The following is a 288,358-nucleotide window of genomic DNA, read 5'->3' as shown; positions in this document are numbered from 1 at the left end:
TAGAAGTATGTAATAGGTATGCTCACTTCCCAACATAAAATTGTAGTTTCACGTTACATTGTAACAATACCAATTTTGTGTTGAATCACTCTATCTTTACTGCATTCATGCAATATACAGGTCCTTCTCAAAATATTAGCATATTGTGATAAAGTTCATTATTTTCCATAATGTCATGATGAAAATTTAACATTCATATATTTTAGATTCATTGCACACTAACTGAAATATTTCAGGTCTTTTATTGTCTTAATACGGATGATTTTGGCATACAGCTCATGAAAACCCAAAATTCCTATCTCACAAAATTAGCATATCATTAAAAGGGTCTCTAAACGAGCTATGAACCTAATCATCTGAATCAACGAGTTAACTCTAAACACCTGCAAAAGATTCCTGAGGCCTTTAAAACTCCCAGCCTGGTTCATCACTCAAAACCCCAATCATGGGTAAGACTGCCGACCTGACTGCTGTCCAGAAGGCCACTATTGACACCCTCAAGCAAGAGGGTAAGACACAGAAAGAAATTTCTGAACGAATAGGCTGTTCCCAGAGTGCTGTATCAAGGCACCTCAGTGGGAAGTCTGTGGGAAGGAAAAAGTGTGGCAGAAAACGCTGCACAACAAGAAGAGGTGACCGGACCCTGAGGAAGATTGTGGAGAAGGGCCGATTCCAGACCTTGGGGGACCTGCGGAAGCAGTGGACTGAGTCTGGAGTAGAAACATCCAGAGCCACCGTGCACAGGCGTGTGCAGGAAATGGGCTACAGGTGCCGCATTCCCCTGACCTGGGCTACAGAGAAGCAGCACTGGACTGTTGCTCAGTGGTCCAAAGTACTTTTTTCGGATGAAAGCAAATTCTGCATGTCATTCGGAAATCAAGGTGCCAGAGTCTGGAGGAAGACTGGGGAGAAGGAAATGCCAAAATGCCAGAAGTCCAGTGTCAAGTACCCACAGTCAGTGATGGTCTGGGGTGCCGTGTCAGCTGCTGGTGTTGGTCCACTGTGTTTTATCAAGGGCAGGGTCAATGCAGCTAGCTATCAGGAGATTTTGGAGCACTTCATGCTTCCATCTGCTGAAAAGCTTTATGGAGATGAAGATTTCATTTTTCAGCACGACCTGGCACCTGCTCACAGTGCCAAAACCACTGGTAAATGGTTTACTGACCATGGTATCACTGTGCTCAATTGGCCTGCCAACTCTCCTGACCTGAACCCCATAGAGAATCTGTGGGATATTGTGAAGAGAACGTTGAGAGACTCAAGACCCAACACTCTGGATGAGTTAAAGGCTGCTATCGAAGCATCCTGGGCCTCCATAAGACCTCAGCAGTGCCACAGGCTGATTGCCTCCATGCCACGCCGCACTGAAGCAGTCATTTCTGCCAAAGGATTCCCGACCAAGTATTGAGTGCATAACTGTACATGATTATTTGAAGGTTGACGTTTTTTGTATTAAAAACACTTTTCTTTTTTTGGTCAGATGAAATATGCTAATTTTGTGAGATAGGAATTTTGGGTTTTCATGAGTTGTATGACAAAATCATCCGTATTAAGACAATAAAAGACCTGAATTATTTCAGTTAGTGTGCAATGAATCTAAAATATATGAATGTTAAATTTTCATCATTGCATTATGGAAAATAATGAACTTTATGACAATATGCTAATATTTTGAGAAGGACCTGTACAAATCTAAATAATAGCCCATATTAAAGTTTGTACTTTATGCTTAATGAATTGTATCTTCTTGTCTATAGTGATCCATTAAATCAAGAGGTTTTTGATACAGAGACCACTTTAGCCCCTAACCCGGGTAAAAGGTATCCCAGGGAATTGTGTATATTCCGTTTCCATTGCTCAGAAAGGCCACAAACCAGCCTAACGACATATGGGGAAGTTGAGAAGAAAACTGCACAACACCAGTCCAGCAGATGGTTATACTCCTTTACTCCCTTTAAAAGATGATAAGCAGCTTTAGAGTAACATAGTTGAGTATTTCCTTCCATTATTCCTTAAGTTGCACTGTATCCATAAGCAGGAACAGTTTAAATCATTCTTTTACATTAATTTTTTTTTACCAACCAGAGTTGTTGCTTTACAGCTACATGATTAATTTATAATACCTACTAAACACTGATTAACAAACTTATTTTTGTTTTACTATCATCAGGTAAACCCATATCAGATAACTGCAAAATGGGTTTTTACTAAAAAAATAATTTATTAGAAAGAAAAAAAGATAATCAGTCCAGGAGAACAGGGAATTAATATCTTGATTGTCTAATGATAAGCAAATATTTATTTAATGTAGATGTAGATAGTGGAGTAGATGATGGCAGGACACAGGCGTGGAGATGATCAATGGGGGCTTCTGGGAAACTGCATCCAAACCTGGAACTGTGGTGTCTCCTCCTCCAGAGATGTCTGCATATGACCATGCAAATTGAAAATAATAGAGTTTACACTCAACTAAGTTAGGTTTACATGAAAAGCCAGTCCTAGAGACAGGTGTATTTTTTATGCACAAAGTGCTCTGATCATCAGTACTGCATTACAAAATTTTTCTTAAGAAAGTATGGTGAAACAGTTTATAATTAATGCCTACATTAACTTAAAATGTCAAAACATTTTGACAAAATATAAAAAATTTATATTCTGGTCCCTTCTCGAAGCATTTTATTCACTTTCATCTGCTACAACCGCAACCACTCAGTTAGTTTAGCTTAGCAGCCAGATCAGCATGTAAGGTGAGCTCTGCTGGTCTGAAAACTCGAAAAGATTGTTTAACAATCTCGGGAAAATCTGGAAAGTCCCACTTCAGACCACGACTTTTTACCCGTGAAAGTAAAGCCCCTGGAAAGTTAAATTACCTGGGTAAATGTGTGTCGAAACACGACCTGGGCTTTCATAAGAATGGTAACAAAGGATCGTTTTCTCAGCAAAAAGCTAAATAAAATTGAAAACCAATATAAAATATAGTGCTTGAGTACTCTATTTCTGCTTGAATATATCAGAGTCTAATCAGAATCAAAATAATAACTATATGGCATAGATAACATTATGAGAACTGTACTAATCAGTTACAGTTTTGCAGAACCATGATTACTTTTATGTTTTAAACGTAAAGGATTAGGTCATATGATACATTGGTGCTTAACATGCTGTCTAAATACAGTGAAATTACGATTTACTCAATTTTAGCTGATTATAAGAAACTCACACCAGCCAGCTCTGAATGTCTAACATTCACCACAGAAAGAAGATATTTTGACAAAATCAGCAAGACAGATGTAATGTGAGAAAAATCATCTCTAGCCAGGTATATTTTTCAGTATCGCAGCTTGGCTGACTTGCTTCACTTGAACATGAAGTAATTTCCTTATTTTTAAACAACATTCTCTGATATCACCACCATTTTGCCAGATGAAGCAAATTGGTGTGTCAACATCAGCTCCAAACAAATCTACAAATACTTACCCTATATTTAATTGTGATCACTCTTTGTTTCGAATTATGGGTACAATTTAATAACAAATCCAATCTATATATTATTCACTGGCATTCAATGAATTTTTGTCAGTTTAAGCCATGTGCAAAGCAACACATATATTTGGCAACTGTCATTTTCTGTTTTTGATGAGAAAAACTCATCAATATGTATATGTGTGGATTGGATATCTGCAGGTTGTTAGAAAAAATGACATACAAAAGTCACTTCACACATTGATATAGGACATCAATATACAATATATTATCACTTTATTTGCAACAAACCGGAGCAATCATAAAGCTTTTTCTTTTCGGGTTTTCCTTATCGCCATGCTTTGTCCTGATTCTGCAACAGTTAAACCTACAATGTGAGCTGAAGAAGTCAACGATTAGCAGCAAATGGTAAACAATATCAAAGGAAACACAAGCTGCAATATTTTGGGAAACTCTTTAGTGACATTATCTGAACTGGCTCCATGAGCTAGGTTTTAGGTTCTGAAATCAATGGGGCCAAGTTCCAGTGAGGTAATGTTTGTCATAAAACAACTTTCTAAACAGTCTTGAACCTTTTTCCAGAGTTTTCCTATTTATTTACTCTACCTCTTTCTCTCAAAGTGGCTGACATTCAGGCAGGAAGTTGCTGCTGTTCCAACAGGTATTGTCACTGTCAGACAGAGGAGCAAATACAGGGTGGTTAGAGACAATGCAGGGAGCCTTGTTAGTAGCCCAAGGTTGTGATACAAGCTAAGGAGAGCTGCCACAAAGGTGAAAGCAGCAAAGGAAGACATTTTCTCTATTCTGTTTGAAAGCCTCCCATGTCCTCCCTTCAAACATGTCTCATTTTGTTGTAGCAGAACTTGATTTGTCCACGGGCCATGATAGCGTTAAACTACAAACAGGTTCCCTAAATAACGTGCGCCAAAGCTAAGGTCGAGGCTATTCCTCACAAAATCTTCCTCCGCTCTGAAAAGTGTGAACTCAGTGTAATGTGGAAGCATACTCTTCTTTCTCATCCATCTCATTAAAATGTACTCACTTTGCTCTATATAGTTCTTCCCGGCTCCATTTTCCCCACGTCCGGTGTTCATTGACACGTCCCATTCATAGCAACTATCCTCTCATTATATCGCATGAATCATTTATAAGCTTCAAGTACACAGTTACCGTTGTTGAGCTAGGGGCCAAACTGTTTTCAGGAGGTTTTTTTTATGTTGATAGGGTTCTGTGTTACCTAAAATTAGTGTTAAAATCAATGTTAAAATGTCAACTCTTAATCCAACAGCTCCACAATTTTTTCTATGAAATGTTCTGTTTTTACAGCCTTGTGTTCTGTATATACAAGCTCCAATATTTCTTGTTTTTTTCCACTTCAGTTTCAACAGTAAGACTTTCCATCACATCATCCAAAGCTGATACAACATACATTTGAATTTTTTACATCTCAAATTACTTCTAACATACAATGCGACACCTCCACCTTATAACTTCAAAGGGGTTTCTAAGTGTTTTCAGATATTCATTAATCTTCATTAATCTCCATTTCTGTTTCTCTTTTTCAAATAAACTTAATTCTCTTTTTCTTTTTCAAGAAGGACCTTAACTCCATCCAACATTTCACGGCCTGAGGTTTTCCTTCTTTGGGTACGGGCTGACTCCCATCCAGCGGTCTGCAATGTGGACTCTAGATCCATCTCGTCCTCTGGAATGTTCATTTTAACTCCGAGCTCGCATAATCCAGTTACCGCAGCTTGTGGGTTCTTGTATACCCTAACATTCCCATCCTAACAAAAAACTTTAATTCTTGCTGGAAATAAAATCCATGACTTTACTTTCCTTTCATTAAATACTTTGTGCACATATTTGTATTTTGCACGTTCCCTAAACACCGACTTTGTAAAGTCCTCATCAAAATAAATCTGTCAATCATTTACCTTACTATTCTGTTAGATTTTTTCCTCTGTTTTCCCCCTACTCAGATTCTTCTCAGTCTTCCCTCAGCTTAGCTGCTTTCAGTGCTGCAGGTTTATTGGTGGTTCCAACAGTTAGTGGTTCTCTTCTGCCACTGTGCCCCAGGGCAGCTGTGGCTACAATGTCAGTGTCAGTGTGTGAATGTGTGTATAAATGGGTGGATGACTGAATGTGGTTCTGTCCTCTGCAGAATGGAATTCTGCCTTTCTGCATCCTGTCCTCAGCTGTATGGCATGCTGTGGTGGTGGTCCTGGGCAGTGCGGCTCTGGCTGTCGTGTGTTGGTGCTGCAGGGCGGATGTTACTAGGCTTAGTGGTTGGATCGGGCTTCTCAGCCTTGTATTGTGGTGGGTTTGCTTGTCTGGTGGGTGGTGTGAGCTTGGGGTTGGTGGTTTTCACTGTGTCCCTATGGACATTTGGAAGGATGTGTGATGTCGCTGTTGCTGTGGCATTGGCTTGGAGGCAGCTGTTGCTTGGCTCTATCGTTTTTGCTTGACTGGCCTGGATGTTGGAGATTTGGTGCATCCTCTTTGCGTTTTGGGCTGTGGCCTTTCTGTGGAGCTCTTCGGTAAGCTCTTTCCTTTGGGCATGGTGGTGGGCGGGTTGGTGTGTCGCAGGGTCTGCTTGGCTGACTTGCTGGCGGTTTTGATTTGTTTGTTCATAGAGGGTTGCATGTGCCTCTGTTACATTGGCTTGGGGTTTACATTTGGGTGGGCCTGCCGTTTTGGGTTGGGTGAGGCTTATTGGCCACCTTGGTGTTGGTGTGAGGCATGTTTTGTTGCTCTGCTGGCCTGGTTGTTGCTGCGATCCGGTGCCGGGCTGGGGGGTGTCGAGGACTGGGCGTTCTGTTGGTTCTGCACCATGGGTCTGGGGGTGTCTGGGCATGTACCCTCTTTTGTGAAGTGTATTCTTGATGGGCTAGGCCAGCTCTTGGTCACCACTACTCACTTCCAGCTGGTTCTTTTTTACTGGGGATCGTGGCTTCTTCAGTCGGAGTGTTGTGGCTCGGAATAGGGTTTGAGGGTTTGGGTGTTCCCAGGGTTGCTGGGGATGTTGGTCCCAGTTTTCAGTCGGTTCTCGGGGCTCAATTCAATTCAATTCAGTTTATTTATATAGCGCCAATTCACAACACATGTCATCTCAAGGCACTTCACAAAAGTCAGGGACATACATTCCAATTAATCCCAACCATTGAACAGTTCAGTCAGATTCAGTTATTTATTCAAATTGGATAAAACGTTTTTCTGTCTAAGGAAACCCAGCAGATTGCATCCAGTCAGTGACTTGCAGCATTCACTCCTCCTGGATGAGCATGTAGAGACACTGGACAGTCACTGGCGTTGACTTTGCACCAATCCCTCATACTGAGCATGCATGTAGCGACAGTGGAGAGGAAAAACTCCCTTTTAACAGAAAGAAACCTCCAGCAGAACCAACGACCGACTGGGGGTTTGAGAGAACAGAGCAGAGACACAAAGAAGCACTAATCCAGGAGTCCTTTCAATGGGAAGGAAAATTAAATGTTAGTGGATGTAGCTCCTTTAGTAATTTCTCCTAGAAAGAAAGAACAGATAAACTCTGAGCTAGTTTTCAAGGTTAGTCTGAAAGAGAGCACATATAATTAGTTACAGTAAAAGCTCAGTCAATTGCCATGTCTAGGAGAGAGAAAGGGTTAAACACTGAAAGACAGGGTCATGTGGGTCATCAGTAGAGGGTGAGCATTAAGTTGTTGCCAACAGAAGCTTGGACGATGCCCCTCTCCAGAAACGTGTCACAGGTAGACACAGAGTCAGGCCAGGTGTAGCTTCTAGGAAGAGAAAAGAGGGAGAACATAAAATTAGAAGCTGAAATAACAGCAAATAATGCAGAATTAGAGAGTAGTGTGAGAATGTAGCAAAGAGGGTGAAAGTGGTCATTATGTCCTCCAGCAGCCTAAGCCTATAGCAGCATAACTACAGAGATAGCTCAGGATAACTGAAGCCACTCTAACTATAAGCTTTCTCAAAAAGGAAAGTTTTAAGCTTAGCCTTAAAAGTAGACAGTTTGTCCATCTAGAACCCACTGATAGCCATTGTTATACTAAAAACCACAACGATTGGGATACCTCTCTCTGTCAGATTGACCATAACCGTTGGAAAAGAGAAGGGGTCATACAGGTTGCAGAAATGGAGGGTGTGTTTGCACCTCAACCATAACTGGGCCAGTTAAGGCTAAACCTGACTCCCCCTTACGCCATCCAACAGGGAGGGAAGGAGATGGAGGAAAAAAATAAGGAAGATAGCTCAGGATAATCTGAGCCACTCTAAGTGTAAGCTTTATCATAAAGGAAAGTTTTAAACCTAGCCTTAAAAGTAGACAGGGTGTCTGCCTCACGGACTAAAACTGGGAGCTGGTTCCACAGGAGAGGAGCCTGATAACTAAAGGATCTGCCTCCCATTCTACTTCTAGAGACTCTAGGAACCACCAGTAAACCTGCAGTCTGAGAACGAAGTGCTCTGTTAGGAACATATGGACCAATCAGATCTCTGATGTATGATGGAGCTAGATCGTTAAGGGCTTTATATGTGAGGAGGAGAATTTTAAATTCTATTCTGGATTTAACAGGGAGCCAATGAAGAGAAGCTAAAATAGGAGAAATATGATCTCTCTTTTTAATTTTCATCAGAACTCTTGCTGCAGCATTTTGAATCAGCTGAAGGCTTTTAACTTTTATGGACATCCTGATAGTAACGAATTACAATAGTCCAGCCTTGAAGTAACAAATGCATGGACTAGTTTTTCAGCGTCACTCCTGGACTGGATATTTCTAATTTTGGCAATGTTCCTGAGGTGAAAGAAGGAAATCCTAGAAATCTGTTTAATATGGGATTTAAATGACATGACCTGGTCAAAAATAACACCAAGGTTTTTTACTTTATTATCGGAGGTCAATTTAATGCCATCCAGGTTAAGTGATTAACTAAGCAGTTTCTTTTTTAAAGACTCCGGTCCAAAGATGACAACTTCTGTCTTGTCTGAATTTAGAAGCAGAACATTTAAAGTCATCCAAGTTTTTATGTCTTCAAGACATGCTTGTAGTCTATCTAACTGGTTGGGCTCATCAAGATTCATGGATAAGTAAAGCTGAGTGTCATCAGCATAACAGTGAAAATTTATTCTATGGTGCTTGATAATTTTACCTATTGGAAGCATATATATATTAAAGAGAATTGGCCCAAGTACTGAACCCTGGGGTACTCCACAATTAACCCTGGAGTTTAAAGATGATTTATCATTTACATGAACAAACTGGAATCTGTCAGACAGATAAGGTTTAAACCAGCCTAGCGCTGTTCCCCTGATCCCTACAGCATATTCCAGCCTTTCTAAGAGAATATTGTGATCGACTGTATCAAATGCAGCACTGAGATCTAACAGAACCAGAACAGACACAAGTCCATTATCTGAGGCCATAAGAATATCATTAGTGACTTTCAGCAGAGCTGTTTCAGTGCTATGATGAGCTCTGAAGCCTGACTGAAACTCTTCAAACAGGTCACTGCTGTGTAAATGCTCACACATTTGATTAGCAACTATTTTCTCAAGAATTTTAGATAAGAATGGAAGATTGGATATAAGTCTGTCATTTTTTAAGTCATCTCGATCAAGCGAAGGTTTCTTAAGTAAATGTTTAATTACAGCTACCTTAAAAGCCTGTGGTACATGTCCATTTACTAAAGATATGTTAATCATACCTAAAATGGGGCTGGTAATCAGAGGGAACACTTCCTTAAATAATTTGGCTGAGATAGGGTCTAACATACAAGTTGAAGGTTTAGATGAAGCTAATATTTCTGATAACTCAGGAAGCTCCACAGGATTGGCTCGGTGCCAGTCCCTAGCCTTGGGCTTGGTGGATGTGCTGGTGCCTCCCTCTATTGGTGGAACTCGACAAACGGGTTGGAGGCTGAGAGGAGGACCGGGCCTTCTAGACCGGGTCTGGACTCTGGTTGGGAGTTGGGTCTTGCTGGTAGATTTCGGCTCGCTTGGGATTGTTCGGATATTTTGGATTTTGGTTTTGGTTGGGGGAGTGCCAAGTTACGGTAGGGGGATGAATTGGTTGGTGTTTCTCCCTGGACTGTCATTGCAGTGGCAGTGATGTTGTGTGTTTGTGTGGTGCCGGGGGCATGGTGGGGACCATTGGCACCAGGTGCGTGCCGCCAGCTGGGGATTGCTAGCCAGGTGAGTTGGACCTGTCTTGGTGTGGGGTCGGGGTCCATTGTGGATGAGGAGCTCGGTGGTGTTTGCTTTGTTTTGCTTGCAGTCAGAGGCTGTGGTGGCGCTGCCCCATAAAGTGGACCAAATATCTGGCGGTTGCCCCTTTGGGGTATCGGTACCTGGACCTGGTAGTATAGAGTATGTGTGTGGAGTGTGAGTGTGTGTACGGTGTCCATTGTTGCATGTCTTTACATTGGGTGTGAGTGTTTTTATGTGTAAGCATGAGAGTGGAAATGTTTGATTGTGACTGTACGCCTGCTTTGTGTCAGGTTGGTTCATAGGCTGCTCCCTCTCCTGGATTAGCTTAGTCTCCCCATCAGATGTGGGACCCATTTCCTCCACACCACTCTCCCTGGTGTGTCGGTGATTCTTGGTTTCCAGGGGTGGGTGCAAGCTCATTCCCGGTGGCTGCTTGCCGGGGTTGGGCCCCCTGGCTACTTTGGGCCTCATCGCTACAGCGCCCTTGGGCCTCTCTACTGTGGCTGCTGGGTGGTTCTCCTAGGGCTCTCCTCTGCTCTTCTCTGGGGAAGTTGCGGTAGTCCAGGCGGTGGTCCTCCTGGGGATCCCATGCTCTGGGGGGCTTTGGATGTCTGTGGGTCAGCTCTCCTCCAAGTCTCTCTTGGGTCTTAGGGGGCAGGTCTGAGGCTCCTCACACCCGCTATTACATATTTTTATGGAGAAACCTTATATACACAAGAGTACTCACACATACACCAACAGGTGTTCGGATACATTCTTTATTTTCAGTACTGTTTACATTGTAAGTAGATTCTCACTGAAACCATCAAAACTGTGAATGAACATGTATGGAATTATGTAGCAAATAAAAAATTTTAAAATAACTTTAAATGTGTTTTTTTTTTTTTTTAGACTCTATAAAGCAGCCACCCTTTGCTGTGATGACTGAAATATTAAACTGTCTCTGAGTGCACCTCTGGGAAGTTCTTTCAAGACTCTTTGGAATACCATTTTATGTGACCACCTCATGAAGCTCATTGAGAGAATACCAAGGGTGTAAAGCAGTAATCAAGGGAAAGGGTGGCAGTTTTGAAGAATCTAAAATGCAAAAATGTTTAGAGTTGTTTTACACTTTTTGTTTATAATTCCATGTGTGTTGATTCACAGTTTTTATGCCTTTGGAAAGCATCTACAATGTAAATAGTCATTAAAATAAACCATAAGATACACTTACTCACCCATAAGTGAGAAAATGTATCTAAAGCTTTTGACCGGTAGTGTACAGTACAGACCAAAAGTTTGGACACACCTCATTCAAAGAGTTTTCTTTATTTTCATGACTATGAATATTGTAGCTTCACACTGAAGGCATCAAAACGATGAATTAACACATGTGGAATTATATACTGAACAAAAAAGTGTGAAACAACTGAAAATATGTCTTATATTCTAGGTTCTTCAAAGTAGCTACCTTTTGCTTTGATTACTGCTCCGCACACTCTTGGCATTCTGTTGATGAGCTTCAAGAGGTAGTCACCTGAAATGGTTTTCCAACAGTCTTGAAGGAGTTCCCAGAGATGCTTAGCACTTGTTGGCCCTTTTACCTTCACTCTGCGGTCCAGCTCACCCCAAACCATCTCGATTGGGTTCAGGTCCGGTGACTGTGGAGGCCAGGTCATCTGGTGCAGCACCCCATCACTCTCCTTCTTGTTCAAATAGCCCTTACACAGCCTGGAGGTGTGTTTGGGTTCATTGTCCTGTTGAAAAATAAATGATGGTCCAACTAAACGCAAACCGGATGGAATAGAATGCCGCTGCAAGATGCTGTGGTAGCCATGCTGGTTCAGTATGCCTTCAATTTAGAATAAATCCCCAACCGTGTCACCAGCAAAGCATCCCCACACCATCACACCTCCCCCACCATGCTTCACAGTGGGACTCCATTCATTCCCCTCTTCTGCGCTGCACAAAGACACTGTGGTTGGAACCAAAGATCTCAAACTTGGACTCATCAGACCAAATCACAGATTTCCACTGGTCTAATGTCCATTCCTTGTGTTCTTGAGCCCAAACAAATCTCTTCTGCTTGTTGCCTGTCCTCAGCAGTGGTTTCCTAGCAGCTATTTTGCCATGAAGGCCTGATTCACACAGTCTCCTCTTAACAGTTGTTCTAGAGATGTGTCTGCTGCTAGAACTCTGTGTGGTATTGACCTGTTCTCTAAAGTGAGCTGCTGTTTGTCAGGTTTAACCAACCTAACAATATTTAAACAACACAGAAAAGAGGAGAGAGACAAATTATTAGTTACTTACTCGTACGAGGAGAACGGTCAGAGATATGTTCAGTTACAAGTCCCCAACCATTCTGAACAACATCTCTCCGAACCCCCTTTTTATTTAGGATTGTCCCTAGTTACAATGAACATTAATCTCTAAAGGATGGGAAAACAACAGCTGCATCATAAACAGGTCATAAACTCCTTTATCTTTTAACAACATCTTTCCCACAGTCTCCTCCAACTTTGCAGGGTCAGCTCTGGCCTCTTGTTCAGTGCAATCAGCCCCTCTTTATGACCTCCTCAACTGGACTGCTTCCTTTCTCGCAAGCTCAGCTCCACTTTATGACCTTAACCTGCAGACAAAATTACTCACACACATCCTGAATGATTATAAGATAAAATAGTCAAGTTAAAGAATAGGAGAAAATATAAGATAAATCTATATTCAATTATTCCAACATTTCCCCCCTGTATATCTTATATCTGCTCATATTCTCATATCACTTAACAGCCACTTCTGTCAGATTTTTTTAACTGTAAGATTATTTTCATGAGTACAAAGACAATTATACTCAGAGGTACTTACTGACATTTAAATCACAGAATCATATAGAAATGGATCTGCATACAGGCCAGAAAAGTGGTCAGTCCCATCCTCGTCATCTTCATCATCCTGATGTTTAAATAACGGATAGAGTTGGGTTATTTTGTCTTCCATAGGAGAAATAGCTGTGGTGATGAGATGGTTAACAGAGTACAAAAGCAGGGAATTCAACAATATCCACACAATGTCAAAATTGCAGCAAACACTGCAAAGGAAATTATTACTGATTATACTAAAATTTTATACTTCCCAAACATATCCAGTCAGGAGTCCCACATCGAGGCGTCTACTCCATAATGCTCTTTCATTTTACCATTTAGAGATCTCAAACCTTCTATGGCTTTCATTTGGCTGCCATCAGCCAGCAGTAGTGTTGTTAGGTGAGAATGTGCAACATTTTTCTCCAAAAATAGCACAAACTTCTCCTTTTTCAGCTAACATGTCCAAAGCAATTCTATTCTGGAATGCCATCAGGGAAGTTGAAGCCAATCGGTCATGGACAGTTCAAACCCGCTTTGTGTTTTTGTACATTGTAATGGATATAATTGATCCTGTCTACATTTTTGTTCAACGTACACCACCAACAGATACTTGATTCAAACCCTGCAGCTACTTGATCAGTTAATTTATATTCATCTATAGCATCTATGTATCTAGAGTCTCCCTCAGTCTGCCAAGCTACTTCTCTGCACTTCCTATCACACCAATCATGTGGTTTACACTAGATAGTCCATCTGTTACTTCATCTACTAACATAGGATATAACCATAAAGTAATTAAGCACAGAGTCCTGTTACTATTGAAGGTAATCAATCAAACAACCACCACCAAATGTCTCCTCTAGAGACTAGTTTAAAACACTTATCTACTTTTACAATTGTAATACACCATACTGCAATGAGATTTCCCAATTTATTACCTCTCTCTGTCATATTTATACATGTATAGTTTCCAGTGGTGACCCACTTATGGAAAACTGATTTATCCTTATCTGCTCTAATTACAGAAAAAACAGAATCCTTGTGCTGACACATTTCATTAGGATTAGTTTGATTCATTACTTCCATCACACAGGGTTGTGGTATCACAGCTGGAATTAGCCTGGGACCCATACACAAAACAATCTCTTTCTCTACCATCAATAACCAGTTATTATTTGTTCCTGATACTCCAGTAATAACCTGGAACTTAGTCATCTATGGTTAACTTTCCTAACATAATTTTCACTCTCCTCGCTTTGTTACCTGGATTGCATTATCAGCTTTATGGAACTTAAACAACTTCTTTTAATAACTAGCATAAGCAGTGGTGCACCACTCTGGTGTCCAATTATTTCCTTCATCAGCTACCATCATGGACCATGAGGTGTCTCTTCTGTCATTAGTTAAGTACCATTTATAACTTCTATAATCCTGTCCTTTCCTTCCTCATTTGGTCAAGCTAATGAGTGGGATCAGCACCACAGCTATGGTTTTAGATTTCACGCACACTTGAATACCATAAGTATAAGAAGTTTGTTTAGTACACATAATTAGGTTATCTTGCCTACCTTGATTTAGCGCTACTTGTTTCATATAACTCATAACAGATGTTGTAACATTCTACAGGTCCTTCTCAAAATATTAGCATATTGTGATAAAGTTCATTATTTTCCATAATGTCATGATTTAACATTCATATATTTTAGATTCATTGCACACTAACTGAAATATTTCAGGTCTTTTATTGTCTTAATATGGATGATTTTGGCATACAGCTCACAAAAACCCAAAATTCCTATCTCACAAAATTAGCATATTTCATCCGACCAATAAAAGAAAAGTGTTTTTAATACAAAAAACGTCAACTTTCAAATAATCATGTACAGTTATGCACTCAATACTTGGTCGGGAATCCTTTTGCGTAAATGACTGCTTCAATGTGGCGTGGCATGGAGGCAATCAGCCTGTGGCACTGCTGAGGTCTTATGGAGGCCCAGGATGCTTCGATAGCGGCCTTTAGCTCATCCAGAGTGTTGGGTCTTGAGTCTCTCAACGTTCTCTTCACAATATCCCACAGATTCTCTATGGGGTTCAGGTCTTGAGAGTTGGCAGGCCAATTGAGCACAGTGATACCATGGTCAGTAAACCATTTACCAGTGGTTTTGGCACTGTGAGCAGGTGCCAGGTCGTGCTGAAAAATGAAATCTTCATCTCCATAAAGCTTTTCAGCAGATGGAAGCATGAAGTGCTCCAAAATCTCCTGATAGCTAGCTGCATTGACCCTGCCCTTGATAAAACACAGTGGACCAACACCAGCAGCTGACACGGCACCCCAGACCATCACTGACTGTGGGTACTTGACACTGGACTTCTGGCATTTTGGCATTTCCTTCTCCCCAGTCTTCCTCCAGACTCTGGCACCTTGATTTCCGAATGACATGCAGAATTTGCTTTCATCCGAAAAAAGTACTTTGGACCACTGAGCAACAGTCCAGTGCTGCTTCTCTGTAGCCCAGGTCAGGCGCTTCTGCCGCTGTTTCTGGTTCAAAAGTGGCTTGACCTGGGGAATGCGGCACCTGTAGCCCATTTCCTGCACACGCCTGTGCACGGTGGCTCTGGATGTTTCTACTCCAGACTCAGTCCACTGCTTCCGCAGGTCCCCCAAGGTCTGGAATCGGCCCTTCTCCACAATCTTCCTCAGGGTCCGGTCACCTCTTCTCGTTGTGCAGCGTTTTCTGCCACACGTTTTCCTTCCCACAGACTTCCCACTGAGGTGCCTTGATACAGCACTCTGGGAACAGCTTATTCGTTCAGAAATTTCTTTCTGTGTCTTACCCTCTTGCTTGAGGGTGTCAATAGTGGCCTTCTGGACAGCAGTCAGGTCGGCAGTCTTACCCATGATTGGGGTTTTGAGTGATGAACCAGGCTGGGAGTTTTAAAGGCCTCAGGAATCTTTTGCAGGTGTTTAGAGTTAACTCGTTGATTCAGATGATTAGGTTCATAGCTCGTTTAGAGACCCTTTTAATGATATGCTAATTTTGTGAGATAGGAATTTTGGGTTTTCATGAGCTGTATGCCAAAATCATCCGTATTAAGATAATAAAAGACCTGAAATATTTCAGTTAGTGTGCAATGAATCTAAAATATATGAATGTTAAATTTTCATCATGACATTATGGAAAATAATGAACTTTATTACAATATGCTAATATTTTGAGAAGGACCTGTAATTCATCTTGACTGGTTTCCAGAAATACCAGAAAAATAAAAATCAATATAAGGAAAAAAATATATATAACCACCCAGCATCGGAAAACATTGTTCATCCATCTAGAAATCATGTTGGCTGAAATTTTCACTCCTCTAAATGGTTCCAGTGTCTTAATTGTCTTCACTGACTTTCGGGTCTCTCCAGCCTCTAAATGTCTGGGTCCACCCTATTATCAGTCTATAAATCACTTCCCCTGATGGAGCTTTCAACCGAAATGATCTTTTTACAATTCATAAGGTGAATCCAGGTTGATCTCTCAGTTATTTTACTGCCCTTGCAGTGGTTAATAATAACTAATATGGATCCTCCCACTTAGGTGAATACCAATGCTTCTTCTTTACACTCCTTATTAACACCCAGTCTCCTGGTTTCACTAGTTAGTTTTCCTGCTGGGAAATAGAACATTTCTCATTAGTTTAAATTTATTTCTGTTGGTTTTCTAACATACTCCTCATATAATCAACTAGGTTAGCTTCTTTATCTAACTCCCACTTATTTTTGAACTGTGGTAATCTGTATGGTCTTCCAAATAACATTTCATAGGGTGTTAACCCTGAGGTGCCTGTAATGTTTAGTTGGAAATAGTTCTATCCGTTTAGAAAATGCATCTATAATGACTAAACAGAACTTTTTCCCTTCACTGTGATTTAACTCAATAAAATCCATATGAATTGTTTGAAAAGGGTATCTTAGTTTTGAAAATTGTCCCCTTCGTGGTCTTAAATTCCCTTGTGGATAATGTTTTACACATGCTAAACATGTTTTACAAAAAATTATTTTAATAAGAATTTTAGAATTTAATCAATATGTTATATAATATTAATATATCTGTCCTACTATTCCCCCCTGTTGAGACATTATGTAACACGATGGCTCAAATATTGCTTCCATTTATAGGTTCTGTGGTAGGACAGGTTTATTATCTGGTCAAATATAGTTTTCATCTTTTAATGCAGCTCCATGTTTTTCCCACATTGCTATCTCCTGTAGTGAGCTTTGTTGTTGCATCTTTTCTTTTAACACTATATATTGTCGATATTATGTTGTTTTTCCATTACTAATATTTTGATTTGTCCAGCTGCAGCCTTTCTTGTTGTCTTATCTGCAAATAGTTTGCAGACCTCAATTAGCGCAATTAACTCTGCAGCCTGTGCAGAATAATGTGAAGGTAATTGTTCTGCTTTTAACACTATCTCTTGTCACCAACGCATATCCTGTTTGTGTCTTCCCTCTCTCATCTTTTTTGGAGAAATCATTCACATAAACTATTTCGTGATCCTGCAAATCACTTCTAATTTATTTATTTATTTATTTATTTTTCCTAATTCTGCAGTATTAATGCTGAAACTGCATGGGAAACTCTTAAGGTTAAAAGGTGAAACAACACCAACTGTAGCAATGCAACTGTCATTTTAGGTTGCAATTACAACTCTCACACAATATAGTTGCGCATACGCAACACAATCTAGTTTTGAAAAGAAATAGGCTATTATTTTCATTTTATCTCCATGTTGTTGAACCAGAACTGAAGTCATAAAATGTTCCTTGCAATCTACCATCTGAACAAACGGTTTACTATAATCTGGTAATGCTAAAGCAGTACTGGAAACTAGAACTTGTTTTATGTTGGTAAATGCTTCTTCAGCTTCTATACTCCATTTCAATTTAGGCGTTATTTTCAGCTCTTCCTCATACATTAATTTGTTTAATGGAGCTACTATTTCTGCATAATTTGGCACCCAGTTTCTACAATAATTAGTTAGTCCAAGGAAGGACATCATTTTCTTTTTTGTTACTGGTTTTAGAACTTGTAATATTGCAGTCTTTCTTTCTTCTACTATTGTGCGTCCCCCTGCGCTAAAATTATGACCTAAGTATTTAACCTCATTTTTACACAATTGAAGTTTCTTTTTACTGACTTCGTGTCCTTCTTCTGCTAAATGTTTTAATAATGCTATTGTATCATTTTTACAAGTCTCCTCATCAGGAGAGGCTAATAGCACATCATCAACATATAATCAACCCTGACTACCTCCTGGAGGGTCAAACTTGGCCATACTTGCACTCATTTCCTGAAAGTATATAGTTGGACTTTCACAGTAGGATTGAGGTAGTCTGGTATAAGTATATCTTTGTCCCTCAAAGGTAAATGCAAACCAAAACTGCCTATCTTTCCTGTTGATGGAGCTTGTTTTTTAACTGGAAAAATGGGGATGTTACATGGTGAATCCTCACATTTTATTATCACCCCTGCAGTTATTAAATCCTTTATTACTGGTTTTATTCCTTCACGAGCATCATGTTTCAAAGGGTATTGTTTTACACTGGGCCTGTATTCTGTTTTTGCTCTAATTTAAACAGGTAACGCTCCTTTACTAAACCCACATCAGTAGGGTCTGTTGACCATAATTTATCAGGGACTTCATTCAAAAACTGTTCCTACTGTTCAGTAAGGAATATTTATCATTATTGTTTTGTATGCAAATGTCACTGTCCAAAATAATAATTTTCTAATTAATCCTGTGGATGCACTAGTTTCTGTATTCATTATTGTTACAAACCAGTCTGTGACATCTTTTCCCCTCTGCACTATTCTTCCCATATCATGCTACTTGAGTTCTTTATCCTTGAATAAAGATATTTGTGGAGGTGACCACATGTTGCAGAGCTTCCTAGTGTCTTCCTCTAACACTACTTCAGCAACTGACGTACTCTTCCTTTCTGTATAAACATAAGTTACCATGACTTTTATAGGGGTTACTTTATTTAATACTTTTTCATAAATTTTATCCTGTCCAGGAGTATTTTTATACCACATGGTAATATGTAGATCATCTGGTGTCATCTGATCTTATAGTTGAGTAATGACATTTCTTCTTTCTGTTAATAAAGCTGTCCCTACGTCTAGGGATGGCTTATTCAGAACATCCAGTTAATAGTGGTAATAAGGTGGTCCTACTCCTTTTTTAACATCAACACCCTGATGTTATTTGTCTGTAATCTCCCCTGCTCACTCCTCTCTGACCCCTGCGGTTTTTGTCCTCTGCCTCAAATTTTTATCTTCCTCTGTTGTTTTAATAATAAATCTGCTCTTCTTCTTCTTCTTCTTGCTGAAAAAAAGGTGTTGCCTATTTATTTATTTATTTCCCTTTTTTTTTTTTTTTATCCTTCATTACTTTTTCTGCATGGAGGGCATGATTAACATAGTCTTCTAGATTTGCTGTGGGGAACCCTATAAAATATCTCTTACCCAGGTATTAATTGCATCCCTGGAACCAGCATGTAGTGCATTTTTTAACTGCTGTCAATAAGCTCCTTGCTCATCTTCTTGTAGACCACTATGTATTTTAAACACTTTTGTCAGTCTAATCCTATATTCTTCAAAAGGTTATTCATCTTTTTGTTTCACTCTGGCTATTAAAAAGAGTAAAATATTTTCTAAGGTTACACAGAAAAAAAAAAAAACCATGTCATGCCATAAACCTCCATGACAAACTGTATCAACAGCCTTCAGCGTCTGAAAACAATAATAATAAAAAATAAACACAAATAAAACATACATGAGGTACAGCCATGGTGGGGATGGATTTATTCACCAAAGGGACTCATTTTAGCCCATCTTATCCTGTCAAACCTCATCAGATCTTTGGTACAAAACAAAAACTTTCCACCTACTCTTTTACTCCCTTTCTTCTGTCCTGCCATTCCACTTTGCAAGTCCATCAAAAATTACTTCTTAGCCCTCTGACCTTTTCTGCTTTCCACAAAAACGTCCATTCTTGTCTCCTGCATCACATCTCTCTTTTTTTAGTTACTTTTAAGCAATAATCTACATCCTCATAACCTTCTTTGTCCATTTTTCTTTAATCACGATTACTTTTAATGTACTTTTAATTATTGCATCCTATAGATCACCTAATTTTTTAGAGTTTAAACGACCATCATAATGATATGTGGTTATCCATTTATCTAAATATTTTAATTTTAATATTTTCATTTGATTCTGTGCTTCCATAAATTTCCAATCTTTACATTATTATTTATTTTAGTGTATTTAAATCACCCTTTTCCCATTTCTTTTATTTAAATTTGGTCCAGCATATAAATACCTAGGATATTCTAAATGCTAGATTATTCTCTTCAGTAGGGTGACAGAAAAATCTTCTTTTGTGGTAATTCTCACTTCAACTCTTTCGAGTGGAGAATTCTTGCCTTTGCATCCACAAAAGTTAGTCACTTACAATCCCACTGTTTTGGTATGAGGCAAAACCTAGTGGTTTAAATCCTCCATTCATTTCTCACATACACACATTTAAACGCGTATTTTTCTTAGGTATTTTTTGTTGTTTAAAATACTTAAACGCAGATTTTACTTAGTATTTTTTTGTTGTTGTTTAAAATACTTAAACGCGGACTCCGCCGTTCAGGAAAGACGGAATTTTAGTATTACTTTCTTAATACTTAAGATGACTCTGTCGTCCCCTATAACCTCGGAATTTTCAGTATTTTCCCTAATACTTTAAGCAGGACTCCGGCGCACTGCTGTTACCTGTTAGGGCCTAGGATCCACAGGGTTTGTTTACTTCACGCAATGACCCCCAGTCATTCGTCACACTTTTGTTTTAAATCCAGATTCACTCACCACTTTGTCCTCTCCTCTCTCTCAGAGTTCCGTCAGCCGTCAGACTCCAGCGGGCGGGCCGAAATCCAGTCCCGGAAAGGGTCTGTGTGTCTCCCTGTTGAAGACAGCCGTGCGCGCGGTCTTTTCCTGGAGTCTACCGACCCGCTGGAACCATCAGGCGTAGTTGGAATCCGGCTCGAAAGGACCAAATTAATGTCAGGTTTAACCAACCTAACAATATTTAAACAACACAGAAAAGAAGAGAGAGACAAAGTATTAGTTATTTACTCGTACGAGGAGAACGGTCAGAGATATGTTCAGTTACAAGTCCCCAACCATTCTGAACAACATCTCTCCGAACCCCCTTTTTATTTAGGATTGTCCCTAGTTACAATGAACATTAATCTCTAAAGGATGGGAAAACAACAGCTGAATCATAAACAGGTCATAAACTCCTTTATCTTTTAACAACATCTTTCCCACAGTCTCCTCCAACTTTGCAGGGTCAGCTCTGGCCTCTTGTTCAGTGCAATCAGCCCCTCTTTATGACCTCCTCAACTGGACTGCTTCCTTTCTCGCAAGCTCAGCTCCACTTTATGACCTTAACCTGCAGACAAAATTACTCACACACATCTTGAATGATTATAAGATAAAATAGTCAAGTTAAAGAATAGGAGAAAATATAAGATAAATCGATATTCAATTATTCCAACACTGTTAACCTGCAATTTCTGAGGCTGGTGACTCGGATGAACTTATCGTCCGCAGCAGAGGTAACGTTTGGTCTTCCTTTCCTGGGGCGGTCCTCATGTGAGCCAGTTTCTTTGTAGCGCTCGATGGTTTTTGCGACTGCACTTGGGGACACTTTCAAAGTTTTCCCAATTGTTCAGACTGACTGACCTTCATTTCTTAAAGTAATGATGGCCACTCGTTTTTCTTTACTTAGCTGCTTTTTTCTTGCCATAATACAAATTCTAACAGTCTATTCAGTAGGACTATCAGCTGTGTACTGTATCCACCTCCTGCACAACACAACTGATGGTCCCGACCCCATTTATAAGGCTTGAAATCCCACTTATTAAACCTGACAGGGCACACCTGTGAAGTGAAAACCATTTCTGGTGACTACCTCTTGAAGCTCATCAACAGAATGCCAAGAGTGTGGGTAGCAGTAATCAAAGCAAAAGGTGGCTACTTTGAAGAACCTAGAATATAAGACATAGTTTCAGTTGTTTCACACTTTTTTGTTCAATATATAATTCCACATGTGTTAATTCATAGTTATGATGCCTTCAGTGTGAAGCTACAATATTCATAGTCATGAAAATAGGGACAACTCTTTGAGTGAGAAGGTGTGTCCAAATGTTTGGTCTGTACTGTATATCAGGCAGAGCATTATAGCTTTAGCTTACTTGTGAAAGTAAATCTATTGGGCTTCGTTTTGGCACTCAGACAAAAATTCTGAGTGCTTCTCTACCGGACAGGACACGGTAAAAAAGCATTTTTATTTTTCTTTCCACTGTCTGTCACCACATGCTCAGAATGAGGGATAGCTACAAAGTGAATGACACAACTGTCCAATGTCAACAAATACTTATACATTGTAGGAGGGATTGCTGCAAAGTCACCATAAGCAATCAGTTGATTTTCTGTAACTAGAAGACTTTTTCCACTAATTAGCACAATAACCTGAACTAGACTGCTCTGTATACATAGATATTATATATTATGTTAGGATCAAACTGTAATGTATGTAATAGAAACTGAATCTATCTTTAATATTGCTCTGATTTGATTTTAGATTTCTGTACATAAATTTAAGCTGTTTGTCTTGTATATTTGTTTTTCATTGCTGCTATAGAATCAAACTCATCTGATTTGAATTGAATCTCATCTTGGTTTTTAAATACATTAGTACAGGATACTCGAGGGTTCATGGGAGTTTGCCCAACCGGTTCACGTGTGTTTTGTGGACCTGGAGAAAGCATTTGACTGTGTCCCTCGTGATGCCCTGTGGGAGGTGCTCCAGGAGTATGGAATCGGGGCCCCTTTATTAGGGGTCATCTGGTCCCTGTATGAGCAGAGCAGGAGTTTGGTTCACATTGCCGGCACTAAGTCTGACCTGTTCCCGGTGCATGTTGGACTCCAGCAGGGCTGCCCTTTGTTACCGGTCCTGTTCATAACTTTTATGGACAGGATTTCTAAATGCAGCCAAGGGCCGGAGGGGGTCTGGTTTGGGGACCAGTGGATTTCGTCTCTTCTTTTTGCAGATGACGTGGTCCTGCTGGCCCCCTCTAGCCAAGACCTACAGCATGCGCTGTGGCAGTTCGGAGCCGAGTGTGAAGCGGCTGGGATGAAGATCAGCTCCTCCAAGTCATAAGCCATGGTACTCGACCGGAAAAGGGTGGCTTGTCCTCTTCAGGTTGGAGGGGAGTTCCTGCCTCAAGTGGAGGAGTTCAAGTATCTTGGGGTCTTGTTCACGAGTGAGGGAAGAATGGAGCGGGAGATCGACAGACAGATCGGTGCGGCTGCCGCAGTAATGGGGACTCTGTGCCAGTCCGTTGTGGTGAAGAGAGAGCTGAGCCGAAAAGCGAAGCTCTCGATTTACCGGTCGGTCTACGTTCCTACCCACACCTATGGCCATGAACTTTGGGTCATGACCAAAAGAACGAGATCCCGGATACAAGCGGCTGAATTGAGCTTCCTCCGTCGGGTGGCCGGGCACTCCCTTAGAGATAGGGTGAGGAGCTCGGCCATCCGGGAAGGGCTCGGAGTAGAGCTGCTGCTCCTCCACATTGAGAGGAGCCAGTTGAGGTGGCTCGGGCATTTATACCGGATGCCTCCTGGACGCCTTCCTCGGGAGGCGTTCCAGGCACATCCCACCGAGAGGAGGCCCAGGGGACAGCCCAGGACACGCTGGAGGGACTATATCTCTCGGCTGGCCCGGAAACACCTTTGGGTCCCCCCGGAGGAACTGGAGGAGGTGTCTGGGGAGAGGGACGTTTGGGTGTCTTTGCTGAGTCTGCTGCCCCCGCGACCCGGTCCCGGATAAGTGGAAGACGACGAGTATGAGTACGAGTACGGGTAGTGTTTGGGATAAGAATCGGATTTGTGAAAACTCTCAGAACTGAATGAAAGTGGTACATCAGTGAGTAGTTTGACTCTTTTCAGCCCTTCGCTGATATGTGATTCTGGATTTGGGCTGAGCTTGTAGAAAAGAGAACCGGGTACAATGAGAGTGTTGCCCTTTAACTGCAGCTAAGCAAGCACAGAGCACAGTGCCCATTCAAATGTATTCTGGGATTTTTTGTCATAGTTTTTCCGGCCGATTTGACCCACATACAGAACACTCAAAGATCAGAGGACTGTTTAGTTGAAGTTTATTAATAAGGTGGAAGTGAACGGAGCGGAGCTCGGACCGGGAACAGGCACTGCAAAGAAACGAGACAGATAAGTACTGATTCACTCCAAAGAAATCTATGATCTGCAGTGTGCTTACGGTTTGAACTCCTCGAACAGCAGGGAGAGAGAAAGTCGAGTCTGGGAAGAAGTTAGGATGGGCTCAAGATTGCCGACTCTGTTTGGTGACCGTTGGAGGGTGGACAGGGTTCGCTCAGTCCTCCAGAGCGCAAAGAGCCAGCTGGTTACAGATCCAGAATAGGTTATGTCAAATGGGTCATCTGGGATCCTCATGAAAGGAACGTGGCTTGGTTCCAAATACCTGGAAGTTGCGACACAAAAGGTTAGACAAGGTCGTCTCACAAAAATACAAAGTTCAAGGTTGTGCAGAATGAAACTGGCTAGATAGTAATGCCAAGAAGGCAAAACACTCAGGCGTAGAAGTTCCGGCAATCCACTCTCTTATGGGTCTCCTGCTGATGATAGAACGAATCACACCTGTCGCGCTCTTGACCCTGCATTTCCAGTGGCACCTAGTGGTGTTAAAAGGCAGCAACAAGCCAAGTAATCCTCCCAGACTCTGATATTTGTGTTCTTAGTTGTTTGAGTGGCATACCATGGGCTGGTTATAATATTAAAAGAAATCATGTGGACCAAACAATACCCATCTGGCCTGCTGCCCATAAACTCCACATTTCTGCAAAACAAATGGCAATAATCTAGTTTCTACTGCAGGTAAGATACCGCCTACTTATAAAAGCTCAACGGATTCTCATTTGAAAATGAGACAAGTCAAAGCTCAACCTACCATTTGTTTGGGTTTGCTTTGCTTAAGGACCATGTTCCAGCCTCAAAACACCAGAGAAGTAGACACATTTGGATCAGTACTTCTGTAGACTTTGTCCATGACTAACAGACTTTTTTGTCTTGCATGACTTCTTCAGCAGGAATCATTTTAAAATCCAAAATTTTTACTTTAAAGTCACATAAAGGTGTAAGTAAGAATATCTGTGTCATGATTAAATATATCACCTCTGGTGGAACTTCATTTTCCTTCATCTGCTCCCCTCTACATTTTTAATGCCGTATCATCTGCTTAGCTGCTGTTTTCCTCCACTGATCGCTCATGAATCTAGGTAATGTAAGTCTGCTCAAACACAGGAGTCCCTGTTCATTACAAGATCCAATTTAAACTGCAAATTTAATTTGATTTTAGTGAAGGGACTGTACAACAGCCAGGTGACACATTAGTGTAAGTTTTGTAATTGTAATCATTTTGGTAGTTCTTTTTTGTTCTTGAATTCAAAAAAGAAACGTAAGCCAACAAATGTATGTGGTGGTACACAAGTGTGGATTACTAGTTTACAAGTTAATTACAGTCATGGGAAAAATTAGGACACCGTACAACAGTCTGTGTGTATTTGAACATATGAATATTTAATTTTTTAAATACCAAAAAAACAAATTCAAGCAGTACACCTAAAACATAATAATTTAAGAAGATCCTATAAAATTTATTTTAAAATGTAACAAAAACAATAGTTTTCTGCAAGGTTTAAATTGGGAAACCCCACATTTACTCAAACTAAAAGCAGCTAAGATAACACACAGGTACATCACATCGGGTAGAGATGATTAGAAGATTGTTACTCAGCATTTTAATGGAGATTTGCCCTGTTTTAACAGTTGAAGTGAGAGAGAACACCATGTGAGATCCAAAGATCTGTCAGAGGCCTTCAGAAATAACATTGTGGCAGTGTATGAGTCTGGAAAGGAGTTTAAAGCGGTCTCAAAAAGGATTTAAAATCAGCCGTTTCAATGTATGGAAAAGTATTTACCAGTTGAGGACATATTAACAATTGCCAACATGCGCAGGCTGGGCTGGTCAAAACAGTTCACCTCAAAGGCAGACAGTAAGATGCAAAAAGTCTCCAAAAACCCTAAACTGTCATCAAGGGTCCTACAGAAGGTTTTGGACAGATGAGTCTAACACTGAAGTATTTGGACACCAGATCAGATGACTTCTTTGGCATAAACCAAATAAAGCTTTCCAAAAAAAAAAACCCATACTGTTAGGGTTTGAAAACTTTTGTATTGTTTATCACTCATGTCTTTCCCTCCTTACATGCCACAGAAAAGGAGATGGGGAGAGGAATGAGTTATGCTTTTATCAGCAACATCTAGGGACTGGTACCAAGTCCTCACTCCCTCTCTGTTTAAAATCAAGACACATGAACTGACCCCCCCCCCCCCCCACACACACACACACACACCCTGAATGTTTGTTGAACTGTGTGTGAACCAGCATGTATAAATAAAGAGAGAGGGTGCCAACACTTTGTAGTCTGTACTGCAGAGCTGCCCTTGCAAGTAAATTGACTGTATCGTTCTTGCCTCTGAGTTGACTAATTAATACCTAACATTAACTTGGTCCTTCGAAGCCGGATATTATAAGAACTAAACTGATTTTATTTTTCTTGCAGTGAGCAGTGACTGGCGGATCTCCGGGAACAGCCTGACGTCGAGTTAAGCGCTGCCGCACAGCCGCACCTAGGCCTGGTGGCTGAAAGTCCCGGTGTGTGACATTCGCATCTGGCCGGTGGGTTATCGTCTTGCTCGACGCCGGGTGACTCTGGGAGGTCCGACAGAGTCACCTAGAAGTCAACTCCGAGGTGAGATAGCTTTAAAATACAGTACATGAGATAAGAGTAAGCGCTATATAAATAAGAGAAGAAAAGTACTTAAAAGTCGTTAGCAGTGTGTCGCTGTAAGGACACTGCATTGGATAGGTTTTATTTCGCCGGAAAGAAACAGCGATAAATTTAGGTAGGATCTTGTCGCAAGGAGATCAGAAACGACTAGGTAATTCCGCCGTAAGGGAACTGGATAATTTGGTTGGTAACATTTCGCCGCAAGGAAATGAAATTAAATGTTGCATAATAAGGGAGCTCATAAACTAAGCTAGGTCGACCATACATATTGCTGAAGGGACATACATATGTCAAAATACTAACTGTGTGAGTGCTGCTGTGTGTGTGTGGAGGACTAAGCATTTTTGGAAGAATCATAGCAAGATTCTGTTGGTCCTGTGTTTTCTTTTGCCCAGATTAAAAATACCTTTTATCTGGGACATTCATACTCTACAAATATATCTGGGTGAGAAGTTGCTCTGTATTATTATTATTATTTATTTTTTTATTACACATTAACCATCATCTCCTAAAAAATTAATGGAAAAGGTGGGGATGATTGTGTTAAATGTGCTTTAACTTGGGAAGATAAGTTTGGTTTTTCACAGAGTGGAAGTTTGAGTGTAAATAAGTTAAATAGTTTAAATAGTTTCAAATAAAACAGTTGATGGATGGAGATGAGAAAAATAAAAAACATAAGAAAAAGATTTAAAAAAAAGCACAGAGTGCATCAATTAAGGTGTTAAAGAGTTAAAACTTTCCTGCAGGAAGTTTCGTTTGTCTTAAATATTGCGATCAGTCGGAAAATAAAGGAGTATAGTGCATGTTATGGTGGACAACTGACTGACTGACTGATAATATTTCTGTGTGCAAAATCTGAACTTATACTAAACTTTTTCATCTGCCTCTTTCACACACACATACACACATGTATGGGATTTGAGTGCAACATCTGCGTTTTTGAGTCTGGACTTTAGAAACCTGGCTACTCCGCCAGAGACGATTCTTCAGCATGGCCTGAAAGAGAGGGAGCCTGCCTGCCTGCCTGCTGCTGCAAATCACAGTGTGAGTTTCCACCAGAACGAAACTCAGAAGAAGTCTGGCCCAAACCCACTGAGATGGACAACAATCCATGCTGCTGCAGAGCCAGAAGAGTGATACACTGGATTTATATTGAAAGCACATCTTATGCGGGCAGAAGAGAAACAGGCCGGAGCAAAGTTCTTTCTCCCTCCTCGAGAAGTTAAAGAGGACAAGGAGTGATTGTCTCACCAACAGACCTGAAAGGCTTGGGTTGTTTTTGGACTGATAGAGGACTGTGTGCCATGACAGTCTGACTCTGGAGCGATTAAGAAGCTGATGGGGGTAACGTACAAACGCACATACATTTGCATAAATCTTTTCCTATTTTCTGCAATGAAGAACGCTTATTAACCGCTGCTCATGTGACACGCTTGCTTGACGTGGACAGATATAGCGGGTTAAAATATTATTTTAGGGTTAGAAAAGTATCTTCAAAAGGGTGATAACTTAACTCATTTGATACTTTCCAGTTAATTCTTTTAGAGAAGCAAGTTCTCTTTCGTTGTGGAATATTCAGGGTCAATTATTATAGTTATTAAAAGTTATTAAAATTCAGAGAAAGTGTCATTTCCAAAACTCAGCAGTAACCATGTGTTTCTATGTCATTTTCAGGACAGATCTCATGAAGGAGCATTTTTAAAACCCAGCGCATGTGTAACACCTGATGGGTCTCTTTCAGGTATTATTTTCTGTTGTCAGAGTTTGTATCCCATAAATCTAATGGGTAGAGACCTCATTAAAACAGGCTTAGTTTAACTGCAGATGGTCTTCATACAGTCTCTGACACAGTACTTACAGTGGGGTGCAGTTTTTGTCCACAAGTGCTAACTGACGCTTATGGAAAGTACAAATTCATTGTTTTTCACAGCAGCTGCTGGGAAGAGGTTAAATACATTTTTTTCCTTCTGTGATGGAAATTTTTGCAGTAGGCATTCCAAAGTGTATGACATTTGGTTTACCTCACTCCAGTGAACATCTGTGTTAGAGGAGGAAGCTGTAAAAGCCATTATCAGAAGTTTAATGGTTAAGGACATTTGTTACGGTGATGCCTCGGGGAGAGTAGATGGTTGTTCCTAGGTAACCTTCTCACCTCTGAACCCGAGAAGGGTCTAGGGTGGTAAAACACAGACTCTTTGAAGTTGAGATAACACTGTCATATTCTGGTATAAATACTTTGTGTAAATGTTGATCGGGGCACTGTTTCAACTGACTTGCTCGGTGACAGAGTCATTCAAATGCTGAATGCCTTTGAATAAAACTTATAAAGACAAAGTCCGGATTTTCTCTTGTTATGAGTCAACTTCTACCCACTTTGATAAGAAAATTCCACAACAATTTTGGCATCACGAACATGATCTAACGTGCCAGAGGAGACCGCAGGAGGGGACACGGACGCCTGGCCAGCCTGAGAGTTGTTCTCAGTCCACTTCCATTTTACGGAGGGGAGTTCTGGTGCCCGCCTGCGGCTTCTGGCCGATTGGATCCGAACTATTTGTCTTCAAATATATCTGGGTGAGAAGTTGCTGTTTATGATATAATGTATATTATTATTTTTATTACACATTAACCATCATCTCCTAACTAATTAATTAGGTTCCAGAGTTGCGAGAGGGAGGACATCAGCTGAGGGCCCGGTTACCCTGCAAAGAAATGGCAGGGAGGTTCTCATTGGTAACAATGGGATAAAGCAAAACACAGGGTTCTGCGGGTGGTTTTTAGCAATTTTCTACACCTCATAAAGGAGAAAAGCCAGAGGGCAGACGTGCCGCTGAACGGGGAAAAAAAAAATGGTTCCGGAACCTTGAGGCATCAGGGGTGCCTCCTTCTTCATACTCTGATTTATAAAATAATGAAAGGAAAAAGTGTGGATGATTGTGTTAAATGTGCTTCAATTTGGAAGATAACATTGGTTTTTTTACAGTGTGGAAGTTTAAGTGTAAATAAGTAAAAAAAAAAATTTTAACTTTCCTGAAGGAAGTTTCGTTTGTCTTAAATATTGCGATCAGTCGGAAAAGAAGGTAAAAAAGTGAAAAGGGACATTAGAGATGCGAAAAGAAAGTTGTTTTAGAAAGGAGTATAGTGCATGTTGTGGAAGGAACTGACAGGCAGGGGGACAACTGACTGACTGACTGATAATATTTCTTTGTGCAAAATCTGAACCTATACTAAACTTTTTCTTCTGCCTCTCTCACACACATATACACACATATATGGGATTTGAGTTCAACATCTGCGTTTTTGAGTCTGGATTTTAGAAACCTGCCCTTCTCCATGGCTACTCCACCAGAGACGCTTCTCCAGCATGGCCTGAAAGAAAGAGATCTGCCTGCCTGCCGAAACTCAGAAGAAGTCTGGACCCACTGAGATGGACAACGATCCATGCTGCTGCAGAGCCAGAAGAGCGATACACTGGATTTATATTGAAAGCATCTTATGCGGGCAGAAGAGAAACCGGAGAAAAGTTTCTTCTTTCTCCCTCCTGGAGAAGTTAAAGTGGACAAAGAATGATTGAATGTCTCACCAACAGACCTGGGAAGGGCCTGGTTGGTTTTTTGGACTGATGGAGAACTGTGTGCCATGACAGTCTGACTCTGGAGCGATTAAGAAACTGATGGGGGTAACGTACAAACACACACACATTTGCATAAATCTTTTCTATTTTCTGCAACGAAGAACACTTATTAACCGCTGCTCATGTGACACGCTTGCTTGACGTTGACAGATATAGCGGTTTAAAATATTATTTTAGGGTTAGAAAAGTATCTTTAAAAGGGTGATAACTTAACTCATTTGATACTTTCCGGTTAATTATTTTAGAGAAACAAGTTCTCTTTTGTCGTGGAATATTCAGGGTCAATTATTCTAGTTATTAAAAGTTATTAAAAGCAGAGGAAGTTACAACATCTCCAAAACTCAGCAGTAACCAAGTGTTTCTTTGTTATTCTCAGGACAAATCTCATGAAGGACCATTTTTATAAAACCCAGCGCATGCGTAACACCTGATGGGTTTCTCCTTCAGGCATTATTTTCTGTTGTCAGATTTTGTATCCCATAAATCTAATGGGTAGAGACCTCATTAAAACAGGCTTAGGTCTACTGCAGATGGTCTTCATACAGTCTCTGACACAGTACTTACAGTTTGGTGCAGTTTTTGTCCGCAAGTGCTAACTGACGCTTATGGAAAGTACAAATTCATTGTTTTTCACAGCAGCTGCTGGGAAGAGGTTATATTAGTTTTTTCTTCCCTCTTCTGATTCATGCAGCGTGTTGATTTACACTGTACCTTATATCAGGTCCTGACAAAAACTATGAAAGGCTTGGTTCTGCAGTTTCTTTTTTCTCCCTTTGGGGAAGGAAAGAGAAACCTGATCAGTTCTGTGCTGCACAGAACTATTAAAACACTTGTTGTTTTCTAAGATATCACCAGATAAAACTTTTAAAACTTTTGAGAGTAATTGGTTTTGTTAAACACATTTTCCTTGGTAAAACAAACCTTTAAAATGAGAATGGGAAAAATTGGGTTATTTTTGAGGGCAAGAAATAATCTGATTGGACAGTGGTACCACACACAAAAAAATGTAAAATAGATCTAAGCCATTGATGAGTTCCAGTTATTTGGTGGCTTTGAAATGCAATAATACTCAAAATTTCTACTCTGGGGACACAGATTGGGGTTGAAGAGTTTTGTTTTGGAACCAAGGCTAGGATTTTTATAACGAAATCAAGAAAATCCTTCATTTTAGGAAAAGAAAAGAAATAAAGGCCCTCTCAACACTAAAGAGGATGGTCGGCTCAAACTCCAGTCTCCTTGTTTGATTTCTTAGGGTTTAAAGATTAAAAGAATACATAGGAGTACAAAGGTACACAAGGTGATTTGAGATTACTAAGAGATAAAATATTGGAACATTTATCAGCATTTGGATTATTAAAGAGGGGTTCTAGTAATTTTTCTAATGTTTCTCCCCAACTCTCAAAATTTAAATAGCCCAAATTAAAGAAAATGATGTTTGTTCTTTTTGAAACACTATGTGGGAAAAAGTCCAGTTTGGAGTCAAGCTTCTTATCTTAATTTCTAATTAAGTCAAACACTGCAGTTTTGTTTAGTTTGGGTATACCATAAAAATGTCAATGCCAACTTTTCTAATTTCCCCTCTGGGATCAATAAAGTATCTTTGAATTTGAATTGAATTAAAATACTTCTTTGCATTTAACCTGAAATTCTGTAATACAGCTGTGATCAAATTGAGCCAAACAAAAAGAGAATTATAACAATAACTCTCAGGATTGTAGTTACTATTATTACAGAGTTACAGTACAAAGAATTGGCAAAAGGTTTCAGCATCAGTGAATTTGGATTCATTTAAGAGAAAACTGTTGCTGTGCTTCTAAATAGTTTGAGATCTCTTTGGACTATGTGCACTCATCTTAAAAAGGATCCTGAAGATTGTCATAACAAAATTGATCAATCACAGCATTAAAAGATATGGCTGAGAAAACATATTCTGAAAAGAGATTGTTAAAAATTTCTTTGAATTCTTGAAGCTTCAAATTTGGCCATTTGTCTGTCTTTGATGTTTTGTCTTTGTTTGTTGGAATGAATGTTTGTTTATATGTTGCATGAAACAATAATCCATGTTTAGAATAATGTTTCTAAATCCCAGATTGATTAAAACTTTGAGTTTTCAGGAGAGTTAAGAAGCAGCTTGTTTCTGAGGTAGGTGCATGTTAACAGTTTTGTAGTTTAAGGTTCACTAAGATGGATTGGAATGAAGAAACTGTGGGTCCGCCCATAGACTGTCAATCAGAGGTTGGTTCTGCCTGACTCCGCCCACCTACCAGGTTGGTTCATGCCTTTGTTGTCATGGTAACGCTCAGCACCTCCCTTCCTGAGTTTTAACACTGTTTAAGAGACAATAGAATCAAAATGCTTGTAGTGATTGTTGCCTTGAAAACATGTTTTTTTGGATGTAGGATGACTTTTAGATTTTTGTGTTTTACTATTAAAAGGTTAATGAAATAGTTTAAACTAATTTGAAGAATTACTTTTGCATACAGAATCATTGATGATTTATTAGATTGAAAGTTTTCCCTGGTGCCATTAAGCTAGCTGACAGTTCAAGATATGCCAAAAGTAAGGAATATATTTTTGATAAAGAATCTGAGTTATGATTTCATACTTGACAGGAATTATTTATTAGATTAAATTTGTAGAGTGTATGCATCAAAATTACATTAGATTTCCATTAATCTAATACTTATCTTCATACAAGACAAATCAGGGTGATATGTGACTAATTTCTAAGTGAAATATTGATGAAATGTACAACGACTGAAGTTTGTGTTTTGTTGTTAATGGAACTGAGTTGCAGTTAAAAACATCTGGATTTTCTTTATGTTGCTTTCGTTAAATTCATAAAGACACATAATTATGTCAGAATTCATTTCTTTGGTTCTATCTAATGTGATCTTGGTTACTAGAACATTCTTGTTTAAACCTTTTGCTGGATTGTCGCATGGGTTGGACCCTGCGCCAGAAGGGGGGAATGTCAGAATAAAGTAACATGGGGATATTGCCAAGATAAATTTTTTTCCACATCTTTGTGTGAAGATAGGATGTTGTTTTACTGTCAAAACCTGTCCACTGTATTTTCTCAAGTTTCACAGACTTCCACCCTCCAGTCCTTTATTCTGGTCAGAGAATCTAGGAGAAAACGCTGAAAGTCCAGGCGCTGGAATAGCCCATATCAGATCCTACTAGACACCCAGGAAAGCTGCAGGAAAGCTCCAGCTCCTCCAGCTTCATCTGGCTTCCAGGACAAGTCATCTTCCAAATGGATCATCCACGGCCTGAAAGGTGTGAGGACAGCGGACCACCACAAGACAAAGAACTGTAAGCTGATCACTGGCGAGTGATTGACGAGGTGGTTGAAGAACACTGTTCTTACAAGGGCACAATAATCCCTTGGGCAGTGCAACGTTATTTCAGAATCTACTTAAGGCCATCCCATTGCCTGAAAGTTAGAAATCATAAGGTCATTTGCCTCACTGCACACACACCACAGTGAGAGACACATAGGAAACATACAGGGAAGACCTCTACACATTTGCACATAACCTTTCTCTGGATGATGGACTGGCAACGTCTGCAACAGAGAGACAGTCAAACATGCGCCATGATGCTTATTCTCCTTAATTTCTTAACATTTGGTGGCTACTAGGCGCTCCTTTGCCTGGACAGCAAGGGTCAGCCAAATTCTTTTCTACCACTTTGACAGCGAAACTGACTCTGAGAAGGAAATCTCGGATGTTTTTATCTAACTTTCATGTTTATTGCTTGATATCTATCATTATGGTATTATTACAAATTTGAAATGTGTTCATTTCCACCGTTGTTTAGTTGGACTATGGAAGCTTAACTTCCAGGAGGTTAGAGTTCCTGTTTCTAAATATATTTCTAGAGGAGCTTCCTACGACTGCTCACCTGTACCAGACTGGTAGCAGGGCAGCTTGAAGCGCAGAAGCCACTCAGGAGAGGCAGCAGGATTTTTGAGTTTTGTTTATAATTTGTTTTCTATGAAATTATTGTATTAAGTGCTCTAAGGAGTTCCAAAGTGTATGACCTTTAGGTTACCTCTCTTTCTTCAGAACATCTGTGTTAGAGGAGGAAGCTGTAAAAACCAGGATCAGACGTTTAATGGTTAAAACCCATTCCTTTTGGGTGATGTCACAAGAAGAGAAGATGGGTCTGCTCATAGATAACTTTGTTACCCCTGACCTGAGGACGGTTTAGGGCTCTAAAGCACAAACTCTTTTAAGTTGAGATAACACCCAAACTCTTTAAATGCTGTGTGTAAATGTTGACACTGCACTGAAACCAAAGACTGATGACTATGATGACACAGAAAAGGTTTATTTTACCGAGCTACAAAATACAGACCAATATGACATGTTGTAAATGAAAATATCTTTGACGCCTGAGTGTACTCATAATTGTACTTCATGAAATAACCTTATAGCAGAAAATCGAAAGAAGTTGCTATTTAAGTGAAATGAGACAAAGTACACTGATGACATGAACAAGGCTTGTTTTAATTCTTTTACTTTTATTACACTTCGTTTTCTTTGTTTTATTATATTGTTTCACTCTGCCATGATTAGTGGTTGCCTTGGGCGGAGGGACCGTGTGAGTGTTTCCCACAATATAATCTGCATTCCATCCGTGGGTTTGTGCTCACGCAGAGTGTTTTTCTTTTATTTGTATTTAATCATGACTTATTCGTGATAAAAAAGGGGGGACTGTTAGGGTTTGAAAACTTTTGTATTGTTTATCACTCATGTCTGCTCTAAGTGTCTTTCCCTCCTTGCATGTCACAGGAAAGGGAGATGGGGACAAGAGTGAGTTATGCTATTATCAGCAACATCTAGGGACTGGTACCGAGTCCTCACTCACTCCCTCTCTCTGTTTAAAATCAAGACACATAAACCCTAACCTTTCTGACCCCCCCCCCCCCCCCCCCCCCCCCACACACACACACACACTGAATGTTTGTTGAACTGTGTGTGAACCAGCATGTATAAATAAAGAGAGAGGGTGCCAACACTTTGTAGTCTGTACTGCAGAGCTGCCCTTGCAAGTAAATTGACTGTACCGTTCTTGCCTCTGAGTTGACTAAATAATACCTAACAATACCAACTAAAATGCAGGGAGCTGGAAGTGTCATGGTTTGGCATGCTTTGCTGCAGCAAGACCTGTCCAGCTCACCATCTTAGAATCCAAAATGATGTCTACCATGTATCAGAGGGTTCTTCAGGAAATGTGAAACCACCTTTGAAAAGGTTCAAACCTAAGCAGAACTAGATCCTTGCAAACCAAAATGTTCCATTAAATCCACAATGGACTGGTAGGCACTTGGAACGTCCTGGGCCGAGATAGAGCCTTGATCCAGATCTCATTGAGATGCTGTGGCATGACTCGAAGCAGGCTGTACATACAGGAAACTGCACAAACATCTCATAGCTGAGAGTAAGGAGTGGAGTAAACCTTACTCAGACTGATGTCAGAGATGGTAGATGGCTACAAAAGGTGAAGCTATTTCAGCCAGGTATTACTACACATTAGTTACCTTTTCTTTAATGAGTAAACCCAGGTAGACTTTTGACTTGTAATTAAACCACTTTCCATATGTGAACATTTCTTTTGAGACAACTGAGTAATTTTTAAAGGGCCTGTGACACGCTTTTCTCACAAATACAGAAATTGAAAGAAAACTTAATATTGAAGAAACTAGGCAGTAATTGACATGATATTAGGATTAAAAACATGACAAAAGGCAACTGTGACACAAAATAAGCATATTTCAATGTAAAATTTTGCAAGTCCAAAGTCGCCCAGACATGACGTGAAAGGAGATGTCTCCAGTCATTCAATGTGTGAGAGTTAATTAGAAACGGTTCAGGTAGAAGCGAAGTTGCGTTAAAAACAGCATTAATATGGTGAAACGGTGCATTGCTGGTGGTGACAGCAATACCACGACAGCAGCCGTTGGTCTGCACAATTTTCCTGAAGTGAAGAGGATCAGAGCTCTCTGGATCAGAGCTGGAGCCGCTTGACCCGATCTAGTGCCGATTGCTTTGGCATGAGTCACCACAAGGTCAACACATTTGCAGGTCACTTTTTGCAGGCAAATTTCTGCAGGTGAATGTTTTGCTGGCAAATTTTAAGTACAAAAAAAAATCACATACATAATTGCACCAGGTAAAAATTCAGTGTTATAAATTCAAAGTCTAAAAATGTCTGATTGTGATTAGACAATTTTACTTTTGTAGTTAAACTGCTTCATTTTTCGTTTTATGCATCCAGATATTTTTATGTGTTTTGTTCTACAATGGGTGAGTTCACTGAGTGCAGAGAAGCTATATTTGTTGCTTCATTTGGTGCATTTAATGTTTTAATTGCTCAGTTTATAATACCATAGTTAACCCAGTAACTGATTTAATTGATCTAATGTTAACAACTGCTAATTTATACACATGTATATATAAATACATGTGTATTTATTAATATATTGAGATCTAGTCTGTCTTTAGAGAATTATTTTGAAAATCCTGATGTTGTGCTCCTTCTGTTTCCTGGTGGTGCGGTATGATTCATGCATATTGACTCCGGCCGTGCTCCGGCATCTGGCAAAAATAGATTCTGGTCAAATTAGATGGCTGTCAGGACACCGCAACACTTGTGCTGTGCCATCTGATGACAACAGAATTTATTCTCCCGACTCTGCTGCTTCTTTCTGTGATAGTGACTGAAATATATCTAAGGAAATATCAGATTCTCTGCTTCTGTCTGTTTTGCTGGCCATTATAGCGGCAGTCAGTTTGCATGAGAGGGTTCCCCTCTGACATCATAAAGGAGCGCAACAAAATAGCAAAGTGAGTAGTCTGGAAATGCTTTTTTAGTGATATTTAGGACCATATATCTTAACAACTGTTCGTTTCAGTGGCAACATTTTACTTTTTAAAATATTTCATCAATGATTCCTTTCCATAAATGTAATTGGATTTATCATGAAAATGTGATGTCACAGACACTTTAAGCATCCTAAGATTTTCATCTGAAGTAACTAAAGTAAGCCAAAGGCTGGAAGGAACACATCAAATGGCAAAAAATAATTAACTGCATACTGCTGGCTCATCACACAATGAGAAGAAAAGTAGTACCGCCTGAAATTCTGTTAGCCTTTAAAGCATTGGGCTTACCTCCCAGGTACATGGGACTGTCTCCAGTGGAATCTCCAGTGTGAAAGGTTACTGTGTCTTTAATGATTTGAAATCAAAACCATAGTGTATCTTATGGTCGGGATTGATAGAAACCCTGAAATCAATCTTTTGATTGCTAAAGCTCTATTCCTTGTTTCAGTCACACTGATCAATGGTAATTAAAAGAAATAAAATATGCCTTCAGTTTAAACAACGCAAATGTGTGTTTGAAAAGAGAAAAGGTGAAAAAAACCTTTACCTAAAGACATCTATTGATAACCTAGCATGGTTGATTAGTTAGTGTTGATCAAACAGGTTAACCAAGCCTGCATTTCAACATGTTTGTTTAGGGCGTTTAAATTTGGACAGGATGTATGGCCAAAAAATGTTAATTTTTCTATGTTTTTTTGGGAGAGAGAACAACTGGATAACATTAAACAGACAAGAAATATATTGATGGGCATCATATTTTGAAAGTAATGTTTGTTTGAAGGTTTTTTGCCAAAGTCTGCAGAAGTCATCCAAATAACCTTGTTTTAACAGGAACTGGGATGAAAGCAAGCCAAGACAGCAACCAAAGTACTCATGAAGGGTGAGACTGATTGCTCAGTTAATTCTTAACTGATGTTTCACTGAAATTTTGCAACGATCCTGTCAATATTTCATTACATGATGGACACTGACAAGGTCATAGACTTCGGTTGGTAACTAAATCTTGTTGGGCCCTCAATACAGGCAGAAAAACACTTACCTCGTCCATTAATGGTGCCGCATAGTGTAATCTGATCAAGTCACAACTTAACGTGTCAGGACGTATTTCCGTCTGGTCCATCCATTACTCCTCAGTGATGTACAGGTAGATTTGAGACAGAAATCTGAGAAGCTAATGTAAAAGAATTAGGAAAGGTTTCGGTAGCTGTTTTGGTAGCTGTTCGTCAAGGTTGTGGGTTTGTCCTTAATTTCTTTAAATTTGAAAACTGATGTTTTAAGATTCACACAGTCAGCACATTAAGATAGAAGAGCTTTTAGAGGGTATACTTCAAACTAGTGCTGATGAGTAATGAACCGCAGGACTCAAGGCTAACAAAAAAAATTAGACAGGATTTGAGAATGTGATGATCAAATTCTAATGGTACTGATTTATATGCCTCAGAGGTAATAACATACATATATTAATATTTCTTACAGCACACATTACTCCAGCATGACTTGTCACTCATATTGGTCAACTTGTGAGTGCAAAGGTAGTTTTCATTCTTTTGCGAGGGTTTACAAAACTTAAGAAAAAGTAGGACAGCTTTGTCCCACAAGTGTGGTCCCTTGTCAATAAACATAAGCATGGACTATTTGGCTTAAAACTTTTACATTCTTTAACTGTATAAACTGTAAAAGCTCTAAAAACTAAGGATAAAAGCATAGAAACATGATAGCTGAAGTACTGTCAGTAGGTTTTTAGTGGAAGATTGCAAACACATGAAACCACTTTGTAAATATATTTAACACTAAATAAATTTAGCACAAATAAACAAGTTAATTTGTGTTTTGTTGAAATTATTTTTGTTGTTGTATCAATGCTTACTACATGTTAAATCCTTTGGAATGTCTGTTTATTACTCTCTTAAATGGTGCCAAACTTACCAGAGAGTACATTTGTGGGTTGAGCAGCAGAGTTGTTCAGCTTTGATGAGAAGTATGCTGACAAGATTGTTTAAGCTGGCTGACCTCCTGGCAACTATAGAGCATTGTCCACAAATTATCTGTGCTTTGGGAAGGTTATTGCTGAAGTTTAATGTTAGCCTGTTTTTTTATCTATTCCAAACTCACTTTTGATATGTGTGTTTGGTAGTGTTCTAACAAGATCTCATGCTATTGTTAGCACGTGCTATTATTGTGCTATTGTTATTAAAATTAAGGCTGTCGAAGTTAACGTGATAATAAGGCGTTAATGTAAATTCCTTTTAATGGCTTTCATTTCTTTGGTATGTGTTTCTTAAATAATAATAAACACATATTGGTGTAAAGACAGTATTTGCATGCTTACAAGAGCATTAATAATACATAAAAACATACCAGGATACACTTGAAGAGGTGAAAAGAAATATCAGATTAATTTGCAATTAATCGCAAGTGGACTATGGATACTCATGCAGACAGATGACAGATCTAATACAAATGTAATGGTATCTGTCTCTAGGTTGCATTTGATCATTTCTGACCTAAAATCTGATGTACCTAAGTTAAATTTGAGCTGAACATTTCTACAATAATGGAAGATTTCTAAAAACATCTGCCAAGTGAGAATCTTGAGGTAGAGCTTCATTGGTGAGACACCAAGGAGCACAGCAAGAAAGACTTTACTTATAAAGACCTTACTACACAAGAAGTATGGACCAAACATCAACACTAGTAACTTCACAAGTCAGATTTCTTGCTTTTCTGCAGAAACTTGCCCAATAAATCTTATTCTGAATAACACACTATCTTGACATGAAAACACCATTGGTTATTACTTCCAGATAAAAGCAATGTGCATTCTCTCAGATATTACTTGTCATATTAAAGGGAAGAAGATGTTGCCTGCAGTGTGGATGGGAAATGAGGACAGATATTCTCCGCCACTATCTCTGGTCTACTTCAGCAATAACCTCTCCATCTGAGCTGGCAGGAGAGTTAGATCTTTATTATCTCTTTGTCATATCAAGGCTTACATACCTGAGCCCCTGTTGTGGCCTGGCTTTTTTTTTTACCCAAACTGACCAAATGCAGAAAAACATCCATTCACATAAGCAGACATAAAAGCTTTTTGTCTGTTAATGCACCAAATTATTTGAACCCAGAAATGCTGCCTGTGAATACCATACACATGCTCACATAAAGACAACTTGTCCAAACATAACCGCAGATAAATTGAACATATGTTCAGCTTGCAGCCTGTCCTATTTGCCCTTTCTCTACTAACTCTACTATTACTCTGTCACACATACATACACGCACACCCACGCAAACCTTCGCCACTGACAAGACGCATGATGAACGGAACTGCAATGATTTATAATAACACACTTTGCCATTGTAAAGGAAGAAATTGAACAAACAGGCCATGCTATCTGTCACCAGATGACCCAGTTCAAGTTCAAGAAGCTGCCTGTCAAGAACAATTGACTGCACGGCTGATATATTAGACCTTAATGGCAGCAAAAAAAAGAAACAATTGCCTTTGCTGAGCATGTGAAGGTCCCACAGCGGGCTAGATTGCAAAAAGGAAACAAATGATTTCCTGAAGCAGCATCTTCCTTCCTAAAAAAAAAATAATCTGATACATGCGGTGTTTGATGGTGAGATAGCCTTTGACAGATTAAAGGGTGTCTCTTTTTGTAAGAAAATTGGTCTGGAAATAATATATCACCTCATCAGGTGGTTGGGGCTATAACCATGTGTGTTTTTCATACAAGTGCAATGATGCCTTGTTTCAGTTGAAGTTAAAGTGACTTTAATGTGGGTTACCTTGGAGTAATCAGCTCTTTACCTAAATAAGACAGGTGCTGGTAACTTTATATCTTTGTTTTTAAGTTTTGTAGCTTTTTGTACCTAGACTTTTGCGTGTACCAAACAGAGCCAGCTGCCACGAGCCTCTTTGTGCTCACCTTTAGAGCCAGTAATTAAAGATAGTCTACCATGACCTTCTCACAGTGCACTTAATTAAAGACAATGCACAATGGCTGTGTATGAGAAGCAGAACAAATTACAACCCAAGGCTGATTCTCCACTGTTCTATTAAGAAGTGTCAATGGTTTTGACAGAACTTACAGATCAAGTCCAGTTGTCTGTTATGTCCCTGGGCACTTAAGCACGACAGGTTTAAGATACACTATACTGCCAAAAGTATTTGCTTGTCTGTCCTCACGCTCATACAAAATCGAGTAGAATCCCATTCCTAATCCATGGCCCATATTTCACTGAAGGTCCCGGGCTTTAAATGACTGGGAATTTTTGTTTTCAACCTGGGTAAAAGGAATTCTGGGTAATTTGTGTATGTTCTCTTTCTATTGCTCTGAAAGGCCGCAGAACATTTATTTAAATCAGCGTAATGATTCATTTTAAATTCAATTCAGTTTTATTTATATAGCGCCAATTCACAACACATGTTGTCTCAAGGCACTTCACAACAGTCAGGTACATACAGGTCCTTCTCAAAATATTAGCATATTGTGATAAAGTTCATTATTTTCCATAATGTCATGATGAAAATTTAACATTCATATATTTTAGATTCATTGCACACTAACTGAAATATTTCAGGTCTTTTATTGTCTTAATACAGATGATTTTGGCATACAGCTCATGAAAACCCAAAATTCCTATCTCACAAAATTAGCATATTTCATCCGACCAATAAAAGAAAAGTGTTTTTAATACAAAAAACGTCAACCTTCAAATAATCATATACTGGTATGCACTAAATACTTGGTCGGGAATCCTTTGGCAGAAATGACTGCTTCAATGCGGCGTGGCATGGAGGCAATCAGCCTGTGGCACTGCTGGGGTCTTATGGAGGCCCAGGATGCTTCGATAGCGGCCTTTAGCTCATCCAGAGTGTTGGGTCTTGAGTCTCTCAACGTTCTCTTCACAATATCCCACAGATTCTCTATGGGGTTCAGGTCAGGAGAGTTGGCAGGCCAATTGAGCACAGTGATACCATGGTCAGTAAACCATTTACCAGTGGCTTTGGCACTGTGAGCAGGTGCCAGGTCGTGCTGAAAAATGAAATCTTTATCTCCATAAAGCTTTTCAGTAGATGGAAGCATGAAGTGCTCCAAAATCTCCTGATAGCTAGCTGCATTGACCCTGCCCTTGATAAAACACATTGGACCAACACCAGCAGCTGACACGGCACCCCAGACCATCACTGACTGTGGGTACTTGACACTGGACTTCTGGCATTTTGGCATTTCCTTCTCCCCAGTCTTCCTCCAGACTCTGGCACCTTGATTTCCGAATGACATGCAGAATTTGCTTTCATCCGAAAAAAGTACTTTGGACCACTGAGCAACAGTCCAGTGCTGCTTCTCTGTAGCCCAGGTCAGGCGCTTCTGCCGCTGTTTCTGGTTCAAAAGTGGCTTGACCTGGGGAATGCGGCACCTGTAGCCCATTTCCTGCACACGCCTGTGCACGGTGGCTCTGGATGTTTCTACTCCAGACTCAGTCCACTGCTTCCGCAGGTCCCCCAAGGTCTGGAATCGGCCCTTCTCCACAATCTTCCTCAGGGTCCGGTCACCTCTTCTCGTTGTGCAGCGTTTTCTGCCACACTTTTTCCTTCCCACAGACTTCCCACTGAGGTGCCTTGATACAGCACTCTGGGAACAGCCTATTCGTTCAGAAATGTCTTTCTGTGTCTTACCCTCTTGCTTGAGGGTGTCAATAGTGGCCTTCTGGACAGCAGTCAGGTCGGCAGTCTTACCCATGATTGGGGTTTTGAGTGATGAACCAGGCTGGGAGTTTTAAAGGCCTCAGGAATCTTTTGCAGGTGTTTAGAGTTAACTCGTTGATTCAGATGATTAGGTTCATAGCTCGTTTAATGATATGCTAATTTTGTGAGTTAGGAATTTTGGGTTTTCATGAGCTGTATGCCAAAATCATCCGTATTAAGACAATAAAAGACTTGAAATATTTCAGTTAGTGTGCAATGAATCTAAAATATATGAATGTTAAATTTTCATCATTACATTATGGAAAATAATGAACTTTATCACAATATGCTAATATTTTGAGAAGGACCTGTACATTCCTATTAATCCTAACAATTGAACAGTGCAGTCGGAGTTAGCTTTTTATTCAAATTGGATAAAATGTTTTTCTATCTAAGGAAACCCAGCAGATTGCATCCAGTCAGTGACTTGCAGCATTCACTCCTCCCGGATGAGCATGTAGAGACAGTGAACAGTCACTGGCGTTGACTTTGCAGCAATCCCTCAAACTGAGCATGCGTGTAGCGACAGCGGAGAGGAAAAACTCCCTTTTAACAGGAAGAAACCTCCAGCAGAACCAGAACCAGGCTCAGTGTGAGCGGCCATCTGCCACGACCGACTGGGGGTTTGAGAGAACAGAGCAGAGACACAAAAAGAACACAGAAGCACTGATCCAGGAGTACTTTCTATGGGAAGGAAAAGTAAATGTTAATGGATGTAGCTCCTTTAGTCGTTTCACCTAGAAAGAAAGAACAGATAAACTCTGAGCCAGTTTTCAAGGTTAGAGTCTGAAAGAGAGCACATATAATTAGTTACAGTAAAAGCTCAGTCAATCGCCATGTCTAGGAGAGAGAAAGGGTTAAACACTAAAAGACAGGGCTATGTGGATCATCGGTAGAGGGTGAGCATTAAGTTGTTGCCAGCAGAAGCTCGGACGATTCCCCTCTCCATAAAGGTGTCACAGGCAGACACAGAGCCAGGCCAGGTGTAGCTTCTAGGAAAAGAAAAGAGAGAACAAGGTTAAAAGCTGAAATAACAGCAAATGATGCAAAATTGGAGAGTAGTGTGAGAATGTAGCGAAGAGGGTGAAAGTGGTTGTTATGTCCTCCAGCAGCCTAAGCCTATAGCAGCATAACTACAGATAGTTTCAGTTCAGATTATTTAATGATGTATGGGGAAGTTGTGAAGGTAACTGCATTACACCTGTAGTTCAGCGGGTGGAGTTCATTAGAAACAAAGGCCAAACAGGCAAAGCCTGACCATGAAGACCATATCTTTAAAAAAAAAATAAAACTTTATTAAGATCGTCAAAACAGAACATGACTCCTACCAGGTTGACAAAAAGAACACAGAAAGGAATATGAAGAAAAATCCCTGCCTTGTAATTTATTTTATCTTGTATTTCTTTATTTAATTTCTTTTTTTTTTTCCCTATTTTATCCTGTTCTGTTCGAGACTCTAGAGAAAGCTGTAAGGGAAGCTTGTCATTAGTTCACAAAAGATGGAGAACGCTCAACCAGTTTTACTCCCTTTAAAAAACAGTTTGTTTATAAATTACCTTTTGTATCAACTGTTAAATAATAGCATATGATTAGCAGCTTTAGTTTTACAGTTGATTTTTTTCCTTTCCCATTATTCCCTAGGTTGCACTGGATCCATTTGCAGGAAAATTATTTTACCAACCTGCATCTGACCAGAGCTGTCGCTTTCCAACTGCATGATTAATTTACAATAACTAGTAAACACTGATTAACAAACTTATTTTTCTATTATTTTAGGTGTATACTATTATAATAATCAGGTAAACTCATCAGATACAGCACAAACAGGATTAGTAAAACATTTTAGTAAAACATTTGTTTATTAGAATAACAAGGGAGCAGATAATCAATTGGCAAGAACAATGAATTGATACCTTGACTGTCTAGTAATCACATTATATTTATATAATGTAAAATGAAATCTGTAAACATTAGAATAGACGATGGCAGGACACAAGGGTGAAGACGATCACTGGGAGCTTTTGGGTAACTGCATTCAAACTTGGAACTGTTGTCTCTCCTCTTGCCGTCCTGTCAGCATAAAACCATGAAAAATGGAAAATAATAAAGAGTTCACACTCCAATAAGTTATGTTTACCTGAAAAGCCAGTTTTAGGGAAATTCTTTTTATGTACAAACATAAAAGTGTTCTGTTTGATCATTAAGGAGTGCTCAGTTAAAATACTTTTTCTATTATGAATTTATATGCCTGAAAATTGCTAGGAAGACAAATAAAATTAATTCATATTATAAGGAAAAATATATCTACATTTAAATACATATTCTGGTACTTAAAGTTACTCACTACATATACTAAATGCTTTATATCCACTTTCAGCCACAACATACAGATAACAGGTAATGGAAAATGACAGTGATATGCTGAGATCACGCTGCGGTTAGTGGGGAAAACACACTCCAACTGCCCGCTAAGCCTGTAGCCAGAGCATAAATCTGCTGCTCCGAAAACATTTTAAAATGTAGGCATGTTCTTCTTTTTAGATTTTGTTTTTGCAGCTCTAATGGCCTTTATTTTGTCATTTTTCTTTGAAAGTATGCAGACAGAAAATGGACTGAAGAGAGGGGAAGACATGTAGCACAGGTCACCATGGCCAGGGGATCAGGGGACAGCCGCGTCAAGGGATGAAGCCTCTCCATACATTGGCTGTGCACTCTACTTCTGCGCCAGCATTGTGCCCATGTAGGCACATTCTTGATTAAATTATTGCACAGATTAAGTTTTAACAACATCTGAAACCTAATTTTTGTGACAAATTAATGGTTTTAAAAACAAGACATATCTACACCCACTTTCTCCATTTGCCACTGTTGGTGGTGCAATGCATTGCACGATATCTTGCTGCTCAGAAACCTTGTCCCTACATTTTATGACATAATCATCAATTTTGAAGGTGAAATTTAAGTTTAAGTTGCCGTACACTTCCTGGCTGAGTTGCTATCAATACCTATTGCTTCCACTTTGCATTAACAGTTGACTGCGGAATATTTAGAAGCGAGGAAGTTTCACTAATAAACATACTGCACTGATTGCATCCTATCATGGTACCATGCTGGCATTCAGTGAACTCCTGAGAGCAGCCCATTCTTTCACAAATGTTTGTAGAAGCAGTCTGCATGCCTAGGTGCTTGATTCTATACACCTGTGCTCATGGATGTGATTGGATCACCTGAATGAAATTATTTGGAGCAGCAAGTGAGTACTTTTAGGACTATATTGTATGTGTATGTGCATTTCCCTAGAATTTAGAGGTAATGATCATTGAAATAATAAAAAAAAAAAAACATTTAAATGGTACAGTGTTATTCATATAATTTAATTTTTGTAATACTGTATTAAGTACAGTTGAGATTGATGTTATTTTGAGATTGGCATTATTGTCACTACTGTCATTTATCTTCTACCAACAGTTGCATTTGCAATGTTTTTTTGTTGTGTTTTTTACCAATGCACACACAGGTTTCTTCTTTGTTACTTTAAGTGAGAAAAAAATAATAGACATAAGAAGAGGAGCGCAGCAGAATATACAGTATATGCAGTGCTTATTTTATATGCAAATAATGTACTATATCATCTGAGTTGTCCGCTCTGCCTTCACGTGAGTCTGTAGTACATGGTGGTCTAAGGGCAACAGTGGTACACATCTCATTTGAAGTGAGTGGTGATTCAAAAGATAAAATGACTGGTGTGTGCCAAAGACAATGCAGAAGCATCTGCATCCTAAAGCAAGGTTCTTTACAAAACTAAGACACAAATTTATACATTCACATTTATACTTTCTGTCCATGAGTAAACTATCTTTTGGCGCATCTTCACTATTTTATAAAGATAAATGGAATGAACTTATATTGTGCTTTTCCAGTCATGCAGACCACTCAAAGCGCTTTACACAAGAGCCACATTCACCCAATCGCACTCACTAACGCTCACACATTCATACACCGATACGCAGATCGGTAGGCAACTTGAGGTTAAGTGCCTTGCCCAGGGGCACATTGACATATGGCAGGAGGAAGCTAGAATCAAACCCACAACCTTCTGAGTGCAAGACGACTACTCACAGTGGGCCAAGTCCAGATGGCATGGCTCCCTAAATCATTACTGACTTTCAAAGCGTCATGCTTGACCTCAATCAACCTGGCTACTGTGTCTCCCAACTCTTCATCCCAACTCTAGGACTTTGACTTCCAAACGAAATAAAACAAAAAATGTTGTTTTATCTGAAAAGTACTTTGGACCAACTGCGCATCACTCCAGTCCTTTTTCTCCTTAGATCAGGTAAGATGCTTCTGACCTTTGGTTCTGGAGTGGCTTAACACAAGGAATGTGACAGTTTTAGCCCATGTTATGAATACATCAGCTGCAGTGCAAATCCCCCAATAACCTTTCTGTGTAGTCCACTCAACAATGTGGTTACCCTAGTTCCTTATCCTCTTTTATCACACTTTTACCATACTTTTATATTTGACTTAACTTTCTGTTAAAATGCTTGGATACAGCACTTTGTGAAAAGCCAATGTCTTTAGCAATGGATATTTTTGTTTTGTCCTTCTTGTTGACAGACAGCCGTTTTCAATGCCTAATGACATAATAATGTCATGATATGATATTTCTGAACTACAAATTATTTGAATTGGTCTTATGTAGTCACATTTTATTCCGTAAGCCAAAGTAACGTGAATAAATGCTTGAAATATCTCTCTCTTTATTTAATGAATATATGTAAAGGATCAGTTTCACTTTTTGAACTGAATTACTATTACTTTTTGATGGTATTGTACTTTATTAAGATACATACACCTGTATGTTGTGGTGCTGTTCATAAGTGTACTTCTTATTTACCCTTTTCTATCCTAATAATAACAAGGTTCTCATATAATCAACAATGTTAGACAGAGGAACCATTTTCCAGAACAAGGAAAACAAGGTAGACAGGAAACTTGTCAAGATAATCCCTTACACAGTGAAAATATGGGACCATCTGAGAAGATGACAGCAACAAACCAAAACACAATGAGATGCCTGTGAAACATATGCTGCAACATATGCTTTAGAGAGATCGGCTTCTAATTTGCCGTCAAAATGTTTTACCCTCTGCTGAAAGTTTGAACAATGTCCCACCAAACGGCTGCTTTCGGAAAACACATTAACCTTTCCGACGAGTGAGATGCGCCAGGCGTTGAAGGCGCAGCTGTGAGGCCAAGGTAGAGGCAGCGGAGGTGTATTCACATTCTGATGTGTCGCTCTTCAACCTACCCCCGGCGTGACTCCGGCAGGGACTGCGCTTCGTTTAAAGAAATTGCGTTTGTCACAGTCAACCTAATCATGTACAAGCCCACACACGCAGTGGGAGCTATCTGCTATGAAGGTAAAATTGCAATCAATAGATGTGCCATGCAAACCCAAGCATTCAGTTTACAGTTTCATCAGAGTGGCAGCAGAGAAGCTTTGCAGTGATGCAACTAAAGGGGAATTTTACACCACTAAATTAGATTCTGTTAAACTGACAAAACACACTTCAGTCAGTGTGATGTGAGAGGAGTTACAGCAGTCTTTTGGTCTTACTGTAATGTAATATGCAACAATGCCAGAAAACATGGATGAACCCTTGTTATCATCCTTTTGCAACAAATAATCTGGCACTTGTGTTATATACCAGATTTGATTGCCGCAAGAGGTTGGTACAGTGCAGCATTTGGGTATAGTGTTGGTTAAAAAAGAGACGATGCAACATGGTTCTTGTTGGTCTAATGATAATTTATTCTATGTTAGACACAGAAACCTCTGAAGTGAATGCGGATTTAAAGAAGGGGACTGTTGGGAGTTATGATTATTGATTGATTAATCTTGATCAATAATTATAATTAAAAATCATAATTTGACTAAATCAATTTCTTAACCAAAATCCTCATTTATGAATCGAGACCAGAGATGTTTCTGGGGTTGTAATTGTGGCTCAACGCCTTTGATAATTACAACCATTAAATACTCCGTAATAATTAATAACTATTACCAGAGATGTCACTGTTTAATCGACCGTTTCTGCCGAAACGTGTGGAACGTCTTCTGTTATCATCTATGTGAATATTTATTAAATCACCGCCTGATACAATCCGTTCTTCCGATTTAATAATCTTCACCTACTCAACATGCAAAGTTTTACATAAAATGAGTAAAATATCTAACTAAGTAGAAATAAAGCAAAACAGCAGTGGGTGTGTATGGAATCAACCAGCAGTTATGGCAAAAATAACAATATGACAAGGGGTGTGGTGGTGAGTGGCGGTGGGGCGCAGCTCCACTGTAACTCAGTGATACTCAGTCATAAAACCTCCCCCAACTCTGCGAGGTGAGCAGACAAAGGGTTATAAAATTTTTGGTGGCAAGCGAGCAAGCAGTAAGGTTGCAGAAAAAGAAAATGGGGAATCTCACCATGAGGTTATTTTAACAGTCCAGTCTCACAGCGCACCTGCGCTTGCTCTCAGGTGTTCAATAACCCCGCAAAACACGCACAGAGCTGGGGAGCGCAGCGGCTTTCAGGCATCCAACACGGCACATCAAGGTTTCAATAACAAGGTTACATGCACACATCATTCAGAACACATTAGATTGTAACTGCACTAAACATCTCCTCTACCCTGCCCAGCTATTCCTAATAAAGAAATAAAAAGATTAAAATAAAGGATGGGTTTTACTTGGTGAAGTTTCCTTCTAAGGCAGCGAGTGAGAGGGAAAAAGGGGGGTGAAGCGTTGCTGCAAGTCCGCAATGAAACTCCAAGAAAGCGATCAGTCTTCGTCCTTTGGCCTCCTTGGCGGAAAGGGAAAAAACGTGATCTGACCATCAAAGTTGACTTCGGATGAAACACGGTGGCGGTTCATCTCCTCGAAACTCCGTGTTTTTAGTTACGTGTTAAACTCACGTCTTCGATCGGCAAAGTGAAATTTCTGGCCTTCTTAGTCCAGAAACCTCAGTTATGAATTGTTCGTTGGCCAACGAGAGAGAATAAATGAGATCCACTCGGGACTCTTCTCCAGGTGATGCTTCAGATGTTGGTAACCGAACCCGGTCTCCAGCTGAAAAGCGAGTGTTCAAAATGGAGGCCTTCCTATGTAGTGTCTTGTGACGTCAGACTTGGGATGTCCCGTCATATCAGTCGCAATGTCCTGGATACAAAATGGCCGAAAATGCCAGGAGGCCTGGTGGCGTCCAGCAACGTGCGAATAGTCCAATATTCAGCAAACAAGTGGTCCAATAGGACTCTGACAAGAACATCACTAGTCAGTATCTTCCTTTTGCAAGTAATCGGCAGCTGTATTCAAAAGTAAAGTTACTTGATTTTAATTTTACACACTGAAATGGGAATTTTCATGATTGTAGATAATTTTGAGAAAATCTTCTGTTTTCTTATATAATACTTAAAATTTTATCAGTTATAACTTTATATTTTACAGCTGCAGAAACAAATGGAAATATTTTTTACCTTCATAATTCTCCTATTGAAACTACTGCAACGCAGTCTTGTTAGGTATGCGGAAACATGTTCAGAACTGGGGTTTTGATCCAAACCAAACCAAAAAAAAACACAATACAAAGAACTCTACATGTTATAGATGTCCCAGTTTAATACTTGGGATTGGACTGAGATCCAAGGGATTTATTGATAATGTACAGTATATTGGTGTTCCTAACTATACTCCCACCAATCTTTAGATGTTGTTGTGGGGTCATCTGTGACCTCTCGGTTGAGTCATCGCTGCACTCTTGGGGTAATGTTGGTCGGCCGGCCGCTCCTGGGAAGGTTCATGTTCCATGTTTTTGCCATTTGTGGATAACGGCTCTCACTGTAGTCCGCTAGAGTCCCAAAGCTTTAGAAAATACTTTATAACCCTTTCCAGACTAATAGATCTCAATTACTCTCTTTCCCATTTGGTCCAGAATTTCTTTGGATCTCGACATGATGTCTTGGTTTTGAGGATTTTTGGTCTGCTTCATTTTGTCAGGTAGGTTCTATTTAAGTGATTTCTTGAGAACAGGTGTGGCAGTAATCAGGCCTGGGTGTGGGTAGAGAAAGTGGTCTCAGGTTTGATAAACCCCTGTTAATTTATGTTTAAGGAGGAGGCCAATTACTTTTTTACACAGGGTCATGTAGGTTTGGATTTTTTTTCTCGCTTAATAATAAAAAGATTCATTTAAAAACAGCATGTCTTGTTTACTGTGTTGTCTTTGGCTAATATTTAAATTTGTTTGATGACCTGAAACACTTAAATGTGCCAAACATGCAGAAAAATAAGAAATCAGGGAGGAGGCACACTTTTTCACACCACTGTAAATTACAGTCAGTATGGATTCAGTGGTCGTGAATGTCCTGGTTTGTAAACTGTCTAATTGTTAGAGAAGAAAACAAAATCACTAAAAATAACAAATCAAGGTTGTCTCGATATACAGTTTTATTTCTACTATTTGTGTATTATTTCAGAAACAACTATTCATAACCAGACTAACGTTTTCCTGTTTTCAAACTAAAAAATGTACACACTGTAAAACTGAGTGAGAGTAAAACGATAACATGTGACAGGATAATAGATTAGATCTTAATGTATGGAAACAGCAAAGATGGTGGGTTCGAGGTACAGCTCTGGATGAATGGGATTAGCACAGTTGTGTTTAGATCAGTGTGCTGCAGTTCCTGAGTCTACAATGAGGACACACTTCTCCAGCTAACTAGGGATCCTTGACTTTTGTGAAATATAAAAAATAATAAGATTCACTGTCGGTTGAGTTGAAAATGTTTGTGGGAGAACCCACTGTGGCATCGTTCACCTCTATCAGCTAAAGGAAAAGGAAGTAATGTTGACCAATTTAGAACCATTAACATCAGCTACTCTAATAAGTACTTTGTGTCAACTGAGTCATCTCATTTAACACAACTAACTCAGCTAGGTCATGTTTTCCAACATTTCTATACTGAGGAGATGAGATAAAAATAAAGATGTACAATGAGGCCTTTTGTGCGACTCTAAGCTTTTCAAAGTGGAATCAATAAAACACAAAGATGAGATCCGCTCTTTGCCGTCGGCTCTCATCTCTCTCATATCACAGGCCTCTAAATAGGCAACAAAAAAAAACCAAATTAGGATCACGTTGTTGTCATAAGCTAGATTCAAGTGACATCCACTTATATTGTTTTACAGTAACTGTGGTGTTATTGCAATCATTAGTCTAAATTATTCACTCATAACACAACGATTCTGTGCAGCCGTAGCTTGGTCTGGGGTTTAATTTATATGTAAATGCATTTGTACCCTGCAAATTATTTGTCACCACATCATTTGTTAGAAATGAGATGCGGGTTGTTTGGTCTGAAGGAATGTTGATTGCAACTCAGATAACTGAGCACCACAGAGGAAGCAGAACAAAAATTATATTTAGCCTCGCTTTGGGACATATTGTTAAATCTGTAGAAAGTAAGAAAATGTAAAGATTTTGGTTATGAATCTTAAGGTTTAATTTGGGAAAGAAATGATGAAATGGTGGATTTTAGAAGTTTCTCTCACTGTAAAACTTGGAGGCAAAGTGTATACCACATGAGCAAAAAAATCTTTCAGTTGTAATATTCACAAATATTTATTTACATTTTAAATACTTAGTTGTGTGTGTAATTAAGCAACTGTGCACCAGTCAGTCCTGCTTTGCATAAAGAGCCCTGTGAGACTCCTGTTACGCTTCTGTATTTTTGCTGGCAGTAACCCTGGTTGTTGAAAGAAATTTCACATTCTTGAAAGGAAAATGGCACTAAGGAAGGTAAAAAAACCAAACAAAAAAACCCCATCAAAACCAAGTTTCAAAAAAAGAGCAACGGAAGGTCATGTGCAGCTGTTTTAATTAAAGTTTGAGAACAAAATACCCAGAGGGACTCTTAACTTATCCTCTACTTAGTCAGAAATATATCTTATTTTTCCCAACAGCATATATTGGCACTGTGCTGGAGTAATTCATTTCAGGAGAAAATCAGTATGCAAAAATCTGATGAAATCTAATTCTGTGTTAAAGTGGTAGTTTTCGTTTGCCCAGTGGGTGGTACTTTCCAGTGTCATCAGGTAACCAGAGTTCTGAGATGTTTCTATAAATGTTTATCCCTAATTATTTCAACACAGACTTTCAGAAAAGTTGCAGATAAATTTATAGCAACTGGAATTCATGATTTTCTGTCCTATGCATCACATCATTAATCCCAGTGTTAAAAAATAGATTTCTATATACAGTCTTGGTTATTTTTGGGAACAAATCTGAAGTACACAATTAATAAATTTGTGTTCAGGATTGCAGCTCTCAATGGTTATATTCAGTTTCATGTCTAAGGTTGAGGAACTTGGTAAAATGTTCAAGAATACAGCGGAAAGTTTCCAAAGAGTAAAAACATCACATACAGGAGACCAAACTCAGGCAGTAACAATCCATAACATTGTGGCAGCCAAGATGATATTAGTGATAGCAAAGTCTTCAGTTAAAATGGGACCCTACCCAGGGATTTAAGGGCACCCTATGGTAAACCCAATTAGCTTGAATAGAATAGAATAGAATAGAATAGAATAGAATTATCCTTTATTGTTCCGCAGTGGGGAAGTTCGTGAGTGGGAGCTGCTGAAACAGGCTGCCTGTTCTTTTTGTTGTTCAACATATTAGTAAGAGGCTGCTTTAGACAATAAATTGAATAAAAAAGTTAATTAAACATAATATCTGCTCCAATTCTGACCAGCATTGTTACTCTGCGTTTGCCAGCACTTTTCACTTCAAATGTGTCAAGTGGAGCATGTCTTGTGCCTGCATTTTGTGTTATTTAATAAACTTTTTTTAATTAAGATGCTCCTTCTGTCTGACTATCTGCACTTGGGTCTGCTCTGAAAACCATGTCCTGACACTTTTAATGCAGAGAAATTACTGAGGTTTGGATGTATTGGACCAGAAGAGAATATAAATATAATTTATTGTCCCCCAGTGGGGAAGTTCAGGTGTGTCATAAGCAAAGAAAAAAGGCAAATGTAAGCATACATAGGTACTCACAAATGTAAAAAAAACTATAAAAATCAAAAAGTACACTGTACAGTTAAAGAAAACAATTTACAACATAAGAAAAATAAAATTTGTAAAGCTATTAAAAATGACAATCTCACAATGAATTAAATGTAGTCATTGCGTGATTTGAAAATTTACAAAAAAACACATTTTTAATTGTGCATGATCAAATAACAACCCTTTTTTTTAAAAATGGAAAAACTGTGCACCAACAGCAGGGGTCTAAACATTTATTGAGCTTGTTGGGAGCAGTGATGGTCATAATGTCCAGCAGCTGCTGGGAGGAAGGATCTGCGGTAATGCTCCTTTGTGCACCTAGGATGCAGCGCTCTGTCACTACAGTACTGCAACAGCTTCATGCTGATACATTGTCCAACAGTGATGCAATTTTTGCTAAAGTCCTTTCTCTCACCACCTTCACCGGGTTGAGGGGGCATCCTAAGACAGAACTGGCCCTCCTGATGAACTTATTTAATTGTTTCTTCTCAGCTGTAGATAAGCAGCTGCTCCAACAGCAACACCACAGAAAAAAGCTGATGCCACCACAGAGTCACAAAAGGTGTTCAGGAACTCCCCCTGCACTCCTAAAGACCTCAGTCTTCTTAGCATGTAAAGGCTGCTCTGATCCTTCTGTCATGATTTGTGCCTGGCTGCTCTCTGCCTTCGCCACGCCCATCTACACTGCTTTGTTGCAATCAGATTCATGCCTCGCACCTGCTCTCAGCTCTATTTTAATGCTCTCCTGCCCACAGTTCTCTGCCAGATTTTCAAAAGATCTTTGCAAGTAGATATCCAGTGTTTACTCCATACCCTTGCCAGATCTCTACATTCTGACCTTGTTTCTGTGCCCTGGATTCTCCTGCCAGGCCTTGCCATTGCCAGATTCTTGCTGAGTTTCTGATTTCTGGACAACGACCCTGCTTCTGTGCCCACACTTCAGAGTATTGCCTAACCCCTTGACTCGTAAGCCTCCCCCAGCCTCCTTGTATATGACCTCTGCCTGTTTTTCAGGTTTGATCTCGCACCCTTGACTTCTTTTCAACCACTAACTTGTCCTCTACCCTTTCCTGTTTCTCTACACTTTCCTGTTTCCTACACTTTCCTGTTTCCTTTTGCAGAGGTTTCCTGACACCCGCCAGCTTATTTGAAAAAAATAATCTTTTAAATGCTCTCAGTGTCTGTTTGAAAATATTTGAAAATTCGGGACCACTTTCTGGTGCATTATACCTTCCTGTAAAGAGCATCAGTGTGGTGACCCCAGTCCAGTTTGTTCTTTAGTTTGAACACTTAGGCACTTATAAGAGTCCACTATCTCAATGTCAGTTCCCTTGATGTTCACTGGTGTGTGTGGTGGGTCTAAAGGAAACTGCTCAACATCACAGACTGACAACCTAAATTATATTTTGGCCTGTAGGCTACGATCAAGTTCTGAGGTAAAAAAGTGATGGAGGATTTTCAGCTCTCAGTGAACTTCACCTCTGCTCTGGTTGATGCGGTGAAGGATGTTTCATATAGAAAAATTGGAGGCCTGAAATCTGCGGGCTGTAATTATTGATATGGACTTTCAGTGATTTGCCATAAAGAAGTGCCCTCTGACAGAAGTTGCTCCAAAGTAGCCTGCTGGCAGCAAACCAACCCTGCCGTTCCAGTGTAATCCTTTTCTGATTCTGCTGGGGCTTCTCCACCTAGCTTTGATCTTAGCCAGGGCAAACCCTCTTAAGAGCATCTAACAAGAAGTGGCAGATCTCTAAACTCAGGTATGTTTATATCTGTTTTTTAAAGTATATATTAGATTCTGCAGAACAGGGGTTTAAATACATTGTTATTGTATTATTCACACCTATGTTGGTTACAGTAAACATTTTATGCTTATGCACTGTAGACTGATAAAGGGACCTGAGTAATTAAATAACAATGAACAGAAACTGAACCAAGATAAATAAAAATACATTTAAAATATCTTAATGAAATTCACAGAAACTTTATTATTTTCATGGGAATGGAAGCAAAAAAAACTTTACTGCACAGTTTTACACATGCAGGGTAGTGACGTTTCAATATAGCAGAGACCTCGGACTAATCCCCTGAATGTTCTGAAGCGTCGATTTTTAAACTTGTGTTATTTTATTTCAATGCACTCGTGCAACAGAAACAAAATTCTTGTCTAATACAAAGGGGGATTTCACAATGCTGGCAGGCCTCCATCCTGCGTTCAGATTCTGACATTCAGTATTCTGTCCACCAATGTAACCTTTCAGCTGCGATAAAGACAGTAGGAGTGGCCTGGAAAGGAATAGAAATTTCAGCTACTCTTGTCCCAAAGGTTTGTAACTACCATGTGCTTCTCAGTGCTTGCATCTTTATTAAAATGCATAAAACCTTTGCTTTAGATATAACTAAGCAACCAACTCGTAACCCCATAAATCAGCCTACAAGTTTAGTTGAACCTGAAAGGGGCCTAAGAGGCTTTAATAATCAATACCTCAGAGACATAAAAATCTATGGATGGCTCATCATGAAAGCTCTTCTACTGTAATATCCGGACATGACACAGAACATTTGATTTTATTCTGGCCAACAAGGGAAAGACCTTCAGAGGAGAGATTAGAATAGGCATCTCATAATCAGAACAAATGGGTAGTGAGTATGGAAGTAACAGCAACAACATGTTCACCCTGAGCATGACTAGAAAGTTTTATTTTATAGAAATGGTGGCTGTATGTGGCAGGGGTCTTAATCAAAAAATAGACCTAAGCTTATGTGTACAAAAGGGAAGCTTTCAGCTTCCATTTACATTTGCTAAAGCAACCAGTGCGCTGTTCACTAATTTAACGTGTTTTAGTGAAACAGTTGTAGAACAATAAAATGATAAAATCATGGAAATGACAGCATCAGTTATAAATGAATATTAGCTTAGGTTTAAAGTAACCATTTTAGCAACATGTTTTTTTTGACGAGAAGTAATATCAAAATTTTTTAAGTGAGCCAAAATCAAGACTGGAATCCGATAGATAAACCGTGTAGGGAGCTAAATTGTAGGGGGAAGAATGCTCTAGTCTATGTCCTTAATAGGTCTCTGAGTTGTCCAAACCCTGTGAACCTTCTCCAAACTCTTGAATGAGCTTTGCTTCACAATCCTTCCAAGGATGTAAGGTTCCATGTTCCATGTTGTTGTGCAAGTCTTTGTACCATACTTTTTCCTTCCACTTAACTTTTCATTAATATGTCTGTCAAGGTTTTTTGGTTTGGAGCAAGACAAAAAAACAGACAGGAATGTAGAATAAACACTTGAGGATTTATTAAAGAAGGAAACTTACAGGACATGGAACACGAGGAAAAGAGGAAGGAGAACAGGATAACAGGCAGTGGAGAACATGAAAGAACAGGGAATGATGGGCATGACAATGGGAGGATCCAGCAAAGAACAATTACCAACACAGGACTTAAGTACTGAGGAACATGTGGAGATTAACATTGGATGCTGGTGTGGTAATCAGAGGGTAATATGGAGCAGTTGGCAGGAGGTAAGGAGGGGAGCAGAGGGAGAGAGAATAATAGACTTGAACAGAGCTGATCTAAGACATAGGGAAACACTAAACCTCAGGGAAATAAACTAGAATACACAGGGAATGAAACACAGGAATAAAGTAAGAAAATAAGGCAGAAATATGGAACATTACGAACAACAGGAATAGTGGACATCCCACACAAATGAGAACCAAAATATCTTAGGATCATAACAATGCCTAGATAGAGCACTCTGAACACACAGCTTATTTGGCAATGATCTTTTATGTTTTTTTTATGTCAAAAACTTTTAATTACGCTTTCATAATGTTACAAATATGAAAAGCAAAATAATGTTTTCATTTTGGCTGATTTCTCTTTTTTTTATTATTATTGACAGTTGTGTATGATCTTATCTTAATTTGTATATGAAGTCCATGGAAGCAGGTCACATTAATCAAAGTCTTTAAAAATCTCCCGGTACTCCCATACCTTCGTATTGTGGACACTAATGTTCGTTCTGTGCTGTGCCTTCAGTTCCAAGTCCACACTCTTTTCGGGTGTAGAACTTTGGTTGAAAAAAGCGGGTTACCTTTCTCCCACTTATTTGAAGCAGATCTTTCAGCTACATAGTTGATCTTTCTCTCTCTAAAACCTCCTGTTTTGACTGAAAATCCAGTTCTAAAAAATCCTTTTCCAGTTTTGAGAAGTAATCTTCCATTTTGTCATATCAAATTTAAATGAGTGTACGGTTACAGGTCTTGTTGGTGAAAACGTTAGCTGTCTGTGACTGTGCGGCTCAGCACTGCCACCTATCAGTGAGGCCTGTCCATTTTCACTACACATTTATGGCTGATTAAATATCTCACACATATTTGTTAAATATATTGGACAGACTGTGAAATGTCAGCATGTTTAGTACATGTGTAATCCAGCATGTATGTTGGTGATAAAGTAAGACAGCGATGAGCATGTGCCAACTGCGTTAGTCAGTGTGTGTAACACAGCGCTGTCAGTGGTGAGCTATTCACTGCTTCACAATGCTTTTCTCATATACAGATCATACAGAAAACAAATTTATGGAGCAGTCAAGAGGACAAATAGTTTTCTCTTATCATTGCTAGTATTTTACGTCTCATGATGACAGCCTCCCTTGACAGCACATCACTGCATCATAGCATAACATTTCGGTATAAAAAATCCCTTTTCATTAATCTCATTTAATGTTCTAACTTTCTAAGAAGCTGAATTGTGGGTTTCGTTGGCCGTAAGCTATATTCATGACATCTAATGAAAGTGAAATTATGATATTCATCACTTTGTGTTTAATGAATCTATAGAATAAAGAGGTTTCACATTGTGAATTTAAGAATTACTGGAATAAACATTCCAATGAGACTCTAATTTTCTGTGATGCCTTTCTAGAAAGGGATTGCAGTTATGCTGTGAAAAGAAAAACTGAAGTGGTATGAGAATCTTTAACCAGCTTAAAGGTTACAACAACTGTCACACAGCTGCTTTTGCAATGAGCCTCGAGGCTTGGCATAGACCAGCGATGTGTTTTGACATTTTCTTTACAGTACAACAAACTTACTCGGGTTTAGGGTGAACTTAGCCAAGTGGTGTAAGTGGACTTCACCTAAAATTGCTCTTTCCGCACTTTTCCCAGCCTGTTTATTCTTCTCCTCCGGAGTCGTAATGAAAACTGAGGGCCCAGCTCCACTCCGTTCACACTGCTTTGAGTTTACTGAGCCATGATTAAAAAGTAAACACACACACACACACACACACACACACACATGCACACACACACAGAGAAAACCTTTTCTTCGTCCTCCTTGGTCTGTGCGGCCAAACTGCCCGTGACTGTCCCTGACCTGCAGTGAGGCTCTTGTCACATCTCTCTCTCAGCCGAAAATGGAGTTTGACTCAGGCTGCTCTTGCCCTGAATCCTCTGGGGACTGTATTAAAAAGGCATCGCAGCAATGTTGACAGGAATACATTTATCGGGATTGTGTCCCCTTTCAAGAGGCAGCTCGGGGGAGGTGGCGCTGGCCTCCACAGGTCGTCTTGGCTGGCATGAAGGCCATTTGATATCCACATCACCTGCACTGGACAGCCCCTCATCGAGCAGGTGCTTCAGTTGCTGCCTTTTGTAAACTTGGTCTTTATTTTTTATTGAACAGAACTCACTTTTTGCAAAGAATGTAGGTTTTCATCTTTTTTTAAGGGAAGTGAAATATAACAGTGAAGCAAATGACATAAGTAGATTCATATTCCCTGCATTAGAAACCGTACACTGAGTTTTAAAAGGCTGAAAACATATTTACAGCGTGTCTTTACAGATTTAAGTGTCAAATAAGACAGCGATGGTATTTTCACCTCCCATCGTTTCTGCACTGACAAGCTGCCACAGTTTATAGCAGCTGTAAATCCTTAGCAACACTGTCACAAAACCAGTAATATTAAAACGTATTGCTCCCTCATGCAAGACATCAATATAGCCATGTAAAAACTATCATTATTAGGTTTTTATGAGCATGGCAAACACAATTTCTGACTTCTTGGTCTTAAAGGGAATGTTTTTAAAGTGAGGTTCTATTTAAAGGTTATCAGCAGGTATTATCTCACACTGTAGATTACTCTCATGGAGTTCTCATTTAGCAAAATGAATATCAGTTGGTTCCAGACTTAATCAAGCTGGCAAGATTAATGATGAATATCAATGAAAAAAAATATGTAGCCTACCTTATTTAAAACTAAATGTTAGTCAGTTTTCTAGTTTGTTTTACGTTGACAAAAAAAAAAAAACAGCTTCCACATTTCGTCCAGAGAAGTCATAGTACATATTAGTCCTCAGAATGGAGTAATGTTAAGTATAGCTAATACACTAAAAGTGTGTTAATTTGCTCTTTTCTCCTACACATGGAACATGATCCAAGTCACATTTTCAATAACCCCATACAGAGCAAGATGTAACGAATGTAGCACCCAATTCACTCATATACAGGTCATAAAATTAGATCCTCTGCTTTGGTGAGGGGCTGTCTCACTTTATTGTATGTTTATTGTAACCCAACTTTAATTTTTGTTTCCATTTTTATTAGGAGTAAGGGTACACTATAACAGTAACCAGTATCTATTTCTAACAGCAAATATCACATCACATTCATGTCATAGATAAAGATGAATGATTGTTAGCGCAGCAGAAATACCATGCATACTGAGACGTAAGGCATACAATTATACAGACATACAGTTGACCTCATAAACCATTTTTTGGGTTTTTCAGGGACAAAACAAAAAACTATTCAGATACAAATAACAAATAAAAAAGTAATTAAGGAAACTTGTTACTAAATGAATAAATTAATGAAAAGTCTTTAAGCTATTTAGTATTAAAAGTAAAATAAAAATAAAACAAATGAGAGGGAGTGAGGTGGTTTGTCAATTAGGGGGCAGAGAGTGAAGAGAATAGAAGAATGTTAGGAAGGGATGCTAGGTGTTATAAAAGTTATCAGAGTTACTGTTGGAAAAATGTATATAAGTTATCATTGCTTAGTTTAAACCATGTTTATGTTTGAAGTTCTACTCTAGTTAAGATGATTCCTGTGATTGGTTTTAGTGTGTAAAAGGGTTTGTGGAAAGTTAAGGACTGTGGTCTGGAATGGATCAATCCCTGGACATGACATGCTTGTACCATATATGGGAATGACTACCCTGTTAAGTTGAAATCTCTGTAAGAATTGGCTGAACCAATTCCCGCTTTTTACTTTTAGGAATGTGAGTTGTAAATAAAAGGCTGGTGCAAGGATTTTCTCTTTGTGAGAAGGAAGTCGCTGTTCTGGCAGAGGACTGTCTCTCCCTTGCAAGTCAAACTTACTTGGTTCACTTGTGCCTTATTTTACACTTGTCTGTATTTATCAGCTTTCTAACTCTAACGGTTACCTTTCAATGAATACCTAATCTTCTACAATTTTATAAAATATATGATGTCATTGAGCCACTGAGTGCTGGAGGGAGCTTTAGAAGAAGAGGGTGTCTTGCCAGTAAGGAAGTTAACACAACAATATTTAATTGATTATAGGTAAACCGGTTGTAGTCAGCTGGGAGCCCAAATATGGCAACATGGGGAGAAGGTTTAATGCTCATTGAAAGCATCTTCGACATGGTATCAAAATAATTCAGCCAAAAGCGAATGAGTAGCAAGCAAGAGTAAAACATATGGGTTAAGTTGCTGGCTGACATTTGTTGCAATTGTCAGTGACACTGGAAAAGATTTGTGACAGTCAAGTTTTACAGACATGGATTGTGAAGGGAACTTTAAACTGTATAAGTAAAAGCCAAGCACAGACTGAACTTGTGTGAACTTTTTTGAGAGCATCGTCCCACCAGTCATCTCCCAAGTTTAGACTCAATTCACATTCCCAAGCAACCTTGACTTTGGTAACTAGTGAGGAATCAAAAGGCAAAATGTAATTATAAAATTTAGAGATGAATCACTTTTGAAGAGGGTTATGGCTAGAAAACTCCTCCTTCTGCATGCTCGGTTGTGTGGAGGTGAAACTGGGAATTACACTTTGGCACAGTGTCTAATCTAAAAAATACAGATGACGAGGGAGAATTCTTGTGAGAGAATGTAAGGCAGCGGAAAATACATTCCCTGTAAAAGTCATTAAAACATATCAGCCCTTTAATATCTTATTTTAAAATGGCAACTTTCAGATTATACTGTAAAAATCTTCCATAGAATACTCTATACAGGTCACGGATGTTCCAGATAGGTTTCTTACCAACTAACAAGTGTCCAACTGCATGGGAGATCTACTTGATGATTATCTGCAAGCTGTCTGCCACTGCTCACCTGTTTCTATCTTTATGCCTGTTGACAAACTGTTTGACAAACAAAAGGTTTGTCAAACCTTTTGTTTGTCTCATCCACCTCCATTTCTTACTGCTTAGTGCTTGACCTATTCCTGTTTCTCTTCAAATCTACAATCATCTCCTTTGTTTTAATCATGTTCAAGATGAGATGATGTTTCTACACCATGCCACAAAGCGGTCCACTTGCACCCTATGACTGCAGAGTCATCTGAAGATGACAGGAGTCGTTCTTGTTCTGAAAGTCTAAGGTGTGCAGAGCGAAAAGGAATGGTGGGAGTAGAATCCTTTTTGGTGCTCCTGTGCTGCTGACCTGGTTACACACACAACGGTGTTATCCACACAGACGTTTATGTAGTTGGTCACACACTCAGTCATGGCATCAATGTAATTCTGGACTGCAGAGACAAAATGTCACAGTAATATCTCCTGGATTACACTATCACAAACCCTGCTAGTCCACCTCCTCTGCGTTTGCCACTCTTCTTTAAATATTTGTCTGTTCGTACGGTCAGAAAGCCTGGCAGAGAGACGCTGGAGTTGGGGATACGATCCTGCAGCCATGTCTCAGTGAAACACATAATACTGCATTACCGATACTCTAGCTGGGTCCTTTGTAGGTCTTGGAGTTCATTCAACTTGTTTCCCAATTATCTCACATTGCCCATCATAATCGAAGAAATGGTTTGAACTTCCTCCTTCTCTCTCTTTTCTTTGCTCCTGCTCTTTCATCCATGAAGCCTCCTTTTAACTCATCAGGGATTTAGGGTTGTAGTTGAGGACCAGCACTCACTCCTACTGAATGAACCTGTACTGACAGGCTCTTGAATTGTGTCGTTGACTTTGCAGCAGTCCCTCATACCAAGCATGCATGTAGCATTAGCAGAAAGGAAAACTCCCCCTTAACAGGAAGAAACCTCCAGCAGAACCAGGCTCAGTGTGAGCAGCCAGCTGTCATGAGCATCTTGGGGATTGAGAAGACAAAGCAAACAAACAAAAAGAACACAGAAGCACAGATCCATGAGTACTTTCTATGTTAAAGAAAAGTAAAAAGGTAATAGGGGTTGTAGCTCCAATCAAATCTCATGATGTTTGATTTTTGAGCTTTTTATGAAATGGAAATGTTTTAATTCTATTCTGGATTTAACAGGGAGACAATGAAGGCAAGCTAAAATAGGAAAGATATGATCTCTCTTAAAAGGAATTTAACTGTCTGCTTTGTAAAACATGCTTAGATAGGATAAAATTATCATTTGCAGTAAAAATAAAATTTTGATAAGAATTTTAAACACCAACAATTTAACTTTTTTTGTGGGAAGTAGTAGGAACCCCACATTCTTAAATATACAATATGGGTAAGATAAATTATCAAGCTTTTTGAAGAGGCCATCTGCACTCATGTTGTGTACAAAGGTGTAATCAGGGATATATCGACAATGATTAGAAAACAGTGAAGCAGTGAATTAGCTAGACTCCTCGTGTACGATTTTAATTTTCAGCGTAGAGCATAATACAAATGAAAAATTGAAATCAGCAGGGTTGTTTTAATCAGCTTAAAACCTGCTGGAGTGAATGCACTTTTTTGCCTTTGCCTTTCACATTAAAAGTGTTGTATTGCGGTGTTCAAACAAGGTATGGAGGGAATTCTGCTATGACACTGATTCTGACAGCCAACTCATTACTGTGAGATTATGAACCAAACATTTAGCTTCACATGCAGTTGTGTGAGATTAACTGCTCTTTTGCATTTAAATAACCTCTCCTGTCCCACTCTAACACTCCCTTTTATTAATGCCCACTCAGAGGCTAATGATGTAGAACGCCCTGCTAATTACTGAAAATAACGGGCTGAGATCCCTGTACATTCAGCTTTCCCCCACCTTTGCTGTTCTGCAAGAAAGAGATATATGCTTGCACTTCCAGATCAGAGCTCAAAGCTGATGACATGACTTCAGAAAGAGTAAAAGGTTCAGCTTCGGTGGATCATGGGTCTTTAGCACAAAGGAAGCCAGTGAATTCGAAACAGTGCATCCACAGCTTTTTAATCTCTGGTTATGCTCAGTGTTTGGTTTTGGATCAAATCTCCAAACACAACATGAGATCTTACAAAAATGTATTGATCCCTGTGGGGGAACTTGACTCCTGTGCAAGGTTGAGAGATGGTTTTCAGCATGAGGAAAATAACATTATGAGAACAGAAAAGTATGAAAATAAACATTAGTGTAGCTCAGATGTTCTAAAAGCATACAGCAGTTTTAAATCTTTAGAGACAATTCTAAATGAAGCTTTAGCTATATTAATTCATCACTCACTAACTTTCCTCATAGAATAAAGGAGCCTAGTATATTTATCAACAATTTAGTTATTTACATGTAATCAAGGATTATATTAATTACTTCTAAGGTTGCCTAATTATTGAGCAAATAATAAAACATAAACCACATAAACAGAAACCTAACATGACTGGGAACATTACCAAAGTTGATTTAAAGCTTAAGTTTAAAGGAAGGGCTTTCATGGCATAATTTTTATTTTTAATATCTAATTTTGATGGAAAAGGTTTGGGCAAAGGTGAAAGTAGGGACACAAAGGAGAAGGAACTTTGGATTTGTCAGCTTCTCACATGAAACCACTGCCGTATCAGAAGAATAAGAATGCCTTACTGTGGTCCGGATCTTGTTGTGTCAACTCTCACTGAAACTGGCTTGATATCTTCACAGTCTGGTTTCTCAGCAGATTGCTACAAGCATCTCTGGGCTCAAGGTCTTACTGTTGCAGTGAATATAAAACAAAAAACAATTCACATTCCTTCAAACTATGGTCACAACCATCACAAACATCCAATGACTTTCAAACAATAACAGACTGAGGCTCACCCATTCATCAAACTGTACAAAACACAGAAAGCATTTTCAAACAAAGAGTGATCTACTCATGTTGCTAAGCACAGACCAACATTTTTTTCAAGGACCAAAAAATAGAAAACAATCAAACCAAATATTTAGGCAGGCGTATGCCTTTTTTCAATATGTTCTAAACTGACGTACAAATCCATTTTCTGCAAAAACCAGAATATATATTGAGTTTATTATATATATATATATATATATATATATATATATATATACATATATATATATATATATTGAGTTTTGTTTTCTGTTAATACGTGAACCTATATTCTGGTCACAAATCTTTTGCAGCCTCCAGAAGGCTCAACGATTTTCAGCTCCATCCATCTTCCCATCATCTCTGACCAGCTTACCTGTCCCTACTAAAGAAAAAGCATCCTCACTGCGTGATGCTGCCAACACCATGTTTCATTGGGGGATAGTTTATTCTGGGCAAAGTGCAATTTTCTGGCACACAATACATTTTGCATGAAGGCCAAAAAGTTCAGTTTTGGTGTCATCTAATCAGGACACATTTTTCCACCTGCTAGCTCTAAGGCTTGTTTTAAACTGCAAAACGGTCTTCTTACACCTTTCTTTCAACAATAAATGTATCTTTGCCGCTCTTCTATAAAGGACATATTTCTGGAGTAGAAGGCCATATTTTGGTAGATTTGCCAGTCTCTCCATGTTTCAAATAATGGATAAAACAGTCCTCCATAAAATATATTATTTTATAACCTACTTTAAACTTCTCTGCTTCTTGGTCTGCATGATGTTGTTTTTTCACTAATGTTCTCTTACATAACTCTCAGGACTTTACAGAACAGCTGGATTTATGTTGAGATTAAATTACACATAGATACACTGTATCTGATTACAGCTGATTTTATTTAGGAGTATCAGAGCAAAGGGGGGGTAATACATAAAATTATGCACTGCTTTGTGCTGATCTATCTCATAAAATCCCCAAAAATGCAATGAAGTTTTTGGTTATAACGTAACAATATGTAAAAAGGTTTAAGGGGTGGGTATACTTTTGCGGGAAACATAAATATGACTGCTGTCTGCTAAATTTTTATATCAGTCATTTACAATTTAAAATGAACATGTCACATGTTGACGGAAACAAACATTTTTGAATGAAAAGGAGTAGTTTGAAGAAACAAAAAACTTACATAGTCTACCCCTTTTCTTAAAAGTCTGCTTTTCGTAAAACAATTTACAAAAAAAGCCTTTCTAACACTTTGAGATGTCTTGCTGCGGTGTGTATGCAGATACCCCACTGAAAAGGGGGATGACTCCAAATGACACATTGGTTTTATCTGCAGCCAGCTTAAAGAATTTGACTTCGTTGTCAAAATCTGTGGTGTTCTGGATAACTGCAAAAAAACCTCTTAGAGCAGGTGATCAATTTTCACGCTTTGACTTGCTTGAATGTTTAAAATCAATATGATGGGAGAAAATAGTCCTGAAGAGTCCTGTGATCTCACTATGCATCCTGATCAATATTACATCCTCGTTAGCGGGACAAATTATCCCCCGTCTCAGTGTTCAGCTCGCGCTGACTCCCGCTGCTGGGGAGCTGTGCCTCTTTTCTTTGTCCAGCTCATTGCTAATCACACCTAAAAGGGGAATTTTGATAGAGATTAATTGCATCCCTTGAAACCGTGGGCTCCCTCCTGCCAGCTTGGGTCCTGGCCACCCATCCGACCCCGGAGAGTATCAGTTTAACCCAAGCAAAACACCAAGGTGGTTGCCAGGGAGGAGGAGAGGGAAGCACAGAATGGGTGTAATGGTGATGCTGGGTGGGGAGTAACCCTGATGGATTTTGTGAATTTGAGAGTGCATGTTATGCTTCTGTGTGTGCAGATGTGTGTTTGTGCATGTGTGCGTGTTTGTATGTGCGTTTGTGTGCACGGATGTTGCTCTTTACCCCTGCTACTCCGTACACCACGCCTGACTGGCTGCCAGATCTGACAGCCCAGCTTCAGGAATTCCCGCGTGGCCGACCTCTCTAGGTTGGAGGGTCTCGTTGCCATGTGAACGGCACAGAGAAGGATGCACCACACACGGTGCTCGACTGCCGGGATGCAATCACACCTGCTGTTCCTTTACTTCAGTCCAGCAGAAAAAGTCCACGCAGTGTATTTTTACGTTGTGCTTCAGTCAGTTTGACACTGATGAATTGTGAGCCAAACTCACAAACTGACTCCAGCTCATGTATTGGACAGTTTTAGTCCCAGATGGTTCTTATTTTAATTAAAGAATAAACTTTAAATAATTTGTCTTCACTTGTTATCTTCTTGTGAAGATATTTAAAAGCAGAATAGTAGGACTTTGTGGATTGCCATTTCTCTCATATATTGCGTGGCTGAGTCTTACCAACTGCTTTATCTTATGCTGCCAGAAGTCTTGATGGAGGAAGAAATTTAGTAGTGAAGTGATCGTAAACTTCCAAATCAAGGTTTGCTGTGCTTTCTGAATTTTCAGGTATGTGGGCAATGTCAGATTGGCTTTGTACTTCTTTTGGTTTTATTTCAGTTTGTTCTCTCTTTGCTGTGACATTGGTAGATGCATTTCCTGGATGTTTCTTGAGTCTAAACATATAATAAAAAAACAATTCTGTTGTTGAACTCTGACATATTTCACCATTTTCTTGAAAAGCTAAAAGCCTTCTTGTTCTGCTGGGGTCAGAAAGCTTAACCACTTAATCTGTCATGAAACAATAACACACCCCAATGAATATTCAGTAATTTTAGAAGAAATTGTCACATATCAGTGTCTAGTGTTGTTTTGCATCTGGAAAAGTTGAGTATTTAATTTCACGTAAACATAAAAATTACTTTATTTTACTCATTACACAAAAGTCAGTCAGTCATTTTCTACCGCTTATTCCATAGTGGGTCACAGGGAATCTGGTGCCTATCTCCAGCAGTCTATGGGCGAGGGCGGGGTACACCCTGGACAGGTCGCCAGTCCATCGCAGGGCAACACACAAACATCCATGCACACACTCATTCATACACCTAAGGGCAATTTAGAGTGACCAATGAACCTAACAGGCATGTCTTTGGACTGTGGGAGGAAGACGGGGTACCTGGTGAGAACCCATGCATGCACTGGGAGAACATGCAAACTCCATGCAGAAAGACCCCTGGACACGAATTGAATCTAGGACCTTCTTGCTGCAAGACAACAGTGCTACCAACTGCGCCACCGTGGAGCCCCATTACACAAACGTTTTTTACAAAATCTATATTAAAGCAGAAAAAAGTATGACAGCCAACCCCTCTTTCCTGAAATTATGCTTTTTTTGCTAAAAGAACTATAGTGAGAGGCTTCTTGTATCCATCTACCAACTTCTGACATCGGTCTGAGGAAAGTTTGTCCCATTCCTCACTTTATCTTGGAGATGTTTAAGGGGTTCTTGCATCTACAGAATGTTGCCAGTTATCCTACATCATCTTATTGAGTTCAAGATCTGGGCCTTGACTCAGCCCAGAATTTCTTCTCCTTTCTTCTTGGTGGACATATTATGTTTTGGGTCATTGTCGTGTCACAGGGTCCAGTTCTGCCTAAACTTTCATGTTTTCACTGATGATCTCACATTTTCCTGAAAAACCCTCTGATGCAAGGTAGAATTTATGGTGGATTCTACGATTGTGGGCTGGCCAACTGACCAGAGTGGAATGTTTATTTGGTTTATGCCACACATGTTCTTTATTCTGTTATGTAAGACTTATTTGTCTAAACAACATTATTCCAGAACTCCTTGTGTTTGCCAATCTGGCCTTTATGTTTTCATGGATAGCATAGGTTGTTTCCTTGCGCACCTCCCAATACTAAAAATTGTTCAGTCTCTTTCTGATGGTATAGACCATCAGAATGAGACTGATTAATATCAGTAGTAGTGAGAGCCTGCTGTAGATCCTGCAAAAACATTTTAGGATTCTCAGAAACGTTTTTTTGCATCTTGCTGTCTGCTTTTAGGGTGAACTTGTTTGGATAGCTAGACCTGGGGATAATGGCTTTGAGTGTCCTCCACTTGTAGACTATTTTACCTCACAGTGGAATGCCTGATTTCAGATTCTTTGTTAAACCTCTTAACCAGACTGCCTTACCAGACTCACTAGCTACTATAATCTTCTTTCTGAAGTCCTCAGACAGCTCATTGGGGTTTACTCTTACTTCATCATTAAAGAGTACATCACATCAAATGTCTCAGGTTTAAACAGGACATGCCTCATTCAAAATGCTGAGTAATGACTTTCTATTTCTGTAAGCCTGATATGACACACATATGTGTGACTTTAGCCATTTAAAGTGGGAAGACATGTGGGGTGTAATAATTTATTCCTCATCAGATATACAGGGGTTGGACAATGAAACTGAAACACCTGGTTTTAGACCACAATAATTTATTAGTATGGTGTAGGTCTTCCTTTTGCGGCCAATACAGCATCAATTCGTCTTGGGAATGACATATAAAAGTCCTGCACAGTGGTCGGAGGGATTTTAAGCCATTCTTCTTGCAGGATAGTGGCCAGGTCACTACGTGATACTGGTGGAGGAAAACGTTTCCTGACTCGCTCCTCCAAAACACCCAAAGTGGCTCAATAATATTTAGATCTGGTGACTGTGCAGGCCATGGGAGATGTTCAACTTCGCTTTCATGTTCATCAAACCAATCTTTCACCAGTCTTGCTGTGTGTATTGGTGCATTGTCATCCTGATACACGGCACCGCCTTCTGGATACAATTTTTTAACCATTGGATGCAAATGGTCCTCAAGAATGGTTCAGTAGTCCTTGGCAGTGATGCGCCCACCTAGCACAAGTATTGGGCCAAGGGAATGCCATGATATGGCAGCCCAAACCATCACTGATCCACCCCCATGCTTCACTCTGGGCATGCAACAGTCTGGGTGGTACGCTTCTTTGGGGGCTTCTCCACACCGTAACTCTCCCGGATGTGGGGAAAACAGTAAAGGTGGACTCATCAGAGAACAATACATGTTTCACATTGTCCACAGCCCAAGATTTGCGCTCCTTGCACCATTGAAACCGACGTTTGGCATTGGCATGAATGACCAAAGGTTTGGCTATAGCAGCCCGGCCGTGTATATTGACCCTGTGGAGCTCCCGACGGACAGTTCTGGTGAAAACAGGAGAGTTGAGGTGCACATTTAATTCTGTCGTGATTTGGGCAGCCGTGGTTTTATGTTTTTTGGATACAATCCGGGTTAGCACCCGAACATCCCTTTCAGACAGCTTCCTCTTGCGTCCACAGTTAATCCTGTTGGATGTGGTTGGTCCTTCTTGGTGGTATGCTGACATTACCCTGGATACCGTGGCTCTTGATACATCACAAATACTTGCTGTCTTGGTCACAGATGCGCCAGCAAGATGTGCACCAACAATTTGTCCTCTTTTGAACTCTGGTATGTCATCCATAATGTTGTGTGCATTTCAATATTTTGAGCAAAACTGTGCTCTTACCCTGCTAATTAAACCTTCACACTCTGCTCTTACTGGTGCAATGTGCAATCAATGAAGACTGGCGACCAGGCTGGTCCAATTTAGCCATGAAACCTCCCACACTAAAATGACAGGTGTTTCAGTTTCATTGTCCAAGCCCTGTAAATATATATCACATTAGGGGCCATTACACAACCCCTAATCATTCAGATCGTATTGTATTTATATTACTTAAACCATCAAATATTTATCCCTTTACTAAAACTCAAACCTTTACTTTGATGCAAGCAAATAAGGTCCAGTGCAGTGAATTTAGACTTCACCTAAATCCACCTTTGCAAAACCCACAAGAAATAAAGTTTCATTGCCATTTCCCGCGTGTCCCACAGGACGACGCAACGGAGGCATATATCTGGAGAGACAAAAGCTCGCAGGCAAACTTTTGCTCCACAAGGCCATTCCCAGAAGACCTTGAGAGCTGGAAATCTGTCTGATACAAGAAGGTCAGAAGATTCATATGCCGATTGCTGATGAAACCTCTGTGGGTTTCCACCCACAGAGGTTTCATCTCCAAGGAGATGAGTTTCCTCCTTGTTGATTCAGTCGACTAAACGGTTCTTCATATTTTCCCCTCCTGGACAGATGAGAAGTTTAAAGTTTTTTTCTTGAGGTGATCACGGACGCGTGACCCCCCATCCCCCCCATTTTTCTTCAGACACGACCCATCGTCAACCAGAGAAGAGAAGCAATCAACATCAAAGTAATTTTGTTCTTTTTATATTAAACCGGATAAGTGCATTTAGAGGTCTGGGCAGGATGAGGCAGTTAAGGTGATGTAGGATCACCAGTAGTTAATCTAAGGTATCAACTTGTTGCATGCAATACTGATAGAAGTGTTTTATGCTGAGTGGTGTTTTGATTTGGTGTGCAAGCGCTGCTGAATCGTGCGTGTTCATGTTTTGTCCGGCAAATCAGCCAGGAGTTAGAAGTTGGACTTTTAAAAGTTTTTCATTCAAAGCAACTGGGGTCTGTACCTCATGGTCTGACCACTCTTTGTTCCAGTTTTATTGCTGGAGTTTTTCCACAGAGTTCCTGCCTCAGAGTTTTATGACTCTTTGTTTGAGATTTGGGGCAATCAGCTGCTAGAGGCTAAAGGGCATGACCCCACCGTTTTATCAGCTGATCGCTGCAATCGAGACATCAGCACGACAGGAGGATCTCTTTCTATTTAACCCAAATTAGACATTTTGTCCATAAAACTACTGGTTTGATCTTCATGGACACACAATGCACATATATTTTTCTTTTATTATCAGTTAGGTAGTCATTTTTATTCCCTTTGTGTAGAACGGTGCTTGTTAGTTAGGTGAAGGTTTTTGGACCAGAATAATGGTATATCAGGATTATTTGGCTTCAATAAATCTTCATATATATAATTAAGAGACGCGTTTGTGTTTATTTCGTGCAAGAGTGATTTATCTGTCAAAACAAGGTCGAAGTTCCTCCACCTTCGGTGAAGTGATTGAATAAACAGTGACAGTTGGTGGTTTTGGTTAATAATTTATCAATTATTAATGATGAATAGCTAATTGTAATTATTAAAGAGCGTTGAGCCCATAATCACAACACCAGAGGACATCTCTGATTTCTATTTGTAAGTAATGATTTTTGGTTAAGAAATTCCTTTTTTTCAAATTATGATTTTAAATGATAATTCTTGATAAATATTAATTAATCAATAATCATAATTCTTACACCCAAGTCACCTGCAAAAAAAAGCACATACAGTGGCTTGTAAAAGTATTCATACCCCTTGAACTTTCATTACATTACAACCACAAACATAAATATATTTTATTGGAATTTTATGTGAAAGACCAACACAAAGTGGTATACAATTGTGAAGTGGAATAAAAATTATACATGATTTCCAAAATGTTTTGCTAATAAAAAACTGAAAAGTACGGTTTGCTAATTATTCAGCCCCATTTAATCTGAGTGCAACCAATTGCCTTCAGAAGTTGCCTGATAATTGCTAATGACTAAACAGAGTCCACCTCTGTGTGTAATTTAATCTCAGTACAAATACAGCTGTTCTGTGACGGTCTCAGAGGTTGGTTAAGAGAATATTGTGGAGCAAACAGCATAATGAAGTCCAAGGAACACACCAGACAGGTCAGGGATAAAGTTGTGGAGAAGTTTAAAGCAGGCTTAGGCTATAAAAAGATTTCTCGAGCTTTGAATATCTCACGGGGCATTATTTAATCCATCATCCGGAAATTGAAAGAGTATGGCCCAACTGTAAACCTACCAAGACAAGGCCGTCCACCTAAACATACAGGCTGAACAAGGAGAACACTGATCAGAGATGAAGCCAAGAGAATGGAGAACTACCACGGCACATCACTCCGAACACATCATCCCCACTGTCAAATATGGTGGCAGCAGCATCATGCTCTGGGGATGCTTCTCTTCAGCAGGGACAGGAAAGGTTGTCTGAATTGATGGGAAGTTGGATGGAGCCAAATACAGGGCAATTTTGGAAGAAAACCTGTTGAAGTCTGCTAAAGACTTGAGACTAGGGTGGAGGTTCGCCTTCCAGCAGGACAACGACCCTAAACATAAAGCCAGACTACAATGGAATGGTTTAAAACAAAACATATTAATGTGTTGGAATGGCCCAGTCAAAGTTCAGACCTAAACCCAAACGAGAATCTGTGGCAAGATTTGAAAACTGCTGTTCATAAATACTCTCCATCTAATCTGACTGAGCTTAAGCTGTTTTGCAAAGAAGAATGGGCAAAAATTCCAGTCACTAGATGTGCAAAACTGGTAGAGACATACCCTAAAAGACTTGCAGCTGTAATTGCAGCAAAAGGTGGTTCCACAAAGTATTGACTCAGGGGGGCTGAATACTTTTGCACAATGCCCTTTTCAGTTTTTTATTTGTTAAAAAAAAAGTAATCATGTACAATTTTTGTTCCACTTCACAATTGTTTACCACTTTATGTTGGTCTTTCACATAAAATTCCAATAAAGTATATTTATGTTTATGGTTGTGATGTAACAATATGTGGAAAAGCTCGAGAGGTATGAATACTTTTACAAGCCACTGTATATGGCACCCTGTGGTTCCCATACCAGACACCCTCCTCTCCACAAATACACCTTGAGATTTTGTTTAAAAAAAAACTGTGTTTATGATAACCATTTATAATACTGATTCAGAATCAGAAATTCAGCCATCTGCAAAGCTGTTGTGAGGAGTTGGCCTCAGGTTCCATCTTTGCACCAACAGTGCAGCCTTGGCTTGTGACCTCTGGTGGGTTTAATAGTCATTTTCACCTTGAGACATGTGAAAACAACTTGCATGACAGGATCGTCATGTAACAATGACCGAACATTGAACTGAATGGTGTGTAGGGTTAGTGACTACTGTGACCTCAATGACACTATTAGTTGGATTGTTCTAACTACCATTTATAAGCCAGAGACTTCCAATGCATATGACTAAGGACGTCTTTTGGATGAAAAGTTAAATGTCTTCAAGGAACAAGAGAAGAAGAAACAAGAGAAAAGATTCTGTAGTAGTTGTTTTAGATAAAAGTGACATCCTATAGTATAAATAACAACAGAGTAATACATTAAAACAAGCAAAGGGACTTTATGATGTATATTATTTGAGATTGAGTTAATTAGTTTACTTTCAGGTGAAAACAATTTGGCTCTACTGCCAGTAAGATACTAACTTCTCATAGCATGCTACAGAATCCCATTTCACAAATATCCAAACCATCCCTTGCAATATTGTATTGTCATACCAAAAGCAATTAACTAAAAAGTTATTCGTGTTCATATATTCTCTAATTCTCATTTTTTTTACTGAAATATGTGTGCAAAATTAAAAAAATATATATTTATTAGAAACGTGTAATTCTCCAAACCCATTTCCTGTTAGTAAAGCTCACTATAATTTCCTGATCCAATTGTTCCAAGATGTTTTTTCATTAGTTCAGAAGCATTAAAGCAGGTAGATTTAGGGACTTACTGATGCAGAACAGACATGCAAACCATTTTAGAAATGCAGACTACACATTGGTGTAGTTTTTGCTTCACAAATATTTTCAGTTCTCATGAAGCAGCTCTGCAAAACAAAAAGCCACAATTATTTTCCTCCACACGCCTGTTGTTCTCTTGCTGCTATATTTAAACAATATCCCCCTATTTCTCTTCTTGGGAAATTGGGATTTTTATTTGTTGCCTTGTTTATTTGCAGGAATTGCAGTATTTTGACCAGGAGAGATAAAGACAGAAACAGGAATTGAATTTTACTCAAACAAGTCCCAAACAGACCTGCTGGACCCTGAATGATACTCACAAATATGTTTTCCGCAGGACTGAGATAAAGGGAGAAAGCTAATATAAAATTTAGACTGTAGTTCACGTCTCACTTACTAACCTCTGACTGGCAAAACATGTAAAGATGTTTTGTGGTGAAGTTGGACTCAACTGAGAAGCTATTTCTGCCCGCCCTTAAAAATGAAACTCAAATGCAAGCAATAAGACAATGCTTATGCTGTACATAAGCCTAGATGTATTTTATTTTATTTTTCTACAAAGTCCCTTGAAAGTGTGAAGTCATTTTCATGTGAAGCGTTTGACTTCCCAAGCCTCTGCTGGGTTTTTACTGGGACTGCAGGCAGGAGCAGACTAAGTCTGTCTCGCCCCCACACAGAGATGAATGAAGTCCCCCATCCGGAAATCCAGACTGCTGAAAATGTGCACGTTTCTGTCAAACCTCTGGAGTGAGACGGCAAGGGGAGAACCCAGGCGTCTCTTAGCAGGCGGCTTTTAAGGGTCGATGTTGACAGCTTCAGCTTTCGTTCGCCATGTCCGTATCTACTGGGACGAGAAACTGGTGTGCCAGTAAGTACGGAACAATGTGTGAAAGACAGATAGTAGCTTTCTGGCTGGGTTGAGGAACACGATGAGCCATTTAGTCAGATTAACCACCGTTGTCTTTGGAGGCAGTCATTGTTTATATACAAATATAGAGGTTTGGACTATATTTAAATATATATTTTCCTTTGTGCTATACTTGCACAAAAGCACAGATAACAATTTAATGTGGGAAATTTTGAAAATTATTTTAAATTTAAAAAAACTGCAGCATACAGAGCAACACATCAGAGCATATAATAACTCTGTGATTTCTGTGTGGAAGATATTTCTATATTTTCTACAAAGTAGTCCGATGCTACCCTCTTCCCACGCCTATTAAATTATTTATTATCCTTTTTACTTTTTTAATACCATTTGAAAATACTATCCAGCCCCATAGTATTTAAGTAAAACATTTACACCTAGAAGCAATTTTGGATATGGGCGACATGACTCTTTGCCCAGGGTGCGTCTGTTTCAGGGGATGGCACAAATTATTCTAATTCCTATTAGCATATCCAGTCAATAAGGAATGGAAAACCGAGTTTGAGCAAACAGGCCTGTATGGTGCAGTGCCTCATGATGCTAACACTGGTATTGTTATGATTTGTGGGTGTTTTGGGGTTTTGTTGGTCTGTTTCACAATTAAGTTTTTGAATCATGCTTCTGTTTATTATTTTCCTGGTTATGCTTTAGATTCATTTTTTTTCTAGTTTATGTTAGTTTGTATTCAAGCCACGTTCTGTCCTGTCAATCAACTTTATTCTGTTCACCTGCACCTAGTTAATCTGTCTTGTTTCACCTGGTCATGCTCCATAAATACACACCTGTTCCGTTATTCATCGCGGAATCATTTTCAAATCATGTTCATGCCTTGTTTGGATCATGCCATGCCTGTCTTGTCTGTCCGTCTGTTTGTTGTTTTGTTCCTGCCTCTTTCTGTGAGGAAGGACTGCTTTCAAGCCAGAGGTCCTGTTGAACCTTCTCATCTGTCTGACTGACAGGGTTGGAGTTCTAGTGACAGAGAAGAGCAGGAGGTTGATGCTCAGAGGGAAGAAGGTGACACACACACATGCTCATAGCAAAGAAAAAATACTTCCTATTGATGTAGGCTTCACATGTCAACAGTTATATCAGTCTATTCATAGGTTAGAAACTTTGTTTTTTCTCTAACTCTCACATATGTTCAATATGAAAATGCAACAGAGATATTTCCAAAGCTGAAATGAAATGTTTTGGGGGAACTTATTATTGTCTTAGTAGACTCCGGGGCTACAAGATCTGTAATTAGATCCTCCAGTTTCCCTTCACTCCCCCGTATGAGTGAATATTATGTCTATTCTGTGGGGGCCTCAGGCTCACACAACCCGTCTGGAAAAAAGGTAAAATCTTGATCAAATCCAAGACTATACTTTCTATGATTCTAACTGACTTGCATTGCACATCAAATGTATCTGATGGATCTGACAAACCCTTTCAAGAACAGTGGTACCATGTACACACTGAAAGCTGAGCACAATTGCTCTGTACTGGGATCAGCATCGTGCAGTCTGACTCAATCCTGCACAACCCTTTTTGTTCATCTCTGTTCCTTCGTACCTCTCACTTCTCTTTCTAAAAAAAATAAAACTGATCAGTGGAAAGATCTGGAGCCTTTGTTAGGTGCTGTGCAGCACAGCAAACATGGCAAACACATCAAATCCACAAATGATTTTTGTCTGGTTTTAAATGTGCAAAAACTAAATTATCACACCATTCTGCACGCTCAGAGGACTGTTCAACTTCAGTTCCCTCCCAGCATCCACCTTCACCAAAACACAAAACAAAGCTTTCTGACATCCCAGCCCTCCAATAGGTTCCCTCTGACCTCAGGCCTGCACAAAAGTATGATGTGGGGCTGTTCAAGAATTGTGAACCAGTAAAAATCACAAGTTGTTGAATCTTTATTGAAATCTGGTGTTATTGTTCCCTGTCCTTAAACTGTGTAGAGACACATCCAAACATATCCAAATGTATTTAAAAGAAAACAGCTGTTGCCAAGTTTTGGTATATGTTCCTACATTAAAGTTTATCCTTAATTGTATGGGTCTAGAAGCCCTGTTGGGAAAGGTCCTGCTTTCTGAGAAACAGGACTTAAAGTGGACACCTGAAGCTAAAGCTTCATTCTTACAACTAAAATTGGCCTTACAGACTACACTGACTTTGGGACTTGCAGACATGACCAGATCTTTTACACAGACTGTTAACTAACCCTCTTTTTCTTTATTGATGGTTCCGCCTACAGAGATTCGTCTGAAGAAAAAAAAAAATAGTTGGGTTTACTGTTTCTTCAATCTATAAGATTTCTCAGTGTGTTTTTGGTATGGTATATGGGTTTGGAGTTCCTTGGAAACACCGATATTTCTGAGAGCTGATGGAAAACCTATATATTAAATGCCATATCTGATTTTGTGGATTTATATTCTAGGTCTGCTACACGTTCCTCCTCCCCACTTCCCCTACATGCTTTCTGTTCCAGCCTCCACTGTTAGGTTGCTGGTAGATTTATGTGCTGTTCAGTCCAGTGCAAGTACTGCAGAGAAGATTCTTTGGAAATCATGCGGTGCAACCTTACATGAATCAGTGTGTTATAGTCCTGATGGTAAGTCTTTTTTCAAAACTGTTTTTTTTTCATCGCTTTGTTGAATTGATACATGGACATCATGTGCCACAATGCTATTAATATTAACTGCAGCTTGTGTGGGGCTTGCTCACAGGAGTGTCAGGAAAATAGCACTAATTTAAATCCTTTTGAATTTTGTTTAGCAGAAATGTTTCAATAGGAGTGGGACTTGTACCCAGGCCTTTCCCCCCTACTTCCATTTGTGTTGATGCTATGTTGTCTTATTGCAAACCCTGTCCACTGTGCTTTTTGAGCTTCACAGACCATGCTCTGCATCCGCTGAAACCAGGGGACTGATTAGTCTTGTAGGAGCTTTAGACAAAACATTTAACATCTAAAAACTGGAGAGGTCCTTTTCAAGTTCTTCTCACGACTTACGCTGTAGTGAGGATCACTGACAGAGCCAGTTGGAGTCCCGCATCTCACTGAAAAAAAGGTTCTCTTATTAGGGATTATTCGGGTTCTAAAACAGATACTAAGTGCAATCCTCTAACTTTTACAATTACACCAATGTCTGCTAGCCTCTGGGGTGGCTCTGATTTTATGTTGGTTTTAGGTCTTAATATACAGGGAGCAGATGCACAAGCTCTCATAAAGGTGCAGCATAAAATGTTTCCTACTGTCCTAATGTTAGCACCCTGTTTATAGCTAGAGGTGTCTTATTTGGTTACTTTGTTAAATATCTTACCACCCTCCTGGAGAGGTGTCCGCACATACATGAGGTTAGTTATTCCCATTACTTTGCTTGGATTGCATCAACTTTCTTCTACTAGGTTTCATCATCATCTTTGGAAGAGTTCATCTGGTTTGACCTAACTCAAAATACTCCTATTTACGTAGATGCTACAGGTGTTCCTTGTGGAGTTGGGTATAATATATATATATATATATATATATATAGCAATTCCTGTTGCTGCATTTATTCTAAATAACAATGATGATAATTACTCTGGTAAATTCTATGACTGAACATTCTGGCATTAAGGATCCACTTGATGACTTGTTGACAGATGCTGTAGATATTAAAGGGCTTGGTCTTAGCAGCTCTGACTTCCTCGTTGTGTTTGCAGCAATTTTAACCTGTTGCGGCTGCTGTCTCATTCCCTGCTTGTGAGCTCTAATTAATAGACTCCTTAATACTGCCCTATTAAAGGAGAATAACCCTTCATCTTATCAGATTCTGTTGCTTACTGACTCCCACTCTGAGGGAGTGGAATGAATGGCTGGAAAGATGACAGTAAAACAGAACAGGTTCATTAAAGAAGGAGCAACTTTAAGAGTTAATTTGTTTTGTTTCACAGCACTAATGGCCTTTATTTTAGCCTCTTTTTGAAAGTAGGCAGACAGAAAATGGGGTGGAGAGAGGGCAAAACATGCTGCAAATGTCACCGGGACCCAGGACAGCTGCGTCGAGGACTAAGACCTCCGTAAGTGGGTCACGCCCAGAAAGAACAATGTTAATCAAATGTTTGGAAAGCTTTCAGCATAATTAAAACAAATAAATGTGTTTTTAGGATCTCGCCATTTGACTACAATGTAAGAAAATCAACTTTAAACCAGTTTCCTTTTCTGAAATGTTAGAAATGTACAAACCTGGAGCCTCAGGAGTGGAACACTTTGATGAGTGTGTAAAACTGAAAAAGGTCATTTACTTAGATGAGAAAAGTAGTACATTTATTTGACCCACAGTAAACATAGTTTCTCTGAGATTAAGGACAACTTTTTAATAAGCAGAAATTAAGATTAAGTCATTTTTCTAAAACCAAAAAAGTTATTGTAAACCTTTGTTGTTTGATTCACAATATTTTGCATTGAATGAAAACCCAGCCAAGGCAGAAGCTGGTTGAACGTGTCCTAAATTATTTTAATTCTAAATGACTGATAAAATGAAATTAAGTCCCCAATGTTTCAAGACCCTAAAAACGCCCCTGGTGGTACTTCTTTATAATTCAATTTGTTCCATAATGGGGCTTTTAACTGGAATTATTCATATTTGGAATCCATTTTCCTAATTGAAATGAACAGAAATAAAATTAATCCATTCCAGACGCACTGAAACACCACAATGCAGCATTCATAAATATGAAGATGCTCTAAAATATAGAATATTTGTATTTGTATTTGAAAAAAGATGCAAAACTAATTGTTGAACTGATGTGGAATATAAAAGGTGCAGAGTAAATACAAAGACAACAGCAAGTTAAGTAAATCACATTAAAGACATATAGTGTATTTCTAAAATAGGAATTCCAAATTTGCTTGACTCATTTTACAAAACTAAATGATTCAATAAATAAATAAATAGGCAGAAAGCTTAACCCACAAAAAGTTATGTCCTTGATGCTGGCTATGAAAAATATTGGCTCTTTGAGTGCAATTAGGACATTTTTACTCAGGGGTGCACTCATTTCGTTGTCTGCAGTTCAGACATATATAGCCTTGTGTTGGGCTGTTTTGAGGGGACAGCTAATTTACAAGCTCTTCACTGACTACTTTACATTACAGTGTCATCTTCATTGTTGTCCCATGAAAAAAAATAATAAAATATTTACAAAAATGTGAGGGGTGTACTCACTTTTGTAAGATACTGTAGAAGGTCCACAGGCATTCTACATATCCGTTATGGTGTGTTTCATACATTAATAAACTATTGGTTTTAAATGCTAAGAAAACACTTGAAAATTAATTTGACTTTTACTAGATAAGCCAGTATATACTTTTGGTTAGACTTCTGCCCTTCGGTTTATTTTGACTGAATGTAATGAAGTCTCAGGTGTCTACATAATGATTAATGCCTTATACTGTTCAATGTTATTTTGATGAAATTGTTAGGTACAAGCTAGGTATTCATTTTACCCTGTTATGGAAGTCTTCTGCCATGCTGACAGTATTTAAACAGTGAAATTGGAATATTTCTGGGTTGCCATGACAATAGGTAAATCTCCTGCAATTCACCTGAGATGGAGGAGGCAAATAAGGCGATAACTATCCCCTTTGCCATTCTCCTTTCTCACCCATGCCATCCTATGCTGATGCTGACATTATAGGGTTGGAAAAAAAAAAGGAATTCAGTGAGCAGAAGCCCTCAGCAGTGCAGTGTTCGGATTCCCGCCAAGGTTCAGTGGGAGAGAAGGAATGTTTTTCACTTCCTGCCACCAAAACTTATCAGTCTGCAGGACGCTAGACTACACAGAAGACTGTTTTTTGTCGGCTGGTTTTCCAACATGAAAGCATTTAACGGAAATCTTTTAAATTTGGGCAACCTTTCTCTTTTTCATGTGGGACTCGGATTCAAAACCATGGTCAAATGGAGGCAAAGGTATTTCCACATTCCAGAGGTTTGGTTAAAGCCTGAGGTCCTGGATTATGTTGGGGAAATTACTTCACAACAAGAGTAACAGGGAACAGATGAACACCAATGAAATGAATTATTGATGTGATATTCACACTTCAAAGATGGAAAGAAAAACCTCCTCTACTCTATTAGGTATTTAGATTGAAGCCCCGCCTCTCTGATATGTGTCTCTATCTCGCATGGCTGGCCAAGGCATAAGCCAAAAAAAAGGACATTTCATCAGTAAAAGAGCTTTGCCAGGAAATCATTCAGCTATATAATTACAAATCGACACAAGGTAACTTGTACAGTATCTGATTGCAGGTGAAAGATGCATAGAAATCAATATGTCTTTTCTGTCTTTTCCCTTGGAATTAAGGTGTAAGGTGATTTGTTTACCCATGATCAAATACCCATTTTTATTGCTAGGTTGTTTTTCCTGTCTTGCTGCATGGTTGTAACTTTGCTCCTCTCTCTAACATGTGCTCTTTAAATACAACCAATCAGATTGACATCCCTAGATTTAAAAATAGCAAGAAAGTTGATGTTATCTTTTTTATGATCCTTCCTAACCAGCCGCTGGAAGACCTTTCCTGTTACAGGTTGGATCAATATTATCTCCCCAGCTGAGGGCAAACTCACTTGCTTCTTCTGAAGATTCCAACTATAAGCTGTCTTGTAGGAGGATTTGTTGGCCAGGATGTTGACTGAACATTTTCATTTTATCCACAGTGCATGGGTGACCTATCCTCCCTGGGGAGGGCCTTGAGGGACAGCCATGTCCTGCAAGATAATGCTCATATGACAGGCATGTCAAGTCAAGGATGCTCATAAATAGTTGTTGTGCCCCACATATTTCAGCAATTTATGTTGGATTTATGTTTTTATTTTATTCCTAAACTGACAATATATTGTCAGTGACTTTCCAACATCAATTGATTTTTCCCTTGCAAAGTCTATAGTCTACATTCACTTTAGTCTCCTGTGTCTCAACTGGCAGGCAGTCAATGTTGTCTGTGGCACCAGAAAGTCTCTCACTTTTAAGTTTAGGTTGTGAATAGCAAAGATGAAGTCATTTTACCGAAGTCCAATTCAAGTCTCTAAAATAAATATAAGTCAATTGTACTTATGGGCAATTTAACACATGTACACTTAGCCTGGGGTCCTGTTCTTGCACGCTCCCACTTCCTCCTTTCTTTATCTTATTTCTCCTTTTGTTGAGAACGTGTGTGTACATGGTTGTTTGTCCTGGGTGTCTCTGTGTTGCCCTGTGGTGGACAGGTGACCTGTCCAGGACCCCGCCTCTCACCCAATGAGACTGCCACCAGTCTTGAATTACAGCTTTGCATTGGTGAAAAACCTACTTTAACTGTAAAAGCACAAATAAATGTTGGCCATTAGGACTACCACAGTTTGACACAAGCATGAAAACTACAATATATGGATAATTCATACCCGGACTGAATTCTTCTGCACTCGTAGCAGATTCTTTAAAACGTACTTTATGATTTATAAAATCCCTTATTTGTGGAAAAAAGTATGGAACCTTCTTGGTCTACTCAAAAATATTAAAATATTGTCTTGTCTCATGAGCCCAATACTGTGTATCATTTGAGTTAAATGTATAGTTACATCCTTTTTATTGCTGTTACAGTTTGAGTTTTTACAATGAAATCAAACCATTATAACACAGAAAATACTTTAAAAACACTGTGTGCAGTTTACTTTTCTAAGAGCATATTGCAGTTTATAAAATTTGATTTTCAAGCCTCCCTGAAGGTAGCTGTTTTGTTTCTCCACGTGGGTGTGTGAAGTGATTGATTCCGAGTTGAGCATAGCATCACACAGCACAGATGTGAACCCATTAAAAGTGATTTTAGGTCCTTAAGATAAAACAAACATTCTTCTTGTTTTCCATTGTTAAATATAATTTCCTTTACTGTGAAACATGAACACAAGATGAAGCACATGACTTCTCCTGCAGGAAGAAAGCTTTCATTCATGCTGACGTCCTGAGCCTGAACACGGTCGACAAATGTTTTTCTTTAAAAAACTATTTTGATCCATTAGTTTAGCTCTTTTTTGCACCTGACATATTTTCTCTAGTCAAACACTGTAGCCTCAATACAGAGGTATAAAAATTGATAATTCAGTTGTTCCTCATATTTTGAGTTGTTTCCACGCTCAGTTTTGCAAGTTTAATAAAGTTAGATGTTGCCGAGTGTGTTTATTGACAGAAATGAGGGCAGCCGCTGTTCATTCTTAAGTTATTTATTACGATGAGGCCGCCAAAGCAAAGCAGCAACAAAGAAAGAGTTTTTTTTAATTTGTTTTTAAGAAACAAAGGAGAAACACTACCCTGTCCATAAGGAAGCTTTAGGCTAACAGACTATGCGCAGCCAGGCAGAGTCTGTGGAGAGGGTACAGTGTACTGGAACGGCCCACTGAATTTCATTCTCAACCAGTGCCTGCTCTTGCATGATTGGTGCCCTGGACAGCAGAATGGCTTTTTCTGCAAATTAAAACTGCAATGAAATACCAATGCATCAATATCAAAACACAGTGGAAACATGCTAACACTAACCTAGCACTTTAGCTAACTACTCCTGTTGAAAGCATTGTTAGCTGGAGCCAGATATGACTTTGTTGAAGACTGGAGCTGTATGTGTCGAGATGGAGTTATGACCCGCAACATCTCTGGCAGGGACAAAATATCTGATGCTGCCACAATAAAACAGATATACGACTGCAGGATCCTGATAAAATGTAGTGGGGTTTTTATGCATTTGAAGCTTCAGAGTTTTCAAGCACATATATAGCATTGATTTAATTCATTTAATGTTGACCTGGCTGATAACGTGGCGATAGAATATATTTTCCTTTTTGTTTACCTTTACATTTGATGGTGTGTTTCTATGACTGAAAACGTCTGAAATATGACAGAAAAACAAGTTGACTATTTTTTTGAAGCAGCACTGCGTATCAAACTTATGCACAACATATTATTTACTCGCAAGATGGGATATGCCTGTGTGATTATGAGGTTGCAGCTCAACCTGTGGCCTCGCAACACCCTCCCCCTCCTTGGTGCTGATGTCTACAGGGATGAAGGTGACTGAGGATGACAGGCTGCCAAGCGCCTTTTCACCTGCAGCTGATTTCTGAACGCAAACGCCCCGGTTAAGACAAATGGGAACTCTGCGCAGCAATTACTGCACACCTGACCTTCAGCCCAATCTCTGTGATGGAGCTGTCACACACTTCATGCTTGCTCCCTTTGCCTGGATCACAGTCACACCATCTCCACCTATATTAATTGGTAGATATCTGTTTGGGTTGGAATTCAGTACATTTAGAGGCTTCTCTGTGCAGGAACACTTCATGACCATCCCAGCGCAATTATTTTCCACTTGCATTCATCCATTATTAAGAGACTGATTTGTCATTACTGTGTGCTTTGTGAGGATTCTGTATTACCACTAAAATTTCCTAGACAGATATAGGAAAAATGCAGCTAATAAATTCTGCATGTACTGATTAAATTTAAATTTCATAGGTCAAGAGCCCCCATTATTTGCACTGAAATATTAAAATAATGTTAATATTTTATGCTGCTAAATTTGCGGCACTGAATTAATTTCTGAAGAAAAATGTTTGCATAGAGTGGTTATGTGAGAGAGAAACTTTTCCTCTGCAGTTGGACTTGCCTGTGTGGAGCCTTGTTGCTCCCACGTGCATTAGTGTCAGACTGAATCACGGGGAAATAGGTGTTAATGCATGAGTTTTCACCTTACCTTGATTGATTTTACACCTCACCATCAGCTGGGTGCAGACAGGGCCTGTTAAACCAGAAATAGTTGCACACATACAAATGTATTCTCTCATATCTTTACTTAATTTCAAGCCCATTAAAAAGATCCAACCCTGCTGCTGTGCTGCCATGTGTGGGCTCCACCACTTACAAGAAGAGAAATCATTCATCAACAGCTTAAGTCAGGCGAGAAAATAAAGTAGAAGAAATGACCATGTTTTGGACCTTCATCTAAACTAAGTGTAAAAGTGCTGATGTGGCAGTTTTTAACTTTTTAAGTGTGATAGGTGGCTGCATGGTGGCTCAGTTGGTAGCAGTGTTACCTTGCAGCAGGAAGGTCCTGGGTTCAACTCTTGTCTGGGGGTGTTGTGACTATGAATCTGAAAATATTATTTAATATTTTATCAAATAATATTTCGGTCTGTTAAGGGTTGTCCTGTGAATACCAGCCCAGTAAGGCGATGCTTCTCCTTGAACCGCCACCTTAACATGGTGGAGGGGTTTGAGTGCTCAAATGATCCTAGATGCTATGTTGTCTGGGGCCTAAATTCCCCTGGTAGGTGATGGGTCAGACAAAGAGAATCCCTTCAGACGAAAACATTGAGGCACGTGACGTTGCCCGGTACGGCGGAGCCGGGGTCCCACCTTGGAGCTAGGCCTGGGGTCGGGACTCGCTAGAAAGCGCCTGGTGGCCGGGTTGCTCCTCGCGGGACCCGGCCAGGCCAAGCCCGAACGAGAGACGCAAGACCATCCCCCAGTGGGCCCACCACCTGCAGGGGGAACCGTGAGGGACCGGTGTAAAGAGGATTGGGTGGCAGACGAAGGTGGTGATCTCAGCGGCCCAATCCCCGGATGCTTAGGCTGGCTCTAGGGACGTGGAATGTCACCTCGCTGGGGGGGAAGGAGCCTGAGCTTGTGCGGGAGGTCGAGAGATATCGACTAGAAATAGCCGGGCTTGCCTCCACGCACAGCGTGGGCTCTGGAACCCGTCTCCTTGAGAGGGGTTGGACTCTCTTCTACTCTGGAGTGGCCCACGGGGAGAGGCGGCGAGCTGGTGAGGGTTTGCTTGTTGCCCCCCAGCTCAGCCGTCTCGTGTTGGGGTTTACCCCAGTGGATGAGAGGGTCGTATCCCTGCGCCTTCGGGTTGGGGATAGGTCTCTGGCTGTGGTCTCGGCCTATGGGCCAAGCGGTAGTGCGGAGTACCTGGCCTTCTTGGTGTCCCTGTCGGGGGTGCTGGATAGTGCCCCTCCCGGGGACTCCATTATTCTGCTGGGGGACTTCAACGCCCGCGTGGGAAACAACAGTGACACCTGGAGAGGCATGATCGGGAAGAATGGCCTCCCCGATCTGAATCCGAGTGGTGTTTTGTTATTGGACGTCTGTGCTAGTCACAGATTGTCCATAATGAACACCATGTTCAAACAAAAGGGTGTCCATCAGGGCACTTGGCACCATGACACCCTAGGCAGGAGGTCGATGATCGACTTGGTTGTCGTATCATCAGACCTTCGGCCACATGTTTTGGACACTCGGGTGAAGAGAGGGGCTGAGCTGTCCACTGATCACCACCTGGTGGTGAGTTGGATCCGCTGGAGGAGGAGAAAGCCGGACAGACTTGGCAGGCCAAACGCATAGTGAGGGTCTGCTGGGAACGCCTGGCGGAGCCCTCGGCCAGGGATGTATTCAACTCCCACCTCCGGGAGAGCTTTGACCAGATCCCGGGGGATGTTGGAGACATAGAGTCCGAGTGGACCATGTTCTCCGCACCCATTGTTGATGCTGCTGCCCGTAGCTGCGGCCGTAAGGTCTGTGGTGCCTGTCGCGGTGGCAATCTCTGAACCCGGTGGTGGACACCGGCAGTAAGAGATGCTGTCAAGCTGAAGAAGGAGTCCTATCGGCTGTGGTTGGCTTGTGGGACTCCTGAGGCAGCTGACGGGTACCGTGAGGCCAAGCGTGCTGCGGCCCGGGCTGTGGCAGAGGCAAAAACTCGGGCCTGGGAGGAGTTTGGTGAGGCCATGGAGAAGGACTACCGGTTGGCCTCGAAGCGATTCTGGCAAACCGTTCGACGCCTCAGGAGGGGGAAGCAATGCTTCGCCAACACTGTTTATAGTGGGGGTGGGGCGCTGCTGACCTAGACTGAGGACATTATCGGGCGGTGGAAGGAGTACTTCGAGGATCTCCTCAATCCTGCCATCACGCATTCCCTGGTGGAAACAGAGGCTGGGGACTTGGGGTTGGACTCTTTCATCACCCGGGCTGAAGTCACCGAGGTGGTTAAAAAGCTCCGCAGTGGCAAGGCTTAAGGGGGTGGATGAGATCCGCCCTGAGTACCTCAAGTCTTTGGATGTTGTGGGGCTGTCATTGCGTGGCGCACGGGGACAGTGCCTTTGGATTGGCAGACTGGGGTGGTGGTCCCCCTACATAAGAAGGGTGACTGGAGGGTGTGTTCCAACTACAGGGGGATCACACTCCTCAGCCTCCCTGGTAAGGCCTACGCCAGGGTATTGGAGAGGAGAGACCGGCCGATAGTTGAACCCCAGCTTCAGAAGGAGCAGTGTGGTTTTCGTCCTGGCCGTGGAACACTGGACCAGCTCTATACCCTCTACAGGGTACTCGAGGGTTCATGGGAGTTTGCCCAACCAGTTCACATGTGTTTTGTGGACCTGGAGAAGGCATTTGACTGTGTCCCTCGTGATGCCCTGTGGGGGGTGCTCCAGGAGTATGGAATCGGGGCCCCTTTATTAGGGGCCATCTGGTCCCTGTACGCGCGGAGCAGGAGTTTGGTTCGCATTGCCGGCACTAAGTTGGACCTGTTCCCGGTGCATGTTGGACTCCGGCAGGGCTGCCCTTTGTCACCGGTCCCGTTCATAACTTTTATGGACAGGATTTCTAGGTGCAGCCAAGGGCCAGAGGGGATCTGGTTTGGGGACCAGAGGATTTTGTCTCTTCTTTTTGCAGGTGATGTGGTCCTGCTGGCACCCCTCTAGCCAAGACCCACAGCATGCACTGAGGCAGTTTGCAGCCGAGTGTGAAGCGGCTGGGATGAAGATCAGCTCCTCCAAGTCCGAGGCCATGGTTCTCAACCGGAAAAGGGTGGCTTGTCCTCTTCAGGTTGGAGGGGAGTTCCTGCCTCAAGTGGAGGAGTTTAAGTATCTCGTGGTCTTGTTCACGAGCGAGGGAAGAATGGAGCGAGAGATCGACAGACGGATTGGTGTGGCTGCCACAGTAATGGGGGTGCTGTGCCGGTCCGTTGTGGTGAAGAGAGAGTTGAGCCGAAAAGCGAAGCTCTCGATTTACCGGTCGGTCTACGTTCCTACCCTCACCTATGGCCATGAACTTTAGGTCATGACTGAAAGAACGAGATCCCGGATACAAGCGGCTGAAATAAGCTTCCTCCGTAGGGTGGCCAGGCACTCCCTTAGAGATAGGGTGAGGAGCTCGGCCATCCGGGAGGAGCTCGGAGTAGAGCCGCTGCTCCTCCACATCGAGAGGAGCCAGTTGAGGTGGCTCGGGCATCTATACCGGATGCCTCCTGGACGGCTTACTCGGGAGGTGTTCCAGGCACATCCCACCGGGAGGAGGCCCAGGGGATGACCCAGGACACGCTGGAGCGACTATGTCTCTTGGCTGGCCTGGGAACGCCCTGGGCTCCCCCCGGAGGAGCTAGAGGAGGTGTGTGGGGCGAGGGACGTCTGGGCGTGTCTCTGCTGAGTCTGCTGCCCCTGCGACCCGGTCCCGGATAAAGCAGAAGATGATGAGTACGAGTACAACTTGGTTCTGTAGGCCTCAGAGAGAACAGTGAAGCCAGGCTTGTACCTTAATTATTATCCCGTTATGAATGAATCTACCAGATACACATACAGTGATTCATTTGTACTTATCTTGGTGCATATGACCGCGTGATCGTATGACACTCTCGGATCCAGTTGAAGAGTTATGTCTGTTTGCCAGCAAAGAGACATTAGCACACTGGGTCTCTCTGTCCAAGTCCCTGTGTGACCCCCTTAGAAGAGATCGGACCATTGGAAAGGTGGGGGTTTTATACGGCCAGTGGCATCATGAGAAGTCTGCTGTTACCCTCCCCCATTCCTCAGTTGCTGGAAGTCGGTTAAATGCAATTTATTTGGAAAGTTCCAGAAAAGTTTACACCGCATCTTTCATGTTGTATCCATGGCTGTGGGCCCCAACAGGGGTCTTTCTGCATGGAATTTGCATGTTCTCCCCATGCATGCGTGGATTCTCACTGGGTACTCTGGCTTCCTCCCACAGTCCAAAAACATGACTGTTAGGTAAATTGCATGGTTATTTGTCCCGTGTGTTTCTGTGATGGATTGGCAACCTGTTAATGGTGTACCCTGCTTCTTGCCCGTAGACTGCTTGAGACCTACAGGGGTTGGACAATGAAACTGAAACACCTTTCATTTTAGTGTGAGAGGTTTCATGGCTAAATTGGACCAGCCTGGTAGCCTGTCTTCATTGATTGCACATTGCACCAGTAAGAGCAGAGTGTGAAAGTTCAATTAGCAGGGTAAGAGCACAGTTTTGCTCAAAATATTGAAATGCACACAACATTATGGGTGACTTACCAGAGTTCAAAAGAGGACAAATTGTTGGTGCACGTCTTGCAGGCGCATCTGTGACCAAGACAGCAAGTCTTTGTGATATATCAAGAGCCACGGTATCCAGGGTAATGTCAGCATACCACAAAGAAGGACGAACCACATCCAACGGGATTAACTGTGGACGCAAGAGGAAGCTGTCTGAAAGGGATGTTCAGGTGCTAACCTGGACTGTATCCAAAAAACATAAAACCACGGCTGCCCAAATTACGGCAGAATTAAATGTGCACCTCATCTCTCCTGTTTCCACCAGAACTGTCCGTCGGGAGCTCCACAGGGTCAATATAGACGGCCGGGCTGCTATAGCCAAACCTTTGGTCACTCATGCCAATGCTAAACGTCGGTTTCAATGGTGCAAAGAGCGCAAATCTTGGGCTGTGGACAATGTGAAACATGTATTGTTCTCTGATGAGTCCACCTTTACTGTTTTCCCCACATTCGGGAGAGTTACGGTGTGGAGAAGCCCCAAAGAAGCGTACCACCCAGACTGTTGCATGCCCAGAGTGAAGCATGGGGGTGGATCAGTGATGGTTTGGGCTGCCATATCATGGCATTCCCTTGGCCCAATACTTGTGCTAGATGGGCGCATCACTGCCAAGGACTACCTAACCATTCTTGAGGACCATGTGCATCCAATGGTTCAAACATTGTATCCTGAAGGCGGTGCCGTGTATCAGGATGACAATGCACCAATACACACAGCACGACTGGTGAAAGATTGGTTTGATGAACATGAAAGTGAAGTTGAACATCTCCCATGGCCTGCATAGTCACCAGATCTAAATATTATTGAGCCACTTTGGGGTGTTTTGGAGGAGCGAGTCAGGAAACGTTTTCCTCCACCAGTATCACGTAGTGACCTGGCCACTATCCTGCAAGAAGAATGGCTTAAAATCCCTCTGACCACTGTGCAGGACTTGTATATGTCATTCCTAAGATGAATTGATGCTGTATTGGCCGCAAAAGGAGGCCCTACACTATATTAATAAATTATTGTGGTCTAAAACCAGGTGTTTCAGTTTCATTGTCCAACCCCTGTACTGTAGAATAAGTCCCATCAGGCCCACTTTTATCCGCCATTTTTATCGAGCCATTGGCCCAGTGGGTTAGACAGAACAAAACAGAAGGAATTAACATGGATGCAGGTGAACAGAAATTTGCTCTGTTTAATAGATAATGTTTTGGTTTATTTATCAAACCTGACAGAATCTCTGTCGAAATGTATGTCAGTTTTAGGAGAATAGGGATATAAACTGAACGTACAGAAAACACAAGCCCTCAGTAGCCCCTATAGCTCACCTCAGCACCTGCACAGCAAATACAAAATAGATTGAGATAAAAAAATGTATTCAATATTTAGTCATCTATCTTCAAATAGATCTACTTAGTTTAGAAGATATTAATTATTCCCCACTTAAAAAGGACATTAATATATAGAATAAACCCAAACCATAATCTGTTATTTCAAAATTTCATATAGAGTGGAGAATGTAAAATGAATATCCTCCATAGACTGTTGCATTTATTTCCATTTGTTCCTATTGAAAAAACAGACCAATACTTTGCTGAGTGGGATAAAATAATATTTATATAGGTAGGTAAAAAGTCAAGAGTCAGGTTTAAGACACAGTCAGCTACCCAAAGAAAAAGGAGGATTAAGCCTTCCATGTCTGTATGGTTATTTTAAAACAATCCAATTAGGGCAAATGGTAGGCTGGCGTTAACCCAGTTATAGCACGAAATGGAAGAAAATTGAAAACTCTATTGGGGGAAATGTTTCTATTAGAACTTTGTTAGGAGAGACCTGAATGACAAGTTCTCTGAGACACCCTTGAAATCAGTGGATAAAACGTCCAATGAAGATATAGAGTGAAATACTTAGAAAGTATTATCTAAAAGAGAGGGTTGAAATATTTAAGTGGTTTGCTTATGACTCAGAGTTCTTTCCCAGTAAAACTGATACCATATGAAAAACATGGTATAATAAAGGCCTTACAATATACTATACTTTAAAGGAGAGGAACATTATGAGCTTCCAGGACCTTAAAGAAAGGTTGCATTGCAATATCAAGACCTTTTAAGATATTTACAAATCAGAAAAACAAAGAATATTTATTAAATATAAATAAAGAAATTATTGATATATTTAAAAATGCATAAAAGTGATTTATGGACATTAGCAAACCATTGTCATGTCATATGGGATCATACTTACATGGGTCCATTTTGGAGAAAAATACACAGGGTCCTGAAGGCAGTTTTCAAAAGGAAAACACAATTTTATTTTGCTGTGTTGCACTTAGGAAATTTTGAGGGAGCTAATGTACAAAAATCTGATAAATATCTGTTTAAAGTATTGTTGGTGGCTTCAAAAAAGACTAAAACTCAGACATGGCTTAAGAAGGAAACTCCTAGTGTACACAAGTGATTTGATTTGATATGTAGTATTTTTGTCATGGAAATATTAACCTTTAGATTGATGTCACAGGTGGATGTCTTACAAATGGTTAAACTGTTTAAAATATAATGCCAGATTTTGTATAATTAAATTGTGGGTTTTTCTTTTCCTTCTCCTAATCTTGTTGCCACCACTGCTGTTGTTTGTTGTTTCTTTTTGTATGTATTTGTTCTTTTGTATGAAACTGAAAACTAATAAAACATAAATGGCCAACACAAAAACAGAGGCTAATTCCACAGTACAGGTGTAACAGTCTGGGCAGAGGGATCCCATAGAGTTTTATATCTGACATTTGGGACTCCTAACTGTTTGATTTGGTGACCTGAGGGTTTGAGTTGCAAGATGTGGGTAAAAGAGACATGGACATTGACTGAGCTTTTACTGTAACTAATTATATGTGCTCTCTTTCAGACTCTAACCTTGAAAACTGGCTCAGAGTTTATCTGTTCTTTCTTTCTAGATGAAACGACTAAAGGAGCTACATCCATTAACATTTACTTTTCCTTCCCATAGAAAGTACTCCTGGATCAGTGCTTCTGTGTTCTTTTTGTGTCTCTGTTCTGTTCTCTCAAACCCCCAGTCGGTCGTGGCAGATGGCCGCTCACACTGAGCCTGGTTCTGGTTCTGCTGGAGGTTTCTTCCTGTTAAAAGGGAGTTTTTCCTCTCCGCTGTCGCTACATGCATGCTCAGTATGAGGGATTGCTGCAAAGTCAACGCCAATGACTGTCCACTGTCTCTACATGCTCATCCAGGAGGAGTGAATGCTGCAAGTCACTGACTGGATGCAATCTGCTGGGTTTCCTTAGATAGAAAAACTTTTTATCCAATATAAATAAAAAACTAACTCCGACTGCACTGTTCAATTGTTAGGATTAATTAGAATGTATGAACCTGACTGTTGTGAAGTGCCTTGAGACGACATGTGTTGTGAATTGGCACTATATAAATAAAACTGAATTGAAATTGAATTAAAACAGTAACCAGTGCAAAGACATTAAAGCTCTGTGGATTGTGCCTATTTGGAGTTTTTCTGCAGTTTGGACCAACTGAAGGTGATCAAGAACTTTCTGTTGATACATGTGAAAAGTATGTACAATAATCTTGACAAGATGAAATAAAAATATGAATGTCAATTTGAAGTTTCTGTTTTGACCTTAACTCTCTTATTTTAGAAGTATTTCTGAAATAATAAAAACAGTTTCGAACAAGTTGTTTTGAGTCACCTTCAGGAGACATTGGTAGGTCAAAAACAACAAATAAATTCCATAGGTTTGGATTGACAACTGAGTTCAAAGCTGGGTGATGGTACATAGAGAGCATAGACCTAGTTTCAAGCCCACTGGTCCCCACCATAACGATAACAGATTTTACCTATTCATTAACACACCTGTTGAGTAGCTGACTCTGGTAATAGGCAGATCTATCGTCAAAAACGCGGCATTAGAGACACCAGCAACCATAGTCAAATGTTTGCTTGGGGGACAAAACGGGTGACATCAAATCCTACCTTAAACTGCTGGCAAAGCATAAGTGTAAATACATTGAAATTGTTTTTTCACACTGGTAGTTCACACCAATCAGAGGTCACTAAAATTTGATTTGCTTTCATCCCAAAGTTGTTCAAGAAGGTTGAGGCCAGGACTCTGTCCATGCCAATCAAGTTTTCCCACACCAAACTTTATACACTTTATACTCCGAATCTCAAGCTAGGAAACGCCAGGCAGCAGCAGGTGACAAGGATCTTACACAGAGAACAGGACTAGGAACATATGCAGAGTTACAGGTACGGAGCAGGTAGCCAAACAGTGGCATGGAGCAGGAAGTCAACAGTGTCACAGGGTCAGTGGACTGGTGCAGGTAGGCAACTAGCAAACATAGGTGGGAGCTATCAGGAAGAGATGAGACACAGCTGAGACCAATGAAGGGGGGAAATGCTGAGGGAGGGGAGAACATTATGTATCTGCTGCCTTCACCTTAAGTAAGAACCAACTGTTTGTTCACAAAATGAACGAGCTCACTGATTAAAATCCACATTGCTTTTTCTTAAGAAAACCACCAATAAAACAAATGATTCAATGGCACCAAATCAACATCATGGCTGTGGCGAAATCTGAGTTGTGTTTGATGTCTTCTCCCTCTTCCTTTGAGCTGGAGGTTCCTGGCGGGGCTGGCAGTGTGCTCCTGCACACCTGCTTCCAATTTCTAATCTGCTGGAGCTTCAGAGGAGCTGGTTACCGTTCATTCAATGCCTCGGACAGAAACAGGAGGTGGAGGCAGCTTGTCCACAAGCTCCTCCAGAGCAGGAACTAGAACCAGGAGAGGAGGCAGCTCGTCTCCAAATCCTCCGAGACAGAAGAGGCGGTTCGTCCTCGAACCCCTTAAGATCTCTGCTAGAGCTCTCTGATGCTCGGTTTCGATGGTCTCTGGGGTTAGTGGATTCTGCATAAAAAATCTCCCCCATTCTTCCAGCCAGTTCCTCAGCTGATTTGCAACCTCTAATCTTCACCACGGTGAGCTGGGAGAAATGAGGAGGTGCAAAAACAACCTGACGACTAAATTCCATCTCTAACCTCTCCGCTTGGTCCAATAGGCTGGTTCCTTCTGACATACTGTGCGTTTTGTGGTAGGGTTGCAGGACCAAACACCAGACCAGACACGACAGCAAGATATGGTAGACAGAACTAACATAACATGAAACCAGCCGGGAACAATGGAAACGAAAGAGTTTAAATGCAAACAGGGAAAGCAGGGTGAACCAATAAATAGAGGGACCAGGTAATTGGGGGAACTAGGAACAGGTGTGGGTAGACTGCAAGTGAGGAGTGAAATCAATTAACACAACAAAAAACACAGAATGGTAACCTAAGGACCAGACCAGGTATTATAAACAAAAACACAAACTCAAAAACTCAGACACTGGCTGGCATGACAATGCCTGAGTGTTTATTTATGTGGTACCTCCAGCTCCTAAATCCCGGGTCCCAGGTCCAATCTCCATGAAAACTCCTTCTGTCATAACCCTCTAGATCAGTCACTTCCATGACTGGCAACTTACTTCACAGAGCTCTGCTCACTTGAGACCTCAGACCTCCTCTCAAACCCGGTTGTCATTCTTCTTGCTTTTTCAATAAACTTTAAAGGTTTCTCAGTAACTCCTGAGAGAACTTTGTATGTGGGTACAAAAATTGCCTAAAACCAGTGCAGGCTGTTGGGTTTGTTGGTTCTCTATTATTACTACAGCTACTGCTAAAGCATTTGCAAGGTAAAAATACAAGTTCTATTAAAAATAGTGACTAATCTGGGTAGTGATTCTGGAATGCTGTTGTTTTCCACATAATGACACAATTTGAGTTAATACTTAAAAAGTAATATTCATAGAAGGTCTTAACCCTGACTGATTGAGCTTGAGTTGTTTTGCGTGGAAGAATAGACTAAAAATGTGATCTCAAGATATGCAAAGCTCCTAGAGACATACCCCAAAAGATTTGCAGCTCTCAGAGTTTCAGGTTTTTCTCTTATTTATATGATTTCCAAAGACCTGTTCTGCAATTTGTCTGTTTCTTAAATAAATAATGGCATGGTGCGAAATATCATGTTCTGTTCATCTCAGGTCGCACACACTTAACTGTAAAAAGAGGGAATGGCTAAATAATGCATGTTATGTTCTGCCACATTAAAATGCATACTTGACAATAGATGTGTTTTCACTATAAGTATATGTTTCTGCAGCAGCCTTTTGAGTCATTGATGACCTTAGATGTGTTTACGTGTACATTTGTGAACATTTACATGTGCTTACAGACTTATTACTTGTAAGGCACTTTTTTATGATGTGTTATTTCTATTTATTTGAGGGTCACACATAAAAAAACATGTGCAATGAAGAGCTGTTGGGAATGATGCACCTTTATTTACTGCATTTGCATTGCAAGTATAAGGAAAATAAAATATGAATTAAAATATAATAGAGGGAGATTTTTTTGCACTGCCATGGCCTTTTGCTGTTGGTGTCTAACAGAGTAGAGTATGTCTGAATCAACTAATTACAACATAATCAGCACCTCCCTCAGTCTGTCACTCTCACTGATCAATTACAAACAAGACAGATGAACTCCAGGTGTCTCTAAGTGCACAAGAGACCAGCTACAGGGAGCTTGTGAAGATAAAATCCAATTCAATCGTGCCTTCCCTCATCGCTTGCATACATTGGTGAGACAAGTCACGCATGGCTAGCACTGGGGCAAGCCTTTCCTCCTCCAGCCTGATTAGTTCTGCTCCAGAAATGCTGAGAGTGACGAGCTAATCGTGAACGGCTGTGCCGGTGAACGGAGGCCTCTGGGGGACCACAGGCACAGATCGATCATTTGCCGGCCTGCCTGCAGCCGGCGATGCATGTGGCGAGAGGAGGATCAGCTGTCACTTCAGACATCTCTGCTGTCTGTCTCAGCCCAAAATGAAGATGTGACAAGTTACTGCTTTATGAACACAAACCTCCTTGTCATACTTTTATGACCATTTGTAATGCCTTATGGTCCAGCTTTTTTCTTGCATAAGATGTGACATGTCTCATCTCCATATCCATTAACTTCATGGAAAAACATATAAGGACCTTGAGGTAGGCTCCTCTGGAAGTCATTATGCAGTTCTCTTGGGACTCAATGTCATTTTGTTTTGTATATGTTGTGATTTTCAGATTTCATATTTCTTGGTTAGACCACAAGTCATTTCTATAAGATGTGCCTAACAGTTCAACAAACATTGTCTAATTATACTACAAATTAAAGTTGTGACAAGCATCACAACTGTCAGCACAGAAAGCTCTGAAATTTCCTCTAACATCTGAAATGGAATTCCCATAATTATAGATGGCAATAATGTAAACGTTGGTTACAAATCAAAAATCAAAGGAATAACATTTTAAGAGCAGCAAAGTGGACTTACTTCAAGACTTACTTACTTCAAGAGTTGGTAAGTTATCTTTACCTTGCGGAGGCATTCATACCATTTAAACCTATTATTTTACTGCTTAGTCTGTGCCCTTTTTATCCCTGAGAGACCAATCATCCTAATGTGGATAAGAAAAAGGTAGAATTACCATTTCTGTATAAAGTCACATTACAGATATTCATCAAAAATGTGACCCATCTATCTATCTGCCTATCCATCCATCCATCCATCCATCCATCCATCCATCCATCCATCCGGTTGTTGACCATCCATCCATCTATCATCTAAAAACTGACATCTAGAAATATTTCTGCCATTTATTCACAGAGACACTTAACATTTAAAAAGTGGGTCAAAAAGCACAGAGAATCCTGGAAAAGTGTGGCAGTTTAAAATGAAAAATGCGTTGGAACCCTGCCACTTGCATGTAAATAAGAGATGTAAATCATTGCAATCCAAAGCTTCTATGTTATTGTGGACAGGGCCTGAAAGAATACAAAAAAACAAAATCAAATCTTGGAGGCAAAAACGGATATGGAATTTATATGTCTTGATTTCAAGGTTTTTCTATTTTGAAAAGGAAACAGGTTTGAGTGAAACACTTGATACCATTCCTAGATCTTACAATTTCACAACAGGATCTTTGGTTTCTTTAAACAACTAGAGAAGATGATAGGAAAGGGTAGCTTGGTGCTGCATTTCTGCTGCATGTGTGAGTGCTAATAATGACTGTGTGTTTTGTGCAAACAAGTTGAAAATAATGAAGGCTTGCAAAAACAATTTGCTTCTCTCAGAGACAACATTCCTAATATATAAAACAGCTCGACACCTCCTAGAAGGTGTTACTTTGTCCTTTTCCAGGTGTGCTGCTTCAGAGGAACGTACCCGCTCAGACTCATTTCCACACTAAACAGCCGCTCGTTCCACGTCAGGACAGATTTAGGTAGCGCTACATGACTTCATGTGTATTTTTCTAGCCGTCTTTCCACACCTGTCCCTGTGTTTACCTGCCTCCCGCCCATCCCGGGCTCTCATTCGCTTGAATGCCTCGTTGAGATGGACGCAATGAGACGGGTCCGCGCAGGGAGGGAGACAGAGGCAGGGCTATGAAGGAGTGCAGCTGTAAACAAGGTGAAAAATAATCAGGTGACGGTGGACTGTGGCTCTCTGAGGGCCCGCTGCAGGTACAGGCCCAGCAACAACCAGCAATACATCAATTTCTTGTTACGAATGACTTTTTAACCTTCAGTCAGCTCTCATTACGGTTCACTTTTTTTCTCTTTTTGGCTTATTTGTTTTCAAGCATGACCGGAGTTTGTATTGAAATGTCATTACTTTTCTGTTCTTTAGTAATAGTGTTTTTAGGGTTGTTGTGTTTGGGTATGTGAAGTGTAAATTTTAGAGAAAAGTAGAGACTTGAGACTTGTTCATACAGTGTTGGGCTGCACTCTAAACCTGTTTAAAACTCAAGTACAATGAGATGGATTAAACGTGAATGTTTCTTTATTCATAGGGAGTTTGGAATTAGAGTCTGGGTGGTTTCAAATATTCTTTGTTACACATTTAGTGATCTTGGTTCAGTTTTTTAAGTATCCAAGAAACTACTTTTAGAGGTTATCTGTGTCTAGTTAAAAATTTGACAACTTTATATCTCTCCTGTCTATGGTGTGCATAGGGTCTAACGATTTGAGGTGCTGAACTGTTGGTCTGGTGTAATATTCTGGTGTAATATTCAGGTGATTTTTGCACTTTACAGCCTGAAAGAGATTGTGAAGGAGGGGTTTGATGGCTATTCAACAGGGCAAAGTCAATTGTACGTGACTTTTTAAAGTGCAGATTCTGATTTATATTTCATTGCATTTTCTGCAGCATTAGATATTCAATAAATGTCTGATCTCTGTTTTCTTCTCAAAAAGAGGGAAGGGAACAATGCGGTCAGCTTTGATCTTTATTATCTGCTGAACAAAAATGGAATGTAAAGAACAAAGGTAAATCAGTTTATTCCACTGCGCTGCATGTCTCAAAGATTTTATCTTGTTTTTGGGAAGTTTGTTTCTTGCTACAATTGGTTTAGTAGAAGCTGAATTAGTTAAGTCATCAATTTATGCACCAAACCAAGTTACTGAACAAAGGATGTGTACCAATGATTCCCTTTGCAAATCAATTAGGCTGGAGCATAATTTGGGTGCAGTGCTTTGCAAAGGCAATCATACCCCCTGAGCCTTTCACATTTTGTCATTTTCCAACCAAAACATAATTTTATGAGATAAAGAGCAGATAATTTACTCTGATACCCCTAAATAAAATCCAATGCAACAAATCGCCCTACAAAAGTCACATAATTTGTAGAGAGAGTCCAGCTTTGAGTTATTTCAGACTTAAACAATGCAAATGTCAAGGAATCATACATCTCTACATCAAGACCTCCGCTAGGCAAATCAGATCACAATCTAGTTTTTCTCTGCTTGAAATGAAAGCCCCTTGTTCAGAGGCATCCTCTAATGAAGAGGACTGTGAGAAAATGGTCACATGAAGCTGAAGAAACCCTGTGAGGTTGCTTTGAGGCTACAGACTGGGACGCACTGTGCCAGCCACATGGAGAGGACATCAATGCCATGACTGAGTGTGTCACCGACTATATAAACTTCTGTGTGGATAACATCATCCCCACCAGAACCGTGAGATGCTTCCCCAATAACAAACCCTGGATCACCACTGACCTGAAGGACCTGCGTAACAAGAAAAAAAGAGCCTTCAGAGAGGGAGACAGAGAATTATTGAGGAGTTTACAGAAGCAACTTAAAGTCAAGATAAGAGACAGCAAGGAGGTGTACAAGAAGAAGCTGGAGAGCAAGCTCCAGCAAAACAATAGCAGAGATGTGTGGTCAGGGATGAAGAAGATCACAGGCTTCCAGCAGAAAGAAGATTGGACCGATGGATGTCTGGACAGTGAACTGAAAACATTCTTCGATAGGTTTAGTTGTAGTTCAAAAACAAGCTCATTATCCTCCTCTCCTGCTCACAGCCAAACGGACACACCTCCACATGTTTGCCTTCAACCAAATCAGAAGATATTGATGCTCCCTTTGCTTCCCCCTTCTACCTGTGTGTCTCAAGAAGTAAGGTGATCGGAATAAAGCTGCAGGTCCAGATCATGTTAGCCCTAGTGTCCTGTAGGCCTGTGTAGAGCAGCTCTGAGGGATTCAGCAGCACCTCTTCAACCTTAGCCTACCCAAGAAGAAGGTTCTAGTGTAGTGGAAGACCTCCTGTCTTGTTCCGGTACCAAAGAAAACTCACCCATTGGTCCTCAATGACTATAGACCTGTTGGCCTGACATCTCACATCATGAAGGTCCTAGAGAGACTCCTGTTGTTCCACCTCAGTAAGCAAACAATAAACCATCAGGACCCCCTTCAGTTTGCTTATTGCTGTAGAGTTGAAGATGCCATCATACACCTGCTTCAACAAACCCACTGTCATCTGGACAAAGCCAGCAGCACTGTGAGGATCATGTTCTTTGATTTCTCCAGTGCATTTAATACAATCCAACCTGATTTGCTTTGTCAGAAACTCCAGAAGACTCAGGTGGAGGCCTCAACAATCTCCTGGATCAAAGACCACCTGACAAACAGACCACAGTTTGTGAGACTGAAGGGTTGTGAGTCTAACCAGGTAGTCAGCAGCACAGGAGCACCACAGGGGACTGTACTCTCACTATTCCTTTTCACTCTGTACACCTCAGACTTCCAGTACAAGACAAACTCCTGTCATCTGCAGAAATACTCGGATGATTCTGCAGTCGTGGGGTGGATCAGAGATGGACAGGAAGCTGAGTACAGGGAGCTGGTGGACCACTTTGTAGCATGGTGAGGAAACAATCATATTGAACGTAAATAAAACAAAAGAGATGACTGCAGATTTTAAGAGAAACAGGCATAGGTCAAACACTATTTCCATCGTGGGAGAAGAAGTGGAGGTGGTGGAGGAGTATAAATACTCCGGTGTTCACCTGGACAACAGACTGGAGATGCAACAGTGAAGCTATCTACAAGAAGGGACAGACTAGACTGTACTTCTTGAGGAAGCTTAGGTCCTTCAGTGTTTCCAGCAAGATGCTGCATATCTTCTATAGATCTGTTGTGGAGAGTTTGATCTCTTCTCCCATCGTCTGCTGGGATAGCAGCATCAGAACCAGGGACTTGAAAAAGCTCAAGCTAATAAAGACATTCCACGTCCCAAGAGCCAGCTTCTGCAGCTGAGGATCAGACCGCCAAGGTCTCCGCCTTCAGCCGCCACCCATTACACATTGCACCCGATCCCTTTGGCCCCTCCCACTGGTGGTGAGCGAATCGGAAGTGTGCCCCTCCTCTTCGGGCTGTGCCCGGCCGGGCTCCATGTGTGAAAGCCCAGCCACCAGGCGCTCGTCAGCATGCCCCACCTCCAGGCCTGGCTCCAGAGTGGGGAGTGGGGCCCCGGTGACCCATGTCCGGGGGAGGAAACACTGTGTCCATTTTTGGCAATCATCATAAGGGGTCTGTGGACTGCGCTTTGTCTTGTCCCTCACCTAGGACCTGTGAGCTACAACAACATTTAATTTCCCTTTGGGATTAATAAAGTAGTTTTGAATTGAATTGAACTGATTTACAGCAAGAGGAAGATAGTTCGAGAGTTTGGGAGCAACAACAGAAAAGGCTCTGTCTCCTCAGGTCATAAGACAAGTCTTAGAAACATCTAATAGCAAAAGGAGTACTGACCATAAACTTCATGCGTAAAAGCTCTGTTAAAAAAGGAGGTGCCAGACAGTTTAAACATTTAAAAACCAAAATAAAAATCAATCCTAAAATGTGAAGGCATCCATTGCAAGGAGGACAAAATGGGGCTTATGTGCTCACTTTGCCTATGGTTACTCCTAATTGGAGAATCTGTTACCAGGATAACATCTTAGTTATTCATTTAAAAAATCTGGCTTTAATGGAAGAGTGACAAGCAAAAGCCATTGAAAATCCATCCTGGTTATATTTTGTAGGGGACACAACAAACATGCAGAAGAAGAGGCTCTGGTCAGTTGAGACCAAAACGTACCTTTTGGCCAACATGAAATACTTTGTTGAGGAAAACCAACACTGCACATAACTCTGAACACATCAGTCACAAGGTGAAACATGGTGGTGGCAGCAAAATGTTGTGGGGATGATGTTCTTCAGCATGGACAGGAAAGCTGGTCATTAATGGTTGAAAAAATGGTTGACATAAATTCTTCCTGCATTTCATTATGATGCATCACTTTATGTTGGTCCATTGCATAAAATAAAATTCTAGATCAGTAAAATATAATGAAGCAAGCTGACAAAATATGAAAACGTTCAACTAGGAGAATTATTTTGCGTGGCACTGTATGTCTAACGCTGTGTTCTGTAATGTTCGGTACATTTCAGTTTTTTACTCACATTTTTGCACCACTAAATTTAGAGAAAATAGATAAATTTGCTAAAAGAGATTTGCTTAAGGATCTACACACGGTGATTTAAAAAAAAAGTATTTTTACAAATTTGTATTTAACCTTTTTTTAACCAGGTAAAACACCTCATTGAGAATAAAATATTTTTTTCAAGAGGGATCTGGCAAGACAGCAGATCTACAGAGCTATAGTTACAATGAAAACAAGTACATTCATACATACAATAAGTAATACAACAGTCCGTAAAGGTCAAAAATGAAATAAGTTGAAAATATGAGACAGACCTAAAAGCAAGTGCAATAAATAGGTCTCTCCTGTGCCTGGTCTTTTAACAGTGCCTTGAATTATTAAATATGATATTATCAAGATGAAAAAAAACCCTAAGAATCCATGTTGAAGTGATAAATTCATGTCTGCGTTTGTGAAATGTTTGATCTGATGGGAGAAAAACTCATATTCATGACCATTGATAATTCATGTGCTACGATTTATCTTACAAACACTGATGGGAACTTGTGGTCAGTGGCCTCTGTCATGATGGGAAGAAACAAAAGCAGATGGTCAATGATCCTCAAGAAAATACAGCAGATTCAACACATCCTAAACTCAGAGCAGAATTAAGATGTGAACCTCAGTGATCTATGAACATTTTTATTCTCATCATGCATTTCTTGAGTTTCATTGAAACAGTGAGCACAGATTAAACACTATTAACTGTATGCTCTGAAGCCTTACCATTTAACCAGAAAGGGCATGTTTACAGAGAAGGTAACTATTGATCAATTCAGTCTGAAAACATTCCTCTGCTGGTTGTGTACTGATGAATTACAGTGGCCGGTCATTTGCCCCATGATTAAAGATTTGAGCTCCTTGCTGTGCTGCAAGCATAAATCCCATTTGTAGAGATGTCTAGCCAATCCTGCGAAACACTTCACTTTATTACCAGCAAACTGTGTGCGTTTGAACTTAGGCCTGTAGAACTAAAATGGTGGTATAAGTTACCGTGTTTCTGCATTACATTTACGAGGAAACACCAAAGCGGAAGCAATTAGGTTTAATGTCAATATGTGTTGAAGCACTAAAACCTGAATTAAATTACAGTTATTAGGAGAGCTGGCTCAGCCTGCTAAGTTTTAATTAAATCAGAGAGTCTTGTAAAATATAGATCCAGAACTTGTAGAGGAAGGATTCTTTTTCTCATACATGAATCTGAACGAATGCACTAACACTGCCTTTCCAACACCAATTAGAAATGTTGGTAATTTTGTTATCCTAAAGCTAAGTGTGACTTAAACCTGTTCTTATTCAAATCACACTACAGGCATGATGAAATGTTGTGGCACAAGATCCTGTGATAATAGGTAAAGTGCTTCTCTGGAAAAACTATCCATTTTCTGTCAGCAAGACGTCATCTGGTGAAGTAATTTTAAGCCATTAGCAGGGGCCCAGAATATGAAGGTGAGTGCTTTAAGCTTGACACCCTCTAGCTTTGTTTGACACTCTTTAAAGTTGCAAAGAAGCGGTTCTTAAATTTTATTGACAGCGTCGATAAGGATAGACTGCTCATCAGGTTGTCTGACAAAACTGAAGAACTTCTGTAAAATCAACACATGGTGACTGACAATAATTATGTTTTGAGACCACCTCATGATCACTTGATAGCTGGACGCATTGACTTTTCAGACTCTACTGTGTAGTCAAATCGTTCCTGGAATACCTTTAAAACATCTCATTTAAACATTAATATAAGGTATCTGGTTCTGATGTATTTAAGGGACTGTGTTGCCTAAAACATGCAGACGGAATTAGTCATGCCCTGTTTTAGGTCAGTTAGGATTACCAAAATGAATGATTAATTCATTTATTTGGGAAAGCCCGGCTGAAGATTCTGATGAGTTAATTCACGACATTTCAGTTAAATGAAGGTACACCTCCGGATGTATTTTAAGATAATACAGTAAACACACTGTTTCCTGTATCATTGAAAAATCTCGAGATTTCAAGCAAGACGCCACATAAATAGTGATGGACCTTGATATGTCTGGTTCATTCTTTGGTAACATATCTAGATGTCTGAAGGTGTCACTATCTGTGTATCGACCCGAAAACTAAAGCCACGGACCTTCTGAAGACATTTCTGAGGCTGATAAGAGAGTTTCATCATCCACAGTGGAACTGCAGATAAGGAAACAAGTCTTGTATTGACATGGTCACTCAAAGAGGAAGAAGCCAGTATTCCGGAAGCAACATACAAAAACCAACATTATAATTTGCATACGCACTCGGTGACAAAGACCTTTATTTTTAGAGATGTTCTGTGAGATGAAAGTAAAATTTAAAGGTTAAAGAACGTCGTTATATTTGGAGGGAAGAGGGGGAGACTTGCATGGAGTTAACAGCACTGTGTTTTCAGGGAGTTTTACTTCAGGAGGGACTGGCACATTTCACAGCATAGATGGCTTCATAAGGAATAAACATTATGTGGAAATATCAAAGCAACATATCAAGACATAAAGCCAGAAGGTTAAGGCTTGGATGCAAATGTGGTTTTGGGATATGGACAATGACCTTAAGCCTGATACCAAATGAACAAAGTCAATGTGTTGAAGTGGACATCACAAAGCCTGGATCCCACAGAAAATTTGTGGGCTGGACTAAAATGATGTTTGTGAGTAAAGCTGCAAACCTAAATAAGTTACACCAGTTCTGTTTGGAGAAAAAGGCAAGTCCAGCAAACTATTATTAGAAACATCTGTAAGGATACCCAAAATATTTGACCCAACTCATACAATTTGAAAGAAATTCTAACACCAAGAAAATATAAATCCTTCCATGCATATTTTTCTGACTGTGGAAAAAACCTTGAATGGAAATATAAATACACTTCTAGGTTTGACAAACCTGAAAGCTATTCTGTTATTCTATTATGGAAATTGACATAATTTTGGTCATTCTAACTGACATAAAATGAAAACTATTTCATGTTAGGAAATGACAGACTAAAATAGTTGTGTCTTATATATTATATGTCAATGTCTGTTTTCAACTGTATTGACATTTTGATGCACCTACATACCGCTATGGCTAATCTTTAATGTCTTTTACATAGATATACCAACCATTGATGACACATAATAACCCCCCCCTTCAGGTGCAAACCAAATTCAAAGAGTATCACACAATCATTAAGCAAATAAAAATGATTAAGTGGCTCACTCAGCTCTTCATACATGCCAATAACACACACATTATTACTCTGCTATGTGGCATTACCTAAATCCATTCATTTCTGATTATGGTTATATTTTAATAAACATCAGATGAGATTTTAATTACATTGCTACAGTTTTTGTACCTTACCCTTCAAGTCTAACTGCCAAGACAAAATGGAGAAAGAGAGAATAAAAACGTTGGTGCTGCACTATTTCTTCTCTGTGGATTGGATAATAGCAGCATGTTTGTGTTAGACAGTGCTGTTAAAAAAGTATTTGGCCATTTACAGATTTAAATTTTTTTTTTGCTTTTATCAAAAATAATTAGAATTTCAGACAAAAAGCACTTTTCAAAGAGTCTTTCACATTAGTGTGGAGGAATTTTTGCCCACTCTTTACAAAACTGTTTTAATTCAACCATACTGGATGGTTTTCACCATAAATGGCCTGTTTCATGTCACTCTACTGTCTCTCAATACGATTTAAGTCTGGACTTTGACTATGCCACTGCTGAACTTCCTTTTATTATTATTTTTTAAACGTTCAGAGATGAACTTGCTGGTGTGATTTTAATCATTGTCCTACTAAATAATACAAGTATGCTTGAACTTAAGGTCAAAAGCAGCAGCTTCGCTGATTACCAAGACTTTTGGGAAAATATTCTGTGGAATGATGCGACTGAAATTTGAGTTTTTTTAAGGCATCTGTCACGCCATTCATTTGATTCAGTGGTGTTGGAGCAAAGATGCATGTAAAAGTTGCATGGCAGTGGTTCTCGAGAACTGGAGTCTGAGACCCCTGAGAGCCCTGCTCTAGAGCCTCTGGAGTGGGTAGGCTGAAGTATTTTCTGAGCCATTCTTTCTTAATTACACTTTTGTGTTGCTCTGACAGCTACCTTGTTTCTCTGATGTTAACTTCCAGCCTCTACTTCCATGGAGGGCACTGCTCCTTTTGGCTGGTGTTGTGTTTGGGATTGTAACCAAGCATCTCTATGGCAACAGTTTTTGTGTTGTATACTACCTTGTGGATCTCTGTGATGTTTCCAGTAGGTACAGAATATAGTGATCCACCCACGTCCACTTGTTGGGTGAACTGAAGGTCTTCATTACTTACATTCAAACACATTTGTCCTGTGAACAAAACAAAACAATTAAATGTATAAATAATGCTTTAACTAATAATCTTTGAAATTAGATGTAAAAGATGGATGTTTTAAAATGTATAACAGCATTTGTTGTGCAGATGACGTACCTTTGTGTAGTCATTTGTCCTTGTGTGCCGGTGCTCTAAAGCTTGTGTCTAGTAATCAAGGAAGATTTTTGTGAAGCTTGTATCAAGGCTTGTGGTGATGACGCATGTGGTGACATTTGAAGTCTCGTGAGACGGTCGTAGAACATGACCGATTTGGAAACTGGAATTTCAAAAATTAGGGACAGCAAAGTACTGTTGATTCCCCGTCACATTTGGCTGTCTTGGGATTCTACTGTGTGTGCGATAGCAATCTATTTGGCAAAGCAAAAAACAGACAAGTATTGGAAGGGACAGAAAAATGTTTATCCCACCTTATAAACTTGTTTTTTGCTTTTCTGGCTACCCCTGCTTCATCTATGTCACGTGAAAGGGTTCTTTCTAAAGCAGACAAAATTATATAGAAAAAAAAGAAAGAATGCCTAAAGCTTAGCAGATTAGAAAAGTTTATTTTTAAATAAAAATTAATAAAATGTTGTTCTAGTAAGTTCACATTCAGAATTAATTTATTGGCATTACAAACTTCATTCATTTATTCAATCAATTCAAACTTTACACAACAAAGTCTTGTCATTATAATCATTCTGCCTGTTTTATTGTCCACTTGATGGCACAGTACAGCAAATGAAGCATTAGAAACTTTGGCTCATGAGTGTACCAATCGTAAGAAAAGCTTAAGTGCTTTACAAAGCTTCATCTCACCATCACTAACTCTGTGTGTTCCTCTGCATTGTGTTCTGGTGAAAAGCTTCCCTGAGGGCCTGAGCACGTTTTAAAGGTTCTGGAAGAGTCAATTTTGTCATAGTGTTACATATGGCTCTGACCCACATGCAGAATCACGCTCAAGGGAAACGGGTTTATTTAAGGAGAATGTATCGGTATGGTGTGCAGGAACAACTGAAAGGAAAAACGACAAGTAAGTGGCACAGTAGACGAAACCGGAACTTAAATATGAAATGTCTCTTACTAGGAGGGAGTAGGCAATCCTCCAGGAGGAGAGGGATTCGGACTGGAGAAGAACTGAACATGTTGACAATGGTAAGTCCGAAGATTTCTTAGTTACTTGGGGTAGAGCTTGGAGTGCAGGCGACGCGTCAGCGGAGAGGTGGAGGGTGGACAGGTTAGGTTGAATGGTCTGGAGAATCCAAGTCCGGAAGCAGCCAGCTGCAGAAGTTCCAGAGTTCGGCATCGCGTAGGTGTGTGTGGAAGATCCTTCCTGGGGAGATCCTAGGAGCGAGGCTAGTGTGAAACGAAGCCACCGGAACCAGCCTGGGTAACCTCCAGGTAGTCGCCGGTTCGATTCACTAAGAAGAACAAAGAACAAGTTAAACATTGTCGAAGGCAAAGTACACATAAACTTAATTAATATGAGGTTGGCTGAGTAGCTACCACAGAGGCTAATACTCGAGCGTCGAGATGCTGGCTGCTTCCTGCTTAAGTACTCCAGGACTCAATCACCGAGATGGAAAACACCTGTCTCCACCACTGCTGAGCACTAGCACCTACTAGACGTCAAAAAACACAGACAAAAACATAGAACAGAAACTCCAGCCCCAACAAATTTATTGATTGAGAAAAGGGAAAGTAACCTGTGTACTTTAGGGTTTTAATATTATAGATTTAAATAGAGACATTGTAATGTTATTTTAGATATTTTCCAGTGTTAGATAATATTTGTTAAATACATTATTTGGATATTTTAGTTTTATTATATATTATAGATGTTTGTTGCATATATATTTTTTGTTTACCCTGTATTATGGTAAGTCTGTTATTTTGTTATTTAGTAAGTTACAAAAGGCTGCCTGTTAAGATCCTTGTGAGCTGCTACTGGGACCTTATGTTATAGTCTCACTTCAGAGTGTCATGCAGGACTCTGCTGATGGCGCACAAACCTGAACAAGGGCTGTAGCAGTTTATACTTGACACTAATGTTGGTGCTGTACTCTCCAAAAAGACAGGTGGCAGTTGAATGTTAGACTGAGCGCCATGAGCTGGCATGGTATGGTTTCTAACTAATGAAGATACATGAGGAAATCATTAAGTTTTCGCTATTTGCCAAGCTACTATGGATCACATGTTAACTGCTATAGCTAGTTCTCTTCCTACATACTACCACCTTGTTACAATAGCAGGATCATATAAATACCGGTACAGGTGGACCTGCTCTGGGAGAGCACCTTCAAATTCACCCATATTGAATGGAGCGCGGCACACACTGTCCGTGCCAATTTACAAAGATTTGGAAGAGCACAACCAGGTGCCATGAAAGCAGGGTAGGTAGGGACAACACAATTGCATCAATGCTGGCGCACGCACCCCTGTGCGATGTTATTTAGGTTAAGATTGCTGCCAGAGTCCTGACTAGCACCAGGAAAATGGATCATATCACACAAGTCCTTAAATCACTACAGTGGCTCCCTGTTTGTCTTCGGCTTTAATACATTTCTGATTTGCTTGTCAAGTACGAACCGTGTAGACGCCTTAGGTCTAAGGAGACTGTTTTCACTGTTTACAGAAACAGAACCAAACAAAGGGAGGCAGCATTCATTGTATAAGCTCTGCAGTACTGGAACAAATTCTCTGAAAATCTGAAATGTGCAGAAATTGATGCTTTAAATCAGGACAAAAATCAATTTTGTCTACAGCAGCTTTTGATAAAAGATTCTGACTAATAAACTGTTTGCCCATTGAGATTTAATTTAAACTTTTTTATATCTTATCCAAATCCAGACTTCAAAGTTGGAATCAAACTTGCATATTTTACTATATTGGAATTTTAACATTTGTTTATTTTATCCATTGTTTTTTATGTCTTTTTAGGCTCTCTTTGTTGGTGGTATAGGTTTGGATACAGAGAAAGGCTGGGAGACCTTCACTATGAAGTCCACAAGAGCTTCATCAAACTCTTGCTTCCTGGATCCTAAATAAAATAAATAAAGAAAAGTAACTTCAATTTAACTTACAAACATTTAACTGTCATTCTTTCTAATTCTGCATGTATATCTATGTTATGCTGACCTTGATTGGTGGCATGAGGCTGAGTGTTCTCGTGTTTGGCTCTATAATGGCTCAGCATTGGTGACGTATTATTATTATACGTCAGCAGCTGCGGGCAAAGCAAACACTGCACCTGTTAAACCAAGATAACAACCCGTTACCACACCTCTTGCATAACATGATACCATAACTATAATACCACTGCATAGTATAGGCTATAGGCTTTCTAATAAACACTTTCAATGCACATTACCTTATTAGGTGGCACCAAATCAAAAATATTCCCACACTTGGGAACACTTCCTAGATGGTTGCTCCATGACAGAATAATCCACCAAAACTCCAAATATCCAAAAACAAGAGCTGTTCATAACGTATAAAACGTGTAGAACAGGGATGTGAACCGGAGCTTGAGCCATCTTAAATACACTGAATCACACCAGATGTTTGAAACTCCGCCAGTCAACTCGAAGCAGTCAGCTGACTCGGTCTGAATGAAGCAGTGAAGTGGTTCACACCTGATCGGTGACGTTACATGAAGCAAGCTCCGGCCCACTGCTCCACCATAACTACCCTGTTGAGTTTGGAGCGTGCTTTGAAGCCTCGGTGTTAGGGGTAACATCACTACTCAAAGCTCCTGCAATTTTTAGCCCTGGCTCCAGATGACTTCAAGTCCAAGCTCCAAAGCTCCTGCAATTCTCAGCCCAGGCTCCAGGTCCCTGCTTTGCATCCTGCCAAAGTCAAGTTTCCAGGCTCCCGAGGAATCTACTTGGATCAAGTACTAGCTGACAGCTCAAAGCTTCTGTCCTCCTCCAAGCGAACCCTGCTCACCCTCCACCTGATAACTATCCACTTCCAACTTCCGAAAACCTCACCAGGTACCTAACTTATAAAATCGAATTGTCAAGATCTTACCGGAAACCTTCTCCTGAGAAACTCATCACCACTTCAGACTGGCTCACAGATTCAGCAGCAGTTTCACCGCTCTCTCTGGCTCCACATCATCCTCTCTCATCAAACTCACCTCCATCCATAGTAAGCCAAAGCTTAAGATGATTTTCCATCTGTTTCCTAAACAACATTTAAGATCACTTACCCCCTGTTTCTCTTCCATGCAGTCTGCAGTTTCCAGTTCCAGTATTCTCCTTTAAAATAAACTTGTTAAACTTTTCTCCTGCCTCCTGAGTCTCTCTCTGCATGTGGGTCAAAACAACTAAACGAACAATGACACTCTTCAAAGCAAATTCTTTGCTATTTTTTTTTTGTCTTTCCTTTGATGTCCTGTAAAGTACTTTGGATTGCCTTGCTAGATTAATAAACTTGCCTTGCATGCAATTCCACCACAAATAAATACCAAGATGTTTGAAACTTGGACACAAAATATCATAAGCAAACTTAGAATCAAAGCAACATATAAAACAGCAAGAGATCACATTTAAACAAAATCAAAGCATCCAAATGTTTTTGCTCTAACTCTCAGAGATCAACGTTGGATTTTTCATATTTTCTTTTGCACGGTCTCCACAGTCTTTGTAAACCAACATTTTCAGCGCTTGCCATTGTTTAATTAAGAGGAGGTGTGTGGGACATAAGAGTACGCGCGCTCTGGCTTGATGAAGGAACTCCTCCGCTGGGACTTGATTTGCTTTAAGAGACAGGCGTGGGTGGAGGAGAGGAGCTATGCTTGCCAGAGAACCGTACACTGCTCCACCAACACACTGAGCGCCCTCAGGGATTCAAGACATAGAAATCCTCCTGGATTTTCTCTCTCCATCCCTCTCTCTCTAACTCTCTCATTTGGTTGTGGTAATTCATCATGGAATATCTAAAACATTCAAAGCTGCAGTGAAGAAATAAAGGCTTTAGAGCCAGTGTATAATTGGATTCTGTGAGGTCCCAACATGCCTTTTGAACCCTCTTGACTTTCTGTCCCTCGGAGTGGCAGAACTTGTTATAAAAGAGACATGAAAAAAACCCTCAGGACATAAAGATCATGAGGCAAACTAAAGGATGGAGAAGGTTTTGCACCTATAGAACACTAATGGAATTACAGGGTATGAATTCGCTTTTGTTCTTTTTATCAGGTTAAGGAGCATGCATATCCTTCTAAACACACACTTGGAGATGAATCCAACAGAGGCCCTGAAGGTGGAAACATCAAATACCATTAGGTTAGTCTACCATTGTTGATGAGACAGATTATTATAGTGCAAGTTTGATAGCATCTAAACTCTTCTGTAGAGTTTTAATTCATTTAAACCTAAAGTTATTCTACACCAATATTACTACAGGGGTTGGACAATGAAACTGAAAATAGCATGCCGCTGCAAGATGCTGTGGTAGCTATGCTGGTTCAGTATGTCTTCAATTTTGAATAAATCCCCAATAGTGTCACCAGCAAAGCACCCCCACACCATCACACCTCCTCCTCCATGCTTCACGGTGGGAACCAGGCATGTAGAGTCCATCCGTTCACCTCTTCTGCGCCGCACAAAGACACGGTGGTTGGAACCAAAGATCTCAAACTTGGACTCATCAGGCCAAAGCACAGATTTCCACTGGTCTAATGTCCATTCCTTGTGTTCTTTAGCCCAAACAAGTCTCTTCTGCTTGTTGCCTGTCCTCAGCAGTGGTTTCCTAGCAGCTATTTTACCATGAAGGCCTGATTCACACAGAATGGTTTAGATCAAAGCAAAACAATGTGTTGGAATGTCCAGTCACTGTCCAGTCACTGTCCGTGGCAAGAGTTATGGATTAATATTCTCTTCATTCATTTTGCAGCCTCAAAAGTGGAGTGGGGCATTCTTCTGTGACGTATTGGTGCTGGTCACAAGCACGGATAGATGGAGAGGGTTGTATCAGGAAGGGCATCCAGCATAAAACTTTTGCCATGTCTATCATGCATGTTAAAAACATGATCTCCATGCTGGATTGGTTGAGGGCCAGGTTAACAATGACCTCCATTGACCACCAGCGGAAATTGGGCTACTGCTGGTCAGCAAAGAAAAGGAAGAGTAAGACATTTCCGTAGGCAGAGTGGATGAAAGGCAAGAGTCCAGGACTGAGAGAAGGAACTTTGAATTGTGGGATTGTGACAAGAAAAGCAAGGGTTGATGACACAATGCAGAGCAGGAAGGTGGACATACAATGTGTTCAGGAGACTAGGTGGACAGGTAGAAAGCTTTTTACAAACAAATAATATCAATAAAAATGCTTACCATGACACTTCCAGCTCTATGCTTCAAGAGGTTGTTTCTCTCGGATGCTTTATTTGATTTTCTTGCCAAACATGTCTTCTTTTCTGGTGTTCAAGTAATTAATGTTTTGTCAGAAGAATATTGTTCTAGAGGTCGTGGTCTTTATCTCCATTCTCTCTAGCAAACATCAGTCCAGCCTTTTCTTAGAGAAAAACAGTTTACTCCTTGCACACTGCCATGAAGATTAAATGCCTGTTGTCATTTTTCATTTTTACAGGCATTTACTTTCACATCAACAATAGCAAGAGCTTTCTCATTTGATGACTTTTTAGGGTTTTTAAAGACTTCCTTCAGCATCTGCTCTCAGGGTGTACTTTCTTGGATAGACAGACCTGAGCATGTTGGCAGTTGTTTTCAATGTCCTTCACTTGTGGACTTTTCTATATAGTGGAATGACTGATTTCAAATTCTTTTTTGAGCCTTCTTTAAATCCCTAACCAGATTCAGGCTGCTGCTGTCTTCTTTTTGAAAGCCTCAGACACCTGTTTTCCTCTCAAAAGCCATGAAAACAGAAAACTAAATCTCTGATATTAAAACAAGGCAAACGTCCCTCAAACTGCGGAGTAACCATGTTTTGATCATGTGCACATGGTGTGTTAGGTGTTAAGTGTGATGTTGGCTGTTTAAAATGGGAAAAAATACAAAAATACATACTTTTTTTCTAATGTATTCCTCACCAAGAATACCTTTACAGAAAAGTTTAACGTATTTTTTCATTGATTATAATTATTACCTACATTTTTTGGGTAATATTAAAAAATATATGAAATATCCAAATATTTTAGGAAGAAACAAGTTATTTACATTTTTCACGTAACAATAGATCACTTTTTGACTGTGATTTTTTATTCTGACAATTATTGAAAATAAAGATGTTGTGGAGTCAGGGAGCTCCTTGGGTCTGTGTGACAGCGATGTGCCAGTGGCTCCAAACACCATCTGTGACTTTGGCCGGACACTTTCTATTGCCTAGCATGATCGCACAGATCGAACACACAGCCTCAGAGCAATGACACTTCCAGTTGAGAAAATGGTCTTCTCCAGCCAACAGCTGGTTCAGTTCCTTCCTCCTCCAAAAATGATGAAGGGGGTAAGACGTAGTCTGTCCTCTGGTTTTACCGAAGAGTGCCGTTAAAATGAGAGAGACTCTTATTTTAACTTGACACCTGCTCCCTCTCACAGCATCAGTTTCAGTTTCCAAACCAGCGATGCAATCCATTCTTTCCTTTCCTACGAGAAAGTCCAGGACTCTCCTGCACCTCAGCACTGATCACTGTGGCCTGCACTCTGTCAGAACTCATTTGACTTGATTTATAAAAAAACAGTGCTTAAATTACCCGTGATAAAGTCTGTAGGAGGCAAAATCACTCAGAATCCGTAGATCATGACTAACTGGCTCCTTGAAATGATAATGAACCAATGACTAATATTTGCTTGTAGGCACGCAGGAATCTGCATATTGACCTCTCTATTGTGAACCGTCTGATGCCTCCTGACTAAGATAAAAAATAAACTGGAGCTGATAACTATAACATTTTTCTGACTTCTCATATAGCTGCCGCACACAACAAAAGTGTTTACAGTTGTTTGTGAAATCATTCCAACTCAAATGCTTGCATTCATCACAGAAATTACCTCACTTATTTTGTATGACTCAGACAAGCTATGTTAGAAATATAGACAATAAAAGACAAAGGCAAACGTGTGCAGATATAATTTCTAAATGGTTCAACCTCGTGAACATAGTGTCGAAAGGTCTTGTGGACAACAGCCTTAGATTAAGGTCAGTCTGTATGAATTCCTAAATCATGACAAATAATCCACACTATCTGAATCACATGATGTGGAAGACTTCAAAGACTTCCATATTATGAATATGGGCATATGTGGAAAATGGGCTGTCCTTATTTAGGGATGCACAATATTTCGGCAATAACATCAGCATCGGCAAACGATGTCATTTTTTAACATATCGTTACCAGTCCCATAAGTAAGACTGGGCCGATATTAATAACCAATGTTTACTTCCATCTTGTTGCTATTTGTGTATGTGATCACTCTAAACTTAATACTGGGGACTGAAAATTTTTGGGCTCGAACTTCAATGGACATTTCTTTATAGTCATCTGAGGCCAACCAGGCCTTGTCTTTACCTAACGCATAAACAAATATTTCCATCAATTACAGCAAATCATCCAGTTCCTGAAGTAGAAAAGCAGCTCCATACCATCACGCTACCAACACCATGTTTGACTGTTAGAATGATGTTTTATTTATGAAATGCTGTGCTACTTTGACACAGGATTTAAAAGCACTGACATATTCATAAGTTACACTTTTCTTTCATAAGTCCACGGAACATTTTTGGAAATAGCTCGGGCATCACAAAGATGTTTCTTGCCAAACATGAAACTGGTCTTTGTGTTGTTTTGAGTAAGCAACGGTTTTCGCCTTGGAACTGTCCCATGGATTCAAGTTTTGCTCACTCTTTTCCTCATTGTTGAAACATGAACACTGGCTAAAACTAAGGCAAGTGAGGCCTCCATTGTTTTAGATTTTCTTCTGAGTTTGTGACTTCCTGGATTACCCTTGCTCAACTTTGGTGGGCCAGCAACTCCTTGGAAGGTCCATAACAGTTCCATCCCTTATGAAACAAAAATCAGTGGCACTATATTGTATAATATATTGCAATATATTACAAAATATATTTCCATATGTGGGAAACTAGTGCTTATATTTTTCTACAAACAGCAGTATATGTGTAAACCATGTATGGCTATATATTAATAAAATATATATTGCAATGGAGTACGATGTCTGTGCTACATTTTTACAGGCAGTAGTTTTCCTGAAACTGTAATTCACTTCATTCTTACGTGTGTTAACATGAGCATTCATCTCACTATATTTCTTGCAGTAACACATCTCAAAAATAAAAATATCTAACACAAACGAATGTTTTGTTAATACCATCCCTGCTTTAAAACCATCCCTTACCCTTGTATGAAACTGATATTTTTGTCTTTTAATTTATATATTAAATAATATATTTTTTCAATATATTACAATACCATGAATAATGCATGTTGCTGTTTTTTAAATTTCGTAAAATATATGGTATATATATATATATATATATATATATATATATATATATATATATGTGGTTATGTTTTATAATTTTATATTGATTAATGCATTTACAAATTATTTTTGAATTAATGTTGCTACATATTGTCACATTTAAATTACAATATGTACATATTATATACATGGCAGCAACCCAATGCAATTAGGCATGTAGACATGGTCGAAACGATCTGCTGCAGTTCAAACCGAGCATCAGAATGGGGAAGAAAGGTGATTTAAGTTACTTTGAACGTGGCATGGTTGTTGGTGCCAGACAGTATGAGTATTTCAGAACTACTGGGATTTTCACGCACTACCATCTCAAGGGTTTACAGAGAATGGTCCGAAAAAGAGAAAATATCCAGTGAGCGGCGGTTCTGTGGGCACAAATGCCTTGTTGATGCCAGAGGTCAGAGAATGGCCGGACTGGTTTGAGCTGATAGAAAGGCAACAGTAACTCAAATAACAACCAAGGCATGCAGAAGAGCATCTCTAGACGCATAACACATCGAACCTTGAAGCAGATGGGCTACAGTAGCAGAAGACCACACCGGGTGCCACTCCTGTCAGCTATGAACAGGAAACTGAGGCTACAATTCACACAGGTTCACCAAAATTGCACCATGTCATAAAGCACGAATCATCTCAGACTGGTTTCTTGAACATGACAATGAGTTCACTGTACTCACATGGCCTCCACAGTCACCAGATCTCAATCCAATAGAGTACCTTTAGGATGTAGTGGAACGGGATATTCGCATCATGGATGTTCAGCCGACAAATCTGCAGCATCTGTGTGATGCTATCATGTCAATATGGACCAAACTCTCTGAGGAATGTTTCCAGTACCTTGTTGAATCTATGCCACGAAGGATTAAGGCAGTTCTGAAGGCAAAAATGGGTCCAACCCAGTACTAGCAAAGTGTACCTAATAAAGTGGCCAGGGAGTGTATATATACAGGGGTTGGACAATGAAACTGAAACACCTGGTTTTAGACCACGATAATTTATTAGTATGGTGTAGGGCCTCCTTTTGCGGCCAATACAGCGTCAATTCATCTTAGTTCTTGGCAGTGACGCGCCCATCTAGCACAAGTATTGGGCCAAGGGAATGCCATGATATGGCAGCCCAAACCATCACTGATCCACCCCCATGCTTCACTCTGGGCATGCAACAGTCTGGGTGGTACACTTCTTTGGGGCTTCTCCACACCGTAACTCTCCTGGATGTGGGGAAAACAGTAAAGGTGGACTCATCAGAGAACAATACATGTTTCACATTGTCCACAGCCCAAGATTTGCGCTCTTTGCACCATTGAAACCAACGTTTGGCATTGGCATGAGTGACCAAAGGTTTGGCTATAGCAGCCCGGCCGTGTATATTGACCCTGTGGAGCTCCTGACGGACAGTTCTGGTGGAAACAGGAGAGTTGAGGTGCACATTTAATTCTGCCGTGATTTGGGCAGCCGTGGTTTCCTGTTTTTTGGATACAATCCGGGTTAGTACCCGAACATCCCTTTCAGACAGCTTCCTCTTACGTCCACAGTTAATCCTGTTGGATGTGGTTGGTCCTTCTTGGTGGTATGCTGACATTACCCTGGATACCATGGCTCTTGATACATCACAAAGACTTGCTGTCTTGGTCACAGATGCGCCAGCAAGACGTGCACCAACAATTTGTCCTCTTTTGAACTCTGGTATGTCACCCATAATGTTGTGTGCATTTCAATATTTTGAGCAAAACTGTGCTCTTACCCTGCTAATTGAACCTTCACACTCTGCTCTTACTGGTGTAATGTGCAATCAATGAAGACTGGCTACCAGGCTGGTCCAATTTAGCCATGAAACCTCCCACACTACTTGAAAGCTTAAAAAAGGCGTTGTAACCCTTTCCACCCAATAACTCCTCCATATATTCCACATAGAATAACTTTGCAAAACAATTAGGGCTTCTGGCCACCAAAGGTGCTGCTTTAGTAGCGTATGTACAAAGAGATCAGTGTTAACTAGTTTCTACAGCTTGATGGTAAATCTTGATAACTTTCTACCTTTTTCCTTGAAGGATGTTCCTACTAATAAAGGATACTCAGTTGAGCTGACACTCATGCAACACTGTGTATTGCCAAAGACGGCAGAGGTAAAACTATAATATCTGACTTTTTGCAATCATTTTAATCAATGGGTTCTCTAAACAATAAACTGTAACGGTTTATTCTTCTGGGCCAATGAGGTGCAACAGAGCAGAAAGAGTACTGAATCACTCTGTATCATTTTTACAAGTTTGGTGAATCACATCTTATGAGATTGAATTAGACAAGAAAATATTTTGGGGAACCGAATTGGCTTTCCTGTCTTCATTTGGAATGTTATTGAGGCGGCAGAGGAGATGTCCCGTTATTTTGCCAAACCCCACAGGTACTTCACAGAGGGCACTCCTAATACGAGCATGCTGCTCTCACTAGGAGGCTGTTCTCAATGCTCGGTTGAAATGAGCGGCCATTAATGTAGCACCCCAGCAGTCTGGTGTCCCCTCCAGTGTCACCCCTTACCATGGTGTCTGTGCAAAATAAACAGGCTCTCTGTCTATTAGAAAGATCAGTACAACATTGAGCTCTGTGATAAATTCTATGGTTTCCCACCCTCATTAGAACTAACAGGGTTAAAGGAGGTGGTCAGGATTTCCTGTCATTCCCCCATATGTTGATGGAAGCAGCAGGGAATGTTTTCATTAGCAAGCCTTTTATCTAATTCTTCAAACACTATTAATGAGGGCCTGTCATGTTACACAATATAAATGATGGCAAACAAAGTCTCACTGGATGGCATATTCGTGCTGACAGTGATGCAGCTCTTCAAATTAATTGTGTGTAATTCATAAAAATTGCCTGTGGCTTTATGTGCAACCCTGCTACCAAAAAAGGAGGAACACGGTGTGAAATGTAAAGAGAAACAAATTATAGCTATACCTTAAAAACGTAGGTCATATATGGTTAGAAAAGAGAACAAATCTAAGTATGATGCCAGGTGTGCCAGAATTCAAATGGCAAAGGGATATTTTTTTCCCATGGCTGGCTTATTTTAATGTTTAGCTTTTGGGTAATGATGAATCTGACTGTAGCATTTTTGGAATAATTTAACAGACAACCACGTCAAGCTAAGTTATGTGTGAACAATATGGTTTGTTCTCCTGAAACCAGCATAGCTTTTCCTGCAAAAGACCTTGTCTGGGTGGTAGCATTTGTTCTTTCTCTAAAAGTATCATTCAATATTAATGATGACTTTAGTGGACTGAAAGTTGTGCATAGCTAATCCACCAGTGAAACTCAGCACTACATGGGGGTTGTTTTTAAACAATGTGCTGGTGACAAGCTGGATTGATCAGTCTGAAGGAGTCAGCGCTCATGTCCATTTGTCAAACCAAAGAACAGCTTTCCACTTTGTGTCGGACAACCTTAATTTAATTTCCCTGAATTGAATTGAATTGATTTGAATTAACCTTTTCAGTCATAGTGGTCATATAATCAACTTCATTAGGGTGTAGGATATTATTCCATACATGGCCGACTACTGGGCAACCAATCTAAATTCGCAAAACAGTTTTTATATCTGCACTTGGAAAATCTTACTAGTTTTTCTATAGAGATTCTTGCAGGTTAGAAAAATGGCAAAATCAGTAAACAATTATTTAATAATTAAATAATATGTAATGTCATTGTCAGGGCCACTGATATTTTAATAGAAATAGTACATTTTGTTCAGCATTACAGTATCAGGATCAGTGTGGACAAGATGAAAGTTCAAACCACAGACGTTTTGTCAGCCTCTGTCTTCTTCATAGTTGTCAAATTGAACCAATGCCAGAGTCTAAGACTACATCCACACAGCAGGCAAATGCGGCCCAAATTGGACTTTGTTGCCATTGTGCAACTCATGCAACTTTTTCATGGCAGTCCGAATAGCCAAATTCCAATATTTTCACCTCCAAAAAAAATACAGAAGTAACTGCCACTACTCCACCATTTCTAGTAGTTGTGCTCTTTTTTCTTACTTTTCTTCATCTTGTTATGATGTGGTTATAATAGCGTAGACTCCCATTGCTCAGCAACTTAATATTAATACAGAAACCTCCATCCATTATTAATTCCGTAAACAGTGTGCTGCTGTGTGACGTCTACATTCTCCTATTGAGCATGTGGGTCGCTTTGTGGTTTTGAACCATTCAGACTAATGTCTGATGGCGGTCACAGTTAAATAGTAGTGTAAACCTCCATGCAAAAAAATATTTGATTTCAACAAAAGTGATCTGAATTCAGCATCAAGACCTGCAGTGTGAACGTAGCCTAAATGTCTTGGCTCCCTGATAACAGAAGATAGCTTCGCCAGTGGAGATCCACTGTTGAGGACACAGTGGATAGGACACAAGATGGCGCCGCAGATGGTCGCCTCGGCGTGTTGGTGCGCATTGTTTTGTTTTGTCTTTTGCTTTAAAAGGGTCTTCTGTGATGGTACCCGGAGCTCTCTCACCAGAGAAGAACTCATGAACATCAGGGCTACTACACCAGAGGAGTTATTTCCAACATTTCTACCTACTGCTCTGGAATATTTGGACATTCTGGTCAAAGGTGCGCTCACCTTTGTTCACGCGGTGAAACGCCGGAAGAGAGGGAAACGGGCTGGGGTGCTGGTACGTCTTCGCCAGCGTGGACTACGAACACCGTTACCTGGAATATTTCTCTCTAACGTGCGCTCACTTCCCAACAAAATGGAGGAACTACAACTGTTGTTGGGGAAAAACAGGGACTTTTATTCATCGGCAGTTTTGTGCTTCACGGAGACGTGGCTGTGTGGATTAATACCGGACTCTGCGCTGCAGCTGGCAGGATTCCAGCTCTACAGAGCGGACAGAGACACGGAACTCTCCGGCAAAGCGAAAGGTGGAGGAATCTGTTTTTACCTCAACAGTGGTTGGTGCAACGACGTGACAGTGATTCAACAGCACTGTTCTCCAGACCTGGAAGCCTTCATCATAAACTGTAAGCCTTTCTATTCCCCCCGTGAGTTCGCTTCGTTCATCCTGGTCGGTGTTTACATCCCACCGCAAGCTAACGTGCAGGTCGCACAGCGCATGCTCGCCGACCAGATACTGAGTGTGGAGCGGACCAACCCGGACTCCTTAGTAATCGTCGCTGGTGACTTTAACAAAGGTAATCTGACCCACGAACTTCCCAAATACAGACAGTTTATAAAATGTCTGACCAGAGAGGACAACATTCTGGATCACTGTTACACCACCATCAGAGACGCTTATCACGCCGTCCCACGTGCTGCACTGGGCCAATCCGACCACATCATGGTCCACCTGATTCCTGCATACAGGCAGAAACTAAAGCTCTGCAAACCTGTTGTGAGGACGACAAGGAAGTGGAGCAGTGAGGCTGTGGAGAATCTCCAGGCGTGTTTAGGCTGTACAGACTGGGATGTGTTCAGGACTACTACCAACAGTCTGGACGAGTACACAGAGGCTGTGACTTCCTACATCAGCTTCTGTGAGGACAGCTGTGTACCATCATGCACCAGGGTGAGTTACAACAACGACAAACCCTGGTTCACAGCTAAACTCAGAAGGTTAAGACTGGATAAGGAAGAGGCCTTCAGGAGTGGGGACAAAGACATATACAGAGAGGCCAAGTACAAGTTTGGCAAGGCAGTGAAAGAGGCCAAACGACTGTACTCTGAGAAGCTCCAAAACCAGTTCTCAGCCAACGACTCTGCGTCTGTCTGGAAAGGGCTCAAGCAAATCACCAACTACAAGCCGAAAGCCCCCCACTCCATCAACGACCGACGCCTCGCCAACGACCTGAACGAGTTCTACTGCCGCTTTGAAAGACAAAGGGACAGTCCTGCAACCATCTCCCACGACGCCCCCCAACAGCTGCAGCCACAATCCACCACCCCCACCTCCCCAACCTCAAGAGGGGCCTTGGCACCTCCAACCCCCACCAGCCCCCTACCCACGCCGAGGACGGCTCTTTCCATCCAGGAGAGGGACGTCAACAAACTCTTCAGGAGACAGAACCCCCGGAAAGCTGCTGGTCCGGATTCTGTCTCACCAGCCAGCCTGAAGCACTGCGCTGATCAGCTGTCTCCAGTCTTCACAGACATTTTTAACACCTCACTGGAGACATGTCATGTGCCAGCCTGCTTCAAGTCCTCCACCATCGTCCCTGTTCCCAAGAAGCCAAGGACCACAGGGCTTAATGACTTCAGACCCGTCGCCCTGACCTCTGTGGTGATGAAGTCCTTTGAGCGCCTTGTGCTCTCACACCTAAAAGACATCACCGACCCCCTCCTGGACCCCCTGCAGTTTGCCTACAGAGCCAACAGGTCTGTAGATGATGCAGTCAACCTAGCCCTTCACTTCATCCTCCGGCACCTGGACTCCACAGGAACCTATGCCAGGATCCTGTTTGTGGATTTCAGCTCTGCCTTCAACACCATCGTCCCAGCTCTGCTCCAGGAGAAGCTCTCCCAGCTGAGTGTGCCCGACTCCACCTGCAGGTGGATCACTGACTTCCTGTCTGACAGGAAGCAGCGCGTGAGGCTGGGGAAGCACGTCTCTGACTCCCTGACCATCAGCACCGGTTCCCCCCAAGGCTGTGTTCTCTCTCCTCTGCTCTTCTCCCTGTACACCAACAGCTGCACCTCCAGTCACCAGTCTGTCAAGCTTCTGAAGTTTGCGGACGACACCACCCTGATCGGACTCATCTCTGATGGTGACGAGTCCGCGTACAGATGGGAAGTGGACCATCTGTTGGACTGGTGCAGCCAGAACAGCCTTGAGCTCAACGCTCTAAAGACAGTGGAGATGGTTGTGAACTTCAGGCAGAACCCAGCCCCACCTGCCCCCATCACCCTCTGTGACTCCACAATTGACACTGTGGAATCTTTCCGCTTCCTGGGAACCATCATCTCCCAGGATCTCAAGTGGGAGCCAAACATCAGCTCCCTCATCAAGAAAGCCCAGCAGAGGATGTTCTTCCTGCGGCAGCTGAAGAAATTCAACCTGCCAAAGACTATGATGGTGCACTTCTACACAGCCATCATTGAGTTCATCCTCACCTCCTCCATCACCATCTGGTACGCCGCTGCTACAGCCAAGGATAAGGGCAGGCTGCAGCGTGTCATTCGGTCTGCTGAGAAGGTGATTGGCTGCAGTCTACTGTCGCTCCAGGAACTGTACACCTCCAGGACCCTGAAGCGGGCAGGGAAGATTCTGGCTGATCCCTCCCACCCCGGTCACAGACTCTTTGAGACTCTCCCCTCTGGCAGGAGGCTGCGGTCCATCCGGACCAAAACCTCACGCCACAAGAACAGTTTTTTCCCATCTGCCACCAGCCTGGTTAACAAAGCCCGGAAACCACCCTGACATTCCCCCTTTCCCCCACACCCCCCCTTTTTTTGCTGACAGGACACCTGTAACCTGTAACTCTATGCGTTACATTAACGCTCAGCTTGGACTCCTGCTTACTTGCACTGCTTTACTTGCACAATGATCACCTGCACTGTTGTATTGCTCTTGCATCTTATACTGCTCTATATTTACTCTCACTCACTTAAAACTGTGCACTTATATTTATATTATATTGTAGATATGTTTGTACTGTTTAATTTGTACTGTATTGCACCGACTACGCCAAAACAAATTCCTTGTATGTCCAAAAACGTACTTGGCAATAAAGCTTTTCTGATTCTGATTCTGATTCTGAGGTAGGTCCGGGGCTTACATTTTTCTTTCCTTTGGTGGTGTTTAGAAAAAGGCAAAAATATCTCTAAAGACCAACTCAAGGTTCTTATACACTCTGATACTGCCAGTCCTTCTTTATGGATCTGAGACCTGAACCATTCTCTAGCAAGGCTTGGACAAGCTTGACGTATTTCAAATGTAGTGTCTCCATCAGTTACTTGGAGTAGCATTACATGAATCAATTATGCTAGAATGTTGTTAACAGAAAATCAGTGGTTAAAGAAGAAGTACATAATCACAGGCTGCAGTGGTTTGGCCACATCTGCAGACTTAACACTGAACAACTACTGTGGCACCAGCAACCTGCAGAATCATACGCGGTGCACCAAAGATGTTGGAAAACTGAAGAAGATATCAAATCTTGACATCTTTATCTCAGTCAAACAAAGGCTTTCCTCATAGACTGTCATGCAAGCCACTCAAAGTGCTTTTACACTACAAGTGTCATTCACTGAACCACACTGACATACTGAAAAACACATTGGTAAGCAGCTGCTTGAGTGCAATGGCACATCATTATGAGGTGGGTGCAAGCGGGAATCAAACCACACAGCACAATATATAGACTCACAATTTGTATCATATTATCAATGTATGCAATATCAGAACTGCAAAAACCTTTTCACATAAAAATCTGACAGGATACAGTATTTCAAGTGTATGGCATTCACACTCTGCTTATCGACATCATATTTGACCAGCTGAATGAACTTTTACTGCCCTAAATGCCAGCACCCAATCTTTATTTTTAAGGGCAAAGATGCTGTAGCTCCAGAAGATCTGGATGGTGGGGACATTGTATAATGGTAAGGAAAGAAGGAGTGACAAATGTGGGTCAATTATAATCGGTTAGCTTATTGTAATTTTCTTTAACAGCATCAAAATGTTGGATTTTTCTAAAATCGTGCACCCTAATAACAACCAAGCAACAGCTGCCTAGGAAAAAACTTACTTCAAAGCTAATGGCACACTGCTTCCTATCTTGCCATATATGCGGCCATTTTGAAAAACATTTGTTTTGTGGATCCAGTACTGAAAACCTTGTTATTACTAACGAGATTCAAGGGGTCTTGCTATGTTGGTACATTCCTTTGCCATAATGTTTCTTTTCCTTTTTGTTTTTACATCTCAAAGGATCAACTGACCATCTGGGAATAACATTCCAGTCCTCCAGTTCTCTATGGCTTCCCCTAAGTAGTCAGATAATTATTATCTGAATAAATCAAGCCGCATTAATTACTAACCAAATTAGGTGACGGCATTAGCACCACTTTCAGTTTCAACCATCCCCCATCCCGAGGGGAGTAAACCATCTGCAGAGTGTACAGTAAGATTTAATGATGTTAGTATTGAGTCATTGCTGCAATATCTGAGTTTGCGGTGGCGTTGTCTCTGTCGCAGTGGTAATTCTTTTGTATAGTGTGATGGTCATGTGGAATTTTGAAATTTTGTAATTTACACATCTATTTACAAACAATTTGCAGCCTTTTTTAAGTGGTAATGAAATGATATATGCTACAGTACAGTGTTATACATGTAGGCAGGAGATACATGAGCCTTGTGTTCCTGTGGTACCATGTCTTCCAATGACATTTAAACAAAAGGCTGATACACAATACTGTGAAAGGGGTAACAAAAGGAATATTTATGTCAATTTAATTCAGTTGTGGACATTGCAGTTAGATTCTTTTCACTTGTAAGGCTGAGGTGAAGTATAAAGCATAAAGACCTACAAGGAAGATGGTGAATCAGGACCATGTAGGGAGAAGAAGCCGATGAGTCAGAGACAAACTTTATATTCTTTGCGTTAGTAAAATATTGCTGGATGTTATTTACACATGTTCAGTCAGTACAACCGTGTCAGTGTAGAGTCTTTATCTGACAGTCACTGTCTCAGGTGTTGCACAGCAGTAACGATCCCCCGGGTTGCAGAAAGGATCAGCATTAATGATGGACCTGACATTGATCCAGTCAGATACAGTTTGTAAGGGGAAAAAAATAGAATGAAAGACAGCTGTAGGAGAAGCAGGAAGGCAAAATAGGTTAAAATAGGGCAGTCTGGATGAGATTCACAAATCAAATTCACAGAGACAAGATCAGCTGTGGTTTGAAAAAGTAAGAAAAAAACTTCACCTTGTGGGTCACCTTGAACAAACTGAAATTACAATTATGATTTCAAAATCTGTACAAGAGAAAGATTTTTAAAATGTTTCCTCAACCCGAGCATGATTTGTTCTACTAAACAGGCCTGCTTGGAATATAAAACTAAAACATTCTTGATATTTGTGTAATATTTCTACAGTTACAAAGTTTCCTTGTCTTTTCTTTTAAAGGATTCAGCCTACTATAAATGTCTCACTCAATAAGGGTTGCTCCCTTCTATTGCTTCTCTTGTTTTCAGAAATCAATTAGCATAATTGGGATAATACAAGGACTTTAGTGATGTTCTCATCACTGGATTATGAAAGCCTTGGAAGGAAAGTAAAAAAAAATAACATCAGGCACTGCACAGTGTGACATGTTCTAGTTTTCAGTTTTTTTTATTATTAAATGGGAGTTTCACTTTCAAAGGTCTTCATCAGTATTTTGGTTTCCATGACAACAACACTGCTTGTGACTAGATAGGGGTGAAGAACATTAGCAACGTCTTAAAGTTGGTGTGGAAACTATAGTAAACTCACCTGAATTCTGTCTCAATCTATCCCAAGCATTTGATCTGGGTCCTGTTCAAGGAATTGTTAATAATCAGTATTGGAGTCACTGTTATTGGTGTATTGTTTTGGATTGAATGCCAGCCGCACCTATATAAACTGTTAGCTCGTGCTGCAGAAATATTTTGCACAACTAAGTTTGAAAAGGTACACTTACTTTTAATGCACAATAGAGTCCTGGAGGGAAACCCACCTCATCCCCCTACCTACTGACAGTCTTCAGCTCAACCTGAGGGATCCCAAGGCATTACTGGGCCAGATGGGATACATATACCCTATCTAGCGGTTTCAGGGTATGACCCAGGATCTCCTGAAATTGGGACTTACCCAGAAAACCTTTAAAGAGAGGCCACAACAAGGCATCCTGATCTAATGCCTGAACCACTTCAGCTGACTCCTTTCGATGTGGAAAAGCAGCTGCTCCGTCTAAAGTTCCCTCAGATTGTGGAAAACCTTGTTTTATGACAATGCACTTGACATTTTTTATCAAACGTAAATAAACACGTTTATTTTTCAGTACTGATACTTACAATACTTTACCCTGTTTACACTGTCTTTTGAAAAACATGTCTCATTTCCTATGAAAAACAACGTTTTTAGTTAAATAAAAGTATTTTACATGTAAATCCAGGGGTATGAATAATTCTTGCTGTTATGCCCAACCAATCTTGTTTTATCAGCCATGTGCTGAGACAGTTGATAATCAATGGTTTGCCCAACACATTGTTTTGCTCACACAGGCTGCTGTACAGAATCATTCTGATTAGTAAACCAAAGCAATTTCTCTTTTTCTTGATTCCTACTCTTACTGGAAAGTGAACTGAATCTTGATATTATCAATGATTTTTACCTTTATGTATTAGACAGAAAAGAGACTGCGACAGTGTGAGTCTGAAATGACCAATTACTTCAGTGGAACCTTGGGTATTTTTGCCTCATGACATCTTTTTGTGAACTGTATCTTTAATTTGACTGTTTTTAAGAAATCAGGTTATGAACAGGACTAGCAGTTCATTCCTTGAACCTCACTGAACAACTTTTACTGTTTGTGCAGAATCCTCCCCCTTTGCCCTCCATAGAAACCAGCCCTGCGTCCAAATAGAGCTGTAGAAACGTGTGAATCCTCAGCTTAAAGAACAAAAGAAGTGGCCAAGTTCAAGTGAGACAAAAAAGTCAGTGAGCTTAGAGCCGTCAATCCCTGGCATCTTTAGTACCTCGCAGGGTCTCCTCGTGGGATCAAGCACAAAGTTAGAAATGAGGCGAAGGAACTTTTTCAGCCCAACGCAACACCCTAGCACACTTCGCTCCCCTCTCTTCTTCTGCTCAGCTCCAGAAGTGGGGTTTTAAAGAGAGTGGTTTAGGCAGGTTGTGTGGGTGGGTAGGTAGGTGGAGCGCTGGAGAACTTTCCCTGAACTCTTGCTGGCTTTACACCTCGCACTTTTATCTCAGGTCACTGTCAAAGGAGGATTTATCTTGTTAAAAGCCGCCTTGAGATGAAACAGGGACCACTAGTGTAGAACACCAAGGGCCAGGCTCCCAGTGCTGCTTTGTCTCCCTCAGATACGTCAGAATGAAGATTTTCTTTGAGCTAAATGTGGGTCATTTAGACTTGTTACAGTAACCCCTACCACCTCTATCTGATTAAATAACTGGTGACTGAAAATCCGATAAAGCATAAAAGTGTTGGGAACAAAATGGATTGTGCACAGAGGAAAAGGAGCACTCTGAATAACTAATTTCATTCATATTCTTTTTAATTGAATAAGTAAAATAAGAAAGGGCTCCACCGAGGGAATGAAAAGAATAAACTCTTTCATGACTCTGCAGTTGGCCAGAAAGCAGCCAGTAATATTGGAGAAAAATATATCAAGCCGGGCCTTGATGAATATGAAGGCATACTTAGATGACATGTTTAGATTAGTCAGATGAAGAGAGAGTCAGGAAACAAAGACATTGACAAAACTGACAAAAGACACATTTGTTCAGTTCTGATGAGGCGCAGAAAGCTGACAGTCATTGAAATTACTTGCTTTCACGAAAAAAAAACCTGTTTTCTCTCTCGCATGTTATTTGGCTATTGTCAGTCTTCCTGCAGCATTGTTGCTGCAGGCTCGGTTTAATGATAGCAAATTCATCCCAGGCGGCAAGGTCATAAAATTGAAGCAGCGAAGCAACACAATGGCAAGGCACAAGACTATCAAAGGGCTTCTCTCTTTGTGTTTCTCGCTCCTGGATGCAGGTAACTTTAATAACACAGATGGTTCATTCCAATTATCGGTGCCGTCCATTTATCTGATTTGTTGTAGCAGATGTAAAGGATTTAATTTGCTGGTGCTTTTTGCCAGAATTCAGCCAATTTTCAGCTTCACAATAGATTCAGAATTTTATGTCAGTGGCAGACAAAGAGGAGACAGCTTTGAGAAAAAATGATTTCTACGGACGTTATGTAACACCAGATGCCTTGGTGCTCATTGTATCTAAATCCCACTGGGGCGTAAGGCAAAGCTGCTTGCTTCTCTGAAAGTGGAGCTTTGACAGAATTTTTGTTTCTTTCTTCACAAGACCAGTGAAGATATAAAATGCAGTAAAACAACATTAACAAAGGGGATGCTAAACCTACAGTATAACTGTCAGCTGCTGTTTTCTATTCATTAGAACATGTGCTGTAAAATACATTTCCTACATATAGTCATGGTAAAAAGAAAGCACACCAGGCCTGATTAATGCCAAACCAGTAGAACCGAAGAACCACTTAACTTCAATAAAACCCATTTGACAACACAAAGTACAAAACCATTTGTAAGGCTTTGGAACTCCAGGTAACCACAGTGAGAACCATTATCCGCAGATAGAGATATGGAAGAGTTCACAAACAGAATGCAGAACACTAAAGCCCTGAAGGCCTCACTTGCCTCAGTGAAGTGAAGATCTATGACATATCATCAAGGCAAAAACCACTGCTGAAGAAAATTTAGAAAATGTACCAAAAGACTTCTTGATTATCTCCAAGACATTTAGTAAAATATTTTGAGGAAAGAAAATTAAATTTTTCAGAAGGAGTGGGTCCCACTAAAGTGCCTTGCAATAGTAGTCACCCCCTCCTTGGCATTTGTCATGTTTTGTTGCCAGGAATTAAAATGGATTTATTGAGGGTTTGCACCATTTCATTTACAGAACATGTCTACACATTTGTAACAAACCACAAATAGGAAAAAAATAACATAAAAACCTCCTCCCTTATGTCAGTACTTTGTAGAGCCACATCTACAAAGATATGGACTTTTTTATAACCCATTCCTGACTTGTACTTCTAAACAACTTTGTCCCTGACTAGTTTGGAGAGCTCCTTGGTCTTCATGGTGTCTCTTGCTTAGTGCTCTTGCAGCCTCTGGGGCCTTTCAGAAAAGGTGTGTTCATACTGACAGATCATGTGACACTTAAATTGCACACAGGTGGACTTCATTTCACAAATTATGTGACGTTGAATTGCAATTGGTTGCATGAGAATTTTATAGGAGCCTCAGTGCAAAGGGGCCGGATAGATATGTACAAGCCAATTTTCCGTTTTTTTAAAGTTTTATCTCTGCCAAGGAAGTTATGTTTTTGTCAGTGTTTGTCTTTCTCTGTCTTTTTGCAAAATATTTCCAAAGTTCTTAATGGTTAACCATAACATTTTCCAACAAGGTCCTTGTCGAACAGATGATTAGAATTTGGTGGGGATGCAGAGCAACATCTGGACAATGCATCAATGACCCTGTTGCCTTGCCAGAGGTCTGCAATTTATGAGTAATTTTCAAGTTTTTCTTGTTTTTATTTTCATTTTTTCTCATTTCACTTCACCGACTTAGGCTATTTTGTGCAGAACCTTCACAACATTTAAATTAAAGGTTGGAATGTAACAAAGTAGGTAAAAAGCCAAGGGGGTGAATACCTTAACAAGGCACTGTGTATATCTTCATCAATTTCATAAATTCTTAGATAAAGATGATATTTAAAAAAAGGTTTTATGTAGTTACTATAGCAAAGAAAATAAATCTTGACATTAAACCTTCGTGTTGATGAGCTACAGTTGTAATATAAATTATGTTAAAGGTTTAACTGATATGGCAGATCCCTGTGGACTTTAAGGTCATATACTGGTGTGTTTGACAAGTGAGGACATTTGTCACAAGGAAATAAAGAAGCTAAATGTTAAAATTAGAATGAGGGTGAATTTCTCTCACTTTCCTTTTTTCATTATCCATGTGTAATCCAACACTGGCTGGGAAGGATGTGTTACAGAGCTCAGGGATGCGCACAAAACAGGTGTGATCCATCTTTGTGCTAATTAGGGAATGCTCTGCTTTATTGGCAGGGGATGGACTGGATAACGTCAGCTCGGGCCGGCACAGGGATCTATTACACATCAAATTTCCCATAACTGAATATAGCAATGACACCTCTGAGGACAGAGTGAACAACTCTCATGGATACAACAGTGATCCATCACTATGGGACCTATAAAACAGAAGGGAGTGCTAATTTAAATAGCTCCCTATCCCCTATTTTCCTGCTGTTTGTTTTATTTTTTTAGCCACCACACAGTGTGATGTATAGTCTAATGCACCACACAAATAATTGATAACTGCAGATTTCAATTGACTATGTAAACACTGTTTATAACTTGAATGATAAATCCTTTATATATTGCCAGCTGGTGTTTGGAAATCCAGTGTGTCCATCCTGTTTGGAGAAGCCAACCAGTAGTATGAAAAGCTTAACAAAATGCCACACCAGATGTAGCTTCTATGAGACAGAAAAAACAGACAAAAAAAAGTTAATGATAGCAATAAGACAAAATGTGAGAGTAGTAGGAGAAAGTAGTAGAGTGAAAAATGATCACTGTGCTTAAACATATAGCAGCATAACTACAGAGCTCAGGATAAGGTAAGCCACTCTAACACTGAAAGCTTTATCAAAAAAGGAAGTTTTAAGCCTAGTCTTAAAACTTCCATTTTTGGAGAAGCCTGATAATTAACAGATCTGTCTCCCATTCTACTTTCTGAGAATATAGGAACCAACAGTAAACTTGCAGTCTAGGAACAAAATGTTCTGTTGGGAACATATGGAACAATCCAACCTCTGATGTATGGCAGACCTTGATTATCAGGGGTTTATATGTGAGAAGCAGAATTTTTAATTCTATTCTGGATCTAAAAGGGAACCATTCAAGAGAAGTTAACATGGAGGAATTATGAGCTCTTCTTTTATTTCTCATCAGAACTTTTACAGCAGTGTGGCTGAAGGCTTTTAACTGAGGTTTTTGAACTATATTATAGTAAAGAACTACAGTCGTGCAGTTTTGAAGTAACAAATTAAGGGAATGTTTTTTTAGTGTCACCCCTAGACATGTTTTTTTTTTCTTTTTCATTTTAGATAGGCTTTGTGTTCTTTTAAGTCAGCAGAGGTTTTTGGCCTTGAAACTCAATCATAGATGGCATTTTGTTTTTCATTAATATTGGTAAATTATGAATACCAATCATAACTGAGACTAGCAATGCTTACACTGATTTAGATGTTGCTCGAGGTTCTTTGTGACCTTCTGGACGAGTTTTTATGCCACTCTTGGAGTTATTTTGGACCTTGGAGGTCGGCCACTCCTGAGAAGGCTCACCACTGTTTCATGTTTTCTCCAGCAGTGGAAAATGACTTTCAGTGTGGTTTGTTGGAGTCTAAAAGCGTTAGAGGCCTGAGAGCTTTGTAACCCTTTGCAGACTGATTAAAGTCATTGATTTTATTTCTCATCTGTTCATTATATTTCCAAATAGGGTGAAATTGGTTTGGATGGCTTTTTTCCCTTAATGAAATTATAATTTGAAAATTTCATGTTGTCTTTTGTCATGTTACTTTTGATTAATAATAAAATTTGTTTGATGACCTGAAACAAATAACACAAAATCAAAAGAAATCTGTAAGGAGACAAAGCTTTTTACAGCAGTATATAACATTTCTATCAATGTACTGTTGTATTAAAACTTCCAATTACATCTGAATTGTAATAATTGAGGTCCTATTTCCTGTTTTTGCCAATTGATTCTTAAGAAGTATGATTAGGATCCCTGATCAAACCAAACTTATCTTGAACAACCTTGTGATAGTAGATATTTTTTGGAGATATTTATCTGAAGTATTCTATGAGTGGAAAATATATACTAATGTTAAGGCATGAAAAGTTCCCCTGGCAAGGACAAAGTTCTGCACAGTCAGCACAAAATGACCAAAACTACAAGGCACTAATGGTAAGGGGACAAAAGTTTTTTTCATGCTCCATGTGTGCCTAATGATTAACTGTTTTGTTTTCTACAGAACCAGCTAAGTACCAACTAACACCAGCCCTGGTTTAGTACTATAACCACTTTGACGGAAAAACTGTAACAGTCCTTTTTGGGCCTTCTGTTCTTTTACACAGAACCCATTCAAAGAAAAATGAACAAAAATTGTATACAGGTACCACATAAAATATTTAAACATAAAGTTCAAATCCAGCTTTGGTAAAACAAAAAAAAAAACTCATTTGTCACTGAACCAACACACAAAACAACCAGCATGTTATTTTACTATCTTTAAATGTCCTGGAAATGGCTATATGTTTCTGCAATTCTTTGTTTTTCTTTTATATCATTTTAACATGATTTATTTTTCTATATCATGTCATCCATTATCACTGAGTACTATTTAAGTGAAATATCCATCCTCCTGTGGCTAAGGGAACACTTATTTTTTAACAGGCAACAGTGCTGAGTGTAGTAAATACAACCAATCCCATGGGAGTAACTCTGGATGTGTTCCTGTTTAGCCAGGATGGATAGACTATATTGGATTATTTAAAGAGAAACTGCAGCTCACTCGTCCCCATAGCCCTTAGTGCTACTTAAGTCCTGCACACAGTGTCACAATCCTCCCTTAAATTAATACATGATTTACAACATCTTCTCACATACAAATCTCCCAATGTTACACATAATGTAAATGTCTGGATGAGGCACTCTTGAATGGTTCTAGTGGAGGACCCAAGGGAGATATTAGTTTTCTCTGCTCTGTGAAGCCGACTTATTAAAAAAATGTCATATCTTTGTCATAAAGGGACCCACAATTCATATTCCTGTGAGCCAATTTGGATCTCAGCTCACAGTTTTACAGGCACTGATTCAGATTGTTTCGAAGGATTTTCAATAAGTTTCAAAGTGTTAGTCACAAATAAAAAGAATTACTGTGCGGATGTGGTCTAACATTAAAATTACAAGATATCAAAAAAGTGATGTGGCATATTCCTTTAGATTTCAAAGGAAATCTTCACATGTTTGAAGTACTGTACAGTCAAGAGGTTTAAAGTTCATATTTTACTTCATACTATATGCAGTAAATGACTATTTTGACATCTTCCTTTAGTATAAATCCAGACTATTGGTCTTAGAGGCTGAAGCTAACACTGAGTTAGAGAGGGACCAAGGCCAAAGAAATTTGCACTGGAAAGTTATTTACAGGGAAGATGATGATAAATCACATAGAAAATAACACATTTTATATACAAGCACCTTTCATAACACTTAAGGTCACTGTACAAATGAAAACTAAAACAACAACAATAATGTATTTTTGACCATTAGGTCAAAATAAGATTTTGACACTAGTTAAAAAGGTAGTACACTGGTTTAAAAAAACAAAAAAACAAATACAGGATCAGTTGTTTTTGCCTCAAAAGCCACAACAACAGAGGGGACAAACAGGTCTGTTATTCTGGGCCCAGGATAGAGGATTGGGCCCGGGATCAAGGAGGGGGTCGAGGATCAGGAAGGGGGTCCAGTTTGCAGTGTGAAAGCCAGAGCGGAGCAGACAAAAGTGATGCGGGAGTAGCTGCCGGCCTTGGAGAGGAGAGACATACTGACTTACAGCTCAATTTAACAGCATTGGCAACTCCGTCTTTATGCAACTTACCCACACCCAATCGGAGAGTGAAATAGGCAGACGGTTGTCCCGGACTTGTGCCGAACAAAGCTCCCAGCATGCTTGTTTGCGTATTTTTGAAAAAGTTTATGTTATGCGTTTGGGTTCATTTGTATTTGTTTTGTAGTGATGAACTAGCAAGAACAAACTTACTTTGTTCCTACTAGCTATAGGTCATACTAATACCCAGATGGACGTGTCATAAACTGACATCTCTAATAAATGATTTCCAGTCATTTCAGAACAAAAACATATCTTCGACAAATTATTTTGTCGAAGTTATACTTTCGTCATTAAAAAGACAAAAAATTGACATCCTGTTTCACAAACTCATAACTTTGCATGTCATTCAATATTCTGTTATATGGACCTGACAACAGAGGTTTTAGATACATGGTTTCCAAATAACTTTGGCAAACATCAGATTCAGAACCCTCCAAATCCTACCTAATGTACAATACCGTAAATAGGTAGACATTCTGAACACAGGGAATTTATTTTGAAAGCATGATTGTTTAGAATAAAAGCATTTCCTCTGATAAATTAAAAAGTTTAAGAATTACATCTCGTTGCAGACATTGCTTAAACTTGTGCTTACCTTAACTGTATGCTTTTATGTTTTAAACTGTGTCTGAAATAATTTCTAAGACTTTGAATCTCAACGTGTTTCTTAGTAAAAAAGGAAGTCAGTACAAAATGAAAAAAAACAACAAGCTGTAACCGGTTTGGTTTTTATTAGCACATATAAAGAAATTATATTTCTAATTGTGTAAATGTAATCCCTTAGCAATTTTCAACATAATTTTAGTAGGTTTTTTGCATGTTGAATAAAATGCTTTGAAAGAGATGTTTGACAAACTGTACAGGATCTGAATTTATGAACAAAGATATTCAACACTTGAGTTAAACTTGGGCCAAAAGATTTGAGACCCGTCTTAGACTTGGGTTGACAAACTTGACTCGGGGTGAACACTGAGAAACTTGACTTGGACATTCCTTCAAAGAGCTGAGACTTGATCTTATGCCTGACTTGGACTTGGTTCTCACAAACCTGAACCCTGACTTGACCTTGGGACAACTCACTTTAGAATTGACTAGGCCATGCCCCTCAGCAATTTAACTTGCAAAAATGGACTTGTGAACATCTCTGGGTAAGAGTAACTGTCTTATATAAAAGAAAAGTGGTGTAAAAATAATCCTCAGGAATAAATTAACAATGCAAACTTTATAACAGTTTAAACAATCATAATATTCCATTAGCATAAACTGCTACAATGTTTTTGGATTTCTTTTAAACCAATAAAAGTCTGCTTTGGTCACTGCCCCTCTTGGATTAGCCATTAGCTTCGACCTCTGAAACCAACTAATATGGATATATGGAGAGATATCTCCTGCAGGTATGATGTTTACACCTTATAACCATTTAACAGAACCCCACCTTAAAACTCCCAACCTATCCCTTTAAATACCCCTTGGTTTTCTGCCAGAGTTTCACTGAATCACAATGTTTTCTTGCCTGCAAAACTTTTTCTAACACAGAGTGTGAGAACTGTGTTGGGGAAAGAACAGAAGACAAGTGGTGCCTGCAGGATTTTAGTCATATTCCACTATCACCTCCGTCTGACATACACCTTCCTTCTTCCCAACCAACGGCATCCCATAATTAAATTAATGCATGACTCCATTGGCCTTGCGTGCCAAGATGATTTGACATTTCCAGAGAGTTGGCATCAGAGTCAATTCAGATAAACAGAAGGAGTGTCCATACACGAAACAGAGAGTCCTGCTTTAAAAGCTCTGATTACTTCCAAGAGAATCAAAAAAGCAGGCAATTCTCTCTTTCCTAGTTTTTTTCATTAACTCAGTCATTACAAAAGCACATCAAAGGAATCTCCTCCTCTTACCATATGCTGCATAGTTTCAGAATCCAAAGAGACCTTTGTAATTACACAGTCCGCCAGGGGAATATAGCTCATCGATTATCTGGGAAGAGAAATTTCATTACGTAGACCCACTGTAAACCACTGCTGCTATCAGCTGTCTCAGACTTATGTTTCATGTAATCATTTTACACAACAACATTTTGGCATCAGATAAAAAATTGACTAGAAATCTAGATGTTAACCATATTAAATGTATTCCTACAAAACTTTACAGGTGGGAATTAAAATATGGGTAAAATAGAGAATGTGACTTGTCAGGCGTGCAACAAGCAGGGAACGTTTCATCTGATCGCATCATTTATTTTTCCCCTTGCAGCACAGACGCCTCTGTGACATTTCAGTGTATGCTTGAAATATATACCTAATGAATGTTGCTTTTTTCACAGATGTGCCTCGCTTCCAGCAATAGAAACCCCTCTGATGCAATCACCAAGCCATCAAATGGCAACGAAACACTCTCACCTGAAGTAGGGTTTGTGTATCGCCGCAGGTATAATAAAGGTTGTAGCTATTATAAGTACTGTAGCATTCTCTCTGATTCTATATAAATGCCTCAGAACTTCAGCCTTGGTCTTTTTGTGTCTCAGCTGTTTTACATACTCATGTCACGACCACAATGCAAGGACACTTCTGGTTTACATCAAAAGTTTTCATGTTTTAAAATGACCCAGTCAAAGTCCAGAGCTAAATGCAATTGATAATCTGTGGCAAGATTAAAAATCACTATGTCCCTTGAAGGAGGAAAAGGTTAGCCTGCTGTTTGTGATTATATATTTCTATATATTATAGTTTAGTATGTACCTTGATTTTGGATCGCGGTTGGGTACAGGTATAGTAAAACAGAAGAAAGGGAACTTGTGCTGAGGTCTTTTCACTTATTTTAAACAAAACAGTCTGAGAGAAACAGAAACACAAACCCACCTACTTGAGTGAATTTAGGGTAGCAGGCTATTTACATCAAGGCTGTGCCTACGGATAGGGTTTTGCTCTAAAATTAAAAATCTTTAAGAAATATACATACATCTCACAGTGTCATGTAAGTCATATGCAAGTAAAAAACTTTAACAAAAAACTGAAAGATATGTTTTTTTTATAAAAAAGAAATAGAAAACCAAATAGAAAAAAAAACTATGATTTTTTTTTTTATTAATTTGGCCTTAGCAGCAAAGCAAACTGTAAGGCAATTCCTCACTAAATATGTTTTTCCCTTGTGAAAATATGAAATAAATTAAACGTTACCCACCAAACGGCATTGTTTGGATGCCTGGTGTTGCTTTTTAATGCCTGTCTGTGTTAATTTTGCATATGGTTGTGCATATTTGGGGGTTGGTGGCATAAGTAATGGTCTTTATTAGGTATCACCAGGTGTTGCAAAGAGCATGAACTGTCCACTATTTGGCTTTCCATACTTAAACAACTTGCTCCCCACTTCTAATGTAGATCATTGGGAATGTAAAAATATCCTATATTTCTTGGTTTGATCAGAAGTTGATCAACAAGATCCCACAGGTTATCATTACCAGCCATTTTTGACATTGCTTTGGTGTTGAGAGCTTTGATCTCCAGCCACTCATTTTCTACAATAAAAACAAATGTGTAACAAAATGTGCACCCTCTTTTGAAACAGAGTAATGATTGCCTTCAACTAATATATCCTTTATGTGATAATATATTGTCCCATCTGTCCCTTGACAGTTTGGTGCAACTGAGAAAATGAGTTAGCATACAGACGGTGAAAGGACACAAGCTGTTAGCTACACAACCATAGTTTATTACTAATGTTATCACTTGCACAGACTAAAGAAGTGTTAGCAATAGTCACTTAAAGGTCATTAGCAAATCATACTTGAGTAACTAGTTAGGAACGGTTGGGAAACACTGTCATCAACGAGATGGAAACCAAATGTTTGTAATTTATACACATCTGACCGAAGCAACTGAACTTCAAAGCAGCAATACAGGGTGGGAAAAAAAGGCTTAAAGAAGAAGAAATAGATCGTAAATAGATTCAATTTCCTTTACTTCTGTGATCGATCTGTTTGGGGTTGGCGAAGACCTGCAGTACTCAAGTCCCCAGTGTGTCTAGTTGAGCATTAAGTTATACATAGATAAATCTTTTTATTTGTTTCAAAATCCGAGTAACTATTTGCTTTCCCAACTTTTGTAAATACAATTTGTCTGAAAAGAAAGCCACAGTCAACCAATACATGTGTTTGTTCATACAACACACAGATCTGTTGGTCACCCAATGAAATCACTGTTGTGTATGACCTGTTGTGAAGATCATGTTACTCATGAAGTTAACATATAGACGAAGTTCTTTGCTGTATTCCACTACAAGCAGTGCGCTATCAGAGATTTAATTACGTTGTCCGGTAAGGCTAATCATATGGAGTCCTTAAAAAAGCAAAAAAAAAGATCGGTACGTTTCATGTCAATGTCCATCAAGTTCATGAGGACGCCTTCAGAGTTGTTAAAAGCTCATCTCTAGTCCAGAATAAAGGATGTCTCTATTTACAGCAAGGCCCTTTGTATTACTCGTCTCCTTTTATGATCCACCAGTCCACAATGGTAGGTTCACCTGTAACAGGAGAAAATAGTGATAAAATCAGAACCACTGAAGCTAAGCAACATCGAATTATCATAGAAGCTTACCTCACAAGCAACATGTAATGTTAATTAAACACAACACTGGTTCAATAAATGAAACAAGCTTGGCCTTTATTATTAAGCTAAAGTTTACTGACTATAAACTCTGCATGCATTGATTGTCATTGATTTGCTAAAGAACTTAGAACAATAAAGGACATGAAATGTTTACACTCCCTGAGCTGTTGGATAAAACACATGACACAGATTGCTTTGCAAATATATTCACCAGAACTGAGACCTGAACTGAACCTTTCGATCTACATATGAAACATTATGTGGAACGGCAACCTAAAATCACCCTATATTAACCATGTCTGCAATTAAACATGGCAGCAACATACTGTGGGATGTTTTACTTCAACAGGGACAGTAAAGCTGGTCTCAGTTGATAATGTGTTCATGTGTTAGAGTGACTCAGTCAAAGTCCAGACCTGAATCCAATTCAGCGTCTGCATCTAGACTTGGAAAATTTCTGCTTAAAGACAATCTCCAGCTAGTCTGCCTGAGCTCGACCTCATGTGGAATAAAGGATGGAAACATTATCACTCTTTTCATGCTCAAAGCTGGTAAAGACATGCATATCTGAAGGACTTGTAGCTGTAATTGCAGCAAAATGTGGTTCTACAGTGTCTTCACTCGGAGGCTGAATGTACTCCACAGTTTTCAGATTTTCAAAATACAACAACTGAAAACCATATCATTTTCCTTCCTCTCTGCTGGTGGGCACCACTTTGTGTTGGCCAATTACATAAAATCCCAATGAAATATACTGAAATCTATGGTTGTGATGTGACAAAACCTCAAAAAAGGACTGCAGAAATGTTTTTGCTTCCTAGAGATTCAGGCTGATGTTTATCTAGTTGGATTGACTCAAATGGATAATAACGGTGTGGTTCTGTCAGTTTCTCGGGTTAAACCTTTGACCAGAAGGTGGCTGTAAAGGGAAAAGAACATTGTGTTTGGATGGATTGTTTGCCTACACATTATGGAGTTGTAACAATATTAGAAATAATTTTGCGCTGTTTATGAAGAAACCTAAAATTTCTGCCAAAAAAGCTGGAAAAATGGCCCCTTTGGCTTTATTTTGGCTCTTTTTTAAGAAAAATCAGATCTTTGATAAATAATTTCTGCACTGTAATTTCCACATGATCAGATGAGATTGGAGTAGTTGTGTCACTATGCCATCATGCAACCTTTTATAATCCTCATCCCAAAAATTGATAGTATTTTTTGTCACAGCACATGGACTGTGTTACGGTTAATGTCCTCCTTTCCGAAATGCCCCTTGTGTGCACTCACACACTATCTACAACAAACCCAACTCTTTATCTTGTAATTTACAACCATACCATGAGACATCTTTAGTAGGGTAGAAGATTATATTTATTGCCATAATAATTCACTTCAAAACATATTTTGTTTTGCAACGTGCAAATTGTTGTGTTAGTCCAAGTTATTATGAGCCCAAGATATGAAGGTGAGTCCTTTCAGCTCGACACTCTGAGTCTACACTATATTGCCAAAAGTAATGGGTATCCCCTTCAAATCATTGAATTCAGGTGTTTCAATCACTTCCATGACCAGGTGTATACTCTTACTCTTTACAGCTCAATGAATTTCAGCATGACAGAATGCCATTAGTGCAATAATCAATATCTGCCAAAGGAACAAAAGCAACTGTGGTAGGTACTGTAAAATCACAGAGAACAGTAAGTGGATCCTGAGGCTAATGGTGCACAGAGATCGCCAGTTTTCTACATCCAAACTTCATGTGGCCTTCAGGATTCATGCTGTGGGGATGCTTTTTTACAGCAGGGACAGGGAAGCTAGTCACAGTTAGGGATGGAGCTACATACAGGGCAATCCTGGAAGAAAGATTGTTAGGGGCTGAAAAACTTGGACTGGGTTGGATATTCGTTTTCCAGCAGGACAGGGACCCTAAACGTACAGCCAGCCAACTACATTGGAATGGAAAATATGAAAGCATTTTAATTTGATAGAATGGCCAAGTCAAAGTCCAGATCTAACTCTAATTGAAAATTACAGATACTCTACTTCCCATCCGACTGCGCTTGAGCTATTTTGCAAACAAAAATGGGCCAAAACGTCACTTCTAGACATGCCCCAACAGACCCGCAGCTGTAACTGCAGCGAAAGGTCGTTCCACAAACTATTGACTGAGAGAGGCTAAAAATAAATGTCTGCCACACTTTTCAGATGTTTATTAAGAAAAGAAAAAAACAATGAAAAGCATGTAGTTTCCATTACATAATTATAAACTACTTTGTGTTGTTCTATCACGCAAAATCCTTATACAATACACAGGGGGTTAGGGGTTGTAATGTGAAAAACCAAAAGCTTGAGGGATGAGTACTGTTGCAAAGCATTGTAAGTGGTCAAACAATTAAAGCAACACGAAATCGCTACAGACATCCTACTTAAATACAACTCCTAAATCAATAATTGAAATATTTGTAACTAAAATGTGTTCTTGCACAATAATGTGTATGTGTTAGATCTATTTCCACTCATATCCCTGTACTCTATTTAGCATAAAAGCAGAGAGCTGGGTATGCATTAACATCTCCAGCCCTCCATTCGTAGTTTGGTGCTGTCAGATACTTCGGAAGACCTCCATTCTCCTTGAGATTAAATTGCCTGTCATGAAACTCGGTGGCTGACTGGCAGCTCCTCTGCTCCTATAAAAGTACATTCTGGAAAAGACTCTTGAGGAACACAACGTAACAACCTTCATAATAACGTCCGCTATCTATTCCAGTTGGCTGTCAGATGGCATGTGGGTTTGATGGACCACAAGCAGCCATCACCGGACTTGTGAGGCTCCATAATTGACGGTAAACCTTTGATAGGAAACAGACAGCTGTGACAAATGGGTAATTCACAGCTAATTCACAAATGGGTTGTTTGACCAAGGCTGAGTACATAAAGTCATATAAAACAGCCTCCATTAAGGAAAAAACAAGAAAAGAACTATCAAGCCATTGGTTTTCAAGAAAACCTGCATAATCATTTGAGAACCAGGATAATAGAGTTTCCACAAAACAGGTAGGGCTGCAATAAATTCTTCCCCTCACTGAGTCATTTACATTCTGAGCTGCCACAGTGATTAATGTGGTACTAATTTGAGAATAATTTTAGGTTGAAAAGACAAAGAGCTAAGCTGCTTCTTGTCAGAAGCGAAAATGTCTCCTGAGATCGATCTATACCCTGTCTCACTTCAGGGGGGGAGAAACATCATTAACAGCGTTCTGAGTGAGTGTCTAAAACAATACTAAAAATACAGGAAGGAAAAGCCAAGTCCTCCCTAGGTGTTGGGTTTGTTTAATTGGTGGATGACAAGTGCTAATTTAACCGGCAAAGCATTCATTTCCATTCGGCGCCTGAAGTAAGCGTGGATGCGAGATTTAACACAGCAGGTGCAGGGCCTGTGTTTGTGTAATTCAGCTGTGTAATTGGCACACTGTCGCGTCCTTCTCAGCAATATGCTTTGTGTTAGAACTACTACGACTGGGCTTTTCATTATATGGCAAGAATTCACCCATGAAATCAGCAGAAACACAGCAGACAGAAGGCAGAGCCAACTTTCATCATTTGTTGTGTTTAGGATTTGGACAAAAGGGCAATTTCTGCTAGAGGTCAACTCTGTTCTCAAGGAAAATGTACGAGTAAGATGCTGTTTATTATTCTTTTTAATCAAGTTCTTGGTAATACAATAAATTCATTTGCTAAATAAAAAAAACAGTACCAAGAACAAAAAGTGCACTCCATTCATAATTAGAAACATAACCAATATTGCTGCCGATAATATAAAAGGTAGATATAGTGACAGCAATAACGTTTTTATTTGCCCTTTTGGCAATAAATAGGTGAGTAATTGTAGTATTGCAAAACTTATGTTGTTGAATGTTGCAACTGGATTTTAATGAATAAAATGCTGATGAATACATTGCTATTGCCTTGTACTGCTAACAGTAGTTAGCATGGTAAATGAGCAGCAGTATTAGCAAATCTATATGGTCTTGTGATTCACTATTGGACCACAGGTAAACTGGGCATGAATAGAAACAGGTAAATAGTGAGGGTATATGGAACGTAGCTTAGTAACCAGAGGAAAATATTCATTGATGGGCTGGAAGTAGGTCAGAAAAGTAAAACTCATTAACAGAGCTATGAACCAAATCTCTACAACGAACTATAGAAAAGGCATAACGCTTTCACCCTTATTCTGACAGATCAGCTGGGTATTAGCAGACCCTTGGCTAAAATGGCAGTAGTCAATAAACCTGAAAAGCTGATGAGTCATAACTTCCAACTAAAAGTTAACTAACTTAGCATGTTCATTTCTAAAGTCCAAATGACTTCTTTGTTTACCACTTTGGTGTTCATTTGCTGGACCGTTAAATTAGAAAGTTAAGCTTTAGCGTACAGAAAACAGTTGAAACATGTTTCTTGATATGTTTCTTTCTTGTTAAAAAAACAAGATGGTGGTGGATAAAAAAACAAACAATAAGTGAGGTTGAGATTTCTTTCTGTGATTTGCGTGACTCGCTAAGCATTGTTCGACAAACTCCTCACAGAGTGGTTTGTTGGAACATCAACTTTTACTTAATACTCGTCGATTTATCTGTCAAAGATTGTAAGGATGACCTGAAGAAAATGGGACCTGATTAAGTATAACAGCATATTTATCTGCCTTTTTAACACCAACACTACATACAGGAATGGAGGTAAGAATATAATTTAATTCAGTGTTTTTCGGCAATTTTGTAGTTGGTAATTGGTTGTTGCAAGCTAAGAATGAGGTCAGGGAGGGAAACACCAGGACGTCATGTACTAATTATTTATTACCAGCCATAAAAGACATAACCACATGAATGTTATTTCTGAGTCAGTCTTGTTGGTGGTTGGTCCTAGCCTAAATACAAGAGGGGTAAATATTTTCCTCTCTGGTCTTTAGTTTACGGGTAAAAAGGGCACATTCATATAGTATTGTAGACTCTTCAGCCACACCCCTCAGAATTCCTCTTCTGTTGTTAACCAATGGAAAATAATCCAATCCATCTTTAACACAGACTTGCTAAATCCACAGGTTAAGTTCTGTCTGCTCAAAGGTGCAGCGGCAAACAGCACAACAAGAAGGTAAGTTTTGTTTTGTTCTGACATGTCAAAGCTTCAAACGTACATGACTGTGGTGATTATCCTGACAGACAAAAGAGAAGAAATTAGCTCAGCTGCAGACCAAATACTGCTCATGATATCTCAAAACAAACTGCTGCAGGTGATGCTTTCATAGTGGAGGAATCAATCCTCAAGCAGCACTAACTGGAATAACGTAGAGGAAGACTTTTAAGACCTAAACTGAGATCAATAAATTTAAGACATCAATAGCTTTTTAATGCTGTATTAACAATAGTGTGATTTCTTTTCTCTGTTATCCCTCTGTACAGACAGTGCAGGTTAAACATATCACCCTTTTGAATTTCGGTATATATCCTTAGAAAAGAAACTCAAACTGTCACCTCTTGCTTTCATTTGAGGATTCAAATATACAAAATTCCTTGCACGTCTGAAATCCTCACTGCGCCCCAGGCTTTCTAATAGCCAGTCACTGCTTTGCCAAACATATTCAATTGGGAGTTTCTCCAATAGTGTATGATTGAAAAAGAGTCATGAAGGGGGGTATAACCGGGGGATCCTTCTCTGTGTTGTGTTGTATTTATTTTTTTTTTCCAGGACCTCAGCAGAGGTGAGGAGCAAAGTGTGACCTCCTACTGTTTCATGATTGGAAAGTGAGGAAAATTGTGTCTCTAGCTGAGTTCAAAGATGCACAGCTTAGATCTTGTAAGTAATGATGGTGCATTAAACAGGTTGCTGTTGTGTGTTTGGATCATATACCTCCTCTGCTCCTTTATCACTCATGTAGTTACACTGTTGGGAATTATGTATAAAATTGCAATCTGACAAAGGAGTAATCACAAGTTACATTAATGATTCATAGTGGGGATTTTTCTGTTTTGTGTATGGAAGGCAGGGCTACAGGGAATCTGAGCAAGGAAAATCTTCAGCATGATAAATATAAGGTATATCAAACATTAAAATGAAAATCAGAAAAATAATGCTAATAATAATAGCAAAATTACCTGGGGTTTGTAGTGGAGCGTCTAACATTACCAGAGCTGGTCTTTGTCAGCCGAAATCTTTCCAGAAATCCATATAAAATAATAACAAAACACAAAAGACATGCTTAGAGTTAAAAATAGTCTTGCAAGATTTGATAATTATAGAAATCTGTTCCAATGCATCTATAGATATTCTCAGAACCCTGATCACTAAAAGAAAACAATTCCATATATACATTTTGAGGTACGGACCGATCCCAGAATCAATAGCCCAAGGCTCCAGGCTCCCGGCTCCAGGCAGGTGTGGTGCAGGCAGTTTAAATAATTAACTACATGGAGAGAGGCAGAACTGAAGTCTACGGCTAGTCATAACACAGTGAAGGATACAGGCATCATGTTACAATGTTAAAAGCAAGTAACTGGAGTGAGTAATTGGCCGGTTTGGGTGCTCAAAGTGGGCTGAAAGTGCTAAGGAGACATGGCAGTGCATTGATTATTGGATCCCAAGGGTCCGAGCACCGGCTGCAAACACTGGTCTTTAGTTAAAGGCAGAGGTGACAGTAACAGAAGTCACAGCCTGCTGACCTTGAGGAGTGGTTGCACACCGGATTCAACAGTTCTGATTCTGGCGTCAATAAAGAGACAAAAAGACAGACAGACTTGTTTTTTGTTTTTTTTTCTGCTCACCTTGGTGGTTTTAATCTTGTTCCCTGTAGCACAGCTCCAGCCCTTCAAGTCAGGAAGCACTTTGCATTCCTCCCCATCGAGGCACGGATGCATCTGACACCACCACTTCTGCTCTACTATTGAGGCTGGACATGGGTGTAAAAACAATAGAAGAAAATGTATCCTATCATCTTAACAAACATTTAAAACTGATAATACTGTATGCACACTTTAAAGAAAACTTGACTCCACTATAGAATCCATATTATATTTTTGCCTGAAGTTCTACTAGAAAAGTTGGAAAAGGAGCTCATCTGCTCCATGGTTTGAAAATATGCCTTTTTGTAATGATGTTAGGGACTTGGTTAACATTCTGTTATGTATGTTTGTGTTGATTTAGTGTTTTATATTTGCAGCTTAAATTTCACACCCACACCATGTCATTTTATTCCTTCCAACCTCTGTTTTATACACGGAAAGAAACCACTTTTATACTGCATGTCTTTCCAATTGATAGCTATAAAATATGATAGATTATAACCACTAAACGAACAAAACTGATCCTATTCTGGTAGGAATTTATTTTAAATCCTTAGCTGATAAAGTGAATACCGAATGTCTCTAGGTCAGGTACGAATGGACATCAGACTGGTAAAAAACCTCTAATGGCAGATGGCTCGGATTTATTAATACCAGATTGGACAGTGTGTTAGCTGCTTCTTTTAATTTAATTAGTCTTATTTGGTTCTTTGGTTTTGGGATGGCCAGTCTCTACTTTTGTAGTGATACAGTGTTTAACTGTTGACCTGTGTCTTTTTTTGTTATTAGCAAATCAAGTTTGGTCCTTTGAGGTTGGTGATCAGAATCAGAATCAGAATCAGAAAAGCTTTATTGCCAAGTACGTTTTTGGACATACAAGGAATTTGTTTTGGCGTAGTTGGTGCAATACAATACAAATTAAACAGTATAAACATATCTACAATATAATATAAATATATGTGCACAGTTTTAAGTGAGTGAGAGTAAAAGTAGAGCAGTATAAGATGCAAGAGCAATACAACAGTGCAGGTGATCATTGTGCAAGTAAAGCAGGAGTCCAAGCTGAGCGTTAATGTAACGCATAGAGTTACATACAGATAAATCTGTGACACATTTCAATGATTTTTTTATTAAATGTGTGTTTTAAAATATGCAAAAGCAAATTATGTAAAAGCAGGATGTGCAACTGAGCATAAAACTGACTCGAAAAATTGCTATGCTTTTATTAGTTCGGATGCACAATATATCGGCAACAACATTAGTATTGGCCAGTGTTAACATTTTTTTAACATATTTGTATCAGTCCCATTAGTAAGATGTGACAGGGATAGTGCAGAGAAGTATTGTTAGCGGTGTGGTCGCTTCTTCTGTAAAATAAGATTGGTAAATATCCATTATTGGTCATAACTGTAATATTCAAATCCGATTTCAATGAAGGCCAGTATTATTTAGATCAGTGCATCCCTATTTATCACCCAATATAAATCAATTTAATTAATCTAGGAATAAATAAAAAACAGCTCATTGAAAACATAATTTTTTGGGGACAAAGGAAAAGGAACAAAAACGTTTAGTTGTACAAAATGGAAGTAAGAAGGGGACAAAATTGCAACCTATGGGCATGAAATGGGGACATGAATTATCTAAGCCATACTTAATATTTTGTCACTTTCCATATGGTGATATGAGTGGTTTCAAGATCCCCTTACAGGATGGCAGCAATACCACAAAAAACTATTTTTCTATTAAAATACTTATGTCATAATGTAAGTTTTTTTTGTGGGCGGGACCAAGGTGGAGACCGAAACTTCAGAGTGGCATGATGATATCAAGGATATTTAATAAAAACAAAAAGGCAAAAACTCATGGCATGGCACGAGGAAGATAGGACAGGGAACATGGAAACAAAAAGGCAAAAAAAACTTGCAGCATGACACAAGAAGATCAGGACAAAGAGCATGGACTGGACAAAAAACAGGCATGGGAACGGAAGAATCCAGCAGAGAACAATGACAGAGAGCCTAAATGGGTGAAGAAACAGGTTTAAGCTATGGACTATATAGAAGATACAAGTAAAATCTATTTGAGTGAATGGTGGCTATGGCTGAGAATGGAAGATCAATTACCATGAGTGGAGCAGAACAAAGAAACTACAAGACATAAGGAAAAGACACACAAAGATCTAAAAGAAATACCTCTGAATCTACAAAGAACATTAAGTAAAATTGGAAGCTAAACACAAAAGAATGAACTAAATGGAAAATGAGAACAGGAAAATGTACTGAAAAGGCAAGACCTAAAGAACATTATTTAAAAAATTGTCAAAATACACACACAAAAGAAAATGAAAACCCAAACACCTCTTGATTGTGAGAACTTAATAAAAATATTTGGTGGAAAAAACAGCTGTGTGCTTAGTGTGCTTAGTGGACAGAGTAGTCCACTTGTGTTCGAATCCAACTTCCCTCTTTCACATGTCAATGTGGCCCTGGGCAAGGCACTTAACCTCAAGTTGCCTTCCGATCTGCGTATGAGTGTTTGAATGTGTACGTGTTTGTGAGTGCAATTGGGTGAATGTGGCTCTAGTGTAAAGGGCTTCGAGTATGACTGGAAAGCCCCGTATAAATTCAGACCATTTAAATTACCTTTTCATGTTTTGTCCGGTTTATTGTGTTTTGTAGTGATAAAATATTAGATGGAGAATTACCTTCAGCTTAGAGCTTTCAATTGGGTTCATGTACATAAACTTTGGTGCTTGATGGAATAGTTACAAAAACAAAGAAGTTGAAGCTCCAACTTTTCTTTTCCTATTGCTTTTACTTCTGCTACTAACTGTAAATGGTCAACAGAAGTCACATATTCCACCGCATCACATATCGAAATGACTTACAGTCTACGTAATTTGTGTGTTATTTTCAGATTTTAAAATATATTATTAATATTACCACATTGCAATGGTCCTGGTGTATTTTTTTCTGCTTAAAACACGCAAGCCATTAAAAATGTTCTCACCAAACCGCCTAAAATAAATCATAAGAAAATTTGCTTAAAAGAGAAGCTGTCATGATGTGGTTGAAGGACCCAAGTGCAGGTAGCGGCAAAAAATAAAGTTCACTACTCGTACTCGTACTCGTCGTCTTCCGCTTAATCTGGGACCGGGTTGCGGGGGCAGCAGACTCAGCAGAGACACCGAGACGTCCCTCTCCCTAGACACGTCCTCCAGCTCCTCCGGGGGGAGCCAATGTGTTCCTAGGCCAGCCGAGAGAAATAGTTTCCACAGCAAGTCCTGGGCCTCCTCCTGGTGGGACGTGCCTGGAACACCACCTGAGGGAGGTGACCAGGAGGCATCCGGTATAGATGCCCAAGCCACCTCAGCTGGCTCCTCTCGATGTGGAGGAGCAGTGGCTCTACTCCAAGCTCCTCCCGGATGGCCGAGCTCCTCACCCTATCTCTAAGGGAGTGTCCAGCCACCCTACGGAGGAACCTCATTTCACCCACTTGTATCCGGGATCTCGTTCTTTCGGTCATGACCCAAAGTTCATAGCCATAGGTGAGGTTAGGACCTAGACCGACCGGTAAATCGAGAGCTTTGCTTTTCGGCTCAGCTCTCTCTTCACCACAACGGAATGGCACAGCGTCCCCATTACTGCGGCAGCCGCACCGATCCGTCTGTCGATCACCCGCTCTATTCTTCCCTCACTCGTGAACAAGACCCCAAGATACTTGAACTCCCAGCCGCTTCACACTCGGCTGCGAACTGCCCCAGTGCATGCTGTAGATCTTGGCTAGAGGGGGCCGGCAGGACCACGTCATCTGCAAAAAGAAGAGAAGAAATCCACTGGTCCCCAAACCAGACCCCCTCCGGCCCTTGGCTGCACCTAGAATTCCTATCCATAAAAGTTTTGAACAAGACCGGTGACAAAGGGCAGCCCTGCAGGAGTCCAACATGCACCGGGAACACGATCAACTTAGTGCAGACCAAATTCCTGCTCTGCCTGTACAGAGACCGGAAGGCCCTTCATAAAAGACCCCTGACTCCGTACTCCTGGAGCGCCCCCCACAGGACACCATAAGGGACACAGTCGAATCCCGTCTTCAGGGCCACAAAACACATGTGGACCGGTTGGGCCACATGTGTTAATTAAGAAAATAAGAAAAACTTATAAAAACCCACCAAAAGGAACAGGGCTTGAAGCACAGCAGAGAACTGGGCAAAACAATGGAGACACAGGGAGCAAAAACCATGGACCATAAGGCAAAACAATGGACATGGAGCAGGCAGGCAAACAGAAGAAACCAGCAATATACAGCATATATACTGAGGAACGTGTGGAGAAAAGGCTTGAATAGCAGGTGAGAGTAATCAGGTGGGAATGAGAAACCGCTGAGGAAAATTAAAGCAGGGACATGATGGAGCAAGAGACAGGTGAGTAGGATGAAAACAGAGGGACAGGGAACTAACACAGAATAATATAAAATGATGACAGGAATGAAATAAGAAACTAAATGCGAAGGAATAACTAATATGGCAATAATATAGAACATGATGAACAACAGAGAAATGAAAAAACAGAAATATGAAAATAGCACAAACACCTAACACTGCAGGATCATAACAGAAGCTGTTTAGAATAACTTTTGGTACTGGAATTATCTGGCTCAGTACGCTCAGTACATCTGTATATTTTTAGTTTTGATTTAGTTTTTTGAGCATTGTAAGATAATATTCTTTATTTTAAAAGCTGGATCTTTACCATCTAGAACATCTAGAACCAGGGGGAGTTTAGAATGGATTTGCCATCTTGTCATTTCAGTTGTTTCAAACACATTTCCACATGATACTAGGAGACTTAAAGGTGGAATTTCTTCAGATCATCAAAGCAGGCTATCATCAAGCCATGTCACATTCTGACAGCTTTCTTAGGAAAGTGATGTAATATTTGCTTTTTCACTGGTAACACGTCTATTTTGAATATGCAAACAAGTCTCAGCCTCCATATGATGTGTCAGGGAAGGGAACTGATAGCAGATGCATCTTCGGTCAACTGCAGTCAGAACACCTCTTCACTTGCCTCCTAAACAAACAGCACAGAGCAGATGTACTGCAGTGTACACAGCATTACTTGATTTTAGTATAGTACAGAGGTCATTATACATGTTCGACAGTCCCCTCCAGCAGCATTAGGGCTTTTCATAATGAAGAGGGTTTTTATCATCCATGCACGCCCTGCAAGGATAAACTGCAAAGAAGGAAGTCTTTTTGATACGAGAAAATCAATTTGTAAAACGCAAACGTTTAAAAAGAGCGTCAGGTCAATTCCCAGCAGAAGGAGGTTGGGTGCCGACAGCTCATAAAAAAAGCCACAAAGGTTTTTTTCTAACTAAATAAAACAGGAGTATTGATGATCAAACAGAGTGCATAGGATATATTTGTCACTTATTGTTAATGGAGCTTTAACACAGCTCAGACTGGAAACATCTGACACAGCCAAGTCTAGAAATCTTTTAGTTGCCCTCTAGTTCATATTTCCAATGTAAAGTGAGCTGGGAATTCACAAGCTTTGAAAACTAAGCTACTAACTGCTTATGTAAGGTTTCAGAAATATGTTTAGTTTGAATCAAAAAATTATTTAGTGCATGGGCCAGTAAGGATTTGTGTTCCAACCATATTGTTCTGCCAAAAAGAAGAATACAGCAGCCAATTCAGAAGCCAACACAGTACATAGTAGAGAGCAAGTTGTGTTTTTGATATTCAGCACAAAATTGAAAATCTAACCTGAAAGCTCTGACTAATGATCAACATGTGGGCTTCTAAACATTCTTATTGCAAGCTGTACCAATATACTCCTCACATATTGAGGCCCGTATAATATTTTAGGAACATGTTGAGCCTGTTGGTGAAACACCTGCGTATTTAGGAGCAGAATCTGTTAAACACAGCTTTCAGGTGAGAAACAAAATCCAAGAAATTAGGATGGGAAAATGCATAGGATAGCAGAAAATGTTTATTTTTTATACCTTAAGGAAGAAATAGGGAAAAAGCCTACATTCGTCCGCAGACTGATGGGACATCATTGCATGATGGTCAGTACAGTCATGGGAAAAACAAAGTACACCATTACTGCTCCATTTGGATCTGTCATGATCTGATAATCATTGATAATTGCTAGTTTTAAGCATTCAGGTGTGTGTTGGCAATATACCGAGGAAAGAAATCACCAGTGACCTTAAAAGGAGAAAAAATGTTGTGGCCTTTAAATCTGAGAAGTATTTTAGGGCAACTATTTAAGTCCAGTCTTCCCTAGACTGAATGCCCAACTTGTGTTCAAGGTTAGATTGTTCAGCACAGCAAGAATTTGCAAAAAATCCCAAGAGCTAAATCTCAGAGTCAGGCAACAGTTAGGAAGTTGAATGTTAAAATACATAATAGTACAACAAACACTGAGGATGGCTTCAGTTAGGAACAGTTCTTAAAAAAAATGATTTAGATTTAAGTACCAAATGAATGACCCATAGGAACAATGTCTTTGGCCTGATGAGACAGAAGTTCAAGTTGAATGATTGTAATGTAGTGCACCATGTTTGATGAAACCAAACTAAGCATGTCAATGTGAACACCTCATACCAGCAATCGAGCGCAGTGGTGGAGTTGTGACGATTTGGACTTGTTTTGCAGCCACAGGACTTACTCAAACTGCAGCGAGTTGGCCATGAACTCTTTTTATTTCCAAAACAAGAGTCAAATGTGAGGCTTTCTGTCCATGCTTAGCCAAGACTGGGTCAGGAAAAAGGACAATGATACCAAGCACAATATCTGCAACACAACGATGGAAAAAAAAGAAGCCAGAAGATATTATATTTTAATGCTTCATTGAATGATGTGTTTCTGATTTCAATGTTGTTGTTTTTTTTTTTTATTCTTATGCTAGATTATTGCCATGATGTAAGAATGTGCTGTAATTTTGTTGGTATTTTCAGATCAACATTATTTAGAAAACAGGATCATGCTAATCCTGCCTACTTTCCATTCTTGTCATCCTGAAGAACAACTTCTTTGGCTTGCTTTCCAATCCTAGGAGACTCCACCTCATACAAGCCCCCACATTCCTGATAGCTGCAGCAGACCAAGCAATGCCGTGTTGCCAATATTTCCAGCCTCAAGACAATGAGGTGATTTGCTAAAGCCCGTAGCAGCGTGTGACGTCTTCTCACTTCGATAAGGTGGGATAGTTTATTATTGACTTAGATAGAGTAAAGGACGCAGATGTCCACCAGGGTGGAACTGAACCCTATTTTCCTCCTGCCCTCTGGTTTTCATTCCTTTTGGCGATAACGAAACAATAAATAAGAAAAGGAGATCTTTTCCGCACAGTGTCTTGAAAAAGTCAAATAAAGTTCCCGGAGCTCTTAGAGCCTTAACAATTGAATATGAAAGTGCTGAATATGTATTTATTATTCTCGCTTTTTATTCTGATTAGTAGGCATAGCTTATTTGTTTTTGGTTGGTTGTCTTTTTATTTTTGTTAGTCCGGCTTGTTTCTTATCTCTAAATATGGATTAGTTCAAATAATAATTATTTTAAACTTTGATTCAATAATTGGTCTTGTTTTTTGTTTTCTCATAGCACATGGGTAACGTGTTTACATCTTTGAATCTTTCAACTGTTATGAGCCTGATTGGTACATCACAATGGATAAAAGTCCAGACCGTTACCTGAATGAAATGATGTGGTGGGACCTTAAGAGAGCTGTATGTGAATGTTCTGTGTTTTATAAAGAAGAGTGGACCAGAAGTCCTCTATGATGATGTAGAAGAGTAATTACCTCATACAGAAAATTATTTCTTTAAAGTTCTTGCTACTACAGGTGGTTCTACAAGCCACCTGTATCCGCAGTCATGAGGTGTACTTAGTTTTTTTTTCCCATGACTGCAAATTGTTTCCCCATTGATTGTTATGTACAGGCCTTTTGTTTTGCTCCCTAAAATTCTCAAATGCATTTCATGTTTTCTCAGAAGTCTGGAGGTTAATTTATCTTCATATGAAGAGGAGCTTGTCACACACGAAGATCAGCTAAAGTTAATCCCTGGTCATAGAGGAAAGAATAATTAAAAGGTTAAGTGCTTATCATTTTTCCCCCCCTGAGATCAATGAAGGAGCTTTAAACTGAGACTGGTGGCTCACAGCTCTAATTTGCAGAAAATGTCAATACTAAAATGTCAGGGAATAGGTCATACCCGAGCTATCCGGAGTTTCGCCAGAAAGCAACGCTTTTCAGACCAAAGTGAAGCTGCCACCTTGGCAGAGTGTGGGAGCCTGGCCTATTAGCATGCTAAGAGACTTTCTGGGTCACTGACTTATTCAGACCTAATAAAGCCTTCAGGAGTATCTTTGAAGAGTTTCTAGATTCAACTCTAACACTGTACTTTGTGCAAAGTCTTATTCATTTTGCCAACACATATAGAGTTTAATGCACACTTGATCAATCAAGCTAAAAAGGCATTGATGAAATAATTGTCCATGTAAAAACAAGTGCAAATTATGATTACAAAAAAACTAATAGAAGGAGTTTGGGCAGCTGCTGAGACCGGTGCTTAAATATGAGACATAATGCAGTAAAAATGTCAGCTGAAGGAATAAAAAGAAGTGATTAGTAACAAGACAAACAGATAATGCTCATGAGTGAATGAAGTATTTAAGCTCACTTGTCTCACATCCACAAATATCTTTCATATCATGACTTATTTAAAGCTTCATATTTCTCCCCTTTTTAAATCTAACTAAACTGTAAAACTGCATATAGTAATCCTGAGGTATGGCATGTAATCTAATTTTCATCTCTGTTTTTCTTGAGGTATTAATAGGCATAAATTACCTGATACCTCACATGTGAGTTCACTCACAGTATGGTTCTTTTAATGGTAAAAGTGGGTAAAGATGTGAAATAAAAAAGTGAAACACAGTATGGAACTTTATTTAACAACTGTTTTAAGGACTTTTTAAAGCGAACATTCAGAACTTTTGCACTAAGGGTTTGTTAAAATCTTATTAACAGTCAATATCTTACATGCCAAAGATAACTCTCTTGATAAAACCAGATTAGTTGGACTGAAGATTATGGCAAATCCAAGAGAGACCCAGACTAAAGCTGAATTTTACTATATTAACACCATTCTAATCTCAAAAAGACATCCTGGCGATTTTTGTGAAAGCTATTAAATGACCTGTTGGGGTTGATGTGAGTTAATTATGATCTCTTTCTAAGTAACCAAGATGGGTTTACAACCTCAGTGTATCCCAAAATCTGTTTGCAGGTTGGAAAAAAGGTGATATTGACTAATTAAAAACAAAATTAAAGGTAGCCTTTACAAATACACAAAGACATTATAATAAAAAGATTTATAGGTGGGTAGCATTTTTGGCATGTGGAAAAGACAGATATAATCAGTGGAATGCATAAAATCAACTCTAAATGTAGGAAATAAAAACAAACTAGTATTATAAATGGTCACATTCCACAAAAAGTGTTAAATTAATGAATTGCTGGATCTTTTCTGAAAGTATTCTCTACACACGATTAACTTTAACAGCCAAGTTAAATATGTTCATGTGCTGTGCAAGCTGTACAACCAAAACATGCAAGCAAAAACTGAGAGGAAGGTACCTGAACCTTTTATTAACAACAGAATGGACTGTTTTTTTAGAGAGTGCATTTATAATAATGATAATTATAAATAAATGTTGTATTTGGAATTTAAAAAATATTTGAATATGTACAAGAGTATTATTGACAGCACGTGACATAATGTCCAAACGTTTATCCTATAAACCTATATTTAAGAAAGTAGGTGAAAGTGTAAATGTACAGTGCCTTGCGAAAGTATTCGGCCCCCTTGAACTGGTCAACCTCTTGCCACATTTCAGGCTTCAAACATAAAGATATAAAATTCAAATTTTTTGTGAAGAATCAACAACAAGTGGGACACAATCGTGAAGTGGAATGAAATTTATTGGATGTGTCAAACTTTTTTAACAAATAAAAAACTGAAAAGTGGGGCGTGCAATATTATTCGGCCCCTTTACTTTCAGTGCAGCAAACTCACTCCAGAAGTTCAGTGAGGATCTCTGAATGATCCAATGTTGTCCCAAATGACTGATGATGATAAATAGAATCCACCTGTGTGTAATCAAGTCTCCGTATAAATGCACCTGCTCTGTGATAGTCTCAGGGTTCTGTTCAAAGTGCAGAGAGCATCATGAAGACCAAGGAACACACCAGGCAGGTCCGAGATACTGTTGTGGAGAAGTTTAAAGCCGGATTTGGATACAAAAAGATTTCCCAAGCTTTAAACATCCCAAGGAGCACCGTGCAAGTAATCATATTGAAATGGAAGGAGTATCTGACCACTGCAAATCTACCAAGACCCGGCCGTCCCTCTAAACTCTCATCTCGAACAAGGAGAAGACTGATCAGAGATGCAGCCAAGAAGCCCATGATCACTCTGGATGAACTGCAGAGATCTACAGCTGAGGTGGGAGAGTCTGTCCATAGGACAACAATCAGTCGTACACTGCACAAATCTGGCCTTTATGGAAGAGTGGCAAGAAGAAAGCCATTTCTCAAAGATATCCATAAAAAGTCTCGTTTAAAGTTTGCCACAAGCCACCTGGGAGACACACCAAACATGTGGAAGAAGGTGCTCTGGTCAGATGAAACCAAAATCAAACTGTTTGGTCACAATGCAAAACGATATGTTTGGTGTAAAAGCAACACAGCTCGTCACCCTGAACACACCATCTCCACTGTCAAACATGGTGGTGGCAGCATCATGGTTTGGGCCTGCTTTTCGTCAGCAGGGACAGGGAAGATGGTCAAAATTGATGGGAAGATGGATGGGGCCAAATACAGGACCATTCTGGAAGAAAACCTGTTGGAGTCTGCAAGAGACCTGAGACTGGGATGGAGATTTATCTTCCAACAAGACAATGATCCAAAACATAAAGCCAAATCTACAATGAAATGGTTCACAAATAAACATATCCATGTGTTGGAATGGCCAAGTCAAAGTCCAGACCTGAATCCAATCGAGAATCTGTGGAAAGAGCTGAAGACTGCTGTTCACGAACGCTCTCCATCCAACCTCACTGAGCACCAGCTGTTTTGCAAGGAAGAATGGACAAGAATTTCAGTCTCTTGATGTGCAAAACTGATAGAAACAAACACCAAGAGACTTGCAGCTGTAATTGCAGCAAAGGGTGGCGCTACAAAGTATTAACACAAGGGGGCCAAATAATATTGCACGCCCCACTTTTCAGTTTTTTATTTGTTAAAGTTTGACACATCCAATAAATTTCATTCCACTTCACAATTGTGTCCCACTTGTTGTTGATTCTTCACAAAATATTAGAATTTTATATCTTTATGTTTGAAGCCTGAAATGTGGCAAGAGATTGAAAAGTTCAAGGGGGCCGAGTACTTTTGCAAGGCACTGTAAATATATTGCCCTCGTACTCGTACTTGTCGTCTTCCGCTTATCCGGGACCGGGTCGCGGGGGCAGCAGACTCAGCAGAGACCCCCAGACGTCCCTCTCCCCAGACACCTCCTCCAGCTCCTCTGGGTGGAGCCCAAGGCGTTTCCAGGCCAGCCGAGAGACATAGTCCCTCCAGCGTGTCCTGGGCTGTACCCTGGGCCTCCTCCCGGTGGGACGTGCCTGGAACACCTCCCGAGGAAGGCGTCCAGGAGGCATCCGGTATTGATGCCCGAGCCACCTCAACTGGCTCCTCTCGATGTGGAGGAGCGGCGGCTCTACTCCGAGCCCCTCCCGGATGGCCGAGCTCCTCACCCTATCTCTAAGGGAGTGCCCGGCCACCCTACGGAGGAAGCTCATTTCAGCCGCTTGTATCCGGGATCTCGTACTTTCGGTCATGACCCAAAGTTCATGGCCATAGGTGAGGGTAGGAACGTAGACTGACCGGTAAATTGAGAACTTTGCTTTTCGGCTCAGCTCTCTCTTCACCACAACGGACCGGCACAGTGCCCCCATTACTGCGGCAGCTGCACCGATCCATCTGTCGATCTCCCGCTCCATTCTTCCCTCACTCGTGAACAAGACTCCGAGATACTTAAACTCCTCCACTTGAGGCAGGAACTCCCCTCCAACCTGAAGAGGACAAGCCACCCTTTTCCGGTCGAGTACCATGGCCTCTGACTTGGAGGAGCTGATCTTCATCCGAGCCGCTTCACACTCGGCTGCGAACCGCCCCAGCGCATGCTGTAGGTCTTGGCTAGAGGGGGCCAGCAGGACCACGTCATCTGCAAAAAGAAGAGACGAAATCCACTGGTCCCCAAACCAGACCCCCTCCGGTCCTTGACTGCACCTAGAAATCTTGTCCATAAAAGTTTTGAACAAGACCGGTGACAAAGGGCAGCCCTGCCGGAGTCCAACATGCACTGGGAACAGGTCCGACTTAGTGCCGGCAATGCGGACCAAACTCCTGCTCCGCTTGTACAGAGACCGGATGGCCCCTAATAAAGGGCCCCCGATCCCATACTCCTGGAGCAACCCCCACAGGGAATCACGAGTATATTGCCACTCATTCAATATTCAATATTCAATTTATCCTTGACATTGAGTCCTTAACTTATACAATCACTCCATAGTTCTAAACAGTTTTTGAGTGCTTTTTGGTAATTCTGTTTTTTTTTAGCAATAATTAAAAGCAAAAAATATGCAATTAGAAAGTAAATAACTTAAAGGTAAATGTTTTTAGTTTTTATTTCTTACCTTTATAAAAGCATTCCTACAACTTTTGTTTTGTCTGCCATCTTGGCCCTGTTCATTTTGCTGCCTGATTTTGGTATGGACTTTGTAGTCTTTAATCTAATAAAGCCAGTTGCACAACAGGAGGAATATTTCATTTGTTCTTTGAACAACAACTCTGGCATTGAACCAGCCTATTGTTTGCCAACTCAGCCAGAACAGGAACACCTAGTCGTCAAAGCGAGAATTGACAAACATCTAGTGATCTTCTGGAGAAGCAGTGGATTTTATACCTGAAGAAGCACAGCAATAGATATATGAAATGATGAAGAGGCAAAATGACTAAAACAGGAGACAAATCTTAAATAAATAAAAGCATTCAATGCAGTGTTGAATAGAAAGATTTTACTGTGATGCTATTTTAATAGCTTTTTGATATTTTTATCAGATAGCAAAAATAAAACAACACACACATAGGGTTAAATATAAAATATTTTTTTGAAAGGCAGAATTTCAAAAAAACTGAAACTATAATAATAATAAAAATAAAACTAAACAAAAGCTTGAGTGGACTTTAACTTAGGTTACTGTAATTCTACAGACTACTGATTTATTCTCTTGAATTTTCTCATCCGTTTTAAGGAAACACTGATTTGCAAGCAGATGCTTTTTAATCTTGTAAAGCATCCAGTTATTCTGGTAATCTGTAAAAAACCCATAAGGGCCGATATGTTATAAGCTAGTAATGTTATCTAAAGTGACATCTATCAGATTTCTTCTCTCTCTGAGTCTTCAACATTACAACACTTTCCTCTATGTTTCTGGGGTATTAATGAGATAAAAACAATTGGATTTACTGCGTTTCTCCAATTTATAGATACAAAATATTAACACTGAGTTTGATAATGTATAAATTATGTAGGAAAAACGTGTGACCAGAGAACACATTTAGCGCTTACAGCCTTACAGTCCTTTTTAACATTTCAAACTGAGTGTACAGGGAGAAGACACTTGATGATGAGATCAGCAAGTCTATTCCTGAAGATTTGTGCAAAGAAGCATCAGCAAAAAAAAAAAAAGATACAGAAGATTCCTCATGAATAAGTTAGTTACTGGACTCTACCATCTACACACGACGGGGCAGCTCTGGTGGTTCCGGCCACTTGCCCGGGAAAGCAGGAGCACTTCACCGTTTGTGATCGCTCCTCGATTTTGTTCTTGTTGCAGCAGCGGTGCAGCGCCACCACCTCGCAGGTGCCTGTCCGGACATGGTGTGTTACTGTGGGAAAAGGGAAAAAAGGAAAATTAATAATTATCTTTGACATGCACACCACTGGCCTTTGACTAAACCCCAGAACAATACCTCTCTTTTGTCTTCATTGCATTTTTTGTATCATTTTATCAGGAAGGGAACCTCTAATTTCCTTAAAAGAACGTATTAATCTCTAAAGGGTTATGTTCTCTATGAACATGCACATCCATAAATTGCCTTGTAAAAGTTTTAGATTAAATGATACTCTGTGTAGTCTAATGAACATTATTTACTTCTGAAGGTAATTTGTTACTTTCAATTAGGGGGTATCATAATAAATGGGGCTTAATACAAATGCATGTCACACTTTATGGTATGAATATTTGTTCAGCAAAAAATATGTCCTACATTATAGTGCAGTGGGTTTAATGCCCTACAATTATATTTATATACCCCCACCTTCTGCTGCAAACTGTATCAGAAGTCTCAAATCAATGTATAAATCAAAATGAATTTTGTTTGTTTGCAGAGAACACTTTGGATGCTTGCTTTAATAGGCACATTAGGCATACATGAGGCTGGGATTGTGGGGATTAATTTTTACAATAAGGTGCCACATCATTTGAGGTATGTGGGGAAACACTCGGATTTATTTTCACTGTTTTAGTAGCAATTATATTGATTTTAGGTGTAGTGGAGTAATAGAAAATCAACAGGCCCAACAGCCATGCTGCTGATTTTGTGCAATTAAATTGTTAATTGCAAGGGTTGTGTTCAAAATAATAGCAGTGTTGACTTCAGTCAGTGAGGTCATTCATCCTGTAAACAAACAGTTAGTCCTTATTTAAAGACGAAAGCCAACTAATGTAGATGCTGGTTATAGTGCATTTCTCTCTGAAAATCTGAGTAAAACTTCCTGTTCCAGACATTGATTCAAGATCAAACGTCTGCTGTTTTCTGTGTGTATTGTAACGGTAAGAGGCATAATAATCAAGAAATGCAGAGGCACTATGCTGTCCTGGGCTGGAATACCTGTACACAGGTGCCAGAAGTGGGTCAACTCTATGCAACACATGTATGTGAAGAAGTTTTCAAAAAAAGTTGTACAACTGAATATTAACTGAGATTCAGAGGAAAGAGATATTTTCAAGAATTTTTTCAATTTTGTACAGTAAATGTTTAAGTATGTTGACATTGTTATATTTGAAAAGCTTAACATTCATTATTGATTCCGTAGGGTAAAAGTAAATTTGATGTGGAATACAACGCGCATTGCTCCCAATGCACTCACATGCAGAACTGTTGCCTCACTACTACAAAGTGTCTCGTTCTCGTTTTCCCACATTAATTGGTGAGTGGATGGATAAATTTAAAAACAACAAAGTGCCTTTAAAAATATCTTTATCACTTATCAGCTTAATAAATTGATTACCATTCCTTCCGGATGCTCACCTTATTTCTTATTGTTCGATCTTGGAGAGTATATACAAAAGGGAATAGATGGTAACTCATGGTGGTTGGTTCAGTGCCCGTATATGTAAGGTCTCCAGGTCAAATACCAACTGAAGCCTTTCTATGTGGAGTTTCCACCTGTTTCATGTGCTTTTTGTTTTTTTCCAAAGTCCATATAACTGGTGGTGACTCTGTTGGCAATGTAATGAACTGGTGACTTGTCCCAGGTGTACTCTGCCTCTCAGCTCCTGACTGCTGGAACAGACTCCAGACTCCTTGCAGCCCTAACTGCATGAAGCAAGTGAGTAATATAGAATAGATTTCAAAATAAAAAAATGAACATTTATATGATACAACAAATTTCACATTATTTAAACACTTTTTCAGAAGAAGCAGTCGGCTTTTTAAAATACTCCAATATGTGAAAAGGAAAGTGCAGCGCTGCGGTATTCGGAGCCAATTTCCAGATCACGCTCCGTTGCCTGAATTATTTAGAGGCTGAGCTTTTCCATCCTGTTTTAATTGCATGTGACATTTTCATGAGGTGTCTTTTTTTTCTGCAGAGGGACTATCTGCTGCTGGGGTAAACAGAAAATGTAGAAATGATGGCATGAAAACTGGTGCTAATTGTTTGCACTGGAAGATGTCAACTGAACCCTCCTTATTAGGCTTCCCTTCAGGTTTCTGTATTGATGGACAGCAACAGTTTGACAGAGGTATTAATGGAATCATCTGCTTTAGTCTAATAGATTCACAAAAAAATGTGACAAAACATATTTAGCAGCTTTTTTAATAAAAACTCATGAAGAAAATTTTTGCAGCATTTTCTCTGAACTTACCTTGGTCAAATTCTGTCACATTACAACCAAAAAATGTTGTTGTGCATACTTGTAAAGCAGAAGGGAAATTGGTGGTTTGATTTTTAATTTAAAAATATGAAAAGTGTAGCTTGCTCTGTTGGACCTTTGACCTGGTCACAAGCCTTTTGCAAAATCTAAAAGCCTTTTATCTAGGATTTACTGTATTTAGGTCCATCCACCTTTTTGTCAATTTTAATCAGCTTCCCAGTTAAAAAAAAACACATCCCCACAGCATAATACTGCCACCACCATGTTTAGCAATGTGGGTGGTGTATTCAGGGTAGTTAACTATGTTAGACTTCCCTGCTGGACTCTGTTCACTAATTATGTGACATCTGAGCTTGGTTGTACTGGTTTTACTTAGTGCATATCCGAGTAAAGGGGGGCTGACTTCAAATACATACCAAACTCAGATATTTATTTGTAAAAAAACTGAAAAACATGTATGACTTTCCTTCAATTTCACAATTATACACTACATTGTGTTGGTCTATCATAAAACCCAAATACAAAACACAGTATCGAGCAAGGCAATGTGTTAAACTCAGGTCTATTGATAATAAATATGAATTATTAAAGAAGCTCGGAAACTACAGATCCAGTATTTAAAGCAAAGAAACAGGAATAAAAATACTATTTTGATTTAACAGTCATTTGCTACTTTTGATAGTGTGCCTCCTCTTACAATCCCACCTGTTTCTCTATGAGCATTAAAAATGATGCAGGTAGGCAACCAAAATTAGTGGACGGCTTACTCACGCTCCAGCTGCCAAACACGGAGGGATATGAAAGACAAACATGCAGTGTGCCGAACCGCTGCAGATGCTTGAAAGAGAATTTCTACCAGTAGTTTCATGCTGAGAGGCTCTGGTGTTTTGACTAGATTTGGAGTTCCACTTGGATGCCTGCCCAGATTCCCTGCAGCAGCAAAACATGGGGAAAAGCACTTCATGGAGGAATCACTACATTCTGCAAATGCAGAGGTTGTTCGAATACCTGCTGTGCTGCCTCTGCACTGAGAGGACTCTTTGTGCATTGGGCCTTTTGCTGCCACTGTTTTCTTTTTCTCTTATCCCCTTTCTTGATTCTTGTAAGATAATAATGACACCATGAAATTTAAATAAATGGGTACTGCATCCTGGTGGCTAAACATGCATTTTATTCTAGCTGGGGCCTTGATGTTGCAGCAAACATCTGTTCTCTTTTCCTGATGTTTACTGCTACTGTCACGCTCACAGTATATGAGTCTCTCTGTCACAATTTCCCTCAGTGAAGGTAAAAAGCATCCATGCACTGAATGAAACCTTCAGACATGTTTTGAAGAAGTCTGGAGGATGTTATTAATACTTGATGATAGAAAGGACAGAAAGTTTGACATTTACTGTTCTTTTAACTGAGATGGAGATGTTTTCTTAAGGAAGTCATAGCAGCAGTATTGCGTTGGGCCCAGTTTGTGTTGATAAGCAGATAATGAAAGGATATTTAGCATAATTTATTTTATTTACAATAATGTTTTTAAGCTATGCAACATATAGAGTCAGTCAGTCATTTTCTACCACTTATTCCATAGTGGGTCATGGGGGAGCTGGTGCCTATCTCCAGCAGTCTATGGGCAAGAGGCGGGGTACACCCTGGATAGGTTGCCAGTCCATCGCAGGGCAACACACAAACAACCATGCACACACTCATTCATACACCTAAGGGCAATTTAGAGAGACCAATTAACCTAACAGGCATGTCTTTGGACTGTGGGAGGAAGCCAGAGTACCTGGTGAGAACCCACGCATGCACAGGGAGAACATGCAAACTCCATGCAGAAAGACCCCCGGTTGGGAATTGAACCCAGGATCTTCTTGTTGCAAGGCAACAGTGCTACCAACTGCGCCACCGTGCAGCCCTGCAACATATAGATGTTCTGCATAATCTTATTTTTTGCATGTCAATAAAAAATGGATTACAGCCTGCAGTAAATATTCTTTGCTTTGGCTATTTTAACGCATGATCTCATCTAAATGCTAATCAATGTGATTTACATTTACCCTGATCTGTGAAAAGTGATAAACAAAGTGAAAATTCAAGTAAGCCAAGTGTTAAAGATGTGAGTCACTATACAGACTCTTTTGGTTAGAAGGTTCAGCAAACCCAATAACGTTCCCTCAGGGAGAACTGATATGAGTTTTGTTTAGGTCTTTGTATACAAAAAATGGTATTTTATTAACCTGACAAGGTTTATCTATAAAATACAACAAACACTTTTTAACACTAAGCCTGGTTCTGGTTCTGCTGGAGGTTTCTTCCTGTTAAAAGGGAGTTTTTCCTCTCCACTGTCGCTACATGCATGCTCAGTATGAGGGATTGCTGCAAAGTCAACACCAGTGAATGTCCACAGTCTCTACATGCTCATCCAGGAGGAGTGAATGCTGCAAGTCACTGACTGGATGCAATCTGCTGGGTTTCTTAGACAGAAAAGCTTTTTACCCAATTTGAATAAATAACTGAATCTGACTGAACTGTTCAATGATTAGGATTAATTGGAATGTATGAACCTGACTTTTGGGAAGTGCCTTGAGACAACATGTGTTGTGAATTGGCGCTATATAAATAAACTGAAACTGAATTGAATAAAAAAGGTGAAAAATAAAAGCACACCAACACTGATGTATTGCCAAAACAAGGAGTAGCTGAAACCAGATATTTGCATACATTTAAAGGCAAAAAAAAACTTTCCAGTTTTAGGTCAGTTAGAATTATCAAGATTATTTATATTTGCTAAATGCCAAAAAATAATGGGAAGGAGAAGATTTAATTTGCTATCACTTTCTTCAAATTTAGAAGTTTACTAAGATCACCAAGATACACTAAGATGACTGCATTCCTAAACAATTTGGCTAACCTCAGATGATGTTATGGCCTTGCAAGTTTCTGATAGGTTAATTCATAACATCTGAGTTCAAAAGAGGAACACGTGGATGAATTTTAAGGCAACACCTCAAACACTCTGCTTCCTTGTATGACATCATGAGAAAATCTAAAGAAATCAGCCAAGTTATCAAGAAGAGATATGAACCTGATATGAATATGGAGAAATGGACCTCCACGAGTCTGGTTCATTCTTTAGTACAAATTCCAGATACTTGAAGGTTCAACGTTTATCTATTCAAACAATTATCAACACATAGAAACAGCATGAGAATCTCCAGCACCATATTGTTCAGGAAGAGTCAGGTTCTGTGAGATAATGTGTTTTGGTGTGAAATGTGTGTATTAACCACAGAACAAAAGGAACAGACCCTGTAAAGATACTGCCTGAAGCTGGTAATAGACTGTCACCCACAGTGAAATGAATTCAGCATGAGGATGGGACTGCAACCCACTCACAGAAGAAGACGCCAATACTCCAAAAGCAATATAAAATGGTTGATTACAGTTTGCAAACACCTTAATAGAGATATGTCATGTGGTCAGATGAAATTAAAATTGAACCGCCAATAATGACCTATGTCGCAGTTTGAAGAATAAAGGGGAAGCTTTCAAGCCTGACAACACAGGGGTGGACATACAGGAAATACAGGGGTCGGAGAATGATGTTGTGGGGGTATTTTGCTGCAGGACACACTTCACAAAAAAGATGGAATCGTGAGGAAAGAACATTATATGGAAACTGAAAACTGAAGAAATTTCTCAAGGCATTGGTTAGGACGTTACACTTGGGAACAAATGTGTCTTCCCAATGAACAACAAAATTAGTTGTTGTTAGTGGCCGTCACAAAGCCCTGATTTCAGTCCCTCATAGTTAAGATGTGTGAGAGCAATGAGGGCTACACACTTGCCAAAGTTTCACAAGCTCTTTTAGGACGGATTTTAAAAGATTTCCACAAGCTTTTGTACTATTTCAGTAAACTTTTCACATAATGCATGTAACCATCTGATTTTAGGTGTATATGAATGGAGAGTGAAGAGTTTTCATCAATATGTCATACTGTCAAATGGCACCTAATGGACAAGAAAGAAGGGCAGGTCCAATTTATTCATTTTTAAATTTTTATTGCTGACAAAATTTACCTCCCAATACCCAATGGAAACTTTTGTCAGCTGCACCCTCAACGAGTTTTAGAATGCTGTGTTATTACCCAGGCAGGTTTTTGAGTGACAAGAGTGACATGGGAGCAGCCAAAACAATAAACATTAAAATTAACAATCTTTAAAGCAAAGCTCCAAGTTTATGAACCTGGAGAATAACTTGTTTGTCAATTATGTCTCCCTGATTATGTGGAACTAAAATATGTTGCGGACCAAATTGTCAAGAAGTCACATCAAAACAGAGAGGAAGCATGCTAACGTTAGCCTAGCACTTTATCAAAGGGCTTTATTTGAAAAGATTGTCCTCAGGAGTTGCCACACAATAAACTGCTGGGCAGGAAAAACTCTTCACATCGAACTGTGTTATATGTGACCAGTGATGGGAATAACGACATTAAAATAAACAGCATTACTAACGGCACTACTTTTTTCAGTAATAAGTAATCAAACAAATTACTTTTTTTTAGCGTTACAACACCATTACCATTACCGACAATTAAACAGGGCGTTATAAAACTAAAGCCACTCATTGAAGCTCTTGTCATCTGTCGATGCTCACAGCCACAGGAGTTAAGCTTTTTTTCTCTGGTGAAGTGAGGAGTGAGGGGCGAGACAATCGCATAAGTGGTGATGATTGGCTAAGGTCGAGTAAGCTTTCAGTGTAAGCCAATCAGAGGCAGTGTTCAGTTTATATACAAATCACAAATGCACACGGCAGCCCTGCTCAGGAAAACTAGCAGATGTAAGCTGCAACAATGGAAGGTCTGCGAAAGATTGCGTTTTCAAAGTTGAAGTACAGATACTACTTTATTCTCCTTGAGGTAAAAGGCAAGAACATACATATGAAGTAAATATTAAAAGTTCGGTGTAAGTAGGCTACTTGTAGGCTTATGCAACTTGTGAAACCCTAGAAAAAAAATCTAAATTCGCCAACATATTTAAACTTAAAAAAAGTAACGCAACAGTCACTTTCCCTGTTAAATAGTTACTAACTCAGTTACTTTTTGGGAGAAGTAACTAGTAACTATAACTAATTACTTTTTTAAAGTAACATGCCCAACAATGTAGGTGACACACTGCTTCGACCAGCCAGTTGCGAGTACATGCAGTGTCTGCCACACACTGAAGGGTCTATTCCTCTTCTTCGTCCCTAGCATGGTTTAATGGCCTTCACCACCACCTTCTTTTCTTTTTGTTTTTCCAAAGCTACACGACAAATTAGTTGTGCCTCCCCGTCCAATTATGCCATGGCTGAAAGTGTGGGAAACGTAGGAATTTGTCACCAGAAAAAAAGGAAATTGGTACGCTCGACTATGACCGACAGTGCGCGCAGAGTCTGCACTGTTAACAGTACGCCCAACTATGTTCTGACCTTACATCTAATACTGAATAAATTTAGAATGTAATTTTACAGCTCTTTAAAACTTTGCTTTTTAGGTTTTCAAGCATATACAGTATATGGAATGTGTTTTGTTAGATGTACAAGGAGTGAGCTACACATACAATAAATTAGACTGGTAGACACTCTTAATCCCGAGATTTACCGCAATAACCCATCATCAAGATAGCTTCCAGGAAGGAGGAGTTCCTTTATGGCACGCCATTTTAACATAAAATTGGCTTCACCACACTTTCGTTCATATTATTTAAGATATCTCTAAATATATTTTGACAAGGCAAAATACCAATTTGAGATATCTCTAAATACATTCTGACTAGTATAAATGAGCCCGAATGGGGCCATCCCCCCCTGGGTCCACCACCTGCAGGGGGAACCATTATGACCTAGGCAGGAGGTCGATGATCGACTTTGTTGTTGTGTCTTCAGACCTACGGCCGCATTTCTTGAACGCTCGGGTGAAGAGCTGTCCACTGATCACCACCTATGGTGAGTTGAATCCACTGGAAGAGGAGAAAGCCAGACAGACTTGGCAGGCCCAAGCGTATATTGAGGGTCTGCTGGGAACGTCTGGCAGAGCCCTCGGCCAGGGATGTTTTCAATTCCCACCTCCAGGAGAGCTTTGACCAGATTCCGGAGGAGGTTGGAGACATAGAGTCTGAGTAGACTATGTTCTCCGCATCTATTGTCGATGCTGCCACCCATAGCTGTGGCCATAAGGTCTGTGGTGCCTGTTGTGGCAGCAACTCCAAAACCCGGTGGTTGGCAGCGGTAGTAAGGGATGCTGTCAAGCTGAAGAAGGAGTCCTATCAGCAGATATATTAATTATTATTATTGTTATTATAAATAAACCAAAACCAACACCAAAACAATGTGCCGGGAGTCAGCTGTTCTCTCAGGGTTTAGTGCACCTCAACCGCCCAGTTAGCTGACAGCTGGCGAAGCGAGGCGGCTGCTGGGGCAGAGAACATCTCCGAATACGTCAGCACACTTGTGCAATTGAGCAATATCTTGATAAACCAATCAGATATTTCAGGTTTACACAACTACATTCTCGTCTAAAAACAATGTAAAAGTTCAATTTGTTTCACATAATGCGCAATATATCCAATTTTATTCACAGCTTTTCTCTCTCCTCCGGCCTTTGCTACTTCCGTTTGAGCAATCTACTTCAACCCGCAATGAATCATGTGATATGGTAGGCCACGGAGGATACCCCGGACCCATCCTTCAAATCTGGGGAAAAAGAAGGACGCATTTGTCGGCCGCATTTAAAGGAGCCTTTGAAGTTGGACAGCCTTCGTCGCCTCATCCAGGACGTTATCGGCCTACAAATGCGTCTTTCAAAGGATGCAACCCCTGAATTTGGACACAGCAATAGTGAATGACACTATGAATCAGTAAATCTGTGTTCAATTAATCTGTGGCTTCAAGGACCCGGATGTGTGACACAAAAAAATGAATTTTGGAACTGAAAGTGAAAGTAATCAAACTAAATTCAACAAAAAACTATTTTAAAGCGAACAAATTTAGTTTCAAACCATTACAGTCAGTTTCAGTTTAGTGAAATTCATTTTAAAACCAGTGCATTCAATTTCAAATTACTCCAACACAGATTCAGACTAAGCAATTCAAATTCAGTTTCTGATGGCACATCTTTTGTGAAACTTTGTGCAAAACTTGAAGCTTTTGCTCCCATGGCTTTTCCTTTTGCTAAATATTACCGTTTAAGAAAAAATGTATTGTACAATTTAGTACCTATATATGGCTAATGTGGTAATGTATTCCTGCAAAACTTGGCTTTATGTGAAATTTATGAATGAAGATTGCTGGGTTCATCAGAACACATTACTTCAGACCAGTGTTTGCACTTACTTCCATATTTCTTACTGTTTAATTTACAGTGTAATGCTATGATGATATGTTTCTGCTTTACTAAAAGTAGAATGTAAATTAGCACCTACTAATGATTGTTGAAGTGGCTCTAGTAACTGTAGGGCTACTTTTATCTAAATCAGCGGCATTGCTAAACCTAAACCGCCTTATGTCTGTAAAGTATAAAAACATAAGACATTTCTAAAATCATTCATTTTTGATGTATCTACTAATTATACACAGTTGTTAAAAAAGCCCATCACTTTTGACATAATGACACTCAAACTTATTGTGTGTGCTGCTAGCTTGTCTGGTAGCAAATTAATTTATGAAAATGTTTCAATTCCCATAGGTACAATAAGTAAGATTAAAGTGAACTCCTGCTCCAAACTCACCACCTCTTATCCTCTATGTCTGGACTTGTTAGGCTAGTAAAACATACCAAACAACTTAACACTGACACTACTTAACAGTATATATTTTTAAACTTTGCAGTTCCAGAAATACAAACTGTGAGATGCTTGTGTTGAAGCAACATGTTTTTAGGAGTCATTTCCTTCTGTGCATTAAATCAACTCAGTAAAATAAAAAGGTTTATTTTTCTTTCTCTTTGCAGTGCTGAAATCATTCCGCTCAAGAAGAGTTTATACATCAGTCTCTGGAGAAGAAGGGGAACTGCAATAGAATGCATACTTTCTCTTGTTCATGAAGCTGTTGTGAATGATAATGTAATCATTGCATAGCTTTGTATGCACCACTGGTTGCACCTACCACCTTCCACATAGGGATATCTTTTGCACACTATAAATTGAGATTTTGAAAACCCTAAAAAATATATTAAAGGTGGACTACAGGAGTTGTGTCAGTAAGAATGAATGCATTTTCCTTCAAACTGGTGGCATATCCTTGTTGGTTTCTGCTCTTTCCAGGTTGCAAGCAGTGGTTTTTTTTTCTTTATTTTTGTCCATATGTTTTTTATTCTACTTGCAGTATGAGTCATTTTTATTGCAAACTGCAGAAAATGGAAGGTTCAGGGGAAGACAATATATTTGGTGCAGACAACATAAGCTATAAGTCAAACCTATCAAAGTAATACACCACTGCAACTGTAGCAACAGTATGCAAATCAACTAAAGTGATATACTGCAACCTGAATCTGCACTCGCACCTTCTCGCGTGACACCTGAGACATATTAATATGCGAAAATAAAGAATAAGAGCTGTCAAATACATACCAGTTCTTATGGGTTTAAGGCCGCCTTGTACAAAGTGTGTGCTTTGATTTTTACTAAGTGGTTCGCAGTCATAGAAGCTGAAATTCAAGGTTGGAAGGAGCCTGCAGGGATCAGCCCAGTACAGCTTGAAGGTCAGAATTTAAACTCTTTACTCCCACTTGGGCAACTAGACATAAAGTATGAAAAATTGTATTTCGAATGTGAAATTCTGGATGAGATGTGTCCGTGCTAGTTTTGTATAATAGATTTTCCAGTTAGAAAGGTTTATTGCTTTTTATAAGATGTTGTGTCATATAAAACTCTCCACATTTATTTACCCCCTGGTAAAGATGCCTAAAAAGCCTTTAAAATGTATCTCCTATTGCAGGAGCTTAATCCCACGCTTTTTTTTTTTTTTCTTAATCCAACTATTGATTCATTTAATAGGGACAAAAGATGAAAAAGGCTTCTTGGTACTCTTAACAAATTCTATAAAATTCATAAAAATGAAAGTTTTATTTTTTTTAGTTAGACTTTTCCATGTAATCCGAATATCTTGGAAATATTAATTAGTACTCCACAACTTTCTAATTCTCTGTATGAAATAAAATGAAACAGAAGCTACTTTTTCCTAGCTGTTCTTAAAAAATGGGCAAGACAAGAGAACATGCCAAAGTCACTAGTATGTTGGCCAACACCAACAGGTGCAAACACATAAATATTGCAAACTCCAAAGCACACAAACAATACAAATACAACAGACAAATGCTGCAAAAGAAAAATGCTGCAATCTCAGATAACAGTGACACAAAATCCTACAACCAACAAAACAAATACAAAGGGAAAAGGCTGCAAATATGTCAAAAACAACAGCAAGTTAGGAAAGCTGCAAACTCAAAAACACGAAACCCCAGAAGTGCACCAGACCCTCAGTAAAGACTTTGACAGGATGCCCAGAAAAACCTTTTTTTTTTTAAAATGGTCATAATATTTTACAATATTATAGAAAAGCAGCATGTTTACGTCAGTAATATTAGTAATCGACTCCCCTTAGTGGTCTGTGCACTTCCAATATGTGGAGCGAGTTTGCAGATTTTGTTAACTCACTGCTGTTTTTTTTTCAGTTTGCAGCATTCTCCTTTGCTTTTGTTTTGTTCTTCTCTCTATTAACTGTGATACCATCACTTTTCTTTCTTTCATCATTTATGTGTTTGTAGGGCCTTTAGCAGTTTGTTGTACATTTGTACCTGTTGGCTAATGTACACCAGCCATCCCATGCAGCTTCAGTTAAAAATAGTCACATTTTTTATTGGGAGTCTGATGTCGAAAACACACACCCCGACCTTATATGGGTGGTGACATCATATAGGGAAGCATGTACAGTAGCTAACTTCCTGGCACATATCAAGATGTGGAGGGTGTCAGAATTAGATTTGGCCAATATGTTGTTTCCCTTTGAGTGTGATTTCATGTTTAAGTTATTTAAAACGTTAAAGTAAAATCAAAACAACTTTACAATTCTGCTCCTAATGCAAAAAGTTTAAAAGTTTGTATATTAATTTGATATTTTATGTTTCATAACAGGTTTCTGATAAATGCACAGGTAGTATTTTCTATCTCTTTTCACTTTTGTACTTTTAAAAACTCCTAAACTACTGGATTAAAACATACTTTTTTCAGAGTCAAGAAAACCTCATTGTATGCACACAAATACATACAAAATGTTCCCTCAGCAAAACAAAACTTATGCCAAAACCCATTTTTGAAAAACGTGCAGGTGGCACAAACACATTGCTTACATGCGCAAATCCAATGTTTTCTTACTACATCATGTTTTCCCAGGAGATGGGAATACTGTAGCAGCTCCAGGAGCAGAAACGTATTTGCCATGTATGCCATCTCAAATTTGTGCAGCAAGTCACTCAGTTCTGGTAAAAAAAAAAAAAAAGAAAAACAACAAGATTTCTGCAGAACTGTATAGCTGTAAAAGTTAAGCTTGTAAACAAAAGGTGTTTAAATCTTGACCTGGGTGGCAATATTGGCTTCTGACTATGTTTCTGTTTCAGCAGAAATTTATTTTTTAGCAATACCAGTGTGCATTCGGTACGCACCTTTTGCTACATCTGATAAGGCTTGGTGAGAAAGAAGATGTTTAAGGCAAAACCATATAATGCTCTGTAGGATATCTTAGATGTTGTATTGCAGCAGTTCTCAAAATATTTAAAAACTGTACAATCTCAGTAAACACTTTCTTTTTCAAGTACTCCACTGATAGATGTTTCAGAACAGCTTTAAAACAAGACTTAAACTTCATAGTGTCATGATCCAGTTGAGTTTGAGGTAATTCCGTGCCTCTATTTAGCTGCTAGTAGTGTTGCCATTTTAGAAACCAGCCATCATTAACCAATAGGCTACTTTACTGAAGACTCTTTTGTTAAACTAAGAGTATGTGGAAACTGTTATCAGTCCAAGGATGAACCACCTTCTCCTCCTGAGTTCTTCCACAAGGGTGATCAGGTGGACCCACCTCCTGTTTTTGTTCCTGAGTTTTTCAACAAGGGTGTTCAGGTGGAGCTACCTCAAGTTCCTGTTCCTGAGTTCCTCGACGAGGGGATCCAGGTGAACTTACCACCTTCTATGCTCCAGAGCCTCGTTGAGAGTTCCAGTGGTGCTCTCCAAGGTTCCTCGGAGGGTTTCAGTGGCGCTCTCCAGACCTCCTTCGTGAGTTCCAGCAGTTTTACCACAGTTCCCCAGTGTTTCTCCGTGGGTTTCTGCATTCAGTGAACCATGTTCCTAAGCATCTTTGTGGGTTCCGTTCAGCAGTAACAGCCTTCAGAGCTCCACTTTTCTGAATTTTATCCTAGGTTCCATTCACCCAAGCTCCATCCTTTTTCTGTTTTCTGTGGGTTCTCCATGCCGTGGTTTTGTTTTTTGTTAAGTTCCAAATAGGAAAGAAATAGCATGAAATTCTAAGAGACAAAACTGGAATCGAATGTTGGTAATGGAGTTTTGACGAAGATTCATCTTGGAAGGCTCACCTCCACTTCCGGCTCCGTCTAGCTACTCCACCACGTTCTCCGCTCCAACCAATCAGCTCCTGATCCACATTCCTCTTCAGCCAATCATCCCTCCAGGCTTAGCTTTAAAAGACCTTCATAATCTCCTGCTCTTCAGCTGAGCTTCGACCCTCCTCCACCCCATCTCCACCATCAGGCTTCAAGCTCCTTCCGACTCCCTTATCTCCTCTAATAAACTCCTCTAATTGCCATCTCTGTGTTTCTCTCATTTGTGAATCTTTCCAGGTTGAAATAACAGTTTGGTGATAACAACACTACCACTGAAGGCACCGAAAGACTGGATTCAAGTTTATACCTCTGAACAAAGAACCTTCCTCTAAATGCAAATGTATATCAGACTCTAATAGTTTTTGTTTGAGTGATGGGAAGTAGAGAAACATAGAACATAAATCATTTGTAGAACCTACAATAAGTAAGTAAATCTTTTTACTTCATTTGAATGAATCAAGTTTTTTCAGGCGAGTTTAACTCAGACGAGCTTCTCCAGTATATACAGCTCTATGAAAATCTTTGAATAAAATAGAAATTAAAAAATGTTCTACAGTTGAATACTGAAGAAGTGACTGTTTAACAAAGGCACTGTCAAAAGTCAAACACATAACTCATAGGAGAGTGAGGTACCATGAGGAAGTTTAAAAGTGTTCGAACCCCTAAAATATTTCATCATGTTACAACCACAGATTTCTATGTACAGGTCCTTCTCAAAATATTAGCGTATTGTGATAAAGTTCATTATTTTCCATAATGTCAAGATGAAAATTTAACATCCATATATTTTAGATTCATTGCACACTAACTGAAATATTTCAGGTCTTTTATTGTCTTAATACGGATGATTTTGGCATACAGCTCATGAAAACCCAAAATTCCTATCTCACAAAATTAGCATATTATTAAAAGGGTCTCTGAGATAGGAATTTTGGGTTTTCATGAGCTGTATGCCAAAATCATCCGTATTAAGACAATAAAAGACCTGAAATATTTCAGTTAGTGTGCAATGAATCTATAATATATGAATGTTAAATTTTCATCATGACATTATGGAAAATAATAAACTTTATCACAATATGCTAATATTTTGAGAAGGACCTGTATTTTATGGGGCTTTTATATGATAGACACAAAGAAGTGCATCATTTGAAAAATATCACACACAGCATTTGTTTTCAGACTCATTCACTCTGCTGCCCCTAAATGAAATCTAATGTCACCTAATTAGGAAACAGAGTCCAGCCGTGGATAGTTTAATCTTGGTATAGATACAGCTATTCTCTGAGGGCCTCAGAGGTTTGCTAGAGAACATTAGACAACAAACATCATCATAATCAGAGCAGTCTCCAAGGGGCAATGATAACTCCAGAGGTGCTGCAGAGATCTACAGAACAGGTGGCGAAATCTGTTCACACTACAACTATATATTTTGCACTCCACAAATCTGGCTTTCAAGGAAGAGTGACAAGAATTCCATTGCTAGAGGAAATTCATTAGAAATCCAGTTTAAAGTTTGCCACAAGCCATGTCGTTACATCATATGGAAGAGGACACAGCCATCCCATGGCCAAACATGGTGATGGTAGCATCATGCTGTGGGGATGCCTTTCTTTAGCAGAGACAAGAAAGCAGGCGTTGATAGGAAGTTGGATGGAACTAAATACAGGCCAGTCCTGATGGAAAACCTGTTAGAAGCTGTAAAAGACTTGACAATGGGGCAGATGTTTATTCTTCATTCAGACAACAACCCTAAGCATGTAACCAGAGCTACAACTGAGTGCTTTAGATCAAATCATGTGCCAGGATGGTTCAGTGAAAGTCCTTACCTACATACAATACAAAAACTGTGGCAAGACTGTAGTTCACCGATTTTCTCCATCTAGCCTGACTGAGCTTTTGCTATCTTCAATGAAGACAAGGGGAAAACCCTTCTCCAGTCTTTAGATGTGCAAACCATGCATCAGTTGAGAATTATATGTGCTGGTCTATCGCATAAAATCCCAATAAAATGTATTAAAGTCTGTGGTTGTAATGTGGAAAAGTTCAAAGGTGTGAATGCTTTTGCAAGCCACTCCAGAAGGCTGCAAAGAAATTGCTCATTTTGCATATTTCTGCATGACCATACTGTGCTGAATTCTTCTTGACTGCCAAATTACTGACTCACTGTGCTTTCCCAAGAATAATGGCTTCTTCCTAGTCAGATATGACCTTATTGTCATGTTTTCATGGGAGAAAGAGTCCAGATGCTGACAGATTACAGCAGAGAGAGCTTTTTTCCCCTTTACTGCAATAAAAGCAGCTGTTGCCTTTGTTTTTACGTGCTCACCTTTCGTTCCGTCTGTCAACTTGGACAGCTCCAAGACACCGATCACGAGTACCATAACAAGAAGAGCCCCTTTGGTTCCAATCTGCATGTACCGCTCACTCATCCTGGAAAAGAGAGAAGAGAGAAGTACATTCATTAGAGTAGATTTAGGGACGTAAAGGTAATATTTAATGTAAGTGCTATGAGATATTATAGGGCTCCTTACTTTCTTGTGTTTTTGCTTTTATGTTACACTTCAGTGTTTCAGATTGTCAAACTAATTTTTATATCAGACAAAGATTACCTTAGAAAATACATAAAGCAGTTTTCTAATCATGATTTTATTTGTTGAGGTGAAAAAGTCATCCACTCCGACCTGGACCAGTGTAAAAAGGTAATGCCCCTTTAAATGTCATAACTGGTTGTGTGCCCCTTGGCTGCAAAACTACCATCATGCCACTGAATCCTAATTAACAAGGTCACACCAAAACCTTTATTTAGTTGGGGTTTTTTGCCATTCAGAGGTAGATTTGCAGGTGTGCTCGGGATCATAGTTCTGCTGCATATCCTAAGTGGGCTTAACTTGAGGTACCAAACTGACTGGTGGGCATTCTTCAGGATTTTCTATAAAAGAGCAAGAGTTATGGTTCCAACTGTGGTTCCAGTTAAATATGGCAAGTTGACCAGGTCCTTAAGAAGCAATGAAGCCCCATGCCATTACACTACCACCACCATGTTTGACTGTTAGTATGATTTCATTTTTCTGAAATGCTGCATTTGTAATTTTTACATACCGCTGCAAAAAATTATATTTTTGTCTCATCCATCCAGGAAATATTTGCCCAAAGGTTTTCTGGCAGATGTGAGTCTGGCCTTTATGTTCTTTGAAACTCTCATGTGGATGATGATGTTAGATGTTGTCCTGGGTTCTTTTTCGACTTCATGAATGAGGCATCGATGTGCTCTTGGAATAATTGCAGTAGCCACTAATGAAACTGAACGGAAAATGTGGCTAATCAAGATTAATTTTTTTTTCCCATGAAATTATCATTTAGAACTATATTTTGTATTTACTCAGGTTATCTTTGTTTGATGATCTGAAACTTTTAAGTGTAACAGAAACAAAAGAACAGAAGAAATCTGTAAGGAAGCAAATCATTTCCAGTACTTTTTCACTGCATTGTATTAGTCGACACATTATGTAACACCCCTGTGATAATTCCTTTGGGCTAAAGACAATGAGATGGCTACTATTCAGCTTCATGATAGGTTTCCCATGATTTTCTATAATGCACTAGTACAAACTACGGTATCGTGTGCATCCCAAATATTAGCACCTATCTTCCAAAGCTTTTAGAGAGGCAACAGAAGGAGTGATAGGCGGCAGGTGAAGACCCTTCATTTCTACAGCAAGGTTGGATAATTTTCACTGGGCTCTACAGCGTAGTGGAAAGCAGTCAGGCCACAGTGGCTAATTCATCTTTCCAAAGTACCTGTTTCCACTGCATTTCCCTCTCCCTAATGAAGTGTGCATGGAGCTGAGGCTGCAGTGAATAAAACCATCTGGTACAGGGTGTTATCACTGACAGGCCACGATCAAATTCCAAACAAGGATGCACGGTGATTACCGGAACGGCCGTGATATCGTATGGCGGACGCATACAGTGTTACAAGCTGCGTTTATGCCTCATTTGCCACCTCTCGCCTCTCATCCGCCTGCTGCACGGACATATAGATTGGCTAAACCTCATCAGGGATCTCAGATTATTTGTGTAATTAAATTTATTTTCGCCAGGCAAACATGACCTTTATGAAGGTTTTGTTGTACCCCGCAGAATCGCATAGGAATTCTGAGTGGGAGGAAAAACAAGACAAACATGTTTTTAATGTGCTCTACGATTATAAATTGATGCCTGTCATGAACATATTGTTGAAGGATGAGTTTGTAAACGTGCTTTAATTATCATCTTCCTGTTTTACACTGTTTGCACTAAAAAAAATCTCACATGCAAGGAAATTATTATTATTAATATTGAACCTGTAAGATGTTTCCTGTATCATCAAAAACGTCAGTAGCAGAGAAGGGAGGCTTTAGATTAAACATAAAAATGTTTATTAAAAGTAATAATGATTGTTACTGCTGACATCAATAGAAGCAATTAGCAGCACTTTGCCACTGTGATGGATTAGGAACCTATCCCTTAGAAGAGTAGTTGCTACAGAAAGACACAAATATAATCACTAAATCATAAAATTTCACATTTTCTCAGCAAAATGCATTGAGTTCGATCTGAGTTTAACCATTCTGTTAACTGCAGTAGGGGAGGGCATGTAAAAAAGAACGTACCATGAAACTACAAGCAGCAGAATCAGCACATTTGACATGCACGTCCTGGAGAAGGCTTTGTTTGCCCCACCTCTGTTAAGTGCAGAAATGTTATTACATGTGGAAGTTGTGTTGACATGTGTGGGTTATGCATTGACTGTCTTTGACTGCTACTGTGCACCAACTTTCCCCTTGTGGGGTAATAAAGAACTGAACTTGAATTAACGTCTTTAGTATGCGGAGCCAGAAAAATCATTAAAATTTGAGAGAAATGTATTTACCAAACACCTGGGTGGAGATTTGCGGAGCAAAAAGACCTCTATTGGACAGAAAGTACAGTTTGTTCATTAAAAACAATTGACTTTTGGCCCTTTACTTGTACCAAACAAAGCTTCTTAAAGTTACATGAGATTTTACTCTGATGTCTTAGGCTTTTCGTGCAAGGAAAACGTAATTTTCTCAGACATCTGAGAGGCAAGATGTTTGAAGATTGTCTCTCAAGCATCAGCACTGCCTACTACTAAATTAGACACTCCAAAACTTGTACTGCCACCCATGCAGAGCTTGCTCAACACTGGCAGCAGGTGGGTGTAAGTGCACCTACATTTAATGAGAGGTGAAGTGTTTGAAAAACTTCCTTATGACAAGAAGGGTATAAAATCACTTTAACAAAAACATGAATGAAAGGGTGAAATTCCGCAAGAAGTATAAAGATATTGTAATTTATGTCAAAACTCAGATTTCGTCAGATGAGCAGTTTGTTCTGGACTGTGAACAATGGGGAAGCCTGATGGTTTAGGCAACACAGAAGACAAAAGGGCTTCGTTTTTATTGTAATAAATAATTTTTTCTCACATCATACAGCGAGACATTTAGTCCCAATAGCAATATTTTTAGATTTACCAGCAAAGACAAGGTAACTGGAGAGATATGTTAAAGGAAATTGACCCAACTGTTGAGTGCGATAGCCATGTAATGGTAAGGCTTACGTATTTTCTCAAGTGGCCTTCAAGCTATAAACCTATTATCTGCTTGCTGTCTCCTAATGTTCATGGGAACAGATTTATAGTCGGCGTTTGGACTCAGAAATGGAGGCAGGGCGGAGATGGTGGCCGGTCAACGTTTCTATGTAATTCACAGCAATGAGTACATGTGAAAAAAGAGTCACTGGTGACTGAGTGCAAGGCAGAGTGCTACACAGTGTCATTTGTTGACTGCCACATGTGGGTGCTTTCTGTAAATGACATCTCATGGTCCCTGAAAATGCTGTGTCGTCACTGGTGCAGCAGTGTGCTCGGCGGAGCGACTCAACCCTATATTTGTTACACTTTGAGGCCGTTTTATTTTCTAACCTTGACTTGGAGGTCTGTATCAACCTTAGAGACGCACCAAACATTGTTATCTGGGTGGAAACATAATAGGATCCAGCCAGAGTTCATTTAACATTTTGAAGATGGTGTTTAGAGGTGCAGCCTTTCTATGTGTAATCAGCTCCAAAACAGCCTGGATCTCAAGCAGCTCATCTTGCAACCTAGAATTTACATCATTTCTATATACCATATATTATATGTGGGAATGCACTATCCCTCTAAACATTTAAACGTTTCGGATAATCAAAAATAATTAAATATCAGGCAAAGAAATCTAATGTCAACTTAATTTATTGAAGCAAAAAAATGTAATCAAATCAACCTGGCCTTGGGTGAAAAGTAATCATCCCCTTGTTAAATTGTGAATTGACTGTAAAAATCTTTTTTTTTTTTAAAGCTGAAGTTGGATTTCAAAAGCCACCAAAGGAGCCTGAACAATGGAACAAATGGAGCAACTTCTTCCGCATTTATGTGGGGGAAGAAACGCATGTTTTTGAACACCAGGTGTTCAATATGTATTTTTGTTTAAGCCTATGTATCAAAACTAAAATAACAAGAAATAAATGTTAAAGAAAAGGTTTTTTTAACTGTACCAATAACTTTGTTTAGCCATTTTTGCAGCAGTTGTAATAATTGTTGCTTTCAATTTGGAATCAACAGCATTTAGGATGATGCTGGACATTGTAGTTTGAACAATGTAAAACAGTGGTATTTATACTCAGTCATCATAACATAACAATCTCATATCAGAATATGGCTGGAAGAACTCCGCTCTTAAGGTGCAGCAATTGCACAGAAAACTATATAGAATACCTAAATGAACATCTTTAATCAAATAAAGAATTTAATTTCTATATATAACAAAGGATTTAACTGTGACTTATATTAACAACTGCATGGAGAATTAGCATCTCAATCTGCTGCTCCCCACAGAAAATCTAAGTACCAAGTCATTTTGCTCAAAATCAGTCATGGCTCAGTCTCCCAGCTATCAGCAGCAGTGTTGCTGGATGCTGCAGGCAGCTGTTTATAAAGACAAAGCTCTGTTTAAAAAAAAACTATTAAAAGCACATATTTAGCAGAGGTTTCAAGCTGAAATCTTTCATTTGGATTTTAGGACTAAATAAAACATGACATGATACGAGTTGGCCATCATGGGTTTTCTCTGAATATACACTGAAACACAACAATAAATATGAACCTCCTGGTAGCAACTGTCTTCTGAATTTCTTCTTTTATTTTTTTTTAAGCTGAACTTGAAACTTTATTGTTGATTTAAAATTGCACCACATGACAGAGGATCCAAATGAGCTTTTTGGGAGCTTCAAAAAACCGTCTAGACTCGTTGGAAATTTTCATGATCATTTCAGCCTGACAATATTTTCTGTATAATGTATGCATGCACAGAACAGACCCTTCAGATAAACACATAATGATATGCATATGACTGCCATGAGCAGAAAACATGAAATGCAGGGTGTAGTACGGAGGCGAGCAGAAACAAATACTAATAAACCGAAGAATAAATGAAAAGTGTAATTATCTCTGAACATCATGAGTGCCATACTTCTCTTCCTGCCAGCAGGCAGGGTTTCTGCTCCACCTGAGGACACTTCTGAAGTCATGTAAACAACCATGTGGGGAGAAATGCATCTTATTTCAACTGAACCATTTTAGTATTCTCTTGGATTTGTGTGCTTCAATTTATCGAGCCGGATCTGCTGTGCCCCTCATACGCCCGTGGTGTAGATGGGTACATTTATGTAAAGTTGAAGAAAACAAAGTTCAGGTTTTAGTTATGCTGCTGTAGAAATAATAAACAATTTTGGAATGATATGAAATAAATTTATTTGCAGATCCTGTTCCTGCTGTTGTTTTCCTAACTTCTGGAAGAAGAAAACAATATTGATTGGAACATTTTAACAGGCCACTGCAGAACTGCCAGGAGTCTGCATCAACTTTATTGCTTCTGGTGGAGAAATAACATTTTTCCAGAGACACAATATATGACCTCTAAACTTGACATTCTGCCCAATATTTTTTCTCACCTGTACTGACATTGAGACAGAACAATATATCAAAACATTTCCATAATGCCCTGATCTTCTGCAGTTGGCAGAAAGGGGCTTGTCTAGCTATAGCATTATTACCACGATGCCTAACATGTTGAAGAATATGACAAATTTTAACACAAAAAAGAAAAGCAAGGGTTTAACAATACATTCAGCTCATGCGATGAAAGAATGCACAATATCGGGTCTTCAAAAATGAGGTGAGATCGTAGGGATGTAGGAAGCTGATGTCACATTTGACATTTGCATATGTTACCACATATGCAAATGTAGTAACAAAAGTATGCTACATGAGTCTAGAAATAAGGAAATGAAGATATGAGTTTGAAGAACATGTAGTCCTGTGAAGTCTTTGAAGTAGGTGTGTTGCTTTTGATGTGCTCCCTTTCTGAATAGTCTTTACACGTGTTATAATGTTGCTGTCTCATTTTATTTATTCATTTTAAGGATCAACTGGGATAGAATTTTCAATTGTGCATTTGTGTGCCCAAGTAGTCATGTAATTGTTAGAAAGTACCTGTCAGTTTTACCTTCAGGTTCAAGCATCCTGAATGCTGTGGTGAGTGAATCTTTGCCAGTGCAGGCAGCATAGAATAGTACAGATAACAGGGTTTCAAGCTTAGAATACTCAAGTTTATATTCTGGGCTCATAATAATAGCTAAGACTTGCTTCATCAGACAAAGTCACATGCTGATATGAAATGGACATTGATTTAATAGGCAAACTTCACTTAGGCAAGAAATATCAATGCATTTTAAAAACTGCAAGATCTCGTGCCACTATATCTCATCATATCGATAGCATATAAAGGAAAAAAGATATTTTCACTTGGTAATTCCCTGACGTCTTGCTTTGTACAAGTTTTGTTTGTTTTCTATAAAATCGTATCATTTTTAGGCACCTGTGCCAATTCATATTTTCATTTTGTAGACGCACACTGTGGTTATATGCCTTTCTTCTTTCATTTAGCAAACAAACCCAAACAAATCATGTTGTACTTACACCACTAAATTCCAGTTTATTATTTGTTGTTGTTAAATATTTTCTTGAATTATGAAGATAAAAAAGCCAAATATTCAAAGCCCACATCTATTTTCTTTCATTGTATATATATTTTTTGAAAACTTTGTATTACACCATGTTACCACTTATTCTGGTTTTGGACTAGAAGACTCTAATAAATATAACACATTATGACTCCTGAACAAGCCAAAATGTTAAGTGACCTCTTCCAGGTATAGGGGCCTATTATTTTTAAGGTAAATTATAACATAAAGAAATATTCTGAAAGGTACAATTTGATATATAGCCGGTACAAAACATCCCATGGCAGACAGTTTCATTTCCTTCCCAAGAATCAGTCTGAACTAAATTGAACTGAAAAAGTTAGATTACAAAACTACAAAGGCCTGAAATTGCAGAATAAGTAGCAACCCTGATCCTGCCAATATCTGAAATATAAAACATGGGGCATATTTTACAAGCACCGATTGTACAAGGGTTATGGTAGTCATGACTAAATCAGTGTCTCACATTATCTAGTAATTCTGACTTATTGACTTACAAAATGAAAAAGCCACATAACTAAAGATTTTTTTTTTTCCCTCAAATGTCGTGTCTCGGCATTTTTGGCATACCATATAGAGGATCTGGTTGCTTATATGTACCAGGGCAATGTGCTCAGAAACTACAGTATCTAAAGATGGTACCGTAATTACATGAGTGACTCAACAAGACTATCACGCATTAAAGTAGCTAGATAGTAGCACATAGCCTCAGTTGCTGAAGGCCACAGCAGACGCAGGCAAATGGATACCAGGCAGCCCCACAGAACAGCTGTAAGCCTGACACAGAGGTAGGCTACACTCCATGCCTTCCCTCTCTCTCCTGTACTTATCCAGTGTTTTGTCTTGCTGCCTGGCAAGTATTACAATTTTCAGGCTCTCCCATTCCCACATCACTACTCCCTGAAACAAATGTGAACCTGTACAAAACTGTCTCATTTTGTTCCATACTGTTACAGACTTGTGTAGCTTTGCTAATATTTGCTAAGCAAACGTCAGCGTACTTCAGACAACACACCAAGGAAATGTGTGGGTCATTTTAAAAATAACGCAAATTCCTGCTTTGTATAATTAACTCACAAGTGTAGAATTGGTCCAAATAATATCATTTGGTAACCAATGGTTAGGTGAAAAAATATTTTAGTTCAGGTGAAGGAAAATTATACAACTTTTTTTTGTTTATCCAGACTAATGTTGATAATTTTAGTATAGTTTGATATTAAACAAAAAGGGTGAAAGACCAAAATATGACACATAAGATAAAAACTGTTCCAAGTGGTTAGAATATGAAAGGGGAACCTTTAAACTGCTCCTGGAATATTCGGGTTCCAAAGTCAAATTATATAGAAAATAATAAAGCAAATTCAACTGACATAGATGAAATAAATTATCTGTAAAGTCTATTTAGCTTGTGGATGATGTTGGCAAAAGCTGTTTTTTTTGGGGGGTTTTTTTGGTTTAAAAATACCAGTTTCTTGCTTTAATTAGTTTTATTTTGCACCTCAGACAAATACATAAAATTAAAATATTTTTCTTTAAGACCACTGTTTTATCTGAAATTTAAAACATTGTATTTTAACAGAGCTGGAACCATGTTGCACTGGTGGGAGATTAGCTTCAAAATCCGCTGTTTGATTGCACAGGGAGTTCAGTGCTTAACAGCAATCTCATACAGGTAAATCCCAACATATTCAGCATCCTCGCTAGTTATTTGACAGTGTACAAAAAAGCCAGTAGATGTACATGCAAGCACAGTTTCAAATGATGTGTCAGAGTTATTGCCTATAAATTATATCTGATTTGGCAGACCAAAGCTAAACGCGTTAACAAAATCAAGGGCTTTAAGCAGATTCTGACCTCTGTTCTCATTGTTGTCCCATTTGTGTCACTTATTTTTCTACTTTGATGGGATTGCGCAGAGCCACCATACTTTTCATTAGTGAGTGAAGAACTCTATCGACCTTGGCCTATTAATAGCAAACGTTGTTTGCAAAGAAGGAGAAACACAAGGGAGTTTTTTCTTCACCTGCTCTCTGCAATGTGGGGCTGGTATAATTTTCTGTGAGAAAGAACTTTACATGTTTTCCTTTGTGAGTTGCACCTTTCTAAGAATATCATTGTTGCTTCAAGGAGGAAAAGGTACACCCTATACAGATACCAAATATCTTGTTATTCATTTTATCTGTGTTTAATTGGCTGGTACAGCCTGTGATTCAATTATTGGCACCCCTGGTAAAGATGTGTAAGCACCCTTAAAATACATCGATCTTCATTCCAGTAGCATCAGCTTTGATGATGTTTTTCTCCTCCTTTGCTGTCCTCCTCATTGTGCATCAAGCAAGACATACTTGGGTCCTTGTCCAGCCTTGTTCATCACATTTCTACTTGTTTTAAATAGCATGTTTTCCTTTCTTCCCAATTTTGAGGAGCGGCTCATAAAAATAGGCCTTTACATAACATTATGATTATACCCAAGAGACACAGCAGAACGTTGATTACTAATACGTCCTTTGATGCCCTGTTAAATATTTTTACCCTTGAACTTTGAAAAGTCTGATAACTTTGCTGTGCGTTTGTATTCATCCCCTTTTACTCTTTTACTCCTAAATAAGATCCAGTGCAATCTATTACCTTAAAAGTCATCTTCCAAAAATCCAATAAAAAATTAAATCCATCAATTAATCTTCTCAAACAGAATCCCAAGCTGGACATTTTGATATGATGGCGTGGCTGTCCACCTAAACTGAAGCAAGAGCAAATGATGCATTCATTCGAAAAGCAGCCAAGAGACCCATGGTACTTCTGGAGGAGCTGCAGAGATCTACAACTCTGCAACATGACCACTATTATATGTGCACTCCACAAACATGATCTTTAAATAAGAGTAGAAGAATTGTTTAATAGCTGAAAGACAGCCTCCTATGGAGGTTACCACAATCAACATAGGGGAGACAGCAATAACGTGAAAGACGTTGATCAGGTTCAGAAGAGACTAAAATACCAATTTGTGGCCTACATACTAAGGACTATATGTGGTGGAAAACTACCACCAAATAGCTGATATCACTACTTGTAACCGTAGCTACTGTAACTTATAGTAAAAGACTAAATAATTCAGCCAAACTGTTTCTGATGACTCTTTACTTGCTAAAATAAATAAAAAGTAGCATTTGACCACAAACATCCTGATTATTATTGAAATATACACGGTCACGGAATATGACAGCTCTTACCATATAATGTGACCATACATATTTCGATAATAATCAGGACAAATGTTACTTTTTATTAAATATAGTAAGTAATGAGCCACCAGAAACAGTTTGGTTCAATTATTTAGTCTTTTACTAAAACTTACAGTACGGTCACAATATATGATAGCAGCTGTCATGTTATCTGACTGTCTGTATTTAATGTTACCTTTTATGTCAGTAAACAAAAGCAAAAAAACGTGTCAACACAAAATAACTACTCTTATACATTTTAATAATAACAATAATAATACTAATATGCATGTGAACTGGTCCTGTTTCTCTCTTATCGTGTGAGAGTTGAGTTTAGAATTTTCTACGCAAGTCACCTTTTCAAAAAAACGACAGGGCTTGCTCAGATTCTTCTTTGCGTTTGTTTGCCCCACTCTCTTCGGCCAAGCTTATGCAATTGGTGTAGAATACTCTTCTTTGAGGCCAAGATACGGTGTAAAAACACAACAGCGCCTCCTATGGTCACAACATACTGTGGTCACAGAATATGATATAACACAGGTCCGTCTTGCTGCCGGCCGGGTCAACCAATGTACCTCTTGCGCATGCTTTCTTCGGGCTCCAAGGAACTTAGAGCGGACATATGTTGCAGTGAATGACAGTAATGTAGTTAATTAATATTTCTTTTACCTTAAGACGTAATATTTCAGATACGTTTTGAACAGCACCATGTACCCCCAATGTAAATATATTGCAATCCTTGAAGAAAACCTGTTAGAAGGTGTAAAACACTTGAGCCCTTCCGACAACAACCCTAAACATATAGCCAGAGATACAATAAAATGGTTTAGATCAATGAACATACATGTGTTACAATGGCCCAGTCAAAGTACAGACCTAAATCTAAATGAGTTTTTTTTTTTTTTACAAATAATTAAATTTGTGTTTCACATAAACACTCCATTCACTCTTACTCAGATTGTTTTTTATTACATTTTTTTAATTTTCCTTTTGCTTCACAAATATGCATTACTTTCTGCTGATAAGTGGTTTTGATACTTTGAAATCTGCAGAAAAAATTAAGTATGCATAAAAAACATCATTAGTTACATTGCTTTTATATGCTAGTTGTCAGTGTTGCAAAATAAATACTTAATGTTAGATTTTTTTTCCCTGTATAGTAAACATGCTGAAATTATAGAATGTTTTTAAAAATTTTTAGAATGAGGTTATGGTTCTGAAATAAAATCTCAACTTATTTTAAGGCTTTTTACTCATCTTTATCAGAGATGGCAGTAACTATCGAGGGCTTTGTTTATTAGGGAGTACATAGGGTCACAAAAAGTGTGAGCCTATGTACTCCATAGCCTAATGTTAAAATGTTTTGTTGATGAGTTATTAATACCAAAAGTGCAAATCTATGGATTTATTTCCAGCTTCACCAAACTCAATTCAGTTATCCATCTAAATTATGAAAAATCTGTTTATTATTTTCAGCAAAGGCCAAAGTATGAATAAGCTGATAAGCAGCGTTGATTACTTTGAGCTGCCGCAGATGGTTCTATCTCTTGGGTGTGATGGTTGTGCGGGGGGGATCATGGTATATTGACAAGTTTGGTCCATGTTCCTATAGCTTAATCAGCTGCTTTGCGAGGTAACTGGTGCAACTGCTTTGGTCAGATTTAAGGGGACTTTATCAATGTCGCAAAGCTTACGAAGAAAACAAAATAAATATATCATTTTCCAGTCTGGCAAGCTGATCTGACTGGGTTCTGTTTCTCTCCAACTGAGTCTCAGAACTCAGCTGTGTCAGAAGTTGGCAACTTCCAGGAAAGAAGAGGTCATGAGGGCCTGATGAACTAATCAGAAGCAGATTTGGGGAAATGGGAAAAATGAAAATTGGACTTTACTATTTGTCATTAAGTGTTTGTGATGAGTGGCAAAGAGTCTTACATTGCTGTGGAGGAATTTTTGCAAAATTATTTCAGTTCAGCCACACTGATGGGAAGGGGGGTGAGGTCGAGTATAAACGTCCTGACTAAAGCCATACCACAACTTCTCCACTGGATTTAAGTCCTGACTTTAATTAGGCCACTCTAAAATCCTCATTTTGTTTTCTTTTAAACCATTCATATCAAATATTGCCAGTGCAATATTAATATTTGCAATATCAAAACTACAAAGGACTCCTTGGATGCACTATTTGGGTGGAGATTATATTCCAGGTGGTTTGATTTCACAGTCTGCATGCCAGTTATATATTTTGCCAGTTGGATGGTCTCTTACTGCTCCTGATGCACACCATATGTATACTTTTAGTGGATTGAATGCTAAAGCTCACAGCATATGGTGGAGAAATTGTAATGATGGAAAAGAAAGAAAAGATTTAGGAAATGTATGTTAATTGTCATCAAAATATTCACAAAAAGTATTACAATAATATTGTGTAGCACTGCTTCCACAGCACCTTCTAGACTGACTGATGTCAATGACTTTGTTTCAAGGATTCAAGGATATTTATTGTCATACCATTACATTTACATGGAATGAAATTTAGTTACTCAGGTTTCAGGTAAAAGCAAGAATGGAAATAGAATAAAAAAGACAGGAATTTAAACAGAATTCCAAGTAAGTATTTTTGAATTAAATTGAATTGTATTTGCACCTGAAGGAAGGACAGCAGCTTTAATACTAGTACTAGCAGTGAGCACATAATCTTCGCTGGGTTTGAATGTCTGGTCTGGGTGAACAGGATGAACAGGAGGGGGCTCAGCACACAGCCCTGGAGAAGACGGTTCTGAGGGTGATGGGAAGGAGGCAATGGATCCTCACAGACTGTGGTCTGTCAGTGACGATGTCCAGAACCCAGTTGCACACAGGGGAGCCCAGTCCAAGTGTAGAGAGTTTGTGGACCAGGGTCTGTGGGATTATTGTGATGCAGTTCATGAAGAGCATGCATTAGAGTCCCTGTTCTCCAGGTCTTTCAGGCATAAGATAATCATTCTCATTGATTAATTAATTGTTTAGTTTTTGAGGTTCTTTACCCTACTTCATGTTGTCAGACAAGTTCTGCTTAATTAATTTCTTGGTTTTGTATATCTGGCACTACACAGGACTGAGTGTGATAAGTGAGACTGGGCTCAGTTTTTCAAGCTAATATTAGTTGATTCCAGTTAATTTAGGATTTGACATTGGGGGTAATTATACTTTCACACAGGATAAGGTTGCTTTAAACAGCATTTTATCAGTCAATAAGAGAAATCCTTTGACTTTGTTTATTTTTGTCGGATATTATTTTGTTCGACTGATTTGAAATGTTTAATTGTGACACAAAAGTAAGAACAGAATAAATCTGTAAGGCAATATATATTTTTTCATAGTGCTGTAAATATGTGCGAAAGGTCAGATCTGGTGTGTTCATGAGCAACACATTCAGCAAAATTCTATATCTATGACTCAGCAGTGGCATTGGGCTTGCCTTTTTCTTCCTCTTCACATATCAAAATCAGTGATTTAAGGCCATGTTTGATAGAAAAACATAAACAGCTAAAAAGTTAAAAGGTGTGATTCCATCAATTCCTGAAAGATTGTTCAACATCTATGAGACAGAAACGGAGGGGGAGCTCGAGACAAACCGCAATCTGACTGTTCATCAGAGCTGCTCAATCATGAGGCAATCGGTAATTCCAGCTGAGCAGTTCTAACGTCTAAGACTCTGAAATGAATAAAAGATGGTCTAGTTCACAGTTCACATGAAGCCTGGACTTTATTTTCTAACCAGCTTCACATTTGAATACTTGAAAAACCTAAGGAGGAACGTCTTTAAACTGAATGCTGTTCATGAAGTTTGATGGTGGGTGGTAGGTTCAGTTTTGTCAGAAAAATGATAATTTCTTCTTCTGGAAAAAAAACAATGTTGGGCCAGTGTAAAAATGGTAAAAACCAGAATGGATCTTTTTTATAAAACTGTTAAAAATGTCACATGACCCTTTCACTACAATCTAGGTCAAGAATTGCATGTATACTGTGAATCCCAGTACTAATTAAAAGTGAAAATCTAAAAAAGAAAGGCAATTGTATGAGTTTTGGCTGACAAAAAAAGTGCTCTGAATCATTCAGATGCACAAGCCAAAACATAATTAATCATCTTCTGGCAAAATGCACATACTGTAGATCTAGCACACCCAGTAATCTAGTTTTGGTGCCAAGAAAAGATTCAGATTTTCTCAGGCTGTGTTACAGAGTGACTGTGTTGCACACTGTGTTGAATATTCATGTAGCTGATGCTAAGGAAGAACGTCAGTGTCACCCGGGACAGCTACAGCATCATGATTGGCCTTTTTTGTTAGCTTAAACGGTTATGCCATTATAATATCGTATGTAACCTATAATGCGGTTAGATCCGATAATAACACTATATGAAGTAAACATGTTGTATCCGTATCCCTTAAACCTCAATGCATTTTATTGGGATTTTATGACAGACAAACCTGTAGTAAGGCATTACTGTGAAGTGGGGATGAAGAATGCATGATTTTTTTAAATCTCTTAAAAATAAAAATAAAAAACATTTATCCAGGCCCATTTGCTCTGATACCCCTCAATAAAACCCAGTGCAACATGTTATTGTGAATAAAGTGTGTACGATTTAATTCAAGTAAAATCCAGCGGTTTTGTTTCTGGCCTCAGGGGTTTATCAGAGAACACTAATCAACTAGCAGCTTCTTAAAGACCAAGGGCCACAGCAGACAGGTTCAGGGAGAAAGTTGTGGTCACCTACACTGACAGACCGGGGAGCAGTAACTCTAGCGGAGCTGCAGAGATCCATTGCTGAAAATGTGTCTACAAGACCACTATTTATCATTGCCCTACACAAATCTGTTTTTTTTATGGTAAGTTGTGGCAAGACAAAGGCAATTTTTGAAAGAAACCCATAAGAAGTCTGGTTTACACTTTACTTGAAGGAAAATATGTGATAGTTTTCAGGAAAACTGACTTGTTAACAGAGTGCAGAAGTGCAATTGGTCCTTTAAATTCCATTGTCAGGAATCTTGGGGTACTTTTGATAACTGTTTTAAACTTGATAAACAGGTCAGTGGAGAAGTCCACTCTAGCTTCTAGCATCTGAGCTTGATCTCTAAAATCAAACACTATCTACCTCAAAGGGTGATATTAGACTGGTCTACGTCAACTCTCTCCATACTGGGATGGACAAATTTCTTATTGGTCTTCTGCAGCTGGTCCAAAAGGCTGCTGTCCGTCCAATGACCGGTAAAAGGAGACATGACCACATTACTCCCATATTGTCTTCCCTGAACTGGCTGCCTGTACGTTTTAGGATTGTTTTTAAGATTTTACTTTAGGTTTTTTAATGTTTCAATGGTCAGACACACTATTAATATCAGAGCTCTTATCCAAGCATGTTCCCAGAAAAATTCAGGTAACCTACTGCTTTTTAATGTTCCCAGGAACTGACTGTGAGCCGAGGAGACAAAGCTTTCTCTGTTGTGGCTCCTAAATTTTAGAATGATCTCCCACTCACTGTAAGAATGACCAACACCTTCAATGATTTTAAATTTATTTTAAAGACTCATCTGTCTAACTTGACCTTTGATTCCAGTTGATCAGAAGTATCCGGCTGGTATTAGTAATAGTTTAATTTTAATTTTATTATTTTAACTGCTCTTATTCTATTGGTTTTACTGTAGATGTTGTATTTTATTACCTATTTCATGTTTTTTTATTTTTATTTTATTGAACCTGTACAGCACTTTGGTCACTTTGTGTATGTAAGTAATCAGACCTTTTTGCAGAGATCTAACATACCGTTACATTACATGTGAAATAAGGTTCTTCCATTATCATTCTCCGCTAGGTAGGAAACTAGCATTTCAAAAGTCTTTTGTCCTGCTAAGAATATTTAATTGCATGTACAAAGTACTTAACCCTTTCTCTCTCCTAGACATAACAATTGACTGAGCTTTTACTGTAACTAATTGCAGTGCCTTGTGAAAGTACTCGGCCCCTTTGAACTGCTCAACCTCTTGCCACATTTCAGGCTTCAAACATAAAGATATAAAATAAAATTTTTTGTGAAGAATTAACAACAAGTGAGACAATCGTGAAGTGGAATGAAATTTATTGGATGTGTCAAACTTTTTTAACAAATAAAAAACTGAAAAGTGGGGCGTGCAATATTATTCGGCACCCTTGCGTTAATACTTTGTAGCGCCACCCTTTGCTGCAATTACAGCTGCAAGTCGCTTGGGGTTTGTCTCTATCAGTTTTGTACATCAAGAGACTGAAATTCTTGCCCATTCTTCCTTGCAAAACAGCTGGAGCTCAGTGAGGTTGGATGGAGAGCGTTCGTGAACAGCAGTCTTCAGCTCTTTCCACAGGATTCAGGTCTGGACTTTGACTTGGCCATTCCAACACATGGATATGTTTATTTGTGAACCATTCCATTGTAGATTTGGCTTTATGTTTTGGATCATTGTCTTGTTGGAAGATAAATCTCCATCCCAGTCTCAGGTCTCTTGCAGACTCCAACAGGTTTTCTTCCAGAATGGTTCTGTATTTGGCGCCATCCATCTTCCCATCAATTTTGACCATCTTCTCTGTCCCTGCTGACGAAAAGCAGGCCCAAACCATGATGCTGCCACCACCATGTTTGACAGTGGGGATGGTGTGTTCAGGGTGATGAGCTGTGTTGCTTTTACGCCAAACACATCGTTTTGCATTGTGGCCAAACAGTTTGATTTTGGTTTCATCTGACCAGAGCACCTTCTTCCACATGTTTGGTGTGTCTCCCAGGTGGCTTGTGGCAAACTTTAATCGAGACTTTTTATGGATATCTTTGAGAAATGGCTTTCTTCTTGCCACTCTTCCATAAAGGCCAGATTTGTGCAGTGTACAACTGATTGTTGTCCTATGGACAGACTCTCCCACCTCAGCTGTAGATCTCTGCAGTTCATCCAGAGTGATCATGGACCTCTTGGCTGCATCTCTGATCAGTCTTCTCCTTGTTCGAGATGAGAGTTTAGAGAGACGGTCGGGTCTTGGTAGATTTGCAGTGGTCTGATACTCCTTCCATTTCAATATGATTGCTTGCACGGTGCTCCTTGGGATGTTTAAAGCTTGGGAAATCTTTTTGTATCCAAATCTGGCTTTAAACTTCTCCACAACAGTATCTCGGACCTGCCTGGTGCGTTCCTTGGTCTTCATGATGCTCTCTGCACTTTGAACAGAACCCTGAGACTATCACAGAGCAGGTGCATTTATACGGAGACTTGATTACACACAGGTGGATCCTATGTATTATCATCAGTCATTTGGGACAACATTGGATCATTCAGAGATCCTCACTGAACTTCTGGAGTGAGTTTGCTGCACTGAAAGTAAAGGTGCTGAATAATATTGCACGCCCCACTATTCAGTTTTTTATTTGTTAAAAAAGTTTGACACTTCCAATAAATTTCATTCCACTTCATGATTGTCTCACTTGTTGTTAATTCTTCACAAAAAATTTTAATTTTATATCTTTATGTTTGAACCTGAAATGTGGCAAGAGGTTGACCAGTTCAAGGGGGCCGAATACTTTCACAAGGCATGTGTTCTCTTTCAGACTCTAACCTTGAAAACTGGCTCAGAGTTTATCTGTTCTTTCTTTCTAGATGAAACGACTAAATGAGCTACATCCATTAACATTTACTTTTCCTTCCCATAGAAAGGACTCCTGGATCAGTGCTTCTTTGTTCTCTTTGTGTCTCTGCTCTGTTCTCTCAAACCCCCAGTCGGTCGTGGCAGATGGCCGCTCACACTGAGCCTGGTTCTGGTTCTGCTGGAGGTTTCTTCCTGTTAAAAGGGAGTTTTTCCTCTCCACTGTCGCTACATGCATCCTCAGTATGAGGGATTGCTGCAAAGTCAACGCCAGTGACTGTCCACTTTCTCTACATGCTCATCCAGGAGGAGTGAATGCTGCAAGTCACTCACTGGATGCAATCTGCTGGGTTTCCTTTGATAGAAAAACTTTTTATCCAATTTGAATAAATAACTGAATCTGACTGCACTGTTCAATGATTAGGATTAATTGGAATGTATGAACCTGACTTGAAATCAGTATGATTTGATTGAATTGACTTAACCCATTTTAAAGTTACCCACCTTTCACACAATGCAACAGGAAACAACACTCTCTAAATATTTGTACCTCTGCCTTGCTCCCTCCCTGTTGGATGGAGTAAGGGGGAGTCAGGTTTAGCCTAAACCGGCTCAGTTATGGTTGAGGTGCAAACACTCCCTCCATTTCTGCTACCTGTATGACCCCTTCTCTTTTCCAAAGGTTATAATCAGTCTGACAGAGAGAGGTATCCTGATCCTTGTGGTTTTTAGTATAACAATGACCATCAATGGGCTCTAGATGGACAAACTTTATCAGTTTATTATTTTACTTAGTACCCCTACACATAGCCCATTCTAAAATGGCAAAACTCTAACACTCAGTAATTTATTCTAACCTCCCCAACAACCCAGCACATTCTAAAGCCTTTGTAAAGTTCCCTGAGACGACATGTGTTGTGAATTGGCGCTATATAAATAAAACTGAATTTAATTTAATTGAATTGGTAAATTTTTTATTTAAAAGATGAATGTGAAATCTGTCCTCTGCAAATTATTTCTGCAAGTTGTTTTGCATTGTGGAGTTTATTTCCTTTTTCAGACTATTAGAGGTTTAAGTGTCAACACAAATATAATATTTTTACTGTAAGCACCAACTTACAGTGTTTCATTATCTAGGCAATAATCCTTTTAAAAGTGTAGCTGCACAAGGCAACTGTGTAATCCAGAGAATCAGAGATTTCAGAGCAGGAATAGGAGCTGTATCCTAAATTATAAAAAGCTGAGCTTTCCGTTTCTGCAACTGGGATTGGATACAGGGATTACACCCCCTCACTGCATCCTATGTTCTTCCTCTCCATCTCTATCCCCGTTCCATCCTTGGACCGTGACAGAGGCTGTCACCACGGACGGCTGCAGGCGGCCGATTGCTCCGTCACAGAACAAACATCGCTCACTCGCCAGAACACAGATGTTCCCTCCTGACAGCCGAGGAGGGAAGCTCTCAACCCTGTCAAGCCAAACAAGGGAGTTTGCCCACTCTTTGTCATGCACCCTGTGAGGCATCTGCCACAAATCCTGCTCAGTTCGCTTCATAAACAAGACACGACAGCTGTCAGAGCCATGTTGAAGTTGATGTATGAACTTAAGTTTATAAAGGGGGGCTTGATATAGCACCTTATCATGAAGACTTGCTAATCAAATTATTACATGGCAGCCTGCAGCGGAGGCTGCAAACCTTTGTTGCGTGATTGTGGCTGAGTTCATTTTTCAAGCTTATCATTCCTGATTATTGCTGGATTGTTGTCTTTATTAAGTCTGGAAGATCATCGGAACCTGCAGTTGTGTTCAAAATAACAGCAGAACTACCTCAATAACCACATGAATCACTGTGTTTAGTTGAAATAATACTTCTACACATGTTCAGAATAATAGTAGTCTGGAGTTCAGCCAATAAGATCATTCATTCTGTGAGACCAAACAGGTTTAAGGCACCAGATGTACATGCTAGTTATAGTTCTGACTCTATGAAAATCTCATTTAAATGGGTTGTTTCAAACATTCTTTAGAAGTACATTGATTAAAAAGTTAATTGGAGAGTGACAAAAGTATTCCTACTCCGTCTTTAAAAGTCTGTAATTTTATTTTCACAGTACTGGATAGGTATAGGGAAAATAAACTTCATATGGAAGCGTTTCCAGACTGTTTTCTAGTCTTCCATTTTCTAAAGAAACAAAATCTAAAATCTAAATTAATAAATGTAGGGGTTTTACATTGATTCATATTTAAATGATATTCTCCACATAACACTTTTACTTTAACATTTCACTCACTGGTATTTCAGTTTTTGACTCGTTTGTTGATTTGCCATTTTTCATTTTCTTCTGATCAAGACCAGTGCAGTGTGCCCTGCATGCTTTGGATGTTTCCCTGGTTCAGCATGCCTAATTTCAATTGATGGCTGATTAACAGACTTTTGCTGAAGTGCAATCATCTGAATTAGGTGTGTTAAAGCAGAGAAACATCTAAAACATGCAGGACAGTGTGGGTTGAGGACCAGGGTTGAAGAACGCTGGTCTACAGTTACCTGTAACAATTAGAAGAAGCCTACCTGAAGCCAATCTATCAGCAAGAATCATCCATAAAGTCCTATGACCTGCTGAAGATGTTACAATTTGAAAGAAATGGAGCAAAATCTTAAGGACTGATCAAATCATCATAACACGGGGCATATTTATCGCATACCAGGGAGATCAGTTTGAAAACAAAAAGTAAATTGAATTGTTTGTTTCCTTATGATGAAGTCCATGTGCAAACACACTAGCAAGAAAACAGCATCTTGGTTCCTGACCAACATTAACAGTATGGAGTGGCCAGCTCAATCTCTGGACTTGAATCCAAGTATGGGGTGACATTAAACGTGCTGCTTTTGCAGCAAAACCAAGGGATGTTGTCCAACCATCCTAGGCTGGAATACCGGGTCACATTTGCTGGAAGTGGGTCGACTTCATGCATCACAAATGTGAAGCAGCTCTAGGAAACAGTGGTTATATGATTAGATACCAGCTCAGATTCACAAGAAAGCTAAATTTTCAAGCATTTCATAGTTTATAAAGTGAATGTTATTACACTGAATTTTTTAAACAACTAAATATAAATTTTCCTCACTGTGTAGATAAACAACACATTTGATCATTTCTTCTTCTTCGCTTTGGAATAAGATGAGCTGGGCTCCCGATGCAGTTGTGTATATAGACATACAAGCTATTTAAACACGTTACTACTTTGAACACAAATGTATAGAGCTGACAGCTCTGTGACATAGCTATATACAACACTTTCAAAGTGCTACAGTATGTGCGACAGTAAATTTACACTGCCCATCACCCAAAACATAGCTTCCCATCATTGAAATGTGAGGATATGTTTCTTCATTGCTTACAGGAAAGCCAGTTAGGGCTGGTTAGAAGACAGTTGGAGCTAATCACTGGGTAACCCTGGAAGACAACCAGTTAAAGACTGCAAATGACTGGAGGAGAGGAAAACAAGCCGAAACATACCAGTCAGAACTACAATGGAATGGCTTCAAACAATGTGTTAGATTGGCCCTGTCAAAGTTCAAACCACAATCTAATCAAGAATCTGTGGCAAATTTTGACATCTCACATTTACAGATGCTTTCCATCCAACCTGAATGAGCTTGAGGTGTTTTCCTAAAACTCCTGAAAGTCATGCATCCTTCCACTTATATTCACCACATTGTGAATTTTCTGTACAGTGTTATTTACTATGCTTCCAATCAAACCTGAAAAGAGGGATCACCTCACAGCTTTCTATTGGGCATACTTTATACATGACAAATTCTGGGCACACCTCCAGATGAGGCATGATCATAGCGGTAGCAAGGTTGATTGACTTCAAATTTCAACAAACTAGAGGACTGCACAAATTCCAGCCCTGTTACCTGACACTGACACTAAGTGCCCTTTCAGAGAGTTAAACACCAGAACGACCTTCTGTAACGACACATCCAGATGCTATCTGAGAGGCAGCACTAGTCAAAACCACAGCAGCCAAATGGTCTCAACCTTATTTTTCCTTTGATCAAACTGTCTAGGCATCACTGTCATGATCCAGCGTGCTATTTCAGTCTGCCGCTTCATCAAATATTGCAAGGTATCCTCTGCAGGAAGGTGCTTTCACAAAGATCACAGTTTACCTCTTTTTTTATGCAATGATCTCATTGCACAGAAGGCTGTTGTTTGCCTCTTTTAAATTGCTCTCTCGGCTAAGGATTTATGAATTATCAATGAGCGTAGACTAACATTTTGGTAAAAATAAACGCATTTGTGACACTTTGGAGAACAGGTTTTTTAAACTGCAGAGATGGAATGGGACTATTTAGGAATGATGTGCAACTTTAAACCTTGGCTTCATCCTGTCGTATTTCTGTCCTAACATTTCGTAATATTTCACAGGATTGTATTGTTTTGTAGATAGATACAACAAAAACTGCTTAATCATCTGGGTTTAACCACATGGTGTTTTTTGTGAAATTGTTCTTTCATGTCAGTTCCAGAGAGCGGTTGTGTAGTTTTTTTTTTTTTCTCACAAACAAGGTTTTCCCAAGTTATTCATATCACTGGCAAATTAAATATTATTTTCATTCAACCAAGTTGTTTTCTGATTGGAAATGACACATGTATCTCCCTTGAGATAATAAGACAATGCACAAGATGTTAATATCTTATGAGCTAAGCATTTATTTACCACTTTAGCTTTTTGTGTCTGGTAAATGTCCAGGTAAAACAACCAATATTGCCCTATGTTGCCCACGACCCAGTTTCTCTGTAGATTGCCTTGTGTTGTTGTTGAGAATCTTGATATAGTCTTCTGTTTTCAGGATGTCATTTACTTTGATTAAGTTGCTTGCCCCAGTAGCTGAAAAACACCTCCAATGCATTATATTGCCACCACTATGCTTGACCAGTGGGATGGTGTTTTGGGGTTGAGTGCTTCTCCTTTTCTTATCCAAATGAAGGTAACATCATTATAGCCAAAGAATTAATTTCTTGATTAGTCTGACCACAAAACAAAAGACAAGACGTACCCCAGTTAGGGTTTTGCAAAGACGAAGGAGGTGGGGTTTTTTTTGCCTTGCTCTGAGAAGTGGTTCCTCCTTGCTCTGTATCCATGGCGTCCAGCAGTCAGCAGTGCCCAGTGGACTGTCCGTGGTAGCAATCCTTGGATTCATTTTCACCTCCCGCACCATCATCCTTACCAGTGCAGGTGTCATTTTGGACTTCCTAACATGGCCTCTGAGATTTTCCACAGTGTGAAGGGTCATCTTTTTTTAAGAATACTGTGTACAGTTGCCCTGGAACTCAACTTGTAGCAATTTTCCTGAGTTCTTGAGGTCCTCACTGAGTTCTTTTGTTTTAGCAGGGAACTGCCACAAACTAGCTGCAGAGAGCTGCTTTTTTATTGTGTAGATTTAACAAAAAGTATTAACCAGCATTTTTAGGAAGTCACAGAACAATTATGAATGAACTTGAACTTTCCCACAGACTCGCAATTTGCACTAGCTATGAGTAGTACATTTCTTTTTTACATTTGTGTCTTTTACATTTGATGGAATTTTTTTCTTTTTTTTGTTGAAATCATTGCAGTGTCATATTTTGATCTATCTATCTAAATCTGCCAGGTCAAGAAAGAATGCATCTACTGGCAAATCAGGACAAAAACCTCAAAAATTTACAAATTAGAAGGAGTGCTCTCAGCAAAGCTTAAAAAGTATCAAATGTTCTTTCTAGCAACAAGGTCCAGAAATAATCTAAATTCCCAAGGCAGGTTTTTGTCTTTTTGAAAACATTTTGCTGCAGATTGAGACCACACAGGTGCGATCTGTCTGACAGATCCCTCAGTAACTGTGTCAGCTGAAATTACTGCTGAACAACATGGCGGATAATAAATAAAGGATGGATTAAAATTTATATTTACTCCTCCCCTGACTGCTAGTCATGTGCCTAGGAGTCAGTATGAAAATCAGCATCTGATTTGGTTAGAGGTGTTTGGTATGACTTCAAAGAAAACATGAACTACGAAATAACATTTTGTTCATTAAAAATTGGCACATAGGGGCGACAGTTTTTAGAAAGCTACAGTAAGTAAGTAAGAAAAATTTATTTATGTAGTTCTTCTCACATAGAAGACTCACAAAGCACTTTACTAGGCACAATACATGTACCTATGCCTTAAGTCTTTCATTTTATCATAGGTAGTCTTTAACTGTGAGTAACAGAATCTAAAACAAAAATCCAGAAAATCACATTGTGTGATTTTTAAGTAATCATTTGCATTTTATTGCATAGCATAAGTATTTGATCACCTAACAACCAGTAAGAATCTCAGCTCTCTTAGGCCTGATAGTTTTTCTTTAAGAAGCCCTCTTGTTCTCTACTCATTACTTGTATTAACTGCACCTATTTGAACTCATTATCTGTATAAATTATGTGGTCTGATAAGGCAAACATAGAGCTTTTTGGTCTAAACTCCCTCACCATGTTTGCAGGAAGAAGAAGGATGAGTACAACCCCAAGAATACCCTCCCTACCGTGAAGCATGGAGGTGGAAACATCATTATTTTGGGATGCTTTTCTGCAAAGGGGATAGGACGACTGCACTGTATTGAGAAGAGGATGGATGGGGCCATGTATCGGGAGATCTTAGCCAACAACCTCCTTCCCTCAGTAAGGGGTTGAAGATGGGTCGTGACTGGGTTTTCCAGCATGACAACAAGCATGACTGAAGCACACATCCAGGGCAACTAAGGAGTGAGTCCATAAGAACCATCTCAGTATCCTGGAGTGGCCTAGCCAGTCTCCAGACCTGAACCCAATCGAAAATCTTTGGAGGGAGCTGAACGTCCATATTGCCCAGCGATGGCACTGAAACCTGAAAAGTCTGGAGAAGTTCTGTATGGAGGAGTGGTCCAAAATCCCCACTGCAGTGTGTGCAAACCTTGTCAAGAACTAAACATCTGATATCTGTAACTGCAAACAAAAGTTTCTGTACCAAAAATTAAGTTTTGTTTTTCTGATGTGTCAAATACAAATACTGCAATAAAATTCAAATTAATTACTCACAATGTGATTTTCTGGATTTTTGTTTTAGATTCCTTCACTCACAGTTGAAGAGTACCTATGATACAAATTAAAGACTTCTACATGCTTTGCAAGTGAGAAAACCTGCAAAATCAGCAGTGTATAAAATACTTGTTCTCCACACTGTTAAAATCACTGTAGAGTAGTTCAATGATTCAAAGAAATTGCAATGCATTCAGTAGGTGTTTAAAATGTGCCAGTAAACAGGTTTAAAGGCTCTTCTCCATTCAGTTTAAAATTTTGGTACAAAGGACCACCAACAAACCCCGATCAGCTGACCTCAGGAACCTACAAGGAGCATGCATGTGAAGCATGTCATACAGCAATAAAGGGGCCTGACCACACAGGACTCTTCATGTAATAGCAATAACTTTATTTTGGATCCTAATTATCTGATCATCGGCTAGCCCAGCATTATGAATTAGCTGATGACAGTCTATAAATGCTAAAACAAGTAAATAAAATTCCAATAGCCAACATATGATGAAACAAAGTTGTAAATGATCATATCCAGCTCAGATTGTGATATTTGAGATCTGAGTTTGGCAATATTTCTAAAATGGAACAAAAGAGCAGGTCACTGTTTTATATGTTTATCAAGGTACAGTTTGAACCAAACTTACTCTGGGAGGGAAAGTAAAGAATACTGGGAAAATATTTCCCAAGCAGTGTTTTGTGCCTCTTCTGAGATACTCTCGGATGTGACACAAATGAGCACATCAGGTTTTGCTTAAAGCAGCAAGTTCCCTACATAGAGCGTTTCAAGGCATAAAACACAGGCTGGCCTGTTTTTTTTAGGAAACGGTTTCAGTGGACAATAAGGTAAGGCTTTGACAGTTAACCATCTTGACTACATAAATTATTAACCAATGCACATTTGCTTATTTCTGTACTTTCTGGTTTCCAGGACATGACAGAACATGAGCTATGAATAACGTACAAGACAGTCACTAAAAAAAACAAATTCTTGATTTATTCCTGTCTCTTCTTGAGTTTGATATGATAAACATAATGCCCTACATATTCCCTGCACAGTGGGGATGTTGTTAGATTCTAAGCCTGATGGTTCTGGGTTTGAATCTTGACTGGAGCTTTTCATCATCCATCGGTATTCTCCCATGGTTAAAAGACATCCATGTCAAGCTAAATAGGTGGGAGTGCAGCAGTATTACTTGTCAAAGTAAGGTCTGTTTCGCAACAAGCTATTCAGTTGGTGTCAGAATTTAACTTTATCTGGTGAAATACCTGTAAGCTAATATTATGAGCCATGGATATAACAGTGTGTCCTTTATGTTTAACATCTTGACCTATATAGGTTGGAAACTCTTATTTTGAAGGAAGAAAGGAAGTTATTCTTGAGTTGCCAGAGTCAGCTAAAAAACGTCTCATTGGGCTAGCCAACAATGCTTTTTGTGCTTAGTAGAACAATAAACAAGACAAGGAAGCATATCACAAATCGAACTTACTCACCGTTAACGATGATAAAGATGGAACACGCCTTAAAGTTTATTGGTGCAGGGATAAAGTGTGTGACCCATGTACTTTGGCTACAGTCCTCAATGCAGCCTTTAAGGGTTCGAGTTCTGGCCCCTTGACCTTTACTGCATGTCTTCCCTCTATCTCAACACCTTATTTTCTGTTGGTCAACTTACAAAATAAAGGCCACCAGTGCCACAAAAACATTTAAAAAAAAGCTTCCTATCAGCGGTAGTTACTTGGTATGAGTTCAGTACGTTAACCTGAAGTAAACATGCTAATAGTAATAACTTAATTACACAGTCATATGAAAAGGTCTGAGCAACCCTGATAATTTTAATAATTTTTATTTTTAAATCTTTGGGCATTTGAATCAGCTATTTCAGTTTAATATGTCAAATAACTGATGGACACAGTAATATGTCAGTAGTGAAATTAGGTTTATTGGATTAACAGAAAATGTGCAATATGCATGAAAACAAAATTTGACAAGTGCATACATTTGGGCACCCTTGTCATTTTGTTTATTTGAATACCTTTAACCACTGATTTATTGTTTGGTAAGGATATTATGACTTGAGCTTCATAGACAGGTGTATCCAATCATGATTTAAGGTATTTAAGGTGGCCAATTGCAAGTTGTTCTCTTCTTTGCATCTTTCTGTGATTTAGGGGAAGGATACACAAATCTATCTTAGAGATTTCAGCTGTCCATTTCCGCCATAAGGAAAGTAAGGAAATGGTAGACCACAGACACAGTTCTTGTTAAGGTCAGAAGTGGCAGTGCCAAGAAAAATATCAGAGAGACAGAGAAGAAGGATGGTGAGAACAGTCAAAGACAACCCACAGACCACCTCTAAAGACCTACTACATCATCTTGCTTCAGATGTTGTCACTGTGCATCGTTCAACAATTCAGCGCACTTTGCACAAGGAGAAGCTATACAGGAGAGTGATGCAGCAGAAGCCTATTCTGCACACATGCCACAGTCTCTTGAGCTATGCAAAAGCACATTTGGACAAGCCAGCTTCATTTTGGAATAAAGTGCTGTGGACTGATGAAACAAAAATTGAATTGTTTGGTCATAACCAAGGGTGTTATGCATGGTGGTAAAAGAACACAGCATTCCAAGAAAAATACTTGCTGCCCACTGTAAAATTTGGTGGAGGTTCCATCATGCTTTGGGGCTGTGTGGCCAATAACGGTACTGGGAATCTTGTTAAAGTGGGGGCTCATTGATTCCATTCAATAACAGCAGATTTTTGAGAATAATGTTCAAGAATCAGTCACAAAGTTACACTGCGGATGGTTATTTCAACAAGACAACGACCAAAAACACTGCTCCAAATCTACTCAGGCCTTCATGCAGAGGAACAAGAACAATATGCTGCAATTGCCATCCCAGTCCCCAGACTTGAATATCATTGAACACCTGCGGGATGATTTAAAGCGGGCTGTCCATGCCTGGCAAATATCAAACCTAACTGAACTGGAGATGGTTTGTAAGGAGGAATGGTCCTAGATACCTTCCTCCAAGATCCAGACACTCAATAGAAGCTATAAGAAGAGTGTAGAGGCTGTTATTTTTACAAAAGGAGGATCTACTAAATATTGATGTGATTTTTCTGTGGCACCTGTAAAAGTTTGTTTTCAGGTATATTTTCTGTTATTCCAATAAACTTCATTTCACTACTGAAATATTAGTGTCCATCAGTTATTCAATATATCAAACTGAAATAACTGATCCAAATACCCAAAGATTTAAAATTAAAAATAATTAAAATTATCAGGGGTGCCCAAACCTTTTCATATGACTGTTTATACAATATATATTTTGTCTTATTCATGTCATGATGCTTTCCTTCAATACAGAAAAGCAATATTTATTGCTGATTATGAAGCAATATATCATACTATCTACAACATTTTTTAGGCATAAGCATCGATAGCGCTACAAAGGCATATTGGAAATGCTCTGTTTCTTATTATTCTTCTCCCAAATCAAGCAGTTTTTGGAGGCTTAAACATACATAAATACAAAAACGCACCAAACTTTACCCAAAATTGTCCCCCACGTAAAAATGTTGTGTTTTAATGGAATCAAAAATGGGAGTGGGTAAACAGCTCTACAGCACCCCCTAAACCGACATACACCAATTGGTAAGTCAGAGGGATTTGAAATGTCGTACACAGGTAGATCCCTACAAATCATGAAAAAAAGTCTCTTGGAGGCATGCCCTAAAACCAACAGCAAGTTTGGTCATTTGGTGTCAAAGGGTCATTTTGGGCCATTTTGACTTTCCATACATGTCAAACTTTAACAAACATCTCCTAGGGATTTTGAGCAATCAACTTTAAATTTGTTGAGCCCTTAAGCCATGTAAGATGAAAAGTTATCAAAATCTGAATGAAGGTGCTGGGCCAGACCTCGAACTTCGCCTTCTCAGCAAAAAATTCAAAATGCTGTCACCATCATATAGAAAGGCTGAATTAGATCAAACCTGCTTTGATTTATCTCTCTCAGGTGACCAACAATCCTATGTTGTCAAATGCTGAAATCATATAAGACACGCCTCCAGAGAATAGGAAGTCATTTTTTTCACTCTCTGACCCTCTTGATCCAATCAACTTGAAAGTGTGTCAGAAGACAGATAATAAGTCGGTCTAACTTTTTGGAACACAGAGGCTGTACACTGGAGGGTGTGGCCGCGGCAGGGAGGCGAAGTGCGATGTCACGCTGTGGCCCTACGTTTGTCTCTTAATTTCTACATGTATCATCTGATCTGCATAAAATACAATATCATCAATCTTAGTCCAGTCCCCAAAATATGTCCAGTGAAATATTTGGTAGGCATGGCCTAATTCCTTCACAATGCCCCCTAGAAGATTTTTTTTTAAAACTGCCACAAGCCAGACTTTGACCGAGGATTATGAAATTCAGTACACATATGTGTCTCCGCTCTGTTCTCTCTAACCCCCAGTCGGTCGTGGCAGATGGCCGCTCACACTGAGCCTGGTTCTGCTGGAGGTTTCTTCTTGTTAAAAGGGAGTTTTTTCTCTCCACTGTTGCTACATGCATGCTCTGTAGGGTTTTCTGAAAGTTTGCTGAGTCAATGTAAGTGACTGTCCACTGTCTCTACATGCTCATCCAGGAGGAGTAAATGCTGCAAGTCACTGACTGGATGCAATCTGCTGGGTTTCTTTAAATAGAAAAATGTTTTAACCAATTTGAACTTTGGGTCATGACCGAAAGAATGAGATCACGGATACAAGCGGCTGAAATGAGCTTCCTCCGTAGGGTGGCCGGGCACTCCCTTAGAGATAGGGTGAGGAGCTTGGCCATCCGGGAGGGGCTCGGAGTAGAGCCGCTGCTCCTCCACATTGAGAGGAGCCAGTTGAGGTGGCTCGGGCATCTATACCGGATGCCTCCTGGACGCCTTCCTTGGGAGGTGTTCCAGGCACGTCCCACCGGGAGGAGGCCCAGGGGACGGCCCAGGACACGCTGGAGGGACTATGTCTCTCGGCTGGCCTGGGAACGCCTTGGGCTCCCCCTGGAGGAGCTGGAGGAGGTGTCTGGGGAGAGGGACGTCTGGGCGTCTCTGCTGAGTCTGCTGCCCCCGCGACCCGGTCCTGGATAAGCGGAAGACGACGAACGAACGAACGAATAATAAACTGAATCAGTGTTGAATGTGTTGTGAATTGGCACTATATAGAAAAACTGAATTGAAATTGAATTGAAGTGAATTGAACCCTACAGAAAAGTCTGTTGGAGACATGGTCCAAACCCCCAAGGAAGTTGTCCATTTTGAATCAAAGCCGTCATTTTCTGTCGTTTACTTGGGGCATATCTGAGTGAACTCCCCCTACAGCTTTTGTGATACAGACTTCAAAATGACTCAGTATGACTCTCAAGGCATTAGAGGATCAAAAGCTATCACTTTGTGACGCCCAGCATGACAGCATGGCGTAACACCACAGTTTCAGCTTTATGAAACCTTTTATTCTATTGTTTAAAACCCAACGTGGGAAATTTGTAATGTGGCTTGAAATATAATAAAGCATCCTTGAGTTATGGTATCTCTCATCGTGAGAAAATATTTGCCTTGTTTTTTTTTCCTATCAGAAAATGTACATTTCTGTGAACTAATGAAATCCTGATGAGATGTGTTGTTTTAAAGCAGTTTCATAATGTGTCTCTGTGTGCATAAACAACAGGAATACAGACAATTACAGCTAAATCACTGCTTCTGAGGTGAGTTACACAGGAGAAATGGAACACATTGTGGTTATGAGATAGACCGCCATTTATCATCATTGAGTAAACAGCCGATGCTTGAGTGGTGCACCTGTGCGTATGCCCTCCCTCCCTCTACCCCCTTCTTACCTTTCATCCCCAACACATTAAAACACCTACAGGTGCTGCTGACAAGTGGGTTTCTTCCCTGTGAAATAGTAATTCTCCCACTCAGCAGGCTGAATATAGTTTACTTTAAATTTGCTTTCTTTTTTTAACTGAGGAGATACGTAAATGTATATTAAACATGGGGGGTAACGGAAAAAATAGAACACCTTCAAATCAAGCAAGTCAAAATGCTGCCAGAGCTGTCGCTGCAAATGCTAACAGATCCGAGCAGATACCAACAAGCCATGTCTGAATTCAGCTGAGACCTGCAGAGATGTCAGGATTCAAGAAGACTGTATGAAGAAGGAAAGAAAAACATGTTTAACAGCAATAGCAAAAGCCATTCTTCTCTTTTTGTGTCCTCCTTGACTCGCTCTCAGCTGGGACTATAAATGTCTTCTTTAGTGTCTTCTTGGTTCGCTTCTTTCAAGGCGTGTGATCGGAAATGCCAACAAACGTCCCACTTTGTATTAGCTCCAGCCAGTGAGTGTCGGGGAAACACAAAGAGTCGGCTCTTGGACGCTTTGATGAGAGGAAAAGGTGAGGAGTGAGGTGTCACAACACGAGGGGGAAGCTATTTTTAAGCATCTAATGAAACGTCTCAATGCCACCCAGACAACAGCCGAGGAGCTGACAGGTGATTATGATACTCTTTAATTAGCTTCCAAGCTTTAGTAAGTCTGTTAGCCAATTATCATCACTCAGGAACATTTGATCCCTCCTCAGCACACTTCAAGCCCGAGAGGCAAAATTTATTAGAAAGCTGCAAGGAAAAATTCTCTAAAACATTGGTCTTCAAACTGGGTGCCTGCCAGGGGGCGCTAGGGGGGCATTAGAAAGGTTGGGGATGATGATAAAACAAAAACACTGTTCTTATTCTCAACACTTTGTTGAATGTTATTCAGTGGGATTATAAGTGTGTTAACATTTGTAATACTATTTTTACATTAAAGAAATGTATTGATTATTAAATAGTTAATAAAATACATTTAAAAAAAGTTGATGTTTCTGTGGGTTTGCAAAAGGGGGTCCCCGCCCAGAAGCTAATGCTGTTTGGGGGGCCATGGTAAAGTAAGAAGATTACAGTGAGAACAATGCAAAATCTAAATGTCAAAAAAAAAAAAATCAGATCCCATTTTTAGCAAACACCAAAATCAAAAAAGTTGTAAAATTGATTCATAAAAAACAGTAAATAAAACAATTATATCAATAATAATAGATCAAAAAACTACATTGAGATGTCAAGCTAGATCTGAGTCCTTTCCCCCAAAGTACTAGACAGGAAGTCAGTGGAGGGAGGCCAGTGATGGAGTTATATACCCCTGCTTCCAGGTTTCTGTCAAAGGTTGAGCAGCAGTGTTCTGGAACAGCGGCAGACAATGAAAGGATGCCTGATTGATGCCTTTATATGAAGAATTATGATAAGCTATGCATCACTCGACCTTGAGACATAATAAAAATGCAAGTTTCGACAGCTAAATTTATCTCCTTATCTTCCCAACAAAGTTAGACACAGAGCATTGAATGTAAGATGCTATTTAATGGGTAAAAGAATTTGAATATGGTAAGCAAGAAGTGAAGGGGTATAAAATATCTCCTATGGATGGAACTCAACAGCAAAATATATAAAGAAAACTGCCTAGGGCCTTAAATGGAGCCTTTTGGAACTCCACAAGTAAGCATTGCTGCAGCTGATGAACATTCACAAGTGTGGATGGAGTAAAAGTATGACTAAATAAAAAGTTTTAAGATTTGGTCTCATTTTTTTTTTTTTTTTGTAAAACCAACAATTAAAGGCTCATAGTTGTCTCTAAGCTTTGGGTTGTTCCTTCCCTTGAAGCCAAAATTCCAATAATTTCACAATCCTGGTATAAAAAGTGCTGCAAATGGCAAGGCTGCAGTCTGGGGGGTTGTCACCCTTTTACATAAATAAATCACAAACTTTCCCATCTAACCAGGATGCTTTCTGTGTTGTGTTCAGTTTCATATAATCCCTTAGAAAAGTCTCTCTTGATGTAGATTTTGATTTATGTTTTAAACTTTCAAGACTTTAGGTTTTTACACTCTAAAATGTGGCTATATATATTCTTTAGATATGAATAATGTCTAGCTAGCAAAATAAATTTATAATTTATGTTGTTAAAAATAGTACGATAGGGAAATACAGTGCAGCGATACAGCCACATACACACACACACAAACACACGCGCACACACACAGATGTGACTTTTTTGCTTTTTTGTCAATCTTAAAAGTTTCAGATGTAACAAATCTGAATATATGACAAGATGATCCAGAGAAATACAAAAAGCAGTTCTTTAAAAATGACTTCATTTACTAAACCAAAACCATCCTGAACCTAGTTATTGCCCCCAAACCCTAAGAACTGCCATCAAGAGTTGCCATATCTGACCTTAATTTTCTTACATCACTGTAGAGGAATTTATGACCACTCTTTTGTGCAAACCTGTTTTAATCCAGCCAAATTGGAGGGTTTTCAAACATGAACATGTATGACCATATGTCATGGTCATACCATAGCATCTCAGATTGGATTTGAGTTCAGACTTTGACTAGGACACTATGTTTTTGTCTGCAGCGTAACAAAATGATTATTTATGGTTAGGGGGTTGCATACTCATTCATGGTTTCTCTGATAAAGAACATAATTACTGTTGGAGTCATTTTGGTTGGTCGGTCACTCCTGGGAAGGTTCAGCATGTTTTCTCTATTTGTGGGTAATGACTGTCATTTTGTTCCCTGCAGTTTCAAAACCTTTGTAACCCTTTCCAGACTGATAGATGTCCGTAACTTTGTTTCTCACCTGTTGTTAAGTTTCTTTGGATCAGAGCGCGATGTGTTGCTTTTTGGTCTTTTAACCTACTTCATGTTGTCAGACTGGTTTTATTTAAGCAATTTTAGGTCAGGCCTTGGCTAGTGACATTAAATGCGGGTGTAGTTCATCACGGTTAATGCATGATTTGCAGGGAAGGTTGATTGCCGTTTTAGATAGAGTCAGGTAGGTTTGGATAAGTTTTTTCACTAAATAAATTAAATTAAAGTTAATTCAGTCTAATCATACAAACAGATTGAAAGTCAAATAAATGAAATCATCATTTGAAAACTGCTTTTTGTATTTACTGTGTCTGAGCACTGTATGTGCCAGCTAAACCAGTTTATTGTACCATGATATAATGCATCCACTCCTGCAATTGTTGTATTTACATTTCTACTCTCTCTGCAGCACAGCGACAGCCCCGAACGCACCTCGAATGACAAGCCTCGCTGACGTGAGGCATTAATCAACTGCTCCTCGCATCCTCTTATCTCTCACTTTTTCTTGTCAGCCTTCCAGCATGTGCGAGTAAAGGCACAGCTCTAGCGCTGGCCCCATGCTGGCTGCGATTTCACAGGGGCAGCAGTAGCGGCAGATACCAAAAGGCCAGGCCTGGAGGCTGAGGGAAAAAGAAGGGGTAAAGGTAAATCAATTTAATTACACAAATCAGTTAAGTGGAATGCACATGGTTTAACTTTTTTTCTTTACACTGTTTTACATCACAGAACATTTTAGCTCAAGCTATTTTAGCCACGGCCCCTTGTGAGGTTTATAATCCAAGCTAAGTGACAGGCTAATTTATGGTATTAGATCGCTTCCATCAGGTTGTTCGGGCCCTGCTTTGAACGTCAGCAGTAAGGAAAAGCTACTCTGCCTCAGCGGTCACATTCACTTGCATGCATTGTGACCGCTGGAGGTTAGAAAGGAGAAAAGAAACACAGGGTCTCTGCAGCACTCGAGGCCATATTTTTAAGTCTCCTTGCTGCCGACAGGAAACAAGCAAAATGGATAGAGGTGAAGGTAAGACATCATTGCTGCACTGGAGGAAACTTTCAACCAAACAGAATCAGTGGCATGTTTAGTTTAATCTTTATCCTGTTTATAATGGGAGTTGAGATTTAAATTGAACCAAAGGCCCATGGAATGAGAAAATAGGTTTGCCTCTGGAATGCAAATTCATCAAACTGGACAAGAGACGAGTCTAGTGTTATAAAAAGGGTTCAATCAGGAGACAAAGAGATGTGAAAAATCAAAGAGTCTCAGTTTAAGACTGTTATGGAGGTTTAAAGCCAAAGATGGAACTTCAAACACAGACATGAGGCTATTTTCTTAACAATAAAAAGAGTGCCTTGCTAAGTCAACTTAATGCTGATGACCATTCAGTGTGTCAAAGGCCGGAACAAGTAATTAAAGGCAACAGAAGAAAAAAAAACGGGGGATTACTTGGAATTAATCTGCAACTTTTCCCATTTTCAGGCAGAAAAACGCTGAAAATGGAAGGTTATGGAAATCTAGCAGAGCATAGCAGAACTAATAGGTTGGCAGAACCCTCCCCCCCCGGAATGAGAAGGAACTAATGGATCCGGGGCCCTGGCTAAGATGGCTGAGCCAGATTGCATGTGGATTTAAGTGATTAAGTACACGGTGGGCCCTTTTGTCAGGGAAAATGCAATATATGAGAATGAATGCAGATATATGAAATTCTTCATTTAAAGAAGTCAGGGAGCGGTTCAGATCCAAGATTAGGAGGAAATTGTGTCATTTGAATGCAGGGAATGAGAAGGATACAGAGGGTACCGGGTGTTGGCAAGCCGGAGCATACAAATACTCACAGATTTGTTCATGTACAGCACCGTGCAAAAGTATTCCTAACCCTTTATCTTTTTCACACATCCCCAAGGATATATGTTTTGTTTTATTTTATATTCATTTGTGTTCTTTTTTTTTTTTTTACAAATAAAAGTATTAAAACTGTGGCAGATGTGTGTTCTGCCCCCAGAGGCCAACTAAACATCTGCAGCTTGTTGTGATCATGAATATATTATTTAATATTAATACTTTAATATTTTATTAAATAATATTTCAGTCTGTTAAGGGTTGTCCTGTGAACACCAGTCCAATAAGGTGGTGGTATTATGACAAAATTGAAACGGATGAGGCGAGCTCTGACATTCTTGAACAGCATAAACTGACACTGCTTCACTTCAACACGTCGTCACTAAGTAGACGACATGTGAGCAACATGTCATATGATCTTCGGTCATGCAGAGTTTCGGTCTGGCAAAAAGCATTCAAAATTTTGAGTAAATCGGACCTTCCAGAAGGACGCTGCAGTCGCTTGTTTGTTTGTGGGTGGGGCAAAAACGACATCATCAATTGACTGTGTCAAAAAGTCAATCATTAACTCATGATCATGTATACTACATTTTAAGTGGATCCGATGATGTATTAGGGAGATATAGCCCTTGAAGTGTCCTAGGGGGCGCTATTGATCCAATTTTAAATGTAATCCAATAGAGCTGTTTAGGGGCTGACAAAGATCAAGAATATTCAGTTTGGAGTGAATCGGACCTTCCATATGGAAGCTACAGTCATTTGTTTATTAGTGGGCGGGGCTAGAGTGATGTAATGTATTGACTGTGTCAACATGTCCAGCATTGATACATAATGATGTACAGGAAGTTTGAAGTGGATCCGATCGGGCATGAGGGAGCTAGAGCACTTGAAGTGTCGTAGGGGGCGCTGTTGAGCCAAATTCATATGTAATCTAATAGAGCTGTTTAGGGGCTGACAAGGATCAACCATATTGAGTTTGGAGTAAATCGGACCCTGCATGTGTAATTTAGAGGCAAACGTATCGCCATGGCGTCACATCACATTTCACCACGCCACCACGGTCACACCCTCCAGCCAAACCTGTCAGTACTGGAGATGATGTTAGACCATCGTGTTATCTGTCATTGGAGACAGTTTCATGTTGATTAGTTGAAGGAGATCAAATATGGCCCACACTAAGTGAAACATGACACTTCCTGTTCTGAGGGGGCGGGGCTTCGATGATGTCAGCATCTGATCAGTGAATATTGTTCAGGGCCAGAGGTAGATCAATCCCAGAAGGTTTAATTTGTCTGTGACTTTCCTTGTAGGAGCTATATCAATTTAGTGTTTTATGGCGAGAAGTCATATTTTGTGGCATGGCCACGCCCACACGCTTTCATGTATCAAAAAGGTTTTGATAACTTTTGATCCCCAATGCCTTAAGACCATACTGAGTGATTTTGAAATCTCTAAGTCAAAAGCTGTAGGAGGAGTTCCCTCAGATATGCGGGTTAAAAACGCCCAAAATCCAAAATGGGCGACTTCCTGTGGGGTTTAGACCAATGCTCCAAGAGACATTTTTGTAGGTCCAGAGAAGATACATAAGTGTACCAAATTTCAGATTCCTTGGTCGAAGCATGGCTTGGGGCTGTTTTTTTTAAATTGTCTAGGGGTCGCTGTGAACGAATTAGGCCACGCCCACCAAATATGTCATCAGATCTCTGTTGGGGACTGGACAAGGATCAATCACATTGAATTTGGTGCAGATCAGATGATCTATGTGGAAATTAGAGCCAAACGTATGGCCATGGCGTGACATCTGACTTCGCCGCGCCACCACGGCCATGGCCTTTTCTAAAAAGTTACTGTGCTTCAAACGAAGTTAGACCCACTAGTTGTCTGTCTTCTGACACACTTTCAAGTTGATTGGGTCAAGAGGGTCAGAGAGGCACCTTTCCAAGTGAAAAAAGTGACTTCCGGTTTTCAGGGTGCGTTGCTTTGATGATGTCAGAATATGACCCCATAGGATCATCGGGAACCCAAAGGTCCTCCTTCATGCCAACTTTGGTTTGATTTGTCGTTTCTTTGGGAACGTTATTGCATCTTTTCACTTTGAGCGCGAACGGCAAGTTCGTGCCCCGGCCACGCCCCCTAAATATGGCCGAAAACTCAAAATTTTGATAAATTTTAATCCCCCATGCCTTAACTGCATATTGACCAAATATGAAGCCGATAGCTGAAAATCCCTAGGAGGAGTTCGTTAAAGTTCGAGGTGAGTAAAAGTGAAAAACGGGCAAAAATCGGCCTTTGACCCAAAATGGCCGACTTCCTGTGCATTTGAGGGCATACCCCCAAGAGACTTTTTTACTTGGTTTGAGGAGTTCTAGCATTGTGCCAAATTTCAGATCTGTACGACTTACGGTTTGGCCTATCTCACGTTTGGGAGCGTGGCTAGGTGGTTTGGCCACGCCCACTGACGACGACATTAAAGAACAAAAATTTCACGCGGGGGACAATTTTGGGTAAAATTTGGTGAGTTTTGGGATATGGCAAAGTCCCCATATTGCCCCGCCAAAAGTCCCCGGAATAATAATAAGAATTCGAGCGATTACAATAGGCCCTTGCAGTTTTCCTGCTCGGGCCTAACTAAAGGAACTATGAGCGAGGGGAGAGAGAACAAAACTAACACCAAAATAACTTAAGGAATAAACAAACACAAAACCAACAAAGAGTCCAAAATGTCGCACCCCGACACAAACGCAGAACATAAACTGAGCATATAGTGCTAAGTTTTCAACACAAACAAAACCAGATGTCATAAAATTATAAATGTTTAGATTATTTCATTCTAAACTACTTCTCTTTGCCCAAAACACAACATCTTACGTGAACCGTGCTGAGGAAAAGTTGTCCAGGGCGACAAAGTTGAGGATAGCTGTTTATTCAAACAGTGACGTCACGGGAAGTCCGCTGTTATTCCCTGTTCCTGGCTGTGTTGGAAGTAGGTTAATGCGATTTATTTTGAAAGTTCCAGAAAAGTTCTTACTGGCCTTTCATGTTGTACCCATGGCTTTGGTCCCAACAAGCTCTTTGGGGTTTGTCTCAACCATCTTTGCACTTGGAGAGATTACCATTTTTGTCCAATGGTTTTTTTTTTTACATTAATATTGCCACAGATTTTCATTTAGATTTAGATCTGGACTTTGGCTGGGCCATTCTTACTCATGAATGTGCTTTGATCTAAACTGTTCTTGCTGTGTCTTATGGACCTGCTGAAATAGGACACTCCGTCCCAGTCTCAAGACTCACAGCCTGTGACAGGCTTTCTTCCAGGGTTGTCCTCATTTTATATACCTTCCCATTAAATCTGATAGGCCTCCCTGTCCCTTCTGAAACAAAGCCTTCACACAACACAATGCTACCAAAACCATCTTTCACAGTGGGAATGATGTGTTTAGAGTGATACGCAATTTTTGTTTTCCTTCACACAGCATAGTGAAGGCAGGCCAAAAAGTTCAATCTCATCTGTCACAAGTACCTTCTTCCACATGTTTGCTGTATGCCCTACATGGCTTGTGGAAAACTGGAAGCCGGATTTCCTTTTGCTTTCTTCTTGCTACTCTTCTACAAAGGCCTTATTTGTAGATTGCACAAATTTGCAGCTCCTCCAGATTTACTGTGGGCCACTTGGCTGCTTTTCTGATTAAAACTCTTTTTGCATGGCCTGTTAGTTTTGGTGGACCTCTATGTCTTGGTTGGTCTGCAATTGATCCATCCTCCTTCCACATTCAGATGATGGATTAAACAGAGCTCTGGTAGATGTTCAAAGCTTAAGATATCATAACCCTGCTTTAAACTTCTCAACTTTCTCCCTGACGTTTCTGCTGTGTACCTTCGTCTTTATGATGTCGTTTGTTTTCTAATGTTCTCAAGCAAACCTCTGAGGCCTTCACAGAAAAGTGGTTATTCTAATAGAAAAATTACACAATTTACTTCAGCAAACACAAGTCCTGACAAGTCCTAACTGTCACCTTACACCAGTTTTAAGGGTAACCTCCTCAAACACAAGTTATCTCCTTCGGTTTAACTGAGTGAAACTATTAGTTGTCACTAGACGTTTTGTGACATAAAGACAGGCGTGATTTATGTGAGTAATTTAAATGAAATTTCCTGGGCTCTAGTGAAAAATGATTATTGATTAATGATGCTAATTAAGTCCGAGGCACAGCACATTTCTGACTGACTATATTATTATAGTTCAGCCTAAAATGTGACAAGCTGTAAGGAAAGAGGGAGTTTAATAACACAAGCCATAACAGTATCGACCCTTATTATTGCTTTTAATATTATTGGATCATCATTTAACATTATGTTATGTCTCGCATTGAGATATATTAGCAGATAATGTAATATTGGAATGTTGCGTTATCTGAGAATTGATTGCCTGGGTGGACTTTATTGCGTTTTCATGCCATGTAAAGACACAATTTATTACGTTCTGCCAGGTTATTACATAATGTATCACCAAATGAAACACTAGAGGGCAGGTGTTCATGTGTGTGCATGTGTCAATCTGAAATATTGGAGAAATTAAATCTTAACAAAATGCTAAAAGTATAGGCATGCATTACATCATCACAAAACTCGTATAACTCCAGGCTGAGTGGAAATGAGAGCTAAAAAATACTAGCCTGAGGTTAGAGAAGGGTTACCACGAAACTGCTTTTGAATCAGTACCTTATGTTCCATCCTTCACTTCGTTTAGATCATCTTAAACTCTAGTTGTCTAAATGTCCAACTCTGATTTCAAGATAAGGTCCACAACAAGGATTGACTATCAAATCATTTTTATTAAATGTGTTGATGACTAACAAGCAAAAGAAAAATGACACTTTATGGGTGAAGATGTTTGTTCACCTGCTCTTTTTTTTGACAGTGAAACCTAATAATTAACTGAACTTAAAGTGCAACAGAACTCTAACATTAAAACACCTGAGGTAAAACTTACAGATACAAGAGTAGAGTGAATCTTGAACGAGTTGCCTAAACCCAGGGACTGAGGAAATTCACTAATATATTTTTCCTCACTGAAGTTTTTCCCCTTAATTCCATTTTTACTTTTCAGAATTTTGTGTTTTACAAGGTAAACACACTTGTTTACCATTAAAACGTATCTAATCACTAGGTTAATATAATTACTTTGTTTTACACAAACCCAGCAGCAGGGAAAATTGACCAAATTGACAATATAATGTCTGATGGTTGATGTTCACTCCCATCCCTGTGTGTCTCTGAAAAAAATCCTTTCGATATTCTCTATCTTCTGCTTAATATATTTATTGCAGGAAGCAATTATGGTGCAATGTTTACTGCTGGACTGTCAAAGGCCGAAGCCTCTCTATACATGGGCCGCACATTCTACCGCTGCACCAGCAGCGCACCCCTTGAAATGCATCTTCACATACACCCACATATGTGGCAATATAACAAAATGTGGCAGCAGCTTAGTACATTTGTTAAGGGAAAAGATCTAAATGGGTTTCAAATTTCAAAGCCAGTCAACACATTTTACTCTATTTCATGTTCCTGAACAACTGTCTGATGAGTAGGTCTTTGCAGAGTTGCAGGGTACAATGGGTGAGGATTATGCCATACGAAGATTTAGTGGCAAGACTGTCACCTTACAAGTGTTCCCTGTGTCGAAAGTTGTTTTCACACATTAACAAAGATTTTCAGAATGTGATAACAAGTCAGCTAGTACTTTTCAACACAACAAATACTCTGCTGGAGATGAGCTCTCACAGCTGGAACTGCGAGGGTAGTGTAGACAGCAGAGGTTGCTGGCATGATGTTAACTTTTGTTGAGAAAATCTTTGCACTTCAAGAAGAGCAGACATGGATTCCTTATGACTGAATTTGTCGCTTGGTTTACAATATCACAAAGCAAACAGCTAGAATAAGAACATACATGTTATCTAGAGTTCAACCATGAATAGAGGGTAAAATCCATCAATCTTTTAGTAGATTTTGTGTGTAACTCATCCAGGTCCTTAAAAGCAAACCACAGAAAGACAATGCCATTGCTAAACAAGATGGCAGAGAAGATAAAAATGCCATTGTGGGATGTCTTCCAACCTAAGCTTGAGAAGTGACACTTCCGCTGCAAATTTAAACTAGGCACTGAATGAGATATTTTCAAACCCAGAAAATGCCAAAAAAGAGACAGGATTTTAAAGATGTCAAGAAATTGTTCATAAGATGTGTGGAGCAAAAGGCAGACGTTTGCGTTCTCGCATTGTGGCCCTCAAGAACATAACAGGAAACTGTTACAGAATACACCACATCTGATAAAAGTATTTAAAAAGCCTACATGAATTCTACAAAAGGTACTACAGCAAAAACTAACATTAAATATCATCAATGGTATACTTTTCATTGATAGCCAGTGTGACCTTGACCAATGCATTACTTTAACTGGTGATGTGCCTTTGGTTACATTTCTTATTTATTATGTTGACATTTCATTTTGTTTATCTATGTTACCTTGTTGCACTGTTTCTGTTAGAGCATAACAATTATAATCCTCTGTATTTCCCACGTTATGGTTGCTTTGACAATAAAGAACACTGTTACTTGTGGCCACAGCAAAAAAAGATCTGCCACTGTAAATGTTTTTATAAAGCTTTAGTTTTCTTAATTGTCTTTATTAATGCCTTCATATTAAATAATTTGGGTGGCAGAAGTTTATCTTCCACATTGTTTGCTTAATCTTTGCTTTGTTTTGCTTTGATTTAAAAACCAGTCATTGATCTAATCTGTGGGGTACACCAAGGCTCTGTTTTGAGGCCGCTTCTTTTTTTTTTTTTTGCTATATATACACCAGCCTTGGACAGATCATTAACACATTTTATAATATCTCAAATCACTTTTATGCAGATGACAGTCTGCATAAAAGTGATTTGAGTTTTAAAATAATCTAATTTACTTAAATGCCTAAAAGAAATACAAGCTATTACTAGCTAATTAACTCCCTCCACTTGATCTCTGAGAAGTGTGTCTTGATAACCTTTAGTTGGTCCAAAACTCTACAGCAATACTGTTAACTCAGACAACCAGAAGAGCTTCTTCCTGGTTTGATCTCTTTTCACTGGTTGCATGCTCATTTTAGAATTCATTTTAAGGGGCCTGCATGATCAAAGCTCTTTTCTATATTACTGAATGTTAAAGCCTCATACTCCACTTCAAGCCCTCAGCTCCTCTAACCAAAATCTACTCGTAGCTCCAAGAACCAGATATAAAACTGGAGCTCTGTCCAAACTGTTGCACCTCAACTTTGGATCCAGCTTCCTTTGTTGTTACATTGTCTGAGTCAGGACTCATTTAAAAAAATGGCTTAAAACATTCCTATTCAAACATGCTTTTGCTTAAGGTCTTTTTAACTGTTAATAGTTGTCTGTGAATTGTATCATGTTATTATTGTGTTTTGTATGTTTTTAACTTTGTTTCAATATTTTATTCATTATACTCTGTCTTTGAGAAGTATGTGGTGATTTTTTTTTTCTGTGAATGGCGCTATTTACTGTATGTCATCTATCATATTGTTAACAGGCAGCATTATTTGTATGATGCGATAACTGAAAGATTTCTGTGCTTGTCTTCATGTTTGTAAGCAGTTATAATTTGGAAACTGCTAAAAACAAAAAGGGCTAATTTAGAAAATCTGAAAATTTAATTCAAAATACATCTTTTTAATACTCCATTCAGTGTGCGTGTGCCATAACAAACCCCTATCTCATTATAGAAGTGATGAAAATATATAGCAGAGGGGTGGGACAAAACGCATGATGTTTGAAAGCCCAACTCCATACAGCCACAAGCGACTTCGACAGGTACTGGTGGATAATTGGGTGCCGTGCCAACTAAAACCACAGTGCTGCTGTCTCCCTACAGCTCATTACTATCAGTCAGAAGTTTCCCTTTAAAAGCCTCCACAGCCGCATGACTCTATCCATTTGGTAAAGAGGTGACTGAAATCTCCTGAAATGCCGACATTAAAGGTCTTGTCACTCTCCGAGCAGCTGACATGTTTTTTGGACAGGTAAATGATTGCACTCTGCATGACACTCGCCTTGTAAGCACAAACCATACATACATATTTCATGGTAAGGCTTATTCCTTTTATAGGATGAGTAAACTGTGTACAAACTGATGTTCACCCCTGAGATAAAACAATCAAGTAAAAATTATTTTAGGTTGACTGCCATCGCATTTATCAGTGTAAAGGGAGTGTTTTTGCACCCACGCCTTCATTACCTGTGGATAAACTGGACTGAATGGGCAGGAAAGAAAAGATTCCATTAAGACAGGAAGTTTTGTAAGCCTTCTTAAAAGCTACCCAACTACAGTCATGTAAAAAAAAAAAAGATTGTTTAACCTTATTTTGTCTTCTGGAAAAGAAAATTATAATTTTTTACAGATAAAAAAAAAACTAAAATGTATTATTTTACTTATTAAATGAAAGATACTGTATCAGCAAAATGTATTTTCTAACTGAAAATAAGGTTAATACACACCACCTCCTAATAGCTAGACTGACCGCCTGTGGCTAAAATAACCTTAGTGAGACACTTCTTGTAGTCACCTACCATTCCCTGACATCAGTCTGAGAAACCTTTGCTCCATTCCTCTCTTTCACCTGTGAGATATTCAAGTCATCCCACAGCATCTCGATGAGATCAAGGTCATTATCAAGTTAATGTCCAGTTCTGCTTCAGCTTTCATTTTTTACAGAAAGTATCACATTTTCCCCAAATGCCTTTTGATACACAGTGGAATTCATGGTGTATTCTGTAAACCATGGCATGTCCACTTCCATGCTTTACTGTAGATATTAGGTGTTTTTCCTGGAACGCTGTATTTTGTTACTGTCATATATGTGCCCTGTTCTGATGTCCAAATTAATTGGTTTGGCACTCTTCAGTCCAAAGAACATTATTCCAGACATCCCGGTATTTGTCTGTGTACCCTCTGGCAAGCTTAAGTCTGGCCATGTTTTTTAATAGAAAGCAATGGTTTCCTCCTTGAACACCTCCCATGGGAGTTAAAGTTGTGCAGTCTCTTTCTGATTTTACAGAGATACACTGTCAAATCAACAAAAGCAAGAACCTGCATGTACGTCACATGAGGACATTTACGGGATTTTGTACACTCCTTTTTGCATCTTGCGCTCTGCTCTTGGGCTGAAAATGCTTGAATGGCCAGACCTGGGAATACAGACAGTTGTTTTAAATGTCGTCTCCTTGAAAACAGTTCTTCATACAGTGGAATTGAGACCTCTTTAAAACCCTCTACCAGACTCATATGCTGCTACAATCTTCTTTCTGAAAGCCTCCCACAGCTCTTTGAATCTCATGTTTTCTGTCACGTCAGCAGTCAGGAGCATCAAACTAGAAGTCTGAGGTTTAAAAAGGACAAACCTCCTTCGAATTACTGAAGAATGATCTCATAACGTGCACAGGATGATGAATGCCTATGGGTATTTTCAGCCATTTTACCTTGAAATAAATGTGGGGGTGTCCTAATTTATTTTTCAGTGGAAATTGCATTTTTATGTTTGATGCGACTTTAAAAAATGTTTTTAAAGGTATTTTCGTCATGTATAACTGTTTTGTTAAATTGTTAAAATGTATATTTAACATCCATCTGTCCAAACATGTCAGATGTCACCACAAAGGCAATTCTTATTGAGGCAATATAGTCATTAATGCTGACTAGTTCAAGGGTGTATGTTGATGTTATGTATGACAATATATGGCTGTGGTGTAAAATTCTCCTTTCAGTTTTAAGTAATGATAAATGACCTACATGTAGTCCCTTGTTTGGTATATTTTTGTGTATATTCCCTGTAACTAATGCCAATTAAAATGTTTAGAAGTAGCCCCGAAACCTTTGTTTGTATGAGTCTATCAGAGGCAATCAGTCTTCAACATTGCTAGGTCGATTACCGACCTTGGGACTCATTCTACATGTTTTGGCCTCTTTTCTCGATACCCATTTCCTGTGACAGTAAAGGCAAATAAATACATGCAAAATATGCTATGTGTTTTTTTTTTATGTCTGCTATAAAATAACACAATATTATATGGTGTAATATACATCATTGCAAAATCAGTAGGGGTCATACTAAAGTAGCAGAATCTATCTCTAGGACAACGCTAGGTTTCAGGTTATCAGACAAAATTTAATATCTTGCAAACATAACATGAGAAAAGCAGTTTTCCTATGATGATTTTGTTTATTAAGAGAAATGCTGAAGCTATTCAAACCCAAGTGGCCCTCCATAAAATATAACTGCTACATTCTTTGGTTCACTTTCATTACCCAAACCAAGACCTGCTCGATCTGTAGTATCTAGAAATCATTTAAATAGAACCTGTCTGATGACATGACATAGGCTGAAATATCTAAAAAGCAACACTTCATCCCTCTATCTAAAGAACTTTACAACCACAGTGAAAGCCACTGATAGAGAAAGCAGTGGTGGAGCTTCTAAGGAGTGGTTGGCTGTTCAAAATGACTCCAAGAGTAATGATGACTCATGCATGAGGTCCATATAGATCCCAGAACATCATTTAATGCACTAGAGGGTCTCACTACCCTCATTTAAAGTCAGTGTTCATTATTTACAATGAGGAGATTGGATAAAAATGGCCTCCATTGAAAAGTTCCAAGGCCAAAACCACTGCTGAGACAAAAGAAAACAAAGATGAGCTCAGAATAGGTTAAATTCTATTAGCTTGTATTATCTATATTATATTTATTGTTAATAATTGCAGTTCAGTTAACAACAGGTTCTGATCTGTTTAAAAGAATATTATATGATGCTGTACATAACCACAGCCTGGAACCACGAAGAACCAATTCTCCGGTTAAGATGGTCTGGCTGCCCTATTTCTCTTTTTAAAGCAGCTTGAGATAGCAAACACTGATTATCCAAATGTGTAAATAGACTATCTTCCAGAGTTCATCACTAAAAGAACGTTTGGACAAAGGGACTGAAAGGAGCAGCTTAGTGTTGATACAAAAGTCCTCTTTTGCAGTGTAGACTTACAAGGGATGCTACATTTTAGCTAAAGCTGGACCTGAATGTAGGGACTCTCAACATTGAGTTGCGCTGTCTGAAGAGAATTAAATGCACGTGGAAAAAGTCTTCACTTTGAGTTTTTTTAATTAGCTGTCAGCACAGAGCTTGACAGTTTAATTGGCTTCTTGGTCGTTTAGTTTGCATTAGGTGTGAAGTCACACCGTGGCACATTGCTCAGCCACCAGTGTTATCACCACAAGATGTGAACCATTTCTCTGCCAGCAAACACAGCGGAGCATTTAAGTTGTAATTGGACAAGCCTCTTTCGCAAAAGATTTCTGTCAAAAACCTGAAAAAACGGGTCACCTCTGAGCTGCCTCTGGCCATTCATTTATCACATCTGGAGATGGTGATATCCCGCACAGCAGTGAGTTTTCAGAAATAAAGCCTGGCAATGTTGGACAACATTTGTTGTGGCATGGCATTAACAACAGCACTAGGTATAAAATGTACACCACGGCAGAGCAAATGCATCAAATTTAAAATATATAGGTCACCTTCCAACTCCTCTTATTGGAAAGGATTATTGGGTCTTTTTCATACTTTTTCTGCTGGCTGGTGTTCGTCATCACGAAACCACTCCACACCCACAAAGCTTACATGTCCTAACACAAGCCAGCTGCTGCTGATAATACAGTTAAAAAGGGCAAAAAGCTACCTTAATATCACCTTGAATAGTTTTGTGAAAGGGGCTAAAGTGTATTCTGAAATACTAAAGAAAGGTGTATTTAAATTCCACACACATGTGGCCAGCTGCTTGGTCAGGATAGTTCTACTAGAATGATGGAAGTCACCAAATGACGTCATCATTAAATTTTTATCATGAGGAAAACGTCCTGAGAGAGACAAAAAGTGTGGAAAAACATGCTAAATATATTTAACGCAACCAAAGAAACACCTTCTGATGATTGCTGTCTTTGGTCTTTTTTTTCCCATCATATTCCCTGGGGACCATCAAAAGTGATTCCAAAAGAGACGCTCTGTGTCATGATCCTCTTGTGTTAGGTGTTAGAATTTCTTTTATGATTCTTATTCTCCATTTCCCTGTCCTTTACATTCTCTTAGTGTAACCATTATATTTCATCGCTTTGTTTACTTATTTCCTAGTTCATTCATGTGTTTTGTTACATCTAATTCTTCCCTGTGTCTCTCTCTCCCTCAGCTCCTTCTCCTCAGCTGTTTCTCATTCCCACCTAATTGATCTCACCTGTTCTCTGTGTCTTTTGTCCACTCATTCCCCTGTATTTAAGCTATCTGGTTTCTTCTCTCATTGCTGAATTCAATTGTTTGCCTGCCTTTTCCATACCAGTTTTGTTGCCTGATCCTGAGTTCTATGTCGTGTTTCTGACCATTTTGTTTTTTATTGATTTATTCAACTCACCATGTGGCTCCTAATCTCCTGTTTGCACTTTGGTACTGCAAGAAACCACCACACCATGACACTTGGGCAGTTACTTTTTATGTTTTTATCTATATTTTTAATATTTCCTTTTCTACAATAATTGTCTTCATTTTGATTTTGTTTTTAACCTTATGGTCCACGTAGGTGTCTATAACAAGTCCAAGTAAAACACTAACATTTTTAACCATAATATTTGAGACATTTTAGCATACAATCTAGATTTTTACTAGATTATTACAACAACTGTCAAGGACAATGTAAGAAAATGCTGGACGGAGGACTGGGCTACATGTGAATTATTTTGGATGGGGAAGGGGCCCAAAGCGACATCTCCTGCTTGTTAAGAAGAGTAATTATAATGAGATTTTATGTTGGTATCTAAAAACGTCTGAAAAAGTTGCTAGATTGTCTCTACTTGATTTCTTCAAAAAAAGAGCAGTTAGAGGTTTCTAAATGCTCCCTAAATATAACAACAAAGTTGCTAAGTTAACAACACTGATCCAAACTGGGCAATAAGTGCCTTCCTCATGTTTTGGAACTTTGGTTCCAACTTTTGGGGGAAAACATATCTAAATATCTACGTTGAACTTGATACTTGTTTCAGCAGTAAGTATTAATAACACTGTCCTGTCATTAAAAGTTACATCTGAAAGAAAGCATCGAAACCTTTGCACACACATGCAATGTTCTTAAAAGTCTCCATTGGAATTCACACAGGAAAAGAAAATGAAACCCCTACTTTTTCAAGTAAATCACAAATGCACAATTGTTTATTATGTAAGGATAATGATTATTGATTAATTAATATTCATCAAGAATTATAATTTAAAATCATAATTTGAAAAAAAATGATTTCTTAACCAAAAATCATTACTTACGAATAGAAATCAGAGATATCCTCTGGTGTTGTGATAATGGTCTCAACGCTCTTTAATAATTACTAATTATTAACCAGAACTACCAACTGTCACTGTTTATTCAACTGCTTTGAGATCAGCCGGACAAACATTAACCACGCATAATTCAGCAGCAAATCAAAGCACAGCTCAGCATAACATAATTCAATCAGTATTGCATGCAACAAGTTAATACTTGAGATTAACTACTGGTGATCCTACATCACCTTAACTGCCTCATCCTGCCCAGACCTTTAAATGCACCTATCCGGTTTAATATGAAAAGAACGAAATTACTTTGACGTTGATTTCTGCTCTCCACCGGTTGAGGATGGATCAGGTCTGAAGAAAAGGAGGGGAGGGGGACCACACGTCCGTGATCAAATTAAAGGAAAAAACGGTCATTTCTCATCCATCCAGGAGGGGAAAAGATGAACCGTTAGTCGACTGCATACACAAGGAGGTAAACTCATCTCCTTGGACATAGAACCTCTGTGGGTTTCACCTGCGCCGAGTGTGGCGTGGTCTTCGATTGGTAAATAAATCCTCTGATCTTCTCGTATCAGACAGATTTCCAGCTTTCAAGCCTTGTGGAGCAAAGGTTCACTTGCGAGCTTTTGTCTCTCCAGATATGCGCCTCCGTTGCGCTGTCCTGTGAGACGGGCTGGAAATGGCAACGAAACTCCGCATCTCAGCCGGTTTATGCTCCCAGTGACATCAGAGCTGCGACGTCTCTTGAGCTGCGTGTGTCAATATGTGCGACCAAAATGGATGGTCCCAACAATTGTCATAGCCCCGCCACCAAGCTTATGTGCAGGTTCTTTCAGTTTTTTTCTTTTTTCTGTGTATTCATATTGCAGTGTTAAATTGCCAAATACAGGCATGCCATAGTTACTGTAGCCATAGCCATACTTTTTGTCTTTTAATGTCATTTAGGTAAAAAAAAAAAAAGTGTTTCTGCAGGAAAGTTTACAAATGTTTTAGTCCCGTTCTTAGGTTGTAGTTCAAGAAGACAATCTGAATCGTTAAAGAATTCACGTCAAACAGAAAATCAGAATTGTGAATTTTCCTTATTGATGCATTTCTAATCGGTATTTGTGTGATGCATTTCATTTTTATGTGTATCTCTGCATGTTAGCCTGCTATGTAACTGCAGTTCGCACAACACTGTCATAGTCCTTACTGCCTTATTCTAATAGTTGGTTAAAACACAACTATTGTCATCTTATAAAAACTGTAAACTATTAGCATTTTTTAAAATGGTTTCAAACTTTTTTCTGAGAGTGGTTGCAAGCTGTGGTGACACTGAAGACAATAAAGGCAAAAGAGCCAGTGTAAAAACAAAATGTTTTAAACATCTAAAAGGTATTTTTGAAAGCTTATAGTTAGAAACCCTTTAAACGTCATTTAATCGATAAATAGTGTTGAATGGTTTTAACAAGAATTTTATTGCAGATTTCCATTGTTACTTAGAATTAAAAAAAACATTCAAAATCTGAAGAAGATTTTTTCAGAAACGACACCACATTGGCAGCAATCATAAGAGCCACCTGGAACATCTGGCTTGTACATCAACAGATCCGGCGCCTTGAGACCAGAGCTCTGTGGATTCTGTAGTCTGGAGGCTTGCCGTTACTCATTTTTGGCATGACAGCATACTTGGAAGCCAGTGTAACTCCAATCCTCTCTTTTTTGCTCTGTCTCTTTCTCTCTCTCTCCCACCAGTGCATACCAGCCTGACATTCAGCCAGAATGGATTGGGATCTACGGAGGCAGGGACGTGATGTAGCGTTTATTCATCACCGCCTCCACTGCTGCCGATTCTTCATCACAAATTCAGTTTATTCCTTTCAGATTAAAAGAAAGGCAGCTGATGTAAGAATGCTTGGATCACAGACAGAGGAGACATTCTAGCACATCGCATTTAATTTTACGCTACTTCTGCAGCAAAGCAAATTTAACATACTACTGAATACTTTTAATTTGGTGTAGAAGAAAAGAAAATTAAAGAAAAAAATTACCATTGTGAGATAAAGATAAGAAAGCAAGTAGGTGAATCCTGCTTTGAATAGAAAAATATGAAAAAAATGCAGCATTTTACAGCTGGAACAAGATATTTAGAAAAACTGTATATAACCTTCTTTCTCACTGTCTGTCATTAATTCAGACTAAAATGTTCCTGATTTAGGTCAGTTAGGATGACCAAAATGATCTCTATTTGAGAAATGCACCAATAATGAGATTTTTAAGATAATTTCTTATTATTTTCTTCAAATTCAAAAATGTACATCAATTAAGACATGTCTTTAAACACTGGAGAAACACAGATTATGCTAATGTCATGGCTTTGTTAGCTTCTGATCTCCATCAGAAGCTAACAAAGCACACCTGTGGATGCTTTTGTTCAACCAAAGAACAAAAGCAAGAGAACTACTGAAAATGTTGACTGGAGCTGGTGAGAGAGTCATTACCCAACGTGGAAAGAGTCATATGCCAACATGGGCTGAAAAGCCACTCAGGGAGGAAGAAGCCATTGCTCCAATAACAATATAAAACACCAGATTACAATTTGCAAATGCAACAAGGACAAAGACCTAATCTTTGGAGATGTGTGCTGCTGTCCATTGAACCTAAAATTGGAGTGTTTGGCCATATTAACTGTTGTAACAATCCAACTGTGAAGTAGGTCATGGAGGTGGCGCCATCATGGTGTGGGGGAGTTTTACTGCAGGAGGAACTGGTGCTCCTCAACAAAATAGATGACACCATGAGGAAAGAACATTGTATGGGAAAGTGATTTCTCAAGACACCAGCCAGAAAGTTAAGGATTGGGCACTAGTGGGTTTTACAAAGGGACAATGACCCAAAATCAGTCAGTCAGTAATTTTCTACCACTTCTTCCATAGTGGGTCGCGGGAAGCTGGTGCCTATCTCCAGCAGTCTATGAGCAGAAGGCAGAGTTCACCCTGGACAGGTCGCCGGTCCATCGCAGGGCAACACACATACAACCATGCACACACCTAAGGGCAATTTAGAGACCAGTTAGCCTAACAGTCATGTTTTTGGACTATGGGAGGAAGCCGGAGTACCCAGTGAGAACCCACGCATGCACGGGGAAATCATGCAAACTCCATGCAGGAGTCTAACCCAGGACCTTCTTGCTACAAGGCAACAGTGCTACCAACTGCACCACTGTGCAGCCCATGACCCAAAGTGTACCGCCAAATTAGTTTGAAGTGGCTAAAAGACTATAAAGTCGGTGCGTTGGAGTGGCCATCACAAAGCCCTAATCTCAGTCTTGTAGAAAGTTTTTGGGCGGACCTAAAATGGTGTGCGTGAGCAAGGCAGCCTTGAAACCTGACTCAGTTCTACCAGTTCTTTCAGGAGAAGTGGGCCAAAATTCTAGTGTGTGCAAATATGTGGTTTAAACTTTATCAAAATAATTTTCTTTTTTTAGCTACCAATTATCATAAGGTTGGTAGTTGGTAGTTTTCGTCCTCTATTGTTTTCTGAATATGGCTTTAAGATCCTTTGCTTTTGTATAGTTCAAACTTGGTTTTTTTGTGTTCCGGTTTTATGTTTTATACTTAGTGTAGTTATCCGTTTGTCTTGGTTTGGTACTGATTGGTTACCTTCCATCCCACACATGGTCTCACGTCACTTATCATGAAACCTGCTTCCAGTCAACACCCAATGATTTCAAGCTTTATGGAAGTTCTTCTCAGATTTTGGTGTTTTTAATTGGTAAAGAGTGCTACTAAACCACAACCTTCAAAATCCAGCTGAATAAAACACGTTTAGAGCTGCAAATGTTACATAAAAAAGACAACTTATAATTTCTATATATCCACTAAAGAAAGTTTATTGTAATTTTTGTTTTGAAATCATGTTTTAGACACATAATAGATGTACATTTGATTGAAATTTGCAACAACTGTGTAGTATCCATGAACTGGGATCAAACTTGTCTTCTCTAACCTAACCTCTTTAGAAATTAATCTTCTAACATTCACAAATAAACTACAATATGTTTTCATAACTAGTTAGATGCACAGTAGGGCATCATGAGTCAGTATTATTATCATGTTCAAACATAAATTGAACTCTTTTCCAAACATGTCCTGGAGACATCATGTCAGAGCAGCAGCATCTCTGTGTTACACACACAACTCACTGGAACTTTAGCTGTGCACGTTTGTAGCAGTTCTGGTAAAAAAAATTAGGATTAATGCTTTGAATATCTTTGTATCCCCCACTAATCTTATCCTTTTTAGTTTTCAGCCAGAAAAAAAAAACTTTTATTTTATTTTTGTTACGCCAAATGTTGAAATGACAATACCACATCTCAAAGAGGAAGGATGAAAGTAGTTCTCAGACGGCCAGACCATAAATAAACATTTTTAAACTGTAGTTTTGGTCTGTGTTTTCTTGCATTTTTGCACACTTTAAATGTGTTGGTTGTGATTCTTACAAAGTTTCAGTAGTTTGTTAGCACTGCAAACAGGACTGGAAAAATAATTTTGTGCAAGCCCTTGAAAATCTTTAGAAGCCTTCAAACACATTTTTGGATAATATTTGTTAATTGTTAATAATTGCCTATTCCTAAAACAAAAAAACTTTCCTGTACAAAAGTCTTGGTTATTGTTCTCTCTGGTAAACTTCAGTCTAGCATTCTGGCGGTCTAATTTCTGGCCACACAGGCCCAGTTTTTAAGCCTGATCCATAAATCTGCAACAGCGTTTTAGTAAGGGCACTATGGAGAACATTCTAGAGGCCTGATGGCGTGCTAATTTGATCTATTCCCAAGACAGTTTGTTTGGGGTTATTGTTCTCATGGGACACTCAGTTGTATCCAAGCTTCAAATGTTTGGCCAAACCCTTGGCCTCAGATTGAAGGAAACTAGTTAAAATAAGCAAGAATAACCTGGGAACAGCCAAGTTTCAACCCAGTCATAGCCTTGAAGCTGCTGGACCATTGGTGTCCACAGTGAAGCAGGTTTTACACTGGCATGGTATGCAAACTTCTGACTAGAACTGTACCTCTATGAATTAAAAATATTACACTAAAGGGTTGCTTACTCCAAAGTGCTTGGAAATAATAGGTTCTGCTTTAGATGGTTGGAAATCAGGGCAAGCTAATTAAAAGTAGCCTGAAAGCACTAATCAGGTGTTAGCTATGACTTGTTACATGGAGTCAAATGGGACAGGTCAATAAAACCACCACATTAGTTAGTGTACCGGGGTAGTTTGAAGGTTTATAACCTGTAAGTTCCATTTTCTTTTCTTTCTGTGCTTTTAGACATACTTTTTATGTGGTCAAAATTGGTTACTATGGCAACTGTGCCCTTCTGAGGGTGGCCCCCATATTGATAGCTGAGTATATCTTCCAACACTTGCAATTATTAGGAACTTGTTACAAAACTGCTGTTTTGATGCAGAATTTATTCAGCATAGAAAAAACAATAGAAAAAGAGCAGAGTTCTGTTCTTTAAGGTTTAAGTAAACTATAAGCTTATTTGTGTTTCTGAAAAAATGTATCAATCCTAAAACCAACATATTTTATTTCCTGCTGCCTCATTTCTCTGACTCTCTCCCGCTTGCTGTGTCTCCGCTCCCCTCTCCCTGCTTATCTATCCGGCTGTCGCCTGCTGTAATGTAAATGAGCCTCTCAGCACAGAGCCTATGATGGTGTCAGCCCTCTCCTTAGTCTCTGGTCTCATTAACAGCCTGGTGTGGCTGACATTTACCCGGCTACAGTGTTGACTCGCGCTTCATGTGGGCCACGCGGGTCAAAACAATACATGGTGTAGCATCAACAGTCCAAGTCCTCGATGAATGGAAGGTTGCAGGAGCCTGTGACATTGTGAGATGTTTACTAAAAACACATGAATGTTTTTTCAGATTCATATTTCAACAGTTCTAACTCCTTCTTGTTTAATTTGTAAAGTATGCAAAATGTTAGTATATATTTATGGCAGATGTTTCTACTGTGGTCAGGCTTTGGATGGATGGATAGATGGATGGATGGATGGATGGATGGATGGATGGATGGATGGTAGAACATGTGTTAAAAAAATCTACAGACAATAGTGAATGAAGTCTGAAAAATGCACATTTTCCACTATTTTTCTTGTTCCATTTTATCCAGAACAAAAAAATACGAAAATCAAATGCCATATTTTTCCAGACTGCGTGGGAAACGTGTTAAAATGTTAGACAAACATCACACATTTTCTTCTGGTCTAATACAGGACTAATAATTTAAAGCTTTGCCATTCACAGCATGTTCTGTCCTTGGTGTGTTGTTAATGTTTGCTCTGATTTCAGCATAACAAGGTCCTGACCACTTGTCTATTTTAAATTCTGAATAACTGCAAACATCCCCCATGTCCTTTTTCCCTTCTTATCAGTACATATGCATAAAAATGTCATGATTGTCAAGGTTATTTTACATAGTTCTACCTCCCAGGCTGGCCACAGATAATGTCAGCACACTGTCATCGCCGTTTAAAAGTGCTTTGATTTCAGTTAGCAACAACCATCTCCTGAGCCCCACAGACAGATGGAGAAATGGCTTTGTAAGTTTGAAATTAATAGGGCAGTTATAGATATTTCCTGACCTGACGTCCTCCTGGGACCCAGCAGCTCTGTTTTTCTGCGGTCCTCTTATCCTGTTACTGATGCCTGACTCTGTGTAACCCTTATCTCTGAGCTCGCTACATGGCCTGATAGGGCTCTGTGTGTATGCAATTAAAACAGCTTATTTGACAGATAAGTGGGGGCCCGCGGTCAGATGGAAAGCCACAGCCTGCAACTATCAGGTCTTTAGGTTACAGCTCCCGGGTTAAATGGCCCTGGGATGCAGAGTGAGCCAAGCAAGGCACACAGCTCAATAAAAGCTTTACATAGCAAAGAAGACTCCACATATACCTTGTATGTTTTAGTGCACCTGGGTTTCCTACACCTTTTTCAGGCCAAAATTGGAAATTAAACTAGACTCCAATGATCAGGGTTCAAATGGATGGATGGATGGATGGATGGATGGATGGATGGATGGATGGATGGATGGATGGATGGAAAATTTAAAGTTCCAAATATGGAAAAATATTTTCATACTTTTCCAGAATTTGGGAAAAGCTTAAATCACAGACTTTTCTGCATTAAATCGCTTTGCAACAAATTTTCACAAAATATTTATTTTGATAAAGAGTGTATTTGCCATTTCTAAAACAATTTTTCACATTTTAACAGACACGTGCAATATTATATAAAAATATAGTAAGAAAAATCATATGAAAGTATGGAATCTAAGACAAAGTAGACTACAGACACAAACTGGGGCTTTTAAACACTGCATTAAAAAAAGGATCTCAGTAGAAAAAATGCTCCGTCATACGTTCTGTCATGTTTCAGTAAACCAGTTTTCAGAAGCTGAGACAGGTACAGCTCCAATATTCACAGCTGCTTTTGCTACCACGATTAACATCAGAGACAGCCAAGAGGTTGCCGGCAGTTTATAGATCCTTGGAATCTGCTGCTTTTAAAGATACTAACTCTCACAGCAAGTTAGAAATAGTTTGCCAGGGAGTCCTAAGGAAGAGCAAAATAGATCAGTAAGATCTTGTCCTGTATTAATAATGCCTAATTTATTATGTAGAACATGTTATTTTCACAACATGTGGAAAGTCCCCTATTGGTGCTGTCATGTAGCTGCTAATGTATGATAATGGTTCCTATTCCACACATCATGACACTTTCAACTATGACAAAGCAAAGTTGTCTTGATCATTTTTGTTATTAACATCCAATTATCATCTAACTTTGACTACTGCAAAAGATAATATCTGCTAGCACCATTTCAAATGTGATATTTATTTTTCAGTCTTAGTGGTTCTAAATTCTGATGCTGTATGTTATGAGAACCACTGGATCATGCTTAAAGCCCTAAAACCATTACAAAGCAAACTAGCCGTGATAACTATTGGCACAGTTATTATTCACCTATTCAGGGGTTCCCAAACTTTTCAGCCTTTGACCCCCAAAATAACAGTGCCAGACACTGTTTCTCTATTTCATGGGACTTTCACATTTATTTATTTCATGATAAATTAATTTATTTAATTTGTTCCTTTTGGCGGGCTGCACGGTGGTGCAGTTGGTAGCACTGTTGCCTTGCAACAAGAAGGTCCTAGGTTCAATTCCTGGCTGGGGCTCTTTCTGCATGGAGTTTGCATGTTCTCCCCGTGCATGCGTGGGTTCTCACCGGGTACTCCGGCTTCCTCCCACAGTCCAAAGACATGCCTGTTAGGTTAATTGGTCTCTCTAAATTGCCCTTAGGTGTATGAATGAGTGTGTGCATGGTTGTTTGTGTGTTGCCCTGTGATGGACTGGTGATCTGTCCAGGGTGTACCCCGCCTCTCACCCATAGACTGCTGGAGATAGGCACCAGCTCCCCTGCGACCCACTATGGAATAAGTGGTAGAAAATGACTGACTGTTCCTTTTGGCCTTCCATACTCAGCGGTCACATCATGATGATTCTGAAAATCATCTCATGACCCCCCTCTTGGTGTCTCCCAGCCCTCTGCTGGGTCCAGATCCTCACTTGAACTGTAAGCGTAATGTCTAAGATAGTAATTGTTAAAATGTGTTGCTAGCTTTGTTATTTCTGAGTTATGGTGGTTCCTAAAGGTTTTAGATGCTACACAGTATAAACGTTTGAGAAATAATTTACATCTGAAACACCTTGAACTACAACAAAGCAAAGTTAACAGAAGTAACAATAAATTTTCAGGTCAGACACATTTTTCTTTCACCAAAACGTTTTAGTCTGAAATCAGCATCAAGTAAAACAAACTAAGTCCATCATCTATCTAGTGGTCCACCATAGCAGCACTAAAAATCCTTTCTGGACAATTTACTTTTTTTTACAAATCTTTTAAAAAATAAAGGAGAAAAAAAGGTGTCTGTGGAAGAGTCTGTTATATCTGAGCACAACGTGACAAAGTGATAGAGGACGAGAAAACTTTGACCTTAACTGTGACCTGAACAAGCTGTAATGAGTCCTGAACTTCTGACTCAGCTCAGTTTTTTGCGGTTCTTGGACTGCTGAGAGCTGGTAAACAGGATATTGCGTCCCAGATGACTTTTGGCTCAAATCATAAAAGTAGCGGATCTCTGCAAGACTGCAGCACCAACCAACTACCAGACGATTGGAGGGAGAGACATGTGAAGGGAAGAGTAAGAGAAAGACGTTTCTGCTGTCCAAAGACTATGACTCGGCGAGTTTGTTTTGGAGTTCCTGGTCGGTTGGACTTACCCTGCGTGACGGACACATGTTTAAAACTTACTGGGCTGCAGACAGATCAGCACCAAATCGCTAGCAAAGAGATAAGACTCCTGCATGGGGGAAAAAACCTGGACACAGACGAATGGATTCTAGTTATTCCTAGATGTATTTTACTCTTCCTCTTACTTTTCTCTGGCCTTCCACCTCTTTCTCCACTGAATTAAATAGGATCACATTCAACTGGAGGACAGTTCTGAGGAGAAGGACAGCATCAAACTACAAAGACGTTCCTTATAGACATGATTTTTGCCCCATTTATGTCCAATTAAAGATAATTTGTGAGTCTTTCACATTCTTAGCAAAAATAACATGCTTAATTTTATAAAGATTGATCCAATTTAATATCAATGATGTTTAACCAATTTTGGGTCATTTAACTTTTATTATATGTCGCCATTTATGCATCCTATATTAGCATTTATTGCTGAACCTCCTTATATTTGTAATAAACTTTGGTTGTTTGAGAACAATACTCATAATTTCCATCTAACTTTAACTATGTTAGTACTGGGAATTACAGCAAAAACTGAATTACTGTTTCTAGGCTTCCTGGTTTTCTGAGGAATAGAAATGATTAGTCAGAGGCCCATTTCTCTTAATGGGCCTCTGACTAATCTTTTTAAAATGGGAAAGAGGGAAAGACATGACTGGCATTTTACCCATCTTGACCAGTAGGGGCCAAGAAGTGTCGAGGGAGTTCAACAGCGAAGCTCTGACACTTTTAAAACTTTCATTGGCTGATTCAAAAAGTATTCTGTAGTTCCTGTTATATAGTAATAGTACAACATTACAGCGTTTTTGTCATTTGTTTGTATTTTAGTGTGCCACCCTGAGACTTTTAATAGCCCATTGTGCCCCGTGGGGGGGTCACATGGGATGCCACTGCTTAAGTTATTCACACCTTTTTTTATGGAAGCAGGCATGCATTATCCATCTCCCAGGTTGCCATGGTTAAGGTGTCTGGAATATTTTTCCAGGCACAATATTGGCAGTGTATTGTACTCTGAACACTATCATTTTCAGTTTTATAACCAATTTTCAAATGCATTGAAAAGGAATGGTAAATGGACTGAACTTATATAGCGCTTTTCCAGTCATACAGACCACTCAAAGCGCTTTACACTAGCGCCACATTCACCCAATCATACTCACTAACGCTCACACATTCATACACCAATACGCAGAATGGTAGGCAACTTGAGGTTAAGTGCCTTGCCCAGGGGCACATCGACATATGGCAGGAGGAAGCTGGAATTGAACCCACAAGGAGAATCGTGTTAATATTTAAAGCTTTATTTAGGAATCTGACTGCAAATACACTATGCCAGGGTACTGAACACACATAAGTTTGATCATCCATCTATGAGTAGACCGGAGTTCAAAAAGCAATGGCCAACTATAAAGTTGTTGTTTTTTTGGCTTTTAAGAGGCTAAATCTTTGCCACATAAGCTGACTTGGTGACACACGAGCTTGCTGATTGTTTACCCTCTCGTTCTCAGTGTCAGTGTTACACAAATAAGATCAAGGTAGAATTTTACTTTTATGCTGCTCTGCTTCAAGAGAGATGAAGAAGAAACTAAATATTTCTCCTTTGATCTCTGCAAACCTGTGCAAGATGTGTACAACCATTAAAAGATTTTTTATAGAGAGAAACAAACATAGACAAGCAGGTTAGAATGTCAGGTCGCTGGTGATTCCCAGTTAACATGCCGGGGGTACAACTGAGCTCTCTGACCAAAACAAGTATATTGGATTTGTTTGGAAGACCTTTTCCAAGCACAAGATACAGGAGCTACATTCACATATTTTATGGAAAAATTACCAGAAAATTCAATCGGGGCTGGAGATTTTTAAGTGGGAACATCCATGTGGGCGAACACTTCTAGATTCCAGGTCTGTTTATGGAAGAAGGGGTTGTTGTGTGTGCCAACCATAAGACAGAGAAGAACCATTTAGACGTGTACTGTTGTCAGTGTCCTTGTCAGTACACCGTTCCCACGTCTGTGATGGCAAGGGTAATACAGAGATTTTAAAGGTAACTAGCAATATGCCTGTATGAGATTTCCACTCAGGCTTTGTGTGTTTGCGTGTTTAGGTTTTAACTGATTGTTTTTTCTTTTGACTTTAAGACATAAAACCCATAAAATATTTGAATCCAACAGAAAATGAAGAAATTACAAGTTCATGCTCATTAATACATCAAAGCACAACCTTTATCTCATTTTTAATTGAGCTAAAAAAAAAAAAAAAAGTATAAAATTCTAATTAAATGCTGTTGGTTGACACTTTTACAGACAGAAAATAGTGCGAGTTATTAATTTTGATAGAGTCAAGCAATATTAAAAGAATTCTGTTTTTCAGTATTTGTATTGCTGATCACCAATCAGGCTGTTTCTCTGAATGATGAATTCATGCATCTTATTTCTCACAGTAAAACAGGCTTGAGTAAAAACCCCAAGGTTTCATGGAATCACAGTAAAAAACGAAATATAATACAAAATCTAATTGCTTTTGTTTAAATCTACAAAAACACCCACAGCTGCTAAAATAGTATGGCTATACCAATGCTATCTAATAACATTTATCTAATGTTACTACATAAATTTAAGCAAAAACAGACTATAAATATGTGTTGAATTTTCATAGTTTCCAAAACATTAAAACCTTTTTCCTGTTATGCTCTTTTTAGAGTAAAAGGTTGTAATAGCTGGACAATTAGTCAGTTAGCATGACTGCACATAGCTAGCCAACTAGCTAGCCAAGTGCTGCTTAATTTGACTGGTGGTGCTCCTTTAGTTTCTACACCACAAATGTCTGTGCTTTGAGCATATGGTAAAATATACAAACAGATGAATTTTGTGTTTTTCCTATAATTTCGGAAAACAGTGCACAGTAACAGGTGGGGTAGGGGCAGCGGTGTCACTGTGATCTAAAGACCTAGAGAAAATTGATTACTTTCTCTGGACTCTCAAAAACAAACCTTTAGAAACAGCATGATCAAAAATGTTAGCAACCGTTTTTTTTCCAGAAGAAGATGTCTAACAGAGTTTGCAGACAATTTAAAAATGAAAAATGGGAGAAAACTTTGCAGGTTTCCACAGCTTTTGCCATCTTCATTGGGAAATTTAGATTCAGCTTCCACATGTATCATCATTTAGAACTTTTGCAAGTTCCTGTAAATGAATGAAGCAGAATCTTTTTGCATATTGTCACATCTTACCAGGTGTTTTGCATACACATGTAAATATTTTCATCATCACTGTATACTATGTAGTTACTGCATATGCGACCAAATGAACAAGCTAGAGACAGCAGCACTGTGACACTTAAACCATACAGAAACTGAAAGAAAATCCAACAGCAAAAGGCAAAATAAAGATAAAATATTATACAGATTTTTTATGATTTAGCTGTTTATGGTTTTTTTTCTATAGAGCTCCTGTTCCTTCAGTCTCTCTAGTATTTGACTTAAAATTAGAACAGAGGAAAGAGAGCAAGACAAACAAGGAAAGAGAAGCTAAAAAAAACTTCAATCAAACACCTCCACAGAGAGGTGCCAATCAGCTCGTGCTAAACATGAAACCCGTTGTTTCTTTTTTATGGGAGGGATGAATTGCTTCTGCTTATATTTCCAGTCAAATTAGTGTTTTTGTACGTGATGGCAAAATTTGTGCAAAGTTTCTTAAAATTCTGAAATTGAAAAAAAACAAGAAAAAGACAGCCCAATTCTCAGGCTCCCTGCTGCTTGTGTCACAGCTGTTCACAGGCAGTGCCAAGTCATCCTGGTCGGCGAGGGGCAGCAGACCATAAAGCCTCCGTGTCATAGCTTTGGATCAATGAAGAGGAGGCAGCACCAAGAGGAGGTCACAGAACCGGTCAGGAAGAAAAAAATATATATATATATAAAGGTGACATTGGCTGAGCTGCACAGAGCTGGCCAGATGGATGGCACTGTTTTACCCAGCCTGATAGGTTAGAAAGGGGTCCGTCTGATCTTAGGCAGGAGCCCCAAATTCCTCCCATTCACACCAGCTGCCAGTTATCAGCTACTGGGCCCTGCTCAGGGATAATGACCAGTTCATACCGCTAAAAACTATGTCATCGAGTACATTTTCTCAAGTAATGGTAAAGCTAAAGAAATGAATAATGACATATGAATAATGATAAATGGACTGAAACAGAGTCTACCTGTCACAATGAACAACTCATTCAGTGGTTCATGTATTTAGGTAAAACAATCTAAAGTAACATAAGAAAAGATCAACTTTAAAATTGTGGAAAGGTCATTGAAAAAAATCTAAGTTGCTACCAGGAACCACTCAAACAGATATTTCAAACTAAAAAGAAGCCAATGTAAGGTTCAATCATATTTGTGTTTAAGGTTGGCACAGACCTGTTGCTTGTATCCAGGTATGCTGAGGTTTTACGTGGTCACCGCTTCAAAATGGAAAAAAGTTCACACCGTACTGTTTCTACAACATAATATCCTTTATTTCGTCTAAACAAAGTACCGCAGGGATTGGAGTTTTTCTGTCTATATGGAGCCCAGAACAGTGCAGCAGTCCCCCTCCCTAACCTGTTGTTGCTTGCTGCCTGTCAGCTGACTGAAAGCAATTCATTTCAGTTTATTTTTGTAGCACCAATTTACAACGCCTGTCGCCTCAAGGCATCTACAATCATCTATCACTAACAACAAAGACAAATTCGGCTGTTTGGAAATCTTTGCAAAAAACAGTGCTACCTGAGCAGACACCCTGACTAATTTTCCAACACATATACACTTATTGTACTTGTGTAACTGTATAAAGCATAGAGCTGTTAAAATTATTCTGAGCCATAAGCATTTAAAAACTACGACTATATTTAGCAGGTGTTTGTCCTAGAATTTTGCATAAGTCTATTTATCAAAATCAAATGAACAAATGATAGCATTACTATAACTGTAATAATGTTTATTATTAGACTATATTTGCAACAATATGAATGAAATTGCTTTTCTGGTTTAAGCAAAAACAGTTAGATCATGTTATACACTATATGTTTTTAATTTGGACATACCATTTAACCCTCATAGTTTTACTCAAGATAAATGTACAGTAAGAAGAGGAATAAACTGGTTATTGTTCCAGAAGTTACCAAAAATAACAGTGCTATCTAATAACAAATAATTCCCCATCATACTGTTCCTATGATTTAAAGTTTTCTGATAATGCCCACAGTAGTGGGAGTTTTCTCTGGCTGTACGGGGCATAGAGTAACACACTACTCCCCTAACTGTAACTACACATTGCCAGTCAGCTGGCTGAAGTACTATGATAAAGTAAATCAATACATGTAGCCAACATTAAACATGTACTTTCTAAATAGATAAAAAAGACTATAAGTGTTATAATAAATCTTTTGAGTATTGTTTCAGAATAACTTAAAATAACTAAAAACAATAAAATCAAGTTGTACATTTTTACTGTAATTATTTTCGAAATAGCTTAAAACCATGGTATTTTAACTCCATATAGTTTATAGTACCATGAGATTCTTACATTGGCCCATGCCTTGTTTGAAGTACTTAGGCTGCCTTCTCTTTAGCAGAGCAAACAGTTCACATCAGCTGCTCCCTTTTTTTCATATTTAATATGAACCTTGTTGTTAATTGAAGTCAGCAGGAAGTGTGCACAGAAGTTGAGTTAGTGCTGGAAACATGCTGTGAACAGTAATTAGAGCTTTAATTGGTTTTATGAACATTTAATTCACACACAGCTTCTAAAAGCTAAATTCTACCACATTGTTGATTAATTTGTTGGATTCACCTCTCTCCCTCTGCTTAATTTCAGACCTCAGAAGCAGGGCTTTTTGACTTTACTTTGATTTAGGAATTTTGTCAAACAGCTTCAGGTTGTGCTCTAAAGTATTAAGTGTGTTGAAACTTGTGTTAATGCTGTCTAAATGGTTTTGCAACATTTTGGTTACAATTCTTATTTGTTGTGTGCAGTATCCCGTTGCACACACAGGCTGTTTGCATAGGTGTATCATGAAAAACTACATAAACATAAATGTTCTGAAATCTTTTTGGACTTTTGGTTTAAAAGGCTCTGTGTTGGACGAAGATTTGAGGCTTGTAGCCCAGTTTAGCAATGGGTCTAATGCTAAAGCCACGTCTGCTAGCAAACTGCACCTGTTACTAATAAGGAAAAGGTTTAACCTAGTACCTTGTCAGAGGATTCTTAACTCTTAATAATTAGCATTTAATTAATTTTGTATTGCAAGTACAATTTTCTGATTGTTGTGATTAAATAGTTTTTGTCTGGCTGTTAAATTTACACTACTTCAACTTAAAAATGTTGATGGAAATCTTAAAAATAAATGTTTACCATTTTTAATGATTAAATTCTGACAATTGGTTTCATCAGTGTAGTGTCCCTTTTTAAAGGTCTAACTATATACATTTGTTTCTCTATAGAATATCATTGAACATTTTTTTTATCAATAATTCAAGTTAAAAAATGAAATGTATGTATCATACAGATTCTTACAAATGCATAAGTGTGCATTTGTGTTCATTTTAATGATTATTTCTCACAAATAATAAATTCAGTTTCTTAGAAAATTATATTAAAATCAGACCTATAAAAGTAATTTTTAATACATAATTATGGTCAAACAGAAAAATATATCCATGTTCTGTCTAGCAACTGCATTCAGTACGTGGTCAGTGGGTCCTTTTGCATGAATTACTGCATCAATGCAGAATGGTATGGAGGGGGATCTGTGGCTCTGTTGAGCTGTTCAGGAAGCCCAGGTTATTTTAATCTGTGTGTATCGGCATATGAAGCTCTGACTCCAGCAGCAGTCCACTCCTTGTGAATCTCCCCAAAGTCTTGAATAAATTTGGCTTCACAATCTCATTTGTGATGGCAGCCTTTTCTACTGCACTTTTTCCTTCCACTAAACTTACTGTTGATATCCTTGAATGTTCCTTGTTGAATTGAATTACTAAAATAAATTAACATTTTATTGATTCACACATATCGTGAGATGAAACTGTATATCGAACAGGTGCGTAATAAATCTCAAGACATTTTAGGCTTTTGGTTTGATTGTGCCACCTAAACATTTTCAGTCGTCATCACGTTTCCAAAGTTTTAAAATGTTCCTCTGTGAGCATCCCTCTACATAGTCCTAATTAGGTTTCCCCATCATATTTGAACTAACACACACAACTACTCACAGACTCGAGTTGCAGACTTTGTTAACCTCTGTTGACTCTGAAATAGCCTGATCTTTGACTGGCTGGCTGGATGAACACACAGGGGGCTCCCAGGAGGGCAGTCGTGGTTTGTCCAGTGGATTAAAGCAAACTTGGAAAATTGCACTCAGGAAAGCCAACGACAATATGTAACTCCAGTGTTTCTGTTCAAACATTGCAAATAAAACTCCACAGCACTAAATACAAATCACTGTGTGTCAGTTAGGGACGATTAAATTGATATGTTCTGTATATCTCTGAATAAAATCTGTTTTTTGGCTTTGTTCTTTTGTCTTGTTTTGCCTCCGGGCGCGCGTTCTCACTGCGCGCAAAACGAACCTCAGATCACCGAGAAAATTAACAGTAGTTTAGTACATTTGCGGAAAATGATAATCCAGGTGTGGTTTGATCGGAAATCTTACCTGTTTTTGTCCCACTCCCTTCCCGCACCTTAACGCCCGTTTAAACCATCGGTGGGGCCGCCGCTACAATCCAGCTGCGCGTCTGAGATGTGGAGACATTTGCACCCAGAACAGGCGGACCGGGGAATCAAGGGAGTGGTGTCTTGTCTTAAATTTATATAAAATAAAAAATAAAATAAAAAAACACCTCCGGGTAAAATCGGACCACCTTATAACTGAAAACTGGAGCTTTCTAAAAGAGAATCATCTGATCCATTGCAGTCCCAACCCGCGTTGGCAGTGTCCTATCCACGTTAAGTCCACGCAGGAGCTGCCTTATTTGCGTCCTGTGGAGACGGTGGAGGAGTGATCAACACCCAGCAGGTTCCAGAAAATGAAAGAAATAAAAACATGAACAAAAAAAATCAAACAGTGACGTATCCGTGTCTCTGCATTTAGCCTCAGTGGAGGTAGAAGCTCTGCAGCGACTCTTCGCAGTCTGACAGCTCTGCTCTGCGCGCACCAACTTTTATGGAGACACCGAAGCGCACCGCCGCTACAGTAATCAGATTACTGTGAGAGAATTGGCAGCACATCCCGAGAAAGTAATAAACACTGAACAGTGATCATGAGTAAAATGAAAAACATGATCACACTATGGCGCCAGTAGGTGGAGTTGGGTATCGGTAAAGAATAAGTTAAGGTTTGTCAATTGAGCAAAATGGCAGATTATCATTACGAATCAAATTTATGTTGCCAGCGCCATCTATCAGCCTTTGATTGCAAACGGTGCAAAACTATCCTTTAAACCTTTCTCCATTTTTGTGACTTTACAGCCAGAAACTATTTTATTTGGATTTTGAGATGAGATACTCTGGGGTTTTAGATTGTTTCTTTTCAATTAAAAATCACAAAGACCTTGCGTGCATATGTATTCAGCTCTCTTTACTTAATTTCATTTGACAACCCTAAATACAATGCAATGCAACCAGGTGCCTTCAACAAATCAAATAAAAGGTACTTGGCTTTTGCGCAAGGTTCACGCCCCCTGTTGTGGGAAAGCAGATACTACAGTTTGAATGAGAGGATGCAACGTCTGGGGTGTTTGGCGCAATATAAGTATCAATTTTTTGTTTTAGGTACTTGGGCAGAAATTGAGCAACAATGTGACGTGACTTCTGATAGTTGTTTGGCAGCTTGATACAGAAAAATTTGAACGTAATGCAACCAAAGATTATTTTAAAGTGCCTTAAAATAATCCCATATAGCATATAGTTGCATTCTGTAATTTATTAACTATGTTCATATCATTTAAAACATATATTTATTTAAAATAAAGGCAATGTTAGATTGCCTAAAACTTTTATCCTTTTAGAGTTTTCTGTATATCTTTAAGCTTCTAAAACTTTCAAAACGCTGATTATTGTAAGGTTTTATTGTACAGAAACCTTCTAAAGTTGCAATGACCCCCAGTGAAAAGTTGATTGTACTTTTCCCAAAACGGGGGTGTGACTGTTTGTGGGATAGGGAAATGACATACAGGTCCTTCTCAAAATATTAGCATATTGTGATAAAGTTCATTATTTTCCATAATGTCATGATGAAAATTTAACATTCATATATTTTAGATTCATTGCACGCTAACTGAAATATTTCAGGTCTTTTATTGTCTTAATACGGATGATTTTGGCATACAGCTCATGAAAACCCAAAATTCCTATCTCACATAATTAACATATTTCATCCGATCAATAAAAGAAAAGTGTTTTTAATACAAAAAACGTCAACCTTCAAATAATCATGTACAGTTATGCACTCAATACTTGGTCGGGAATCCTTTGGCAGAAATGACTGCTTCAATGCGGCGTGGCATGGAGGCAATCAGCCTGTGGCACTGCTGAGGTCTTATGGAGGCCCAGGATGCTTCGATAGCGGCCTTTAGCTCATCCAGAGTGTTGGGTCTTGAGTCTCTCAATGTTCTCTTCACAATATCCCACAGATTCTCTATGGGGTTCAGGTCAGGAGAGTTGGCAGGCCAATTGAGCACAGTGATACCATGGTCAGTAAACCATTTACCAGTGGTTTTGGCACTGTGAGCAGGTGCCAGGTCGTGCTGAAAAATGAAATCTTCATCTCCATAAAGCTTTTCAGCAGATGGAAGCATGAAGTGCTCCAAAATCTCCTGATAGCTAGCTGCATTGACCCTGCCCTTGATAAAACACAGTGGACCAACACCAGCAGCTGACACGGCACCCCAGACCATCACTGACTGTGGGTACTTGACACTGGACTTCTGGCATTTTCTTCTCCCCAGTCTTCCTCCAGACTCTGGCACCTTGATTTCCGAATGACATGCAGAATTTGCTTTCATCCGAAAACAGTACTTTGGACCACTGAGCAACAGTCCAGTGCTGCTTCTCTGTAGCCCAGGTCAGGCGCTTCTGCCGCTGTTTCTGGTTCAAAAGTGGCTTGACCTGGGGAATGCGGCACCTGTAGCCCATTTCCTGCACACACCTGTGCACGGTGCCTCTGGATGTTTCTACTCCAGACTCAGTCCACTGCTTCCGCCTTTTAATGATATGCTAATTTTGTGAGATAGGAATTTTGGGTTTTCATGAGCTGTATGCCAAAATCATCCGTATTAAGACAATAAAAGACCTGAAATATTTCAGTTAGTGTGCAATGAATCTATAATATATGAATGTTAAATTTTCATCATTACATTATGGAAAATAATGTCATGCTAATATTTTGAGAAGGACCTGTAATGTTGGCATGGTGCGCGATCAATAAAGACGTGACCTCCACCTGGTTCCCACATTGCAAATGTTGCCCTCTACTGCCACCCCGTGGATGTTTAGGAGACAGCACAGTTGCTTTGCACCCATTAAGCAGCTCCACTGTCTTGTGTCTTAAATAAGAACACCAGTGCAAAATGTTAGAAGTTTGATCAAAAATGTTTATTCCATGGTGAAAACAGTCCTATCACACACACACATCCACCCAAGCACACACACACACACACACACACACACACAGGTTTCTTTTTACAAGTAGCAAATTTCCAAGATCTAATGCATATGGACAAAATGGGGAAAAAAAGAAAACAAAGAAAAAATTATATAAGCACAAGTGATTGGCTTTTGCAACACAGAAATACAAAGAGATGCCTCTAAAGTCCTCTGAGCTGTGTCCCTCAGACAAATCAAAGCACTTTTCTTTTTTAAATTGATGTACAGTATGTCAGAAGAATTTCATCCTAAGGCATTGTTAAGAGAGATCCGATTTCATTTTTCTCTCACATTGGGACCAATATGAGCCAAAGTCCAAGCGTTCTGGATTTTTTTAAGCTGCTTCTGAAAGGCATTGACGGCTATGGTTGTAGTAAAGTAGTCCATGGAAACCCACCACCCCAACCCCACCCTTGGAGCTGTTCAACATTCCTCCTTGATGTAGATTTGTTCGTCTGTGTCAGACTCCAGGTGCTCCAGCCGCTCCGTCTGTCCATTCATTATCTCGTCTGGGGTTTTCATGAACCTGCGGAGCACAAGTTTTTCATTGTGTGGTCTGTAACTCAAAGTGAGGGGCTGAGTGGGAGGTGAAGCTGGGGTACCTGAACAGGAGTCTTTGTCCAGGTTCTTTTCTGATGATGTTCAGCTTGTAGTAGTGTCTCAGTGCTCGCGACATCTTCTCGTACGTCATGTTGGTTCTGTTCTGTAGGGGGGTTGAAGAACAACAAAGGGTTTGGGTCACAAGTTCAGCAGAAAATTACGTCACTTTCTGGTTAATTTCATATGTTTTCACGATTATTTACCTGGAAAAAAAAGCCTATTTTAATCATAATGGATGAAGTAAAATAATGAGTGCACGGTTTCCAAACTCAAGTTTCACCCAGTAGAAAACATCACCTCTTTGTTACGGTGACATCAGGTTCATCATAGTCTGTGATTTGCAGTGGAGACATATTTCCATAAGCTTTCACTCAACCCTTGATCAGCAAGCTTTGTAGGAGGTTTAAGTGATTACTGTGATTACAGTATAATAAAAGGCAACAAAAGGTTTACAATCTACTTAGAATCTTGGAGAACAATAAGTAAGAACCACAATTATTTTCCTTTCATTCATCCTGTTAACAATCAAGTTTCATCCAAGCTTCAGCTGATGGGTATATGGTCTCAGGTTTGGCTGTAAAATATCTATATACACAGAGGGCCTCATGATCACTTTAGTGACTGCAAGGTGTCCAAAGGAAGCCCATAAAACCGCAAAGCAAGCCCAAACCATGACTGGTCCACCACTGTGCTTGACATTTTGTATTATGTACATAAAGAAGGAAATAAGAAAAAAACAAAAAACGAAGGAAGGAAGGAATGAGGACAAAATGAATGAACACAAGGAAGGCAGGGCAGATTAAAAGAAAAGGAGGACATCGGAGAGGAAAAAAGGATGAAACAAAGTACATAAGGGAGGAGGAAAGAAAGCAAGGACACACAAAGAAAGGACACATGGATAAAAGTAAGTGCATGGTGGAGGGAGAAAGGAAAGCAAGTCACAAAGAAAGGAACACATGAAAGAAAAGACAGATCCGAGGGAGAGAGCAAGGACAGATGGATGGAAGGCATGGAAAAAAGGAAGGAACCTAAGAAAAAGTCCTTTAAAGTCTTTTGTTTCCAAGAGAAAAAGTGAAGTGTAGAAAATATAATAGAATAACTTCTGGAAGGTCAAGCATTTTTCAATACTGATCTCTGAAAAAAGCAAAAAACAAATTCCAGACTTTTCAAGGACCCCTGCTATCACTAAATTCTTCTTTCATTGCAGTAACATAGTTTCACTCTGAAAGGAAATCCTCAGATTTGTCTTTAAGTGGGGAAAAAAAATCCCATGCTTAGAAAGAAAGTCACCAGAGGCACAATTATTGGCACCCCTGCTGTTATTTCTTTATATAACAGACTTTGGCAGATAGGACAGCCATTTCTTCTCTTACAGCATTTGTAAGACTGGATCATACAGAGAGAGGGACCATTTCCCTTTAAATCACCCTGAGTTCTGGTTCCTCTCTTCTCTTCAGGGTTAAAAAGTGGGCCTCTGTGTCACGTCATATTACCCCACAGAAACAGAAAGTCTTGACTCACTGATTAAAGGTGCCTAGAAAGCAAGTACAGAAACATTTGAAATTTGCATACGTTACATTTATTTCATTGGATTGTTAGGGGTACCGCTATTTTTGGATTTGAAAATTTCTGTGAATCAGAGCCCAGTCCTCAATATGTGTGTGATTTCTATTAGTTTGGTTAGGGTTTGGATTGGATTGGGTTCCACAATTCTATAATCCTCATAAGGACAGAAAACTGTGTTTACCTTGTGGTTTCCCCAGAGCCTGGCCAGGCCATTCGGGTCCATGATGCGGAAGACTTTACTGTCGGGATCCTCCCAGCGGATGTAGTTCTCGTACCTGCTGTCTGACAGGAGCTGGTAGACGTAGTCCCACAGCAGCCTGCAATCTGCGAACAGCAGACAGGGGGAACTCTGACTGAACTGATGCAGTTTCCAGGCAAATACTCTTCCACTGTGTTTTAGTATGAAGGACAGAAACTTCTCTGTAGATCTTACCTGCTATCCGCCCGATGGGCATCTGCTGCTCCTCTGGAGGAGACACAGGCATGATGACCTGGTTCCTGTAGAGGGCCTCCTCCTGCTGCTGCAGCAGATGCTGCTGCGCCAGCTGGTGATGGTGAACATGGACCTTGCTATCGCGCCCATTTTCCATCACCACCTGAGAGGGGGGTCCAACGCGGCTGTGCCTGAAGTCTATGCCGGCCCCCCCGCCAACTCTGTTCGGGCTGAGGAGCAAAGGGTTCAGGATGGTGCTGGGCATGAGCTGAATGACACGAGGAGGGCCTGCCTCCTGGAGCACCGGGCTCGGGGCTTCTCTGGGCGTGGCGCAGGGGCCGTTGGGTGCCGCCGGAGACACAGACAAGGGGTACATTTCTTCCGGCAGGTGGTGGTTGCTGTCAGGCAGCTGGGAGAAGGTTTGGAGATGGTCCTCGTTGGCGGATCGAGGGCGGTTGGGCTCGGGTGGAGATCTTCTGGGAGTTGGGTTGTGGGGGGAACGTGAGCGAGAGCGACGGTGCCGCAGTTCGATGGTTGGTGGATTCTGGGGGAGGGGTTCTGTACCACGTGGTGCCCGCCGTACCGTCTCTGAGGATGCACAGATATTTGTTTTTTAGTCACATAGATTTATTTTATTTTACTGAATATTGATTGAAGGTAAAAAAATTGCAACAATTTTCCTTAAGCATCTTTAACAATAAGCTCTTTGTCAGGTGTGGGCATAAAGTTCATCCAACTACACAAATATATAATTGAATGCAAGTCTCCTGAACTGTAAACGTTCATTTTTATACTGTTCTATATCTCAGTAATAACAAAGCTTATCGTCCTTATTATTGCGCTGTCTTAATGTACCTGTACCAGATCTTAACTGCTGTTGGTTGTTTCCTGCCTGATCAGGACTTTAGAAATATTTGGGTTTGTGTTCACATTCCCTGTAGCAACTTTATGGTTGATTGTAAGAAACCAACATAATTGTCTCTGTCAGAAATGCCAGTTTCAATCTTTGGTCAAACCATATGTACACACTAATAATCAGTGTATCGTGAATCATGAACTTTTTCATTTCCTTTTTATAAAAACTGGTGATAAAATGGGCTTTGGATCATTGGCTCTTCCACATCCTCTCCATTCATTTTGTTACAAGTCAATCTTCTAAAAAATGAATCCTCCACAGATTTGATTTAAAAAAATTAAATCGTTTTTTTGGCATGCGCCATCTGGCCTTCATGTAGAGGGTGCTGGGTTAGTTTAGTACTTTTGGTACTAAACTAAAAAGGAATCTTCCACCACAGGGTGTTTTGTGTCAATCTGTCCCAGCCTTGGTGAACTGTACTCAAAGTAGATGGGGACACAATTATGTACTTACAGGTATAAGACAGAGGTAGGAAGGGATGAAAGGACATTCAATAGGTACAAAATAGGGGAACACAGTAGAACTGCTTTTGTGGAAAAAAACCATGGATGAATGGTTTAAAGTGATCCTACAGGGACGCATCACTAATATGTTCCTGGTTATGGATATTTTTCCAGACTGCTAGGAAGTCGAGGTTTTCATTGTGAGTTTCTGACATCTTGCCATGTTAGGATCATATACACAAACAATCCACTAGATGTCACTGATGTCACACTGTGAGACTGATCCTGATCAGTTCTCAGAAGAAGAGGAGGAGGAGGAGGAGGGGGGGGGGGACTAGGGCTTTGTCTATGTATACAGGTGAAACTGATCTCTAAACCATGGGAGTGTTTTCCCGTAATTGGAGATCATATCTTCAGGTGTGGACAGGCATTTTCATGGAAGAGAACCACCCAAATTCTGCTCACTGCAAATCACAACCCTGTCTATTTTCACTCCTCATGAATGAATGAAAATTTTCATTTAATGCCTTAAACCGTGTAATGATATAAAGTCCAACTACTCTGTAATGTGATGAACAGACCACCCATATAAAGTCAGTTATTTTTTCCTTCCTATCATCAAGAAAGAAATGAAGGACGAGAGAGAGAGAGGGAGGAAGTAAGTAAGTAAGGAAGGAAGGAAGCAAGCAAGCAAATCCAGAATGATGTGGAAGGGAACAAAGACACAAGCAATAAAGAAAAGATGTACAGAAGGACATGAGGAAGGGGAAGAAGGAAGGAAGGGCAGCTAGAAAGGACACAATGAATAAAGAAAGGAAGTATGGAAGGACATGAGGAAGGGGAAGGAAGGAAAGGCAAGGGAAAGGACACGAGGAATAAAGAAAGGAAGGCAGGACATGGGGACAGGAGGAAGGATACAATGAATAGAGAAAGGGAGGAAGGAAGGTAGACGACTCCAGTTCAGGTATGAAAACTACAAAGGCATAACATGTCTTGGAGGTGAAATGACCAGCACTCAAAATTGAGCTTGGAATGAGAACAGAGGAATATTAGTATTAGTGAGCACTCACTTTCAATCATATTGCTGCATTCGGAACACCCTCAGACAATTTTACTGCATTTATTAAGCAAAGGTTTCAACGACGTATTTCCCTCTGAAGTCAGTTTCTACCAAATTATCTCTAGACTTACAACCTCTTTTATATATAAGCAGATATCACTGGATGAAACAATGAGAAGTGGACAGGTTCACTGATGGTTAATGGTAAATACGGTGCTGGACAGAGCTTAAATGGTTCTTTCTTTAAACCATGCTCTTCGATAGAAAACGCTTATTTTCTTGGAATGTTCCCTAACAGAGAGAAATGACTCAGCGTGTGGAAACAATGTTGATTTCTCTGAAATATTAAGAAAAATATGCTTCCTATTATTTGGTTTGGCAGAAAAATCAATTACAGTGGCACTAAAACAAAGCAGGAAGTCACCGCAGCTGGTGAATCAGTCACTTTTCATGCACTTTTTATTGTTTAACTAAAGCAGAACTTCCTGGTGGAGCAGGTTTTACTGTCAACATCAGAGTTACGGCTCAGGCCTATCTGATTGTTGCAGAGTCACATTCTTTTAGACCTGAGCCAGGAAGCAGTTTCAGGTATTTCACCAGACTTTGCCAACACTTCCTTGAATGCAATAAACAAGGTAGTTGAATGGGATTTCTCTTCGTTTTAAACAAGTGGCACCAGAGCTGAGAGGAATGTTTAAACTGCAGTTGTTGGTGATATGGAAGGAACCAAAAGCATCACTGAGCCGCATCATTTTGAAATGCAATGCACTGTTTTCTACAAGGTGTTACGATCAATCTGAAATGATCATTGTGAAGACAGAAAAAAATTGTTAATGTATTACGAGTATGACGCAAGAGGCTTGTTGTAACCGAAGACTTGACCCGGATTAGGAGCTTGTTCTTCGCTTCTAAATGATTTTCAGGTTTTGTTAGTAGTTTGGTTTTTAAAACTTTACTTACGGTTCTGTGAAATGCAGAGTTTCTGTAAATAGTTAATTAGAAATAACTGCTGCTGTATTTTACACTTATAAGATGAGAGATTATTCTTCTAATCACACCAATAACATGCTTTTTTATGTGTGAAGGATGAGATTTATGCAAACAAGACGACTCTTGACAGAATAACTTTTAAAAGGCTTTTAAAACCAGACACCACACCAGTAGACTTTTATTACTGGCTTCAGATGTGGGGTCAGGTGATGATTGTAAGGCTTTCAGAGATGTTTGTTACCTTAAACTAGTGGTAATAGAGTTTAGTTGGACATCTCTCAGAAGCTGAAGATGAGTTCTGGGAAGCCCTGTGGCTGCTAACCCAGTGTGCTGGCTCTACTATAAAAAAAATCCTTGATTTTTCCTAGAAAGCAACATGCTTGTCAAAAAATGCTTCAAAAATGACTCGCGGTTTCTTTTTTACCTCATTAAATCAATGCCTACACATTTATACAGAAGGCAGCTGTAAAAGCAACCTAGCTAAAACTAGCCAGTAGAAAACCTTAAGGTGGCTAGATAAGGTCAAATGTGTTGTTACCAACAAGCATCAGGTTAGATTTGGCTTGTTTTTTGAGGAGTATACGACGGCAAACAAGTGCACTCAGGCCTGAACCCTAACCCTGAACTATAACTACATTTAGTCAACGCTAAATGATGTCATGGGCTGCACGGTGGCGCAGTTGGTAGCACTGTTGCCTTGCAGCAAGAAGGTCCGGGGTTCAATTCCCAACCAGGGGTCTTTCTGCATGGAGTTCGCATGTTCTCCCTGTGCATGCGTGGGTTCTCACCGGGTACTCCGGCTTCCTCCCACAGTCCAAAGACATGCCTGTTAGGTTAATTGGTCACTATAAATTGCTCTTAGGGGTATGAATGAGTGTGTGTGTGGATGTTTGTGTGTTGCCCTGAGATGGACTGGTGACCTGATCAGGGTGAACCCCGCCTCTCGCCCATAGACTGCTGTAGATAGGCACCAGCTCCTCCACGACCCACTATGGAATAAGCGGTAGAAAATGACTGACTGACTGACTAAATGATGTCATATATATACCTTGATGTTTTGACAGAGGACAGTTTTTCCTAGACATGGGTGTGAACTAGAAGGTGCATCGAACAGCTGGGGCTCAGATTGGTGGCGGGGCAAAGGAAGAGCATCAAGGGTCCGCAGTTATTTCTTTTTGTGCTTTTCCTCACCTACCTATAGTGTTAAATTTCAAAAAACTAGTTTTGAAACTTAACCTCAAATAAAACTCTTGATCAGACCTAAATAACTGAACTTGTCTTCTCAACATATTGCTTTAAAAACAAATAAAATGGCAGAATTTCATGTAGAAAACCTGAGGTCAGATGCCAACATTTTTTTTTTACAGTGGTGAGGCTCGATTCAAAAATGAATTTGATTAATTAAAAGGTGAAAGATTACCCTGATCACCCACATTTTTTTTAAATAGGCAATGTTTGACAAACAATTTTTTCAATTCAAACACATTTTGGTTGATGACTGAATCAATAGGTAGAGGTTTGTCTACCTATTGATTGTCTATGATTTGTAGTGTGATCACATTCAGCAATTTCTACCTTTTGTTGTGGAAACGTGAATGCTGTGGTTTTGCTTTCAAGCTGTGGTTCACCCAACCACTCAGATCCAGATGCAGCTGCATTTTAAATGTCTTAGTGCAAATAAACCAGCAGCTTTACACTTTAAATCTTTCATATAAGTTGGGGGGGGGGGGGGGAGTAGTTATTATTGGATTGTGCACAAGCAGTTGTGCACAAGCAGAGCTGTATGTTCTCTCACCTAGTCAGATGTTGTCAGACACTTTCTGGCTTTAGGTTTTAAGTGTTAGGGCTCTGTAGTAATGATTATCTGCATAGTTTATTCTTAAAAACACTGTTCCACTTCACTGAGACCCATGTCATTCAGCACGTCTAGTCACACAACACCATCATCAAACGATGACACTCTCATCATTTTGCTCTGCTCCACTCTACCGATCAGACACCGGAGGAAGGAGAAGCTCGAGGTGGCCCGTAGGTCATTCTGCAGTGCATCAACACGACTGTTTTACATTTAAATTAATGCTACAAGAGTAATTGGGGATAGTAACCTTTATAGTTTTAGCTATTATTTGTAAGAAAACCTAGAAAGACAACATTACAAATATTTCAATTGGTAGTTTCTATACTGAGGAAATCTGAACTGAATGCATCAAGTATGAAACTAGTGTTTGTTTGGAAGACTAACCTTCGAGCTTCAGGTGCTGCACAGCACTTTCAGGCAGCGAATGGAAAGAGTTCCCAGGAAAGTAAGCAGACGGGCAAAACACACTGGACTTCCGCTGCTTCAGTATGTGTTGAAGCAGCTCATACAGGACATCCCCTGCAGAAAGCAAAGGTCATAGGTTACCATACGCCTCCCGGGGACATTTCACGCCTGCATGACATGGGACATTAGCAGTGTTGTCAAACACAGTATACGGTTCCCCTTCTTCTTCTCTGTGCTTTCCAGGATCCAGCCAAATTATGCTGCCGTTATTGCTCAAACTTTCTGGGGCTTGAGCAATAATGGCACAAGGACTCAGGAGGGGAATTTAGCGTAAGGCTAATGTTACAGGAGACACAGTCCACACCAAACTCTTAAAGACATTATTGACTGGGACCTGTAGAATATACCACAATCAGTTCATAACATTCATTTAGCATTATAACCAATATTTCCAATATCACTGCCTCACTGTTTCTCAGCCTATCGGAAAAAGTCTACTCATTATTATTACTACAGAATACCCATTCTTGTGTTTGTTTTTGTAATAAATTTAGATATGAACCATTCCAGCAGCACTTTAATAAATTACAAGCAAACAGTAACATTAAATTAGTAAAATATTGTACAAATATATTCAAAAACATGATGCTAAAAAAAATCCTTTAGAAACTGTTCAACCCTTTTTCTCTTACAATAACCTGCTGTCAAATAAACAAATAAATAAGCTTTCTTCCAGCCAGCAGACAATCAGTGTTCAGAAATGAGGGGCAGCGCTGCAGGACTCCGTTGCCCCTTGTCCACTGGCTCATTTTAGCCAGTGTGGCTCGGCACCATTAGGTTTCGCTCTACTCGGTATGGTACCAGTTGTGTTTCCACTGAAGCCCCACCTACAGACTTCAGTGCAGTGCGCTGTGTTGCTATAAACCTTACTGTGTTACATTGTCACATTAAAATAATCTGCATGAAATGATAAAAAGTTAAAATAATAATTAAATTGAAAATAAAAACATAAGTAAACTAATTACTAATAATGTTTGTATTATTATATATGTAGGAATGTCTTCTATGTTTTTTTCATATATACAATGATCCACTGGGATCATTATCTTGACCACAGCACAGCTAGAACTTATTAAATAAGGCTCAGGGGTTCTGATGTGAGGGGGATGTGACAGGAGAAGCAGAGAGGAGAGATGCTGCCGTCTGGACTGGTAATGCTGCAGCTTGCCTTAGGAAGTTAAAATTTCGGGCGTTATGAGCAAGTTTCTATCTCAGCCATAGCAATAATGAGGACAAGGACATAAAAGCGCAAAACTTAGGGCCGCGGTGAAGTTAGTTTAAGGATGGATATTGGATATTCGTTTTCCTCGGGTTCAGCGGAGACTTCCTCCCATTTCATCCGATGCAGGCAGTCTGATTACGGGTGCCCACACTCTGCCTGCACCCTCCTTCTGCAGACGGTGGTTCGCTTAAGGGCCGCTGATAAATTTCATGTTTCATGTATTGTTTTGTGCGTTTTGGTGAAAATGTGTGTGCGTCTGAACAGCTGATTTAAAGTGTATCAGCTGGTCTAGCATGATATTAAACACAGCACTCCGCCTGCATGTAATTCAGAAGGCTGGTGTGTCCTTTTCTGTAAGCCTTCAGGCATGGTTTATAATTTGTTAATAGAAAGATTAGATTTCAGAATTATATTTCAGTTTGACCCACTCTGGCCATTGTCGTCCTTAATATTGTTGTAGTCACTCATGAGTTTTATTAACTTTTCCCTGCACTACCTCAGTGAAACCCTTCTCTTGGTCCCATGGCCAATCAGTGTACAGCAGTCTGTTCACGTCACATGTAGTCTCCATTCAGCCCGTCGTACCTACTCGGGAGCAGGAACCAAAACACTAGTTACCGGTTCTGAAATGCTTGCAAAGAGCGCCAAGTGGAGTCAAGCAGGGGAAAATCAAACCAGTGGAAAAAAGGGCATATGTTCACAGCCAGATAAAAATCCAGCATCCAGAATCTCATTACAGTTGTAGGTTTGACTGAACATTGTAATGGTATGGAAACCATACAGTTTTAAAACTTTGGTATATCTTTATTCTGGTGCCTACATTAATTACTATGATTCCATGACTTTTTCAAAGTAAACCTTACTTCTGTGAGGATGTGGGTGTTATACCAGACTTAATGTGTAATCAAATCCATTCGGAAGGGTAAATATTAATGCATCTAAGGAGACTGTTCATTGTGTTGGCTGTAGGAAACCAACGTTCTATTTAATAAAATGTAAAAGTGACTGGTATGTGTATGACTGTTGATATGTGCCATGAAACAGGCCTAAAAGGGGCTTTAGTGAAGCTATGATTTGCAAAGATGTATAAACCATATAAACCGTTTGTACAGTGACTGCCTTACCAATACTGATTTGGATAAATTCAGATCAGGGCTATTAAGACCCGAGTGAAAAACTTTCTTCTTCTTGTCTAAATAAAACGTAGACAAAGGTGTATAAATAAAACAAGAAATGCTCCCAGAAATCAGCTGATGGCTCTGGAACATTTTTATTTTCCGCTTGACTGGCCAGTCCGAAACTAAAACAAAATCAGCTCAATTTCCGATTGCACAATCGTGAATGCTGAGTGAAGTAAATACGTAAAGTTTCCTATTTTTAGGATCAGAGAGGAGTAAAACAATAGAGTTTGAGGAAGAACACCTCTACTCCTGATATGAATGATCTTTTACAACACGAAGGCTAGGAAATATTTTGAATGCTGTTCTTCTATAACTCTATATCCCGAACTGCCCTCAAGCTTTTGCAATAACTGTCTTTTATCACTGTGGAGGAAATCTGGTCCATTCGGCAGGATTGTTTTAATTCAGCCACAGTGGAGGGTTTTTGATGATGAAGAGCCTGTCTAAGGTTATGTCACAGCATTGCAATTGGACCAGGCTACTCCAAAACCTTCATTTGTTTTGAAACCACCAGCAGGTGGACTTGCTGGTTTGCTTGAGGTTATCATCCTGCTGCATAAAACAAGTATACACTCAGGATCTTTTGCAGAAGAGCAGAATTCATGGTACCATCAATTCCAGAAAATTGTCCACATCCTAAAGCAGTAAACCAGACCAGACTATCACACTGCCACCACCCTGCTTTACTTTCAACGTGTTTCTTTTGTGAAAGCTTTGTTTTACACCAGAAGTAACGGGTGGCACACCTTCCAAATAGTTCCAGGGGAAGGATAACTTTTCCCACAAAGGACCATGGTTTGAATAGATTTGTTCCATTTTTAATGTAAATCATCATTTGAACAGTGACTTTTCTATGTGTTCATGTTATTTTTAATGTCAAAATCTGACAATTTCAAGGATTTGAATACGAATGAACAAAAACAGATCAGGCCAAATATAGAGGTTGGAAATTAGGTAAAACAACTAACGGCGTATCTCTAAATAGAATCCCTATGGTTGAAAGCCTGTACTGGGCTGTTGCAGGTGAGCCATTTACAATCTGTTAACATGTAAAAGGACCGTTGCGTAATATGATCCTGGCACTCTCCTGGTCATATAGTAGTAGTGTCCGCCAGCAGGAACAAAGCCTAAGCAGGAAGTCCACTCAATGATTTCCAGCCTCAACCTGGTGTGACAGAACATTTACACAAGCAACCAAAGGTACAGTCAATGAATTCAATTCAGAGGCACACTCTGAATTGCTTTGCTAAAGACTTACCATAACAAGGAAATGATTCTCATAAAGGAAGCAAGGGTGAACACGCACACACAAACAAACACACACACACACACCCACCCACACCCACCTAACCCTTTCAGTTCTCACTTTCTGGCCCTCAGTCACAGTGTGGGGAAAATTCCTGCTTCCTGCTCTTTTCTCTGATTCCTTTATTTGAAATACTCTGTTTGTAAAAGACTAAATATGCACAGAAAGTAAAAGGTTCCTTTTGAAGATGTAAACAGGAGCCCAGATATTTAAAATTCTTACGATGTCTGATAATCAATAGTGAGCTTTATGGCTCACATTCGCCATGATGCAAGTTGTTCTGTCTGTCATAGCCACATTTGTAATAATAAGGAAAACATCTTTCTTGGAACTTCTACAAAGGGAAGCATGAAACACCACAGAGACTTATGGGAACGGGACGCCTATAAACATACAGACGAGGAAATACATGCATCACAAGCCAGAACATGGCTCTCTTCCCTAAAATCACATTTAGACTGATACCACTAACTAATGGCTGAAAACAACTACTAAGTCTGACATGTAAAAAAAGAATTACATTCCATTTTAGTTAATTCACATTATGACCCAGGCTTTGTGTAAGAAACAACTAATGACTGGTGAAGATCATACATCATTTCCCCCCACTTGTCCCTCATCGATGACTTGACCGGATGAAAGATTTCTTTGTTCACAGATGAAATGGAAATGGTAACGCCTGTGCAGAAAATCACATTACTTTATCAAGAAATGTTCAAAAATGGTTGATTTGATGTGGAACAAATAGAAGCCATTGAAAACATGGCACAGCTAATTATATAATTCACTAATAGTGTAATCTATGCAAACGCTTATAAGCAGGTGACATGATTAGATCCAGTGGCTCATAATGCTGGTTCGATGTCAAAGTCCCAGAGATTCTGTTCCAAAATCCCAAATCATTTAGCATGCACTGGTTCATAAATCACGTCTGGGAAAGACAACAGTTCTCTAAAACACTTTGCCCAGTTTTATAAGTCATTGTGTTACAACAAACCACAGTGTGGAACTGAAAGAGCCCCGCCCATCACTTTTATTAAGGTGAAGCTGGTTTGAAACTACTTGGAAAGCATATTTGTTAAGCAGCTAATTGCGGCCTGGCTACCAGAGCAGATAGCCTGACTAACTAACCCGCTAATATGGACTTTTTGTCCTTGTGTAACTAAAGGAACAAACAGCAAAAAAGCATAATAAGCAAGTTTCCCTTCTGAATATTTTGCTTAAGTCTGAATCAGAGTTACAATAAATGTTACAGATAAAATAAACGCAAGATTCAATAATGTTGTTTGTATAGCAGTTTAAATAATTATTTTTTTTTTTTACAACGAGCAACAGGTGTGATTCATTTAAATTTGACTACGAATTTTAAAATTGTTTAAAAGTGAAGGTAAAGCGCGAAGTAATTTGGAGAACTTTTTATTTTGAGTATTAGGAGTAATATGATCCAGAATGTAGCATTTTATCCATCTTTGGAGGTGGATTTATCCTTCATCTTATTTCTAGATTTATCAAAGCATTGCTGTCTTCTATGGCCTTGATCTTGAACTACAGTACTGTTCAAAAGTTTTAAACAGGTGTGAAAAAATGCTGTAAATATAGAATGCTTTCAAAAATGGAAGTGTTAATCATTTACTTTCATCAATCAACAAAATACAGTGAATGAACAAAAGAGAAATCTAAGTCAAATCAATATTTTGTGTGACCACCCTTCAAAACGGCATCAATTCTTCTAGGTACACTTGTACAGTTTTTGAAGGAACTCGGCTGGTAGGTTGTTTCAGACATCTTGAAGAACTAACCACAGATCTTCTGTGGATGGAGGCTTTCTCACATCCTTCTGTTTCTTCATGTAATCCCAGACACACTGATGATGTTGAGATCAGGGCTCTGTGGGACCATACCATCACCTCCAGTAAGTCTTGTTCTTCTTTACACTGAAGATAGTTCTTAATGACTTTGGCTGTTTTTCTGAAAGCATTCTTTGTTTACAGCATTTTTTTCATAACTGCCTAAAACTTTTGCACAGTACTGTACATCCCAGAGCAGCTGTTTGGAGCCTGAAAATTCCAAGGTCAAGATTTTTTTGTTAAGTCTTCATGACAGACAGCAGAAACAGCATGAGGAAATCGCTTTATTTTCCGGCGCCTGCCCGCTGGTGTTACTCGGCGACAGTTGAGGTTGCTTTCTACTTCCTGAAGAACCGTTTCCTACTTCCTCTCCCCCAGAAGCCGCGCTGTAACAGCTGCATCCCTCGGCTGTCACCTCACATTGCCACCTCACATCATCGGCTCATGCTGACTTTATTGATTTATTTTTCTTTTTTTTTTCCATTTTGGAGGTTTTATTTTAGCAAAAAGCAACTTTGATATAAATATGCACAAGAACAGATGACTTTAAAAAGAAATTAACCTAACAGTTGTTGTAAAGTAGGGCTAAACAAATGTTTTCCCTGGTTTTAAAGTATATAAACAGTTGGAACTATTTTCCACCAAGTGCTTCCATGATCTGTGATTGTGTTTCCTTTCTAGTTTCTAAATCTTTTTTTTCCCAGAGTGGGCCCTTTTCCGGTCGGACAATAAAATCATCCAAAGCACTGAGCTGAAAAGACTCATTCTTAAAACATTTCCCTGACAGATTCTGAGCTGGGAGTCTGCTTCTACTTCCAGATGTGTATACAACAGGAGTACCAGAGTGAGGGGATCTGTAGCGGAAGTCCTCTTTGGTGAGGAGAAGCAGGGCCTTGCCATTCATCTGAAAAGTGTTGCTGGTAATGGGCCGCAGCGCAAACTCTTTCTCAGCCCATCGCAGCCACTGGGCCACGTCTTCCCGGCTCCAAAACACTGGCTGCAGACCTAAAGGTGGAGAAGGAGAAGAAATCAGGGTTTGGTGGGACAGAAACAAACCAGAGTAGAAAGGAGAGGACAAAAAGAAAAATGTGTTCAGTGTTGAAGAAGCAGACGGATGGGGAGGTAGTGGTGGTGGTGCTGGAGGGGAGAGGAAGGAAGAAAGAAGGAAAGGCAGGAAGGAGAGCATGGGGGAAAGGGAGGGTAGGGGAGGAAGGAGGCACTAAAAAGGATATTGAGGAAGTGGAGATAAAAGCCAAAAGGAGGGAGTGATTACGGGAATGGCAGCAGAGATAAAGAAAAAAAAAAGATGAAGGGGGAGACAGAGTGAGAGAAGGAGAAGAATTTAGAATCAAAGATTAAAAGATGAAGGTTAGAGGGGAAAATGCAAAATGAATCAAACACATAAAAGGTGGGGAAAGAAAAACACTCAAGATGATTATTTTATATAATCTGCTACAATATGTTCTGCTCTATTGTTTTCTTAACCCTGAAGAGGCACTTTAGTGGATGGAAGGTTTATTGGTTTGTCTGCATGACAGGAAAAATGAGCAAGGAAACAAGTCAAACAGTAGACTTTTTATTAGCCTTCTTAACACTGTCATGTTTCTTTCACTGCCAATACAACAAGAGTGGAAAACATCTATACTAATGATCAAAATCCTTTACAGCCACCAGAGAAAGTACAGTTGGAAGGAAAAAATTACCCTGCAATGACAGAAACATTCTGTCATGGCAGAAGCTCTAATTTACGGGATCTGAGTTTCTTTTTTGTCTTTTTATTTTATTCAGGAAAGATTTTACTTTTTAATTAACATATTTACAATAATACATTTCATTCCGTCCATTATTGATGCTACAAAGTAAGAGCAAATCCTTTTTAAAATCACTCCCTTTCTAAATCTCTGAGCGTTATATTGTTGCCCATTAAGTTTTGCTCATTTTTTCAAAAAGGTATCAAACGAATTTATGTGGGCAGTTTGAGTTGAGATCAGTTTGTAAAATCAGATATTGCCTGAAACACCTCGCTCACCTGTGTTTGTCTTAAAGTTGTTTTTACTCCAATCGAGATAACAGAGTTATTAATAATTGTTTATTCACAAAAGGAACAATGAAAATGAGTTACTAGCGGTATGGCTTATAATGATGCCAGGTTAAGTTGCACTTTTATCTGTAGTCTCCAACAGGCTGATGATAAATCACTTAAAATGAATTGCTCAAATAGTGATGAAGCTAGTCTTGGATTTGATTTTGATGGCTAAAAGCGTAAAGGTCGAGTGCAAACAGAAAAGCAGGATTTGAGTATTTAAAATAACTAGAAAAAACAGGAATTAAATAACTGTCACTTTTCCACCTAACATTCCCCTTCTTTCCCCAACCAAACGTTTGTGCTGTTTTACCCTGGACAATTTGGAACAAGGAATATGAACCGTGTTACAATAAGCACATTGGTTGGGAAAATCTGGTGTTCAGTAAGCAAACAAACATGTAATGTGAAATTCTAGAACATAGCGTACACCCAAACTGCTATACAGTGGGATCAGTTTCCTGTTCTGTCGTCCTTGTAAAAAAGCAGTAGCTAGCTAGGCTACCTCTCTCTGTTCCGTTTGTGCAAATAGTCTCCAACACAACTTTTCCAAACAATTTAACATTTTCGGAACTTTACTCTGACTTCTCCACTAATCCGCACCTGTTGCCATTTTTCCCTAAACTACTTCCAAAAAACATTTTGTTCGTATTTTTATGAATATTTGTAGTTATAACATATCAAACTACTTATAGCTGCAGTAAGGAGTTCTGAGAAAACCGCAGACTTAGCCTGAAAATTTGAACAAGCATACCATACAGGTCCCTCCCCCTCGCTCTCTGCTATACTATAGCCCTCCTTCCACAGCAACATGATGACAGCGGATAAACATGTATGGCACATATACTGGTAGGGACGAAACATCAACAATATGTTTTACATTGACTATGGCCTGCCCATACTTTGACTACACACCCGGTCCTCAAATCATTAGCACAGCTGCAGCACACCGGCGATCCTGAGCTTGAACCATGGTACATGCTGTGTGCGGGAGGGGTGTGAGCAGCATGTACACAAGTATGATTAACACTGCTAAGACATTCCTCCTGGCTCTGATTGGTTGTTTCTGACTGGGAGTTGTGTATTTCTGCAAATGACAGTAGGACCACTGGGAGAACCAAGAGGAGCCTACATTTTTTTAAACATTACCTGTCCCATATTCTACTGTCAGGACAAAGTGACAGTTTTAACAAATATGTTAAGAAATACATTTTAACAAAAGTTACCTACTGCAACTCTAACTGGCAAGATAAATATTCATAAATTTTGACCCCTTATAAAACCAGAATAAATGTGAGCAACCTACTGCTAGACATTATTCACGGAGACAACAACCTTTATTTTGTTATGGTTGACTATGGGCAGATGGCGCAAGAAATGTCCACAATGCAGATGTGAATTCCCTCGAGGTTGGTTCGAAACATCCTGAAGACGTACAAAATGATGAGAAAAGCTTAATTACTCTGAGCCACAAATTGATCTTTTTATAAATTTTTAGACAATAATAGATAATAATAATGAATGTCAAAAATTTTACACCATTAAGACTACTTTATGAAAAGTAGTGTGAGAGCTGACATTTATAGATACTTGAGATTTTCCTTCAAAAAAAGGTTCACCCTTTGTAATGAAGTCAAAAACTTCATTTTTAATCAACAAATGTTTAAACAACAAAAGGCCATTCCCAAAATGCTTTTTGACCATAATGTCGATTCTACTGAACATGACCCAAATAAATTCAGCAACACATTTTTGGGCCATATTTAACTTAGTCAGTATACAATATTGCTGCTTCATCATGTAGCCCCTTCTGCTGCTGTTGGAACCTGATGATCTACAGTATGACTCAGGCTCACCTCCCCTTTCTTTCCTGTATCGTTTTTCTCTCTTTCAAACGCACACTCGAAACCAAACCGGTAACCGTGTGTTGCTCTGATCAGAACATACATGACGCCCACACAGCAACTCATTTCTTACATCTGACTTATTGGACGGACTCAAACACTTCCTCTGGGAGTCCGGCAGCTGTTATCTTTGGCCGCTAGTGTCACTTGTCACACGAGTAATAAGAACCATGAGTCTGCTTCCACTCCCCCCCACCAACCCTTGCTTTCTGCTCACCCAACATGTCAAACAAAGGAAGTTTTCAGAGAGCAATCGATACAAAATGAAACTCTGTCCAGACTGTCAGCCTTCTATTTCGTCCCTTTCCTTCTAGTCTACATTCAGATAGTAGTCCGAGTGCTGCAATAAGCCTGGGGAAGCCTAGGTTATCTGAAGCCCAGCTCTGACCCCCAGCGCATCGACCGGCATCTAAGGAAGGTGTCTGCAAATGAGATTGAGGTGTTTCACAACCACAAAGTTTACAAATAAAAAAGGTTTTATCCTATTTTCTTGTTGGGCTTCTGCTTTTTCGACAGAATGAGCTCAGCAGAAATCAGCAGAGTTCAAATATTTCATCAAAATGTGTCACATTTGTTGCTTTCCTGTGTCATAAAACAGTTCAGCTTTAATACTACTGAGTGCATCCAAGACTTATTAATATTGAACCAAGTCGCCATCTGCACTACATGCACCAGCTGTACTGTGGTCCTCTGTGGCTGAATTGAGAGAGTGGTGAAGTCGGTGCGGGCAGAAGTGAAGCTCAGGTCGGGAGGTCATGGCTGCGGTATGCTCTCTTCAGGGTCAGAGAGCAGTTCTGCCTAAAACCCCTCGGAGATCCGGTGTGCCTGCCATGGCCATCTGCACAGGGCCTGAAGGAGGAAGCAGCAGGGGTAGCAGAAGTAGTGAGGAGGAGGAAGAAGAAGGGGCCCTAAACAAACGTGTCCCACTATGCTCTTTGGCAGGAAGTAATCCAGCATGGGGTCCTTTTGCAACACAGGAAACTTCCTGTGACAGGGATGGAGAGCAATGCAGGGAGGTTTAGTAAGAGACAGCAACACGGAGAAGAAAAAACAAGGAAAAAAGGAAACAGAAAGGAAAGTGTGGTGAGAGTAGCAGCGGATGGGGTGTCAAGACAATAAATTGAGGAAGCGTAGATAAAACAGCAAAAGGACTAAACAAATATGCAAAAAGAGGAAGGAAAGTCACACAGGAAGGGAAGCGGATAACTAAGCTCAGGTCAAGTTTCCAGAGCCAGATGCCATGTCCAGTCTCAAATTCCTTCCTTAACTTATTTCTGTGGCAACTTCTGTTTATTCTAGGACTTAATCTGCACGGTAAGCAAAGTCCACAATATGGTTTACACCATAAAATAGGGTCATAAGGACTTCCATCATAACACCAGTTCCACATAAAGTCAACTTCCCATAGCTCCTGAAATATATATATAGCCTTGGCTGCTAGATCTGGGGAGTGATGATGCCAAGTTCACAAGCTGTCAGTCTTCAGAACAACCACTTTAGGAATAAACTTCACCAGCCAAATATTTTGCAGAATCTTAAATAACTATTAAAACCAAACTCTGGTACTGCCATTTGTCTTTAAGCTGATGAATTATACAGTGCAGCCTATTATAGGTTTCATGATTGATATTTAATCTTTTAACTTAAGCTTTTAAATGTTTTTAAAATATGCATTATAAGATTTCTTAATATTATTATTACCTCCAACTCCATGGTTTTGAACTTCATCTTTCTTATACGGCCACTCTGCTCTGCGAAACTGTCCATGATGACAGCCAGTAGCACACGCGGTACTCTCAATTAAACAACGCGGTCCAAACTGCTTTTGCACCTGTTACCCATTGGACACGCAAACTCGCCTGCAACACGCACACTTTTGCACATGCAATATTGTTTTTGCACAAGCAATTTAGCACTTATTTGGAATTTTTGAAGATCAGGCCCTAAGATGCCAGTGGGAGATGGTTGATCTTCTGTCTGTGTTGACTTGGCCTTCATTATTGTTCTAAATATACAAAGATGTCCCATTTTTAGTTTTCTGGTAGAAACCACCAGGTCATTGTTTGAGATGTCCCTGTGTTTTAAGAGGTCCATGATAATGTTTCCAGGGCTTCTGGACGTGAAACAAGCCCATTGCATGACAGATCCTCCAACGTACTTCTTTTCCACTGATCCATCTGTATATTTTACATAAAACCAAAGAACAGTTCTGATTAAAGTCCCAGTAGGGATTTGTAACAAACACATAAAAGGCCTGTACTTACTCCCTAAGTAGAGGGACATTTGATCCCTTACCCTGGGCTGCTGGGGTTTGGGAGTTCTTGTAGTTCGCTCTTGACAAATCTGGGCAGAATGCTTTTTTGTGTAAGGTCCAACAAATTTTAGTTTTTTGTCAGAAATGTGAAGTGGGCATGGTTACTACAGTGACGTATGGCGCAGTGGGAGGGCTATATGTGGACTTCCTAGGGATTCTCCACTGAGTTTCATGCGAAGTACAAAATGCCCCACCCAGGATAAACTTTGTTCTTGTTAATAAGTAAAATGTACTATAGAGGCCTTTATACTCATGATGGTAGGGCAGAAAATGCTTTTTTACTCTCAAACAACCGGCTGGAGTGTCAATAGCATCTAATATTTAGAGACCTGGTGACCCCAAGATGCCACTCTTTGCTGCAGTGAGCTTTGGAGACTATTTTCCTTTACCATCCTCCTCACTATGTGCGGTGGCAAGATAAACTAGGGTCTCCACATTGTTTGTCACAGTTCCGGTTGTTTAAACTTTTTAATTATTGCTATGACTCTAAAGGTGGGTGAGTATTTATTCCCTTGTAGCCATTTCCTGACTTATGAAGATAAACACATATCTGCCTAACCCGAATAGCTGAGATGGGCCTCTGGATCACATGAGATTTATACCACAGAGAAACAAGAAGTCATAGATAACTAATTAAAAGTTTCCGGACAACTTGAAAAACGGTATCCAACAGGTCCAACAGTCATGTGTTGTTCTGGACATGTTAATATTTAATATTTTAGCTTTGAGAGAGGAACCGGATTGGGAGCTTAATATTTTTTCCTCCCAAAGACTAACGTACCTCTTCGAGCTGCTGCAAGGCGACATTATTTCCAAACACCGATCATACCCTGATCAGATCCTGTTCATGTGGCGTAGAAAAATACAGATTGTAAACATTTTGGGAAACTTCGCTGCGCAGCCACCAAAAGAGAGGAAAACGGAGAGCAGGGTCAGTTAACAGAAGATCACCTTCAGTTCTAACATTATGCCTTCAACACATCCACACACTATTTGATGCCGTTTTCTGTAACAAACTCTGAACCAGATTTGTTGCATGTTGCAGGAACAAATATCAATTCCAAGGCTTCCGTTTCATCAGGCTCCCTGCTGAACACATCTCAGATTAAAGAGGTTCATGAGCCTGTATACATATCTGTGTGTGTGCATTTACTCTGGGAAGAGAAAAAAAAACCCTCAAGCGCCACAGCAGCAAGAGCCCAAACCCTTGACTAAACCGTGGGCTCCTAATCCTCTCTGATGACACATAATTTTCACTCTGTGGTTTCTCGGGCCCCCGCTAATGCTTGCTAACACACATACACATACGCAGCTCTCAAGTTGCCAAGGCAACTCATAAGCAATTGGGATGAATGGGGGAAAGAGGGGGATGAGATCATCAGGATCTTGTTTCGTTGTTACAGTACAGTAACTTCCCCTTTCAGCCAGATGAGTTAATGAGGTCCGTTCTGCTGAAGAGTTCCTAAGGTCCCCTCCAGAACCATGGTACCAGTGTGCGAGTTTCACATGCCCCACTGCTGCATGTATTTGTCACCTTACAAGAAAACCTTTTGGTCATCATCTACATTTTAAAAAATTGATTACTGATGAGCAATCAATTTATTATTGTCAGCAAGCTAGCTTTAGTTTATCCCCAGCTAAGTCCTCCAATAAGAACCGGTGCAAGTCATTTTACCCATTTGTAGTTTTGGTTGCTCTATACCCAAATACCTGATGGTTCGGAGTGACCCTGCTTCCTTTCATTCCTGTCAGGGGGATCTCTCATACTGCCTTCGGTAAATGATAGTTTAAAGTAATTTTCTATAAATTACCCATAGTTTACTGTAAGAAAATGTGGCTTTCTGACCCCAGAAAATATAACTTGCCAAGGGGTCACAATTTGTAAGATTTCATAGAAGCCAGCTGGCATGAAAAGGAGCCAAATCAAAACACACAATAAATGATATAAAATTAAAATAAATTATGTGTATGGTTTGAGCATTGTTATGACTATCCATCCCATTAATCCACGAAAAACACTAAACTGATATGCTAAAGACTAAAGAGAGATGCAAGATGCAAGACGGCCGGATATCGGAATCAATCAACAATTCATCACTGACTGGCTCGATCAGTAATCTTGGCTTTAAAACTACTACCTCTTTCAAATAACTTGTTGGAAATTCAGTTTTTTTTATGTGTTACTGACTTAAGGAGGAAAAAGAAACCACTCAAAATATAAATCTGCAGGTCGACACTAAAAGAAAATGAAAAACTGGTATTGGCCACAAAAAGATTGATTGGTACATATTACGGTTCCAGCACATGAGCACAATATGGTCCTACAGGTACCAGATGGGGGTCTGAACTGGTGAAGGAGCAGTCATTGCACTGCTGTGCATCAACAACTTGGATTAACCCTAAATTTACAAATCACCATTTACTTATCTTTTTATGCTACACAGGAAAATATATTCACCCAAATATTTTTGCGACCAAACAAAGCAGACTCAGTCTTACGTGTTAGGTACTTTTATAGAAAAAATATCCAGTAAATTCCAATTCATTTGCATTTTACTATTATCAAGCAAGGCTATTTTTGATAACTTAAGTAATTATTTTCATGTGCTTGCAGGGCAAAACTTGTATAAATCATCCCAGTCTATTGCATTGCATCAAGTCATTTTGCGTTGATTCAAAAGAAGTCGGAATTGCACTCAATTGTGATTGTTGGGTGAATTGTTTTGAGTTTGTTACTCTTGTACAGTCATAAGACTGTAAATCCGCTTAAAATGTAAGGGTTTAGATACAAACCAGTTTTATCTAAATATTCAAATTTTTTGAGAAACTGAATATAGGGTATTCATCAGCTGTAAGCCATAATCATCAAAGTTAGGTTTGGATAAATGTGATCTGCTCACCAGCATTAGGATTTGCATGTGGTGGCTGTGGAGAGGAACTACTTCCTCTCACCAGGAAGGAACCTCCAGCAGAACCAGAACTGGTAAGCAAGCATTTGCTGCAACTGATTTGGTGCTTAAATGACAGAAAGGAGACAGAAGCACTGGTCCAGGGGTATTTTTTTATGTTAAGAAAACAAAGGGTATACAGAGTTAAAGTGGCACAGCTTCCCAATTGGCTTCTGACAGAAGAGAAACACAGTTAAACAGATAAGCTTTGGGCCAGGAGGAAGAATGCATTGTTTAGAACACTATATAATATAAAATAATTTAGCATTTGTGTGAAAAAATATTAGTGATACCACACCATGCTGTAAGGAAATAGTATATCCTAATAGATAAAATGTGCATAAATTCATTTTAAATCGGTCCAGCAGAACCAGCTACATTAGCTTGGTGGTTAAACATAAGAAACCCTTAAAGTTGAGTAATTTCCAACAGCAACATTTGAATAAACAGGCATAGTAAATGTGTAACAGAAAGTAGCAAGATCACAGTTTTCAGTTATCAAATTAATCATGTGGAAGGTAGAAAACAAAAACAATGTAAGTCATAATGAGAAGAATAAATGTAAAATATACCTTATGTTTCCTATGATTCGTTCACGAACGGTCAAATACTCATTACTAAAGGTTTCCAGACATGGGTGGTTTATGTCTAACTATCCAAGTACATCATATTATTCAGGGTGCACTTTGATTTCTTAACGTATAAAACTGGAACCAAATCGCAAATTTTGAGTCACACTGGAATGTGAAAGTCAGGTAAGATATTATTTTCTGTTAGAAACCCTTGACTCTCAGAGGTCTTAATGAACAAAGAAATATCTGATGCACATGCCTCCCAGACTGATAATTTTTACTTATCTTGACCTGAATGAACTACATCCAAAATGAGAAACTCAGAGCTCCTTATTCACCCATCTCTCCTCATGCAGAAGATGGTGGATATCGGGTACTATTTTGATCGAGAAAAGGCTTCTGCTTCTTCATACAGGGGAGGAGGAAGGGGCAAAGAGGAGGTGACCTACTGACAGCCTGACTCAGGAACATGAGGGGATTAGAGTTACACATTTCCTAACTTTAGTTCTTACTAGGCATTCATCTCGCCTTGCTTTGTGCACATTAATCACATCAATTCCCAGTCAGGTGGGTGTGGCAGGGAAAAAAATCCCCCTACACATGCACTTACACACACTTTTACTTTTCAGTCAAAAGAACCCCCCCCCCACCCATACATCCTGTGCTTCCTCTGGCATGCACGTGCTTGTCCCCGTCCGGCGAAACTGGACTCAGTCAAAACAAACATAAAACAGCTCATCAATCACACCGAACCTTTATGGCCAGGAAGTAGTGCGACCTGTTTTTGATAGTTAGCTGTTGAGAGTGGGAGCAAGTCGGCTCTTGTACAGTTGGTTCCTGAATTCAGCACCAACTGCCACTCTTACTTTTCTTCGGAAGCCAATTTTTCTCCTTAACCCCCCCTTAATTTTTTTCTTAAATCCTGCAACTTCAAAGGAGGCTGGTAACCAAAGCTTGTCTCGAAGCAACCGACACACCCACAGGTCATTTGATACTTCTTCACTGCTCTTCAGGTGAACACAAGGCAGTTAGTATTTAACACAGGGTAACACTTAATTGATCCTATCTTAATGTAGATTATGTCAAATCTAACAACAACAATAATTCCACTAATATTGAAACAATTTATTCGGATACATGGTACATGATACTGGACCTTAAAGCAATGGGGAAAACTCTCTGATTCCGCTTTTCAGATCATAATATTCAGTCTATCTAGGTAAGTGTTCTTTTTTTTTTTTTTTTTATGAGAAAAAAAAAAACACACACACACACTTGTCATGGTGTAATCATTAGGCACTAAAACAAAGCTCTAAAAGACAGAGAAACGTCCTATTTATGCTTGAATGCCAGGTTCTGACTCAGAGCTTCTGGGATAGACAGTAGACGGAAATTCTCAGAAATATAAAAAAACACCTCGGCTCTTCCCGACACAGACAGCTTTAACAAAGACTTAGCAGTTTGGTAGGCTGCAAATAGTTCATTCCTCCTGTGTAAAATGTTGTTTATGAAGCTAAAGGAAAACAAGGATAATGAAAGTGATGTGGTAAAGGCAAGGCAAAAAACTGCAATGCATAGAAAGCGCCCCAACAGAAAATAATCGCGATCCGTCTGCTTTGGCAGATCGTCAACGTTCTTTACCTTCAACAATTAACATCCTTACATCGCCCACCCCTATGTTATGCTACAATTTTTAGCTTCCCACGTAGATCCAGAGAAACAGTGTCAAAATTTTGCTGCCGTTTCTCGTGTTTCTTTCTTTAAAGCTTCAAGTTCTGTGACCATTTAACTAATCTTCTCTGTTGCTCTGTAGAATGTTCCTACCACTGAAAGGCCCAAAGTGTCAGACTCATTGCAGTTTTTTTCTCTGGCTGTTTGAAGAAGAGAAAAATGCAATCCTGTCTGTGTACTGCGGCCCAGCTGGCTAAAAGAAGGTTCCTGCTAAAACCAAAAAGCTAGGACTTTTAAACAGTAGATTAATTAAGGAACAGAGAAAAAAAAAAAAAACTTTGACCCAGTTCAGAACTACCTTAAAATCCAAATATGGATCCTCTTAATCAAGTGTGATATTTCTATCACACCTTGTACCCATGTTTGAGACATCAATCTCACTCGTCATTTGGGCCTTCTCTTTGTCCTACTTTCCACCATTGCTGCTATGTAGTATTTTCTTGGAGAAACAGCCAAGCCCCTGGTTCCTGTTTGCACCAGCACAGGCATGCCCAGCGCACATGAACGATCATGCAAACTTTGCTAAAATGCATTTCTGAACAGATTTTCAGTCTTGACCCTAAACCAGGTCCAACTAAAAAGGTGCCTGCCAAGACGAACTGTGCGATATGTGATGAGGAAATGAGAGCTGAGATGCAGAACATCATTACTCTGGCTGCCTTCTCTTCAAAGTGTCAAAATCTTTGGGGGAAAAAAAGAGTCCTTGAACAAGTTTTTCGCTGTATAAATGACTGTGGGTGGTCTGTTCATCTCTTATTTTTTCTCAATCCAAACAAACAAAAAACATCACTTCCACTGTGGCAGGAACATGTCTAAGAAGCATATGGAAAGAATTCCATTGAATGGAAACTTAACAAGAAGAAGAGCATTTCCAGTTATTGCAGCTTTAGTTCCGTTTCCTATAAAAGTCTGGAATCACCACACTATTGGTGCTCGCATGCATGGCTGTCTGTTTATGTGTGTGTGCGTGTATGAATCCTTTATGATGTTTTCAGAACAGCAAGCCCACCCCCCCTGCGTCAGAAGCGCCATGTGGAGTGTGTCGCGAACAGGAAGAGAAGGGGGTTGCGCTCAGGTTCGTTAGCTGGTGTGTGAGAACAGTTTCCCTTTCATCGGAGGAAAAAAAAAAAAGTTAAAACACACACATACACTTAGATTAACACACACATACATAACAACAACAACATTTGTTCAGGAAGCAACGTCTGCCCACTCAGGAAATTCCTGAGGACAGAGCTGCTTCCAGGGCCGGAAATTTCCCCTCAGAAAAAGCCAACACACACACACACACTTTTTTTTTTCTTTTTACACCAGCTCCCCCACTGTAGGACAGCTAATAGACCATAAAGAAACAAAAGCCAAAGGAAGCTTTGGGGGGGGGGGGGGGGGGGGGTAATGGCAATCATCTACAGAAACGCATGCATACAGACTACACCTACACTACCTCTAGCAAGCTTTCTACAAAGACACAAGATTCACTCACACTCATCCACCCACTCATACAAGCATGCACAGTGCAAACCCAGCTGTGAGCTCACACACACACTTGCAAACACACACACACAGACAAACCAAGGAAACTAGCCAGCCTTGTTTCCATGGACATAGATTTCTTTTTAAATCATCTGAGAAAATGTTGCCCCTCCGCCAGCCGCAGCTCTTTTTGCATTTCGTGTTGATTGTGTATGGAGACTATCACTTCGTGACTCAGGTCTTTAAATAATTCACTGATTTTTACATTTTTTTTTTTAGCAAATTTAACTTACTTGCGGCACGCTCGAAGCCAGCAGCGCCATGTTGGCTGACGACCCTGGTTTGTGATTGAATTAGAATCCAACAAATCCCGTTAATCACCATCTGCACTCCTTCGCAGGGTGTCAATGTAGTCTTTCAGAAGCTGACTCATCTTTCCATACAAACAGCTAAACAAACCAAAGCAACATGGATTGCACCTCTGGTAGTTGATTCAATATTATTTGCCTATAGCTGGTTTCATTCTGAAACTCACATTTTCTTGGCTGCATTTCAGCAGAGCAGACTAATCAGTTATGCTCAATTTCTTTGCAATGTCCTTATGAGATAAGACTCACCGAGGAGACATGTCACCTTCTGTCAGTTTCGTAGATGCTGAGATGATAGCATCCACTGCTTCAACTATGTACAAGTACATCCTCGAAGGAAAAAATTATTTGGTTGTGTCAGAAAATAGAACTAGAAACTATAATCGAAGCAAACACATTGTCTCTAATCAAATCTTTGGACGTTGAAACTTTCTTGGTCTTGTATTACTTAAGAAAACAAACCGGACCTGCATCTACCAGTAGGGATCTTTATTGCATTTACAGAAGACAACTTGACCTCAAAATCTTAGTCTAAAAATCTTCCTGTAAATACACCAGCAGTATAATAACTATGCAGGTAAACATATATTAACGGTAATGTCTGCAAGTCAACAAAAAGGTACTTTGGAAAAATAAATCTATCCATTTTTTAAATAAAATATTGCTCTCTTGTTAAGTTCCACGCTGCCTCAACCTAAAGGCAGGGACCTTTGGTTTGGTTAATGATGGTCAGGAGATGAGATGGGTGGGTGAGTTTTGATTTATTGTAACAAGTATAAACCTTTATTGATGATGCTTGCAAACCCCAAAATCTGACAGCACAGTTGGAATATTTACTTTGGCTGTTTAATGTATTTCTTTTTTTTCTGTTGTTGGTTCCATAAGAGCAATAATAAATATGATTAAATGAAATATTTGGGTGCTTTTTAAGAGAACAATTGAGAGTTTTATTTCTGTTAAGGTTCTGACCTATGCGCTGATTTAAGAGAACTGTAATGAATTTTTCATTTTTAGCAGTGCTTTTGTTGTTTTCACAATAAACAACAAAATATTGCAATAAAGTTTTGAATTCATATTGTTCATCTCTACTTTGGTGTACAGGTTTATATGTTTCTGTGAAGGAACGTGGTAATAGAGACCTGTACATAGGTGTAAAGGTTCTTAAATAGAAAATGAAACCTGGAGATCTCCATATTCATTTAGGACATTGCTTAATCCAATTTGGGTAGTTCATGAGATTATCGCTGCCAATCTGCTAATTTTGCCAGAAGATGGCAATGCTATCCAAGGCAGGGACCCGTGCTGGTGAAACCTCTGTCTTACGTTATCTTGTGTCTGTTCAAGCAAAGTAATTCTATTTGTGAAAGAAACAGACTGCTGAAATTAAGCCACAATTTTATTGCATGAACACTTGCCCGGCACTCCACATTGGACGAATTTCCTGATGAAAATGTAAATGAAAATGAACACAAACATTTGTCATTGAAGAAACATCAGAAGCATTCATGTTCCATTAAAAGAGAGAACGTCTTCCTGCCAACCTTTTTAAATCACTCGTTTTTTTTCAAACACGGCTTAAAACAGGTCAAACTTTTAAATTATAACGTGGATGCTAATATTAGCAACTGCTACGATTACTATTATATAAATACATTTTCACATAATTTATGTTAGTCTATAAATTCTTCTTCTGCTACCAGATGTTGAATTCAGCTGTATTTGATCAGCAGCAACATCCACAGTTTAAAATAGGTACTGCAGTGAATGCTGTGTGTCTTAATCAACAAGATGAAATTAACGTTGTTCACGTTGGTATTATCTTAAGCCATTTGATGCAAGAACTCAAACCTCTCAATCTACTCTACTGTCCATGAAGCCTTCTTTGACGTACATCTCATTCCTGCCAACTAGAGTCCACCAGGCACGTCTGCGTGCCATCCATGCCCTCAACAACAATAGCACTCCCATTAAAAAGGACAATGCCAAACACACAGAAGTTAAAAGAAAACGGTGAGTCAGACCATAAAAAAATGTTTTTTGGGGAAATACAGTGAAGAAAGATCTGATGTTTGCCAAGTGTGGATAATCTAGCTCACTTGGAGACCACAAGGAGACAAAACTGGATTAATATCCATGTGAGAAATCACTTTACTTTTTCATTTTCAGTTCTTTTCTTCTTTCTTTCTTCTGAGTAAACAGCGTGCGAACTACCACAGTATCCCTGTTAGTGAAAACTTTGCATTTGCGTCAAGCACTTATATTCAGCTAAGTTAAAAACTTGAATAACGATGCCAAACTTAAAAACAAAACCCTCAAGTCTTTACCACTTTTTTTCTCATATGTTTCTCTGGCATGAGCTAAAAATAATTTTCAAGAAAAATCCAATAAGCTTCTGTGGATTTGAATTCCCTTCCAAACCGGTCCTTTACAGTGGTGTGGACAAAGCAGTACTTTACTTGTTTAGTTTGTAACATAACGCACAATCTGAAAAGCAGATTTTCCATTTCGGACTTTTTCAGTTTCAAGTTTCTGTAATGCTACACATTGCTGGCCAGCTGGATGAAAGAAGGTCGCTACATTATTGCCCTGTTTACAGCAAAGACAAATTTGGCTGTATGAAAATATTTCCAGTCACGAAAAAGGTTGGCAGTCAATAAATGTTATAGCTAATAATACTATGACTTTAATTATCAGTATATTATATTATTTCAGGAGCAGTAGTAATAACAACGGTCATTCTAATTAGACCATGGTGCACATTTGTGTTTTAAAATTTTGTGTCAGTACTGTAATTTTGTGGTATTTTTATACGAGGGTATCATACTGTGAGAACACCAGCCAAGTCAGCATTGGCCAGAATTTACCATAATTATGCAGAGAAGGTCCAAATTGGTCGACATTATGATACATTGAAGTTATTAGGAGAGAATCATCACACCTTGGTTAAGCAGGATGGTATACATTGTTTTAATTCTAAATAGTTTGGTATGTTTTAAATGTAAAATTGAAATCTGTTTTGGTAAAAACTTCCCTGAACAAAAATATGTTGCATAAAAATTATATTGTTTCATGAAGATTCTAAAATACCACATGCAGTGACATCCATAAAGAAAATGACCATACCATGGGTGTTTTAGTTTGTTATAGAAGGAGATGCATCAATGCACCTTTACAGCTTTCCAGAGATGTGTGACTCAGATGGTTAACAATCAAGCCTGGTAGCATTCTTCAGTGTGAGGAGCAGGCAGCAACTCTCTCCGATCTAATCCACTTCCTCCCCAGGAAATGGAGAAGGCGGATTTCTGCCCACACTGCAATTTCCTCCCTCATTCTTTTTCTTTCTGTCTTTTTTCACCCCACTCCCCCTCCTTCTTCTCATCCTCTGTTTTTTTTTCTGCTTTCCCTCCACCCCAACAGCCCCTCAGGATACTCCCTCACTACCTCACTAAGAGATGGGGGGGGCAGCTTGTTTTCCAGCATGTGTTTACACAGAAAAATGGAGAAAGAACAAGCAGAGGTGTTTTGGATCCGCCACGATCGAGACAAGTCACCTTCTGTTTCAGGGAAGAGAAAGGATCCTCGCCAGCAGAGGCCAGAAGCCTCAGACCAAACAATGAAACAAGGGACGTTTTCCCCACCCGGGGATGCATGCGGCACGGGTCCGGGTGCGAAGAGTGGTGTTTGACATCTCACTAAAACACACCGGGACTTCCATGCGTCTGCAGAAATGAGCTGATCCATTGGCTGTTTCGGCAGGAAGCCCAACGCGGACCTGTTGAGCGTTCTTCCTTTTTCTGCAACAATGCAAAAGAGGAAGTGTGCTGAGGGAGTTTCCTGTTCGTCTCATCCAGCTTCAGCCAGTCCAACGCCCCACAGAAAGCCCTGAACTTCACACTTGTGAGAAAAAAATAAACAAACGGGTTAAACATTGACAGGTGCACGGCTCTGGGTTACTCTTTGAACAGTTAACAGATAATCTGCTGGCCCCGCTCCAGCCTCGCCCTTCCATTTGAGATGATTGACCAAAATGAACTGCGAAATAAAAATTCTGCAGTTGCAAGGTTAGAGGAAGTAAATTAGAATGCAACTGCTTAAAGAAAATGTAAAAGCCACAGTTGGTATTTATTGGATCTGGACAAAGTATGAGCAGTCACATTCCTCTAGGTGTTCACAAGCACTATTGGAAACCTCTTCCTTTCAGAGGTCCACACCAGTTTAGGCTCCCAGTACTAAAGGTCTAACAATAAGAGAACCTAAAATCAAATGTGCCCAAACTAACAGTCGTATCCACACCAAAACAGAGGTTTTCAAAAACGTATCATGTATTCATGATTTCTAAAAAAGTTGAAGGCCAAAAACAACCCAAACCCCTACAGTAACAGGCATTGTAACATTACAACGGAATTATACCAAACACAGCGGCGTAGGTGCTAAAGCCTGCGTCATATGGAGTTTGCATTACTCTACTCAACATATGACAGTAGAAGACTCCAGTCACATTCGAAGGTCTTTAAACAAACGGTAAGAACTGTAATTTATTTGTGGGTTTGAAACATTAACCTTTAGCCCTTTTATCACTATTACCTACTTGGCTTGACTCGACTCTGTTAAGTACTGGGACTTGGTACCAGCTCCTTTTTTAACATCTAACCAGGCAGGGTTCCAAGCAAGCTGGGTCAAGCTGACTGCCGGTCACTGATTGGCTAAGGAGTTGCGTCACTGGTTGAGTCATGAGAGCAACTCCGTTATAAGAATTAAACTGGCCATTTTTAAAACCCGCAACAGGGACTGAGAATATTCTGAGCTTCAAAGAAAATAGCAACACTGTAATCAAGACCGTGGTCCAACGACTAGGGACAGACATTTTCGCACTTGGTAGCTAGATATGGGTTTGTCCCACAGAAACTACGTCATGTTACTTTCTGAGCTGCCCGGCTATGACGACCCCACCCACATTGGGGTGGTACTTGAAAACAACTCGAACCAAGATTTTCAAAAAGCAATTTGAAAATCTTGGTTTGATTTGGTCTAAATTCCACCGTAACACAACATTTTAAGAACATTTACACACCTTATATGTTTCGCGACATAAAACAGTTTTTATGAAACATTTTCAACTTTTATAAAGGGAGACCCTGCTGACTCCAGTGGTCTACTGGTCTCTCTAGTTACGCAATCTTAGCATAGTATGTACTTGTGTTTAAGTAATGTTTTGCCCTCTGGCAGGAGTGTTGTATTGTAACTGGAACTTGACTCGCTTATAAAGAGCTTCATTAGGGACGAATCATCTTTTTAGAAGATTTATCATTCCCAGGTGGTTACAATGAAACTCAGATGGTTTTTAAATAGAAACATTCTGCTGTTGTACACCTAATCTATTTAGAAAGTATGGAAAAGTTTGAGTAGTTTCTCCAACTTTATTTTATTCCACAACACTATCTCTTGTCTGTCCACTTGCACCAGTAAATTTTACTGCAGTTTCTCAAACAGATGGAATGACTTCGTTGGTACATACGAAAACAATCAAGAAAATCTCTAATTCAACCATTAGAAGAAGGGGAAAATACAGATTTTATTAAATTAATGGGCTGAACTAAAACATGCAGAAACAAAGATGAATGTGAATACAACACATTCTTACGCCTACACAAGCTGTCAGCCGCCCTAGTCCTACTTTCCTTCTTCATCAGTATCTTCCTCTCTACGTCCAAGTCCTACATTCTTTCTGAACCATTCCCAGCCTGGATGTTCCATATTATCTGAATGGCTGTGTTACTGTTAGTTGTTCCGGTGCAGCAGGTCTGTCATTTCTGGTCCAATGGAAGTGGATAAGATTTAGAAGTCTGACCTCAGATCAGCTTGAGAGCCTCCCAGCCATGATAATGGACTGACTGGAAAGAATAAGTTTTAACTAACGAATAAATACTCTGCGAAACTTTTAAATAACTGTATTCTCACGTTTTAATAACAGCTTGTTTGCTTTTCTCAGCGATGTTGCAATCTCCTGTTGCAACAGGAGAATCCCACCCACACATGTTGACTGATTCTGGTGTTAGAAAAAGAAATTCAATCGACTTAATGGATCACCACTTAGGCCAAACATTGAAAAGCCAAAAGCAAAAAAAATAAACCCCATCTATCCTGTTCAGATGACCAAGTGATCGATACGTGTGTGGGAGAATCACTGGTCATCTGTGTGTTTGTGAGTGTGTTTTTATGACTCACGCAGGTGCGCAGGCAGCCTGGCAGGCTCGTCCTCCATTCGGGTGGCTGTCCTCGCGGCGGGAGCATGGACGGGGGAGGAAGTGGAGTTTGGCAGCAGGTTCGCGGAAGGACTGAAAGAGCTCCTCTCCTGCTATGAATAGACACAGAGACACAAAGCATGGCTCACAAAGCTCCGAGAGATGCACTGGCCCTGAACCCAAACAGCCACCCCGCCTCGGTTCACCTTGCCGTGCTCCCACAGCAACTGCTGCACCCAGAGGAAAATGCACTTCTGATAAACTGATACACAGCCCTGTTGAGTCATGAACTGGCTTTTTGAAACTTTTAATACACAGGATGCCACACATGCTTTAGCTCGTGTGTTGCTATGCAGGACACCGAGGTTCTACACTGTCAGCCAATTTACCTTCAGATTCTTAGAAACAAGCACAATAAACTTGGATTAGACGTGTTAAATTTAAATACTATAATTCCCAGTTCCATAAATCTGGTACAGACTTTTACATTTCCAGCAATTGTTTGTTTAAATATTAATAAGAACTGTCAAAGAATGTTAACCTCTGTCAGGCTGGCGTTGACATTTTGGTGGAATAAAGGTAATTTATTGGCAGATGGCTCTTATAGTGTTCTATTTAAGTAAATATTGTCTGAAATAGCCAAACATCAGTATCCACCTAGGAGCACTCACAGCTTTCTGGGGCTTGATTCTCCAGAAACAGAGCAAAGTTCATTTTTATTCAGTGTCAACAAACAAATTAGTCGATTGTGAAAAGTTAATTCAACTGTTGCGAAACAGATACTCACCTTTCAACATTACAAGGCAGTGAGACTGAAAATGCTCAGATCAGACTTTTACAAACCAATACCGATATTTATTTAAGACCTGCAAATTCCACTAAGTAAACTTTTTTTTCATTTCCGCATGCTGTTTGCTAATGCGTTTCTTTCGGAATGTATAGATTAACCGATCTTTACGGACTGACAGACATCAGTAATGCAGCTATGATCAGCTGTAGGTTTACAATGAAATCTAGAAGCATCGGTTTTTAAATGTTGGCAGTACAAACTAATACTTTCCCCTGAAAGTGAAATAGTGAATGAACTCTGGTAGGACTCTTCTTCTGTTGGCATTATTTTCTTTCTCAAAGGCAATTAATACAGTTTGGTTAGGGAACTGCAATGAGTTTGCTAAAAAAAAAAAAAGTTATTAAAACTAGAAAAAATTGCATTTCCTGCAAAAATGCAGTGTGAATGCTGGAAGCTAAATTTTTTAGCTGAAAGCTGGCAGAAACATGCTGAAATTGACTGCAGAAAATCTGCTGAAATCTGATAAATTAGTAGAAATAGCAGAAACAGCAAAGAAAAACTGTCATCTGATCTATTAGAGCAGGAAGACTATTAGCTATAAAACAGTTTAACAATGTAAAGTTACCTCAAAACTACTTGTTGAAAGAGTTGTTGAAATGCAAGAACTGACAAAAACTTTAAAAAAGCAGGAAAGAGCTGCCATAGATGAGCTGAAAAAGCATAGACTGAAGCAACAATATAGCCTAAGAAGTTGAAGTCAGTGCTAAAATACATAAAAAAATAGCAGAAATTTCAGAAAAAATGAACAACAAATACGCTGAAGAACCACAAAAACAAACAAGAAATTGCCTAAGAAACGCAAAAGTGTTCTTCAGCTAAGAGAGAATAGAGAAGAGAAGCTAAAATGCTAACATTAGCATATTGGCTATCACTTGATATTAATTTAAACCATCTACTATGCAAAAAGCAATGTATAAGCTAAAATTAGCTGAAGTTCCAATGCTTACTACAGCGTATATTCAAAAGTCTATGAAATTGCCGATTGAAATCATTCACTCTTCAGCATTCACACAATAATAATAGTAATAAACTAGAAAATTTCTGAAGAAATTTAGACGGGGCCTGCCTCTTGGCGCGTGCTTCTCGGACCAGAGCCAAAGGTTGTGGGGCTGAGGTACAGAACCATAGCAACAGAACGGTGTGCATCATGATTGAGGGTAGAAGGTCAAGATGTCTATCTAGACCTGTTCTTGTTTCACCAGTAATCATGCGTCCTTGCATTGCTTTGGCAGTAAATAAAGAGTCCAGTTTAGAGATGTGTAGTAATAGGTGCCACCAGGCAATGGCATGGGAGTCAGGCCACTCACTGTTCTCCCTTCATTACTGTGGCAGGCCCCAACTAAGGAATGTTGAGACTTTTATTTTGTAAATATCAGTGAGTTTATTTTGAAAGGATAAAGTAGATCCATTTCCATCACAGAGTCCCAGCAATAGTGTTAGGACCAATGCTGCAATTATCGCTGTGTGAAATATGAAGGCGTTTATTTTGTAGGGTATGCCTAGGTGTTGTTTTGAAAGTCCAGTATAGTTGTCCTTTTAAGTCTGGCGTACTTCCACTAGATATAAAGAACCTGCTTGCTATTCTAAAATTGTTGTGTATGCTATCATCAGCTTAAAAAAATCAATACAAACTATGGAATGCTGAGGCTTTTATTTTGAAAGTTTCAGTAAGCCTTATTTCAAAGGACCAGCATAGTCCCATTTACAACACTGGGTGAACTCCAACAGTAATCTAATGCCCAGTCCTGCAATGATATATAGTTTAAAATGTAAAGACTTTTTTTTTGTAGAACATGTTTTGTCTTATTTAGAAAGTCCAGCAAGGTTGTCCTTTCAGGTCTGGGTTAGTTTAATTAGTTGTTCTAAAATCATTGTCTATGCTATTATCAGCTTAAAAAATCATTAGTAACTATGAAAAGTTGAGGCTTTTATTTTGAACATTTCAGTAAGCCTTATTTTAAAGGGCTGACCTGGTCCTATTTGCTACACTGGATGAGCTCCAACATTAGTGTGAAGCCCAGTGATGCAATTTTCAATAGTTTGAAATCATTGTTTATGCTATTATCAGCTTTAAAAAATCATTTGTAAATATGGAAGGTTGATGTTCAGTGTCAAAAAAAGGCTTTTATTTTGTAGCGTATGTGTAGGTCTTATTTTGAAAGTCTAGTTTGGTTGTCAGCTATGACTGACTTATTGTGATCACTCTTCTGGCCTGAGCTCAGCCTCAGAGCCAATCTTTGTCAGAGGTTACTTAAGTTCACTGGCAGCTGTGTTCTGTTGCTATGGTAACTAATGAGCGCCCAACAGCTGCACAGCACCACACTTTGTGTCTCATCATGGCCTGGCTTTATAACATGGTGGCACATGCTCCCGAACTACTGCCCATAACTCGGAAACCGTAAGGGCTATCGACCTCATTCTTGGACCGTTTTTCTCAGAACGGACAGGGGAACGAGAATATTAACACATTTTTGTTGAAAATATAAAAATAAAGGCACAACAATAGGTGAAACAAAGGGAAAAATGGAGAAAAACACAAAAATGCCTGAACATGCTCTCGAACAACGTCTAATACCTCGGAAACTATAAAGGCTATCAATTTGATTCATGCACTGTATTAATTAGCAGCCCTTGCTGAACAATCATGGAGCTTCTCAATTTTCTACGTAAATCCGTGTAGGACATGTGACAGTGTAGAAAAGTGGATAATTTTGAAATTTTGAAATTTCAAGCGATTTTGGGAAGGACAGATTTGGTACTCTTAAACAAACCTTTTTTATGACAAAACAATAAAAGGTATCAAAACAATTCCTTCACTGTGAGCGCCAGCAATGGCTGAAGATTAATTGCTGCAAAGCTCATGTCTCTAACTTGAACAGTTTAGGAGAGGCGGTGATTCGAAAACATGTGAGTTTAATGATTTTTTGCTCTGATTTTTTTCTGAAATTCCTATAGGTTTTCCAGTGAGGGTGTGTTGACTTTGCGGTGCTCCCAGACGTGTTGCGTGAAATTTGTTAGTCCTACATTAATGAGGGTGACATTTTCTGAATCGTGAAAGAGCATCCTACGTTTTGATACATAATTTGTGTCAGTAGAGTTAAAATTGAGCGAGTGGAGAGAATTTGTTCGTTCTTTTTCAGGTTATTCAAGAACCTAGAGTGTACACTCTACCAACTGACAAATTTCGCCATAGGATTAAATTATAACATTGAAAACGTCAAAAAACTTACATGAAATTTGAATCGCGATTGTAGAAGAACAGTAAAAGATATCAAAAAGCTGAATCATTTCAAGATAGCACAATGTCTTGTGAACATTTTAAAAGTTGAATGGTGTTTCTAGCTGAAAGTATGCAGAAGTAGTAAGCTGTGAAAGAACACAAAGTTTTAGCTGAAATTCGCGGAATTTTTTACATTTTCCATTCATTTCAATGGGCCAAAAATCGGCACAAAAAGCTGAATATTTTAAAAAGTATAAAAAGTATTAATACCAAAAGTCATAGCCGTAATGTCCTAAATGAGATGAACATTTTAAAAGTTGAATGGTTGAAATAGCACAAAGAATGGAGGAGATAGGTGCCAAAAAAAGTGTTAGATATACATAATAATAATAAAGAGAAGCAGGATATCAATCGTGTGAATGCTGAAGGCATTCACACAAAAAGAGTTATTAAGACCTCATCAGTTGAGGACAGTTTATTCCGGCTTGATCGCATGTATTATTTTAAATACTGTGCAAAGTAAAGTGCAGACTTATAAGAAGTAAGATTCTTATTTGCCGAGAGGTATTCTACAAATATTTTTGGATTATTCAAGTCTCTGTTCTTAAATTGTCACCGCAGCTAAGCTATACCAGAGTTTGCATGCTATGAGAGTCACAAAGTTAGTAGCCTTCCATTTATGAGCAGGTATAAAGTCTTCTTCATGAGAGGTTAAAGGCTGATAAACTTCTCTGTTGCACGACACATTCCCTATACAGTCTCACTGTACTGCAATTAAAACACAAAAAAGATCAAGTTTTTTATTTTTTTTATTTTAAAAAAAGCAACTGTTTTTTGTGAAATACACCAATCAGCCAGAAATCAGATCTGATTATTGATCACAAGGTGAAATACTAAAGAAAAAAGAAATCACAATTTATTTCCAATTAATTAAATGAATCAAGAGACCTCACGCAATTTCCGGTCTATAAATGTATCGACTGGCAGCATGTACTTTGATGTATTTTGATTTTTATTCAACTCATTTATGGTTCAGGATCATGTTACCTGGTGTATAAATTTTGATAATTTTGGTCATTTCTTCATTTTTGTGATTGATGAAAAGCTACAACCTACATTTTAGAACCTGCAGCAGATGTTTTATGCGTTATAGCCCTCTGAAAGAAAAAGTTGGAATCAATATAAATTGTAATCGGCCAGTCAGACCTCTGGAGATCGGTACTGGCCAATAAAGAGTTAGGACCTTAATTTACTGGAATTATGGGTAAAAAGTGAATTGAATTGTATCCGATGGGTGTTTTCTGCTCATGTATCTTTCATGTATTGGATCTTTGGCAGTGTATTGAGATGCACGTTGTACTGGCGACAAAGCAAGGATACACAACGTGTTTATAGACTAAAACATTTTCAGCTTTGATGCATTTACTGCATCATTTATTAGCTTCTTTTCCTTTAAGTAAAGACATATTACAATTCAACTCAAGTTTTGTTTTTTTTAAGCTTTGTCTTCAGGTTCCAGCCTCCTGTCACAACCCAGCCACTGACAGACCTGCATACCAGCAGCATGTACCAGGAATTTCCTGTGGAGGCCAAGCAATAATCTCTCAGTCCCCTATTTCCTCCTCTTGGAAAAGGAAGGCCCATCTCACCGCCGGTCTAAACATTTACTTCCCGAAGCCTTCACACAGCTACGATTGGGTCGGTTTCAGTGCAGGAGTGGCAGTTAAGGCTGAAGCATGTGATAAAGTCAAAAGGAAGGTGATCTGTGATGGAGCCGGGCTGCGCTACGTCGGTGAAGGGTGGGGGTGGGAAGAGGGGAGTTGTCTTCTCTCCAGCTGCCAGAGGTGGAACATCTCAGAGACAAACGCTGATCCTCCTTCGGCAATCATGCGCTGACATCAGACTCAGTAATGAGCATCCCACATAAACAAGGCAACGTCACTCATTGTCAGTCACGCAGAAGCTCGCACTGCTTCCAGACATTTTACACTGACGACAGCTTGGTATTTTCAGCACTACGTCCCCGAGTTAGGTGTGTTTCTGGATTTCTATAATACCTAAATGATGAACTACAAAATGTCCTGCCTTGACCAGCAGCTCCAAACCAAAGTGTGTTCAACTGATGGTGAACATAAAATAATAACATTTTATAAAAAATTCTTTCACCTACCTCATAGCACCAATATTAGACTTAATTTGTTGCCCTTCTCACTCTTATTTTCTTCAGGCTGCTGCCATTATAGACAGATATGCACCAATCACTCTTAACCGAGCCAATGCCGGTTTCTTTTACAGTCTGACCAGCCGGTTTCCACCAAGGACATAACATGTAAAAGAAATAATGATGGTGCAGGTTTATCGTTAAGAGGAGGTTGTTTTGAATCCAACAGAAAAAGAATGAGTAAGAAGAGTATCCTTGCATCACAGCAGACCCTCTCTCAAAAAAGTGCATCACAGTGCATGCTGTTGGCTGATGCATTTATAGACTGAAAAAAGTGGGAGTTTTCATTGTTGATGCGTTAAATGGACAGAAGAAATCAACAATAGATTTTTTTCAGTATTTGACCTGGGGATGACCGATCAGAGCAAATCAAGGGAAAACTGACTGAATCTCTTTTACGCTACTTGTTTGTTGAGTCTTTAATTACAGATTATAATCATCACTGATTAATAAATGGATCGTTCTGACTCATTCAAAAACCAAAGCATTTTACTGGAATTAGTCATTTCATGTCCCTGCTATGTCTCATTTACCAGGATATTTGTTTCTATTAGGTACTTTACTATCAGCGAGTATGTGGCTGCCATTAGTGATCCAATGACTTGATTTGTGGTTATGCTCCTGGCTGTGCATCCCCTTAAAAAACTGTATTTTATTTTCTATACTGTTATGAACTTTGAAGAATATTCTATGATAAACTAAAACAAACATACCTGAAACACCAATCATCTTTCTTTTTTTTTTAATCAGGGTTTGATCTGAAAAAATGAGCTATGCAGATGAGCAGAAATTACAATAAATCGAATTATGTTTTTTAATACGTCTATAGCAAAAATCTAGTGAAGTGATGCCTAATTAGCCATAGCAAAGTCTTTGTTCCATCAAAAATTTGAATTTAAGATTAGGGAATAGGTTTTCATATTGTTTCTGCTTCAAGGTAGATTATTCTCAATCGTCGTTTGTAATGGTGAAAATACCATATTCCACGGAGATCAACATGACTTGTTCCCTGAATGAAAGGGCCCTTGCAAGTCAATAAAGTAACATTTATTCTAACACATAAAAAGGCAAAAAAAGGCATCGGAGATCCTTTGGTTTCAGAGCAATATGTGAAAATAAAGTTTTCACCGAGTTCAAAACAAATTCATGGACAAAAAAAAATCCTGAATGCCTTCATTTTAACCTGCACAAATATGCTGATATCTTAAAAGTCATTTTAATTCTATTTCAGATTAAGCTGCTGGTTTCGACAAGTATATTTCGAATGAATGTAAAAAGAACTAGTTCTCTGCAGGCTATAGTCGCGTCAGTTGAAATGGCTCTTACTCCCTGTTAAAACTCTGTTTGTATGTGCATGTTCTCACGCGGTTCTCTACAGCTTCGACCACTTTTTGTCACTGAAACAGTCACCGACTGTCACGACCTCTTCCCATCAACACCATCATCATCACGAGCGCGAGCTGAGCGCGAGCTGAGCGGAGCGCAGCGCGTGGAGAGAGCCGCGAGCAACAGATGAGGCGTGCTTCTTTCTCTGTGTGGAAAGTGTTCCTGCTGGAGGAGGAGAGCTCGGTTAGCCCGGCGGACGGTGTTACCTTGTTCGCAGTAGCAGAGGAGGAGGATTCAGACATTATCTCCCCGTCAACTTCTCTCCCTCTCCTTCCACTTTTCCGTCGTGCTTCCTCTCTCTCTCTCTCGTTGTCGGTCGTTTGTTTTATCCCTCTTCACTTCCCTTCACGGAAGCCCGAACAGCTGCAGCAGCAGGAGCGGCACACAGAGCCCTCGCCTCGGCAGTATAAAAGAAGTTGTTTTTCTCATGTAGCCCCGCTTCTTCTGCTTGGATTTTCCCGTTTTATTTATCTGCAGGCCCGGTCCATGGCGCGGCTGTTGTCGGTGTGAAAACTTCTTTTGTCTACGTGTGTTTTCCTTCACATGTCGGCAGCGCGCTGGTTAATAATCCCTTCCTGGAAGAGAGAGACACCCCCCTCCCCCCTCTCTCTCTCTCTCTCTCTCTCTGTGTTTCTCTCTCTCTCTCTCTCTGTGTGTCTCTCTCATTGATCTGGATGTGTGTAAAACGGCGAAATGACGTGAATTCCCAGCAATGAGCCTTGCCCCTTTTTAAAGGGAAACCCGAAGCAGGAAATCGCGGCGGATCGCTTTGCACACACGACATCAGGCTGTGGGACAGAAAGACTGAAACAGACTGGTTTTCTATTTACTGTTTAAATCAAAGCTGAACGCAAACGCGGTTACACAATAGGCTTAGCCTCCATGCTTTAATTAGACCATGCTGAGAGAAATCTAAAACGGCATGACTTGACCTACAATGCCTTGAAAGTATTACTACACGTTTCCACATGTTGGAATGTTACAACCACAAACTTTTATGTATTCTTTTGTGAAATCACATACAAGATTGTATGTGGAAAACTAGCACAAAGCAGCTCATAAATCTGATTAATTAAAATAAGATCTAACATATTTAACAAAAAATATTTTACTGCCATCAGATCGCACCAACTTCCGTGACTCAACTAAAGAAAAGTTTCCCCACAGCATGATGCTGCCACTACCATATTTCACAGTGGGTATGCTGAGTTTTGCATGGAGACCAAAAAGTTCAGCTTTGCGCACCACTGACCAGAAATCTCTCTTCTACACGCTTGCTGTATCCCTGAAATGGCTTGTGGCAAATTGCAAACACAGATTCATTCTTCTTATAATGGCTTTCCTGTCATTCTTCCATAAAGGAAAGATTTGTGGAGC

General features: G+C 39.5%; 2 protein-coding genes and 1 long non-coding RNA gene across 7 annotated transcripts; all 3 read right to left on the bottom strand.

The window, feature by feature from the left end:
• Nucleotides 1-97,834: 97,834 nt before the first annotated feature.
• LOC124882831 lies at nucleotides 97,835-107,116 on the bottom strand. Its single transcript, XR_007042006.1, has 3 exons — nucleotides 107,047-107,116; nucleotides 98,367-98,601; nucleotides 97,835-97,966 (listed from the first exon to the last, which is right to left on the bottom strand). It is a non-coding gene; the product is annotated as an uncharacterized LOC124882831 (long non-coding RNA).
• Nucleotides 107,117-138,975: 31,859 nt separating this feature from the next.
• LOC124882703 (chemokine-like protein TAFA-2) lies at nucleotides 138,976-243,428 on the bottom strand. Of its 2 annotated transcripts, XM_047389202.1 has the most exons (7): nucleotides 242,793-243,428; nucleotides 210,951-211,138; nucleotides 177,011-177,114; nucleotides 160,608-160,763; nucleotides 146,707-146,831; nucleotides 146,041-146,097; nucleotides 138,976-139,808 (listed from the first exon to the last, which is right to left on the bottom strand). In XM_047389202.1, exons 2-6 carry the CDS (start codon nucleotides 210,980-210,982, stop codon nucleotides 146,068-146,070), a joined length of 447 nt encoding a protein of 148 aa, XP_047245158.1. In that variant the 5' UTR covers nucleotides 210,983-211,138; nucleotides 242,793-243,428; the 3' UTR covers nucleotides 138,976-139,808; nucleotides 146,041-146,067. The 2 variants fall into 2 exon arrangements, with proteins under 2 accessions (XP_047245158.1, XP_047245159.1); XM_047389203.1 differs by lacking the exon at nucleotides 210,951-211,138 and having other exon boundaries at nucleotides 242,793-243,423.
• A 2,281-nt stretch (nucleotides 243,429-245,709) lies between these two features.
• On the bottom strand, nucleotides 245,710-287,586 carry etv6 (ETS variant transcription factor 6). 4 transcript variants are annotated; one of them, XM_047389914.1, is made up of 8 exons: nucleotides 287,188-287,585; nucleotides 279,288-279,417; nucleotides 260,510-260,674; nucleotides 254,033-254,167; nucleotides 248,382-248,969; nucleotides 248,130-248,272; nucleotides 246,385-246,485; nucleotides 245,710-246,308 (listed from the first exon to the last, which is right to left on the bottom strand). In XM_047389914.1, the coding sequence occupies exons 1-8, from the start codon at nucleotides 287,221-287,223 to the stop codon at nucleotides 246,206-246,208; spliced, it is 1,401 nt and encodes a 466-aa protein (XP_047245870.1). In that variant the 5' UTR covers nucleotides 287,224-287,585; the 3' UTR covers nucleotides 245,710-246,205. The 4 variants fall into 4 exon arrangements, with proteins under 4 accessions (XP_047245870.1, XP_047245871.1, XP_047245872.1 ...); XM_047389915.1 differs by having other exon boundaries at nucleotides 279,288-279,414; XM_047389916.1 differs by lacking the exon at nucleotides 260,510-260,674 and having other exon boundaries at nucleotides 287,188-287,586.
• Between the last annotated feature and the right edge of the window lie 772 nt (nucleotides 287,587-288,358).

The sequence above is a fragment of the Girardinichthys multiradiatus genome, chromosome 17 (assembly GCF_021462225.1).
Source record: "Girardinichthys multiradiatus isolate DD_20200921_A chromosome 17, DD_fGirMul_XY1, whole genome shotgun sequence".
In the NCBI taxonomy this organism is placed as follows: Eukaryota; Metazoa; Chordata; class Actinopteri; order Cyprinodontiformes; family Goodeidae; genus Girardinichthys; species Girardinichthys multiradiatus.
This window is presented reverse-complemented; position numbering and strand designations above follow the sequence as displayed.

Bases quoted from the DNA above. Each gene is read 5' to 3' on its own strand.
- LOC124882703 (XM_047389202.1), bottom strand. From the start codon at position 210,982: ATGCCTCACGTCAGCGAGGCTTGTCATTCGAG. The intron at 177,115-210,950 runs GTGCGTTCGGGG...TCTCTTTTCCAG, and splicing joins AGCGAGGCTTGTCATTCGAG to GATGAGTGAGCGGTACATGC. The intron at 146,832-160,607 runs GTAGAGTCCAGT...ACCCATGTCCAG, and splicing joins TGCCCCGTCGTGTGTAGATG to CCTCAATAGTAGAGCAGAAG.
- etv6 (XM_047389914.1), bottom strand. From the start codon at position 287,223: ATGTCTGAATCCTCCTCCTCTGCTACTGCGAACAAG. The intron at 279,418-287,187 runs GTAACACCGTCC...GTCTATTCATAG, and splicing joins CCTCTGCTACTGCGAACAAG to CAGGAGAGGAGCTCTTTCAG. The intron at 260,675-279,287 runs GTGAGTCATAAA...CTCCACCTTTAG, and splicing joins CAGGCTGCCTGCGCACCTGC to GTCTGCAGCCAGTGTTTTGG.